The sequence below is a fragment of the Leguminivora glycinivorella genome, chromosome 1 (genome assembly GCF_023078275.1).
Source record: "Leguminivora glycinivorella isolate SPB_JAAS2020 chromosome 1, LegGlyc_1.1, whole genome shotgun sequence".
Lineage (NCBI taxonomy): Eukaryota > Metazoa > Arthropoda > Insecta > Lepidoptera > Tortricidae > Leguminivora > Leguminivora glycinivorella.
In genome coordinates this window covers 8201635-8420565 of record NC_062971.1, presented here as the reverse complement: position 1 = coordinate 8420565, position 218931 = coordinate 8201635, and the positions used below count along the sequence as shown (strand labels likewise).

The following is a 218931-nucleotide window of genomic DNA, read 5'->3' as shown; positions in this document are numbered from 1 at the left end:
AAACCACATTTACAAATTGTTAATTTAATAATTTCTATTGTTTTTGAGTATTATTGACGTTATATTATTGTATTATCTTTGCATGCCAAATTATTATAATTGACGATCATAATGTAAATTCATATAGGTTAACGTAGAATAATTTATACTGTAATTTACCATTATGAAATAAATAAACTAAACTAAACTAAACTAGGTAATTAAGTAATTAAATCTAAGACTCGTATAAAAAAAAAAGGAATTGTATTTTTTTTCCCTTCCCCATGGGAGGTGTAGTGGTAAGACATATATTCATTGTATACTCAACCTTATGTACTCTATATAACCATGCCTTGTACCCAATACAGTTCAGTTAGAGCCTAATGTTTGTTTGATTCACATCCTTCCCAACGTCCTCCGTACAAAATATTGCATTTTATCCACAAGAGTGCTAAGTAATTTCATACAAATTTTAACTTTGTGCCTTAAGCTGGATGTTAGATTTTACTTATGAGCAGTTCCCGACAACTTTGTACATAGCCACGTCAGCAAATTTTAATTGATCCTATTTTGTTACCAACATTTGGTAATATAAGTCGACGTTCGTAAGATATACTTATAGAAGATAATTGTTGTAATTAAGAAAATATAGATACTAGAGAACCTTAATGGCGTAATAAAACTTACTAAAATCTCAATTCATCAAAAAAATCTTGGTAACAAAATAGGAATAATAATAAAAACAAATTTAACTTTTTCCTTCATTTTTGTACAAACTTTTCGAGAACTGCTGTTATAAATGATAATTTTGAATCATGTTCGTGTTGCTGTAGTGAACAATTTTGTGTATCACTCGGTGGCGAAGTTTATTTAACCTTCGAGCCTTGAAACCACTCACTACGCTGCGGTTCAATATTGGAATTTTGCTCGGGTATAAATATTGGCACGTGCGATTAAACAGGAACTTTGCCCCCTTGTAAAACAAAAAAAACTATTGTATCTAAGAGTTTTAATCAGTAAAGTGATTTAGAACATTATTAAACTTTTATTTAAATTATCAATGCTAGATAGATTGTTTGAATTGTGATCTGTTGTTGATTTTTAAACAATGTCATAAATCGGCGGAAACATTGCTTATAAACTCATTAAATACAAATAAATACAAATAAATACAAATAATTTATTAATAAAAACATAATTGTACAGTGATTGTTCTTAAAGGCTAAGAATTGTTATACATATAAGAGATGTTTCATACAAATGCCTGAGCTAGGATAGTTCCTGTGTTTCAGGCAGAGGAAGGACTAAATTAGTGATTTATTTTTAATTATTCACTAAAATAAAACTTATAAGAAAATAAACACAAGACTTATTTTCGTAGGTTCCGAACTATTACATTACATATACACCGTGTTTCCGGTATCACTCAAAACCTCAGACACCCCAACTGATTTTTATTTTTTTAAACGTATCTAGAATGTTCATTTTTTAATCTGATGATTATTATTTGTTTAAATTGAATTTTTAATTTTCTGTGCAGCTCTACTCGGCTTTTAACTCTACACTCAATAAAATAATTGCTAGCTACTATCATTCCGAAATCCACCGAGCACAAAGTCGTTATGTTTGCCGATGACTTATCCCTTTTATTTCCATACCCAGAAAGCAATAGCAACAATCCTGATATAAAACAAACCTTTAATTCAATTACACAATGGCTACACAATCACAATCTATTAATAAATAATGACAAATCCAAACTCATCCAGTTCAGACCACGACAAAAACAACATTTAAACCTTAACAATATAAAGAGCAACTTAAATATAGAGGAAGTATCTGACTGTACATTATTAGGCATTACATTGGACAGCCATTTGTCATGGAAGCCGCAGGTAGAAAAAATAAAAAATAAACTTTCCCGATTTGTCTACGCACTCAGCGTACTGAAAAGTAGCACTACCCTAGAGTGTGCGCTTGCCGCGTATCACTCGCAGGCAGTCGCCTGGCTACGCTATGGACTCCTCCTGTGGGGCCATAGCACTGATATACAAAACGTTTTTATTATGCAAAAAAAATGTATTAGAATCCTAGCAAACATACATCAACCCCAGAGCTGCAGACCCCATTTCAAAAACTTAAACCTGTTGACTCTCCCTTCCCTGTATATTCTGGAAGTTGCATCATTTGTTAGAAAAAACCTGCATTTATTTAAATTTTGTCAAAATCCTCGCCGCCATCAGTATCTAGAACTACCAGAACCTAAATTAGAAATATTTAAAAACGGACCATATTACAGAGCCATCAATATCTATAATAAAATCCCCACACACTTAAAAACTGAAAAACTAGACTCAGTATTTATAAGCCGACTTAAATCTATACTGGTGGATAAATGTTACTACAAAATAGCAGATTTTTTAGATGATGATACAATGTAATTTTATAGTACATCTGATCATACATATTATAAATAAGCAAACTGTATAATTATTAGTATTAGTTAGTACCTAAGTGACACATCTGTATTTTGCTACACCCTTATCGGGGTCCATGTATGTAATACATATGTATTGTATGTGGTATGCAAATAAATTCTCTATTCTCTATTCTCTATAAGCCTTCAAACTGTTTAATTGTGTATGTTACTGCAACGACACAAGGTTTACCAATAGACAGCTATGGCAATGTAAAGCACTTTAACCTGTCTCACAGTAAACTTCAAATTGGACAGGTGACTCAGTAAGCAAATTTAAACCTAAAATTCAAAATGACAAGGTTGTAATTAGGTACGAGTTCAGTTTGTTATGACTTATGATAAACTTTAAATTTAAACTGACGCACAACGTCTATTTCGTAGCAGAAAAAAAAATCGTCCAAGTAACCAGCCAGTATTAATACCCTTAAATACTGAAAAAGGTATACAACCTCTAACAATATGATATGCACAATGTTGTATTACGAATTTGTAGAATGGGCACGTAAACAATAACTAATAATACAAATTAAAACAAAAAATATTACCCCCATCAAGATATACCTCAATCGATTCTACTCTCGATTCTGAACAAACAGTTTTCAGGTTTTTAGTGTTAAGTGAAACACGGTGTATATTCATTGTATAATCAATAGGTAATTATTTTACGACCATAAGTAACTTTTCTGTATCATCGTACGTCATATTTTGCAGGCCTCGTCGTAGAGCATTTTTACAACAAACATAGCTAAGTGGATATAAGTCTAATTTTGCATTTAACCTGTTGTATAGAAACGGCCCCAGAAAGACGAAAAATCTAGACGAGAAAACGTGTTTTCTATGTACGGTTTGAATACAAACCATATCTTTCCGCCTTTTGTTATTATAATCTGTGTTGAAGGATATTCGGCCATGCTGCTTTAATGTTGCGCTTAAAATAAACAATTGACGAACAGTTAGTACTTGACATGATTGATAAAGAAGATCTGTAGGGTATAAAAAAGGTCGGGAAGTAGCTACTTTTAGCACCGCTCGCTGGGCTCTTTCTAAGTTTAGTAGAGTAGTTTTAGCTGTGCCACCCCAAGATGAAATGCAATATGTTAGTATCGATTGACACAGGGCAAAGTAAACTTGTTTGATTAAGTTGTGATCACTGATAGAACGAAGTTTCTTGAATACATAAATTAATTTCCTAACTCTATTACACAGTACTTCAATATGATTTTTAAAAGATAGGGTTTCATCAATCATCACTCCTAGATACTTAATTTTATCTGTACAGGCTATCGACGGGCATAAACAATGGTTGTTTGTCGTATCCTCACAAGTATGTGCGTACAGTTTTAGATTATTGGGAATCGGGTAGGATTTCCGCATGGCAAAACTTATAAAATTCGTTTTGTCAGAGTTCAATGTTAGTAGGTGAAGTTTTAGCCAGTTAGTTACAATATTAAATCCGTGCTGGGCATGTTCGTGTACCTCATTTGTTGACTTTGCGGAAAAAAGTAGGGCAGTATCATCTGCGTATGAAATAATTTTGCCACAGTCTAAGTTTAGATTGCATAAGTCATTAATATAAACCAAAAATAGGGTAGAGGCCAAAACGCTTCCTTGTGGTAAACCAAAAGCTGTGTTTTTTAAGTCGGAGCTGATCATGTTATCTATTTTTACACATTGGGTTCTTTCGTCTAAGTAGCTCGCGATTAATTTGTTTTGTGTGCCCCTTATACCAAGTAATTCAAGCTTGTGCAGTAAGATTGCAGTAGAAACGGTGTCAAATGCTTTTGCAAGGTCCAAGAAGATACCGATTGTCTTATTACCCTTATCTAGTTCCTGAACTAAGTAGTCCGTTAGTTCGTGTACAGCATCTGCGGTTGATAAATTGGCTCTAAAGCCAAATTGCGTCTTTGCTAATAGAGTCTGCTTCTCTAGGTATTGAACAAGTCTATTATTAATAATTTTTTCCAGAATTTTAGATGTGGCCGGTAAAATGGAGATGGGTCTGTAATTGGTCACTTGAGATTTGCTACCAGATTTATGAACCGGAATTATAATGGACTTTTTTAGACATTTAGGAAAAATTCCTTCAGAGATGCACATTTGAAAAATGAACGCTAATGGGGGGACTAGGATGTGTCTGAAACATTTTAGTATTTTATTCGATATGCCATCCCAACCAACTGCGCTATCGTTTTTCAGGCTCATGATAATCCTTTCAACTTCAGCCTCATCCGTGTTTAACAACACGAAAGACTTAGAGGATTTATTTGTACTCGAGTGGGAGTGTGTGGTGGACGGAAACGGGCCTTGGACTTTTTCTGCTAGATTTTTTCCTATATTTACGAAGAACTCGTTTGCGTAATTAGCAGCCGAAAACTCTGACGAGCCTGTTTGCAACAAGCATGCCGATGACTCACGTTGTTTTGCTGTATATGTTACGTTTTTAATATATTTCCATACTAGTTTACTGTTTTTTCCTGCAGTTTCCAGCTGTGTTTTGTCGTAATTGGCTTTTACCTTTTTTAGTAGGTTGTTACAAAAATTACGATATCTTTTATACGATATTTGTAATATAAGGTTTTCCGGGTGCGCTTTGGCTTTCAAATGTAATTTATCCCTGTGTCTCATAGATCGAAGAAGTCCTGGGGTAATCCACGGTTTTATGTTGAAATTCTTACTATTTATACGTGTTTTTTTAGTGTTAAGTAATATAGCTTGTTGCACATTTTTAATAAAGTACAACATGCTATTTTCTGCATCAGCAGAATTGTAAACAGGGTCAAAGTCAATATGTCGCAAATCATCCTCCAGTTTGTTTATATTTAATTTAGTGACAAATTGCGGCCGCTTGCATGCATTACGTGACTTATAATAGAGGGTTAGTAGAGCAGCACTGTGATCAGTTACTGTAGAGTTAGTTACAATTGCTAAAGCTGAGAAATTCGATTTTACTATAGTATGGTCTAAGCAGGATCCGCTGTGATGCGTAGGAAACGTGTGAGCTGGGAGTAAACCATGAAAAGAGCACAGGTTAAGGTAGCTCTGGGCTGTTGAAGTCGTTTCTCCATTTTCATTTAGAATGTTGATGTTTATATCGCCTATCAATATTATATTTTTAAAGGACGTTAATGTACTTAAATTTTCATCTAGAGACTCGATAAAATTGTTGATATTTCTGAAGGATGGTGGTCTAAATAAGGCTAGTATTGCAGTTTCTGATCCAATTTTAATTAAAAGTCGGTTGCAATCTAGTAGAACGGGTTCCTCAACTGTGATCTTTAAATTATTTTTTGTATAGACAACTACACCGTCATTTTGATTATAATTTACCTTGCTGCTGTATGTTGTGTAACCTGGCATATCCGGTAGGTTACTGTGCGGACTGAGCCAACATTCCGTTAATACAATGATGTCACATGTAATATCGAGTCTTTGTAGAAATACAGTAAAATTATCAAAATTCTTTGAAATACTGCGAATATTTTGAGTTAAAATCGTTAGTGGGTTCCGGCAGAGACGAATATGTTGTTTGCAAGTGTCGACATCGCATATTTTAGACTCTGATACAGAAAAATTATCTAGGTCAGACAATATCCTATTATTCATGTTTAGAATAAGCTAATTTAACAAAAAGTGCTAAAAATAAGTTAAAAGTGACGCTCTCAGGCGCCCTCATAGTCTATAGAGTTTATAAACCTTTTCTCGGCCATTTGTCTCGCTGGGCAATCGGGGTCGCCTGTTTGGTGGTCGCTCGGTTTCCTGAAGTGCGAGCAGGTTGCACACTTCGGAGGTGTGTCCTTTTTTGGGCATTCTTTGATTGTGTGCCCCGCTTCGCCGCAATGTCCGCAGATGTTGCACTCCATTTTACAGGTCTTTGCCGCATGGTTGTAGAGCTGGCATTTAAAGCAGCGGGTTACCAATGTAAAATCTCTCACAGGACACGATGACCAATTCACAAAAACTCTGTTATTTTTAATTAGGGCCTTGCGGATCACTCCAGGAACCTCAATTATGTAATTACAGGACTCGGAATCTTTTTTCCCGGATTTGTGACTAAGTCTCGTGGCGGTCATAAATTTCTCGAGCGTCCAGTCCTGTACCTTATCGACTAAGTTTTGTTTGAAAATGCACTTCAGGACATCGTTTTCGTGCATTTCCGATGGAACTCCAATTATAACAATTCTGGGCTTGCGTTTTAATGGCTCGTCAACGGTCAGTCCAGAGGTCGTAAGCTGTGATGACTGTTTCAATTTTAGGATGTCTTCTTTTGAATCAGTGCTTATCACTACCCCACCATTTTTTATTTTGCGTAGCCCTCTCACGTGCAGTTTCATTTCGTCAGGCCGGATGATTTTTTGGACAAGGGATTTTGTCTCCTCGCTCGACTTCAATCTGTCCACAGGGTAAATTGCGACTGAGTTTATATTAGGCGGTTGGACATACCTCATTCCAGGTTTTTTCAGGGCATCGGCAAAAGAAACTGGGCCATGAGCTGGTCGGCTGGATTCCTCTATCGTCCTCTGTAGGTCTTGGATGCGTTGCACTAGATCCGTTTTTTCTTGGTGTGCTTGACGCGACTGGTAGGCTTGGGTTGCATGGGCTTTTAGAGATTGGTACTCAATTGCCATTTGTGAGGCGTAATGAGTCACGTTGCGACACATAGAGCTAATTCTGAGCTTCTGGTCAATGTTTAGCTTACCTTCCGAAGCTGTTTGGTTGATGTCCTGCAGGCTTAATTCTATTTTTCTAAGCCAAGATTTGATATCACTCGTGGCGATGACCTTCGGAGGCTCTTCGGGGGCTTCATCCTCTTTCATAATTGCGGGCGCGGGCGCTGGCGGGATAGGCTGCGGCGTGGGGGTTGAGGGCGGGCTACGAGGCGTTAGTCCACTCCGATTAAATGGACTATTCTCCGACATTTTAATCACTTTTCTTACTTCGGCATTGTCTTAATGCAACTACGAAAACGCGATGGCCGAGTATTGACCCAGATAACGCACGGGAATGCAAGATTATGCTCGCGAATAATTAAAAATCGTAATTAACACGTCCGATCTCATTGGCGTCTAGAGAGCTACGATTCAAATAATCCAAGACACGCACACACGTCTACGCCTATAAATAATACTAAACGCACACAGCTGTATGCGTATTTGCACACGTACGCACACATAGACAGCTTTTACGTTGAAATGTCAATTTTAGTTTGAAATCAACTGACTAGATGGCAGCACGTTCCATACATGCACATTTGACCATAGAGTTGCCACTCTTTCTCTATATACTAATATTACTCTTTGAGTTCGACTTTGACTGGCGGTCGGCTCTTGGCTGTAAATTATTCTTGTCCATCAGTCAATATTTAAATTTCCTGTGATCAAATAATTATAAAAATGTTATAAATTTAGTGAAATTTTTGTGAAAATAATGAAAATGTCGTAAAAGAAAGGTTAGTAGTCTTGGTTACGTAAAATCTTGTGAGCTGTGATTGATTCACATTTTAATATCCCATTTTTAAAAGATAATCGGTCGTTATTCTTTATAACATGTGTGTAATAGATCGCAGACACGGCTGTGAAATTTAGTGTTACTCCAGTTTGGTATATAGTAACGTTTATTTGCATTACTTTAGGAAGTTTGAACAAGAGGACATTATCGATTTCTGTCCATTACCTAGGTACTGACGGAAATCATTAATTAAAATGTGCGTTTTTGTTATTTTATTGTATTCAAAGCATTAATCTTTCTAACCTTTGAGTATATCTATGTAATTGTTTTATTTTATTATTTTCACCAGAAAAAGAAAAAAAAGCACAAAAATGGCTAATGTAAAAGCAGCTCCAAACGAACAACCAAAAATACCTCCACCGCCACAGTAAGTATCATCATTCTCTTGCCCTTATCCCAGTCACTTGGGGTCGGCGCAGCATGTCTTTCTCTTCCATACATCTCTGTCACTCGTCATCTCATCATTAAGTAAAGTCAGTGCGGGCAAGACCGGCATAGTTTATTTGAAATAAAGTTTGAGTGGATAAAACTCTATAATTAATGTAGTATGGCGTAATGCGCATGGTCCTACGGGATAGCAAATATTATATTTTACAAAGCTTTTACATTTTGGTGAAATAAGGTACTTTTAAGTGATAAAAATCACATTTTTTAAGGCTCGGCGGGTTGACCGTCCTCCCGCGATGAGTACGGAAAGACCGTCTAGTGCTTGTTGTCGCGTAATTTCATATGAGACTAGGTTCCAAAATCATGGTCATTGTTATTTTACGTAATAACAGGGCAGAATGTGCTAGATAATTAATAAAATAACGTTGAAATTTTGAACATATAAGCATTTTTCTATTTATAAGGCAAGACCGGCGTATGTCCCGTAGATGGGGTTCATAACCTTTTCTTTTCAGGTCCGGATATTGCACAATACTGTTTTTCCAACGAACACCTGCGAATCCAATTTAGTCACGATATTACAGTCGACTACTTATCTGTTTTTGAAACTTTGTTATTAAGGTGGTTCGCTTTCCATACAAACAACAACTGTCATTTATTTAGTCACCGCACACTACAACTAAATAAAAATATGCGCATACATCTACTTTACATTATCCGTTGTCGCAGTATTAAATGAAATACATTGTTTCATACAGAAATCATGGACAAATCCATGTGATTTTTTTATTAATTTTACGTAAATGTGCGTGCCAAATTTTGTGTACAGACACAAAGCCGTCATATTTCGCGCATTTTTAGTTGACATTGTCATCAGTGACACTTCGCTCTTGACAAGTAATTATTTAAAGTTAAAGATATTGGTTTAGTTAATTCAAGCAAGCCGGCGTATCGCGTATCATGCTTCCAATTTTATCACTTGTCCACGTGGATAAGACAACTGTCACTCTCACACTGACATACTTGCCAAAGCGTGACGGATGCTTTATCCACGTGGATAGATGATAAAATTGGAATCATAATACGCCGGCAGACTCAGAAATAATGACGCATTTTGTCAATAAAGATACATATCGTGCAATAAAGATACTGCTAGTGTAAATCGAAATGGCGTCTCGGTCAAGTTACTGACTATCATGCAGCAGATCGCGAGTTCGATTCCGAAGTTTTAATTTAATCATTTGAACTTTTTTTGAATTTATTAAGTTTTTTATATTTTTTTTAAAGGAATATTTAACTATATTGCTTTCCTATTTTTTATTTTCATACAATAATACAATACAATCCTTTATTATGCCTGGTAGATCATCTTTGGTGAAACAACGAATTCTTCCACTTCGGTTATAGAGTAATTTGACATTATTATTTATATTTAAATTAATATATGTATAGCCTAATTTCGTCGGTAACTGCGTGTTATGTAATGGCGTCGTTGGTGAACAGTCGTCTGTCACGCCGTGAAGCTGTGTTCGAATCCCGGGTTTCTTATCAACTTTTTGTATTTTTTTTAAATATAAATTTCGTATTATTTATTGACCGAGCAAAAAGGGCGAGCCGAAGGTATCAGTTGCATCTTAGCGAACGTATTGATTTTTTATTGTCATTTTGATTTTCCATTTATTTAGTTAAGATATAAAACACAACTTTTAATACCCTCGCTCAATATAATATTTTTTTGAAATTACTCGTTAGATAAAAAAGACAGAAGTCCACTTGAGTTTTTAAAGCATTACGTTACTCAGTACTGGGGACGCTATTGCTATGTCTTGTATGGGAACCCTGCATTTTGTGATTAAGCACTGAGACTTGGCACAATTGTTCATTGGGTGGCCCTGAGTAGATAAAGATCGGGAGGCATCGAGAGCCCCCCTTAATTTAGGAGGGAGGAGGGGGGGAAGGCTGGCGCCTCCGCGCTTCCTTTGAAACCATATTTCTCTAAAACTATACAAAATAGGGCATGCGATATATCATTTTCGGATAAATGAAGGACGAGGAATTCATTTTTGGAACAAAAAAATTGTATTTTAGAACAAAAATACAAAATAAAATTGGAAAATCTAAAAACGAGATTTTTTTTTATACATATTATTGCACATTTTATGAAAACTGTAATGGTTTTTTTTTAAATAAAAAATATTATTTAATAGCTACATTTATCTAGTTTTAGAAAATGTATAATTTGTTATAGAAATATATTATAGGACGAGTGATAAAAAATAATTTACATCGCCCGATAGGGTGATTTGAATGCTCATTTCAATAAGTTTTGTTAATGATTTCAGGTATAATCACTATTTTTAACACACGAAAGCCGCAATCATTGTAGTTTATGGCTATTTTAGTGATAAATGTAGGTACTTAAAATATAAAAAATACAAAAATTTAAAAAAAATTAAAATGTGATAACTTTTTTATAACATTATCCTATTTTGTTCTTTCTATACAATATATATATCTAAAAGCAATAAATATGAATGAAAAGCCACATTTATGTAGTTTACAGTTTGTTATTTAAATATATTACGAAACGCGAGATAAAAAATAATGAAAGTGACGTGGCAGGGCGATCTTGATGTACGGTACGGGTCAGCTTGTATGATTCGATGAGGTGAGGTAAAGGTACTCAAAGCTCTCAAAAAGTGTAGTTATTTAGAGTACTTCAAATTAAACAACATACTCCTATATAGTCTGAATTTAACTATTTATATCACATGAAATTATCGATTGATATGATAGGTCAGATATTATATACATCTGATCCTAATACATCTTGTGAAATAGTAGTTATCTATATGATTTGCATAATTTATGGATAATTCTTACTTGACATATTTATTATTCCAGATCTGCGTCCTGTACTTTGGTTAACGAGTGCCGAAAATAGTTATTAACCAAAAAAGACCGCCAAATTAACAGCATTTCACCGACAAAAGCTGCCTTACACCATTTTTGTAAGGGTTATAGGTCCATGTATGGGGTCAACTAAACCTAATTCAAAATTTGCCATTATTTGCTACTTGTGGCTGGACTAAAGTCTGTAACAATTGGGATTTGGGAGCCTACTTGCCCGCAACGTTGCCTGTTGCTGCAGAAACATGCCTCGAAATTGTCGGATGCAGGTGTAAAAAAACAGTGCCGCGTAAGGTGCAACCGTAAAAAAAGACTTTTTAAATTAAATGTTCGGAGCTGATGTGCTTATGCAGTGGATGTTGTGATATATACATAATTAAATTCAGACTATTCATGTTGTTTTATTTGAATAACTCAAAATAGCTACACTTTTTGAGAGCCTTGAGTACTAGCCCCGATACACATGTTTTCGTCTACTCAGACCATTTTTTTAGGTTCTCCTTTGTACAAAAGCAATGTGTTAGTTCAAAAATCATTAATGTTTAATGCTAATACGAATCTAGTTTATTTTTTATGGCACTATTGCGCAATAACTAACTATCATTGATACTGAAAGGAAGAATATGACGATTTTTATTTTATCTTTTAAGGATGGGTAAAACCGATTTAAGGGAGCCCAAAGGAAGTAACTAAGTTCTGCTAGTAAACTAAAAAATCTTCAAGCCTATGCATGCAGAACTGCTTTAGGAGAGGAGAACGTGATTAAGACATTTTTTTTACAATAGAAGTCACATGCAATTTTATTTTACAATCAAAATAAACTATATTATAGGACTTTTACAATTTTCTGTACTGGGTCGTGATTCGTGATATACCTACATGTGTAAACGTTATTAGAACAAGTATATTTCTGTATTACTAGACGAACTCCACTGCATAGCGGGTAGTACCTTTACCTCACCTCATTGAATAATGCAAGCTGACCCGTACATTAAAATTTTCATTTTCATTATTTTTTATCTCGCGTTTCATAATATATTTATATAACAAACTATATATTTTTATAAACTGCATAAATGTGGCTTTTTATTGATATTTATTGTTTTAGATATATATTGTGTAGAAAGAACAAAATAGGATAATGTTAAAAAAAAATATCACATTTTTAATATTTTTTAAAATTTTGCTAATTTTTTTTATTTTAAGTACATTAATCACTAAAATAGCCATAAACTACAATGATTACAGCTTTCGTGTGTTAAAAATAGTGATTATACCTGAAATCATTGACAAAACTTATTGAAATGAGCATTCAAATCACCCTATCGGGCGATGTAAATTATTTTTTATCACTCGTCCTATAATATATTTCTATAACAAATTATACATTTTCTAAAACTAGATAAATGTAGCTATTAAATAATATTTTTTATTTTAAAACAACTATTACGGTTTTTATAAAAAGTGCAATAATATGTATAAAAAAAATCTCGTTTTAAGATTTTCCCATTTTTTTTTGTATTTTTGTTCTAAAGTACATTTTTTTGTTCCAGAAATGAATTCCTCGTCCTTCATTTATCCGAAAATGATATATCGCATGCCCTATTTTGTATAGTTTTAGAGAAATATGGTTTCAAAGGAAGCGCGGCGGCGCCAGCCTTCCCCCCCTCTTCCCTCCTAAATTAAGGGGGGCTCTCGATGCCTCCCGATCTTTATCTACTCAGGGCCACCCAAGGAACAACCTGTGCCAAGTCTCAGTGCTTAATCATAAAATGCAGGGTGTTGTGCAATAGCGTCCCAGCTACAGTTAACTATTACATTTTCATGTACTAATTTAAGATTTCAAAAGCGATTTGAATACCCTTACTCAATCGAAAATAAACAATTAGAAAAAAAAATCATTTGAATCGTAGTTTCACAAACCCACTCATTTAGGAAACTAAAATGTATCTATACTTTTTCGAAATTTTTAAAATATCTGAGTAGGATAATTATGTTAAAAATTCTGAGTTGGAAGAACCCAAAAATTATTACGATTTAAGAATAATAAATTTTTAATCTTTTTTGTGGAAAACGCTCAGTATTTTGGTCGTTTATCAGTGAGTGAAGAGTGGTGTTTATGAACGGACAAGAGGGGGCAAAATAAAAAAAATCTGTCAAGGTGGTCCAAGACATGCACTAACCTTCTCTCCGGGAGTCAGGAACTGCAGGCAGGATTGGCTGGGGTCCACAATTCACCAAGGAAGCACAACCGCTCTCGCACATGTCTTTTAACAGTCTGTCAGGCGTCAACAACTAATTAGAGGGCCGCGCGGGCGGGGCGAGGCGCGAGGGGGGAGAAACATATCTTTTAAATATATATGGTTAGGTAGGTAGAATTATAGGTAGAATTTTGAACATACCCCCGCCCTAAACATCACCATGTTTACGAGACAAAAAAAAAATATATTATGTATACTTCTTGCATTCTGGAATGGTCGGGTTAATTGACTTGTCTGTCAACCGGTAAACGAATAATTCTATTGGTGGGTCTGGTCAGGACACCGGTAGCCGTCCGGACCTGTACCACGCGCACAACGCCATCTTTCCCGGGACGGATTGATATAATACGACCACGTCGCCACTCTAATGGAGGAACATTGTCTTCTCTGAGAAGTACTAAATCTCCAACGGCTGGAGGTTCGGTATGAGATGCCCATTTAGGCCTTGTCTGCAAGGTACATAAATATTCTCTTTGCCATCGAGACCAGAAATGTTGAAACATCTGTTGCACTAGCTGAAATCGGGTGAGTTTGTTTGTTTTAATATCCTGTAACGGATACTCAGGAATGGCAGTTAGGGGTTCTCCGATAATAAAGTGTCCCGGTGTTAGAATCTGGAAATCATTGGGGTCAGGGGACAGGGGACACAGGGGCCGAGAATTTAGGGCCCCTTCAATTTTTGTAAAAACAGTTGTTAATTCCTCATATGTGAGGGGGGTATCTCCAACTACACGTTTTAAATGTGCCTTTGCGGATTTTACGGCCGCTTCAAATAGGCCTCCCCAGTGGGGGTAGTGGGGGGTTCAAATATCCAAGTAATATTTCGTTTTGCCATTTCTGAACCTAATGTATATTTGTGGAGATTGAGAAAGCTGTGAACTTCGATAAGGTAATTATCCGCACCTACATAGTTTCGTCCACAATCTGATCGTATAAGGGAGGGCAAGCCGCGTCGGGAGGTAAAGCGTGCAAGCGCAGCGAGAAAGGCTTCCGTAGTTAGGTCCGAGACTATCTCGAGGTGGACGGCTTTAGTAGCAAGACACACGAATATACACAAATAGGTTTTTACGAGTTTTCTATTACGCACGGATTGTACCTTCGTATAAAACGGGCCGGCAAAGTCAGTACCGACTCCCTTAAATGCACGTGCGACTGTTACACGGTCTTTTGGGAGGTCACCCATGAAGGGTTGTTTCGAGATGGCATTTAAGCGATAACAAGGCAAGCATTTAAATACCACATTATTTATTAGTCGCCGAACTGATAGGATCCAAAATTCACGGGCTAATATACTATGTAAGGCGCCAGGAGGAGCATGCGAGTTCTCTTTATGGTAGTGATAGATTAAAATTCTTACAAAATTGCCCGATTTAGGGAGAAGTAAGGGATGTCTCGCATCGAAAGGTAAATGCTGATGTCGTATGCGGCCACCGACTCTGATCAAGCCCGTTGTGTCAAGAAAGGGGTTTAACTTTAGAATATTAGGAGAACGAACTGCTAGACCACGTTTGAGAAGATCAATTTCTGTGGGAAAGGATATAGTTTGTACAAGCCTGATGAGAAAGTTAAGAGCATTTTTTCTTTCACTCACGGTCAAAAAGGGGGATGTTTCGCGATGATTAGATGAGCGGGCATTTTCACTGAATCTAAGCATGAAACCGGTTACGCCAATAAGTTTCTGAAATGAACTGAAACGTTCAAGAAGAAAGTCAGGACTTGGTATGCAACTTGCACTTGTGACTAAGAGACAACGTAATCCAGGAAGTTGCGATATTGGACATAAGTTGTCAGATGGCCAACTAGATGATGGCTGTAATAGCCACTTAGGACACCACCAAAGGGGGTGATTTAAAAGTGCACGAGGGGTTAAGCCTCGGGAGGCGCAGTCGGCAGGGTTAAGGCTGCCGGGAACGTGTCGCCATATAGACGAGATTTTAGCATTTTTTATCTGAGATACGCGATTGGCTTCAAAAGTTTGAAGTTCATGTGGTGATGTATTAAGCCAGGCCAGAGTAATTTGGCTATCCGTCCAAGTATAAATGGCGTCCAACACTATTGACTTCTGCAGACAGGAGGCAACGTGTTGGACTAATTTTGAAAGGAGCGCAGCTCCCTGTAATTCCAATTTTGGAATTGTAAGACGGGTCCGAACTGGGGAAACCTTTGTTTTGGACATTAACAAATGAACGGAGCAATTATTATACTGGTCTTCAGCACGAAGATAAATAACAGCAGCAAAACCAGCCTCTGAGGCGTCGCAAAAACCGTGTAATGTATATGATTGAGGTTTCGGGGGGAAAATACATCTAGGTATTGAAATTTGGTGTATGGTACTCATCAGTTCTTCGGTAAACGTTAGCCATTCGGATGTCAATTCTGGAGTAAGTGGAGTATCCCAATCAAGGCCTGAAAGCCAAAGCCGCTGAATGAAGACCTTGGCTTTAAATACGATAGGTGAAATCCATCCGCTGGGGTCAAAGGTACGAGCTATTAAAGATAATTTGGTCTGTAATTGATGACATGGACACGGAAAGTGCCACAAGTTATTTCTATTCTACCTTGAATACGTTATTAAACGATTTCGTTCCAAAACGTAAGGTTTTTTCAACTTCTAAGTTTCCTCCATGGTATAATAGACCTTTAATTAAAATTATTAAAAAAAATTAAATGCTCATGCTAGGTGGAAAAAATATAAAAACCCCATTGATTATTCCGAATTTCACTTACTAAGAAAAAGGGAAAAAAAACTTAGTTAAGACTGTTACACTAAATATATTACCCTCAGTGAAAAGAAAATTACTTCTTCGCCCAAATATTTTTGGAGTTTTATTAAATCTAAATTTTCTGCAAACGAGGTACCGTCTAACATGTATTATAATGATATATCTTCCTCCGAAGGCGATGTTATTTGTGATCTATTTAACGATTATTTCAGTTCTGTTTTCGTGACTGGAAGTAATCAGTCACAATTTTCTTCACCTCAGTCCTCGTCCGTCTCTGTTGATATTTCTAGTATTCATATTACTGATGATTTAGTGTCCAAGTATCTAAAAGGCTTATGCGTCAATAAAGGAGCAGGTTTTGATAATATACATCCATTTTTAGTGTCCAAACTTTACTCAGAACTCGCAGTTCCACTAGGTAAGCTTTTTAGAAGGTCTATCAGTGAAGGCATTGTTCCGAGCATCTGGAAGCGTGCAATTATAACACCTGTGCATAAAGGCGGTGATAAACACAATGTCAAGCTTTATAGACCAATTTCGAAACTATGCACATTTGCTAAGGTCTTTGAAAAGATTGTGAAGAATGAAATGACGGCTCTAGTCTCCCGACACATTTCTGTGCAGCAACATGGCTTTTTCAAGGGTAGAAGCGTGGACACTAATCTAGTTACTTATACTGAACATATTATTGATGCTTTGGATGCCGGTTATCAGGTGGACGCCGTGTATACCGATTTTTCGAAATGCTTTGATAAAATAGATCATTCTATTTTACTTCAGAAGCTTTCCAAGATCGGTATACACGGTGACCTCTTCAGATGGTTAAAATCATATATAAGTAATAGAAGCCAGGCGGTCGCACTTAAGGGCTATAGGTCGAGATTTCTACCCATCCCTTCAGGTGTTCCTCAGGGCTCGCATCTTGGGCCATTTTCATTTGTCTTATATGTTAACGATATGGGTACTGTCTTTCAATCTTCATCCCACATACTTTACGCAGATGATACAAAAATTTATAGAACGATTAAAAATCTGGATGATTGTGTTGCATTACAATCTGATTTGTCACGGTTTGCAGAGTACTGCCGGCAAAATAACTTAATTCTAAATGCTGATAAATGCTACACTATCACGTTTACCCGTAAACATAACCCAATTACTTTTGATTATAAATTGAGTGGTAGCAGTGTCTCGCGTGTTTCGTCGATTCGCGATTTAGGAATTACTCTGGACGCTAAACTTTCCTTTAATGAACAATATCTGGGCGACCGAGCTTCGCTCGGTTCTATTTTAATATATCACGTCTTTAGATAAAAAAAAAACTCTTATAAATACAAAAACAAAAAAAAAGACAAAAAACAAAAACTTAATTTCTGACCGGGATTCGAAACCCTGACACCTACGATCTATCTGCGTACATTAGACCGACCTCGTGCGACTGAGCTAAGCGGAATCGATGCGCGCGCGGCGAAATTAAGGACCATATTTTACGTTTACAAATGCGAAAGAAAAACTCATGAAAACTCGAAAATTCGCGTTTTCCGGGATCTAAGGCTACGCTGCTCGTTTAATAGTATAAGATTTAGATAATATCGTGGCTAAAGCATATAAAAAATTAGGAATGATTTTGCGTTTTAGTAAACCATTCAATGGTACATTTGCGTTAAAAGTTTTGTATTATAGCTTCGTCCGAAGTATATTAGAATTTGGCAGTGTTGTTTGGTCTCCACACTATGGTATTCATAAGTCTCGGCTTGAAAGGATTCAAAAAATTTTTTGTAAGTCCCTTGATTATAGAATTGGACGATATAACTCTGATTATCTCTCGTCTGCGGCTAGGCATAGTCTTCCTCCTTTAGAAAAAAGAAGAACCTATCTTGATGTTTTGTTTTTATTTAAAATTATTAATAATCACATTGACTCCCCCTTTTTATTAGAAAATATCTCCTTCAAAATATCTCGGTTCCACTCACGTTCTAAACCTACTTTCGCTATTTCCTCCTGTAGCACACAGTATGCTAAAAACTCTTTCTTTAGGCGCACTTGTAACTTTTATAATAATTCGATTAATAATATTGATATTTTTGCTCATAATTTGTCCAGTTTCAAGAACAAGGTTCGGCAATTACTGTTTTCTTGTTAACTGTATTATTTTTTCATTAAGTAGATTTTATAAGATGCATCCTTGCGTGTGTACCTACTCAACTACTGCGTGTGTAATTTTGTTAACTATTTTTACTTAAATTTAACCATCTAGTAATGTAGGAAACTCTAGGCCTAGATTTATATATATTTTTGTAAACGTACTTGTACTGTTTGATTTCTAAATAAATAAAAAAAAAAAAAATAATAATAATAATAATTCTTTCCATTTTATTGACAATAGTTTCCAATGCTGTTTGAAACCGGTTTTCTTTTAAATGAATTCCAGCAGGCGTTCTACATGACAATCTCCAAAACGTGTTGGATCTATAATCCCCACGCACGCCTTATAAAATTTCGAAAGACCCGAGAGTTTAAAAACGGAGAAACAAATAATAATAATACTTTCCGCTTAGTAGGGCACTTGTCACAATCTACGCGCGTTGTATAGGTAAAGGCATCAGTCACGGGGTTAAACTGGACTCCAAGGACAGCTACTGTTTGGGGGTTTTCAACATCTCGGATCGTATGAAGAGGTTGGAGGTAATCAGGGGGAGGTCACTTTATAGTTCTGGTTTGTTCGAGAGCCATTTCCGTAATTCGTATCCGCCGGCACGCATTAAAGATTCGAGTTCACCCTTGAGATTAAGTGCTTCTTCAAGAGTTGCGGCGCCTGTCAGGCAATCGTCAACGTACACGTCAGACTCAATAACCGCCGCGGCTCGAGGGTATTTGGAGCGTTCCTGTTCCGCCAATTCAAGGAGTACACGGATTGCAATATAGGGACTTGATCGCAAGCCATAAGTATTGGTATTGAGCTCGTAGGTCAAAAGGGGTTGTGAAGGGGACTCGCGCCATAAAATTAATTGGAACCGCCTATCATCGGGATGTATCCACGACATTCGAAACATCATACGGATATCAGTTACAAAGACAATTGCATGTCTACGAAAGTTGAGAAGTATTTGGGTAATATCCCGCTGTAGCTTAGGGCCCGAGTGTAAACATTCATTAAGGGAGATTCCGTTTGAGCTTTTCACTATCAGAAGCTTTAAATACGCCGTGATGAGGGATATAATAATGCTCTACGGAACTCAAATCCACAGAGGTTACTGACATGTGTTTTAAATCCTGATATTCACGCATAAATTCAATATATTTGGATTTTAACCGTGGGTTCATTTGTAGCCGCTTTTCTAAATTAAGGAATCTTTTTTCAGCTATGCCAAAGGTCTCACCTAGTGTGGGACGATCAGTCAAAAAGGGTAATCTTGTCACAAAGGTACCATCATCATTTCTAATAGTGGTGGTCTTAAAGAATGTCTCACATTCAATATCTAAAGGGTTTGGTAGGGGTGGCTCAGGAGGTTCCTCTATTTTCCAGAATCGCTCAACGACTTGAGTTAAGGAGAGGGCAGTCATACGGGGTCCAGAGTTAGAGAAATTCGGTACTGGCCCAGATATAATGTACCCAAAATTAGTTAATATAGCCGTCAAACCGCACGGCTGCAATTGAATCACATCGGGTCGTAAAAGAGAGCCAAATACGTCAGCTCCTAATAACACATCTATTTGACCCGGTTTATAAAATGAAGGATCAGCAAGTCGCAATGATCGAGTTGAGGATCGAATGGACAAGGGCAGTTCAGTATCCGGGTGAATACCGGCAATAGTATCTACGACCATAGTAGAGGTGACTGTAATAACAGGCGAGGAAGAGTGGACAGGCTTGAACGTGATCGGGATGCAACCGCGAACTGACAGGGCAGGAAGGTTTCCAATACCATAAAGTACCATTGGAGATGAGGGTGAAGGGGTCAAGTGCACATTAAGTCGGGTTGCCGCTAAGTTACAAGTTACCATACAACCTTGGGCACCATTATCAATCAAGGCTCGTGCTTCTACATAATATCCGTTAGACGTTTTCATGTGTATAACAGCAGTTGCGAGGACAACTAGATCTGGGTTAATAATTATTGAAGCACGAGTAGGAAGTGAAGAAGAGGGGCCGTCTAGTTATTGTGGACTCTCACGCTGAGAGCCTTTATACACTTCTCGCCTATAAGGGCGTGGAGACGCTACACGCCTATCTCTACTGGTGGTAGGGGTAGGGGAACGCACTTCACGACGAAGGGGTGGGGAAGAGTAGCGTGTAGGGGAGTGGTTCGGAGAGCGACGCCATGTTCTAGAAGGAGATGGAGGGGGAGAAGCCGGTGAGGTAGGTCGCGGGGAGGTACGGTTCATTACATAACAGCGAGCACCCCCGCCCGTGCGAGGGTGGGGGGAGCTGGGCCTATTTGGCTCAGGAGAGTGACGAAATGCCACTGATCGATTTTGCGGGTTTCCGCGGGGATATACCGGATTTTTTGGATCATTAAAACACAGAAGTGTGTGATGGGTAGGACGACGGCAAGTGTTACAACGATAGTCGCGCGTACACGAAACAATTGTGTGTTTATCTAAACATCTATAACATAGCCCATTTGATTTTACAAAATTCGAGCGGTCGCGGGGGCTCATATCTAAAAAATCTCGACACTCACGCAAGTAATGACCTTGACTCAAACACATAGGGCACTTCGATGAGCGCGCACTAGGTTCGACGACCAACGCGTGACGCGGAGCTTTCGGTACCGCACCGGTTTTGGAATAGGAATTAGACGCGGCGTCCACCAGAGAGGTATTGCCCACGTTATCGTGGTGCCGGCATTCTTCTTCTAGGAAATCGATAAGTTTATCGAAGGTAGGTAGGTCCTTTTGACCGTCTCCGTGGCGGCGCTCGAAACGCGATTTTAAATCCGCAGGAAGTTTCCCAAAACATATGTGGACAAGAATATATGACCAATGTTTCACTGGTAACTCGAGTCGCTCTAAACAGCGATAAGCAGTAAGCAAGGGTTGAGGAAACTGGAGCGTAGACCAGTCAACCGAGGACTAATATCGGGCAGGGATATTATTTGGGCGATGTAAGTATCCGCAAGGACGCGTGTGTTATGGTACCTTCTTTTAAGAAGGTCACGGGCTACACAGTAATTGCCGGTTTCAACCTTCAAATGTTGGACCAGTCGTTTAGGCTCCTCCGACAATGCACTCATTAAATAATGCATCTTATGTGTGGGTAATAAATCACTACGAGTATCAACGACACTATCAAATTGATCGATAAAACTAATCCAGGCGTCCAATCGCCCATTAAATCGTGGAATTGGAAGATCAGGCAATTTTTGGGGTCGCGGGAGGTCGAGGTCAGCGGCGGGAATAGTAGCCCGTTCAGGCGCTGAACGCATTGGAGTACTTGCGGAGATAGGTACGACTATCTCGTTACGTTTAACCTTAATGTCTACGACTTGGTCGCGCACGGTCCTAACAAGGTTTTGAACATAGGTGTACTCCTCAACGTCTATTGCCTGATCCAAGCCGCCAAGGAGCTGGGCGCTGGCACCTCGGAACTCTTTATATTGTTCCTCAAGGTCAGTTACATAAACCATAAGTCGGGCACGGTCCGCTAGATTCAACTGTGAGTGTGCATTCGCGATCCACTCACTAGTAAATCTTAAAGTTCCAATTGATTTTCTATAATCACTAGTTTCCGTAAACAATGTCGATCTAATCGTATCATTATTCCCTTCATCAGCCATTTTAACTCAAGCGATAAGACAGTTTAGCAAGGAAAATAAATAACTAATATCTGGGCGACCGAGCTTCGCTCGGTTCTGTTTCGTATCCTTGACATGTGTCGCCATCTAGTTCAAAAATGAATAGTACCTACATCGAGCGAAAGAATTCTCAGCCTTAACAACACAACTACTCCACACGAGATGGCGCGCGATTCGCCACAAAAACTCAGTGTATTTTTCAGTTTCTATTCATTTTAGCCTTGACCTGTGTCGCCATCTAGTGTTTGCAATAAATAGTACTTACATCGACCGAAAAAATTCTGTCTTAACAGTACAACTACTGCACACGAGATGGCGCGCGAAGAAAAACACATGAAAACTCGAAAAGTCGCGTTTTCCGGGACCTAAGGATAAGTTAGACTGATTTTTCACCCCCAAAAACCCCCACATAACAAATTTCAGCGAAATCGTTAGAGCGGTTAATTTCCGAGATCGTCAGTATAAATAAATATATAAATAAATAAATAAATAAATATACAAGAATTGCTCGTTTAAAGATATAAGAATAATTCGCAAGACGCTTTAAATTCGAACGTATTCGCTTGCAGATAAGGTCCTAATTAGGGAGCGCGGCAACAAGATTGGAAATATAATAATTAGATTTCACAGTAAATTTTTAGTTAAAAATACTTCAAGTAGGTTTATAAACAGTAGTTTAGCTTATCACTTTTACCGGGGACTATAATATAGCACTGGCTTAATTCAAAGTAACTTTAAATTCCACGTGTTTTTAAACTTCGAAACAAAATTAAATTGAGCCGTCGGCCCTGGAGTTAAGGTACAAATTACAATTTGGCAATCGTGTTGAACTAGGATAATTGATGGCGGAATACAGTTATGAAGTTACGTAACACAAATTCCAGAATGCAATTTTACGTATTTAATAACTTTAGGTAACACAAATAGGTACTAAACGCGCCAAAAGGTTAAGAAAGGGAGGATTATGCAATGTTTCACCACACAGGTATGAAATATGAAATCAATATAGAGAGGGGATCCAACCACGCTCTGCTACCAAAATGTTTATGAACGGACAAGAGGGGGCAAAATAAAAAAAATCTGTCAAGGTGGTCCAAGACATGCACTAACCTTCTCTCCGGGAGTCAGGAACTGCAGGCAGGATTGGCTGGGGTCCACAATTCACCAAGGAAGCACAACCGCTCTCGCACATGTCTTTTAACAGTCTGTCAGGCGTCAACAACTAATTAGAGGGCCGCGCGGGCGGGGCGAGGCGCGAGGGGGGAGAAACATATCTTTTAAATATATATGGTTAGGTAGGTAGAATTATAGGTAGAATTTTGAACAAGTGGTATGTTTCCAGGCTAATACCAAAGATCATAAACGGCGGCATCGCGGGCATCATCGGCGTGTCGTGTGTGTTCCCCATCGACTTGGTGAAGACGCGGCTGCAGAACCAGGTCATCGGCCCCAATGGCGAGAAACAGTACAAAAACATGTCAGTATCACTCATATAGGCCTACAATGGCTACAATACACATTTTTGTAGCTTGCACAACTGGTATGCCAGCCACGTAAAGCTTGGCAAAAAAGAAACATTTTTTTTTCATAGCAACACTTACTTATCTCATCCTGAAGTGTCAGAATAGTTGCCACACACAAAGCGGTTTACATGGACGGTGGCTCCCCTATTATTTTCTACTCTTTTTTGCCAGGTTGTACACTTGCGAGTAATTTTGTACTGTGCATGCTACAGGCATGTGTATCGCAGGCCTATGTTTAGGTATAGATGTATATCGTCACTACTTTTAAAAAAACTTGTATCTTCGTCTGTCAATGAAAAGAAAACTGTAGTAAGTATGTATGGAATGCATATAGACTTACTGCGTTTTAACTTTGAGGAGCAGCGTGAGATACGAGCTTTTTTCAAAGTAGCAACGATATAGTATACAGAACGAGCAGTGTGCGTAGCCGAATGTTTCTCGATTCGCTCACGATTCGTTCACGATTCCCTCACGATTCGTAGCCACGCACACAGGATTGGTACAAGGGAAGCCTCTTTCGGCCGGGAGTGTTCTTTGCCATGTTTCATGAACATCGGTCCACTATGTCGGGGGTTTTTTTCAAAATTTTGATTTTGTGGTTATTAATCCAGAATCCAGATGTACAATTTATCTGTCCAATATTCATATCCGTATTTGTTCTAACCCGTCTGATTATGATAACGTTGATGAAGAAGTTAGCCTAAATGATAACCAAGATTTTATCAATCATATTGAGGGTTTTATCAGATGGGGGTTCCATACATAATACTTAGGAATTGCATATCACTTCACTTTAGATGAGTTTGCCTGACAACAACGATATTACCTAGCTAGTTAATGTAAAATGAAATAAAGCGTATCTAAAGGTGTCAATTACGTCTTTGTCCACCTGTCTCACCTAATAAGCGACTTTGGCAACCAGGCCATGTAGAATTGGACAGCCGTATAGAGTATATCAAGTATCGAGTCGTGCCAATCTAGGGGCCTAGCCAATATGACAATCGTTAATAGAAACGTCTATAGAACCTGTAATAACGTATGGAACAAAGAGGATCGAGTATTATAGAGAGTTACTGTCAAAGTAAAATGTGTAATCACAGTGCTTAGACTGCCATCTCTCGACACAGGCTTAAAACTTTTTGAATGAATGAATGAATGAATGAATTACTTTATTGCGATAAACATGGTATACAGGTGGCATTATTATTTTTTAAAACTTTTGAACACCTCAGTAAAATTTTTGACAATTTGGCATTTTTATAAATATTCTTAGCTTGATATCAGTTTTGACAATTTGGCTTATATTCTTAGCTTGATATGTTTTAAAATGTCAAATATTAATATTAGTGCCATCTAGCTGAGGGTACCCCAAATATGTAATGCCGTCTAGGCCACCGTACCTTTTTCTGTATGGTACTGAGGTACGTTTTTTTCTTAGACTTTATCTGTCTATACGGAGTTAGATATGTCTTTGGTATGGAAATAGTTACGTGCCATTTTTAAACCCACGTCGGTGGCAAACCGGCATACGGGCCGCCTTACGATGAGCAGGCACTGTAGCCTGCAACTCTAGAGTTACATGCACCGTGCGGTCACCCCTTTTTTGAAAAAACTCATACTGAAACCCCGAAAAAACCTCGACAAGGTTCTTTCCACACTTGGAATGTTCGCCGAAGGAAGTTCTAAACGAGTACGTCTATATTATTTGTTGTTCGTCTGTGGGGGTAAATCGATTGTCATCTTCGCTAGACCGCCTGTTATTGCGCAACAAGCGCATAAAAAATTATATTACCCGTACTGTTTGTATTTCAAACCCAAATACAGTACCCGGCTATAATTATTGCACATCGGTTTTTCGTCTTCGTAGAGCGTTGTCTCTTTCTTGCTTATGTGACGTTAATTGATTCTTTATCGCCGTTTACTGTAAGATACAGCGGGCAAATCTCGACTGGGGGGCAAATGTAAATGGTCCATTTTTCCATGTTGTTTTTTTCCATTTGTTATTATTAAATAGAGAGTCCACCGGTTATATATGGTAGGTGTGTTCAGTGGATACTATGTAGAACTCAACATCATAGTGTAATATTGGAAAAAATGGATTAGTTACAATTGTCCACCAGTCGAAATTTGCCCCGCTGTACCTTATGGCTCTTTTATGACTTGAACCCTAAATACAACTAGGAATGAAAACATTCCTTAAACAAATGTTTGTCAACAGGTTGGATTGTTTTAAGAAGACGTACGCCGCAGAGGGGTACTTCGGCATGTACCGCGGCTCGGCGGTCAACATCATCCTCGTCACGCCCGAGAAGGCCATCAAGCTGGCCTGCAACGACATGTTCCGCTACTACCTCACGCTGCCTGACGGGTAATTACATTAATACATGGCTATTTTGTTATTAACGCACCACAGACGTGTAATATTTATAATATTATTAATAAAATGTCTATGTCTATGTCAGATAAGTACCATAACATAATATAGTCAGGTGCCAAACGACCTCTTTTTCAAAAAGTCGTCGACATCTCTTCTAAATACCTAAAACAGGTATGAATGTGTTCCTCGTTCTCTGCAGATTACGAAATGACCTGTTTTAGTTTAAGGAGGGGGGGACGGGTCGAGAAAAAGGGGGGAGAAAGATGGCGGCCGATCATTATAGATATTCACATCTCGAATCCTATAGCACCAATCTGTTCGTGCGAGGTGTCATTTGAAAGCTAATTAAACCTACTTTAATTGTTTTAAATTAACTATACTCATAAAAGTAACCGTTTACGAAATATTTGAAAATATGTGTTTTTTTATCGCGCATGAATTGCACAAGTATTAGTAAAAAATGCGTCTAACTCAATAAAAAATAACTTTACCGCAAATTATGTTATTATAAAATGTACGCGTCTATTCATGTTCTTTCTAAAAATATAAGTTTCATTGGTATATGATAATATATAACCATGTGATTACGAATTTGGTTTAGCAGGAGTCACTCTGCCCGGTCGCATAAATGGGCGCTGACCGTAGTAAAGTATTCAATATTTTTGAGGTCCTATTTTACGGATCCATATGCGAGAGGTATCGTCTGAAAGCTAATTAAACCTACTATATTTTATTATAAATAACTATAGTCATAAAGGTAGCTGTTTCGAAAATATTTGAAAATATGTGTTTTATAGACCATGAATCGCACAAGTACTGGTAAAAAATGCTACTAAATCAATAAACAACAACTTTTCCGGAATTGATGTTAGTATAAGATTTACGCGAAATTTCATGCACTTTCTAATAACATAAGTTGTATTGGTGTATGATATTATACATATATTCAAGTAATTACAAATTTGGCTAAGTAGGGGCCACAGCGCCCGGTCACGTATGGATATGGATGCTGACCGTCGCGTGGTGCGGAAATTTTCTATATTTTTCAGATCCTATTTTATTTAACGCTCAATTTGTGAGAGGTATCTTTTGAAAGCATATTATGCGTACTATCATTAGTTCTCAATAATTTTAGTTATAACTGTAGTAGCTAACAAAATATTTGAAAATATGCATTGGAACCGATGTGAGTAAAACATGCTTCTAGCTCAATGAATTATATTTTTTCCGCAATTGATATAATAACAAAATGAACGGCGAAATGTATGACCTTTCCAAATAATAAGTTTTGTCAGTATTGCATAAACAATTAATGTTAATTTATCCATCATACTCACTGCGCACCGTCATATACAGGGATGACCATCGTCGTTGCCTTTTTCATACTTATTAAGATTGTATCTTGGTGCATGACCAATAAACAATAACTTTAGCGCAAATAATGTTATTATAAGATTTAATATAGGTTTTATTGATGTATGATATTATACAACCAAGTAATTACGAATTTGGTTTAGCAGGTGTCACTGCACCCCCGTGACGTAAATAGGTGCTGACCGTCGCCTAATTGTATATATTTCTCAGATCCTAATTTAGCGATCAATTTATGAGAGGTATCATTTGAAAGCATATTATGCGTACTATTATTACTTTTTAATAATTTTAGTCGTAACTGTAGAAGTTAACAAAATACTTGACAATATGTGATTTTTTACTGTATATGAATAGCATTCGCACTGATACGAGTGAAACATGCTTCTAGCTCAATAAATTATATTTTTCCGTAATTGATATAATAACGAAATAAACCGCAAAATGTAGGCCTTTACAAAAAATGAGTTTTGTTAGTTTTGCTTAAACAATTAATGTTAATTTGTCCACCATACCCACTGCGCACGGTCAATCGTCATATAAATGGATGTCCACCGCCGTTGCCTTAATTTTTTTATCATTTTGCAGATTCTATTTCACTGATCAATTAAGTATATAAGTAAATTCGATACGTGATAAATTATATTTATAGTGAATATATGATCAGTGAAATAAAATCTGAAAAACCATGAAAAAAGGCAACGACGGTGGACATCCATTTTTATGATGGTGCGCATAGGGTTGTAAAAAAACGGTTTTTTTTCTGGCTTGAAAAAAAACATGAAAAAAAACCGTGAAAAAAAACAGTTTTTTTTCTGGAGTATGTTTTTTTTCTAAAGTACGAAATCTCAAACTTTGCAAAGTAGTTAATACTTTTATACGGTTTTTTAGACTTAATGTTAACTATTAAACGAATTTAATCAAATAACTTTAATTTCTGGTCTTATAAAAGTAACATTTACGAAATCTGTAGTTTGTAGTTATCACTATTTACTGTTGGCAACACCACCGCCTCTCCACGCTACACGTCGCATCGGGGATTCCCCAATAAACGTTTGTATACTGAATTAAAATGTACGTTATTGTTATTGAAACACGTTACAACTCACGAAAAACCGTTATTGTCGTATTATTTGTTCATCTGAAAAAAAACCATATTTAGAAAAAAAACCAAGGTGCTCGGTTTTTTTTCATGTTTTTTTTCATAATTCTGAAAAAAAACATTTGGTTTTTTTTCTATTTACAACCCTAGGTGCGCAGTAGGTAAGTTGAACAAATTAATAGTACATTACTACAGAGGCCGGGACAAAGGGGGTTGCCGGCCGAAGACATATAGATGGCCGAGCGAAGCGAGGCCGGATAGGTCTGAGGCGGGCAACCCCATTTCCCGCCGAGGTATGTATAGTGCTTTTCTCAAACATGGTATGAAATAAATAAAGTCTACTGAAAATAGTAACTTTGGATGGCTGTATCTTCTAAACGGTGCGTCGTAGCGCAAAAATAATCGAATTTTCGTTCCCCTTTGATACCCCGTATACGCTTATAAAAAAACAAAAAGTTAAAAAAAATTCAAAAAAAAAACGAAAAAAATTTTTTTTGTATGAAAACGCACCCAAAATCAAATATTGTCTAGGGCCCGTACCAGTTGCAGTCGGCACGTCTATAAAGCCCCTTATAGTTTTTTCTTTAATTGGCTAAATACCTGGATGTTATGTCATAATTATCTGTGTTTGGAAATTAAAAAAGAGGACTTTGCCGGCCTTGGCCTGCAAGGTTTGTATGAAATTCCATTATCTATCAATCGTCCTAGCCGCACCTGCAACGTCATACTTCGCTGCCAATTATAAGGCACATAACATCAATATTTCATACCATGTTTGAGAAAAATTAATTGTTTATGCAATACAAACCAAACTTATTTTTTGTGTAAGTCATACATTTTTCCGTTTATTTTGTTATTATATCAATTGCGGAAAACTAATTTTCTCAAACATGCAATGAAATATTGTTTTACGTTCCTTAAAATGGGCTGGGAAGTATCGCTTTTTGGGCGCAACAACTCGAGAGGACTGTAAAGGGATTTCATATTATTTTTTAGGCCTAGGCCTGCAAAGTAACTTTTTTTTATAAAATATTGTCCTTTAGAGCATTTTTTTTATTTCATTGTATGTTTGAGAAAAGCACTATACATGCCTCGGCGTGAAAACGGATTCCCGGCCTCGTATCCCTATCCGGTATATACCCACTTGGCCGGAAATCCTCATTTTCCCGGCCTCTGATGTAATGTACTATTATTGAGCTAGAAGCGTGGCTTATCAGTGCCAATGCTATTCATGCACAGTAAAATACACATATTACTAATCAAATATTTTGTAAACTTCTACAGTTTCGACTTGAAGTATTAGAAATAAAGATAGTACGCATAATATGCTTTCAAAGAATACCTCTCACAAATTTATCAGTAAAATAGGATCTGAGAAATGTAGAAAATTTGGCGACGGTCAGTCAGCATCAGCACCCAATATCGTGACATGGGAGCAGTGACCCCTGCTAAACAATATTCGTAATTACTTTGTCATATAATATCATACACCAATAAAACTTATATTTTTAGAAAGCGCATGAAATTTCGCGTAAATTGCGGTAAAGTTATGGTTTATTAAGTTAGAAGCATTTTTTATCTGTATATGTGCGACTCATGCTCGAAAAAATAACTCATGTGTTCAAATATTTTGTAAACAGCTACCTTTATAACTATAGTTATTCAAAAATAATTATAGAAGGTTTAATTTTCTTTCAAATGATACCTCTTACATATGGATCCGTAAAATAGGAACTTAAAAATATTGAATACTTTACTATGGTCAGCGCTCGTTTATGCGACCGGCGGAGTGACCACTACGAAACAAAATTCGTAATTACATGGTTATATTATCACTTACCAATAAAACTTATATTTATAGAAAGCTCATGAATAGTTGCGTAAATTTTATAATAACATCAATTGCGGTAACGTTATTGTTTATTGACTTAGAAGCATTTTTTACCAGTACTTGTGCGATTCATGCTCGATAAGAAACACATATTTTTAAATATTTTATAAACAGCTACCTTTATGACTATAGTTTTGTGTAAACAATTATAGTAGGTTTAATAATTATCTTTCAAACGATACCTCTCACATATGGATGCGTAAAATAAGACCTCAAAAATATTTAATACTTTAATACGGTCAGCGCCCATTTATCCGACCTGGCGGATAACCCCTGCCAAACAAAATTCTTAATTACATGGTTATTATATTATCATATACCAATGAAACTTATATTTTTAGAAAGAGCATGAATAGAAGCGTAAATTTTATAATAACATCAATTGCTGTAAAGTTATTGTTTATTGAGCTATACGCATTTTTTACTAGTACTTGCGCGATTCATACGCGATAAAAAAACACATATTTTCAAATATTTCGTAAACGGTTAGTTTTATGAGTATAGTTTTTTAAAAACAATTAAAGTAGATTTAATAAGCTTTCAAATGACACCTCGCACGAACTGATTGGTGCTATAGGACTCGAGATGTGAATAAATATCAATGATGGTCGGTCGCCATCTTTCCCCCCCCTTTTTCTCGACCCGTCCCCCCTCCTTAAACTAAAACAGGTCAATTCGTAATCTGGAGAGAACGAGGAACACATCCATATCTGTTTTAGGTATTTAGAAGAGATGTCGACGAAAATCGTGAAGGAGACGACTTGTGGCCAAATTGGCTCTACTCTAGACTAATAGATTGATTGATAAAAAGCGCATTTTCCCAGTAAAGCATGGCTAAATTTTATCTAAATCGTTATAGTCGTTTCCTAGATCCCCGAAATATGTGTAAAATCTAGATATTTAAATATAATTGTGTGTTTAAAGGTACTGACGAAATGCTTCAAACGATTCAACGTCACCCTGACCTTTACAGTCCGATAAGAAACTAGAAATTAATAAGTAGCAACACTGCAACGTTGTCCCTTACAAACGCGAGAAAAGTGGACGAAACTACAATATTTCCACTTTTTATATGCAAATAGGTACACTGTATTTTATGCAAATAAATTACTTACTTTAATCATTTGCATTTCTTGTCAGATCAACTATAAGGCCCAATTGCACCAACCACTTAACTAAGGGTTAGTGGGCTGTCAACAATCAAATTCCATATAAAATGGTGGGTTAACCCTCCGTTTTCGTTGGTGCAAGTGGCCCTAATAAGATTAAAAACCGGCCATGTACACAGCTATAAATCTCCAAAACCACTTAGCGCAGTTTCGTTGGTGCCCGTGTGAGTACACATTTAGTTTGAAACCTACTAACGGGCGATTACACTATCGCGTCGCGGGAGGAACATTTCCACTTTTTGAAGGCTTCCTACTATTAAATAACCTATTGTTTGAACGGCTGCAATCTAACCTACTTCATTGTGATGCTTGTTTGTACATTAAATGTGTACTTTAGTGTTTAATGTAACGTATGAATGAAAACAGTATTAAACTGGTATGTGTTCGATTTCCACTTCGGGCCACCGATTGGTCTTCGTCAAATTTTCTTTAGTGTATGATATGTAGGTATTCAAAAATAAAAATTGATATTCTCGAGCCCTTGCTTTGTGCAGTCAGAAAGGCTCTCTTAGGATATACATAGTAAATAACAATAACTACCTATTGTTCTTATTTCTCAAGCTGTGAGATAGGTCATTGTTTATCTACAAACTGTGCAATACCTTAATAATTTTATCTTTCCTCGTCTTCGCAATGAAAAAGTGTAGTGTTCAACTCGGATGAATGGCATTTACCTAGTATCGATCTTGGTTAATTATCACGCTACTTACCTAACTATTTATTCTCTCAATAAAGATCCTCGTGGTTTTTCCGTTAGTCTTTCTGTTGCAAAAAAATAGTGAATAAATAGGTGAATAACCCCATATTTGTTATGTAATAGGAGCCTGCCGGTATTCCGGCAGATGATAGCGGGCGGCGGCGCGGGCGCGCTTCAGATCGTCGTCACCACCCCCATGGAGCTGCTCAAGATCCAGATGCAGGATGCGGGCCGTCTGGCTGCGCAGGCGAAGAAAGGTAACCTCAGAATCATAGCCCATTTACAGCTTTATCTGACAGGACTTAGCCCCTTTATAACGATGTCTAGCAAGAGTCTGCCTGTGTTCGGCAGATGAACATCCGTGTCAGATCGTCGTCACCCCATGGAACTGCTAAAGATCCAGATGTAGGACGCGGGCCGCCTGGATGCGCAAGTGGAGAAAGCCAGCCTTAGCCTCTACAATGATGTCTAGCAGGAGCCTGGCGTGTTCCGGCAGATCGTCGTCACCATGCACCTTCATGGAACTGCTGAAGATCCAGATGCAGGACGCGGGCCGACTGGCTGCGCAGGCGAAGTAAGGTACCCGTAGCCCCTTTACGATGCGCTCTGGCAGAAGTCTGCCGGTGTTCGGCAAGTGAATGCTCGTGTCAGATTGTCGTCACCACCTGAGCTAGTCAAGATCCAGATGCAAGAAGGTCCAGATGCGTGGGCGAAGTAAGGTGACCGTAGCCCCTTTACGATGTACTATGGGAGGAGTCTGCCGGTGTTCTGGCAGATGATCGAGTGTGCATATGCGGGAGAAGGGTTGTGTTTGGATGTCATATTTTTAAGTTTCAAGGAGATTTGTCTTGGCTAGCTTTAGCTATCACAAGAAATTTAAATTGCGATGAATCACTAGATCAAATTAAATTTTTTTTTAAATTTTAAATTATTTATTCAATAAAAGTAAAACAGTTTGTTGGCAGGAATAGGCTCCCTTTCATCACATTTACTGTTGTTTCTTAACCTTAGGTGCTAAAGTGTTAGTACAAGTTACAAACATAGTTAGTTACTTAATACTAATTACTAAATTATTTTATTTTATTTTAATTACGTAATTTTATTAACTAAAGTTGCTATCAGTTTCAAATTGTTTCAACATAAACTTTTTTAATTTTGATTTAAATACATTTTTGCTGGTGCTTTTTCTAATGCTTAATGGTATATTGTTATAAATCTTAGGTACAAGATAAGATCTAGTCCTTTTTCCATAATAATTAACTTTCCTGGGTACAATCAATGCTTCCTTAGCCAATTTTCTACGCAATAGTGGTTTAGTAACAGGGACTTTAAACTCACAGGGTTCATATTGTTCCACTGCGATCTGAAAAGACACTCTCTCAAGGACCGGCAACATATTACATTTAATAAATAATTTATTATAATCTCCTCTACAAAGTATTGGATTGGTAAGAAAGTAATGAGCGATCGATTGAATTCCACACAAAAATTTTGAGAGAGTTCTAGAATCTTCTATGGTCGAAAGTATATAAAGGGCGAGTCGCACAGTTTCTCGTCAGTCATTCACTAGCTGTCGCCGAGCTAATATAAGGAAGAAAATGGACGAATTAAAAGTGCATGTAAGGCATTGCTTACTATATGAATTTCAGTCTGGCCATTCAGCCGCCGAAGCAGTGCGTAATATATGTCAGCGTGTTGCTCCTGAAGTTGTGTCTGAGGCCACGGCGAAACGATGGTTCCAGCGGTTTCGTAGTGGCGACTTTTCATTATCAGATCAACCTAAGTCTGTTCGACCGGTGAAAATTGATGTAGTCAAATTAAAAACCTTAATTGAAGGAGATCCGAGGCTAACGAGTCGTACTCTTGCTACCGAGTTAGGCTACTCTCATGTCACCATAGAAACACATTTACACGAGTTGGGAAAAAACTACAAATACAGTGTTTGGATACCGCACGAACTTGATAGAGATCAACTAAACCGCCGTGCCGATATCTGCATACAACTTCTGTCTTTTCGCCGCACATTCAACTGGTTGGACCATCTTATCACTGGAGATGGAAAATGGGTCTTATATATAAATCACACACGCAAACGTCAGTGGCTAGCTCCAAACGAAAAAGGAATAGAGGCACCAAAAACAGAGCCTCACCCGAAAAAAGTTATGCTGTCCGTTTGGTGGGATATTCATGGTATTATTCACTGGGAACTCCTACCAAGTGGAATGACTGTTACCGCATCAGTATACTGTAAACAGCTTGAAAATTTAAACCAAAAAATCTGTCAGAATCGTCCACAGCATGCTAAAGTTTTTTTCTTACACGACAATGCTCGCCCACACATTGCAAAAGTGACTCGGCTAAAGCTATTGGAGCTAGGTTGGAAAGTGATACCTCATCCACCGTACTCTCCAGACTTGGCACCTACGGATTACGCATTGTTCAGATCGCTAAGCAATGCCTTGAATGAAAAAAAGTTCGATGATCAAGCCCATCTACGACAGTACATAGCTGAGTTTTTTTAATCTAAACCTAAGAACTTCTTCGCCGATGCTATTCATTCTTTACCAGAACGATGGAGACAAGTAGTAGATAACGAAGGCCGTTATATTTTTGATAAATGATTAAAATAATAAATTAAATAAAAATTACAATATTGGTTATGATTCGCTCATTACTTTCTTACCAACCCAATAGTTTTGTTTTCTTATCCACTAAAGCTTTCATAAACCTAATCTGCAGTAGTTTGATTTTATCAAGGTATGTTTTAAATGTTCTGCCATATGTGCTAAGACCATAAGAAAGTATCGAGTCAGCAAGTGCATAATATACTGCATATAAGGTTGCCCTGTCTGTGAGAAACTTGAGGTGGTGAAACTTCACAAGCACAGCCCGCAGCTTTTGACACACCAACTCCACGTGTGCACTCCATGTGAAGTGGGAGTCTATGGTCAGACCCAGGTACCTGTAACTTTCCACCACCTCAACCCTGTCACATAGACAAGATGAGTTGATATCTCTATGTAGACAATCAAAGTTATGACCTATGATATTTGGTGCTCCTATTATGGATTTATTGTAGGGTGAATAAATATGCATACACTTTGTCTTCCCGACATTAATTATGATACTATTGTCATGAGCCCACTTAATAATACTGTTCAGGTCCTCCTGTATACAATCTTCTATGTTTTTCATGTCTTTGTTAGAGTAAACCAGACAAGTATCGTCTGCGTACATGTAAGCCCTACAGTGTTTAACTACATTACACATACTGTTTACATGCATGATGTATCCCACGGGACCATACACGGAGCCAGTTGGCACCCCACAGGTTATCCGCGCACTATTACCCGTCACGCCGTAAACTGGGCAATGGAATAGTGCCATTCGTGTTTATTTATCTAATTTGTCGTGCTTTAGCAAACGTTCGTGTTGCTATGCTAAGAACGTTAAACGATAAAACGAAACGATGTTAGACTAAATTGTAGTAGTGAACATCTGAACAAATAGGTACCTTTCAATATATGTTTCAGATTTTGGTAAGTTTAGAATATTTTCATTTATACAATAGTGTATCGTAAGAGCTAGTAAGTCATCTTCAAAACAATTTCGTAAGACCGTCCAAAGACGTCGTGTCGAAAGACAATCCAATCAGCTGCAACCTTTCTTATGTGGTCAATAATGCCCTTACACTGTAGCTGAAAAAAACCCGTCTCAATAATAATGACTCGACATTCGATTAACTTCACCAATTTAATTATACGCCAATCATAAACTAGAACGTTCCTTTGCTAATCCGCGAATTGATAACGTGCAAGTCAATCAGTGCTAACCTGTTGTACTTACTTGCGTATTTTTTACATGCAATTAATTTTCCCACCCTCCCACCGCAAAAATAAAAATAAATACGCAAATAAATACAACAACCCACCACCAAAAATACAAAACTCGACACGTGTTTCGCCTCTCCACGAGGCATCCTCAGGAGCTGATGTTGACGGTCCGAAGTTCCGCAACTGACTGATCGTCTCATTCATTCGGAGCTTCATCGACTTCGTCCTCAGAGAGGATGTCGGATGCCTTCCCATCCTTCAGCGGATTTTTGGCGGTTTCTTCCGCCGCCCACGATAGTGGGCGGGTCTTTTCGTTGCCCTCGAACGTCCGCACGCTCGAACATCTTTTTGGATAGGTTGCCGACGAAGGCATCCAGGCCTTGCCAATTGAGACCCCGGATGATATCCACGTTGCGCACGTAGCGGGGGGCCTGGACAATCGTGCGTAGGGTCGCATTCTCCTGCGCACGCAGGCGCTTTCTATGTGTCTCAGCCACCAGGGCCGTGTTTTATAAACTTACAAGTTACAAGTTTACAGGCGTTTTCTGGCAACACTTGCCCCGTTTTTTAACCGACTTCAAAAAAGGAGGAGGTTCTCAATTCGACTGAATGTTTTTTTTTTTTTTTTTTTGTATGTATGTTACTCGATATCTCCGAGGATCGTGGACCGATTTTCAAAATTTTTTTTTTGATCGAACGGGTATAACCCCGAGATGGTCCCATTGGCACCAAGTCGGGGTCTGATGATGGGATCTTGGAGAAATCGAGGGAACTCTTCAAATGTTATAGGCACATGTAATGTTCTTAGTGTATTTTTCAAAGGTACACCAGTATTTACGCCTGATGGTAATAATTTTATGTGGCTGAGCTGATGATGGAAGGTCAACTCCTCAACGGTTAGGAGTTAAAGGATAATTCTTTCACTACTGTACATATATTCGGACTGATACATATAATATCACTAGGAACCACTAAAAATCAACAAATAAATTAACTTTTTAACAAAAAATAAAACCGCCTTCAAAAAAAGCGTGTTACAAAACACGGTGAAACTAAAAAGCCAAAAATAATAAACCTTCGAATTCAGATTTCTTATCGGATTGCAATAATCTAAACATCCAAATTATAAACAAATCAATTATTTTTGGAGTCGGGGCCAGCCTGCGTATGGTTGGGTGGGGCAAACAGGAAATAGCAAGGCGACGAACAGGTCTGGTACCGACTACAAAAATAATTGATTTGTTTATAATTTGGATGTTTAGATTATTGCAATCCGATAAGAAATCTGAATTCGAAGGTTTATTATTTTTGGCTTTTTAGTTTCACCGTGTTTTGTAACACGCTTTTTTTGAAGGCGGTTTTATTTTTTTTACAATTTGCGTTTTATAAAAGTACTGTGTTACAATTTTACAGGTTACAGGAACAAGTGCCTGTAGCTTAACCAAAGACAAAAATATGGGAGTTTAATAGTTTTAAACTCATAATCGAACAGGCGTTTTATAAAAATATTGTAAATTACAAGTGTAGGTTGGTAGTGTTGGTACACTTGTAACAAAAACTTACAGGGGTCTTGAGTCCTGTAACGGCATCTAAGTAGTTCAGTTTTCTCGGTAGTAGAAACAAAGTAGAAACTGAAAAGGGTCAGTCCCAAGTGGGTGCCGAGATTTGTCGTTGACTTATTAGAATTCGTCTCGTTATATATGTATTGTGCGTTCACATAATGGTATAAAATACTACTAAGCATAATTTTCGATACGCAGTGAATCTTTGAAGTCGCATATACCAATACTATGTAATGATGATCCTCTCCATTGAACATTGGTAAAACAGTACAATTTGTAAATAATCGTGCTTTACCTGAAAACGGCCCGAAAAGTACTTCTTTACTACTGAAAACCGCTCTCAACCACTCAATTTTAGCTTCATTTCTGGCCATAGTTCCAATAAAGATGCAATAAATTAAATTAAACTTTTTAAATAAACAGACAAAGCTTCAAAGTCCCGACAGTAGAACGAGTTTTTATGACAGATGTTTTTTTTTAAATAGTGATGTCCGCCACACCTGTAGATGTCACTTGTAATCGAGATTTACCGTGGTCCATTACAATTGTAAACTTTTGTGTGTATTTATAAAACACCTGTAATCGTGCACAGTGCATTACAGGTACCTGTAGCCTGTACACTTGTAACCTGTAACTTGTAACTTTATAAAACACGGCCCAGTGCGTACCAGGCGGGCGCTGCGTACGTCAGGCGGGACCGCACGTAGGTCTTGGCTATCCCCAGTTTCGTGCGTCGTGGTAGGCTGCTTCTGAATATTGGGTTCAGCTTAGCTCTGGCTGTCTTCGCGCGACGGATCACATTGTCGACGTGAGGTATCATGGACAGGCGCCGGTCGATACTAACGCCCAAGTATTGTATTGTATAGATTTTGCTATTATAACTCAATACTACAAGAACATAAAATACTTACGGAAAAAAACACGACCTTTGCGGCTTCGTAACTTAGATAACATTCCAACATACGAGATCGAAAAAATTAACAATGAGTACGGGCGAAGAGTATGGAAATGCACATTACCGCGGATACTGAATAGATTCCCAAATGAATTGATAGACTCATTAGAAAGTCGAACCTGTAGCCAAGCTCGTTATATACTGAAAAAACACTTATTAAAAACGAAAAAACTTAATTATGTATAAATAAAATAAATAACAATTCATATGTAACTAGACTCCTTAACTCAAAAATTCTTTTCAATTTAAGATTAGCAGTTAAGTATATTATAAATGCATGTACGTTTCTTAGAAATAAACAGATTAAATTTTTTTTTTTTCGGCGCCCATTCGATGTCCTCTCCATTTAGGCGGAGACGTGGTGGCGGCTTGTTGGTGTGGCCGGTGAGTAGGGCCTGGGTCTTTCCCACGTTCACTGACAACCTCCACCTGGATAGCCAGTCGGGCAGGGCGTCAAGGGACCTCTGGATCTTCTTGGCCGCTTGCTTCGGATTCATCGACGTGGCGAAGAGTGCCGCGTCGTCAGCATAGAGGCCCAGCTTGACTCCTGGGTCGACTGGGAGGTCGTCAGTATAGAGGGCGTAGCAGGCCGGTGACAGCACGCTGCCCTGGGGAACTCCCGCGTGGATCGGGTGTTCTTCTGAGACGGCGTTGTCCACTGCTTCCTGGAAGCGTCGATTTGTCAAGAAGGAGGCCACCACCTTGACAATTCGCCTGGGTGCTTCGGTCTTCGACAGCTTGTAGATAAGTCCCTCGTGCCACACTCTGTCGAAGGCCTTTTCCATATCGAGGCATACGGCTGCAGTGTACTCTAGGGTTGCCAACTTTTTTTTAGGAAAATATAGTATTTTAGAAAATTCCATCTAAAAAATATAGTACACCGAAATAAAATATAGTACGGTACACATAATCGATAACCAAGTCGTAGAGATCGTTCTTTCTGTCCACTCTAAGGGGCTCCATTCGGTTTTCATCGATTTTTGACAAGTTTTGTGTTGCATTGGTTCTCTTATTTAAGTATCGTCGAAAGTTGTATGGCCGAATATCACTTTCCCAACTCACGTTTCGCGCAATTTTCATTCAATGTTCATTTCCCAACTTATTGTTTTATTTGCCAAGCTCATATTGACCAACTTAACATTTGGCCTTTTTTTAAAAAAGCAAACTTTCATGTTGTCGAATGTTTTACTTAGCGTAATATATAACTAATTGTTTATTGTATGTAATGTAACAAATGTGTTATTGAACACCAACAATATATTATAATATGGCGTATTTCGAAAAATATGCAATATTGAGTCTTCTATCACTTTCTAAATTTATTGACAGGTATGCAATTTTTACTTACGTACCTATTAATATTCATTTTCATCACATTTGCTGTTTAAAGGTATCATTGCGTCTACGTGTACTGAAGCATAATGTACTATTTTATTCCCAAGGGAATAATGGATTTAGTTTTAAAAATGAATACAATCCGTACAATACTTCAGGCAAAGGATGTTTCAATCTGCCAAGGATTTTTATTGCACAACCAAAATTTTACTATTAAGCTATAAAAGATATGATACGACGATAAGATACGGTATGAAAAATGCATTTTATTTATCTTTTACAATTATTTCAGTGTGTTTCGCATTTATTTAGTAAATTTAACTCAGATAAATTGTTATAATTTACAATCTGACAATATACTCTCTACTCGCGCTTGACCGCGTGCATACGCGAGGCACCCACCGTTGCCTAGCAACGGATAGTACAACAGATCAAAATATTTAAATGAATGAAAAATAAGTAAAATTTTAGTTCAATTATATGATTTATATGCTTTTTTGAACGTTGCATTTAATTTATATGCAGTATTTTCGTGTTTTTTTTTCGTTCAAAAAGTGTTTGTTATCAAAAACAATGGATTTAATATGAATAATCAAGATACACTATTGGTCGCAACGCCGCTGGTTGAAGGTTTTGCCTTTTGACTGTTTCCTCTGTATTTTTCTCTCAAATGTGATGAAAAGCATTGTGTGTAACTCAGGAGGTAAGGACATTAAAGACGTGTCTATTATTCACTCCTGCCTGCGGCACACGCGTCTATAATGTCCCCCTTACCTCCCTTGTTGCACAATGTACTATTAATTTCAATAGTTACCTACTTACTTTTTTTACAAGACCTATACCTATTTAAAAAAAATACCCATATTGTAAGTACTTATATTTTTTATGAACTTTGACAGTGTTTTAAAAACTTTTTACTTAAATGAAATCTAGACTTTTATAAAAATGCAAAAGCGATTTTAATTTAAAACGAATTAAGGCAAAAAATTTGACCAAAGAACCAGTTTCGGTCCTAAAATAGTTCAACTTTGATGCTAAATATCACAGAATCAATGAGCTGTGAAGTAGGTACCTAATTATGGGATGCTAGTTTGTTTAAAGACGATTCTGTTAATATGATATGCTTTAGAAACTATCGTAATATTCATAATACCAATGGATTCAAATCGAAGCTCATCGGAGTAGAGAATCCCCTTAAGAAATGTCGTTATTTAATGTATCATGGAAAAAATACAAATGTTTGCAAACAACGGTGGCTTTATACGTAACTGCAATATTTGCAGGTCAGAACGAAGTAATGAAATGTACAGTGAAGGTTAAACATGAATAAAAGCGCGAGCGGAGCGAGCGCGAAATTTTTTTCATTATCAAAACGCCGCTCCTGGCGGTTTGACCCTAGTGTAAATTCGCCACTGGTATGGACCCCAAAAATATAGTACTTTTGCGTACTATATATGTTATATATAGAATATAGTACGCTGGGCCAAAATATAGTACAGTACTATATTATATAGTACGGTTGGCAACCCTAGTGTACTCCTTCCTGTTCATGGCTTCTGTCATGATATGTAGGACTCTGGTCAGTTGTAGCGTCGTGGAGTGTCCGTCCCGAAAACCGAACTGTTCTGGGCGGGGCTCTACGTAGGGCTGGAGTTTGCCCAGTAGAAGTCTCTCGAACACTTTGGAGAGGGTGCTCAGCAGGGTGATCGGGCGATAGTTCTCCGGTCTTCCTCTGTCCTTTCCAGGCTTGGGTATCATGATTACCCGACCAAGTTTCCACGGTGACGGGTAGTGGCCCGAGCGCATAATCCCGTTAAACAGGCGCGTCACCGCCACAACGGAGTGTTGCGGCAGGTGTCTGAGTGCCATGTTTGGGATTTCGTCGGGGCCCGGGGCTTTCCTGGGTTTGCAGCGCTGGAGAGCTCGCTGCACTTGGCCGGGGGTGAAGAAGACCGGGTTGTCTTCTGCTGCCAGCGGCTGCTGGAGGTACCTCTCCAGGTGTGTGGAGACCTCTGCGATGTATTGGTGGTCTCTGGCAGGGTTTGGCTGGAACTGGCGGCTCAGGCACTCGGCGAAGATCTCCGCCCTGTCTTCGGCCTTGTACTTGAGGTTTCCGTGGGCGTCCTTGAGTGGGCGGGTTGGTTCTTGCGTCACGCCAAGTTGGCGGCATAGACGGTGAATGAAGGGGACATCACCGTCCATGGACGCAATGTGAGTCTCCCAACTCGTCGCTGCATGGTGGCTCAGCTCCTTCTGTACTCGCTTGACCAGGGAGTTCAGTTCAGCTCGGAGTGTTGGGCATCTTGTCACCTGCCATCTTCTCCTCAGGGCGTGCTTGCGCTTGATAAGGTCCAAGACCCTCTACGGCAGGGGAGAGATTCTCCTGCTGCGTCGGGTGGTGTGTGCTGCAGTGTTGAGCGCGTCCTGGATGTCGGAGGTGACAGCAGCGGCTGCGGATTCCACGTCCTCGGCTGAGGAGACTGCCTTGGTCTGGGGTTTCCCCTCCAAGGCTTGGACGTAAGTCTCCCAGCAGATGCGGCGCCCCGGTCGGGGGTTTACCTTCACTGGCAGGTCCTCCAGCTTCAGTAGGATCGGGCGGTGGTCCGAGGGCAGGTCGGGGAGGGCTTCTTGCCGTATGGAAGCCGTGATGTCCTTGTAGACCGCAAAGTCTGCCCCGTGCGCGTCGTAGTGCGTCGGCTCCTCGGGTCCAGACACCTCGAAGTTGTGGTCCACCGCAGCGTTGAATAGGGCACGGCCAGCGGAGCACTGCCTCGACGCGTGCCATGCCGTGTGCTTGGCATTCCAGTCCCCCGCCAGGAGGATCGGCATTGGGGGACTGAGAAGCTTCAGCAGGTCTCGTTGGAGGTGGCCTGGGGGGCCGCCTGGTCTGTAGATGGCGTACAGTCGGAGGTCATGGCCCTGGACTCTGATGTCGACTCCCAGGGCGTAGAGGGAGTCGAGGGGCTGGAATTCCACCGGCTGGTGGATGATGGACCTCCGGACTAGTACTGCCAGGCCCCGGTACACCGCGCCGTCTTGTCTGGTTTCCTCCTTTCTGTACACGACGTAGCCGGGGATCTTCAGGGGGGCGTCGGCTCGCAGGAAGGTTTCGCATTATGTCCACGTTCTGCGCTGAGACGAAACGGCGTAGTAGTCCGATCTTGGACTTTAGCCCCTGCGAATTCCAATGGATTACGCGTAAGTGCTGCGTAATTACTGCGGCTGTGGTTGAGCGAAAGCTGCTGTGAGCGCCTGGGCCATCGACGCAAGTTGAGCCGCTATTGCGGCTAGCTCGGGCGAGGCGGTGTGCAGAGTGCTGGTGGCTGGTGCAGGACTGGGCTTCTTCTTCTGCTGTTTCTGGGCTGTAGCTGTCGTGTCTGCGTTGGGCTCTGATGGGGCGGTCTGCTTCTTCTTCTTTTTTTTCTTTTTGTTGTGTTTCGGTCCCTTGACAGCTGGTTTGGTCCGTTGCTGGGGCCCCCCTTTGGGTGGGGGGGTTAGCCGGGGCCATCAACGAGGATGGCGCCGACTCTTCCATTGTGGGAGTGGGGACCGATGCTCTGGTGGTGGGGCCCGGGCGTATGGGGGCCAGGAGGGCAGTCTTCCACAGCCGGAAGGCCTTTTTGAACGCCGGGCAGTTTTGGTGGTTGCCGGGGTGTGGGCCTCCGCAATTTTTACAGGTGGCCTTCTGGTCGCGGGGTCTGGTGCACTGGCTGGCCAGATGGGGTTCGGCGCAGCGGACACAGGCGAGTTCTCGATGGCAGCCGTGTGAGGAGTGGCCAAAGCCTTGGCAGTTGTGGCACTGCGGGGGCCCCTTCTTCCCCCTCCATGCCTCCACCTTGATCCCCTGGATGTGGAGAAGCTCGTTGACTCCGTAGATTCCCGCGAGTTCCCGGGCGGAGCCCCTGAGCTGCACGAAGTAGATGCAGCCCGGGCGTCCCGCCCTGGCGTTGATCTGCTTGGCGTACTCCACGGGATATCCGAGCTTCTCCAGGGCTGCGCTTAGCGAGTCGATCGGGGTCTTCACTGGGAGGCCTCTGATGGCCACCTTGAACCGCTTTTCTTCTTCCAGCCCATAGATGTTATAAAGCGGCTTGATGACGTCAGAGGTCCTTCCTTCCTTCTTGGCGGCGTTGATGGCGGTTACCGCCTCATTTTCCAACTTTGTTAAGTGTCGGATAATGAGGCGATATTCGGTGTCGGTGCGGGGGTGAAGATCACCCCTTCCCCTTTCGGTTTTGAATTCGCTGATTCTCCCAGCTCCGCTGCGATGTCAGCCAGTACCGCCGGCCAGTTCGGGAGAATGTCGGCAACGATAGATGGGTACTTTGATTTTTTGATATCTCCGCTACCCTCCGTGCAGGGCTGCTTGTCATCATTGCTCTTTTTGATGATGTAATTTTTTTGGTTGCTGTTGTTTTTTTTTTGATTCTGATTCTGTTTTTCTTTTTTTTGATTGCAAGCAGCCCCGCTTCCGTCGGGCATGGGGGGCGCCGACTGGTCGGGGTCCGAGGGGCGGGCCGCGGTTGAAGCGTAGCTGTGGGCTGCAGTGGAGGGCGAGGGTTGCTGGGCGTCTCCTTGACGTGCGCGGAGTCGCGGGTCGGTCGGTGGTGAGATGTTGTTGCAGGCCCTTTTTTGGGCCTGCTCGGCTGGGGGTCCGTTGCGTTTCCGCTTCCCCGGCTGGGACTGGAAAAAGTCGTGAGCTTGGAGCTCATCGAGGATGCGGTGCAGCGGGGCGTCTTGAGGTTTCAGCTCTACTTCGCCCCCGAGACAGAGGGCCTGGATTCTTAGGTAGGAGCCCATCCATTTAAAAAATGGATGGGGCAAGTACCCTGCCTCCGCCAGCTTTGTCACCAGGGCTCGTGTGTGCTCTAGCAACTCGCTGGGCGAGGCCTCTCTCGGGGTCGGTGAAAGCGGGCGGCTGGAGAGTGCCGCGGCGGTGGCGGGATCTGTTGCGGCGGCTAGGTTGTTGATGAAGGCGAGCATATATTTCATCTTCAACGTCGCCGGCGGAGCTGTTGCAGTCTTCTTTTTTTTGACTAGTCGTCCGTTTGACTACCGTCCTTCTTCGCGGCTGCGGAGAGGTCGGCTGTTTTCGGCAATTTTTCCGTCGGTAGATTGAGAAACTGGCGTTTCGAACTACCCACCCCATCTGAGGGGGGGGGGGGGGGGGTCGCGAGTTTCTGTTCGGCGGCTGCGGGTGGTTCGGAAAACGAGTCGGGCCGAGTACCCACCCGCCCCGCGAAGGCCGGGCGCGATCCGGCGAAGTTTTTAACTCGGGAAAAACGGCTGGATTAGCTGGTGCTGGAGATAGGTGGAGCGTCCGAGCAGCAGTGAGGTCCGAGTGACTTTCCTTTACCCCAGAAACCCCAGATTTTAAGCTTATACGAGTAAGTTGACCTGTGATGTTTGTAACAAAGTGTACGTGGGCCAAACGGGCCGCAATTTCACTACCAGGTATAAGGAGCATATGGCGTCATACAGGCACAACCATCCAGAGAGATCCAATTTTGCAAAGCATTTAATAGAGAGTGGCCATACTGTATCAGATAATCATTCTTTTGATGTATTACATGTAAGGTCAGTGCGGGCAAGACCGGCATAGTTTATTTGAAATAAAGTTTGAGTGGATAAAACTATAATTAATGCAGTCTGGCGTAATGCGCATGGTCCTATGGGATAGCAAATATTATATTTTACAAAGCTTTTACAGTATTTTGGTGAAATAAGGTACTTTTAAGTGATAAAAATCACATTTTTTAAGGCTCGGCGGGTTGACCGTTCTCCCGCGATGAGCACGGAAAGACCGTCTAGTGCTTGTTGTCGCGTAATTTTATATGAGACTAGGTTCCAAAATCATGATCATTGTTATTTTACGTAATAACGGGGCAGAACGTGCTAGATAATTATTAAAATAACGTTAAAATTTTGAACATATAAGCATTTTTCTATTTATAAGGCAAGACCGGCATATGTCCCGTAGATGGGGTTCATAACCTTTTCTTTTCAGGTCCAGATATTGCATAATACTGTTTTTCCAACGAACACCTGCGAATACAATTTAGTCACGATACTCACGATATTACAGGCTCATATAAATCCAACTACTTATCTGTTTTTGAAACTATGTTATTAAGAAAACGTAATAGGATATTAAGATACGTGAATTAGTTTGGTAACATTTCTTAGCAATGCTTGGTTTTGCTATAGTCACTAAAGTATGAATGTTCGCGTTATTTTTTTTCATCATACTCGCACACTAAATGTGATTTTTGCACGCAGGCGGAGCGTGAGTTATAGAAAAATTGTTCTCCCAAGGGAGTTATGAAATTTCTAGTACCGTATTCAATTTTTTAAAATCTTTTTACATATTTTTATATTGCAAGTGTGATGAAAAACATTGTGTGTAACTCGGGGAGTATGAATATTACAAACTCGAGTCTTTAAATCGCTCTGGCATGCCGTCGCGATTTAACTTCCTCTCGTTAGTAATATTCAAGTTCCTTCCCTTGATGCACAATGTACTATTAAAATTTAATGTGTTATGGAATAAGTGATCAAGCGACAGTTAGTTTAAATCGAGAAAATGAGCTAGAAAGATTTGAAATTTGAATCAGTTGTTGTAAGTTCATTTATGAAGCAAAAAAGTTAATTTTGACATTGAACCTATAAAAGTGTTCATAATTTAAATTGATAAAAAAAATAACACCATACCTATTCAAGTTTCGAAGTTATTAACGTTTTTCCGCTTGATTCTTTATTGAACTAATACTGCGATGACGTTAATTTATTTCACCGTAGCGTACTATGAGACATATTTTGTCGTTTGATTCTTTAATGCAAACTGTTAGAGGTAAAGTGAATACTGGAATAAAATAAAATTCCATATATTTGAGTAAATAGTGCTATTGTAAATAAATTAACAACAATGTTTTCCTTCACAATGATTAGGACTAATCCGTCTAACAATTTAGTTTTGTTCTGCAATCAACTTTTTTTAATAAATATCATAAAAATCAGCATATATATGGCAAAATTGGCATTGTAACTAATAATAATTCATTAGTACTAGCCAGGATTACACACATAAGATATTATGATATAACAAAACCTCTTGGTACTTAGTTCTCATTAAGCGAAATATCCTGCAATTTCAAATATGTAACAACGAATTAAACGACACCAATAGGGCGGTTAAATCGATATTGCGTTTATAAATCATCAAAACTTTAAACCAAAACGAATTAATAACATCTTTATGGCGTTTAACTCGATTTTGCGATTTAGAATATACGCTTATTATAATTTGTAAAAGTAAATTTGGCGTTCAATTCGTTTTTACGTAACTAATTAGTACACAGGGCCATACAAATCTTAACGTGTCGCTTGATTCTACCCCTTAAAATAAGGCTGTAAGCATGATTTTTCAACAAAGAAATAATCAATACTATAGATTATCACATTTATATCCGAACTGCATTCATAACTTTTTTTTCGGATTTTGGCGCTTAGTTCGCTATTCCATAACACCGTCCAAATGCTAAATAAAAAAATACTACCCACTATTTATCCATTACAGCCTTTGTTAAAATACGTCAAATTGGCATTGTTAATACTAAGTTATTTTTTTTACAAGGGCGTTTTAAAGTCGTTATTTAATCGCAAGTAGGCTTAGTTAGAAGTTCACCACTTATAATTCTTCACAACTATGTCATTTTTATTTAATACTTTCGAATGATATAAGTAATACCATACGAATCATTACCAAAACTGTATTTCGAAGTTAAAATCAAAAACGGTACAATTATCATAAGCCAAAAACGTACTTATATATTGATATTGTTTACACTTGACTTATTTCCAATAAAGCCAAAAAAAGGTTGGCAACTCCTTGTTTATCGTATGCCGGTCTTGCCTTTCTCTTTTATGCCGGACTTTCTGAGTAGGCACAATTTCTAAGTTACATATTTCAGAACATAAAACAAGAAATTGAACGCGTTTTGAGTAGATTAATAGTACTAGTCAGAAAGAACGGTTACTAAATGACTACGTTACATATATAATATTCAAATATTCCGACTGCTTCTATTTTAATTTAATTTTTTGCGGAACCATGTTGAACTCGATCCTCGAATTCGAAACACGAATCAAGTTTATTGTTAACTAGTGTTCGTCCTAGGGATATGTATTGAAGACCAATGGCTTAAGGATGAAAAACTGATATACCTTCGGAGGTGTGAGAGGCGTAGATATATAAACACAAAAGTTATAGTCAATAGACGGTCTTTCCGGGTAGACGGTCTTCTCCGCACTGACCTTATGTGAGAAAGGGCTGCGTTTGGGGGTTCTGGAACAGTTGGAAATGATTAGGTACAACAATAGGGGGTTGATCCTTAATGAGCAGTTGAATGTTGCGTCATCGCCGTTATTACGAATTTTTCCATCTAACTTGCTTGGTAGGGGGGTGGACAAAGTATAAATATGGCCGACCATTCTGGAGACGATCAGACTCACACTGACATACTTGCCAGAACGTGACGGGTGCTTTATCCACGCACATAAGTGATAAAATTCTAAGCGTAATAGCCGGGCTGAAAAAACAAATTAGCATTTTGTACTTGGCAATGGAGCGTATGAATCATAAGCAGTTATGCATGCCTTAATCAAAACAATATGTAATGTGACCGACGCCAATTCAATCTAAATGGCACAGTCTCTATCAGATAAATATATCGAAGCTGCTAAAGCTTTCGTTTTCACATTATCTGATCCGATATCGGAAGTAGGAAGGATTTCAAAGGCAAAAATCAAAGATATCGGTCCTACATCCGATATAGGATCGGATAATGTGAAAACGCACTAACGACATCTAACTTCTTGACAACATAGGCGTGTTCTAATAGTTGCGAGAGCTTTGACTGCTACAATATATTTGATAGCGACTGTTTGCTACACCTGTTAGTTTAACCTTCAAAACTGTCGATATCTAAACTATTTAACTTTAACCACTGCATGACCCGTATCACCTGTAATTAAAACCTAGATTCGTTTAATTTGGCATAGCACATGTGACCTGTAATCTATGTCGCAATGGGCCTCGGTTCAAATTGTCTTAATTTCTCTAATGCCGTTTAGTTTTATTCATACATTGGCTTGTATTTTGTACTTTATGTGATGAAGAAAGAGTGAGTTTTGAAGATGTGAGTGAGATAAGAGTTTGGGTAAGCAAAGTTGTTGATAACAATCAGGATGCAGCATGCGTATATGTTGTCAATGCCGTTTAGTGTCTTGGTTCAGACAGCCACCGGTACTTGAGTCGCTCGGACGCACCACTACTCTGCTCCTGGCGATCCAGCTTGATTTTCTCCGAAAATCCTCGCCCGATCGACCCCGGCTCGCGCCGGAGGGGACAGCCCGCAGACCGCTGAAGCCGTCGCCGATCGCCCCGGCTCTGGACCTTAATCTGGGCAACCGGATAGAGGTCTAGATGCTAGGCGCTGAGAGGCGATAAAGCGTCGCGCGCGACAGTGCCACCGCCCACAGCTGAAGCCCGACCGCACGAATGCCCCGACGCGCGCCGAGGTGCCCCCCCGCCCCCTCGGGCAGGGTGGGTACTTCGAAAAACGCGATGGGGCATCTACCCGCAGCAGGTACGCCGAACCCGACGACCCCCCCCGACCCGTCGGTTAGGGTGGGTAGTCCGAAACGAGAGTTTCTCGGCGTACCCTCCAGAAAACCACTGAGCCACGAACCCGCCGCCGGCCACCCAGCGCCGCGGCCCACCGTCGCCCCGACCCCGGACGCCCCTTCGCTCCCGCGGGAAGCCCCAATCCGACCGCCCCCTTGCGGCGAACAAGATCGTAGTCGTATCTTGGTCAACCGCCTGGGTAAAGTTGGGCTCATGCCGCCTGGTATGGTGGCGTGGGCGCAAACCTTCTTTAGGCTGCAGGGGCACGCCCGCGGAGAGAACGTCGAGCTCCGGCCAGATGACCACAAGATCCTCCGCGCCATGCAGGGCCACCCTGAGGCGATGGAGTTGATCGCCCCACCAGCCACCGAAGCCGCCGACCACCACGGCACTCTTGACGCCCTCATTTACGAGGCCCTGTCGAGCTCACCGCAGTCACGGGACTTCACAGCCCTTGACGCGCACCTCGTCAGCGTCTTCTCGAGCCCTGGTGGTCCCCCGCAGCCAGCAAACCCGCCACCAGCCAAGCAGCCGCCGACGTTTGAGGAGATCCTCCAAAGCGTCGGCCCTCCACCGCGCGTCGCACCCATACGCAACCCCAGCTTATGGCCGCGACGCCCAGGGCCGCCAGACAACCTTACGCCGCAGCAGACCGCAGGCCCCTCCAAGGGCCCCGCCGACGCACCGGCCAGCCCCACGGCCCCCAACCCGGAGGCCGTGGCCACCACAAACCCGCCAGGCGCCGACCGCACGCCCGCCGCGCCCGCAACAGCGGACCCCGGACCCGCGGCCGCGCCCGCAGCATCCCCGGACATTCGCCACACCGCGCCGCAGCCGACCGTGGGCCCCCCCAAGGACCCCAACACAGCTCCGGCCCGCCCCGTCGCCCCCAACCCGGGGGTTACGGCTACCAACCAGCCCAACATCGCGCCCGTCACCAAGGCCCCGTCGCGGGCCCAGGACCCACGGCCGCGACCCCAAGAACCCCGGATGCAAGGCTGCCGTCAAAAAAAGACAGCACGCACCATTAAGCGTACCAAAAAGAGCGGTGGTACACGGCAGCCTTGCAACGACAAAGGGGAGGGTAGAAGAGAAACCCGTTTTCTCAACTACCCACCCCCAGTCTCCGCACCACAGAAGCCACCGCGCCCGACTCCTCGCCGGCAGAGCACCGCGCCGCTCCACGCACGCCCTCCGGACAACACCAGTCGTCGACTGTCGGTCCGCGGAACCGACAAACCGGGGCGACGAAGTTGGAGATTCGTCGCCTCACAACAACGACCCACGCAGCAGCCCAAAGGACACCCACACCCGCCCCCGCCGACTCCAAGGAGAAGACGGGCCTGGGCGCCGAGATTGGAGACTCGTCGCCCGCCAACGAACCACGCACGCCCGCCGGACCCGGTAGCACGCCAGGGAGGACGCCGAGAAGGAGCACTCGCCGCCCCCCCGCAACACTGCTGACAGGCCACCGCCAGTCAGCCACAGATGGCCCGCCGGCTTCGCCGGCGGCCCATCGCTGATGCCAAGCCTATATGGCAACCAAAGACACGCCCGTAGTCACGGGCGGCGTAAACATACCGCCAAGAATCCTTAGAATAGGATGGAAAGGCCTAGATCATCCCCCAGAAAGGGGTTGACATGAAGTTCACGGAGACGATCAGTCAGTTGCGGAACTTCGGACCGTCAACATCAGCTCCTGAGGATGCCTCGTGGAGAGGCGAAACACGTGTCGAGTTTTGTATTTTTGGTGGTGGGTTGTTGTATTTATTTGCGTGTCTTATTTTTATTTTTGCGGTGGGAGGGTGGGAAAATTAATTGCATGTAAAAAATACGCAAGTAAGTACAACAGGTTAGCACTGATTGACTTGCACGTTATCAATGCGCGGATTAGCAAAGGAACGTTCTAGTTTATGATTAACGTGGATTTCCGCAAAGTAACGCCTGATTCCATCGATTATTTTAATTATACGCATATAATGTTAATCTTGATTCATTATATTGCCAGGTACGGGCCAACCCACACTAGACTTTTTGAGCGCCTTTGTGTAGTAAAAAATATAGTCGCTACGCAGTTACACCGCCGTTGCGTCCCGCAGCCATAGAGTCAACTAGAAACTAACGCTCGGGAAACGTTTGTGAGATGGCCCTTACTATGAAACGGTCGCATTTCCGTTAAAGCGCCTCGCTGGGTGGAGTCTATTTGGTCTAACTGGAGTGTATGTTCCACAGAGGGCAAGAAGTTCGAGCGCCAGACGGCGATGCAGCTGATCAAGAAGCTGCTGGCCGAGCGCGGCATCATGGGGCTGTACAAGGGGCTCGGCGCCACCGCCGCGCGGGACATCTCCTTCAGCGTCATCTACTTCCCCACCTTCGCCATCCTCAACGACTTGGGGCCCATGCAGCCCGGCGCCACCGGCCCGCCCTTCTGGTACTAACACTACCTTGCACTAATCATCCTACTTGCGTTGTCCCGGCATTCGCCACGGATGTATATCTAGATTCCTAAAGTTTTTTCTTCGATTTTTAGATCGCCTAATATTTTTTGGCATAATGATCATTTGGCCTAATTTAAATGTCCTAATATTGTTTCGCCTAACGCCGTTAAAACCCACTTTTTTAGAAGCGATTCGGATTTGTGTGAGGTCACAGTTCTAACCTAACCTAAACCTACCTTTCTAACAGCGAATCGGTTCTGGCTAATGTCATTTTTGGGGCAAAATTTAAATTATGCCAAATGATCGTTAGGCCAAAAGGCATTTCATTATTCGGCCAAATGAGTTAGGCCAAGTGATTTTCGGACAAACGTCATTAGGAATGTAGAGGTAGTCCCTTCGCCACGGCTCGTGCGAGCCTGGGGTCCGCTGTGACAATTAATCACAAGATTTGGCGTGGGCACTAGTTTTACGAAAGCGACTGCCATCCGCCCTCCCTACCCAACCGATTGAAAGTCGCACTCTCTTATCGCTAGCTAAACTACCAGCGCTACACTACCTTGCACTAGTACTGACATTTATCCTTCAGTAAATTATCTACTCATTAGATACAATGTGTCACTTTGGCATAGCCATTATCAAAGACAACTCCGTAAAGAACAAAGATTACTTAAAATTGAAATAACATAAGATTGAATAATGGCGACAGCTGATTCTAAAATTATTAATAAAATTTGAACTATCTTCTTCTAAATATATAAAAGAAGAAGCTGACTGACTGACTGACTGACTGACTGACTGACTGACTGACATATCAACGCACAGCCGAAACCGCTGGTCCTAGAGATTTCAAATTTGGTACGTAGGTTCCCTATATAGTGTAAAGGAGCACTAAGAAAGGATTTTCCAAAATTCACCTCCTAAGGGGGTCAAATGGGGGTTCAAAGTTTGTATGGGGAAACAAGATTAGTTTGACTAATTTATTCGAAACTTCACAGGAAGATTCCTTAAGACATATGACTGAATACGTGTTTCAGGTTTTTTGAAAATTTAACCCCTAAAAGGGTGAAAAGGGGGTGATAAAGTCAAAAAATCAATATGGGTATCTTTTTTATGGTTTATCAGGTCGCTGATCACGATAAATACAACGTTTTTAAAATCTAACGAGGCGGAAGTGAAATACCTTCTCCCCTGTAGTGGTGCAATGGGGTTTAAATATCAAAAAAATATATAAAAGAGGATATTGACTGACTGACCGACATATCAACGCACAGCCGAAACCGCTGGTCCTAGAGACGTCAAATTTGTCAAGTAGGTTCCTTATATAGTGTAGAGGAGCACTAAGAAAGAATTTTCCAAAATTCACTTCCTAAGGGGGTCAAATGGGGGTTCAAAGTTTGTATGGGGAAACAAGATTAGTTTGACTATTTTATTCGAAACTTCACAGGAAGATTCCTTAAGACATATGGCTGACTACGTGTTTCAGGTTTTTTGAAAATTTAACCTCTAAAAGGGTGAAAAGGGGGTGATAAAGTCAAAAAATCAATATGGGTATCGTTTTTATGGTTTATCGGGTCGCTGATCACGATAAACACAACGTTTTTAAAATCTAACGAGGCGGAAGTGAAATACCTTCTCCCCTGTTGTGGTGCAATGGGGTTTAAATATATAAAAGAAGATATTGACTGACTGATTGACATATCAACACACAGCCGAAACTGTTGGTCCTAGAGATTTCAAATTTGGCACATAGGTTCCTTATATGGCGTAGAGGAGCACTAAGAAAGGATTTTTCAAAATTCTCCTCTTAAAAGGGTGAAATGGGGGTTCAAAGTTTGTATGGGGAAACAAGATTAGTTTGACTATTTTATTCGAAACTTCACAGGAGGATTTCTAAAGAAATTTGACCCCTAAAGGGGTGCAAAGGGGTAAAGTCAAAAGCACAATATGGGTATCGTTTTTATGGTTTATCGGGTCGCTGATCACGATAAATACAACGATTTTAAAATTTAATGAGGTGGAAAAGAAATATTCTCCCCTGTTGTTGTGCAATGAGGTTAAAATATCCAAAATAGCCATAAGTATAGCTTTAGTTTTTATCTTTACTTCTGGTTCAAGAGATTTCAAATTAACACGGAAGTTCCTTAGAGGAGCACTAAGAAAGGATTTTTTATAGTTCACCTCCTAGCATGATAATTTGACAGGGGCAAGGACAGGGACAGGAACGGGATAGGGTTAGGGATAGGGATAGGGATAGAGACAGGGACAGGGACAGGGACAGGGACAGGGACAGGGACAGGGACAGGGACAGGGACAGGGACAGGGACAGGGACAGGGACGGAACGGGATAGGGTTAGGGATAAGGATAGGGATAGGGATAGAAATAGGGGACGGGGACGGGGATAAAATGCAGGTGGCTCAAAGGGAAGGTATTAGTAAGTAGGCATCGGCGAGTATCCTGCATCCGTAATAACTATTACATTCAATGTGCTGTAAGAAGATCGTTGTTTGCTTGCCTTTTATATGTTTACGTTTGCAATAAGTATAAGCAAAATGGAAAAAATTGTAAGCGATAATGCAAGGAAGTACTTTCTACCCTACCGACCATAGCGTCGAGATACTGGCTATGTGGGTTGTATGAAGTTTCCCCAATATAAATATTTAAATAGGTAAAATACATACATATTCGTACCTACTACCTACGCTGTGGTCGCTTTGTAACAATTCTACAATCATTGCAAGAATTTATTTTAAAGCAATAGTAATATGTGTAAGGTACAGTCAGCCAAAACCGGACCGTACAGCAAATAGATCAGTTACAATGGCCCTCCAGTCGAGAATTGCCCCGCTTTACCTTAATCGAAATAATCGCGGACATCTGTACCTACAAAGAAACCTACGGATCCAAATGAAAATCTTATTTTTTGTAAACGTTTCAATAAGAATACTTTTATTACGCGGGCGAAGCCGCGGGTAAAAGCTAGTTACTAATAATACAACAAAATAATAAGCTAAGTCAATATTGTATAAACTTATAGTCAAATATGATTGATAATAACCAGTAGCTAATGGAACGTGGAGTCATATCAGAGAATGTATGTCAAATTCTCAAAACGGTCTGTCTATGCGCTATTCGCTATAATAAGTGAAATGTGTACAATAGTACACATTTCACTTTGACAGTCATTATGTATAACCCTTTGCTTTTATAAATCATACTTATAGCGAGCCCTTATAACAAAATTTTGAAGAATAAGTATTTTTGTTCTAGTCGGTATATTTGCTACCGTACGCAAGTATTATTAAGTATATTCGCCCGCGTACTAAAAGTAATATTTTCAAACTAAGGACCCGCGTTTCACCCCCTTAGGAGGTGAATTTTGAAAAATCCTTTCTTAAGAGTTTTGAATGATTCACGGTTATTTTCATTAGACTTATATTGACCGTTTTCCGTGATCATGATGCATGCAACTGCGTCGAAATATCGGGAGCTCGACAAAAATCAAAAAGGTAATCACGGTCTATATCCCGGTCAATATAAGTCTAATAAATCCTTTCTTAGTGCTCCTCTACACTTTATAAGAAACTTTCGTGCCTCATTTTGAATCTCTAGAATCAGCGGTTTCGGCTGTGCGTTGATATGTCAGTCATGCAGTTTCTTCTTTTATATATTTAGATTAATCCTTATATACAAAAAGAAGCGCTGGTGGCCTAACGGTAAGAACGTGCGACTTTCAATCTGGAGGTCGCGGGTTCGAACCCCGGCTCGTACCAATGAGTTTTCGGAACTTATGTGCAAAGCGAACCCCCGGCTCCCATGACTGTCACGACTTCATTGAATGTTTATTTGAACTACAGCTGCAAATGAAAGGATCTATGCATATATCGGGAAAGTACAACACACACAACACTTATTTAGAGATAGATTATCACTTGAACTTGCATCGTGAATAATGGAACATGCATTATATTTCGTGATTTGCGTACTACTGTTAGTAGAAAGGAAGCATGCCATTATGTTAGGTAGGACAATATTATAGTAAAGAGTTACTAATATTAGATACATGTTCCTAAACATCGTGTGGTGGCAGGTGGTCGTTCATCTCGGGCTGCACGGCGGGCTGCATTGCGGCGGTGGGCGTGACCCCGCTGGACGTGGTGAAGACGCGCATGCAGACACTCACTAAGGGCGCCGGCGAGCGCCAGTATTCCGGCATCGTCGACTGCATCACGTCAGTATACTTCTACCTATTTTGACACGCCCGTCTGTAATAAAGTTTTTTTTTGTCAGAAATAATTATTAGACTTTGTACGCACTAAGCGGCTAGCCTCGTGCGGATGCGTCAGGCCGCATATTGCGTACAGTGTTTGCGGCTCCGGTTTCATACATTATTTACCGCTGTGCGGCTGGCCGCGCAAGAGGTAAAAAAAGGAGTGTGGCGTGGGTAACAATTTTAGGCGAAGGCGAGAAAGCGAGAAGCAACGAGTTTTTTTTTGTCTCAATTTAACACCGTTGCATACAATACTTTTTATACGACAATGCACTTACTTTATTAATAGTTTTATAGTATTAAGGTGGCTCGCTTTCCATACAAAAAACATCTACCATTTATTTAGTCACCGCACACTACAACTAAATAAAAATATGCGCATACATCTACTATACATTATCCATCGGCGCGGTATTGAATGAAATACATTGTTTCATACAGAAATCATGGACAAATCCATGTGATTTTTTTATTGATTTTACGTAAATGTGCGTGCGAAATTTTGTGTACAGACACAGAGCCCAGAGCCGTCATATTTCGCGCATTTTTAGTTGACATTGTCATCAGTGACACTTGGCTCTTGACAAGTAATTATTTAAAGATATTGGTTGGGTTAGTATCATATTGTCAAAAACGCAGGCCGTCTATGCGTCATCTCGCCTTAAAATCATTTAGACAAACTTGCAGATAGTCGAAAACGTAAGCAGTCTATGAAGCAACTCGTCACAAAATCATTTCGTCTACTGTCGCATTATCAAATCGTCCGACGTGTATGTGGTCTAAATAGCTGGACGCCGATAAAGCAATTCGTCTAAAATGTATGTGGTCTAAATGGTGCCCGATTGATATTCCGAAATAAAATACGCCGATTTTCGGTTCGCCGACAACGATTCGCCGACGTCTTTTTTGGCCGAATAACGATTGGAAGATTCTCATGTCGCATAATATTCGTTCGTAAACGGAGTCGGTATGCAGAAATTTGATACGCCGATTTACTTTTCGTCGAATAACCATTTAGTGATTGTAAAAATTGGCCGACAAAAAATTAGTCGAAATACAATAGGTCGAGTGATCATTTGGTCTTTTTTTGGTGAGTTGGCTGGAACTTGCGTACAAACTGTTCTACGGATTCAAAAATGTAGTTGTTAGATCGTTTATAGAGTAACTCACATTTATCTCAACTACTTATTTATATTAATCATTATAAGTTTTTATGGATCTGAATGCTGGGCGACAAAGGTGGAGGATGAAAGGAGAGTGCACGTAGCGGAAATGAGAATGTTGAGATGGATGTGTGGAGTGACTAGAATGGATCGGATCAGGAATGAGTATATTAGGGGAAGTCTGAAAGTTGCGCCTATAACGGAAAAGATGAGGAGTGGCAGGTTGGCGTGGTTCGGTCATGTAATGAGGAGGGATGAATGTCATATAGGCAAAAGAATGTTGGAGATGAAGGTTGATGGATGGAGAGGGAGGGGTAAACCCAAACAACGCTGGATGGATTGTGTGAAAGAGGATATGAGGAAGAAAGATGTGAGTGTTGAAATGACGAAAGATAGAGGAGAATGGAAGAGGAAAACGTGTTGTACCGACCCCACATAACGTGGGATAAGGGTAGGAAGAAGAAGAAGAAGTATGTTCTGATTCTAAGGATTAATTTTAATAAATTATGTATTGTTGTTTTCAACTCACCAAATTTTTATTCTCCCATTCGAAAATTAGCACTTTTCTGTTCAAGAACATAATGTTGTCAGTGTATGTAAATTATTACCGCAACGAAAAGAATTTCACATTATACATTGCTTAAGAAAAAAGTCTATTAAGTGCGTATTTTTTTTACAACAGCGATAATTCATTCATTCGAAAATATTTTAACAATGTTAAAATGTGAAACGTTATTCGACAAAACGTGGCCTAAACGAAAATATTATTTTGCTAAATGAAAAATGTCCAATAATAATTCGGATAATTTGCACAGAAGCGAACTGAACTGTATGCGAACCAAGATTCTACGTAACGTTATTCGACTAAAAGTGACAGCGACAGTTTGATTATTCGGCTAAATGACATTCGGCGAATCGTTGTCGGTGAATCAATAATCGGCTAAAAAATTGTCGGAGAATCATTAGGTAGCCGGTCTAAATATCACGTCGCCCCCGAAGCAACTCGTCTTAAATCAATCGAGTCCTATTTAAATCGGGTATGAGTTCCGTTCCGAGGTTTTTTTAATCATTTGATCTTTTTTGGATTTATTAAGTTTTTTTATATTTTTTAATTCAAAATTTGACTCTTACTATATTGCTTTCCTATTTTTTATTTTCATACAAAAATACAATACTTACAATCCTTTATTATGCCTTTGTTGATAAAATAAAATATTACACGTCTGGTACATAGGTCATAGTGTGGGCATAGTATTAGCAAATATTGTACTCCTTGCATTTACTGAACTGGTTGACCTATGTTATTGTTGTGTGAATGTTTTTCTTCAAAAACTAAATGGTTATATACAAGAATATAATAGCAAGAATATGGGTAGCTTTTGCACATTGTAATTTTTCCTCAGTCACCCGTTGACCACGAACGCTGTAAAGTGTTCGAAACGTCGGGATGAAATTTAAATTCATTATACGCGATTTAATCCGTTTTCATAGTTTTATTTCATGAGTAACTATCGCGAATTCTTCCACTTCAGATTATAGAGTAACTAGCTTTTGCCCGCGGCTTTCCTCGCGTTAGAAAGAGAATACTTTTTGTGCCTAAGTATGTCACACTTTCCCATTTATAATAAACTAGCTTTTGCCCGCGGCTTCGCTCGCGTAAGAAAGAGACAAAAAGTAGCCTATGTCATTCTCCATCCCTTCAACTAACTCCCCTTAAATAATCACGTCAATTCGTCGCTCCGTTTTGACGTGAAAGACGGACAAACAAACAGACACGCACACTTTTTTTTTATACTACGTTGGTGGCAAACAAGCATACGGTCCGCCTGATGTAAAGCGGTCACCGTAACCTATGGACGCCTGCAATTCAGACAGTGTCACATGCGCGTTGCCACCCTATTAGAAACTTGTACATTCCCTTTTGCTGTGTTAAGTACGCAGCAAAAAGGAGTGCACAAGCTCTAAGGAGGGTTCGGGTTGCCGACGACTCAATAGACGGAACAAGTTAGTTCCGTAAGTCCTCCCGTCACCAGCACACCGCACCCTCGTTGAGCTCTGGCAGCCTTACTCACCGGCAGGAACACAACACTATGAGTAGGGTCTAGTGCTATTTGGCTGCGGTCTTCTGTAAGGCGGAGGTACTACCCCAGTTGGGCTCTGCTCTAGATTCGAGCGAGACGATATCCGCTGTGCTGTGTGCCCTACCACACAAAGCGGAATATCATTCGCTAGGAGTATGCCCTACCTCCTACAAATGTTCTACACTTTCCTATTTGTAATATTAGTATGGATTTGACATTATTATTTATATTTAAATAATTATATATGTATAGCTTAATTTCGTCGGTAACAGCGTGTTATGTAATGGCGTCGTTGGCGAACAGTCACGCCGTGAAGCTGAGTTCGAATCCCAGGTTTCTATCAACTTTTTGTATTTTTTTGGATATAAATTTCGTATTTTTTATTGACCGAGCAAGAATGGAGAGCCGAAGGTATCAATTTTACCTTAGAGAACATATTGATTTTTTATTGTCATTTTGATTTTCCACTTATTAAGTTGAGATATAAAACACAACTTTTAATACCCTCGCTAAATATAATATTTTCTCGAAATTATTCCTTAGATAAAACAAGACAGAAGTCCACTTCAGTTTTTAAAGCATTACGTTACTCAGTTAAGTATTGAATTTTCATTTACTAATTTAAGCCTTCAAAAGCGATTTGAATAGGTACCCTTACTCCATCGAAAATAAACAATTAGAAAAAAATCATTTGAATCGTAGTTTAGAAACTAAAATTTATCTATACTTTTTGGGATTTTTTAAAATATCAGATTAGTAGAAATTCTGAGTTGGACGAACCCAAAAATTATTACCATTTAAGAGAATAGGTTTTTAATCTTTTTTGTGGAAAACGCTCAGCAACTACTGTACATATACATTTATGTATAACTAGCTTTTACCCGCGGCTTCGCCCGCGTAATAAAAGTATTCATTAAGATTTTCATTTGGATCCTTAGGTTTCTCTGTAGGTATATTTATCTGCGATTATTTCGATTGCACATAATACTTTTGCTTGCAATGATTGTAGAAATATTACACATCGACCACAGCGTAGGTAATTCTATATACGCTGGGGAAACCTTTATAAACATCCCACATAGCCCGTATTTCGACACTATGATCGGTGGGTAAAAAGTACTTTTTTCTATTATCCCTTACAATTTTTTACATTTTGCTTATACTTATCGCAAACGTAATCTTCAAGCAAGCAAACAACGATCGTCTTAGAGCACATTGATTGTAAGAGACCGCCGACCGATTATCCGTATCCCTCTAACGATACCCATATTATCCGTATCCGTATCCGTATCCGTATCTGTATCCGCATCCTTATTGCTATCGCTATTGCTATCGCTATTGCTATCGCTATCGCTACCTCTATCGCTATCGCTATCGCTATCGCTATCGCTATCGCTATCGCTATCGCTATCGCTAACGCTATCGCTATCGCTATCCCTATCGCTATCCCTATCGCTATCCCTATCGCTATCCCTATCGCTATCCCTATCGCTATCCCTATCCCTATCCCTATCCCTATCCCTTATCAAGATGTTTAATGATATAACACTTTAAGTTCTCGCGCTTTGTACACATATTTAAAGTCACATACAGGTCGAACGCGATTAATTAACATTATTTTTACCTTTTTTCCCAACGTTTCGGCCAGGTTGCACTGGCCGTGGTCGCGGAAGACTGACGTCCCAGCAAAATGTCACCGGAGATGTAAACAACACAAAACTACCCGATATTAATTTATATAAATGTTCGGGGTAGACAAATAAATATAATCTACCCGCTTTTAGTTAATGTTTATTTCCCACCATGTTTATTTTAAAGGTAAAAATAATGTTAATTAATCGCGTGCGACCTGTATGTGACTTTAAATATATGTTTAATGATTTCTTATCAAGTGCTAAAATATAAAGTTTCATGGTTTTATCTTTTAAAATTAAGAAATCCCATACAAACTTTCAACCTCTTTTTCAACCCCTTCATCCCTTTTTTTCGAAATAAAAAGTAGCCTATGTTCTGTCTCAGGGTCTAAAGATTGTCTGTTCCAAATTTCATCAAAATCGGTTGCGTGGTTTAAGCGGGAAAGCGTAACAGACAGACAGACAGACAGACAGACAGACAGACAGAGTTACTTTCGCATTTATAATATTAGTATGGAAGTATGGATAATAAAACAAAAAAAAAGAGAAAAAGTCCTGGATTCGAACTAGGGCTTGCATTCCGGAATTCCGGAATCTCGAAATTCCGGAATTTCGGACAATTTTTCCGATATTACAGTTCCGGAATTGAAACGCATAATCTCGAAAATTCCGGAATTGAAAAAAGATATATTTTTGAACGAAAACGTGTAATATCAGCCTGGTTATTTTACAAAACTACCACCGCGTCTATAAAAGATATGTAAATTCATTAAGTTAGACACTCCTCGGATTCAGGTAGTGCCTATTTTATGACCAAAGGGTTGCATCCAGGGCTAGTTAGAGCGAGATAGTGTAGTTTTAACCCGCTAATATTATACCATTGTCACTTTCTGGTTTTGCTCTCAATTGTTTTAGCTAATAAGTGAAATATATAATCATTTTAAAGTAAATATTTGTTGTAGAAAGTTTTGTTTTGTGATGATTTAAAATTACTAGCCGGGAGTTGAGTGTTATGCTCGAATACTGAAGGACAATTAAACATAAATAACATTAGGTACATTATTAATATTGTTATTTTATTGTCGTTATTTATGCTCAATTTATTAGATCGAACTTAAATTTCAGTAATAATCTAAATTAATCGGTATTAAAGCGGCATAAACTCATAATTTTACTTCTTTTCTCATAGCACTGAATATTTTAGGCATAAAGTCTTAAGTTCAGGAGCAAATCGTAGTACTTAGTATTAGATTCATTCACAAGCATAACGTCGTAGTTACTTTATACACTTTTCACAAAGACGTGTGCATATTTTACTAAACTCTATCTAAGTCTATTACCACTTACCACAAAATCAAAAGATGTGAGAAGCAAATGTATGGAAAATGATGTATATAAAAGAATGATTTATTTTTTTACAAAAAATTAAAGTGTAGGTATATGTAGGTACCTAGGAATAAATCATAAAATCTGTCTTTTTGGGCTAGCTTGGATATCTTTTGTCCCTACTCGAGTCTGATAAAGGTAATTCAATATTTCTTTTATTACAGTTATGTGAACAAGACGTTATGCAATTCTTGTAGGTAAATTATTATTTTTATATTATTTCGATGCTCAATGGATAAAAAAATAACTTTAACGTTGACCACTATCAGAAAACTGGCACTAAAACCTCGTTTGTATCGTTAACTGTAGTTCGAAATACCTTGCAAGACCGATTTTGACGCAAAATGGGCTTTCCTGTAAAATTACTAAAATGAAAATTTCAGTGTTATACGCCTTTCAGGTATGGAGTTATTGTCTTAAACGTCGATTTATAACAAATTTCAGTTTAAAATTGTATTATTTCATCAAAAATCCACCAGAAAACCAAACCAAAAAAAATTGTTCAATTCCGGAACTAGTTCCGGAATTCCGGAATTGAAGTCCAATCTCGAAAACCAGTTCCGGAATTGAAAACCGTCCGATATTGCAAGCCCTAATTCGAACCCAGTACTTCCATGCAAATCATGCGATGGCGCGTATTTACCGCAAGGCTATTTAAACAAGCTGTCGCTGCGGGAAATTATCGACTAGAAGGAATACAAAAACACTGTTTGTATGTGTGAGTGGTACTTAAAAATAGTGTAAAATAGTAAATTCATCTACATTAAGGGGATTTACGTTACAATGAGAAGTTTAATGTTTGTTGTAATACGTCAATTTTAATATTAAATGTTCGCGAAGCATAATTGAAAGTATACAAATGCCTGTACGACTCCACAAAAAAAATAAGACTGATAATTTGCAGATTAACGCCATCTAACGCAGCCTGAGCTTCGGGTAACCTAGGCGAACCACCTTAATTTCGTCAAATACACACTGTTTCCTGGATTTTGGCACAAAAAACAAGTTAAGCTTAAAAAAATATGCCTATGGTTCACATGTCTATTTTTGCTGGGTTTTTAAGTTGATAGCAAAGCTGCGTTAAAACCCAAAAATACACTGCTACAAAACCTACAAATGCGTTTTTTGGCAATAGACTAGACTTATCTTGACATATTTTATGTAGCTGATACAAGATATCGGCCGGGCCCTCGTCCATCAAAAGCGTCCTTTTTATGTAGGGTTTTGTTTTAAAGATAGCACGACCCTGCAAATGACTAATAACAGTACAGGAGTAGGAAAAATAAATAATAATATGTCAGAATGGGCTGATATGCTATTTGTTCAGTTGGCTTAACATAACCTTGTGCGCAGGTCGACGCTCAAGAACGAGGGTGTGATGGCGTTCTTCAAAGGCGGCGCCTGCCGAGTGATGGTGATCGCGCCGCTGTTCGGCATCGCGCAGGCCATCTACTACCTCGGCATCGGGGAGACGCTGCTCGGCATCCCCAGATAAACGACATCGACATCACGATAACGCGGAATCTACGATTCAAATATTATCAGCTGGCGCTGATCGCAATCGGTGGGTGAGCGTTGGAGTTAAAATGTTCTATTGTTGCTCTGTATGTGTTATATTCTGTGATGTGATGGAAGTTTAATTGAAAATTACTAGTTCTCTTTGGGAGTAAATGGGTTTTTTAAAAACCGGCGAGCTACATGAGCCAGTCGATATTCTAACAGTCGACTATTAAAACTTGCAAAATTGATTTAAAAAACTTATTTGAAACATGAGACTCAGTAAACTGATATTCCAAATCCTATTCGATATATGGACGGTTATTGTTCGGAATCATTGCACACTTTTTATTATTGTTGAAAATCAATCGTGTTTACGTTGTAAGCTCCTCTGTTACGCTTATAGCTCAATTATTTAAAATTATACTTTAAGTTACTTAAGTCAAGAGCAATTCAGTGATATTATTTTATTTTTTGTTACCGTAATTTTATTATAACTGTTGCAGTAAAGGCTAGCTGATTCATGAAATATAATGAATTTTGTATGTATAATTTTATTCTTTAACATGGTGCGTGAGTTCTTAAAGATTTCGTTATACTGAATCCGCTTATAACAAATAAACAAATTTCTATTACTGTTGGAATTAAATGATAAATTGTACTGCAAAACGTCATTATTTCGCAAAGTAAGCAAATATGTATAACTACTAGGCTGTGTATGTTTTGTTATTTTATTTTTATATATATTTGATTGCTGCCTTTACAATATACCTACCTTACACATATGAGCTGTGGTGGATGAGAAATATTATGAAGTAAAATAATGTGATAGGTACTTTGTTCTGTCCAAAAGAACACTCCTAAAGACATCCGACCGCCATTATTAACTTTAGTCGCTTGTTTATATTAATTTAGAGTTGTTATGTTTTATCAGTGATGATGACAATAATATCATGCGTGTAAAATAGTCAACTAGGTAGAATGAAATTAACTAAATTCGTGCCCAATTTTATCAATGACAATTGAATGATGTATGTGGTGTGTTTCTGTAGAATACGATTCTCATCTCGATAGTCACTGATAAGACTATCGTATACAGTATGTAAACTAACGAAAACCATTTACTGTAACCCGTAAATGTCCAGGTGATACTGAGAAACTTTTACTATGGGATCAACCCCGAAATCACGAAAATATCTTCTGACAGTTTCATAGGTAGTTTTATTTTATAGTAAGTATTTCCTATGGGAGAGTAAATTTTTATTTCGCGTTTTGGGTGTTGGTCCCATAGTAAAAGTTTCTCAGTATCACCTGGACATTTACGGGTTACAGTAAATGGTTTTCGTTAGTATACATACTGTATTATCACTCTGCCAATATACATTGACAAACAACATCTTATACTTGAATACCTATATCTAATTTAAAGTCCGTTCCGTTAAGTGTCGGGAACTCACAGGTATTACCACTGGAAATGCAGGCGTCCTTAGGATATGGTGACTGGGTGCTTACTATCAGGTTGATCATATGCTTGTTTGTCCGCAACGTGGTATTTACAATAAATTAGGCCTGTTAAGATATTGCACATCATCTAATGAGTAAAATATATACATCGTGAGCCTGAATAACCTTTAACCACGCGTTTTTGATGTAAAACAAGCAAAAAATATTATATGACTTTTTTAATCTTTGGATATTTTTTTTTTAGATTTTTCAATGTATTTTCATATAAAAAGTAAATGTTATTCATAAAACTGGCACTTAAAATGAGTTTTAACGTTTTTTAAACTCTTTTTTGAAAGATTTTTACATCTCACTTTTTGACATCTATCAATGAGGATAGTGAGACACCATAATGGCACCAACGCCGTTAAAAAGGCATTTTGTACTAAGTGTTACTTACTAAGAAAGTATTTTTTTTATTTCAATTGGTAACTAGGCGATATCCAGAAAAGTTAATATGACATTATAGTCTCTAGATGTGGTCAGGAATACACTGTTAAAATATTTCGGGTTATTCGGGGCCACGGTGTATAGAAAACTTACGTAGGTACCATACACGTAGAAACTTCATTTATAAAACGAAATATAGGAACTTATATAAGTACCGTAGTAGCATGGAAGCACCCTGCAATTATGTATTATCTAGTACAAGTAAGGAGACAAGTTCACGGTACAAATCGTCGCTGTACAATTATAAAAGTGACTTAGATGTCGTAAAATTGATGCTGTTTGCATGCCTACATTTTTCGTCTGCGTTATTGAATAACCGTGTTACGAATATATTTAATCCCTATTATACTTATAAAGATATCATAAAGACAATAACATGCCAACATTGTTAAAACCATTATAAATGTGTTTGTGGTATTATAAGGTAATGTAATTTATACATATGTTTGATCATGTCAATTAAACTAGGCAACTCCTTCCATGACTTTCCTCTGGGATTCTCCAATATGTATAAGATGATCCTAAATGAAACATGTCTCAGTTTGCCATATCAAAATTATTGAAAGAGAGTCTACTTTTTATATAGACATGGATTAAGCATCAAGTGCGAACAAACACTTACAGTTCTGCAAATGGGAATTGTAGTAAATTCTTCAACAATTGACCACTTCTCATCTAGAAGACAGCAGAAATATACTTTTCTCAAACATGGTATGAATTCCTTATAATAGGCCGCGAAGTATGACGTTTCAGGTGCGGTTAGAACAGGTACAAGTCCTCTTTATTTAATGTATGGAAAAAATGAAAAAAAAAAAAAACAAGAGGGACTTTACAAGCGTTCAGTTTACAAGCGTTCAGACTTCAACTTGTGTATAGTATACGCAATATTTTCTTTGTGCTAACGTTTTGATTTCTTTTTGGAATGTTTCACAGGGGAACGAAAATTTGATTATTTTTGCGCTACGACGCACGGTTTAGGAGATACAGCTATTTAAAGATTTTTATTTTCAGTAAACTTTTATGTATTTCATACCATATTTGAGAAAAGCACTATACATACCTCGGCGGGAAATATGTTGTTGACGGCCGAAGACATACATATAGACGGACGAGCAAAGCGAGGCCCGTAGGTCTGAGGCGGGTAACCCCATATTTCCCGCTTTTGTCCCGGCCTCTGTAGTAATGTACTATGCAATAAATTAGATGTGCTTTCTTTTAGATATATAAAATATAGGTAGATGTTGAAAATAAATATTACGTTAACAATACGTGAAGTTTTACTTATATACAAGTTTGTCACTAGAGAATAGTGTTAAGTTCAAATGGACGTAGTTTAAGGAAATGCATCCAACACACAAAAAAATGACATTGAATTTAAACTTTCCGCGGATGGATCCTTTGCGCTAAACTACGTCCAAATGTTCTATGGGAAGATAATTAGCGCTTAGATTTTTTTAATTTGTTGCTTTTTTTAGTGACGGAAACGGCTTGACAGGCAATAGCTAATACCGTATTAGCAATCAAGGCTAATTTATATAGGATTTACAGTCTCTATACTAAGAATCGTACCTCATTTTTTCGCCACCTATTAAATACTATCTATAACTACACTGATAACAATTTTTTTTTCAAAATGTGTATTGACGTGATATCATGCTATTAAAATAAAGAAGCATGTAATTTGTTCTTATAACTAACTTAACCACAAAAAACCCGCGACATAGTGGACCGATTTTCATATAACATGGCTAGGAAGTCTAGGAACACTCCCGACTAACTCTGCTTTCAAACTAAAAGAACTAAATCTAAATCGGTTCATCCGTTCGGGAGCTACGATGCCACAGACAGACACACACACAGACAGACAGACAGACACGTCAAACTAATAACACCCCGTCGTTTTTGCGTCGGGGGTTAAAAAATAGAAACACGCAAAAATATTTCGGAAAATTAAAATTTATGTCGAGGAAATTAAATAATGCATAGGCCTACATCGGTACAGCCCGCCATAAAATACCTACAGGCGACATACGACATAGGATTACATTGGATTACATTCATGCCGACAACATTGTTGTGCAGCGCCCAGCGCCATCTTTTGACAAGATTGATAAATAATGAGTTCTCTTATTCTGTAAATATTGTTGCTACTCGTCAACAGATGGCTCTGTAGAAATAGTGTTGTCCAAAAACCGGTATTGAATAATACACGAATTTATGGCAACACTAACTCTCAAACGTCAAATAAACCGACGCTACCACAGACTAGAAAATATTGTCTGGCAGTGGCATCTCTTGATGCCGTATAGTTTTGGCTGTTTTGGAGTATTTGTGAGATTTTGCTGAAGCCTTGAATTTTTCGTATTACACAGTGAATATTAGTGAAAAGTGCATTTTGTGACATTCATAGGAATAGACTTTCCCCAAAAATGGCTAATATTGGCCCCAAGAAAGACGGCGGGCCCAACGTAGAATATTTCCAATCACCGGAATCGCTAGCTCAATTCGATCAAATTCGTGTTTGGTTGCAGAAAAATTGCAAAAAGGTACAATCTATCATTGATTACAAGTTTACTATTACAACGATCTAATAAATTAGATTAACATGTAAAATTGTTTATAATGTTGTCAAATGATAACCCCTTCTGTCTAAACATACCAACACCAAATTTAATATCTTTGAATACCTTATGAAAAATGATATCTTGTATCTGTAATAGTACTTATCAACTCCAGCATGAACGCAAGAATATATATTATCATTGATTTTATTTATTATAGAGATATAGTGTCATTAGGAGAGATATCACTGCGTATTAATAATTTAGGTTAAAACACTTTCAGTGCCATGGGTCCTTTTTCTGAAATAAAATGATCATTGGGAACTGAATTACATTCTGGCTTAACCCTTTATATTTGAGGGGATTAAAAAATGTTTAAATTGTTTTAAGAGCGCTTTCAAAAAATCTGCTTGCTCACATTTCGACGCCGGCGGCGCTGGCGTGCGCCTGTGTGCAGACGCACACTATAACCAGAAGCATAACGATTGTAGCCTGCGGTACAGACATAGCGTGCGATCCTCTTCGAACCAACCTTACGTGCGGCTAGAGCGAAAGGGATAGCATTCATGGTCGGTACCGCCACGCCGTCAGTGGCGTTGCGGACTAACCATTATTGATACTTGCGTAAAAACACCACCATATATATTACATATTTGCATACATGATTTCGTGCATAAATACTTGACCTTTTAGTTTAATTATTAAACTTATCACAGTTTTTTTTATTAAAACGTGTGTAGCCTTGGAAGAAATAAATTAAAAAACTTTTATAATATAATAAATTGTGTATATAATATTGTCTTCTGTCACCGCGATAGTTACTCATGAAATAAATTTATGGAATCAGATTATATCGCGTATAATGAATATAATCCGTTTTCTTAGTTTTATTTTATTTTGTATATGATATGTTTTCTAGGTTCTTTTCGGTGAAGGAAAACATCGTGAGGAAACCGGACTTATTCCAATAAGGTCTAGTTTACCCTTTGGGTTGAAAGGTCAGATGGCAGTCGCTTTCGTAAAAACGTAAAAACTAGTGCCTACGCCAAATCTTGGGATTAGTTGTCAAAGTGGACCGCAGGCTCCCATGAGCCGTGGCAAATGCCGGGATAACGCAAGGAAGATGATGATGTTTTCTAGGTACATATACAGAGTGGGGCCTGTAACAAAGGCGAAGAATTGAACTCTAGGCTATTCTCCTTAAGCCGTTTTCACACTATCCGATCCGATATCGGATGTCGGAAGCATTTCAATAGAAAAAATCCAAGATGGCGCCTGTAATGTATGGGATATCGGTCCGACATCCGATATCGGATCGGATAATGTGAAAACGCACTTATACTGATCAACATTTGTTCGGCGACTTTTAAAAATAACTTGTATTTTGATTTTTATCACCCTTGAAAGTTTTTTCTAAGAGGTAATGTATTGCGAATTCTGTTAAGTCTAAAGTGTGACAGACAACGTCAATGACAACAATAATGGCGTACATTGAAGCTAATATTTATTTTGTATGAAAAATTAAAAATTTAAAGACTTCATAATTTTTAAAAGTCACTGAATAAATGTTGATCAGTATAAGGAGAATAGCCTACAGTTCAATTCTTCGCCTTTGTTACAGGCCCCACTCTGTATATAATGGAACTAAGATCGGTTTTCTTTAATTTTAAGTAGTTTTTTTTTTATATTTAAAATGTAAGAGTTTTGAATGATTCACGGTTATTTTCATTAGACTTATATTCACGGTCTATATCCCGGTCAATATAAGTTTAATATTTAAAATGTGTTTTTAGGGTTTCGTAGTCAACTAGGAACCCTTATAGTTTCGCCATGTCTGTCTGTCTGTCCCTCCGTCCGTCCGTCCGTCCGCGGATAATCTCAGTGACCGTTAGAACTAGAGAGCTGAAATTTGGTACCAATATGTATATCAGTCACGCCGACAAAGTGCAAAAATAAAAAGCGGAAAAAATGTTTTATTAGGGTACCCCCTACACGTAAAGTAGGGAGTGATTTTTTTTTTTCATTTCAACCCTAACGTATGATTTATTGTTGGATAGGTATTTAAAAATGAATTACTGAAATCGTTTTTTGATAATATTAATATTATTAATATTTTCGCGAATAATCGCTCCTAAAGAAAAAAAAAGTGTCCCCCCCCCTCTAACTTTTTAACCATATATTAAAAAAATATTTAAAAATCACAAAAGTAGAACTTTATAAACTTTCTAGGAAAACTGTTTTGAACTTGATAGGTTCTATAGTTTTTGAAAAATATGGAAAACTACGGAAGAGCCGAGCGGCTATTTACCAACGCGGCTTTAAAAACCGGCCGAGAGCGTGTCGGGCCACGCTCAGTGTAGGCACTGAGCGTGACCCGACACGCTCTCGGCCGGTTTTTAAATATTATGTTGTTTTAATTGCATGGAGCACAGGAAGGTCCACATCTATGTATTGGTTTTTTGTAAGGAAATACAACTCTACGCTACGCCTACCTGCTTTAGTTGACTGTTGACACACTGAGACAGTGGATGCGCCAGAGTATAAAAGAGTGATTACCATCTCTTGTCAAAGATCTTGTTGAGACGAATCAAACGAACCCAAACACGAAGTTGTTTCAAGACCTGGTCGTGGAATACTCTTGACTACCTTCCAGCTTCATCATCAGATCCTGGGTACCATCTCTTGTCAAAGATCTTGTTGAGACGAATCAAACGAGCCCAAACACAGAAGAGTTTCAAGACCTGGTTGTTGAATACTCTTGACTACCTTCCGGCTTCACCATCAGATCCTGGGTACCATCTCTTGTCAAAGATCTTGTCGAGACGAACCAAACGAGCCCAAACACGGAGTGGTTTCAAGACCTGGTTGATGAATTCTCTTAACTACCTTCCAGCTTCATCATCAGATCCTGGGTACCATCTCTTGTCAAAGATCTTGTTGAGACGAACCAAACGAGCCCAAACACGAAATGGTTTCAAGACCTGGTTGATGAGAACTCATGACTACCTTCCGGCTTCATCATCAGATCCTGGGTACCATCACCTCTTGTCAAAGATCTTGTTGAGGCAAATCAAACGAGCCCAAACACGAAATGGTTTCAAGACCTGGTTGATGAGAACTCATGACTACCTTCCGGCTTCATCATCAGATCCTGGGTACCATCACCTCTTATCAAAGATCTTGTTGAGGCGAATCAAACGAGCTCAAACACGAAATGGTTTCAAGACCTGGTTGATGAGAACTCATGACTACCATCTGACTTCATCATCAGATCCTGAGTACCATCTATTGTCAAAGATTTTGTTGAGACGAGTCAGTAACCTCAAATGATATTCAATAATAAATAATACTTACTAAAAATATTAGTCAAGTTAATTAGTTAGTTACCAAAGTCGTCAACCCAAGGATCAAAGTTTTCGGTCGCAGTATACATGCAACAGTACAGCCAAACACGCACACAAGTGCGGTTTTGGACACGGCGGGTGCCGCACACAATGACAAAATAACTTCGCGATCGTCGAGCCGCGTGCGGAGCGGACTAACATACGTCCTGCCTCTACAAGCTCTGCCGCGGTACTGACATCGCAAGCGCGCGTAACCGGTAATAAGGAGGCATTTTTAAAAAATCGTCAAAAATATTGAATTGCAATTAATAGAAAACTTTTGCATAAAATCTGTTTGAGTAAGCGTTGCAGATTATTTTTATATTAAAACTACTTCAAAAACACGTAAGTTTTCGAAGAAATTGACACTTATTCTGAGGTGATTTCTGAAACAAATTGGATTCATCATATCCTCATTTACTCTATTCTAAAGCCTTATAACAAAGAAGTAGTCTCAGATGATTGTAGTACAGGATATACATAATACAAATTTACCACTTGAAGCATTCAAAACTATCCAAATTTTACAAATTAGACGGACTAAGTCAGCACTTTTCGCGGGTTTTCCTAAACATGCACCAGAAAAAAAATCATAATTTATTAAGTGAGTTAGTTTTTAAAAATCCAGTCTCACAACATGTAAGTTAAGAAGATGTCCTAATCGAATCCTGAACTTAATAAGTCTTTTAGATGACGGAAAGTGTAGCATTTTGCCGACTAAAACTATCAATTTTACATTATTACGACGTTTTCGTTGAATGCCCTCTTAAGCTTACAAGTGTTATGGCCAAGTTAAGTCAGGTGGTTTTCAGGTCATATTTTTCGAGTTAAAAATATCACATAGTTCTTTCATGTCCTTCGCACTTGTGCCAATGACACTGTGTACTAATTTGTTCTATCTGTTATCCATGTCATTCAGTCAGGTGCACTCCAATCTCAACAAAATATCTAAAGACCAATAAATTTGTTTGATGAGTGTGAAAAAATTTACTTCTTTTTATTCCTTCATGGGATTTCATTCTTAACAGTTATTAGTTCATGACCAACACAAGCCTAAATAGTAGATTGACCGAAGGTTCCCTTCCGGCCAGATTCGGCCAAAAAATCATGTTTCGGCCGTAGTTTTGGTTTCGGCCAAAACTTACAAAAGTGCACTTTTGGTTCGCGTTTGGCTCACTTTTCCAGGATTTTAAAAGTTCCTGATAAGGTGATAAGAGTTCAAGAAATAACAAAGACAAATAGTGAACTCAAAAATAAAAAGAAAAACATACATATATGTATAAGACTATGAGTAGGGTCTAGTTAAGATGAGTATAAAAATCTTCTAAATCTTCTGTTTCGGCCGAAACAAGAGCCAAAGCTGAACCTTCTATTTCGGCCATAAAACAAGTTTTGGTGTGGCGCCAGCTGTACAACCTTAACATCTATGCAGCGGTAATTAATGTAATTTGTATTTGATCATACTTCGTAAGAGATCTAAATACCCCCTACCGCAGTGAACATGCTAAAAGAAAAATGTCTTTGAGTTTATTTATCTTAATACAGAGCTATGCTAACTTTGTCTGTCAATAAAGTTTGCTCCCAACACTGTAGTTATCATTTATTATGTTGTGTAAAGATATCAGAAAATAGGTAAGACAAAGTCTATGAAGCAGTACCTCAATGCTGCAACTTTGCCTGCCCTGCCTAACATTGCCTTGTTCAAAAAAGTGGTCCTTTACTGAATAGCCATTTATTAGCCATTTATATTTAGACACCTATCTTGTGGTGAACTACTATTTTCAAGCCAGGAAATGTTAGGAAGGGTGGACAAAGTTGATGCACTTGACAGTATGTTAGTTTAGGAATGCCAAAAGTAGATATCTACTAATATAGTTTTAAAAAACCTGTCAAATGATTCAAAACACAGTATAATCATATTGAACAAGTAAATTTCTCTTGTGTTACAGCATGTCCAAACAGATCCTCCAACAAAGGAGGGCCTGGCTCAACTGGTCATCCAGCTCATCCAGTACCAGGAGAACAAGTTGGGGAAGAATGCTGCTGATCCACCATTTTTGAGGCTTCCAGTAAGTTTATTTTATAATTTAAGGAAAACTGTGGGGCGCCTGTGGACGAGACTAGCCTGGGATAAATGGCGTGCATGAAAGGAGGCCTATGCTCGGCAATTAAAGACTAAAGTAATAATAATGATGATAATGACTTATGGACAAGTTCAAACCACCATCTCTGACAAGCTCTAATACAGAAATGTGGTTTCATTGGACAAACAAAACCAGAACCTGAATTGGAAACCGAGTGAGAGATACACAATACGTAATACGTATGAATAGGTATTTTTAAGAGTATTAACAGAATAAAACAAGTGATTAAATAGTGCCAGCATGTGGCACGTGTGTAACTGAGTGAATGTCATATATACAATAAAATAATACAAATACAATAATGATGCATGCTGCGCCATGCCGCCGCACAAAGCTTTGGCATCTACAACATCTTATTTAACAGTAACCTATAGAGGGTGGTATAAACAATATTAAAGAAAGTATTAATCAACTTTATTCATAACTTTTTGATGGTTCATTCAGTATTTAGCTGCTTCGGGAAACACGAACTCCTTGCCCGGCGCTCCTGTAGTCCCGGTACCCTCTATAGCAAACAGTGAGCCAGCTTCAGGCTCTTGCGCCACCTCGCTGGGGCTGTGACCCTTGCGAGTGGTGACGTAGAGGATGGACAGGTCATGTCCTCCCCAGGTCACTGAGGTCACTTTTGAAGCGGGCAGTTTGTGCTGTTCCAGTAGTTTGCCGGCTCGAGAATCTATTTTGATTACCTGGAAAAATAAGTTAATCTTTTAGTTTTAGCCTTGTGTTTGTCTTTAGTAAACTGGGCGAAATGGGGTAGGTACCCAGTATGAACTTGAACTGGGACACACAAAAATCTGTCAGTTCAAGTTAAACTTTCTGTAAATAACCTAACCACAAAATTAAAATTTTGATAAAACCCCCGACCGCGACCTAGTGGACCGATTTTCATGAAACATGGCTAAGTACACTCCCGACTAACTCAGCTTTCAGACAAAAAAAACTAAATCAAAATCGGTTCATCCGTTCGAGAGCTACGATGCCACAGACAGACACACACACAGACAGACAGACAAACAGATAGACAGACAGACATACACGACGCAAAAACGAAGGGGTGTTATAAGTTTCACGTGTCTGTCTGTGTGTGTGTGTGTCTGTCTGTGGCATCGTAGCTCCCGAACGGATGAACCGATTTAGATTTAGTTTTTTTTGTCTGAAAGCTGAGTTAATCGGGAGTGTTCTTAGCCATGTTTCATGAAAATCGGTCTACTATGTAGCGGTCGGGGGTTTTATCAAAATTTTAATTTTGTGGTTAGGTTATTATGTATGGAATACTTTCGCTTAACTACGTCCTTCCTAAATGACCCTAATGATCATTAATTCATTACCTTTAGTATGATTGGTGTAATCAAATAATCACCATCATTAGGATCGTTTTAGGATTAATAATATACTAAAACGTAAACACAGTAATCACACCTATAGTGTATTTTATATTTATACCTTATAATATATGTATATGCCAAAGAACGGGTTAATAATTTCAGTAGCTATTAGATAATTTAGGAAATGTGTGTACCACAAATTATTTAAGTTGTTTATCAGGATGGAATGGAATGGAACCGTCGGCTCAAAAGAAGTTTATTAAAAAAATGTATCAAGTCAAGGACGACAGTAATTGCGTGACAGTAAATCATCTATTTACTGCTACTCGTTTCATCTTGATTCTCTTCAAAGTACCTACAAGAGTGCAGTTTAGTATTGTCTTAACACGCGATTTACCTTTCCTCCGTCGTAGCACGCGACCCACAGGTTGTCGTCTTTGTCTATCGTCATCCCGTCCGGGACGCCCGTTACATTGTTCGCTTGGAAGCTGAATAAAGTTCTCCTGTTGCCTGAAATCATTCAGTGGCATTAACATTTCACTTTGTGATTTAGTTAATTAATACACAATAAAAGTCAGGCTATGAAGTCCAGCTCCGAGGGATTAAAGGGTAAGGCTAAATTAGCCATCAAAAAATTTTTATCGTTTCTTTTGGATATCCCTATAGGCAATGTGTTTAAATAGTACTTTATATGCTCTTTAAAACGAGCTATATGATTTTTATATCAATAACGTATTTTTATAGTTATCCTAGAATGAAGTCCGCTACGAAAGTTTACTAACGACAAATTTCTTCGTCGAATTGCCTTGACTGATGACTCAGTTTTGCACCAGACACATTACATCGTCAGTAAGTAACAACAAAAATAAGCCCTATATAAATGATTGATAACTACATTAACTATACGGGCATTGGGCATGGAATTCCTACTTTAAATGTCTTACTGAACTGATATCGCCTAAGAAAAAAATATGACATTTTACAGTTTTCGGTATGAAACAATGAAAATTAAAAAAAAATCAATAAAATAATTTGTAAGGCAGTATTGTAGCGACACTCAAGGTTAGTTATAGGGATTGCAATCCGGTCTGACCTCCAATCCGGCCGGATCCGGCCTACTACAGTACCTAGCTAAATTGAAGTCAGCAAGAGTAATTGACCCTAGTATTATTTGGTATTGCTGAATCAACAATCTTACTTTTTATTCCTTTTAAAAATTTTCATTTTTAACCCCCGACGTAAAAACGAAGGGGTGTTATAAGTTTGACGTGTCTGTCTGTCTGTCTGTCTGTCTGTCTGTCTGTCTGTCTGTCTGTCTGTCTGTCTGTCTGTTTGTCTGTGTGTGTGTCTGTCTGTGGCATCGTAGCTCCCGAACGGATGAACCGATTTCGATTTAGTTTTTTTTATTTGAAAGCTGTGTTAGTCGGGAGTGTTCTTAGCCATGTTTCATGAAAATCGGTCCACTAGGTCGCGGTCGGGGGTTTTTTCAAAATTTTAATTTTGTGGTTAGGTTAGTTAAGCTTTGATTTGTTGTTTTATTATTTTTGTAGCAAATGTAGCAATATTCCCTCATACTTTTCTCATATTATGCCGAAAACAAATGTTGTTTTTGTAGTCCTACGTCACCACAGAGGTGCAAAGGGCGCCAAGCCTTCCTATCTTATAGCATTTTGCGGTTTCCAGCCGAAAGCAATAGGTGCGTTATTTCGTTCTCCTCTTCAAATAGTGTGCTATCCATGTTCCTTTTTGTGTCGCGGTTTCCTCACCAATGGGTGTTTGCTGGCATATACTCCATAGGTCCTGATTTCGGATAGTGTTTGGCCAGAAAACGCAAAGGATCGACCTGAGGGACATGTTGCCGAAAAGTTTTTTTCATATGGCCCTTTGTCACTCTCCACCACTCCACATTTTGCATCCAAACAAACAATTGCACAGATTTCACTACGGATTTAAAGACGGAAAGTTTGCCGCGTTGCGTGAGCATATTATTTGACTTCTAGAAGTTCTTAGAAGTTCTAAGCTGCCTTGAAATGAAAAGAACATACGTAGTACATTATTTTTTGATTGGAAATCAGAGCGGATTGCAATCCCCTGTTGAGAGACGATCAAATTTTGCCATAAACTTTAATTTTTTGCACTAAACTAACACATTTAGTTACATTACCGGATCCGGTACCGGATCCGGCCGGATTACCGGATCCGCCGGACTGGATTGCAATCCCTAGTTAGTTATATTCTTTAGTATTTTTGTGTATTTTTTTTTGTCATCAAGTTATATGAATGAATTTGTTGTAATGGGTGTGTTCCTATGTACCTACATTTCTGAGGTTGTGCAATAAAGTGGATTTGTATTGTATTGTATGAATTTCACGGAGGGACAAATATTGATACAGTTGTGCTCCTATTAGCGTATCTATTCTGCCAAGTAATCACACTGTATCCGACAACAGAAATTCTTTGCTGTTGTTAAGTAGGTATTTGTCCTTACGAATAGTGCCAGTTTGTAGGTTGTAGTCGAAGACGTCGATTTTCCTTGTGGGCGAGTCGATGTAGAACATGAACTTGTCGTCGGCCGTCCACGCCAGCCCGTTGGACACGGACACGGGCCGCACCTTCACCTCCGGGTGCAGGTAGTTCGAGTGCTCCACCATGTACAGCGTGCCCTGGTCCTTGTCGACGCTTTGGCTCGTCTCTTTGCCCATTGTTCCTGGAAATTAGATTAGATGTTATCCCGTAACTCACAAAATTATAAATATTGGGGACACCTTACACAGATCAACTTAGCCCCAAACTAAGCAAAGCTTGTACTATGGGTGCTAGGCGACGATATACATACTTAAATATATCACGCAATATGAAAAGAAGGCGACATACCGAGCCAAAGTCTCCCTTTGGAGTCGCACTTGGCGTCATTGCACCGATTGTCCGGGTGGCCGAGGTCCACAGTGTTCAGTGGGTACAGGAGCACCGTCGCCATGCAAGTGCCTATATCACGCAATATGAAAAGAAGGCGACATACCGAGCCAAAGTCTCCCTTTGGAGTCGCACTTGGCGTCATTGCACCGGTTGTCCGGGTGGCCGAGGTCCACAGTGGTGAGCAGGCGCAGTGCACTGTCGCCCTCGGTCTGCCAGTGAAGGAGGTACACGTCGGAACGCGCGCTCAACACCACCACCCCGGGGTCGTCGCGCACTGTGATCACGAATGTCACCGGCCCGTAAGCTGAAACAGAAGTTTCAATATAGGCATGTAAATTACCAATTTACGCACTGGTGCGGTAAAGTAGCACCAGTAAAAGCTGTAATCCTTACAAATGTATCTGCTGGTGGTGTTCCCGGTCTGGCCGTCGAGGCGGTACACGGTCTGGCCCGCGATATCCACCCAGTACAGCGCGTTCTCGACCTGCGACCAGTGCGGGCCCTCGAAGTGGTCTCCGCCGCGGTACATCTGTCATTTCATTACAACCATTATTATCCATATGCTAATATTATAAATGGGAAAGTGTGTGTATCTGTTTGTTTGTCCGTCTTTCACGGCAAAGCGGAGCGACGAATTGACGTTAAGTGGAGATAATTAGTTGAAGGAATGGAGAACGACATAGGCTACTTTGGGTCTCTTTCTAACCCCCTCACTTCCCTAAAATGGGGGTGGAAGTACCTATGTATGAAGCATTCCGCAATTTTTGAACTTGACGCGAGCAAGCTGCGGGCAAAAGCTAGTGGCCAATATACGGTGATATCGTAGCGCGGTACATCTGTCATTACAAATATTACAACCAATATTATGTATATGTGTATAGTACCTGGGCGACCGAGCTTCTCTGGGAGTTAGAAAACTAGAAAATTCACGTTTCCCGGGACAGACTAACCTAGATCGATTTTTCACCCCCGAAAACCCCCACATAAGAAGTATCAGCGAAATCTTTAGAGCTGTTTCCGAGATCGCCGGTATATATATACCGGCGATCTCGGATATATATATATATATATATATATATATATATATATATATATATATATATATATATATATATATATATACATATCAGTGGCGGGGCGTGAAAATTTTCGTTGGTAAAGCCGGAGGGGTTTTTGGCATCTGTTTTGTATGTACTTCTAACAGATACTAGAGAATTTTAGGGAACCCGTTGGGAATCGAGTTGTATCGACGCTCCGCCACTGATACATATATATATAATTAAACTAGCTTTTGCCCGCGGCTTCGCTCGCGTTAAATTTCTAAAATTGCGGAATGCTCCATACAAACTTCCACCCATCATTTTGAGAAGTGGGGGGGTTAGAAAAATCCGAAATGTTGCCTATGGCTTAGGCTGCAAGCCAAGTATGGATTGGATAAAATTTGTCCAAAACATAAATCAGCAACGTACAAAAATAGTGTCACGGCAATGGGTGTCAAAGGTTTTAATCATCTTCCTTATGATTTAAAGAAGTTACCACTGGAGGCTTTCAAGAAGAAAATGTATGCTTGGCTAACAGATATGTGTTTCTATAGTCTTAACGAATATTTCACAAGTATTCATAATTAATTTAAGTTTGTATTTTGTCCTGCATGATAAGATGTGTACCTAACTATTGTATACCTTACACTGGTAGAAAATGGAGATACCTACTATGTAATACGACCATCTGTATAACCTGTTTTCATACAATAAATACATTTTACTTTACTTTATTTATGTCACTCTGATGCCTTCAACTATCTCCACTTACCATCAGGTGTGATCGTGGTCAAACGTCTACCTATTCATACTAAAAAAAAAAAACTTAAAAAATCACGTCAATTCGTCGTTCCGTTTTGCCGTCAAAGACGGACAAACAAACAGACTTTCCCATTTATAATATTAGTATGGATATACAAGAATTGCTTTGACTGGCTTCACTAGCTTTTCTCCAAACCAAATCATCCGTGACGTGATCGATGAAATTAATGTGAAGAAAAATATTTACTCAGGTTTATGTAGATGTCCAAAATATGAAAGGAAATACTATTGACGTAGTAACATGCTTAAACAGTTGTTTTTAATTATTTACTGTTTAATAAGAAGTTCAATTTTTTTTTAATTATTTCTTATAAAATATTTTATTTATTATAAAGAACTTAATACAATGACTGCTCAATATCATAAAATAGATTAGGTCATTGTTTCCAGTTATTACAGTTTACCTACTTTACTATTAGACTTATAGATATCGCCAACTATGGAATTATGAATCTGAGAACCAAGTTCCAATAAAAAATAGAAATCCTAATAGCTGATAACTAGACATAGGAATCGGGTGCGTATCGATCGATATAACTTTTTTTGATATATTTTTAGTCGTTATAACGATCATTTGATATAATTATTGAATCATATAACAACAAATAATATACTAACAAATTGTGTAGTTCTTATTTAATATAATGATCATTTTTTCGAATATCATTTATTATAACATACTTTGAGTATAATGCTTATTTCTGATAATAAATAAATTGTATAACACAAATTCTTTCTAACTCACAGTTAGAATAAAAAACAATTGTACAGTAAATTAGATCCATCAGTTACCAGAAAAGTAGATTAGGTTAGAACTGTGACCCCTACACACAACGCGCTGCTACCAGAAAAATAGGTTAGGTTAGAACTGTGACCCTTAAACATATGTACTGCTATCAGAAAAGTAGGTTAGGTTAGAACTGTAATCCCTTCAAAAAAGAATAAAATTAATTCATGAAATGTTTTATACTGTTTGCTAGTTATATTATACTAATCGTATATCAATAGATAGTTATACCATATAACGGTTATTAGAAATAAGTGTTATACGAAATAATGATTATACAAAATAAAAGTAGATATTTTGTGGTTATACCAAATGATAATTATATGAGTAATTATATCCTTTAAATATATACGAAATGTTGTTATATCAAATGTTATTATACCAAAAAATGTTATACCAATCATTACACACCCATAGGAATCCGCTGACAAGTGTGGAAAAAAGGAAGAAACGAGTGGCGATAAATTAAAACAAGACCGCAGGGAGTGATTTAAATCGACACGAGTTACGAATTTCTTTGTCGCACGTCTATCGTACAACGTTTTTCAGTACAGGTAGCATCTGAAGTTTTAACCTGACATGAAATGAACCACTGCGCACTAGTGCGTTCCCCCCCTCCCCACACACACGGGGAGTGTTTTTTTTCACATTTCAACCCTAACGTGTGATATATTGTTGGATGTTGGAATAGGGGTTTACGAAAATCATTTTTTGATATTGTTGATATTTTCGGAAATATATAATCGCTCCAAAAGTAAAAAATGCCCCCCCCCCCCCCCCCCCTTCTAACTTTTCAACCATAACTTTAAAAAATAAAAAATATCACAGAAGTAGAAAAATATGGGAAACTACGGAACCCTACACTGAGCGTGGCCCGACACGCTTTTGGCCAGTTTTTTCAAAACTATTTTTAAAAATTTAATTGGTAGGGTTTTTCTTCATGTCTCTCCCATGTACTGTCATTAAAGTAGTCATGTATATAACGAGCATCAATAATTGTGTTTATCAATATACAAAGTCCCTACCTGTCAAGATAATGTGCCTCACAGATTCCTATGTATGCTGATAACATTAGAAGTCAGGCCTACCAAACTTTCTATTTGATCCGATTACATTTAGAAAAATCTTTCATTGTGAAATGAAGATGAAATAAGGTATACAAGACCGGGCAAGCATAGTTTATTTGAAATAAAGTTTGAGTGGATAAAACTCTATAATTAATGTAGTCTGGCGTAATGCGCATGGTCCTACGGGATAGCAAATATTATATTTTACAAAGCTTTTACAACATTTTGGTGAAATAAGGTACTTTTAAGTGATAAAAATCACATTTTTTAAGGCTCGGTGGGTTGACCGTCCTCCCGCGATGAGCACGGAAAGACCGTCTAGTGCTTGTTGTCGCGTAATTTCATATGAGACTAGGTTCCAAAATCATGATCATTGTTATTTTACGTAATAACAAGGCAGAATGTGCTAGATAATTAATAAAATAACGTTGAAATTTTGAACATATAAGCATTTTTCTATTTATAAGGCAAGACCGGCATATGCCCCGTAGATGGGGTTCATAACCTTTTCTTTTCAGGTCCGGATATTGCATAATACTGTTTTTCCAATGAACATCTGCGAATCCAATTTAGTCACGATATTACAGTCGACTACTTATCTGTTTTTGAAACTTTGTTATTAAGAAAAGGTAATAGATACGATATTAGGATACATGAATTTGTTTGGTAACATTTCTTAGCAATGCTTGGTTTTGCTATAGTCACTACAAGAGTTAGACAAAAAGTAATCGACTAACGATTAACGATTAAAATAAGACGATCAATTAGTCTGATAAAAAGTTAATCGATTAATACCTATCTCTGATCCAGGCATGGCCTTTAATATTTCATATACGGGTCGTGAATCTAAAACGGGCGATTGAACTCTTATCGTAATAGGTGTCGTCAGATAGGTTTTCGGGGGTGCTGATTCCAAAATTAATGACTAATTTGAAATTATGACATTGCTGACAGTCAATTTGATATTAAATTCGCCTGCTGTGTCGTCAAATAAGTTTTCGGGGGTGCTGATTTAAAAATTAAACACCGCTTTGGAATCTGACATTGCTGACTGTCACTTTGACACAAAAGTGGTCATGGGTGTGGTTAAGTAGGTTCTTGGGGGTGCTGATTCCAAAATTAATGACCAATCTGGAATCTGACATTGCTGACTGTCACTTTGACACAAGAGTCGTCATGGGCGTCGTGAAATAGGTTTTCAGGGGTGCTGATTTCAAAATTAATGATAAAATGGAAATCTGACATTGCTGAATGTCACTTTGACTTACAAGTGGTCATGGGTGTCATCAAACAGTTTTTTGGCTGTATTGGTTATTGGAATCAGCACCCCCGAGAACCTGTTTGACCACACCCATGACCACTTTTTTGTCGAAGTGACAGTCAGCAATGTCAGATTCCAAAGTGGTGTTTAATTTTGAAATCAGCACCCCCGAAAATCTATTGATGACACCCATGACAACTTTTATGTCAAAGTGACAGTCATCAATGTCAGATTTCCAATTGGACATTAAATTTGAAATCAGCACCCCAAAAACCTATTTGACGGCACCCATGACGACTTTTGTGTCAAGTGACAGTCAGCAATGTCAGATTCCAGACTGGTTATTAATTTTGGAATCAGCACCCCCGAGAACCTATTTGACCACACCCATGACCACTTTTGTGTCAAAGTGACAGTCAGCAATGTCAGGTTCCAAAGTAGTTTTTAATTTTTAAATCAGCACCTCCGAAAACCTATTGATGACACCCATTGCGAATTTTGTGTCAAAGTGACAGCCAGCAATGTCAAATTCTAGATTGGTCATTAATTTTGAAATCAGCACCCCTGAAAACATATTTGACGACACCCATGACGACTTTTGTGTCATAGTGACAGTCAGCAATGTCAGCAATGGTCGGGTAGTCGTAAAATAGTCGGTCACAACCGTTTTAAAGGGTACCCATACGATCCCTGTTGGGTAATGCTGATCATAAAAATAATGACCAACTTGAAACCCTACTCTCTTTTGAAATATGTGTCGCCGCATGTTGCACAATCTACACATACTTAAACAAAAATAATAAAAAACGGGTAGAACTTACGATAATTCTACCAACTTCAATATGATGATGAATAATGCAGTGTAGGCTTACTTCTGTTCACCTCTTATCATTCTTCACAACCATGTCACATATATTTTATTTTTATTTAATACTTTCGAATGATTTTAGTAACACCATACGAATCATTATCAAAACTGTATTTGGAAGTTAAAATCAAAAACGGTACAACTATCATAAGCCATAAACGTACCTTACCTATATATTGATATTGTTTACGCTCGACTTATTTCCAATAAAGCCTAAAAAAGGTTGGCAACTCCTTGTTTATCATATGCCGGTCTTGCCTTTCTCTTTTATGCCGGACTTTCTGAGTAGGCACAATTTCTAAGTTACATATTTCAGAACATAAAACTAGAAATTGAGCGCGTTTTCAGTAGATTAATAGTACTAGTCAGAAAGAACGGTTATTAAATGACTCCGTTACATACATGATATACAAATATTCCGACTGCTTCTATTTTATTTTAATTTTTTGCGGAACCATGTTAAGCTCGATGTTCGAGTTCGAAACACGAATCAAGATTATTGTTAACTAGTGTTCGTCCTAGGGATATGTATTGAAGACCAATGGCTGGAGGATGAAAAACTGGTATACCTCCGGAGGTGTGAGAGGCGTAGATATATAAACACAAAAGTTATAGTCAATAGACGGTCTTTCCGGGTAGACGGTCTTCCCCACACTGACCTTACCTAATTAAATATTAAACTATTTTTGACAGGAAAACGTTGGAAAGACTGCCGGAAGCCACTGTGCACTAAAATTTTGGTGAGATATTGGCTACGTGCACGACAATTACGCCCACTACCACTACTACCATGTGAACTTGAAGTGGAAAATGACAAAAAATTTTTCGTTAATTTTAAATAAATCGAATAACAAGAGCTACTATTTCAAGTGTAATTTAGGTAGATAGATTATAAAGACATGGATATAATACCAAAAATCAGTTTCCAAAGCATTACTCACGGTATAAACTTCCAACCCCAGACTACAGAAAGAGTCAATAAATTGGTGCTGGCAGGGCATATAAAGAATCTTGAAGAACATATGAGTAATGGTACAAGTTCTTCGAGCTAGTGATATGGTATTCGCTAAACCTCCGACCCGTTAATGCCATATAAAACAAATCTAAACGTACCAAGTCATGTCCGCGGCCGCAGAAATATCCGACACGGGCCTATTCCCAGGCTAGGCCTGAATCTTTAAGCATAATCTTTTACGGTAGGAAAAATACTAACAGTGTATTGAACAATATTAGGTAAACAAAGCTTAAATATAATTTATTATAATGGTTTGTTTTGACATGTCACTTACGTTTTCTTTTCACCGTAGCTATCCATTTAGTTCTTTGATCCAATTTCCAGTGTGCTCTAAGAAACGTATAGAACGTGCAACGACTATTTATGCCATTATTTTTACAATTAACAACGAAACAACATTGATGCCCCATATCAAACATTACACATTGTATTATATTTTATGAGTTTTGATAGATGACAACCACAATCAGTGTCGATTTTGACCACCGCAAGCACTGCGATCGCTTTGCTTACCCCCTCCATGCACTTCGCACGAAGCCAATACACTGCTAAAATTCTCAGGTCACCTCTAGTTAAAGTGTGTTTCTATTTTTAATATGTAGTTTGATATTCATAAATTATTTGAATAAAAGATTTACCATTCCGTGTACAACCAGATTTTTTTATGTGTCCACACTTTAGTTACTAAAACCGATATTTTACATAAAGTTGCATCCGACTATCACTCAACGTTCTATAGCCAACTTACTAAAGAATCGCATATTTGTCGAATAATATCTTAAATAGGTATATATTATCTAATTGTACATCTAATAAATAAGTTGAAAAAATAACACTTACATTTCTTATTAGTGGTGCATTTTTAGAACTAGAGCAGCACGCACTAGCGAATGCGATTGTTATAATAACACTGCTCAAACTTAGTATATTGTAGGCATTTAAAAAGGCGGCATGTCGTGAACATCAAAGCAGTGGGCCTTCTGTACTTGTACTATTATATATTCTGTGGTTATAATGGCATGCGAAAACCGGATATGTGGGGAGATCTGTGGTAGTGACAACGTTGACCTAGCATACGACTTGACACAATGGTTTTCAGCGTCTACGAGAAAACCACACGTGGAGAGCCAAGAACTTTCCCTGTTGGATCTTCTGTTATCGTTTAATCTGGATGACTACCATACTGTAATCCATTTCATTGTCTATTTTATTTTTACAATGTTTTTAAAACGACCTCTCCTCGCCGCGCCTTGTCTCAGTGTGCAAAACCGGCCCTTACGTTACGAGCAGTCGACGTTTGACAAAGTATATGGTTACACAGCCTCAAGCCTCAATGAGCGAATTTAATAAAACTCGTTGGCCTTATTGGATAGATAGTTTCGCAAGCTCATACTTTGATCAATTGAGTTTTAGAAAAAGCAACCTTGACACATGTTGCGTACAGTTTAACTTTATAAAGTAACAAACATATTTATGAAGTTGCAATGTTAGTATTTTGGACTAATTTGTATTTAACTTTCAGGGTTCCGATAATAAATGAATATTCATAATCATTTGTAGCTATTTTTAACATACCCTGAGTATTTGTATTTTAGATGTTCATTATATTTACGACTTCGGAAGCAATAGAAATGTGTCACCAACGAAAGGGAACTTTACTCTATTGAGTCAGGAAATCTTTACTGGCAACAAAATTATCACATATACATTATCTACGGTCAGTTACAGAGAGATCCGTTCTTAGCACTCATTACGCATATGCCTAGGTTGTCTACTTGCACGGTGAGATGCTGCTCATTGTCACGAGGAAATAAGGACAAGGGCCGTGGGTATAGTTACAATGTATTGAAGTTGCGTTAGTAGTAGATGCCTTTGAATTTAATATTTACTTTTGCATATGAGCCTACATGTAACCGTGACAAAGCAGTGCGCATTAACATTTACCTAGGTATATTGTTTTATAGTGAGCACAAAAACTCAATTTCAAAAGGAGAATCGCTACACTATATGAGGTATTCTCTGAAACGTTAAATGCCTAACGTGGATGCTGCGAGGACATTGAGGAATTTTTCATAGGATTTGCTCACTTTATAAATCCTCCTCCTTGCTAAAAATTAATAAATTACCTACCACGTGAGGCTCTCAATTGAATACATACAAGTATATGTCCAAGAGGCAATAAAACTTTATAGTCTGTGTTCATTATTGTAAAAATATAGTAAAACGTTTTCTATGCTATAGCATATTAACTATTATTGTTTCTTGAAAATGTACTCTGTTTGCAAATTGCAAATGCTTAATTCAAAGTCACGGGCATCGTGTCGCGGATGTCCGACCTCGGCCAAGGTTTTTAATTATGTCACATCTTGAATAGTGTTTTTACTGAGACCGCGGAGCGCGCTGTTGTCGCGTATTTCCGATTTCCTCATAATCTAATCTAATCGCCTAGCATTGTTGTATTGGAAAATAAATGGAACAGAAAACCCTTAATTGTACTTCTCCAGCAACCATGTACATGTTAGATGTAATATATAATTATTTTATTACTCTGGCACCTCGTGGAGTCTCTACATAGTTACTCTGAATTGTAAAATTCGTACGTACTGTAACGTATTGTTTGTTCGCTGTTTTAGAATTGTAATGTAATAAATTCGCATCGTTTGATGGCCCATTGAATATGACTAACGGCCGTCCTGTTAAGGCTTCTAATGGTTCTTATGTGTGCTTATATTTCTAGAGCACCAGCCTTGAACTTGGCATCCTAAATTCTGCTCTTTAATCAGAATAACAATTTACTTACCAGTTTTACCGTATATGTATAAATTTACTTTGCTCTTAGATAATTTAAAGAGAGTTTGTTACTTAAAATACAGGTAATTGCCGATGGGTCCTGGAAAGATGAATTATTGTAAGGTCATCTAAAGGCGAAAAAACTATAATTATAAAGTGTTAGTAATTATTATTCTACTTACAGGTTCATACAAAAAGTTCATTACTTGGTTTTCGTTTTGGGTCCGTAGACAATGGCCAATCGTTGACACACCATTGAAATAAAATATTATGAAATAAATATTTATTTTCCAAGTAGGCATATTACAATGCGCATATGAACGTCAAATAAAGCTACGCCGGCTCTAACCCTACGCCTCAGCCTCGAGAAGATTTCAGTCCCCCCTCAGTTGGAGGGGGGTATCCACTATGGAACCGGCAAGAATCTCGGCGGGCCACTTCTTTTCAAAACATTACATCTTATAATTAACATGCATCAAAAAAACAAGATACAATTTAAAAAGCAAAAGTATTATCAAAAAAAAATATTAACAGACTAGATACCTACTCTATGGAAATTAATTTCAATAAATTATACAAAGTACAAAGCTACTATGATTAATAAGATATGTTAGAGATGTATAGAGTCTCTAAGTGTCAAAGTACATCTAAAAAAAAACGAACTGATACAAATAAAAGATAACTAAAATAGCTTTAGAGTTGTAAAAGACTCTTGATAACTAAAATAGTTTTAGAGTTGTAAAAGACTCTTGATGTCTCAACAAAAAAAAAAAAAAATATATATATATATATATATATATATATAAGTCTTTTACAACAGTAAATAAACAAACAAGGACCGAACAGAGTATTTCCTCAATGTAATCTTGCTCAAAATTAATGTAAATAAACAAACAAGGACCGAACAGAGTGCCTCAATGTAATCTTGCTCAAAATTAATGTTACAATATAATAGTATAGCTCCTATTAGATGGCGCGTATCTCAGCCATCGCCTCCCTCAACCTTCATTCGGGAAAGTGGCGACCCGATCAACGACGCCACCGTAAGCAAAGACTTTTAAGCGAGCATGTCATGTGCAAGCTGTCCGGGCTGTATTAAATATTAAAATAATAAGTCAATACCGTATACCTAGATGTAAGACAACATTCCGTGCTTGTATGTTGCATAGCTTAAATATAAATTGACTTAACTGAAAGATCTTGGGAGATGTAAAAGGTCCCCACAGTCAATTATAATTAATGGGATATAATAAAAGATTTGGAGGTGTAAAGGCTCTCCAAGTGTCAAAGAACTAGAAATAAAAAATGCGTATGAAATACAAATTTCACGTCAAATTTCAGATTCACCATAGGGAACGAAATTTAATTGAATATGTATGTGGTAATACGGAAGATTTATAGACAGAGAGAGATAACTACGATAAGCTACGGAGTGTGATCGATGGGGCAATTGTCTAGGGGCCTGGATATTCAGGCTGACATTAGTCACAACCGCTTATTTGGTTTCAGATGAAAGTGTTCATGGACATGAAGCCCGGCGGCTCGCTGTGCACGGTGCTCGCCACCATGTTCCGTTTCAAGTCGGAGCAGCGGTGGCGCAAGTTCGACTTCCAGGTCGGTAAGGTATGCACGCCGCTCGCTCGCCGCACGCCAACCGCCCGCCAACCGCCCGCCAACCGCCCGCAAACCGCCCCGCAACGCTCGCTCACCAGCCACCCCGTTTCTATTCTACAGGCTTCCACATCTCGAACGATATTACGTCATTGTTATTAGTTGCTATGGAAACCTACACCATTTGAGAACTAATGATGTTAGTCTAATACCGTTCGAAACATGGGGTCCAGCACACGATGCTACATTGGAAACAACTCGCGTGTGAGTGCAGGTTTACGTCCGTGTGACCTGTAGGTATAGTTGGATAGCATAGTCACATCGCAAAAGATACTGAACGATACCTGAGATACTTAAGGTAATTGAATGATGATTTTTAATACATAATTTGATTTCAGAGAATAGATAGCTCTGTTATTATTGTAATTAATTAATTGGAACAGGTCAATCAACTTACAAAAAACAGGATTCAAGTACTTATTAAAAATAATGATCTATTGTCGTTCGTTAATATTTGTTATTTCACTCAAGTATGTAATTCTCGTTGGTACAAAAATAATTAGATTTTTCTATTAAATAGCAAAGTCTTCTGTTTCGAGCTTCTAGTAATTGTGTTATATTTTTAATATCATTGTGTCAGGGAATGAGACGCTACTGCTACAGTTCGGACGTTTTCTCGCTCTCACACGTTACACACGTACCAAAATTATGAATAACCGATTGTCACTAACAGCCCTTCCATTCACACCTACCGACGCGTGTTGTAGTCCAAACCAAACGCACAGACACAAGTACAACGTGTATAGCTATTGTTCAGCAAACACACTTTTTTTTTTTAATTAAGTATCACAGTTTTTGTAAATATCACGAGTGAGGCACCGAATTTTGGACTTTCAAAACTTTTATATCTTATATGCTTGTTGTTTTTTTAGTAATAAACACCTTAAGAAATATTAAACATTCTAATAAAAAATGTTTAAAATTTGATTACAGTATACATCTACCACATTTTTTGCTTTAAAACATATCTTTCCATTGTATTTGTTTCATTTCATGCCGGGTCCATTGTGTTTTTTTTCTTCGCTTTTTCAATAAGGAAAAAAAGATAACTAACTGGTTTTTTTCTTAGTTAACAAACCGTTTGTATTTTTATGTGTTTTATAACATTTTTGTGTTTGTAACTAATATTTCAAAAGTGTGGTTTTATTACTCACATCAGCATGTCTTTATTAATATCATAAAAAGGCACGAATTTAGAACCAAAGGAACAGAAAATTACTTCGAAAATCGGTCTAAAAACAAAATAATTATGTTAATCTAACTTTGCATATTCAGTTTTTCATTAGACAATTAGATTTTTTTACAAATAAAAGTGTTCCTCTTACGTGGGATTCATTTTATAACTGAAATCAAAGAATACTTTATAATATAAGTATAGGTAATAAGCTAATAAGTTTCGAGCGATTGAGAAATGAGTCGCCTTAAATAGGTCTCAAACATCTTAACGATTAGCAAACATGCAGTTCGTAAACTTCAAGACTAACGTAATTTTTCTTTCTCGTCCCTCCCCCCGCACCCCTTTCCAGAACCCGTCGCGCAAGGACCTGAACGTGCAGATGATGATGGAGATCGAGTCGTCGCTGCTGGGCGCGGAGGTGGTGCGCTCGCCCAGCGTTTTCATCCGCCCCGACGTCGACAAGGCCACCGCCAACAAGGTCAAGGACATCGTCGTTAACCGGCAGGGGGAGATTTGCGGTTTGTTGTTTACTTCTTTATTATTGCACACAATTTTATATAGTTAATGAGTCTTATTTTGTAAAGTTGTTTCTTGAAAGTGAATGTATGTTTTGTTTGCAGACGACGAAGAGGATGCGACGCACATCATCTACCCGAACGTGGACCCCGTGGAGGAGGAGTACGCGCGGCCGGTGTTCCGGCGCGGGTCGCACGTGCTCGTGCACTGGTACTACCTGCCCGACAGCCACGACACCTGGGCGCAGGCCGACTTGCCGGTGAGTGTTCTTGATAACTAGATCTACCGGTTTTGTGCTCACTTGTGTCAGTCATTGTTTTATGGACGGGAAAATTGAATAGCTGATGGGCATTTGCCTCTCTTGGCTCGGTTCGCTCACGAGTGATGCTACCTATGACATTTTGTGTCTACACTAGCGCCTCTATTGTCCCAGATCTGTAAGTTCACATTTTTGACACATTTGTTTTGAAGTATGTTGCGATGTGGCTAAGTCGTATCGTTTGCCAAATCTAGCGATTAATTACGAATTGGTTGAATCGATTAGGGCCTATGTACAAGGAGGCGCTTAAACAAATATAAGATTTCTATCAACTAACTGGAATGTCATTTGAATCGAAATGACAGACTTTGCCACAGCACTAGTTTAAAAATAAAAATGAATGGTAAATGACATAATAAGTAAATCCTGCGTGATAAATTAATATCGTAAAATACTCACTAACGAAGATCCGCAAAAATGTAACATGTGTTAGATTATGTTTAAAGTAAGCGAAATATTGTTTTTAAGTACTTGATTATTTTAAATATTATTACAGGATTTTATTTAAAATTTCATTAGATCCCGCGAGTTTACGTTTTGTGGACGCTGTTATGTGTCAAAAATGTGACCTTACAGCTCCGGGACAATAGCAGCAACTTTATTCCCTTTAGTGCTTAGTGAATTTAGAAGTCTGCTGTCTTGCTGTGAATGTTTATGGAATAATAGTGTTACAGAATTATAAACGTTTTTCATGCAGGTTGATGTACCGGAGACGGCCAACTGGGAGTGCACGCGCAGCGAGCCGTGGCGCGTGACCGCGGCGTGGGTGCTGGACCTGCCGCAGTACAACGAGTGGATGAACGAGGAGGACTACGAGGTGGACGCGGCGGGCAAGAAGAAGGTATGACGTCACCACCGAATCACCAACTCACCAGGCAGGGATGGGGAAATGGGACTAATGGGAGGCTTGTTTGGAGCTCTTATGAGAGGGTATCTTACTTTGAATTTCATTAGATATATTGACCGGGATATAGACCGTGATTACCTTTTTGATTTTTGTCGAGCTCCCGATATTTCGACACAGTTGCATACATCATGATCACGGAAAACTGAACGAAGGCTACCTCCTTTGCGCGCGTCGGCCACGTTCACTTTCAGCGTTACCACTGGTCGCATTCACACTCGATGGTCTGTCCAAGTCCAAACACCCTACACTCACACTCACAGTATCACTACGTTTGTTCAATTCTGACTTCACCGGTATTTTACACAAACAAATCACTGGATTCCATAAATTTGATAGTTTGATGCCATCCTTACGATTGAAATATTTATATTTTCTTTTTGAATTTCATGGTGTGATGTCCTTGCAATAGTGTTTAATGAAATGTTGTTTCCCAGGTGCACAAGCTCCGTTTGTCGGTGGAGGAGCTGATGCCGGGCGGCGAGTCGTCCAGCAAGAGCAAGAAGGGCAAGCGCAAGCGCTCGCCCTCGCCGCCGCCTCAGAAACTTGCCAAGAGGAAGAGGTACGTATTTTAATGTCAACGTGTTTCATTTAAAAATAAAATATTTTGCGTCGTTTTTTTACAATCGAAGTGAACAGTAGTGCTTACCATTCGGCCACTAATAAATTACCTCGTAGGCTATTTATCGCCTTAGTTGTATATTTAATAATAAACTTCCGAATCATATTACTGAATTGTCAATTAATAAATTTAAGAATTATGTAAAGCGTGCACTCAATTCCAAAGCTTATTATATTATACAACACATGTATAAGACTACATGAATGATAAAACAACGTGGGATGAAATTAATATTGTATTTTTTTATTGACATTGGATTTTTCCTAGAAATATTCTAGACATGTATTTTTATATATACATATAATTATATATTTTTTGTTTGACGATTATTTTTATATGAAACTGTATATTATAGACTCAATATTATTATGAACAATAGCAACAATAAATTGCTCTGATAATTAGGTTAGATTAAGAGTATTATATATATGTAATGAACTATTCATAACAGCTTGTAATTGGGCCTACATGAATAAAGATATTTTTGAATTTGAATTGAATATAATCGACTATTTCGTTAGCAATGGCATTAACTTATTTATTTAGGTAATTTGTTCACGTTGTGTGTATAAATAGACACATTTGTTTTTGCAGCCGCGTGACTAAGAAGCGCGACAACGACGCGGACGACGAGGACGACGCAGCGTCGCGCGACAACACCGACGTGGCGCCCGCGCCCGAGCCCGAGCGCCCGCCCGAGAGAGAAGGTACCACATCACGTAACCAGTCAAAATTATACTGTCAACTGACCACCAGGGTTTCCGTCAACCATGTTCAACGGTTTTCCTCCTTGTCTCCCTTTTAGACTTGTTCGTAAGTGTCATAGAGAGGTAATACTTGGTTCGCCGTATGGTGTTTTGCAAGGCACAACCGGGATAGCTTTATACATATCAATCATAACATAATAAATACATGATAGAGTTGAAAACATATGCAACAGATCCATTCCCAAGCATACCAGAGGTAAACTGCTCGAAAAAATACTGCGTAAGTGTAGGTAATATATTTATGAAATACACGACTAGGCACTAGTCTGACCTCGAGTGACAACCGAAACACACGAACAAATTCGGTATAACACATATCCTTATACCACATTCGTTCCATTGGCCGTTCTATTGTTATAATATCGTTGTAGCATTGAATAGAGTTGTAACGTTCGCAGCCCCGGCCCCGGAGCCCGCGGCGTCGGCGACGAGCAGCGGCGGCGGAGCCCGCGCCCGCCGACACGGCGCCCGCCACGCCCGCGCCCGTCATGGACGCGCACGACGACTCGCAGGGCAAGCACAGCGACTCCAACACGCAGGTACCACCCCTGCTTACTAACAATCACTTATCTGCTGATGAGCAGTTCTTTTCTTTTTCAATATTTTTTTTTTATTGTTTTAGAAAATTTTAGGTCAATTGTACTCAGAATTGCGAGTACTTTCAATCTCACTGGGAGACAAAAAGTGTCCCAGAATTTTCATACATTTTTGTTACTTTCCTCCTTTGTTACCCCATACAACATGTACGGAAAATGGTAACAAAATAAGAAAAAATCGTATGGGACAATTTTTTTAACTACTAGGATTGAAATGGCTAGTAATTCTGAGTAGAAATAGCATATTTTTTTCAAAAATATTACACTTCATAAAAGTGGCAAAAAAAAAAGAAATGCTGTGATAGGGTTGGCCGATCACTTGTAATGACCATTCTCTCGAACAGAATGAATTTACTAGCGTTCGTTTAAGAGGATACGATACCGAAGCACGAATTCAAATTTGAGATTTTTAGGTCTTTATCGCCGTCGCGCTGACGGGGGCGGCACCCACAGAGAGGCCCTGTGTGCGTGCGCCACGCGCACGCACACACCCGCGTCCACCGCCGGCACAAGTACTTACTCGCGCTCAAGCGCTCTCTATATTTGTCTAGTTTCGGACTTATGCATAATGTTTTGGACTCCGTGAAGATATTAAGTGTACTGATTTGACTAAAATGCAAATTTGTAATGTTTTAAGGAATGGTAGAAACAATTCCTTATCTTATACATAATGTGATTATCTTAAAAGATGATTTCTTTTAAGTTAAGAGTCACATTGTTAGCGAAATAAAGTTATTCGGTATGTAAAAAGCTAAAACCTTTTCGATTTCAAAGAGAAGCCATATTATAGGAGTAGGTACGTACAATCAACCAATTAATCTGAATCCTAGGTCATTGGCCAATCTAGACCCTTTCACAGTAAAAGTAAAACTGACTTCTGTAGCAAATAAATGACGGTGTCAATACGACAGGGTTCTAGAGTGGCCTAGGATTCTACATAATTGGTTGACAGTATCTACCTACCAAAAATGTATGTGAATCTTATTCTTTTTTTGCACATGTTTGACAGAAGTGACAGCGTAGGAAAATTTAACTAGGTAACAATTTGGTACCTATTATATTACCAGACACCGGATTATGTTCCAAGGTAATTAGAACTTTTTAGCAGAATTCTAACAAAAAATCTGCCAAACAAAATCTTATTGCATATGAAGCATAAGGACCTTTTTCAGATGGAAAGCTACATATGCATCTTATATTTCTAATTTTCTAGGGTTGTGTATACATATTACCTACCTAGCATTAGAAATACAAGGCTTAGCACAGAACAAGACCAACCATAAAAATGCTTAATTAATTTGCCAGCTAAATTTAAACCTAGGTATCGGTACTTAAACGTATAGATACTTTTGATATTTTTATTATTTAAAACTTATTTATACTTACATATCAGCATTTCTGTTACCATAGAATTAAAACGTATATAACACTCATTTCATCTACCAACTAAGGGCATCTGTAATCTCCATACAAATAAGGCCCGGTTAAAAGTCTCGAAATGTTATGTACTTTTTATAATTAGATAAGTGTAAATGGGTCAAATCAAATCAATTGGGTCCATGTGCAATTGTGCATTAAGTAGGTGCACTTTTCCCAAATTGCTGCATGTATGAAATAAGGCCCATCAGTAACTTAACAAAAAATAAGGTATTTCTTACATACCGAATTAAGCGTAATTGTGTCGCTTAACTTCAAACCTGGATAAATCCATTCTGCTACAAGGTTAATATATATTTTTAATATATTCAATCTTAAAGCAGAATGGATTTTACCCAAGTTTGAAACTAAGCGACACAAGTTTGAAACTCAAAGCGACACAATTGACAATATTTACCGATATGTATCTATGGAGATATTTTCTTTACAAAATCGTATTATTCAAGAGCGCTATGATAAACGCACGTCGAAATACAACGCAAAAAAGTAAAATTGACAATATTTACCGATGAGATTGTGCTCTGTGTGTAATGGTAAACATTAATAATATGAAAAGTAATTGTTTCAGTCAGAGCATCTTCACTCGTCAATTTCGTCTTACTCTTTAGTTGTGAAACATGGGTGACAAAGGACGGTCACCAGAAGGAAATGAATAAAAATATATGGATACCTATATATATTATAATATTTTTAGTACAGATGGTGTTTTTTTACGCACTAGTGCGAGAAGTGGTTCATTATATGGCAGGTCGAAACTTCGGAGGCTCATCTGTACTGAAAAACGTCGTACGATACACGTGCGAAAAGGAAATTCGTAACTCGTGTCGATTTAAAACACTCCCTTCGGTCGTGTTTTAATTTATCGCCACTCGTTTCGAACTTTCTTTTTTACGCACTTATATTGTAATGTACTATTATCCCGTAGGACAGCAGGTTACTTCAAAGTACTTTAAGTAACTACCTAATTTTAATGTTGTCTTCGATTCCCGTCGTCGTTCGTCGTTCGTCGAATCCCGGTAAGGGTATTTATTTGTGTAATGAGCACAGATATTTGTTCCTGAGTCATGGATGTTTTCTATGTATATAAGTATGTATTTATCTATTTAAGTATGGTTTTGTATTTATCTATGGGATATGGGTTAAATTGTGGCGTAGGCGAGAGGCTGGCAACCTGTCACTGCAATGTCACAGTTTCGTTTTCTTTCAACCCCTTATTTGCCAAGAGTGGCACTGAAGCTTTAATTAGTAGTTTCATGTGTTCTGCCTACCCCTTTATGGGATACAGGCGTGATTGTATGTATGTATGTTATCTATTTAAGTATGTATTAGTAAAAACATGTTTACATGACATTACAGTAAAACCAATGCGTCACGAAACTTAGATAACAAAAAAGAAAAAAAAACAGTAAGTAAGAACATGAAAAAAAAAACAAACAATAAAGTTTAAAACTAAACAATTTATTTGGGCGATGACGTAACAGCGTGGCTCCGTTGCATCGTTTGCTCCGGTGTAGGCTTCGGCAAGTTGCCCCGGAAGCCCGGAATCGCCGAAAAACCACACCTTTCGGCCAGAAGTCTGCGCTCGCGATGGTGTCCTGCGCTATATCGTCGCCTAGCACCCATAGTACAAGCTTTGCTTAGTTTGGGGCTAAGTTGCTCTGTGTAAGGTGTCCCCAATATTTATATAATTATTTAATTACTTACCATAATCATAATGTAATAAAATGTGCATTTTTTCGTGGTTACCAACATGCATACCAACCATAAAAATGCTTAACTAATTTTCCAGCTATATTTAAACCTAGGCTATTTAAACGTTTATACTTTATATACTTTTATTATTTAGATCTTATTTATACTTTTCGGCAAAGCATTTTTGTTACCGCAGAATTAAAACGTTGGTAATACTCATTTCATCTACCTACTAAGGGCATATGTAATGTCAATGCAAACAAGGCCCGGCTATTAAGTTTCGAAATGTTATGTACATTTTATAACTTGATAAGTGTAAATGGTTCAAAAATTTCGTGCAGTAAGTAAAAAAGTAAAAAGTAAGTATTATTAAACAGAAAAACTATGGGTCTTATTTGATGCAGGTATGAAATAAGGCCCATTCCGCCCATGTGTCCACATGTTCACAACCTTCGATACCCAAGAAGTAGCGCTGCGGAAATAGAGATGGATCGGATATAATCTTCAAAGATGAGCTATCAACAGCGCCAGTATTTGAGTGGTGGCCTCAGAGTGGAAGGCGACCCCGCAAACGCCCAGTACTTATGATACACAATACACATAAACACAATACATTATAATATTTATTGCCCCGTAGGACAGCAGGCTACCCCACACTACTTTAATTAAGTACCTAATTTTGTCCCTTTAAACTTAATATGAAATAAAGTCTGCCTATCTTGACCACATTGACCTTGACGCACTGCTTGTTAAGACTTGAACCCCTCTAATTTAGAGTGCCATATCCTAAATGCATAGTCCTGAATAAATGTGTTTTAGACGACAGACCGTAGTATAAATACTTATCACAAAAATTGATGATTGAATTCATGAACACAATGTTTACACAAAGTTATAAAACTTAAGAAGCGAGCGATGGGCCTTATTTAGAGAAGTAACTATTTAGGGCATTTTTTGATTCTATGTCTGCGAAGAAAATATACAAAACGGCATGATTGATAAAACTTAGAAGAAATATAAGCACTGGGCCTTATTAAGGGCAGGTACTGGTACCAACCTGAACAAACTATGTATTACTAAATAAGGCCCATCGTTTTTTTAAATATTTTAAAACATGACTTAAATTATTAATATTATGTCTGTTTTTATTGTGTGTAAATAAGTACATATAATATGACTAATATAACTACTTACCTAATTGGTGTTCGGCAGAATAGTAATAAATAAACAATGATGACCGAATACCAAATTTTCGGCAAAATGGCTGAAAAGACCGAATACCAAATAGTTGCCTAATATTCGTGGAATCTATCGTAAAATACAGCATAACTTTATAATTGTTACTAGTAAACCAATGACGAGAAAAGTTATGCATGTATAAAATAAACCTATACCTGTATGCAATTGTTACGTACCTATACTTATAAAAATATGGACTTAGTATTTCCACAGAATATATAATACAGATTCAAACTTTCACGATTTTTACACATATTTAAAATTGCAAACGGGACTTAATCGCGTATTTACTATGTTTTAAACACTAACCTCCGACGTTTCAAGGACGGCATTGTCCCCGTGGTCTCGGAGCAGACTGGTCTTTTTTGGACCACCAATTTTAAATATGAACATATAATAGTACGTATTTCTAACTAAAAAGTTCGTCAAACACGGTATGTCGATATTTCGACGTAGTATATCGATAACTTTTCACATCACTAGATTATCGACATTAGATGTCGAGTATTTCCCATCACTTTATTTCAGTGTACGTATATAAAAACTTAGCCCCGCCCCTAAATTTGGTGCGATAGGGACAACTGCAGCTCAGGCGCGAAATCCCGCGTAAAAACTGCAAAAATCGAGGTTCCGCTCTCGACTGTTTCCTCCTCCAAAACTTAACCAATCGTTACGAAATTTGGAAATCAGAATGACAAGGAAATTATCTGTGTCGGACCGTTTCGTTTTTTTGGATAATTGATCTCAGTTTTGAATACCACGCCTTTCTTTCTGGCAAATTCAATTAAGCCGTTTTGGCCAACTTTGAGAGGCTCTAATTCCTTTTAAAACAAAAATATCAAAAAAAGCAAAACGGTCCGACACAGATATTGATAATAAAAGTCTGTGTTGAAAAAACCATTGATCTAGCTTCAAAAACCAGAGAGGAAACAGGCGAGAGCGTTTGTATGGAGAAATGAGGGGTATCGTAGCGTCTTAACCAATGTTAGTAATAATTTTCAAATTGTACTTGTTAACTACTTTATTACTATATAAAAGTTCAAATACATATATAGTAGGTCGATTTTCGATAGCGTGACGCGAAGGGTGGTGTGCGATGTCGTCTTTGAGATGTTATCGGGAGTACAGCGCGTGTTTTGCTAAAAGTCGCAGACTTTGGTGGACACATGGTTAATTTTGTACATATCGCGTTGCGCAGGAACTTCATGATCGACACGTACCGGCTGAACCCCACGGAGTACCTGACGAGCACGGCGTCGCGGCGCAACCTCGCCGGCGACGTGTGCGCCATCATGCGTGTGCACGGCTTCCTGGAGCAGTGGGGGCTCATCAACTACCAGGTCAGTTTACTACGATTAATGGCCTTGGTTTCTTGCTGCTTGTAGAGTAGGATACAGACATTTTTACGGAACGGCATTCTGTACCCAGCGGTTAACGTCAACCAATGCGCTAGCTGCTGCCGAAGAGTTAAAAATATGCAAAATCGATGGTGATGCCGTTAACACCGGCTTCATGATTTGATCTTAAATATAACAATAATGTCATGGCAGAAGTTGAGGATGGTATCATCGCATATAACGCTTTATTTACTTGCGCTTTACGTAATTACTCCGCATATATCCTGCCAGTGCTTTGGCTGATCTCGACATTGATAGCTAATGTATGTTTTGTGTTGCAGTTGGAGGCGGAATCTCGGCCGACGGCCATGGGCCCGCCGCCCACGTCGCACTTCCACGTGCTCTCCGACACGCCGTCCGGCCTGCAGCCGCTCAACCGCGCCGCCTTACCGAGACCAGGTATTATAGTTATAATTATTTGTTTGTACTGCAGAAATTGTGTAAAGGATTCGTAATCCTGAGTAGAAATTACAGATAATTCAACTTTGTTAAAAAAAAAAGAATTTTTCTCAAACATGCAATGAAATATTGTCTTTACGTTCCTTAAAATGGGCTGGGAAGTATCGCTTTTTGGTCGCAACAACTCGAGAGGACTGTAAAGGGATTTCATATTATTTTTCAGGCCTAGGCCTGCAAAGTAACTTTTTTTTATAAAATATTGTCCTTTAGAGCATTTTTTTTTTATTTCATTGTATGTTTGAGAAAAGCACTATACATGCCTCGGCGTGAAAACGGATTCCCGGCCTCGTATCCCTATCCGGCCGGAAATCCTCATTTTCCCGGCCTCTGATGTAATGCACTATTTCGTGTGTTTTTTTTTAGAAATGTTCTTGTGCGTTCTCTTGTCTAATTAAATGTGTGTTACAGTGGAGACAGCAGCGGTGCCGAAGACGGAGGCGGGCCTGCCGAACGGCGTGGACACGACGGCCCCGGCGGCCGCCGTCAAGGCCGAGAACCTGCTCGAGGTGGGCGGCGCGCCCGGACTCAAGCTCGACCAGGTTCGACACGTTTTGTGCTGTTTGTTCGAACGCTTCTAAACTTGGATTGGATTGCTGGGTTGCATTGCATATAAATAAACTTTTTAACAAAAAATAAAACCGCCTTCAAAAATAAGCGTGTTACAAAACACAGAGAAACTAAAAAGCCAAAAATAATAAACCTTTGAATTCAGATTTCTTATCGGATTGCAATAATCTAAACATCCAAATTATAAACAAATCAATTCTTTTTGTAGTCGGTACCAGACCTGTTCGTCGCCTTGCTATTTCCTGTTTGCCCCACCCAACCATACGCAGGCTGGCCCCGACTCCAAAAATAATTGATTTGTTTATAATTTGGATGTTTAAATTATTGCAATCCGATAAGAAATCTGAATTCAAAGGTTTATTATTTTTGGCTTTTTAGTTTCTCTGTGTTTTGTAACACGCTTATTTTTGAAGGCGTTTTTATTTTTTGTTAAAAAGTTTATTTATTTGTTGATTTTTAGTGGTTCCTAGTGATATTATATGTATCAGTCCGAATATAATTATGTACAGTAGTGAAAGAATTATCCTTTAACTCCTAACCGTTGAGGAGTTGACCTTCCATCATCAGCTCAGCCACATAAAATTATTACCATCAGGCGTAAATACTGGTGTACCTTTGAAAAATACACTAAAAACCTTACATGTGCCTATAACATTTGAAGAGTTCCCTCGATTTCTCCAAGATCCCATCATCAGATCCCGACTTGGTGTCAATGGGACCATCTCGGGGTTATACCCGTTCGATCAAAAAAAAAATTTTGAAAATCGGTCCACGATTCTCGGAGATATCGAGTAACATACATACAAAAAAAAAAACATTCAGTCGAATTGAGAACCACCTCCTTTTTTGAAGTCGGTTAAAAAAAATCATCTGTTACTATTCAAAATGTTCGTAAAACTTACGAAAAGTATTTTAGACTGCACACTGATAAATGTCACGATTGAATCTGAAACAGCCGTACCTTCACTTTACAGTACCGTGGAAATATGTAGTGTTTCTGTTCGCGAGTAGGGTTCCGGGAGCTCCAAGGCCTAAGGGAAATAAAGACGAACTGCACCCGATGCAAGTTTTAGGAAAATTGGGAGCAGTCAATGTGCGGTTCCTATTGAAACTGCTGTTTTCAAAACGATTCAATCGTTGCATTTTTTTTGCTATAATTCTATCGCTCGATCGCTATCAGGTAATTTGTCTATTGGTCGTCTATATTATGAAGAAGAAGCATCGTGCCTAAAGCACAGTATAATAAAGAGTACTATCGTACAGTATGGCCACTCCCGCTCCCCGCTGAAAGTGCCGTCCCCCCCTCTCGGTTACCGCCTGTCAAAAACGCGAACAGTCGACCTGTCATATTTTACTCATACAAGCATAGTACGCGTTCACCTACACGAGCTTAGACTTTAGTGCTAGGAACGCGCCTCTTTCATGTATTTGATCGCCAGTGTCCTCGGACTGTGTGGCTAAAGTCTGTTATTGTTCCAGTACCGCGGCGGAGCACGCGGCCGCGAGTGGACGGAGCAGGAGACGCTGCTGCTGCTGGAGGGGCTGGAGCTGCACCGCGACGACTGGAACCGCGTGGCGGCGCACGTGGGCACGCGCACGCACGACGAGTGCATCCTGCACTTCCTGCGCCTGCCCATCGAGGAGCCCTACGTGCAGGACGGCGCCTCCGGTCAGTCTACTAGTATTATATTCCTTGGGTATGGGAGTTAAGCTGCTGGGTGTGTGGGAGGTTGGAAGCTGTACCGCGTGGCTGCGTAGGGAACTCACTTGTCGGGCGTGAAATGTTGCCGTCCTTACTTAATTAAGATGGAATTTCGAAAGCAAATTAATTTTAATACCAGTGGATGTGTGGCTTAAACCTTTCATTATCGGCCCTACCAATTTGTATCAACTGGTATTAAAATATTTTCAAAATCTAACTTTGCTATAATTTTGTATTGCAGGTGGCGTGCTAGGCCCGTTGGCGTACCAACCGATCCCTTTCAGCAAGCAGGGCAACCCCGTGATGAGCACCGTGGCCTTCCTCGCGTCCGTGGTCGACCCGCGCATCGCTTCCAAAGCTACCGGAGCCGCCATGGCAGAGTTTGCCGCCATCAAGGTACGAATTGTGGTACTGATGCTGTGGCATCCCCATAGCAAAGAGGCAACTTCGTTATGCTTATGAGCACTGTGGCCTACCTCGCGTATGTGGTCGACCCGTGCATCGCCGCCAAGGCTATCTATAGGTACAGAGTTTGCCACAACCCACCTAGCAAGCAGAGTGATCTCGTAATGGTAGACTGAATGCCTGGTTTTTTTTTACTTTTAATAGGTACGTCTTGGCGGAACTCAGAGATTTTTCAGCCGATGTGATTTTTTTTTTGTAATTATAATTGGGCGTACTCTTGGCCACAGACTAGCCAAAGGCGACGTGGCCTACGATGCCGATATCGCGCCCTCGGGATTGTCGGCTTTGTTTATATAGTGATGGAGTTATTTTGGATTGTCCCGCAGGACGAGGTGCCGGCGGCGATGATGGAGGCGCACGTGAAGGCGGCGGAGGCGCACGGGCCGGCCGCGGCGCTGGCCGCCACCGGCATCGCCGGCACCGCGCCCGACCTGCCCCTGCCGCCCGCCACCGGTAACACGACACTTTGCTCCACCGAGCTCAGGGCCGGTTGCATCAAACCGTCTGTCACCGTTAAAGCGTTCGTAAAATGTTTTGTGTGGGAAGTTCCATAGACGTCTGCCGCGTGACGGTAATGTGTCTGTCAAATTTGGTTGATGCGACTGGCCCTTACATACTATAATATATGTATGTGACGTCCACGAGTAAAAGTACCTTATGGCGGGTCGTTTATCGACCGTATGCGCGCTAATAGAAATCGAACTGTATCATTCCGATTTAAGATTCAAATTAGATCCAAATCTAAGGTAGATGAATTAGAATGTATTGGGATTTTTTGGCAAAACATTTTAGATTGGTGGTGCTCCTGGAAAATGGTTAACTAATACCGCCGTCATTATAGTGCTTATGCTGAGGGTCGGTTGCGCTTAAACTACCGTCACCTTAAAAACATTCGTTTCGGTTATCAGTCTGTCGACTGGTTGGTGTGACTGGCCTTTAATTACAAATTATGGTAAACAGAAAAGAAGGAAGGCGGCGCCGAAGTAAAAACGGAGGCGATGGAGGTGGAGGAAGGCGAGGTGAAGCCCAAGGAGGAGCCCGCCGACACGCCCGCGCCCGACGAACCCAAGGACACCAAGGAAACGCCGCCCGCCGCCACAGGTGAGCTCCGCGCGCATGCTGTTGGCTACAGACACCAGCGTCACCAACCTCTAGCCCGACAAAAAGATTCGGCAAACGTTTGCCGAACTTATTTGTCGGACATCCCTTTGATTTGTGAAAAGGACCAAGGAAAACACCTGCTCACACGTTCGTGTTTGTTCTTTGTGGTCGTTGTTTGCTAAGGGTGTAGATGTACCATTACCATCTTGTCTCAGCGGGGCTAGTTTTCCTTAGGACTAGCAGGTACTATTTTATTTAAGACTCAGATTCACGCAAGGAACATTTAATTACTCTCTCTGTGTCCATCAAATAAGCAAACATACGCACGAGGCTACACTCTGTTATGCGCTCCGCACTCTGTGCTATTAAACAAGGCTCACGACGACGTGCGGCACGCGATAGGCCTAACTATAAATGTTGACTAACCTTTGGTTGGTCTGATTTCCCCTTGCATAATTATATGGTCTTTAAACGAAAACTGTCTTTTATAAACATTGAAAAATTTTTAGTCAACACTGTCACTTGATTATTCAACAAAGGAATATTATTAACAGAAAGTTCGACACCGTCAACAGTGGACGCGAAAGTGCAGTCCGCAGCCGCGGCCGCGCTGGCCGCCGCCGCCGTCAAGGCCAAGCATCTCGCCGGCGTCGAGGAGCGCAAGATCAAGTCGCTTGTGGCGCTGCTGGTCGAGACACAGATGAAGAAACTGGAGATTAAACTGAGACACTTCGAGGAGCTCGAGGCTACTATGGAGCGCGAGCGTGAGGGTGAGTCATCTATGAGTATGTAAACTGTTATTTCTAGCGGTGGATGTGAAAATCAAACAATTCACTGGCGTCAAGAAGCGGAAGATCAAGCAGCTTGTCGCGCTGCTTGTTGAGACGTTCATGGTAACATGGAACGCAAGCGTGAGGGTAAGTCATATAACTGTTATTTCTAGCTGTAGATATTAGCGATCCATTTCCTTTGGGTTTTTTTAGAAATTTATAGAAAAAAACCACGAAACTTTCAGCTCTTAAGAAAAAGCGATTAAATATGAAAGATGGACGCACACATGCCAGAGGTAGAAATCGATTATTGCCAGAGCGACTTTATAAATTAATTCGGGCGAATTTGCACCTACAAAGGGGCTATACCGACATGGAAGCAGAAATGACTGAAGTACAGACGGTCAACCAAATCTTGGCACTAAAAAATGACGCGAAAACCAAATTTTCTTTGGGAATTAATACTTTGCCCTTACATTTTCAATACATTTTTAAGTGTTTTGGCTCGTCGATGATTCTGCCAAAGTCTAGGTTTAAGGAGGCACGCGTTTTATGAAGGCAATTCGCCGGTGGACCTTATATTTTTAAAATTTACTGCCTCTTTTATTGCCAAGGTTGGTTGACCATCAGTATATGATGACAGTGAGAGTGATTTAAATAATTTATTCGTTTTTTTTGGCCTATTAAGGTACATCCAAAAAAAACATTTGGTTTTCCGGTTTTTTCAACGCTAGTAGATATACTGATCAAGTCGCTTGTTGTGCTGCTGGTTGAAACACAGATGAAGAAGCTAGAAACTAATATAGACTATGGAGGCCATGGAGCGAGAGTGTAAGTTATTGTGTTTACAATCGCTGTTAATCAGAAGAAATTATCGAGGAACGCAATCAAGTCGAATATTGCGCTGCCAGTTGAGACGCAGTTCGATATCAAGCTGATATACTTCCAGGAACTCGCGGCTACCATGGGTAAGGGTGACTCATCGTTATTTTCATCGCTGATGAAAAAGGCTATACCTAATAGAGCGTGAGCAAGGAAACCGTATACAATCAATTAGAGCTGCCGCTGCCGTCGTGGAACTGATATCGCTGCCGGTTTGTCACCGCAAGTTCAAGGCGTTGTTGGCGGCAACGTTTAGGTAAATTATCGAAAGTTTTCACGAATATAATGAAGAAAACTTTGATTTTATGAGTATGTAATAATTATTATGTATACAATCAAGAGCCACTCTATTCTTGAGCGTTCACAACAACTTCGTTTCGTGAGCGTTTGTGCATTCGGCTACACACGCTGGTCCCACCAAAAGCGAGTAAGCTATGGGCTAAAGAAACGAACAAAAGATAATCGCTCCCGTGTAAATAAGAGAGACAGAGCGAGCGTTTTATAGTTCATAGCTCGGCTAAGAACTATAACTTGCTCGCACTATCATCGCGTCTCTTTTATTTACACGGGAGCGGATATCTTTTGTTTGTTTCTATAGCCCATAGGCTCATAGCTTACTCGCTTTTAGTGGAACCAGCGTGTGTAGCCGAATGCACAAACGCTCACGAAACGAAACGCTCGTGTATATCTATCTCTATCGCTCTTGCGTATTGGCGTGACAGAGCCAGACTACCTTTCGCGGCGTTTCGTTTTCGTTTCGCGTCGTAGAAATGCCAATCGGCTACGGGGCCAGTGCCTATTAAGGCACATTAGTGCACAGATATTTTCAAACAATCATTCGTTCCTGTTCGTGTGAATCAACCTAGAGTACACGTCATCCCAAAGCGACAAGCGGTTTTCAAGCAGTTCAGTTTCGTTTGTTTTTTATCGGCAGTTTCTAGTTAGTAGATCGGACATCGGACTTTTAATCGACACGCCAACATTTGTATTTGCAGGGTTAGAATACCAGCGACAGCAGCTCATCCAGGAGCGGCAGCAGTTCCACCTGGAGCAGCTGAAGGCCGCGGAGTTCCGCGCCAGGCACCAGGCGCACCAGAGGTACGTTCGGCTCGCTTTATTCTTTGTTCTCATTATTAAGCAGAAGCTCAACTGAAACGATTAGCAAAAAGATATCAAAGTCGATTAAGAGGCGTGCGAAGATTAAAGGAATGTTATGTTCAGCAAAGAAAATTGAATATATTTAATCAATCTTTGTATCGCGCACATTTGAGGCCAATTGACAACGTTTCAAAATTTTCAATGTTCCTAAATCGAAGTATACGCAGCCTGTAGATCGCAAAAATATATTTTTTAATATTTTTTTTCCGTATTTTTAGTAAATAAAAAAATCTTAAAAATAGTTTAAAGGGGAAGTGACGTTACGTAGTTGATTCAGACTATTCAGAGCTGCCACTATAACCAAAAAAATTTTCCGGTTGGGATGTCACTTGAGTTTGACTGTGACACTTATCACCGCTCGTAGTATGGAGATTAGAGGTAAGGAGCGAAAACTTTAAGTATCAGAAGTGCACATATAAAACCATAGATAGGTGGCGCTGTAATTGCAGGAACATAAGGGTTTGACACGTCATTCTTCGACCTTAAGCTGACTGTTAAAACTGTTTTTTTTTTTAGGAATGATTATGTCGTTTTCTTAAGTGTATAAAACAACACATGTGACGTCATTAAGTTGTCTTAACTTTGTAACTTACGCTCTTTCTGCTCGAAGTAGTAATAAAAAGGGATTTTCGCATTAAAATAGCAGTTTTTTATGAAAAATTAACAATTATGTCCGCCTAAACATTCACCACTCGATCATACGATCGATCCTGTCGGCGGTCCATTCGATATTACAAAAACTACGCGTGATTCTTACTATCTTTTTTTCGATACTTGTGACCGCTGGAGTTTTTGTGATACGCGATGGATATTGAAAAGTCTGATGTGTCCGATGCTTCTTTTTTCGGTGACCGATTTCAGGAATGTACGACGAATTATATACACTCAACGTTTTAGAAAATCACAGGTCAATGTGTTATATGCGTTATTAATGATGCCGATGTATGTATTAGAAGTATGATGACATTTATTTTTACAAAAATCTCAATTTGTGTTGTGAACGGTTATGTATACTTTTATATGCGATCCGAAAAACCGCTGTTCGCAAACAGGGTAATATAAGAAAAATCTGGAACCGTTTCTTTTTACATAAAACCGTTCCTGCATACTAGGCGTATCATATCAGGTGAACCCTGACGTCGGCCTATTTCTATTATAAAGAACTCTTATTTTTGAGTAAATATTTCAATGGCCACGTAGTTCACAGAGCGGAAATAGTAGTTATCAAAAGTAATAGACAGGCAAGTCGAAACATTTTAAATTTACCATACCAATCAAGAAATACCCATAGTATTATTATTTTGACTGTCCATGAAATCATAGAGCATTGTGTAATCTCAAGTTAAAAATCTAGTAAATTATTTCGACATCTTAAGAAACATATTTTATGTTTCCTTTCCTAATGCCAAAATCTAATAGTCGGTTATTAGTTTAACGCTACGGAACGCAATCGTGCTCAATATCGTATTTTTATACTCATAAGTATATGATATACTTTTTCCAAGTAATATACAAGTGCTATGTCTGTGGCATTCGGAAGGCAATGTACCTTGTATTCATCATTTTGGTAAAATAAGAAATATAATACTGCATTTCATTTGTACTCTAATAGGTAAATATTAATCAATGTACGGTAGATGTCACAGTAAATAATCTGGTAATTATTAATGTGAACTGAATACTAGTTTTAGTTCAGTTCAATGTAATTAATTGGCGATGCGTGGATGATGTGTGAGATAGTATGACTCGAGATAACTAAATCAGTAAAATATTGTAAGTTATTATTTTAAGATATAATTCGTAACATAAGTTATGGAATAAAATAAAAAAATGTCAAATATGTATCGTTTCATTTAGTGTGTACGCTAATTAGTATAAGCAATAATTAGTAAAATTAGCAGTCCATAAAATTGTGTTACCGATTGTACACTTCGATACGATTAGCGATACCTGTACTGTGGACCTAGCTCAGTAGAATAGAGACTTAGTAGGAGGCGAAGCCCAATAATGGCGAGTGCACCATTGTGATGAAAAATAATGAATCTTACTGTTATGGAGATCCGGTTCAATATTCAGAAGCAGTTGTGTCGTGAACATACTTCGACGACAGTAACTGTCATTATTTTTGTCTCTAACCTCTTAAATAACGTTCCTGCTGGCTCTAAACGTACGCATGAGATACTATATTGATTAATGTCTGAGCTACACCTACGCCGCACTCTCGCTGGGGATAAACCTGCGGATAAATCTTAGACTAATTGCCGGTACAATACAAAGCTTTGAGGCATATAAGCGAATAAGCAGTATATTCGCGCCGGCGGACGGATGTTATCGGACCACAACGTATTAGACGATTGATACCACTCTACCTATATAACGTCCGTCGCTGACCACTTGTGTTTATAGAACGGAGCACTTGCCTTTAGACCAAAAAAACAAAAACAAATTCATTCCGATAACGCGTGTTCAGTTTTACAAAAATGCGACCAGTACCATTTATCACTGAGTAAGCGATGGACTGTTTAATATTTTATTTTATTTGATTATCATTACACAACTTAAGAACCATGATGCTTGGTGCAATATTATTTTTGTTGATTAGTATTTGTGAAAGTATATCCGGGTATAAACCTATGCTCGCCAAAAGCAATGGGAAACGTCAAGAAGAACCGGACTATAAGGTATCAATGGTAAGCATAACGGCTATCACCTATGTCGATATCTATAACAGTTAATTTGAATTTATCCACAGTGTTAATTAGGGCATTTTCGCTGCTTTTATGATGGAGCACAAAAAAGGAATGTAGTATTGGTTTTTTTTAATGAAATACATGGTATCGAATGCATATTTGATCTGATCCTCATCTTTTTTTAGACATTGTTTAAAAGCAAACATTATCCAGGTGATACATGAATGGTTGATACTTCATTTGCTAAAATAGGTTCACTATTTAAAGGCACAGCTAGGTCGTTCCGTATCGCTTTGTGTCGCTTTCTTCTATAGGTAAATAAAGGTTGATCGCCCCGCGACGCGAATTTTGAAGATCTAGCATAGTATAGTTTACCAATAACCTACATACTAATATTCAATCAATAATTATATCGACATGCAGTGAACGCTTATTAGTTATTTGTTATACAAGGGGGCAAAGTTGTATTTTAACGTCGAGTGTGGAATTGAAAAACGAGGAAGTGAAAGGATTCTATAGTTGAACCACGAGCGAAGCGAGTGGTTCGAGAATAGAATCCTGAACTTGCGAGTTTTTTAACACACGAGAAGTAAAATACATTTGCACCCGAGTGTAACACAAAATTTTTCCCCTCACTGTAGCGAGGAAACTACAACGCAAAAAATGCGTTTATCACTGCTTCCAGTAGTTCCACAGGTGGTAAATCATCTTTATTATTAGATTCACCTGCTTTTATCAATTTTAAAGTAGTTAATCTGACTTTATTCAAGGTCAAATTACTTTACCCACTAGTGGATAAAATGCGTTTTTACCCGCTGGTATTAAAGGACAAAACACGTGTTTCCGAGCTAGTGAGGGGAAAAGAATTTTTAATTAGATTGTCCATAAAATCATAAAGCATTGTGGGATTGAGTATCTCGACTTCAAACTCGAGTAAGTACCTAAATCCATTCGACTATCTTCGGAAATACATATTTTTCTTGTCATGTCGAGACTTCAAAGAGCCAAATCTATGTATGTGTAAGAGCCCAGAGCCGCCAGACCTTCCTCATTTTCATAATAATTATAGTTCGTATCGACGTTTAATGTCTGCATGCTAGTTCGGCCTGATTTTTTTGCTAAGTATAAGGTTTTTTTTAAACATTAACTTTCTTTCAATTGTCAAGGCTGATTTTTATGTGTTAGAAAGCACTGTTAGCTCGGAGGAAATATCATTTGCCAACCATTTCCGCCGGCCGTAACTTCAGAAATTAGGGTAAGTTGGAGAGACTTTCAAGCGTCTGGTAAAAGTTACGGCCGGCGGAAATCGTCTTGAAATGATGATTGTTCATTCCTTGCAGTCTCTTCTAACTCATACTTATAATAAAAATCAGCCTTAAGAATTTAAGGTAAGTTAGTGTTTAAAAAAAACAGCAAAATAAATGGCCAAACTAGCAGACATTAAACTTAGATACGAACTCTATAATATTCCAAAGTTTTATCCTTGTGAAAATAAGGAAGGTCTGGCGGCTCCTTGCTCTTGAGCTAGTACATACCATGTACATTAAAACCTGTGTCGATTATGAACGGGTTATCAGGTGGCGTCGGAGGAGCACGCGGGAAGCCCCGCGCTGTTCACGCACGGCGAGAGCCCCGTGTGGGACGTCGACACGCAGAGCCTGTACTTCGTGGACGTGCTCGAGCAAAACCTGCACCGCCTCCACTACGGGACCGGCCAGATATTTACTAAACATATAGGCAAGTCATTCTTATTCATACATTTACAAGTTTCATACATACCTATTGTAGATTAGAGATAAGAGCTACAGGAGCTTATTCCATCGTCGCGTCCCCATTTTACCATCAGACTCTTAGTGCGTTTTCACATTGTCCGATCCGATATCGGATGTCGGACCGATATCCCATACATTACAGGCGCCATCTTGGATTTTTTCTATGGAAATTTTTCCGACATCCGATATCGGATCGGATAATGTGAAAACGCACTTAGACGCACGGCCGGTTTCCATCCTTATCTACTTGGTAGATATTCCGCGAATTTGCACGAAGCGCTTTGCTTCTTCTTTTCTTATGCACACTGCCAAGGAGTGGAATTCCTTGCCGGCGGCTATATAACCCAGCACCCTTCAAATCAAGAATGAACAGGCATCGTCTGGGCGAGCTCACTCCATTGTAGACCACGTCTTTGCCATTGGCTAGTCTGTGGCAACTGCATCTACTTCGACAGATCAAGCAAATGCATCTACTTAGCGTGCCGTGTGCCGGTAAATCCTAGGTTTTACAAATTCCGATAGCCAGAAGCCCGAAATATTAAAGAAGTAGGTATTGTTCACGTCGCTTCGCTTTCATCAACGTTGATTTGGCGAATCCTAGGTTTCGCCATGGCGTACTGTACTAGTGTCAGAACAGCAAATTAGAGCCCAATTTACGATTACGACCACATTCACATCCCGAGCCTCTACCTCCCCGATAACACCAGCATCGTGCTTCCGCCTGCTGTTGATCTTGCAGATCTCGGCAGTAGCTCTAGCCGAATGGCACAATCGCTCACGCAGCGTATCTCTCGCGCTTGCGTATTGGCGCGACAGAGCCAGCGGCGTATCGCTTTCGTTTGGCGTCGGAGAAATGCCATTCGGCTACGGGGCCTGGTCTCAGCCTTCCACATGCAGCCAAGAATTCTCTCTAGATCGGTGTATGTGTGATGATGGTAGCGTTGGCAACCACAACGGCACAGGAAGTGACCATGATTCTAGTGAATACCTACAGTAAAATTCTTTTTTTTGCGTGTTAACGGATTATCGATTAACTTTAACTTACGTTAAATTTGTCGAAATGTATCACTTTAACGATTAACGAAGTTAACTTTTTTAGTAACGGATTAACGATTATCGAAGTTAACTATTGGATTAACGGTGCCCAGCTATGTATATATTGTCTTATATATCTATTTACACAATATTATTGTATTGTCAACATTGTTTTTTCTTTCATTTAATTATTATAATATAAATATAAATATTGGGGGACACCTTACAGAGATCTACTTAGCCCCAAATTAAGCATAGCTTGTACTATGGGTGCTAAGCGACGATATACATACTTAAATAGATAAATTATTTGCCAAGAGTGGCCCTGAAGCTTTAGTAGTTTCATGTGCTCTGCCTACCCCTTTATGGGATACAGGCGTGATTGTATGTATGTATGTAAATAGATAAATACATATTATATACATAGAAAACATCCATGACTCAGGAACAAATATCTGTGCTCATCACACAAATAATTGCCCTTACCGGGATTCGAACCCAGGACCGCGGCGCAGCAGGCAGGGTCACTACCGACTGAGCCAGACCGGTCGTCAAATGGGCGTGTTAATTGCTTGCTGTGGATACGATCGATGCATGGAAACGACACGATATTAGGTACAAATAAACGAAGATGAATCTGCAACAACAATACGATTCCGCAGCCAAACAAAAAGTTACTTCCTCAAGATAACGAATTTATGCGTTCATCCATGCAACACGGCAAGTGCTATGTTTACATGCCACCATCGTTGGATATATTGGGAGTGGAGGAGGCTCTAAAAATATCTATACACGTAATTTGCCTCCGCGTACATCAGATTTCTTATTCGCAAGAAATGCCTAACTACTTTTCTTTTTCCATTTACTGATATAATACACTTGTCCAACTAAACTAACATACTTGTCACTACCTCGGCAGGTTACGGGCAGGTGAACGTGATATCACTGGTGGAGGGCAGCAGTCGGCTGCTGGTGGCGGTGCGAGCAGGCTTGTACCTGCTGGACTGGGCGACGGAGGGCGACGCCGCGTTGCGTCTGCTGGCCACGATGGACGACGGCTTTCCCGACAACGTCATCAACGAGGGCAAACCCGACGCCGAGGGACGGTTCGTGGCGGGTAAGTGGCTTTCGATTTCATATTGGGATATTGGTGGAACGAAATTGTCAGACTGCATTTCGATTTCTTTCAACCCGTTAATTGTCAAGAGTGGCACTGAAACTTGAACAGGTTAATGTGCTCTGCCTACCCCGTATGGGAATACAGGCGTAAGTTAATGTACTTATTCGAACATATGTATTATATCATATATAGCGAGCGGGCTATGCTGCTATCAAATAAACGTCATGTTATTGTTGGAATTGTCACAAACCAACCAGTGAGTAATATTCCTGTTTAAATATGTTCAATATCTGGGCGACCGAGCTTCGCTCGGTTCTATTTTAATATATCACGTCTTTAGATAAAAAAAAACTCTTATAAATACAAAAACAAAAAAAAAAGACAAAAAACAAAAACTTCATTTCTGGCCGGGATTCGAAACCCTGACACCTACGATCTATCTGCGTACATTAGACCGACCTCGTACGACTGAGCTAAGCGGAATCGATGCGCGCGCGGCGAAATTAACGACCATATTTTACGTTTACTAACGCGAAAGAAAAACTCATGAAAACTCGAAAATTTGCGTTTTCCGATCTAAGGCTACGCTAGATCGATTTTTCACCCCCGAAAACCCCCACATAACAAATTTCAGCGAAATCGTTAGAGCGGTTTCCGAGATCGTCGGTATATATAAATAAATAAATAAATAAATAAATAAATATACAAGAATTGCTCGTTTAAAAGTAGAAGATTAATTTAATTGTACTATATGTTTGTCAAAGGAGACATTCAATAGTATATTACCTGCAGTTAATCAATTTAAATGTAATAATGTTATTGTATTGAGACATGATGTGTGTCATGCCCCATAACATAATTTTACCGTATGTAAGTATTAGGTATGATGCGAATATATTATTATGTCTCTTTGTTTTAAGAAACATTAAACAATTATTCATAATTATAGGTTCACAAAATACTGATAGTCTACAGCTTGACACTTAATTATTAATTATGTCGCTGTAACATTAATAACAAATGAATATTGAAAGACATCTTTCACACTACAGACTGACCCAGTTTCAAACTTAGTATAGCTTGTACTATGGGAACTAGACGATTATATACATTACATACCTACTTACTACTTAGCTATTATATGCATACCTATTATAGGTACATAGAATGTTCTAGGGATGTTAAATCTCCCAGGTACAAAAGGCCCTCAAACCGGGGACGACGTGGTAACGGACAAGGCTACTCTGTACAGCATCGATCAGTACACGCTGCGGAGCCCGCGCGCGCTGCTGCGGCCTGTCAGCATCTCCAACGGGATCACCTGGTCGCCCAACAACACCGTCATGTACTATGTGGACTCGCCCACTCAGAAGATAGAGGCTTTCGACTATGACTTGCTCACTGGAGACGTAGGTCAGTACCACAGTAAATCCTCATGTACCTAATCATCATTTCCAGCAGTACCACTTAGGCGCTCAAAATCGTCGTGAATCTATATTCATTATCAAATGTATTACTTGCTCAAGTAGTGGAGACATGCACCTATATGAAGCGTTAACTGTAGAGAGCAGCTCAGAATAACCCCCTTTCGAATCGAAAGAGTTAAATTTGGCTTTTGCTCTACAAAATGTTGCCTTAGAAATGAGAACTAATATTATGATTTTATTGAACAGGTAACCGAAGAACCATTCTTGACATCACGGCGCACGGATATACCGATGCGATTCCAGACGGCATGACCATAGACACTGAGGGTCATCTTTGGGTGGCGCTCATGTTCGGTGGGACGGTGAGTACCAATATTATATACTATATATGTATGTAAACCTATGGCAACCATATATCGTCGGGTGACAACCAAAACTCATTAAGTAAACCACCAGCACTACAAGGTCCAACCCAACCAAAATTCATCAATTAAAATAAATCAACCTTGTTGTGCTGCGTGTGCTGCCACAGACCAACCCCTATAGACATGAATTATAAGACGACTCGCGGTTGCCAGCCTTCCTAGTATTTGCACTGATATAAGCGCGGGCGCTCGCCGTGCCCGTTCAGTTGCGACCAAGTAGCAGATCCGCAAAGAGCGCGTGTTTTTCGCAAAAAAAAAATTGAAAAAGGGCATTTGATGCTTAAAAATGTCCACCTGTAGTGTGAAATGGTGTGGAAAAACCACAAGAAAGTCAAATTTAAAAACAGACGGAATTACATTTCACAGGTAAGTCATATTTATAATTTATTCCGAGCCAGCATAGGTCAACTTACACTGGCCACTAGAAGTAGTTGACGCGACAGTCATACTCTGTCCCTTTTCATCAAATTAAAAATGCAATGTGCTATTCCTTTCTTACGAAGCACGTGTATCGTAGTGATGTGACAATGTTGATTTTGTTTATTACCGTGACCTCGTGTTTTGTTTTAACAACGTTTTACCGGATTTGTTTACGCAATAAGTAGAGATGAAAATAATAATTTCTACCAATATAATATTTTCCGATGTTTGTTAGAGTAGTCAGTACGTACTAAGTAGTAAGTAGTAATTTGTAGAATATGTAGTTTTTTTTATTTAGGTAGTTGGTTTGAAGCTTATGGTTGGTTGGTTAGTAGGTAAACAAGTAGTTTAATTCTTAGTTTTTATTATAGTTTATTTCGTAAGTAGGTAATAGTTTTGCTAAAGCTGAAACAATCAAGACTTGGAACCGGTTAAAAACGGTTTATTTCGATTTTACTCCGATCTTTCTAAAGAAGGCGAACGTTATGAGAACTTTATATTAACCGAAATAAACCGGTTTATTCGACGAGCGGCGAGACGCACCGGCACCGCGTAAATACTTACGTTCACACAGCGACTTTTTTGTTTGGTTTGAACAGTAATTACCTATCATGCTGTGGAATAAACCGGTTTATTTTGTTCTAAACCGGTTAATCGGACGATACCTTTATGAAAGCGTTCCCCTAAAACCGGTTTAAAAATAGCGGTTTTTCGAGCGGAAACGAAATTTTAACTAACGAAATTAGTTTTGCCGTAAGTACATGATAACGGTTTGAAAATTTTACCGGTATCCGAGCCCTGGAAACAATCATCAAAACATGGACAGTGTTTTTAAATGCAGGTTTTTTGACTCAGTGACGCCCATGCGAGTCCACTGGTGGGCCCGATGATGAACTCCAAGGCAGTACGAGAATCGATAAATGTTATGTTGGCTTTTTAGGATCATTCTTATCACATCATTCTTAGAGAAAGTAATTGTATTTGATCTAAAGAACCTTCCCTTAAAGTAAGCAGAATTAAATAAAAACAGGGTGTCTGTATATATACTAGTGGATTTAATAGTACATTACGATACTAGTGCGTAAAAAAGGATGTTACGAACATGATGTCTGATTTCAGTATTAAAGCTCTCATTACTTTTATCTTTAAAAGATTTCATATGAAATACCAAGTAAAATGTATGTACCTTTTTATAGTATGCATTGTTATTAATAATAACTAACAATAATTTCTGGTAAAATAATTCAACCAAAACCGGTCAACATAAATTACGGTAACAAGCATGTCCCATCCTTATGCAACAGTGCTCCCGCCCACCGTCCTTGAAACGACCAATCGCAGCGCGCTAACATATCACCCCGCCCGAGCCTCGCGCTTCAAGTTTTGGCGATTTGTACCGGGAACAAAATTAGCCATACTGGCACTCTATAGGAGGTTCTCTGTGTGTGCTGCAAATATTATGGTTAACTATCGATATTAATTTGAGGTAGTACTTAGTGAGTTTTGGTTGCCATCCGACGATTTAAAGCCCCTTATAAATTGCAGTGTTGGCGATTGACAATCTAGATTCTAGATTGTCGATGTCGATCTATATTGTAACACTGAAGTTCTACAGCATAATTTAGTTCGACTGTACAGTCAACCAATTGGAACCCTAGGCCACTCTACAACCATGTCAAAATGACAAGCAGTCAGAGATTTCTTACAATCTGATTTATAACGTCACTGTGACATAGTTCTACAGTGGCCTAGGGTTCCAATTGGTTGACTGTACAATGTTGTAATATTTTGCATTACTTTACGCGCCCTAGAATTTCTCTTATACTAGTTACGGCCGATACGACTAACTGATACTTGTATGGGAACTGCACGCAAAGTGCTTGCAGTTGGGTCGCAGTACGTCTGTATCATCCCTTTATATTTTATTACTAAGCAATAATGCACGATGATGATCATCACAAGACATCTGTAACCTCCAGGTGCTCCACATAAACCCAGACTGCGGCGAGCTACTAGCGGCCTACACGCTGCCAGCGGCGCGCGTGACGTCACTGTGCTGGGGCGGGCCGCGGCTGGACGAGCTGTTCGTGACCACGTCGCGCGAGCCCCCGCTTGGCGGGGCTGTGTTCACCATCCGAGGCACGCAGCGCAGAGGCCTCCCGCCTAACAAGTTCCGCTTCGACGGCGCGGATAGATACTGATATTTAACCTATATATTAATTGGATGATTAGATTGTTGATTGTTTAAAGTACTGTTCCCTAAACGATTTTGATAATTTTACGTACAGCGATTTCTCACAAACGACAGAAAGACAGACGGAGATAGTGAAACTAACAACTTCAGATTAAGTAATGATTTAGGTGCAAAGGGAGTACAATACAATCGTGTTAGGTGATAGTGATAGCTAACAATTGTTTAGTTTCGTGGGGAAACCACGTATTAGTTCTGAAATGTATATACATTTAAATAAAATCTATTTAAGCAAGCAGCTAAATTATTATTTAACTTCTTTATCTTTGAGACATGAACATGAGTCATGCAATCTAGTACCTGTCTTGGTTTTAGTTATCTAAAAAAAATTAAAATGCTACTTAAAAATATACCATGCATTGAATATTTAAATAAGAAGTAAATGTTTTAATCTGAAATAATTTATTACATGACATGCATACAACAAGATAATAACAAGATTTAAATTTAGTAACATTTTAACTCCCGTTTATAAATAACACATAAATAAATAAACGTCACATTACGACAGTGAGATGACTAATGCGTGACACATTGTGATTTAACAACTTGACATAGACATTTTCTTTGAGACATTAAAATTTTGCTTTAAATTAGCTTGAAAAGTGACACTGGACCATCGTCCTGACTTACTGGCTATAAAGCATATACATATAAACTGGTACACCTTCGCAAAAAATGTATTTAATTTGGTCTATACACTATTTATACTTAAACAGCAAAACACTTCCAAATAATATTTTAAAGTTTCCATATTATATTCAAATATATAACGATAAAAATCAGGTATGCAAAGTATTTAATTAACAGTTTAGGCACATTTCTCCATTTGGTGAATGAAAAAATTAAAAAAGCGACATTCTTCTATAACTTATATTACACCTCGCCTAACTCTATATTGCATATTACTCGTACTTAGATTTACTGGAGAACAACGTCAACAACAATCGAAATGATGTAAGAGTAGAGATTATGTAGGTACGTAGTCGAGTATCTATCGCTATCCCTAAGCTACTTATTTGCTACTCAATAAATAAATCACAATATATTTGGTGTTACATTTAGTAACTAACACATACAATGGACAAGATATTAAAGTGCGTTGTCGTAATAGGTATAAGACTCAGGCGAAGGATACTATAGACTCGACGCAAGCGTACACCCGTAAGGGACAGATATAGAATAATGGAGCGAATTTAAGAATCACTTTAAAAATGGCTGACAGTTTACCATAAACAACCTACGTAATTTGGGCGGATAATAAGCTTGACAAGTCACGTCCTTATTGTTTGCCACAAACTCGTTTGTGGCAACGGCGGAAAAGTGAAACTATGACAAAGACAAAAAATAACATTTTGCTCTCTGTCACTCTTATTATAATTTGTATGTGACCATCTCGTTCGGTAGTGGTATTATTATTTGGCTGTCTAGTCTATAGTATCCTTTGTTTAAGTATAAGATAAATAAATTCTAATAGAAATCTGTACCTCAGAAACCATTTAGATGACGTGACGTGAATGACGTCACACCTTTGGTCGATAGTTGGTTAGATGTTGACACTTTTTAGGACATGAGTCAAAATCTCAAAACGTAGGTTATAAATATAAGTTTTAATCCTGTGTTGAGAGGGTAGTAAATGAACTATGACTAAAAATTTTACTTTGACCACAATCCTCGATATCCATTCTCTTCGGTAGGATAATCCAATTCCTGGATATAGCACGCCCAACGACACTTTTAACTGCCTATCAGGGGAAATAACTCGTGTATAAGCGAATTTTGGCATAGTTGTAGGGAATGGTGTCTTAAATCTTAATCCACATACTCAAAGTACTGGGGGGGGGGGGGAGGAGATACCGGGTGGAGGGGGATGATGATGATGAGAGTATTTTAGAGATAGAAAATAATTAGAATAAATAAATATATTATAAATAAGTGTGTTTATTTTTTTATTTTCCATTTTGTCCCCTCCATATTTCATGAACTATTGATCCCACATAATAAGTGTGAATACCTTTTTTGTAGAGAATTTTATGAAGATTGCTTGTATCTCAGACCATTTTTTGCTATGTGCCACAGTTTAAGAGCTATTCGCGAAAAACAAAAAAAGGTACCTTTGCATCCCCCTCCACCCGTTAGCTCCACCCCCACCCCTCAGTACTTCGAGTATGTGGATTAGAACACCATTCCCTACAACTATGCCAAAATTCGCTTATACACTAGTTTTTTCCGTTGAGGTAGGCTTCATTGAGTGAGTTAATAGTGGCATTACTAGGTGTAAGTGAAGTCGCCTAAGATAGAATTAGATAAAATAAAACTATGGCTTCACTACGAATACTAAATATTAAAACAACGACCAAAATTAGTGGGTAAAAGAAAAATAAATTAATTTACCTCGAATGTATATAACTAGTTCTCTACTCTATGTTACGCGACTACCACTGCAGTACCTACATTTAGGCAATGTATAGGACTGCGATACTGGCTAGCTTGTATAGTTACTAATAGTGTCTATTTTTGAACTATCTACCTAAGGCGCCTATGCATCTGTATCCTGGTGTTCAAGTTTAATTTATCACAACTTTGAATATTGCCTCTTTCTAGTAAAATAGCTCTTTCTATCTCTAAGCTTAAAGAGTTGACTAGTAGAGTGTGACTTTACAAAATACGATTTTCTATATGCAGTAAAGCAACTAATCGCCGATCACTTACACTGGTTTCGTCTTCTTACTTTAAAAAGGCAAGTATCCATTTATTAAAAACGTAAACACTTATTATTTAATACTGGCATTTATTTCAAGTAAACAGTTTTACTCATGAACGCCACACTCTTCAATAACATATCATACATACATATATTGTTTTTTGAACACTGGATTGTCTAAATTATATATTTATATCAATATATACATTCTATTGCAATGAGATTCCGCCTCCATCAAACTTATACTAATTGACCGTCATTAATATTATTTATATTCCCATAATTTTTTTTATATTTATAAATAAGTATTATTGCAAGTTGCAACGACGATATTATACAAGAACAAGTCGAAATTCTAAAATACAACAGGATTTCAATATTTGATTTACCTACAAGATACTAGTTATAGTAGAACTGGCAGTGTTACGGCTGTTCTATCTAGATATAACGCGTATATTTACACGATTATGATGGTTTAATTATATTCGAGTATTTTATTATTAAATAAAAACCCTAATAATATATATAGCTTACGACATAAGATTTACGATTCTACCACCAACCACAACCAATGGAACAGTCACGCTGTGCGCTAGCGTTTATTCATTCCCACTACACTCTGGCGTCTATTTAGTTTAGATCCTTATAAACAATTCCTAGTTTATCACCGTTTCCCATTCACCGCGTAGTTTTCACTCCTCATTCTTTCAAAAGAGAGCATAATTAGAATTTGTTCCCTCTTAATTCTTTACTACCAACACCGACATTTTCATTTCTTTCAATATGCTGATCTAAGCGGCAGGTAACAACTATCTATGCAAATAGCTATCACAAATTCATACACCCAGTGGCAAGTAGTTTTAGAAGGTACTTATCATAAATAGTATTTTCAGGTGTTAAATGTAATTAGCTTCCTCTTCTATATTTGTTAATTATGAGGAGCGAAAGAGCACTACAACCCTAAAATTCTTCAAACCACCAGGAGGCATATGAAATCCGCTATCTTCCCAGACCACAATCCGAACTGGACGTGAACTCTCTATGACATACTGTATATTTTATCGTCCTTCTAATATAAAAGTATGAATAGCTCACAGCCTGGGCGCCACTAGACCGGTCATGAGGTCGAAGGTGTTGCCGTCGGGCGCCACGGTGACGTCGCCGGCGGCCGTGAGCACGCGCAGCCAGCCCGCCTCGTCCACGCCCACCACCGTGCCGGGGATCGGGGACGACTCGCCTGAGCGACGGACTTGGATCTTCTCGTTGCTGGAACAAGGCGTGCATGGTACAATATTCCATCCAGATAACGTAGTTAGGGTTGCGCTAAGTTCCTAATGTCACTATTAAGGTTCGTTCTGACGTGATTTTGAGTTGCAATGAGTAGTGAGACTTGTTACTTAGTATGTACCTGTGAAGCTAGTAAATTACTGTACCTATACTGAAAACGTACGTGCAGCTAGTACTTGAAGTACTGTTCTCGGAAAGCATTTACACAACCGTTTGAGTCGATATATTTCACTATCCTTTCAAGTATCGAGCAGTACCGCGCTAGGAACTTCTCTATCGTCATTGGAGCCAGGGTTGTGCCGGACTACTTGTTGTATTGCTCAATTATGACTGTATACTTACTCGTGCAGCCAGTATTGATAGTACTGCTCTCGGAACGCGTCCACGCCGCCGTCCGAGTCGATGTACTCCAGTATTCTTTCTAACTGCGAGCAGTACCGCGCTAGGAACTTTTCTATCGTCATCGGAGCGAGGGTTGTGCCGTGCTGTTTGTTGTGCTGCTCGATTATTTGGTTCACGCACGTCGTTGGGACAATGTTAGATATGTTTACGCCGGTGCCTGAGGGAAACATAAATACATGTGAACGTTTTTCCAGACAAACGCGGTGGTTATACTCATCTACATACTCGGAGACGATATTTTCTAAATATAAAATCAATAGATTGACACACCAATGTTACAGACAACGTTCTCGCCGGTGACGTTGGCCGTGGTGGCGGTGCCGCCGATCTTCACCTCGCGCCCGTAGTAGATGTCATTCGGCCATTTTATTCTGGTAAATGGCAAAAGATGAATACAAAAAATAGTAAACAGTGACACTATACTGGGACACTGAAATTTAATTAAACAGTAGTCATAATAGACTTTGAATGAATTAGATAAGTTTGAACGGTAAAAGAGTGTTCATACCTTATATCGAGATGCTCGTACGCGGGCAGCGCGCGAATGGCGCGCACAGCAGCCAACGCCGCCGCGTGCTGCACTAGTGGCAGTGTGGGAGACACCTTACACCACACCTGTAAATATATAATACAACTAGATGGATACGTCTTTAGTTTACGTATGCCAATGTTTCCACCGTGTGATGTCATTGGGAGACCAGTGATTAACGAAATTACAAATCGCCTTCTAAAAAGGCAAGTTGAAAAAGGCCTTCCGCTTGTAATATCAACTTATTTTTTTTTTCACCACGCCTTGCCGCGCCGTGCGCCAGGGGAGGCCCGTTCGTGGAAGTCAGCATGTCTGCGTAGATCACTAGTAATGCCGTCCAACCTGTAGCGACATGGAAGCCTGTCCGGGCACAGAGATCCAGGCGTTGGAGCCGCGGCCCTGGCCGGTGGACTGCCGGCGCGCCACGGCCGCCACGCCGTGCGCCAGGGGAGGCCCGTTCGTCACTGCGTTCGTGGAGGTTAGCATGTCCGCGTAGATCACTAGTCGCCCCAACTCTTTTGACGATAGGTTCTGGAAAATTAAAAACTTCTTTAATTTGCAATTTTACAGGATTTTGATAAAATGTGCAAAATGTGACTCTGGTCGTCGATAAAATCATTGATTACACTTTCGTGTGAATTACCATTACGTCAACAAAAAAATAGCGTTGTTGGTATAGTAGGTAATTTTGGAATTGTATAAGATAAACTTTTGGTCTAAAACCGCCTCTCTCTCTCTCTCTCTCTCTCTCTCTCTCTCTCTTCTATGGTCTTCACTGAAGACCTATATACTTGAATTACAAGGAGCAAGAGCAGAATGTAGCGATGTAAAGAGGCGGTTTTAGATCTTCACATTGGAGGCGGAGAGGCCTTTGAACGCTATCTACGTGTATATCTCGTGTTACACACTTCAGCGGTGTGCGAACCCTTATCGTTGCGATAACTGCGGTACTCACATCGAAGTATTCAACAGTGGAGAAGTGGTCGGGGCACTCGTAGACGTGCACGGGCAGGAAGTCGGCGGCGGGCGCGCGCGCCTCCGCGTCGCCGCGCAGGCACCACTGCAGCGTCAGCCCCGGCAGCGCCTGCAGCCGCTGCGCGCCCGACCACCAGCGTTCCACCAGCGCCAGCTTTTGCTACACCACACGCGAATGTATTAGCCGAGCGTTGCAGGTTCATTGAGATCTTTGTCGCTGTAGACGTAGCGTAGCGCTAGCGGTCAACCTATCTGTTTACTTGCTCGGTGACCACACTATTTGTCAATAGACAAATAGTGTGGTCACCGAGCAAGTATTTAGTTTCTTTACATTCAAAAAGCTTCGTTTCATTCGGCAGGGTCACCCCTTGTTTAGCGCCTTTGCACCGGCACCGACTGCGCAATAAATGATCGTTCTTGGAGACTGCACTTTTTTATATGTAGATACTTTGTCACCGAAGACGTATTCGTTGGCACAACCTTGGGGCGCATTTGAATATAAGGTAAAATGAAACTGACAAGGATTACGCAATGTAAAATAAACCAACTTTGTTCCGTGATGGAACAAAGTTGAGTAGTGAGTTTAAAGAAGTTACTTTAGAATTTGAAGAAAAAACTATTATAACGTTGCGCCGTGGATGCCCACGTCACAAAGTGTAAGATATAATTATGCCTCATTTTAACTTATATTACGTACCTACATAATATGGGGAAGATAGCCCTTTCGAATACGAGTATTTTTAGACTACAGAATACATTCACACCGGCATTGCAGATCTTGGAACAAGACATTCAGTCTACTGTGACAGTCTGTAAACATTCGACGCTTTTGTGCCTCAATATTGTGATAGCTTTCTATTCTTGCGATCATAAAAACTCATTCACATCCATGCGAATTAATAAGAATTAATTTTAGCTTTTTTACTCAAGAGTAATCAATAATAAAAGATACCGATGTTAATAATTTAGACTTGTAAAAAAAATACCTACGTAAGTGAAAAGCCTACAGCCAAGATAAAATATGAGTTTAGACAAATGGTGCAAAATTTTAAGATAAATATTAATAAATTAGTTGACTTATAACAATCGTACGTGCTTAGCGAAAATATTGGCTCTTACCTTTTATAAGCGGAAAGCGAAAAGAGTCGTGCAAAGCACTTTTAATAAATATGAAAGTTAATTCCCAATCGTAAAAACAAACAACTGTTAATCTACGTGTAATCTAAGCGATATGAAGCATAATAATACAATCACCTGGGATTTTGAGCACTATTAGTACCTATTAATCACTGGATTATAATTTAAATTTTGAATCGTAAGTAAATTCGTTAGATCCGAACTGAAAATAGAGTGGATATTGTGCTATTATAAAAGGTGTTATAAAGCTGCAGGCTAATTTAATAGTTATTTGTTATACAAGGGGGCAAAGTTGTATTTTAACGCCGAGTGTGGAATTGAAAAACGAGCAAGTGAAAGGATTCTATAGTTGAACCACGAGCGAAGCGAGTGGTTCGAGAATAGAATCCTGAACTTGCGAGTTTTTTAACACACGAGATGTAAAATACATTTGCACCCGAGTGTAACACAAAACTTTTCCCCTCACTACAGCGACGAAACTACAATGCAAAAAATGCGCTTATCACTGCTTCCAGTAGTTCCACAGGTGGTAAATCATCTTTATTATTAGATTCACTTACTTTTATCAATTTTAAAGCAGTTAATTTGACTTTATTCAAGGTCAAATTACTTTACCCACTAGTGGATAAAATGCGTTTTTACCCGCTGGTATTAAAGTACAAAACACGTGTTTCCGAGCTAGTGAGGGGAAAAAAAATAAAATAATTAGTTTAGTTTTATGTAACTTGAATTTAAAACAGGTAATTTAATAATTTTCTTTTATATTATTTATTAACATTATAATAAATCAGGTGTCAAAATCCCAGCGACATAGCAACCAATGAGCAAACGTGTACGCGTCTCACCGGCCATCACACCGTCACGTGGCCGGGGCCCGCGCTGGTCGACGCAGGCCACGACCCCTAACGGACAACCCATCACACTTAAACGCTATTATCAAAAATAACAATTTTGAATGACGATGTCTTTCGTCGAAGTTCTGGAAGAGTCGAGGGTTTTATTGAATACACGCCGAGCACTTCCAGCTCTCCTACAGTTTGTGTGAATGATTAGTTTTGCTGCCATGAACAGATAATTTTTGAATCCTCGTCGATTAAATCCTACTTTAGAAAATTAGGATATTGTCGTTTAAAGTCATTTAGCTTAAAAATTTCGTATTTTCTTAAAACTGGATTCCAGGAATATTTGTCTTTGAACAAGTAGTTTACTAATTCAAGTTATTGGGTTGGTTCGGTTGCAGACAAAGCTTGTAGATAGTGTTAGGTGTGTAACTTAAATAATTACTTGATCTTACTACAGGCGGCATTATTGTGTAACATCCTGACAGACAAAACATTAAGCAAAAGTATTATTAATAGTCACCAATTACATTCTAATCTTGACACAACCTTCATTTTGTTTCAAATGATCGTGAAGATAAATAAATGACGGTGTATCTATGAAGCATTATAAACATATACATAATACATATACTTATATTGTAATAGTATTGCATTTTATCTCAATCCAAGAGTCAATCTAAATCATAATGCAAGTATAACGTTACCTACTCATTCTGTATGTACTTAAATACAAAGATGGTTATATTTTACGCTAATAAATAATAATCAATTCAATGCAAATAGACAGTTAAACAAATTTTGTCACAAAAAATGGCGGGAATTTTGAAAAATAGGCTAGTTTCCAATACTTAAAATAAAATATTTTATGCAGTGCACGAAATAAAGCACCACATAATAAGAATAAAAATATGGACAGTAGTTATGTTTAAACATAGTTTCTATTTAATAAGTCAAAGAGAAAGATATAAAGTAAATGAAATGTCCGCGACGTCACTCCTCAGTATTTCAAAGTAATTCCATACTAGCAAATCGTAGGAAACTAGGCTATTTCGGGGCGACGGTTTCCGGTCGCAGTCCTACGGAAGTTTTAGTGACAAGATTTGCTTGACAGTCTATATTAAAAAGTAAATATATCTTCAGATTTTCTTCAGACTCTGGTCCGAATAAATTTGTATTGTCAAACTGAAGTTAACATTTTGCTTTAAATACAACCATCTTCGTTCAGCAATAACTACTATAATGGCGATGCAATAAACATAACATGATAACATGTACGTCTAGAGTTGCCTTACCACATGGTTCCCCAGGAAGAAGCCCCTGGTGTACTCCGGCTGCGTGATGTCGCGCGGGTCGCGCACGTGCAGGTCGAGGATGTCGCCGAGGATCTTGTGGATGATCTCCAGGCGCGCCTCGTTGCTCTTCACGCCTTCCTCCGCCAGGTAGTCGCTCGGGTCGGCTTCCAGGTGGATCTGGAGTGGGAACGAATTATGCTATTAGCAACGATGATTTATATGACAATCTTCATAGTTCATACTAAGAATCGTACCTCAATTTTTTAGTGCCACCTATTATAACTACACTGATGATGCCTACAAGTTTCAAAATGTGTATTGAAGTGATATCGTGATATTAAAATAAAGAAATAAGTATGTATTTTTTTCTTATAAAAAATAAAACTTGCAAAAATATTTGGGGAAAATATGATTTTTGCCACTTCCAAGCTGCGAAACAGCGCCATCTAGTTTTATCTCTAAAAGGCCCATAAATTTCAGGGGTAAACTTTTTTTGTATGGGATTTGTCAGTCGCGGTATATATCGTCCTTGGTATTAGAGTCTTTACCCTAAGCTGTAAGTGCATAATTCAATTAATTCATCATTAGTAAATAGTTAAAAACGGTGTACCAGCACAGGCAGTACCTGCGAGAATATCGCCACACCGCTGTTGGTGAGGTCGGTGGCCTGCAGCAGCGACGGCGTGCGCCACGTCTCCTCGGAGGCCAGCACCTGGATGTCCAGCTCGTGGCCCGGGTGACCCGTGTACTTGGACGGTCTACAACATTTTATAAGCATTTCTATATCTGCATTATAAAATGTGATTTTTCTAGCAACATTACTTTTCTTCTACTTAAATGGAAATATGAATCGAAATACATTTCTTTTTTTATTTTACTGTTATGTGTCATGCTCGTAGCGTTAATGAAATCACAAAAATAATTGTAACTATAAAACCCTAAAACCTCATTTTTGAAAAGCCAAGACATCGAAATTCAAGCAGCCATGACTAAATGTGCATCAATGATTTTTATTTCCGTGGAGAAAGGATATAATATAATTATATCAATTATATGGAAGACAATGGGTAAATAATAATGTAGTGGATTGATCGTGCTGAGGGTCTTTCGAGGATACCTAATAATAAATATTAGCGTGATTTGTTTTAATTTCATTAAAACATGCAACATAGTCACGATCACGACATTCCCAAATCAAAAGGCCTTAAGTAACGGGGTCATAGACCTTGGAAGCTTATATACAGCTGAGTATTATGTGGTTGTAAATTGGCAGGCATGACATTTAAACGGTGCAAGCGATAATCTGTTTAGCACCAATTAGAATACTGTTGTGTATTGTGTACACACGAGAATATTATTAGAGTTCAATTACATCGTATTGTAAGTATCATAGCGTTTAATTTTCGATGACAAGTAAAATGAACGTTAAAATACGGCGTGTCAATGATGCTTCGCTTACAACCGTTGTTATATTTTAGTGTAATACAAAATAATTAAATAAACATTTTGAGGATCTCCACACATTTATGAACGCGATATTGACGTACGATAATATAAATACAAGCTTTTTTATACTGAATAAGTAATCTTCACGTCGTTGGTTTCGGTTTCGTGTCGATCGTTGTGGGGAGACCCTTAAATTTGCAACATAGCTTTAAAGTAAGCTTCCAAACACTACAAGCAAATAATATATATTTTATGTATATGTATAAGATGCTGATATCTACAATTTGCGTACCGATACATATTAGCTTCCTGACTTGCTCTGCAAAACGCATAATAAAGTGTTACCCATACATAAAGTAAATGTATTAAATATAATATGGGCATAAGATTATTTGTTTATATTATACCCTAGTATTCATGAAAGCCGTATCGAGACGTTAGAGTGCTTTAAAAGTAAGGCATTATCACTCTGGAAAGCTAGGTATTCAATAAAATATAAATAAACAAACGTGACTCCGTAAACACTAAACAATCCAAAGTCTAACTAGGGGATCAAAGAGTAATGTCATGTCTACATGTTAATCTTTGACATCTAATACATGATATGTATTACGAATGAAAATGAACCACCGGTAAAGTTGATGCAATAGGACAATAAAGGACACCTGAGTACAAATTAACCGTGCTAGTTTTATTATACATATATCTACAGTTGTACTTTTTCTTATAGGTACTTCATTACATTACAGGTTTCAAGAGTCACGTTTCGTTTTAGATAGTTAATTTCGGCAATTGCCACCGATGAAATGGATAATCAATATCAATGTAGACGTTGCGTGATAAGACAGAAATTTGATGCGTAAGTAGGCAAAAAGGAAAGAAGGAGAGGAGAGGATAAACGTAACTTACTGTCTATCGCTTTCTGTGGAGAACTGTTTCTTAGCTGGCGATGCCTGGTAGCAGAATATGTGGTGCTTCATCTTAACCGACTTCCACTTGTCAAATGTGAACTGTACTACTTCATTCTCTCGGACCTTAAACAATATACAATGTTTTTTAAATATACATTTTTTACAGCTAGATGAGGCCGGGTCGGGTATACACACACTACTACTAACTAGGCATTATTTTGGAAACTTACGGTCATAATACTCGGAGTTGGGCGACTTTTGAAAGGGCGAGTCAATTTTTTCCATAAGCGAGAGAGACCTTTGTCCAGAGAGGCCGGAGGCTAATAAATAAATAAAATAAGCAGGAATAATAAATAAATTAGATAAAAAGAGATAAAATAAATAGAAAGAAATACATATATTGGCATATATATTTAATATTTATATGTAAATATTATATACTTAGATAATATAATACACAAATAAATATCCTTACCGTGATTCCAACTCCAACCCAAGAAATGCAGATCTTTTATCCAAATTGTTTTCTTCGTCGGTATATTCTATAATTATACTTAACATCGACTGAGGTGTGACGCAAATCAAAGCTGTTAATACGAGTACCTACGTACGGCTTCATATTACGTCTAGCTGCATTATGTAAAAGCCAAGCCAGTTTCTTTAGAACGAAAATAAATGAAGGTTCTCTGGAAGAGATCGTTTTTTGTATTGTTTGTCTTTCTATGTTTTGTACCTGTGCTTAGCAGATTAGACCACAGCGCCAAAAGCAACAGATCCACTAGTCCCAGCTAGCTCACCTCGGCAGTCTTGTAGTAGGGCAGCACGGCGTGCAGCAGGTCGGAGCACAGCGCCAGCAGGCGGCCGCCGTCCAGCAGGTGCGCCAGCAGCAGCGGCGCCGCGCGCCCCACGCAGCCCGCCACCGCCTCCAGCGTTAGCGGCTCACGGTCCCGGCTCACCTCGGCAGTCTTGTAGTAGGGCAGCACGGCGTGCAGCAGGTCGGAGCACAGCGCCAGCAGGCGGCCGCCGTCCAGCAGGTGCGCCAGCAGCAGCGGCGCCGCGCGCCCCCGCAGCCCGCCACCGCCTCCAGCGTTAGCGGCTCACGGTCCCGGCTCACCTCGGCAGTCTTGTAGTAGGGCAGCACGGCGTGCAGCAGGTCGGAGCACAGCGCCAGCAGGCGGCCGCCGTCCAGCAGGTGCGCCAGCAGCAGCGGCGCCGCGCGCCCCACGCAGCCCGCCACCGCCACCAGCGTTAGCGGCTCACGGTCCCGGCTCACCTCGGCAGTCTTGTAGTAGGGCAGCACGGCGTGCAGCAGGTCGGAGCACAGCGCCAGCAGGCGGCCGCCGTCCAGCAGGTGCGCCAGCAGCAGCGGCGCCGCACGCCCCACGCAGCCCGCCACCGCCACCAGCGCGCAGCGCCCGCGCCACGCGCCAGTCTCCAGCGCGTCTCGCGTCACTGAGTATATCGTGTACCTGCTCCAACAAGGAACATTTAGAAGACAGCTCAAGGTCTTCATAGGAACATTATTGTACAATGTCAAAAATAAATTCATGTCATACGAAAGAAAAAGTCTTTCAGGCAGTCGAGCATTGTGCATTGGCGACAGATCTATGATGGCGGCTGTATACATTTGTCGTGAGGCTCTCGCTGAGTCTCGGCACAGATCCTACCCAATCATCAAAATGGCGAGAGAAGTAAGAAATAGACGAGAAAGCGGTCTCACACACTCGTTTTCGTCTTTAGTTAGAACGTTGGGATCTATACGTGAATTCTTAACAATGTTCATATCAGTGTTACTCACCTATCTGCATCCAAGACTTTTCTAAGAGAAGCTTCTAAATTATCTCTAGCTGCTATACTATCTGAATATATCAATATGTTTGGTGACTTAGTATTGACTAATGGACGGGAAGTTTTGGCAGACTTTAGTGTGCCGTGAGACGGAGAGCCCTTTGAATCCTCTTTTGCTGGACAGCTTTCTATTTGAGGCTGCGACTTCTTTGGCCCAGATGAGCTCACTATTCTCTTATGTGTGGTCACAGATTTTATTTGACTCGATATGTTCAGTAATGAAGCTGAAAGGCAACTTGTCCCTTTCTTGAGATCTAACTTGAGACTAGATTTCTTAGGTGTTATATTGTGTTGAATTTCTACTGTTACATTTTCAACAACAATCTCTTCTTGCGGCTTTGCTTTACGTTCTGGAGATTTATTAGGAGTCTTAATTGGTTCCGCCGCTAAAGTGTCCTTTTCGTCCTCTTCTGTGAGGGACTTTGTGGTGTTGACACTTACATCTGCTAGAGACACAGTCCTTTTACTAATTGTTGTGGTATCAACCATGTTACTGCTGCCACCATTCATTTCTACTATGGCACTATTGCATTCAGACTTTACATCAACTACTTTGGACAGTTTTCGGAGCAGGGCTGCATGGACTGGCCAGTGGAATTCCCCAGGAGGGTTCTTTAAACCATGTTGAATGTCGCTTCTGAGACTTCTCATTGAGGCATCAGTAGCTTTATTTGGTTCCCCTGTAAGCTTAACAGCTGAAAAATATTTAAGACTCATTTTAAAAAATGTGATAAAAATTGTGTTGAATAATTATAATGGCATAGAAATTCTGTATTGGTTTGGCTTTGCATTGTAGTGTACTGTAGTTGATCATAAGAGCAATCAGTTATTTAATATATAAGATTACTAGCTTTTGCCCGTGGCTTCGCTCGTGTTTAATTCGAAAAATTGCGGAACGCTCCATACAAATATCGACCTCTCATTTTATGGAAGTGGGGGGGTTAGAAAGCGACAAAAAATAGCCTACGTCACTCTCCATCCCTACAACTCTCTCTAGTTAAAAAATCACGTCATTCGTAGCTCTGTTTTGGCACGTTTTGCCGTGAAAGACGGACAAACAAACAGACACACACTTTCCCATTTATAATATTAGTATGGATACTTACTCTGTATCCTTACTACTGGCAGCTTGTGATCTATCAGAAACTCATCGCTGCCGACAAAGTGGAATCCTGCTGCACTGAGGTTCTCAATGTTTGTTTTGAGTACTATGGCTAAATGAGAGCTGGCTTTCCATGCTACTGGTAATCCCATAGAGTCCAGCTACAAGAAAAACATGCTGTGAATCAAGTTGTTTACATTTTCCTCTATGATTTTCTGTTTATAAAAAATATGGTTCTCTTTATCTTTAAAATTTACAAGTTTATTGAAAAAGATGAAGAGCATGATATGTGCCTCATTTTACAAATAAGTACATTGAATATTTTGCGTGCTATATGCAGGTGAATTTTTAAATGGATAATGAGCAGTTTAATAAATATCAACTTTAAAAGAAAGTTTAATAAATATCAACTTAAATAAGTATATAATATATAGTAAGTATTAGATTCATATTCCTTAAGTTCACACTTAGGTAGTGTGTACTGTGTATGACACTAGCAAAGTCACCCAGTGGCCTATATTTCAAAAGTGTCACCTTTCACACATTGTTTATCAGTTTTCAAGGTTGCATGCAGTAAACATGTTTTCTCTTTAAGATAACCTTAATTGGATTGTTGTATTTATAATCAGATTATAAATTGAATAGGGGCTGGACTATGTCAGTGTAATGCATTTTCATTTATATAAAGAAATGTAGTCAATTTCAATTGAGATTAACTGCTGCACAGAAAATCAGAGGTACTTACTTATTTTATTACAATAAATTCACATTATATCATTATAATTTACAACTTTCTGAGACAATGTCGTTCAGATCTATCTCTGAATCAGAAACCTATAAGTACCTTGGTATGTCACAGTCGTTGGGTATTGAGGATGTTGGCATTAGACAGTCGGTGAAGGAGCGCTTTTTCAGTCGGCTCACAAAAGTCCTTAACAGTCTTTTGTCAGGAGGCAACAAAGTGCGCGCCTTTAACGCCTGGGTAATGCCTCTACTCACATACTCCTTTGGCATACTAAGGTGGACCCAGACTGAGCTGGACGCCCTGGATCGGAGGGTCCGCTTATGTTCATTATAATTATTGTTATGAAAATAAACATTTGTAAACTGCTACTATCTTGAATTTAAAAATGCAGCAAATCATGTTTATTGACATTATAAGACTACTGTAAGGTTCTCCGATTAATCAAAATTGATATTTGCTTTGGAGTAAATAAGTAGTAAGACATTATAATACTTATATTTTAGGTACCGTAATCAAATGGTTTGCACTCAAGTCATGGGGCTCCATTTCACACTCCAATAGCACTTCAACATCAAACTCCGTAAGCGGAGACTGCTCATCAGATCCCAGTGGCAGGCCTCCCGCGCATGTCACCCAGTCACTGATCTCAATACACTGAGCCGGCTTCATACTGCATATCCTGGTTGCATTTGTGTAATCTAGTAAGTCACATAGGTATGCATTCTTTGGATTTGTGCATAGTTTGGAACTTAAGGTAGGTGTTTCTGCAATAAAAATATTACTTAAATTACATTTTTTTATCAGAGGTTATACTGATCCTATACCATGACTGTGCTGTTCTGGGTGAATACATACTTAAAGTGGTTGTTCTATTGAGTTATTGTACATACAGAGTCATGCTTCGTTATCAGATTTTTTTTAAATCTAGAAAATGTACTAGTACTATAGTAATTATCTGTTTTACAAAATGGTTTTGAATGAAGTTTGAAAACCTCCAACTGATATATGAAATTACAACTGTAAAAAGATGCATTAATTGTAAAATTTCGTAAGTCAAATATGTAAAACATATTCACCTGCAGCATTCTCAGGCACTTTGCAAAACGCAACACTTGTATTCCCGCTCAGGAACTCCAGGAGCCGCGCTCTGAACGATCTGATGCGCCAAGTTTTTATAAAGGTCATTGCTATATAAATGGGTGTGAACAACATGATCACCACCTGCACGACACCTTAACACTATCAACACAAGTTTACCAACATCTATATGCTTCTACTAAAGCCACTTTTAATAAAAACTACGGCGAAATTGGGTTATCGATTCTAAAGTCCATCGATGAGATACAATGTTTATATTGTTTTATTTAATACAAAAACTAAAAGAACAATATCAAAATTTTGGAAACTAATAGAATAATTTGTGCATTTTCTAATGACTACAGTGTTTAATACGACTTATTTGATTAAAATGTAGCATTTAATTATAATATATCTAAAAATTCAATAAGCAATTCGTCCAAGTCGCGAAAGAAAGATGAATTCCGTTCTACGCTATGTGTTCGTCTTGAAAATGGTATAACCAAAAGCCAATTATTTGGATTTATTAATTAGAACTATGGGATCATTACCATTAAAGTTAAAAAATATAAAAAAATGTTTTCTTTATATTAATTTAAAATAAATAAAACAAAGCTTAAATAACTAATTTCTTATGCACATTGGCAAAATAAATAACGTAGAATGAAACGTTACGAATAGACAAATGTCAAAATTATTACGGGTACGTTCAGAAACATAAGCACAATTGTACAACACAAGAATTCACACATTTTAGTCCGACTGTCCTAATTCATATCACATTTTAACTATTTATAGTATTTATAATAATTAAAATAAAAAGTAAAGTAAGAGAAACAATAAATAAAATTTTTACATTGTTTAGGGGTTTACTGCATCAAGAATTGGTCAAGAACATTCTGTATCGCAGCATATTCTCTCTGGTGGAGACTAGTAAATAATATAGACGACCAAACTCAGTACAAGACATATGTTCTAGATCCAGGCAAAACTATCTCTGCGGCGATCTGCAGAGATGCTGACAGAGCACCAGTCTGTCCAAGTGTTAATTAAATAACAAACGTATGTTCAATGGATTTGTGTAGATCGTGCTTGTATCTTCTATTACTTATGCATGGACAGGAGTACTTGGTTAAATCATCTTTAATTTCCACTAGTAGGGCCGTGAGCAAAATTGTTGTTTACATATTCAACAAATGATAACGAATTGTTAAAAGTATTAGTTACTATTCATATTATCATCATTTGATTTGTTTACCACCTTAAACATTGTATCTATTAGTACATTATTAGCCATTCGGTCTAGTCGTTCGGAAGCCCATTAAGACCTTGCCTAAGGGCTACGAGCACCAAAGCACGTAGGCATGGCAGGTAGTCCAAATATCTGATGACTCATTTTTTAATAAAGAGGTATCCAGAATACCTATCTATACTCTATATTAAGCTAAGGTACAGCGGGGCAAATCTCGACAGGGGGGGAATTGTAACTCCTATGATGGACAAGGAACAATATACGATACCAAAATTTACAAGAAACAGTCCTATGTTAAAATAATCCAAACTAATTTTATTTGGGGTACCTATATAAAATTTACTAATTGAGTGTCAATTGGCTTTAAAAGTAAAATTTTAAACTTATTTCACTGTCCATAATGGGGGATCCATTACTGGAGAACTGCCGTCCATGATTGGAGAAAAAACATCTCATTTTAATTTGTTAACTATGAAGAAACAAATAGGAGTATCTATTCTGCAATAGGCTTAAAATATAAAAGAAGGATAAGGCATTTAAGTTTTAACACGTTTAGCGGTAAAATTTATACATGTATCAGTGAAATATCAAAAATGGGCAAAATTTTATCTTAAACTGTCCATGATTGGGTTCGTCGCCTTATACTTTAAAAACTGGCAATATTGTAGTGTCATCCCGTGTATATTATTCATGTCATACCTCTATATTAATTTGAAAGAGGCGACACTACAATGTTGCCCCTTCTAATTTCTACTCTTTTTTTGTCAGACTGTGCATAGTTCCAACTACCTAAATATGACTAGTCGTCCTTTATTTAGGAACTAGGTTTATCTGTAAATCTTAATACAGTTAATAATGATGAGATACCTATTTCTTATCTACCTAGTGGCACAATCAATAGGAAACAGTCAGAAATAAGATGATCCGGTTCCGCAGCCGCCACACCCCTTCCAGGAAATCTTTCTATCTTGTACGTCACTTAGGTCAACAACAACAAACGGGGAAACAGGAAAAATACCTGCTGATTAAAGTATCTAGAACTTAAGCAAGTACCTACATTTGTATATATGAGAAATGGTTGCCTACCCTCATATTTAGAATAAATAAAATTAATTCACAACTTTCATTTCGTCACTATATAAGTAAAATTAAAACCTATATACATTTACGTACGAACAAGTGCACATAGTGATATGATTAGAGCAGTATGACAACCCTCGACCTAATGCTAAATGATAAAAGTTCCAGATGTTGTTTACTTTAATGCAGTCGAGCTTCACAGTGGCGCGAGGGTGCACGGCCGGGAGCTAACACGAGTACACGTCAAATTGTTACCGGAGACATTTTCGAAATGGAACTGAACTTTGTAACTACATTAATAAAACATGATGTGAATCATAATGTGAGACAGTGCTTCAAATCGAAAAAGCCGTTTGGTAAGTGACATTTGCACTTTTTGAAAAATTTGTGTCGTGAACAGGTCGATATAATAATAACGTGAAAGTTCTTATTCATTTTTAGGTACCTACGTGATACTTACGTTATAACTTATATCCCTAAAGTTAGTAATTAAAATAAAATTCACCTGCTACTGTTTAATGTCTATACGTAATAGGTACCTACAAATTCATCTCATTCTTTTGGTAAATAATAATATTAAAATTTTCATGTCAGCTTTACACTCATAAACGATAATATTGTATAATATAAATAATATAATATAGACTTTTGTAAGGCTCATTTTTGCGTTAAAGATACGATATCCCTTGTTTCTCATGTAGTGACGGTGATATAATAAATATAATACTGAATACTTATAACATTACTTACCCAATAGGTACTAAAGAGAAATCTATGGGATTGAAAGTCCTTGTATTTTAGGTAGCTACTTACTAAGCATTATTGAAAGCATTATAAGCGATTATGAAATGAACGATGGAACATTAACATCTATGAATCAAACAAGACCTTAACTTTATCTGCTTTTATCAGTTATTTATCGGATAATCCAGGCCATGTCTCAGCAATGACAGAATAATATGGTTATTATTTATTAATGGATGCTGTAGAATGTACAACTAGGTACATAGATATATGATGGTATCGATATTGTGATAAACAGCTGAGCAATACCCATTTAACATATTCGCTGCACCAATTAGCCTAATTATGTATGTAACCATATTATGTACAAGGTAAATTAAATTCTGAGCGTGTTAATTAATAAGAAAAAAATGACTCAATGATATATGTTAACGATTACATTCAGATTTCTATAAAGCATTAATGTGTAAGGACATTCATTTAGGTAAATTCCATAACTCAAACCAATTGTCATTATTTAAGGAATCTTTAAATTACAGAAAATGTGGGGCAAACATCATAATATTATATGACTGTTGTTCTAAACGCGAATATATAAACAATTGGGATTCAGTTTCGTGCCGCTCTACAACTGGTGCATTGAACTCTATTTGTTTACAGCTGTGTGCGAGATTGTGCATTTTGTTATCGCGAGTTCCTTAAAAGTCTACTTGTAGTACAAATAGTTCATATTAATAGTAACGACTGGCTGTCATTGAAGTGCAGTCTATATGACTATTCAATGTATTTGTAACTCGGTAACAGCACACCAAAATAACATTGGTACCTAATAAAAAATCGGGAAACGGATGAATGTGTTCGTATGTGTCCAAATTAGGTATCTATCTATTTTTGCAAATAAAACTAAAAAATGAAAAGATTTCCCTAGGCAGAGGAAGAACCTTCCGCGAGCAGTCATAACAAATCTAATCACACGCTAATAAGTCCTATCAGTATAATTACCTCCTAATATTAATAGGTATCATATTATAATACTGATAGTAATCGCCATTAGATAGACCACCCTGCACTTAAGTAGGTACTTACTTATAATATTTAAGTAGGTATTGACGCAACGTAATTGTTCAACAAACATTTTCGCAGCTAAACTCAACATCGGTGAAACTTAATAAGTATACAGAGTGGGGCCTGTAACAAAGGCGAAGAATTGAAATCTAGGCTATTCTCCTTATACTGATCAACATTTGTTCGGCGACTTTTAAAAATAACTTGTATTTTGATTTTTATCACCCTTGAAAGTTTTTTCTAAGAGGTAATGTATTGCGAATTCTGTTAAATCTAAAGTGTGACAGACAACGTCAATGACAACAATAATGGCGTACATAATATTTATTTATTTTGTTTGAAAAATTAAAAATTTAAAGACTTCATAATTTTTAAAAGTCACTGAACAAATGTTGATCAGTATAAGGAGAATAGCCTACAGTTCAATTCTTCGCCTTTGTTACAGGCCCCACTCTGTATATCTATGTAACCAACCTGTCACAATTTCTTAATGTGTCGTAACTAGGTACAATTATGTTTAATATAAGCCTTGTTGTTGCTTTATATAGGCCTTGTTTTATAATCTATATTTATGTTTGTTACAGTCACCAGAAAGGAAGAAGTGATGGCAATAAAAAATAAATTTCCAACTAAAATACCGGTAAGATTTCCTAGTTTTACAGTAGAATTATGTTGCTTGGCTTATTCAAGTAAAGTCTGACCAGAAATATATGACTACGCGCCATGTTGCGGAGTTCAGTAGAACTATTTTATTCATACTAAACTGAACTGTCACCCCATATATGAAAACAACAGCGCCCTCCTGACAATAGGCTACTTGCCTCCTAGTCAAATCAGCTTCTTTTTAAGAACTGTCAAAACGATTTTGAACGACTTGCTAATATGGAATTAATATGAAATCGAATTGAGTGACGTCACGGTCAACTGAGTTACTTTACTTTATATATTTCTATCTGATTTATAAAATACTAGCTTTTGCCCGCGGCTTCGATCGCGTTAGAAAGAGACAAAAAGTAGCCTATGTCACTCTCCATCCCTTAAACTATCTCCACCTAAAAAATCACGTCAATTCGTCGCTCCGTTTTGCCGTGAAAGACGGACAAACAAACAAACAGACACACACACTTTCGCATTTATAATATTAGTATGGATAAATTGGAGTTAAAAATAACTTCTGTCCCTGTTTTTCTTATTAATTATCTTATGCTTTATTTCGTGCATGGTATAAAATATTTTATTTTAAGTACAGTCCAGTTGCCTATATAGTCATATATTTCTGGTCAGGTTTTAATTGAGTGCTAAAGTATCTTATCATATTAAATATATTGCAACCGGTGTTTATAATTAAAGTTGCAAAACTGAATGATTTGATAACGATTTAATAAGACCTTACATTTTATAAACAAAAGATTCTTAAGTGCAAGTAATAAAATACTATTTTCTTTGACAGATTATAGTGGAGAGGTATCAGAAGGAAAGAAGTTTGCCAACATTGGATAAATCAAAATTCCTAGTGCCAGAAGACATCACAATGTCGCAGTTTCTAGTTATAATTAGGAACAGGATAAAAATTCAACCTAACCAAGTAAGTCAAGCCGCATTACCACAATGTATTAAGTTTGATCGTGCTCCATATCCGAACGCCAAACAATTTGTAAACAAATTTGTTTACAAGTGAGAGAATATGTTACAATGTAAATTTAACCATAGATAACTATCGGTGTTCATGCGTCATATACAAGGTTCTGCGGACGAATAAAAGGGGCTCGACTTTGATTAGTAATGACGTTATATTAAACAATTACTTAAGTCTCAACAGGATCGGTCAATTCTCCATACAAACGCTCTCGACTACGAGTATTCCCTCTCTGGTTTTTGAAGCTAGATTAATGATTTTTTCAATTCAGATTATTATAATTTTTATCTGTATCGGATCGTTTTGCTCTTTTTGATATCCTTATTTTTAAAGGCGGTAGGGCCCATCAAAATTTTCCAAAAACGGCCAAATTGATTAGGCCGCAAAAAAGGTGGTGTTCAAAATTCATAACGGTTGTCGATTAGCCAAAAAAAAAACTAAACGGTCCGACACAGATTATTTCATTATTATTCAGATTCTCAAATTTCGTTCCGATTGGTTGAGTTTTGGAGGAGGAAACAGTCGAGAGCGGTAGGTATACCTCGATTTTATAGATTTTTTCGCAATATATTTTACCCGAGTTGTCCTTAGAGCACATTTTTTTTTCTATAAATCTAGTCAGTAACACAAGTACATTTAACTAAAATTCCCAAATTGAAAGGGGGGGGCTCTTTTCCATTTTAGCATTTTCGCTCCTGTTGCCTCTTAGACTTGGGCACAGTATAATAAATAGTACTATCGTACTGTTGCCACTCCTGCACCCCGCTGAAAGTGCCGCCCACCCCCTCTCGGTGACCTCACAGTTACCGCCTGTCAAAAACGCGAACAATCGACCTGTCATATTTCACTCATAGAAGCATAGTACGCGTTCAGGTCTACACGAGCTTAGACTGTGTGCTAGGAACGCGCCTTTTTCATATATTTGATCGCCAGTGTCCGAGGAGTGACTTGGGAGTGGATCTCTTGAAGCGGCTCTGAGATATTGAACACGTGTTTATTTTCCAGGCGCTGTACTTAATAATCAACAACAGGTCCATGCTGAGCATGAGCCTGACGATGGCGCAGGCGTACGAGCAGCACGGCGACGAGGACGGCTTCCTCTACATCACGTACGCCTCGCAGGAGGTCTTCGGCTACCAGGACGGTCAGTACTACCAAGTACTGCCTTCTTTCTATACTCTGTATCTTTAGATATTTTCTTCCTTAAGCCACTTGAGAGTTGAGGGAAATTGAAAATATTTCTCGACCAAATAAAAATAAAGACAGGGCGCTCAGTGAGAGACAAAGACACTAGGTTTTGTATTTGGTTAGTTAACCGACAAAAGTTTTACGCCAGTTTTGTTTATATTGTCTACCGGCCCGGCCACGACATTGGTCTAAGCGCGACAGCGGTGAGCGGCGGCCATACATTGGAGCGAGAAACAGCGATGGGACTTTTCATTGGTTGGTTCACCGCCGACAAAAGTTGTAGGTTGTACTACCCGAAAATTTACAAATTGTTTGTTTACCTTTTATTAAGTACCTAAAAGTACAGAGTATAGTTGTATTGTATCCATCTCATTAGCCACGCCTACTTATCTCGACATCATTATGTCGTAACGTAACTCGGGCCAGTTGCACTAACCGCACGCAAACACATACCTAAGCGTCACGTAGCAGAAGTGTATGTAACTTACCATATGACAAAATTTTGCAATCATTTTAACGGTGACACTTTGATGCAACCGACCCTTAGTCCGTTTTCACATTATCCGATCCGATATCGGATGAAGGAAGGATTTCAATGGAAAAAATCCAAGATGGCGCGCCATAGTGTGAAAACGCACTTAGGGTCGGAAAGCAACAATGCGTGTATAATGAAGACATAATTAAAACAATTAAACTTATTAACATTTCATCAACTGCATGACAAGCAATAAATCACTGTATGATGTCCAAGCGTAGGGTTGTAAATAGAAAAAAAACCAAATGTTTTTTTTCAGAATTGTGAAAAAAAAACATGAAAAAAAACCGAGCACCATGGTTTTTTTTCTAAATATGGTTTTTTTTCAGATGAACAAATAATACGACAATAACGGTTTTTCGTGAGTTGTAACGTGTTTCAATAACAATAAGGTACATTTTAATTCAATTAACATTCAGTATACAAACGTTTATTGGGGAATCCCCGATGCTGCGTGTAGCGTGGAGAGGCGGTGGTGTTGCCAACAGTAAATAGTGACAACTACCAACTACAAATTTCGTAAAACTTACTTTTATAAGACCAGTAGGCCTAGCACATGACGGCCGCGGGAGTATGTCGCCGCGAGATAGACTACCCGTCCTTATGTCATTAATACAGTTAGAAGAAGACGTGGCATCTATCTCGCGGCGACATACTCCCGCGGCCATCATGTGCTAGGCCTACAGAAATTAAAGTTATTTGATTAAATTCGTTTAATAGTTAACATTAAGTCTAAAAAACCGTATAAAAGTATTAACTACTTGCAAATTTTGAGATTTGTACTTTAGAAAAAAAAACATACTCCAGAAAAAAAACTGTTTTTTTTCACGGTTTTTTTTCATGTTTTTTTTCAAGCCAGAAAAAAAACAGTTTTTTTGCAACCCTATCCAAGCGACAAGACTGGGTACGTGACAGGACAAGCAAGTAATGTAAACAGGCAACGGAAGTATGAATGGTAAAATGTTTGCGTTTGTTACAGATATGACAGGAAAACAAGAAGTGGAAGCGATAAGGCATAGATTCCCAAACAAAGTACCGGTGAGTTCTAGATTATGTATTAACTATCGCCCTAGAAAAGGATTACTTATTCTCGACTCCTTGTTACGCAATCCGACATAACAAAATATTAGTAGGTGGAGTATTGTTTTGCTTCATGTGAACGATACCAGCTGGAGCCAGAATTTAGTTTTACATCAATCCAAACCGTCTATAATAGTTAGCATCCCGCTACTTTATAATAAATTTAATAGAGAACGTAAACTCTGTACCGTTGAGTCTAATTTAGTATATTTTCTTGTAGTTGTACGTGGAACGTTACATACGGGAAAGAGAAGTCCCGGCGCTGGGCAGGAAGAAGTTCCTGGTGCCGCAAGAGCTCACGATGTCCCAGTTCCTCTTTATAATTAGGACGAAGATGAAACTACGGGATTCACAAGTAAGTGAAAAAATAAATTACGAGTTTCGATTTACTGCTTCAGAGACTAATCTCCAACGACAACTTCGCAAAGGACCATAGGCAACTTCGTATGGAGCTTGGCCCCCAAAAACAGTAGCTAATAGTTATTTATATACCTATAAGTAGCTAATTTATTTCCTTCTATGGACACCAAGCGGAATGACATTGCAGAATGATATATTGGTATTTTAGTAAAATATTTTCACCTTTATTAAATACTGCTATAGAAATCACGTGAATGTATTGCTACAGGGTAGACGTTATAGCAACGGGTGAGCGCGGCAAATAATTACTTACTTGGACTCTACTGCCTAGGTAATAATGGTGACCTAAATTTTACTAAATTACCAATAACTCAGTTCTGTTCTTCAATAAAATTGCGCTTCGTGTGCTCGTAACGAATATAGCCGATACAATGATCTAAGTATTCAATGAAATACTCGTAACTGTCAACTCTGTTGGCTTTCTGACCATATTGGTCCTTTGCTTTAAAATCACATATTAACCCACCACATTCGCCTAAAGACTGGAAGGGCCACTTGCACCAACGAAAATGGAGGGTTAACCCGATGGTTAACCCACCATTTTATCTGGAATTTGACAAATGACAGCCCACTAACCCCGAGTAAGTGGTTGGTGCAAGTGGGCCTAAGTAGTATTATATCCAAATGGTCATGGATGGGTTGTCGTTCGACACCCCTGCTGGGGTGGGAGTGGTTCCTTCCGCGCTGGGCGCTGTGGGGGCTGCGTCGCGTCGCGCCTCATCTACGTGCCTATGCCTTAAGCGTGTAGTAACTAGTTAACTAATAGGTGTGTGTTGTAGGCCCTGTACCTGCTGGTGAACGAGCGCGTGCTGGCCAGCCACAGCATGACGATGGCGCAGGCCTACGAGCAGTTCCGCGGCGACGACGGCTTCCTGCACATCACCTACGCCGCGCAGCAGGTCTTCGGCTGAACTAAGTAAGTTCATTTTATCATCATCATCGCTTGCCCTCATCCCAGTCGGGGTCGGCGCAGCATGTCTTCCCCTTCCATTCATCTCTATCACCCGTCATCATTATTCATCATATCATCTCTCACATAGTCCATCCACCTTTTACTCGGTTTTCCTCTCCCCTTACTTACTTCCACATTCATTCGTAATACCTTTCTCGTCATTCTGTTAATTCTGTAACTATACAAATTAAATTAAATTCTAGTAAGTAAATAAGCAGTGTTGCTTAAAGTTCTTCTTCTTATTCTCTTAATGGTAATCTTATTCGACTTAACGGTTCACAATAAGCTAATTATGGCTTAAAATAATGGTTCTTAAAATGTAATTAGTACTTACGGATTGGCGGTGACGCATTGAGCATTCTATTCCGATTTGTTAAGGCCCATCATCGGTTTAAGGTGCTTCACACAGAGCAGTGCTTTTTACACCCATTTTATGCCTCTTAGCGCCAGTTGCATTAATCACATTTGACAGACACATCATCGTCACGCAGCAGACGTGTATGGAACTTCCCATACAATAAAATTTAACGAATGGTTTAACGGTGACTGTCGGTTTTATGCAACCGGCCCTTAGCCTTAGAACATTTAGACACCCAAGCATATTTAGGGATTGCGTATTGAGGGAAAAGTTTTGTGAGTCAAAGAGTACATTGGGATGAAATTATCTTATTTACGTGATCTTCAAATGAATGTACTTCCGTCTCTAACCCCTGTGACCTTACAAATCTCCACTTAGTACTTTTAAATACATACCTACGTGGATAAACAGAGCAATTACCAGGATAAGGATATTTCCGAGTACCACGATCAACAACAAATTTAAAGACATAGGTACCTAAATACGGAGACAAATACTAACGACAGATACCACTAAGGTACTTAGTAGTACTCGTACTTGTTGTTTGTCTCGAATCGAGGTGCTGTATGTCATATCTATGTATTATTTTATTGCACTGAGTCGTGCTTTATTAAAGAGTATTCTTTGAATTGTAAAGAAATAACTTATGAAGTTAAATATTACTATAGGAAATTCTTACACTGACTGAGCCCCACGGTGGTTGGCTTGTTTGTTTTTATTTTGACGCCACATTCTTGCATCAGACACACAAACATTTCAAAAGTCTGCAGTCGCATCTTCGATACCTACTTCATCTTGTGTAGGTAGTAACTAATAATCTCTTGTCAGTCCATTATTGTCACAATAAGTACATTACCATTAAAATCAATTAAATCGGACATTGTTAATTGCACCTTAGTATCATTAAAATCATTACCGTATAATATGAGATACTTACAGACAAGGTTTAGTATATTTTTTATCAATTAATAACAATCCTGAGATATTTATGATTTTGTTATTGTAGGTGCAGGAAGAAAACAGGTCATGATTCATTACACGGCAGTTCATTGATAAAAGTGCTTATGATCCTTTATTTTTATGCATATCATACAATGCATATGTACAATCGAGATAAAATCGGAGTAAACTAAATTAGTAACATTTTTACAATGATTCACTTTGTTCTTGTTGTAGAATTAGCGAAGATGGACGGTATCTGTGTCTGTGTGTTGGTAAAACTATTATTTGCCGTATATAAATACATTCATAATTGATATTTCACATATTGATAAACATATGATATGTGATGTACTGGCCTACCGAGTACAAATACTAACAAAATCAAAGAGTCGTTGACCACTACGACAACGAACTAGACAGTACTCGGCTTTAATCGCTTTCGGCCATACTGTTGTGCTTAGCTCAATTATAATAACTTATCATACACTGCTAGTTGCTTAAGATAGATAAACACGTAACACATTGCATTAATTAAATTAATGAACATCACAAATGTAATATAATTTTATGAGTGGCTATTGAGTATTATTACGAGGTATCTATCTTCATATCTGTAAAGCATAGGTAATGTTTTGCAATCCAGTGTTTATTATTCGTACGTCATACAATAGGCAGGATAGGGGCATTTGTTTTTGCAATTTTGTAGGACTCAATGATAATGGGTTATCTCGGGTCGTAGGCTTTTGTACTTAAGCAGAAAACAAACACTCCGTGTGGTACCGAGAAACTAATTATAAAGAAATATTGATAAAGGAGCTATTATAGGACCTTCAAGGAGGTACAGTCAACCATTTGATTACTGGAACACTTTGTACCCTGTCCCAATAATAATAAATGTGGGATTCCTAGCGAGTTACTGTCAATGTATCAAATAACAAAAAGACCCGAATCCAATTGTACCATAAACATATTTATCTTCAATTCAAGGGATCGCTCCGTAAACATTTACCTTATTTGGTTAATGATGTAAACTACGTTCGACGATTTCTATAATAGTTGAATTCTATTTATTGTATACCAATCGGTCAGTGCCTCTAAATTGACATCTGACTTGAACGTTGATGAAACATTCGTGTAGTATGAATTTAATTCGACACTACTACTACTAGACTCATCAAGATATTTCTAGTGCGGCTACAGGAGTTGTTTGTCCGAGCATCTATCATATGAATGAGCCCGTATTATTCCACAGCGGGCGGACCGCCAGCGTTATTTATGTCATAATAATAAGTTTATCTAGGGTCACAGTAACGCAAACATATTCTCTGGAGTGATAAGCAGGATTTATGTCCCTTCGAGTGTCGCCCCCCGCGGCTGTCGCTGGGCCGCGCGCGCCCTGTGTGTCACCGCTAACCAAATATTGTGATCTAATAATGCATACCTACATTATTTTCTTGGTCCGAGGTTACATTAGTGGATCATTACTGCAAGTATACAAACATCCGAGTTTATGGCAATAGTAGATTGGGCGGGCAGCAGGTGCAATGCAACCCACTGCGGCCACAGTGCACTACAGATTGTAACGCTACAATAACGAATACTAACGTCATTCTGTTTGTTGCAGGTACTTCAATTGCTGGATTAGTGAAACTGATGTTCCCGCAATAGCGTCTTCAAGAACAAAAGACTGATAGTATTTTAATTTTATTCCTATTGTGATATTTTATATGAGTAAGATTTGAAAAGTGTATAATTTAAACGGCGATGTCCGATGAGAGCTCAGGCTGGCCCTTGCGATACCTCGGTCGGAAAGGCTTCGGGAGATAATTGTGACATTTGCGACTATTCTTCGAAATGATAGAACTATCTGTTTACTTTTAAGAAATAAAAGCTATAGGTTTGATCGTTTTGTTTGACTCTAATGTTGTGTTTTTTATGTTTATTTTTAGAACCTTAAGCAAGAATATGATATTATAGTCGACCAATGTATCTATCGTGGTTTTTATGAATGTGATTTATATATTTTGGAGGTTTATAACTATATAGTGTTCAAATGTTTTATGGCCCTACTTGTTCAAAATGATCTCAAAAACATGTCTGAAAATATATCAATATTTAATTATTCGTGCAATTGTTTGTGATCGGTAAGAATTAGGTAGGTAGATATATAGAAAAGCTTATGTGAATTGTGATTTGCATTAGATTTCGTATTAGGTACCCAGATGTAAATATACTAAGCATTATCTATTTTTTTTCCTGAAATAAAGTTTTTTCACAATTTGCTGATTAACTTTTCATTACCTGCCCGTCCTAGACTATTGAATAATAATTGATAGGCGTCTCATTTTGTAAAAAATATGTTTAATATTATTCTTAAATTAAGTATATTTTAACGGTAGGTAATCTTACTTGCTAGTGGGGTTGTACAGAGCTAGTTCTTCTTGAGCCACTCGGTCTGCGCGGCGGCCACCAGCGTGTCGTGGATGTCCTTGGCGTAGGAGATCTGCAGCCGCACTGTGTTCAGGTACTGTGGGTAGCTCAGCGTGCTCTCCTGGAATACACACACGTGCACACCATTATTATTTGCTTAAATTGCTTAACAGAAAGAGTATCTTATTAGATCATACATGAAATATAAGGTAAACCATAGGTATAAGAACATACAGAATCAAAGTAGATACAAACTTTAGGCCCCCCCCACATCTAGCGTCTCGCGAGGGTAGCGTCGGGCCAACTGTATGGAAAAAGGCTTTGCCATACAGTTGGCCCGACTCTACGCTCGCGAGACGCTAGATGGGGGGGGCGGCGGCGCTTACTCTGGTAACCCTAGTAACTGGCTCTAAACTGCCTGTAGGCTGTATGTTATGGCGGTATGTACCTATAACTACCTACGTCTAAATAGATACGGAGGTATGGACGCAGTTTTGGTGGAACCGCGGTATGAAACAGCCCTAAAACAAATATGCTTTACACTACAAGTCACCGATGCAACTCAACAAGTACTAGACTCTATCGATATTTACTACGTAACATTTACCTACACAGGATAAACTATTTTGTTTCAATAAACAAATATAGGGTAGACCTTATTCCGGTGTAGTAAGGTGTTCGATTCAATTGTGTCAGTGTATGGTAGTAAACAGATAGAATATCTTAGTTTCGTCTACAATAACAAACAAAACAGGCTAAAAAAGCACCTACCTACGTTTATCGCGAGGTGTACTAGGGTTAAGACCTTTTTGATCCTGTGTACGTCCTTGAGTGAGTATTAGCTGTTGTTGATTTCCAGTACCTATGTAACTAAGTACTAACAGATAACTGTTAGTAGTTACCATAGATTGGTAGTTACATACTTTCACGAAGACGGGTAATGTGTATACTGAAGTAGTCGAGCCGCATTGGGTGACTCACCGCGCTGGGCCCGGAGTCGAGGCGCACGGGGTGCACGGTGACGGCGAGCAGTGCGCCGCCTGCTCGTCGAACGTGCTCGTGGGAGTCGTGAGACAGTGCCCTGTGTCGGCTACAGGGTGTACTCACCGCGCTGGGCCCGGAGTCGAGGCGCACGGTGACGGCGAGCAGTGCGCCGCCTGCTCGTCGAACGTGCTCGTGGGAGTCGTGAGACAGTGCCCTGTGTCGGCTACAGGGTGTACTCACCGCGCTGGGCCCGGAGTCGAGGCGCACGGGGTGCACGGTGACGGCGAGCAGTGCGCCGCCTGCTCGTCGAACGTGCTCGTGGGAGTTGTGAGACAGTGCCCTGTGTCGGCTACAGGGTGTACTCACCGCGCTGGGCCCGGAGTCGAGGCGCACGGGGTGCACGGGCGACGGCAGGTAGTGCGCCGCCGACTGCTGTTGCTCGATGCACGTTATCGCCGTGCGCTGAGAATACGAAAATTAGTCGATCAAAAATCAATCAAGTTCTTAACTGAATTGATATCTTCATATGACAGAAATTGTCGATGCTCACGGTAAACCATTTTTATTCCTACGCCTATATAACATATTTCTCTAAAAAAACTATCACCATCATCATCATATCAGCCCTCTATCGCCCACTACTGAGCATACGTAAGCCTCTCTTCTAGTACGCCACTTGTCCCGGTGGCCCTAAGCAAGTCTCATCAAGTCGTGACCAGCAAATGTCCACAGATGTCGTCCACCCAACGCGCCAATGGATCTCAGGCCTTGTTACATATTTGTAAGCGGCCACCATTCCACATTCCATTAACATTTTAATCATGTTGACATCCATTTTAGTTTGGTTATGTGTGCGGTGCGGTGACGGATCTCGGCATTCCTCACTCGATTTGGAATTTTGAGTCTCTGTGCTACTCGGTCTCGGATCTTAAGTATTTCAGGCATTATGGAATGCTAACAAGTTTGAGGATGTCTGACAGTTTGTCGAATGCCGCCTAATTCAGCTGGGTTCTCCTGGAGATCTCCTTCTCGTGGCGTGTTTTGTCCAAAAAACTCTAGTTCTTCGTTCTCCACCATAATGGCCGAAATCGAATCATCATAGAAGTTCGTCATTAATTTAGTTTTGGACATAGTTATCGTAAGACCTATCTTCAAAGAAGCATGGTACCTACAGGTCTTCGTGGTAAAGGACTATTGTATACCTAAGAAAAACCAAATTATGCATACTGATTTAGTTGTATAGTCTTGTTTTGCATTTTATTTAACCTGAGTTATGCTTATACTCGCACTATCCGCAACATGTTGTTTCTACATGATCAGAATATTCAATCAACTTTAAAGCTTAATTAAATACTTATCTCTTGCAATTCATCAACTGTTTGTCAGAACAGAAAGCAACAGTAGTAGGTATCGCAGCGTTCTCCTTTTGTTCAATTAATTATGTCAAGTTTGAAATATATTTCCGCTAATTTAAGTGGCTTTATCAAAAGTGAAATTCATTAAATGTAGTGTTGTATACTTAATGCCAGGTCTTGGTAATCTACATATAAGTAAGTTACTTACCTACATCAAGCATATTAATCATTATTCAGTAGGTAAAGTCATTGTTACCCAACATTTCGTAAATCTTACGAGTGTAACTTCGTAAGTCCTACTAGTCTTACTACCCATACAAATTTTGGAAATTTTCTTTTTAATTTGAACATTTTATACCTACATATTTGAAAAGATGCATTAGCATGCTCTATTCGGAACTCTATTGATGGAATCCTGTGTAAATGAGACAAATTTGCTCTCCTCTCGAAGTCCCACTTATCCAGGTTTCACTATACGAGTAATTGTAAGCAGATATTCATTATGAATATCTATGAATACCTATTTAAAATAATAGGAGTGTCAGGACCTTAGGGCTTACTTTACTGGCCTGGCAAAAAGCCATTACCCGTATGACACGACCATGACGTCCTGCCCTTTTAAGTCCTGAGGAAATATCCGATAACATCACATGATGATTTGCATTAGAAAACATTCAAATGTTTACAAGTGATAAGGAGTCACGTAAAGACATCGGAGATAAGAATGCATATATAGCAAAAGCGCCCGGGTCAATAAGTTAATTATTGGACGATATATGGAAACATTGTAGCCTACCTAATGTTTATGCAACTTTCATTTCAACAAAACTTAAAAAATATAATTAGACCGTATCAAGTGCAACTAAAGTACAAAACTGTGTGTACGAGATCGTCGACCAATAGGCACGTAGCTGCAATTGATCGAAACAATACAAAAAGGAGAGGTGGTATGTTTTGTGTTCCAAGGATTGTAAACTATCGGAAGTTTACTTGGAATAATGCGCTTATTACTGAAATAATTCAGTCAAAGCAATTTCCGATATAGGTTGACACTATTAAAACTGTTCTTATTCACAACCTTTATATTTCCCGTTTCGTTTCCTGTTTCCCGTAAGTTATAATTTTGGGATTAGGTAGGTAAGATTCCAAAATATTGGATGCGGTTCTGCATCTGCTTCTGTTCGATGCCTGGCCTACAGATCCTTGAGCATATGCAGTAACTAAGGAGTATACCGAGTGTAGTTAAAAAATGTTATAACAACTCACCAAATGTAACTCCATTTGATCACAAAGGCTAAAGAATTCTTCCAAATTCTTATCAAACCGCGGCACCGGGGCATCAATACCTTTTCTGAAAAATAAAATAGCAACGGATTATTATGGAGATCCTTACTGCTCGTCTCTTGGCCTCGACGAACATTTTCTCGTATCTATTGATACGACCTACACTTGTTTGTTTGTATCATTCCAATCATAGAATATGTACATGCGGTACCTAGGTGTATCAAGAAAGTAACCTTCAAATACCTTTGTTATGCTTAAAGCACTTATTTTTATAGTTTCATCCGATAAAAGTGTTGATTCCAGGGCCTCAATATATCAAAGAGATGTATTTCGGGGATCTCAGAAATGGCTCTGCTCTAACGGTTTCGATGAAATTTGCTAGGTTTCCGCAGCCAAAAAAATCATTTTAGCTAAGTGTTGTCAAATTTAAAGCATGTTTTCTCCCAGATAATTTTAAAGATAAAAGTGCAATAAGGTATTGAATTTGAATATTGTGCTGGAACTAAGTACGGGATACTCCCCCTTCTCGTCGGGGGGATCTTTCCCTTTTCCTTATTCGAAACATGTTTATCTTCTTCTTCTACACCTCTTTAGCGTAATCTCATTACTCATCTAACGCAGGTGAGCTTTTTTATATATACTGTCCATCTACATTTTCCTCGGCATTCTCTCGAAATTTTTTCTTAATACCTTTCTTGTCACATGTCTTTCTAAAAAATGATAAACTTTGAAAGGCTAAATCTCGTAAACTATTGGGTCTAAAGAGGCAACTTTAGTATCATATTGTAGCAAATTTAGTCTACTTTAAAAACGCCTTAAAAAGGTTTTTCAAAACTAGTCCTTTAGGGTTATAATCGCCAAAATTTAAAAAAGAAATGATTTTTTCGATTTTTGACGAAGTTGCGATCGGTGCTCGAGGTCACAAACTTGGATTATTCATTAGGCAACAAGTCAAGTCTGCAACAACCAGAACTACCGGATTGACGCATACCTACTGCCTCATATTTCAGGCGACAAAGTTACTCTACTAGTATGTCATATGAGGGAGTACGAGTTAAACGCTTGCGATACGAGTAGAGATGGGTAACTACCCAGGTAAATACCCGACGGTGGGTATTTACCGGGTAAATACCCGATATTTACCTACCCGCGGGTAAATACGCGGGTATTTTCATTTTTCTTCCAAATTTGACGTTTTTAAATGGTGCTTGGGCTAAAATAGATTAATTTAAGTCAGTCTTTGTAATTGTACACATAATGTTTATTCAAATTGGGAACGAATAGGTTGCTATGAGATAAAATGTGATATTAGTGTATCACTCCAACTATAAAAATCGTGTAATATCATTCTCTGACATACGGAAATAATTTCAAATGCTTATAGTATCAATTATAAGTTTGATAAATTAAAACTGTAAATAAAAATATGTGATTAAAAATATAAAAAAAAAATCTTTTTCAAGCTCATAACTCATACATAGTATGTTTTATGACAAAAATGCATATAAACTTTTTTGTAGGAAATTGTGTCTACTTTAGTTCGTACATACAATACTTTTCGATATTAATGATAGTTTCCATGAAATATGAAAAAAATACATTTTACCCCCCCCCTAACCCCACCATAACCCCCACCAACCAGTACTAGGAAATTTATCTTTATCGAATAAATACGACTAATTGATACAATCTAAAAAACACACATAAAACGTATTTTTTTAATTATTTTTAAAAATATACATTAAAACTTCTGTAAACTTAATTGTCTATTTGACTGAACAGTTTTGTTTTAAATTGTGTATAAAAATTACACCCACTAACTTAGTATTTATCTCCATTTTAACACAAATCATTGGGTAGATACGGGTAAATACCGGGTAGATAGGTATTTACCGGGTAAATACCTGGGTGGGTAGATTGGGTATTTACCCACGACCCATCTCTAGATACGAGGAGCTATAGTGTTTTTAGGGTTCCGTACCAAAAAGGTACAACAGGAGGGGTGCAACTGTCCGTCTGTCACATTCCTAAATATCTCGAGAACTACTAATGCTATCAACTTGAAATTTGGAATAGTTGTGAACATTGTAAACCTCTACAAATAGAAAGTATAATCCCCCCCCTTATCTCCGAAGTTCACCAACGAAAAATTATGAAAATTTTAGTAAACATTGGTTTTATGCTATATATTACAGGAAAAATATAATCGTGTTTGTATTTTGAATACTTTTTTTTTAATTCACAAAAAAACTTTTCAGATTTTTACTTTCAATTTACCCACCCTTGCGGATGTATATCGTACTTCAAATTAATACGAGATGTTACGTAAACCATCTTCTGTCCAATAAAGTAAAAACTGTTTAAATCGGTTAACATTATAAAGAATTATCCCTGAAAAACCAGGTCGCGCAAATTAGTTAGCAAATTGACCGGGAGATGGCGCTATACACTATAATACTCATTAGTGCCTATACTTTTGTCTTCTAGTCAAGTCATTAGAGTTATATGAAAATATGAGATTATTTTTACTAGGTAGTTTGAAAGAAAGTTTGTACGGAACCCTCGGTGGACGAGTCCGACTCGCACTTGGCCAGTTTTTTTTTATTGCCTGTTAAGAAATTTAAATTCCAGCAGCTTCTAGTTGTTTATGTAGATGAAGATTTTACAATTTCAAGCTGTATTACTACATTAGCTCCTTAACATGTATATAATGTAATGTGTAGATGTAATGTCACATTCGAAACATCATATGTGTTATGCGATTAGGTCCTAAGTATTTCAGTAAAAAAAAAAAGTTAATATTGTGTTAGTTTAGATCAGCTCTGTCTTCACTTTTCAGCACTTTGGAGGAATATTATTCCAAATATGATATCTATGAGCAGCTAAAAACTGTTCTTTAACATATAAAAAAAATTCACAGTCAAACGGTTGTGGTTGTGTCTTATTGCTTATTTGAATATTCTAAAGAAGGAAATCATAACTTACTGTGAATTGGAGTCTATATTGTGATTCTGATGCAAAATTTGTGCTGCTGATTTAAGAGTCATCTGAAAGATAATAAAAATTAATTACATAAGTGATAATTATTAATGCAGTATAGCTTATCAGTTTGTGTTGCGTCTGTTAGTCAAGTTAATTGAATTACTTGAGATTGTGAACTGATTAAAACTAGTTGTAAGTTGATGCGGATATCTGTTTCGACTATACCTATGTATAATCACGCTACTATGTATACCTTGGACAGCTAGAAGAACTAACATCTCTATTTTGGAAGAACTTAATATCACCACACGCCTCTCCAAAATATGCCAGGATCAACCCTTACATTTTTCAGTCACATCATAAGATCACCAATGCATAATATGGAGAAGTGTATCATCTTGAGGTGAATGAATGGTAAATGCGCTTAGGGTGGGGCTCGTAAGAGATGGTCTGACTGTGTGAAGAAGTCGACTGGTGGCAGCCTATATCGTGCAGTCCACATGGCTTATGACCGCGTTCAATGGAGACACGCTACTTGTGGTCGCGATCCTCATCATTGAGGGAACGAGAAGAATGTATAATCAAGTATAGTGTTAGTTAGGTAAATGTATGCAGATTGTGGGAAACATCAAATAATTTTATCAAATATTTTGGTTTGTGTATTTCAAGGTTCATTAGATGCTAAAATAGATACTAAGGCGGCCTTGCCTAGTCACTTTATCTTTGGTGTATGACATATATTTGAGTTCATGTTTTTACTTGTAAGTCACAGCGTTTGCGTAGATATACGCTAGTTTTCATCAAAATTATTAAATTTGTAATAGGTATGCTACTAGTGAAATATCATACTCACGATAATAGATATATTGTTTAGAGAATAAGGATTACAATTAGTGCTGCAAAGATGGTACATATTCAAAATTTCGTCAAAAGGACGAAAACTAGCGCATGAACTCAATTACCTACCAAAGTAGGTTTTAAATGATACTAGATTATTTTACTTACAGGTATCGACTCGCGGAGAGAGCTCATGAGCGTCTTGACTTTAGAGATATTATCCATTTTATCCTGCTGAGGCGGCTGTGCCATTGCTGGCTGCATTTGCTGAGCATGCTGAGGGGAAGGTTGTTGCATGATGGCACCAGCTACTGGCATTGGCATACCAACACCGACTCCGACGTTAGGAGCCGCCCCCACTGGGTTTAAAGGAACGTGCAAGTTCATTTGATTCATGTTATTCATTGTAAGATTTAAATAATAAGTTAAAGAACGCCAGTAAATATCGTAACACTGTTTTTATTTTGACATTTGACAGCTGACAATGGTGACATTGGTGACTTCGTTTTGTCTCCGCACAAGCGCTGGTGTAATTTTGGCGTTTTGTTTTAGAAAGAAAATTATGACTCCATAATTACACATATCTACTGAAATCATACGCATAATACAAAATTATATTATTTCATGAAAATACATTTTAAAAGTTAGTAAGTATATCAGCAACAGCTGCCATCTAGTGGTGAATAGTTTAAACTTTGGAACACGCGACTAGTCCTGCCATCTAGTGAAATATTTAGTCACTAATTAGTAATACTACTCAAAAATAGATGTCACTGTAAACTACCGAATAGTTACTACTACTGAACAATAGATGGCGCTGTACAAAATATTCGGTAATAATCGATTGTCGCGTCACTACGGTTGGGATTTATTTACATTGGCAACACTGATCAATTAATGTCATCGCTAGTCCGACAGTCGACACATAGTCGACACGAAATTTCAAAATTCATGCATTTTGTGTTGTGACGGATAAAGTGAGAATTCTTTAATGTGTTTCCCTTTATTGTACCAACTACATTGGTAATGATGTCCACTTTTAAAATATACAATGCTACAGAATTATGGCAGGTTAGTTATACGAATTAAAACAATTAAATGTGTTATTCCCGTGAAGATTGATTGACACCAAATTTTTATTTTCAGAGAGAAACTTCTTTACCTTCTATACCTTCGTTTAGTTTAAGCTTAGATAATGCACTCGGAAACGATGGGCTTCAGTTAGGGTCTATTACTGAATTAATAGGACTGCCAGGCTCAGGAAAAACACAATTATGGTAAGTTGTATGTACCTACTTTCTAGTTTAAAACCCTATATTTATAGATAACAACCTTTACACTGTCCCAGATTTGTTAAAAACTCGTATTTCACATTTGTTATATAACTATGACATTTAGATTATCTTACTTTGTTTTAGTTTACAATTCTGTGCTTCTGTTCAAATACCTAAAGTCCTCGGAGGACTAAGCTCTGAAGCCTTATACATCGACACCAACACAAATTTTAGTATTTATAGGTTTAAAGGTAAGAATATAAGTTCAGGAATTTTTGTTGCATTTGCTACCTACACAAAACGCACAAAAGTATTCAGATTGGCAACATGTACATAGGTTTTAACTGTTGCCAATTTGAAGATTATTTACAGGTTTTGTTTCGTTTCCAGAAATCCTCTTTGCAAGCCTCAGCAAATGCCAGAGGCTACTGCACACAAGCATAGCAGTGCAAGAAGAAGATGCTCTAAAGAAATTACACTACATGGATGCATTTGGCTTGGAGAAGTTCTGTGCATGTATTCACAATTTATCTAAATTTATTCAGCAGCATCCTAATGTAAGTATATTGCTCAAATACAAATAATTTATTCAGCATGCGCGGATCCAGGGGGGGTCATGGGGGTCATGACCCCCCCCTGGAGCCTAGGTTGGTCATACAAATAGACCACGTGACCCCCTCCTGGGCACGAAGCTGGATCCACGCTTGTTATTCAGCCTACATGACTATGTTACTAAGACATATATTGACCGGGATATAAACCGTGAATATCTTTTGATTTTTATTGAGGTCCCAATCAATATGTGTTATGAAACTAACCGTGAATCATTTAAAACTCTTAGGCCTACTTACTTAACTCAGTGTTAGTGGGCTGTCAACTGTCAAATTCCATATAAAATGGTGGGTTAACCATCGGCACCAACAAAAATGGAGGTTTAACCCGAGAGTGGCCCTAAGGGCCACTTGCACCAACGAAAATGGAAGGTTAACCCACCATTTTATATGGAATATGACAGATGACAGCCCACTAACCCTGAGTTAAGTAGTTGGTGCAAGTAGGCCTAAATGATTCACGGTTAGTTTCTTAAGACTTATATTGATCAGGACCTCAATAAAAACCAAAAAGTAATCATGGTTTATATCCCGGTCAATATAAGTTTTAGTAACTAGCATTGTCATGTAGGTACAACCAAGACAGTATATGACCTCTCAGAGTTGAATGAATTATTGACGATTAACCAACAGAACTACCCAAACAGTATGCTTTTGTCTAAAAATTCAAGCTATATTTTTTTTTCAGATAAAACTCATAATAATAGACTCAATTGTATTCCCATTCAAAGACGGCATATCTACTAAAAAAAGAACTGGGCTACTCTTCCGGCTGATGGCAGAGTTACATAAAACATCATTGGAAAACCAAATAGCTGTAAGTATTCAGAAATCTATTTGCTTTAAATAAGCTTACATCATACACTCTAATGGTGCTGACCTAATTTTGTTAGTTTTCTGTAAAATTTCATAGTGAGATTAGATTTTACAGCTATTGCAAGCATTAATGTCTGATATTATATGAGATTACGTGAATTTATAGCAATCAACGCCACTCCTTCACTTCACCCACTTAAGGAACTTGTTCTATAGACAAAGCCAGTTTTGTCTTGGTCCGTGCTCCAAACACATAGTCTAACCTAAAGGACCACAAGACATGCAGAGATAAATAATATTTGGACATAAATCAACCACAGTTTGCTATTGCCTTTTTTTATATCACGTTGGTAACAATCAATCTTACGGCCCGCCTGATGGTAAGCAGTCTGTGTAGCCCAAAACGCCTATTTCCCCAGAGGTGTCCTGTTACCTGCGCATTACCGATCCTAAACCACCTCCCTAATGCGTACTGTAACAAACTGCTTTCTAGACAGACAGGTATGGTGGTGGTATGGTATTAGGTATTGTGCGTAGCCGAATGCCCAAACGCTTCACGATTGTGCGTAGCCGAATGCCCAAACGCTTCACGATTCACTCACGATTCACTCACTATTCGCTCACGATTCACTCACTATTCGCTCACAATTTGTGAGCGTTTCGTGAAGCGTTTGTGCATTAGGCTACGCACACTGTATAGATAAGACTCCTCGTACACGGGCGACAAAACTGCGTTTGTGCATGAAGGTGCGCACACGAGGCGACGCACACTGTGCCGAGCAATAGATAAGTAAATGTCCAACTGATACTGGCAGGTGGTGTTAACGAACGAGATGAGCACCCGCGTGGGTCTCTCCTCGGGCGCCAGCGTGGGGGCGCTGGGCGACGCGTGGGCGCACCGCTGCTCGCGCCGCGTGCTGCTGGCGGAGCGCAACGGAGACCGTGCGGCGCTAGTGCTCAAGTCGAATGACGCACCTAACGCAGTTGGCACCTTCAAGGTACGTTTCTTCTGGAGACTTACGAGATAAGAACGCGTGTGAATCTTCCCTTCGTCGCCGATTTTGCTGATGTTGACAAGTGGTGAACGCCCGTGATTCATGATTTTTAGATCCAATGTCAGTTCTTCAACCGTCCCGGATACCTGTTTACAGAGCTTCATTATTCCTTTCTTAATAAATTAGGTGAAAAGGGACTTTGCCAGTCTTTGCGTGCTCTACAGTCTTTAGAGAGTGCTTTAGTTTTTGTCGTTTCGTACGACAAGAAACAAATTTATTTTTGAGGACGGATAAATACCATAAGAACTGAACAGCCATTGTATGGAGATTTTTTTATGAAAAGTATAAAGACGTAAAAAAATATGAACTTACCTACTTTATTTAAGTACCTTCTGTTACACGAACATTCGTGAATAGGTATAACAGCAAGCAGTTAGCTTAAGTGGTCGGATTTGCATATGACGCAAAAAATGCACGATCGATACTTTGACCTTAGTAGCAATACCTAACACCAATTTTTTTTTGTCTAAAAGTTATTAAGGATACAATACAAGCTCTTATCGTTGACTGTAATTATTGTCCTGTCCTGCCCGTCTATATTTTGCAATGCAACTAACAATCTAAGATTTATATGATTCCATTAAAAATTGTGGAAAAATATCTCGCTAAGTATTTGACGGGAAGAATTTTGTTTTCAGATAACCGAGGAAGGAATAAGGGACGTAGAATAAAACCAAATTGTAGAACATAGTTTAATTATTAATGTAAATATATTGTAAACGAAACTACAGCATCAATAAATATCTCATTTCACAAAAATATCAAGCTTTTTCTATCATCTCAACAGTTATACAATGTAAAGGCAGTTTCAGATCGGAACTTAGCTTATGCGCACAACATCAATTCATAACAACATGGAGTCTTATATTATGCGTATCGTCGCTATTGTACGAGAGTGAGTAACACGCGTTTGTAGTCTCCCTTCGTATCACCCTGGAAAACATTACATTTGATTTGTACAAACGACCTAACAGACCATGTTACAATATAGGCACGCATGCAAGAGAGTCTGCCTCTAGAGCAGCTTAATAAGAAAGGGCGACTAGGACATCTCGGAAATCGCCGGTTATGTCTTCCTGCAAACAATACCGAAAACGAAGCTGTAATAAGCGTAAAACTTAATACGAAACTGGCCCACAATTTCAGTTGAGATTTTTCACACACCATGCGGTAAATAAACTTCAGTAAAGAAAATAAAAATATCAAACACGAAATTTCTAATATCTTATAATTAAAAATGTCTTTAATAAAATGCACATTTAAGTTACATCGATACAATGGTATAAGTATTTGTGATGAGTCTACTTTCTTCACACAGCAAGGCTACACGAAAGGACGCTCGTAATACTGAGATTGCATGTTAGTGGCATGCGGGGTCTAGTAGCTCATGGTAGAGAGCAGTAGGCCCCGAGTACCTCCTACGTCCTCCTGAAAAATCAACAACTACTTGTAAAAACCATTCAGCACTCGCGTTCATGCATGAAGAAGCCGTTAGCTAGACAGTATGTACAGTGCGAGGACAAGTTACATGACTAAGCGCAGAGGAACAAAATATACAGATCTTTTTAAAATAAATTAATCTTCTTTAAGATTAAAGCGCCTTTGCGCCGGCCGCAAAACTGAGTCGCTCCGTCTTCAAGCGAGGATTACAGTTTCGAGGCCGCGCGCCGGTGGCCTATCAGATCAAATTACAACCGAGAAATTGACGTTTAGCTTAAATAATTGGAATTAGCGTTTGTTTGAATCGCCGCCGCCTGCCCAACAATTATTCGACAACGGTCAATAAAGCCTTCTTGTAATCCCCGGACGTGTCGCCCTGCAACCAAAACGGATGTTCCTGAGCCTGAACCAATCTTAGTCAAATCACGAACACTCGAAGCAAGTTATGCCATGCGTGGCGTGGCGCCCAACACGCGAGCCGATGTTAGCCAATCAGTTAGGGCAAATCCGGCGTTTCAACCTGGCCTGTCGTAATTCGAGTCGTCTTAACAAATGACCTATTTTATAAAGCACTGAGTTATTACCTACTCGTACTCGTACATTTGCAAGTCTCTTTCCGATATTGATATTTCTTGTAATTGTACAGGTTACATAAGGCGTTTATAAAATTGCCTACAGATGTAGACCGATCAAGTTGCTTTTGATTAGTCTTGCGTTATTGCAAAATAAAATGGTTGTCAACAAGTAAGTACCTGAGTAGGTACTTTAATAATAGTACTTTTTATAGATTGTTACTTTTTAATAGCAAATGATTTACATGAAATATATTTTAGTAATCGGGGTTAATACTTAGAAACTATGTTTCACCCCATAATTTCGCAGAAATGTAGTGTTAAGGACTCTTCATTATTTCATGTAAGTGGTAATTAGTTTGTTGTCAGTTGAAACGCCGAATAATGCCCAGACAATTTTGAAAACGAACACAAAATTAAACACACCATTGTTGATTACGTTCCGAACTCATTACTCTCATGATAATAATTCCATTAATTTATTTTCTCTCAGCTACATTTATTTTGTATAGCTATAATAATAAATAGATCTGTATATTGATAAAAATGCATTCCATTAAATATGAAAATTTTACAATATTGGTAAGATGTGAAGATGAATTTATGTTTTGCTGTTGTAGATAGTGTCATGCTTTTTATTCTATATAACATGGTAAGTTTCAGTTATAGTAATCTTGGTTGAATTTATGGGTCAGTTTCATAGAAAAGGGTTATTTTGGAAGTATTTCATGCAGCCAGGAAGACTGTTCTAATTACCATCACCATTAGACCATTACATACCATCTACAATCTAGACGATAATTATTACTATTATAATGTAAAAGTGCGGTTTATGGAACACTGATAATTACATGATAAAAAGTGTTAATTAAATATTTTAATGATTTAGTTAAACATATGTTTAAAAAGCGTACGATAATGTACGCATGTGCTATGTTTATTGGATTAGTGAGTCCCAAATACACCGATAACAAAATAATAGTGTTAGTAAAACAAAAATACACTATAAAATATAATAAAAAATGTTTTATGCATTGTCCAAGGTTGTAATGCTTTAATACAGTTTCTAATATCGGTGAGTAGTTCACCTAAGTAAGAAAAATAAAAGCATATTTTCGTCGACATCAAAACTTTGGACCACGTATCATATTTACAACAATTTAAAATCATCAAAATCCAAATAAAACGAAGCATTTAACTGCGACGCGTTGCCAAGCCAATTAATTCCAACCAATATTAGGTACCCAATACCTCATAATAATAATAATTAACTTTAGCTTCCAATGCGTCTTAGCCGCAAGGAGACAAGGCGTTGTACTCACAGCGATCCACTCCTCCAGGGGCTTGCCGTACTTCTCCAGGAAGGCCTGCTTGATGTCGCCGAGGTCGATTTCGGAGCGGCTCACGACGATGCGGATGAGCGTCTTGTCGTTGGTGCCTAGACCCTTCATGGAGTGGTATAGGCGCTCGGCGAAGAAGCCAACTTTGCTCTTCACACATTTTACTGCAAGGCAAATGTTCATTTCACTGATTTAAACTTTCACGATTATTACACATATTTTTTTTAATCGGGACTTAATCGCGTATGACTACATATTAAATTGACCTCCAACGTTTCAGAGACAGCGTTGTCCCGTGGTTGTCTCTGAAACGTTGGAGGTCAGTTTAATATGTAGTCATACGCGATTAAGTCCCGATAAAAAAAAAAGTTCATTTATTATTGAATGGAATAATTTTGATGGATGGTTATGAAATTTATAACGATTTCACGACTAAGATTGGAACAACTTAGTGTCAGTTGCACCAAATCGCATGCGAGAGAATTACATTGCGGTATTGTAAATCGTATACGAGTTCGCGCGCCGTTTAAATGAGCCCTAAAGTATATTGACTTTCTCCTTCTACCGACCAATTATCCGACCGTCTGAAAGTTACATAAGTATTACAGCAGCCTCTAACAAATAAGCTAATAAGTAAGCTAGTTAACGTATTGCTGCTCCGTATAGGTATTGGCGTTTGTTTCTTATCAAATTCTCTCACGATTTGATCAAAACGATTGTTCAGCGGAGCTTGAAATATATGGCCGCACGTTTGATATAGTTAGAATATTTTATAACGCTATACCTGTTTGTTCTTCCTTACACTTTATTTATATCCTGGTCGGAAATATCAGTAGCTCGTAGTAGTTCGCAAAACATGGATACCTACATGCATTATAGCGGCGGTTAGCAAACCACCTGCAATTGCAGTTCGTTAACATTGGCTAGTAGGTACGTAGACACAATTGATTGGACCTTAACGAGGTAACAAGTCCTATTTTATTGTGGCCCCAACGGCGAAATCAACGTCTCATCTCAATAACCATTATTTAATTCAATCGGCTATGGAATTTATTGAAAAATTGAATGACGTACAAGTAGAATCAACATGACTATAGTACAGGCGGTACCGAAAAACTGTGCGTACATTATTCGTTATAATTTAAAGTTTTCGTCGTGGACTTTCATGAACTATTTTAGTTTCTACGAGACCGATAAGTATAAAAATCGGCTCTGTAAATTAAAACAGGCTAATATGTATATACACAGTTAGTGCTACAGTTTCCCATGCGCATTACCAGCAAACCCCAGTCTGATAAGACTACACGCTAACTAAAAATCCTAATTTCTTACTATGGCATTACATGTCGAGTGGGAGTGTTCCATATCTACGTGACACAGTTTAATCATCTGTCGCACCGAGCCGCTCCTGACTAAGTCACGACATCACATCACGGAAACCCCACAGGCCTACATGGATTAATTACTAGACGTTTTTGTGTGTGACCTTTTCAAACGGATTACATAAAAACAGGCCGCTTGGCTGCGGCCTTGCAGCATCAACTTCGCTTCCTGCGTATGACTAACTGGCGACCTTGCGACGTCACACTGCAATTTAGCCATTGTGGGACATGTGTTTTTTGGCACTTCTGTTTCAATTGTGATACTTACACCCACGTAATTCGATATTTTTTATGATAATGTGCCAACGCAGCAGATGATTCGCTTGATGATAAAAGATTGCCGCACAATACCAAAATTAGGTACTTACTTCTCGATTAAATATTTTTGTAGATACCTAAACTAAGTAGCCAATCATCTTAGGCAAGTGGGTATAACTTTAGTAAAATAAAAAATATTCATTGATTCAAAAATTTACCAATAGCAAGCATGCCCTTCTCCACGCTGCCAGAGAACTCCTTCTTGATGGACTCCTCGATGTCCTTGCCCGTCAGCGACTCGTACTCCGCGAAGATCTGAAGTAACAATATAACTTAATACATGAACAATACATTTTTCATATTTGTGAAATTGTGATGACTAATGGTTACGACAGAAGTCATTAGTTTTAGTGATCTAATTGTGTCTAGTTGAGAATATAAAAGACTTTGCAAAACCGGAAAATGTATGAATAAGCACATCGTATGCACGTATAAGTACATATCTAGTCTACCTACATATGTAAAATAAATACATAAATTATCATAATTGATGTTGCAGTCTGGGCTTTCAATTGAGAGTCGTTCCATAATGTATGACTATTAAAAAGTGATTCAGAATTATAGGTATGCGGACGGATGAGTGCATATCGAACTAATAGCTTTAAATTAAAACACTTGCTATTGATGAATTAAGGTTCATATTATCTACTGTTAAATATTCTTAACCTTCTCAATTCTTCAATCCAACATTGCAATTGAAAAAAAAAATTGCACCTACATTGCTTTCAAAGTTACTTCATATTATATTATCTGCTTATCACCTACTTACAAATATTGGGGTACCTACCCATGAGTATTAGGTAACTAGGCAATCTACGCCGGTTTTAACTTAGATAGATAGTTACTAAAGGTAGGTACCTAATGGCCTAAGAAATAGCGGTCTAGACGTTACCCTATTTACGAGAAATGTCTACTTTTATAGGGTAAATGAGGTGTCTCGAGCCCGTAGCCATAAGCTGTAAAGCTTACCTTGACTATCTTTATGAATCAATAACATTTTGTAGAACGAGCGATCCACACAAGGGTCGCAATTAGATCAGGTACATAATTTTCTTATCCATTTCAAACTAGTTAAATATATCAATATAATCGCTATAATATTTGCAGAACACTATAGATTTACACTACTATGTTTGCAGATACTTCTTGGTTCACAGAATTTAATAGACATCCTTTAGGATCTCATAACAACCTACGTACTGTAAAATGCCAATATTTTATTAAAATTTTAACGCTATAACACCATCGCTAATTGCAGATATCGGCTCAATCGACCTCGACACAAAACCGCGATGGGCCGATAATTATTTATGAAATGGGATGAAAATAGAATAGTAATTGACGTAAAATAGTAGTATCGCGTTTACTATGGACACGCTCTGCTGGCGCGGCCCGCCATCCATGAACTATGATAATGAAGATAATCCTGAATGTCGGATAAAGTGGAGAAAGATGAAAAGATTAAATAAAGGATGATAACATTAACTAGAGAACATGCAATGTCTAATTACCTACAGTAAAATATTGACCGCTTGAGTAACGTACAAACGATCCCCTTTGACATCATGCCAACACTAGAATCATCAATGGTTTTATGATTATGACCCCAAATTCCTCGTATATCGTAACATTTTGAGTGATTGCCATCACGCAAAATAGACAGAAGTCATAAATGCGGATGACGCACTGGATGGATTCCCTGATACGGAGCTCTTAACACACGTAAGGGCATTTTCAGAATTTGGGACCCCCCAATTAGCGTAAGTTGTTAACAAATTAACTCGCTGTCAGTGTGACGATAATTAAGCAAGAAATTTTAGTAAAAATATTGTTTTTGTGTTAGTTACATAAACTTTAAACGATAATCTACATTTAGAATGTGAAAAAAGTAAATTTTTAGACATACTTTATTCTTAATTTGTCGTCACAAAACTGACAGCGAGTTAATTTTTGTTAACGACTTACTCTAATTGGGGGGGACCCAAAATTCTGAAAATGCCCGTAAGATCAATCGTCTCTGTTTTGCTGAATGACAAAAGAATGATTGTAACTGACCTGTCTCAGTTGCTGGTAGGACCGGGTGATGAGGATGGAGTTGAAGACCGACTCATCAGTTCCCCACTGACCCTCGCCAGCGTTGGCGAGCGCCTCGGCGTCAGCCCGGGCCGCGCCCTCGTCCACGCCTTGGTTCTCGTCGCGGTTGGCCATGCACAGAGACACGCACAACCGCTTGAAGTGCCCGGAGGTGTCGCCCTTCAGGTCTGACTCTAGGCTCTTGCCGTACACTGGAAGAAATGTTCGTGTTAAAACAATATCTAAGTCATCCGCATGCAGTTATGAGTACTTAGGTAATGCGTAGAATCATGATAATGTATGATAATACAATGCTGTGACTAGGTGTTTATTTTTGTCTATGCCTGCATAGTTACAAGGGTGCATAACTGAATAAGGAATGCCTACTAAATAAGGCAATTAGTGATTAGGCAAGGTTTACTTTGCGGCATCGTGAAAGTACCCAACTGACGCTGCCCATCAAAAGCGACTATTGTCTTATTGGAATATGTGTCTCTTAGTCCTTCTTGGTATAGTTGCGGTGAAGAGAAGTTATCTGCGCACACTACGTTACGTGTAACTATCCCAACTTACGTTGTTCGTAGAACGCGGAGATGGTCCTAATGCCATAATTGGAGAGTGTGCAGAGGATCTCGATGATGGCCTCCTCATCAGTTCCGATTCCCGCTACGGCGTCGTGCAGCTCCTTGGCGTAGAAGTGGGGGAGGGGGGTCATCAGCGCGATGATCACGTTCTCGAGGTTGCCGCTCAGCTCACTCTTCAGTTCGCTGATCAAGTCCTACAAAAATATAGGAATTTAAAACGTTACAATGGGGCTTAACTTTGTATGATCAGACACCTATAAAATGGTTGGACATTCAATTTTTATAAACCTATCCAGTTAGTCTCGAATGGGAGGCAGACACAATACCTCAACGTTAATGATTTTGCATCTCCTGGCGTTGTAATACTTATGATTAGGTAATTTTGTTCGTGTCCTATGTGAGGAAACCTGTAGCACATCTCGGTCACCGGCGATCAAATATATGAAAGAGGCGCGTTCCTAGCACACATTCTAAGCTCGTGTAGGTGAACGCGTACCATGCTTGTGTGAGTGAGATATGACAGGTTGACTGTTCGCGTTTTTGACATGCGGTAACTGTGAGGTAACCGAGAGGGGGTGGGCGGCACTTTCAGCGGGGAGCGGTAGTGGCCATACTGTACGATAGTACTCTTTATTATACTGTGCCTGTAGTTTTCTTAGTTTTCCGGCTTAAATGAAATAAGCTAAATTATATCGGTTTGTATTTATTATATACCTACGGGCGTCTGCTTCGTAGGAAAATATTTAGGTTTATAGCCTCACTTCTTAGAAATTTTATAACAGGTTAAATGTTAACGTGAAACTCTGCCTTTCCTTAATTTTATTTTAGAGTAAAGTTTTCCTCTTGCACAGTTGTAGTAAACATTGTTTCCTTGCTAGAATATTGAGCGAGCGCTATTTTTGACTCGGGCGGGGTTCGTTTAGTTTTAACATTCTCCTGTCAACGTTAATTAAACATCCGTAAATGACTCGATTATCTCAAGATACGGAATACGTTGAATAATTTATCTATATAAAGACATCGTTTCTCCACCAAATTTAAATACTTAATATTAGAAAAAAATTAATATGATTTTGTTCCTAAGGAATTCAACAATGATTCCTGAAAATAAGACCAAGTGCCAATAAGGAAAATATATTCTTAATCAGCAGCACTCCAGTACCGCGAAATAATTTCTATTTATAAGCATATCTCGAACGTCTAGTTTACCATCAACTCGAGATAACGACTGTTTTCATACATTAGACTTATATTGACCGGGATATAGACCGTGATTACCTTTTTGATTTTTGTCGAGCTCCTGATATTTAAAAGGTAATCACGGTCTATATCCCGGTCAATATAAGTCTAATGAAAATAACCGTGAATCATTCAAAACTCTTATTGTTTTCATACATGTTATTTGTGAAACCACTCCATTCAAATTGTACAATATGGCAGACTAAATTGAATGAAAATGCAATGTATAGGTACGAGTGACTTTCTGCAATTAAGTAATGGATCTATTTATTAAGAAGTAACTCTAAATATATATTTACATTTAACTGCTGCGATAAATCTTCAGATGTGGTTTTTCTTTGAAGTTTTAATTTACAACAATAACTTTTTTCTAAAGGAATTTGCACTCTATAATTATCGACATTTTCAGTTAATTCTTTACCTGTAGGTAATTTAATGTGAATGCGGCTGACACTTGAAGGTCGCGGTGATAGTGTAATGTAAACAAATGATATCACCGTGGCTGTATTGTAAATGATAACGAGTAGTTTGGGCGTCTAGTTAAGCGCATAAAAGATACGTGAAAGTTGTATTCTCCGCATAAATACCTACTGAATCACAGTACTGAATGTTTAAATAAGACTACACCTAGACAAGTTCTTTGAAATAAAGTAAATAAACTGTAATAATCATAATAAGAATGAAATGTTATACGGGGAATGGTTAAAAAGGCCACACATTTTCATTCCTGTTTTAAAAATAACTGTATGCGTAACGTATTAGATTAAAACAGCGACCGACGAGTCAAATCAAATAAGCGAGGTTAAAGTTAACACGCAACAGTTAATTAAACCCAAACCCACCCATAATAATAACATTAACAAATGGTTACAAAGTTAATACTTAGTACCTACCTACATAATTATATTAACATTTTTAGTTAATTAGTTGTTACATAGGTACTGTATCGATTAAACTAGACTAGTTTTAAGTTTGTAACTTATTTTGCAATACCCTACTAGGGTCCATGTTGCCATTTTAATGTAAATTAGGTACTATATAGATTAAACTAGCCTAGTTTTAAGTTTGTAACTGATTTTGCAATACCCTACTAGGGTCCATATTGCCATTTTAATGTAAATTTTATGTGTACTAGGAAGCAAATAAATATCTCTATCTCTAATTAGGTACCTAGTAGTTTAACCTGATATCAGAATTAAATTAGAATCACGAATAGGCTACTATTGTTCTTGCGAATCGATTATCTGAGTCACATTGGTTGCCTCCCGCCTGCTCCACAAGGCCCTCGTTGGAATGATTTCGGCGTGTGAATCACTCGGGCTACGATTGTCAAGGCTACCTACAGCTGATGATGTTATCTGGCTTTTTGTCCATGTTTCTTATATTTAAAAAGTTGGTCTTGGTCGCTTTAATGGTTCCGGTGTTACTGTACAAAATACCTTGAGTATGAATTCTCCTTATATGAGTAATATAAATCATACTTATAGTTTAATGTAATATAGTTTTTAATTTTCCTGTTATTTTTTATCGTATTAAGGTATAAACAAAATATTTGTCAGTTAATTTAATTTTGTAACTCTAAGGAGTCTGAGGTAAATGCTTGGGAAAACAATGCTGATTAATAAACTCTGATTAATAGTATTTACTTACATATACCTACCTTAGCATTGACCTGTACGTGGACGTACTATTTCATTGTGTGTTCATTTCAGGGACGGAGTTTTTAATTAACCAATATTTAACGAAAGCTGGCTTTTAACTATGAAGGAAAACTACGGCTTGTACATCATAAAATATTACAGATACATAGGTTCGTGCAAACAAGTTTTATGTGTTATTTGCAAATGCCAAAATAGTCAAACATGTTTCCATAATAGGTAATGATAAACCACGTGGTGAGAGATTAGTGAATACGATTTATTTTCCATCGTCTAGACTTTCACAAACGATGAAGAAACTTGAACTAAATAACGAATACCTAAGCATTAAAACTGGACCTGTATCTTCATCCAAATATGTTTTTATCTATACCGGATTTGACTAGCATTTATTATTTTAAATTTGTTTATGCCGAATGACATCATCATAACAATCAAGGATAAACCTGACCTGACTAAAAAGTAGTTTAGCAAAATAAATCTTCCTTTACGATAAAAGTGTCTATATTACGAGCTTACAGAAGAAAGTGTTCTTGTACCGCCTACGTTGTGAATTCCAAGTCATTCCTTCGGGCTATGTTTAAATTGATCTTTGTGGTAAGTTATTTGGGTAGTAAGACTAGTATCTAGTACTTAATAGTAAGTTGGTGGGTTGGTATGTACTACGTGATGATCCTCTTTAGAATCAACCGTGGTTCATGGGAGCGCTTAAGGCAGACCCTTGGCTGGTTGTTGACCGGTCTTACCTTGGCGTAACTATAGTCAGTGGCCAGGGCCAGACCCTTCATGGCCAAGCGGTGGGTCTCGGCGTCCGCAGGGTCTGTCGCTGTGTCACACTCTTGGTTGTTGAGCGGTCTTACCTTGCCGTAGCTGGTCTTGAAGGTCTCGGCGATCTCGAGCCGCTGCACGATGCCGCGGCGGCACAGCACGTCGATGATGGCCTTCTCGTCGGTGCCCAGGCCTTTCATGGCCTTGCGGAGGGTCTCGGCGTCCGCCGCCGGGTCGAAGGGCTCCGCGGGGTACACCGTGGGGGTGCACTGCAATCAATACAAGTGGTTAGTTGTGTGGTCCTTGGATATAAGTTACTTTAACACTGATGTCAGTGGGCTGTTAGCGATCTGTCTAAAAATTAAACCAAATATGACGACCATTGATTTCGAACCAATAAGAGAGTTTATCACATTTGTTGCTTTAACTTTGCTACCAAGAACCCGACTGTCGGATCGGATAATGTGAAAACGCACTATTAATTAGTTAACCATACTTCGTAGATATGTCTTCAAGCCGGGAACCGCCGGGAACGTGTTATGAACTTTTGAAACGATTTTCGGAGTTTAGAAGGAGGCACTTTTTATAAACTTCTAACATAAATATTCAAGCCTCGGTAAAATTTGACACAAATCACAAGTGTACCTTTAACCCGAGTTATCAAGAAACTAATTGAGTTGTTTGTTTACCTCATTGTTTATCAAAAGCCTACTGCTGGATTGTGTACTGTGTGGGTATTGCGGAACATTCCTTCCTAACCCTCGCATTGCGCAACTCCAGCTGCCGACTTCAGCGAGACATAATGTCGCCAACAACTTACAGGCTTGACTGTGGGCTTGACAATAACACATACCTACTTACTAATACCAATATTGTTATTTATGTGGCAAACAGTCGTGAATCTTTGAGTGAAGAAAATAGATTTGCTTAGCTTTCAATTTTAATTCACATTTACAAAATATAATATAAAACATATAGCTACCGTCATACATAAGTATGTAAATTATAACTTTTATAAGGCGATGAGATCATTCACCATAAGTCATTTCAGTTAGTCATACGGCGCTTGAGTTTCAATTATGCACAGTTTGCTTACTTACAATGCGCCAGCCATTCTTTGCACACCAAGGTAAACCCACTTAGGCCCTATATGCACGTGAGCCGCATTTCATAACACCAATTCAATACTAATTAGACGATACCAATGATTCCATTCCGAATGGTAATTTTATTTGTGGAATAATATATATTTCAGGTAAATTTACACCTGCATTCATATTCGCGAAAAAAATCAAGGGTGTATTGTAAAGTCCCCAATTGAGCTTGCGTGGGAACTATAACTTAGTGCCCGGCAGTGGGACGTATTGGTCTGAAATATGATTATTATACTAGCATTTGCCCGCGGCTTCGCTCGCGTTAGAAAAAGACAAAAAGTAGCCTATGTCACTATCCGTTCCTTAAAACATGACGTCAATTCGTCGCTCCGTTTTGCCCAGAAAGACGGACAAACAAACAGACACACACACTTTCCCATTTCGTCGCTGCGCGTGCAAAATTCGCTATGTGATTTTTAGCGATTTTTCGTTTTCAATGCCATTTTAAACCTTATTTCTAAATACATATGCTCCAAAAACAGCGTCGAGCTCATTTCAGTATTACAGGTTTTATCAAAAGTAGATATGTGATGCCCATACATTGAATGTTCTTCCTATAATCGCTAACTGCAATAAATCACATAACTACATTATCTTCTTATAACAGCAGTTTTGGAATTGCGCCTGCTATGTGAATTATGACACATAGCTATATTTTCGGAAATATTGTATAAAAAGATGTGTTAGATGTTTGTGCCCGATTTGTACAATCTCATACATAGCGATAATTTTGTACTATTTGTAGAAATCGTGAATGTTTCCAGATCGTGTGTTTTAATCTAGCCTACTCTCTTAAAACTTGATTAAATGGTGTATGGTAGGTGGGTTTGTCGTCAAGTATAACCTCTATAAATGAGACAGAGAGTGTAGTTTCCCTTTTTATTGAGACTATGTCTGAAAGTACTCACTCTGATCGAATAGTTATTTTTTAATATTTGTTAAAAATAAATCATTTCAAATTGATTTTTAAGATTAACTGTCAGAAATTTATTAGTGTTTAGTATACTGACAAATTTATTAGTGTTTAGTATACTGACAAATTTCGTACAGGGTTCAGTGTGTGTAAACGTACTTATATTACAAAATTTTGAAATAAGATAAATTTATGCTAAGTGAATACATTGCCTTGAAGTGGTAAGAGATCGTTTTGTATGAAATTTTGTGTGATAAGATCTATCTATCCTTTCTGGAAACATTTTAAAATAAATTAATGAAAATGAAATGTTTAATAAATGAAAAAACGCTGACTTGAGAAATCACATAAAGTTTTGAATGACAAAGATTTTTTATCTTTTTCGGATCAAAAGGGAAAAATGGAACCCTTATACAATTGTGTACTTTCTTGTCAATCCGTTTATCTATTTGTCAATATTCTTTATTTCGGAAAAACCCTATAGGTACTCAAGTGTACTGTACTGTACCGTTCCTTGAAGCTGTAAAAAAGCCTCATTTTTAAGAAGGTAAATACAACATAGGTTAATTGAGTTGAAAAAAATACTACACTCTCAAGGAAATCAAAATTAATAGGGTACTTCCGGTTGACCTAAACTATGAAATTTGGAAAATAAATCGTATTACACCTTACATCAGTACATGATTATTAATATAGTTGTGAGAAAAAAAAAATAGTAAAATGTACACGTAACCTTCGGTGTTCGAGCCAGACTAGCATTATCCGGTTTTTTCAAGTTAAACATGCATAATGAAAACTTATTCAATACATAAATGTTTACATAATACCGCATTGAGCAACTTTGTAACTGAAATAACCACCATTCATAAAAAATAATGGAATAAATATATTATTATAGTTGTGTAGCACAGCCTTAACTCCCTACCCAGACGTGTAGACACACCCTCATACACACGTCTGTGAACGCCTTAACATTCATACACTCACCATTCATCACATTCACTCAACCAATCATTCACACACCTCGCGTGCGCCATATTATTTCAGTCCGAATCCGTTTGCCTTTGAAGAAAGATGTAAGGTCGCGACCTTACAACTACATGTAAGTGTCCTTCTCCTAGTTGTTTTGCGTAAATCACGGGACCCCTTTGACCATCCCCGGTTATACGTGGCGCCCAGCGTTTGGATTCGTGTTGCGAAATAATTATCGGGAATCGCGTTTTACAAAATGCCACCCAAAAAAGATATGGCCGCCGCCGATTCAATTTTGGAATCCAGTTCGAAAACAAAAATTTTGCCTTCGACGTCAGAGTCAACATTTAATTTAACAATGCCGCAAGAATACCTAACAATATTGTTGCAACAAATGCAACAATCGCATAACGAATTATGCGAGAAGTTAGTGACGGCAACTCAAGCGACATCATCGCATCAACGCGACAGACACTTCGCCGGTTGCAAACTCAGCTTTAGCGGAGCTGAAGATTCGGTAGAAGACGCGTTAGAAGTTTTCCTGGACGGCATACAAACATACAAAGACTGTGCAAACATTTCTGATGAAAATGCACTACGCGGATTGTCATTTTTGTTCACCGGACTCGCTGCAACATGGTGGAATGGCGTACGTAAAAATGTCAAATCATGGGACGAAGCCATTACCGACTTGCAACACGCTTTCGGCAAACGAAAAGCCCCTTTCCTCATACTTCGAGAGATATTTCGCGAAGAACAAGGCGATGAGAAAACAGAGATTTTCATTTGCAAAATTCGTGCATTGATAGCTCAGCTGCCATATTCGCTCGAAGAACAATTTCAAATTGACATGGTCTATGGTTTATTAAACCGTCGGATACGGAAACGAGTACCCCGCGATGACATAAAGTCGTTCAACGATCTATTACGAAAAACTCGATCGGCCGAAGACTCACTAGCCGAAGTGAACGAGAAGAACGGAACGACCTCCGTGAACGCATCGAACGTCAACGCTGTCAATGTCCGAACTGTCAATCGAAATATTGGAAATAACGACCGGCTTTCTGAAAATAAAACAACGTTTGCTGATAATAAACAATTTAAACCGAAATCCAGTGCGCGACAAAACACTACCAGTGAAAATAAAGTGCAGAACAATACGAACCTTGACGCGAAATCCAAACAAAGTCGTTTTTGCAATTATTGTAAGTTATGGTTATGGTTATGGTTATGGTTATGGGCTCCGGTTTCCGCACTTAGCCTCAAAGATAGAGGCCATTGTGCGTGCTGTATTTGCCAGCTAGGGGTCTAGCCAGCCTAACTCCGCCCAGAAGCGCAGGATCCTCCTGGTGTCTCCACAGGCTTCTCGGAGTGACCTCGTCGTTTTGAGGATTTGAGCCCGTTGTGTGTTCACTCCCTCGCATTCCAGGATGACGTGGGCGACCGTTTCTTCGGCCGACAGGCATCCTCGACATAGAGGGCTGTCGGTCTTACCTATAACATGTAAATGTTTGTTAAGTGGGCAGTGTCCAGTAATGTTGCCTACGATTATTCGTAGCGATGCTCTATTCAGAGTTAGTAGGCGCTTTGTTAAGCGCGTATCCGGGTGTGGCACTACTTCCCGGGAATGTCTACAGGTACTGGTGTTTGCCCATTGTTCAGCGTGTTGTGTTCTGGTTTTTTGACGCATCCATGACCTGAGTTGACCAAACGGTAAGGGAAGCATCGGGATTGGCCCAGTCGCTTTCCGGTCCGAACCTTTTCTGGCCAGCTCGTCTGCTGCGTCGTTCCCTAGAGAGCCGCTGTGCCCCTTTATCCATTGTAGCGTGACTAGGTTGTTTGACCCTATCACCTCCAATGCTCGGTGGCACTCTAGTATGAGCCCGGACTGAATGGTCTTACTATCTAGGGCTCGCAGTACTGCAGCGCTGTCAGACACGATGCGTATCTCTTGGTTTGTGATACGTCGCTTAGCCACTGCGTTGGCAGCCTGTATAATGGCGAAGCATTCACATTGGTAGATGGAGCTATATTCGCCTAAGGCTGTTGAGATATGCGTGTTTATTTCGGGAGAATACACGCCCGCACCCGACCCTGTCTTGGTTTTAGAACCGTCGGTGTATATGCGTAGTTCGTGTATTCTCGACCAATCGTTTTCCTCCTCAACAAGTTGTATGTTGTATTTTCTGTTGAAGACGTATACTTTGGGTACCCTGTCATTAGGAGCCATCATTAGTGGTTGGTAGTCAATGGCGTTCCTAAGGATCATGGTGTGAGCCCCGTTCGATGCACCCCAGAGGTTGAGTGATTTAAGCCTCACCGCCGCGGAGGCCGCCTCTTGCTGTATGAATAGGTCCAGGGGCGGTAGTCCTAAAAGGACCTCCAGGGCCTCTGAGGGTGTAGTTCGCATGCAGCCCGTGGTAGCAATGCTTGCTAGCCTTTGGAAACGCTGCAGTTTATTCCTCGCTGTGGTGAGTTTGGTTCTAGGCCACCAAACCACAGCGCCGTATGCAAGAATAGGCCGTATCAGTTGTAAGTTATTCGGACATAATAAAGAAAATTGCAAATGGTTACTCGCGAAACGTTCTGACGCGCCAGTTTCTCCTTCGGACAACAGTGACAATACAAAAAGTGAAAAGTTTTCGTGTTACGGATGTGGATCACCCGGCGTGGTTCGCGCCAACTGCCCGCGATGCAAGCAAGATTCGGGAGCTGCAGGAAGCAGCACGAATGCCGCATTCTGCGCATTCTCAACCGAAGATCCAAGCGCTGCGACGGAGCCTACACCTGTCGATATGTGCGCGCGCGAGACACACACACACATTAACACACTTTCAGATACATCAACTGATGAACTTCTACGGGAACAAGTCGACAAACCGCGACCTATTCTTCCCATTACCGTCTGCGGACGTGAGGGTCGTGCCGTCGTCGACACGGGTGCGAAGAGGAGTGTTGCAGGTGAAACCTTGTACAAATTAATGAAGAACTGCGGTGAGTCATTTACCTCTTCCACTTTGAATATTAGATATGCCAAAGGGCATTCCGAAATAGAAGATATACTATCTGTAAACACTATTGTCACGTTAAAAGGTAAAGCCATACCTATGAATTTTATAATTTTCCCTGAAGCTACCAACAATGAAACTTTGTTAGGCATGGACTTCATTTTCAAATCAGGATTACAAACTGATTTTGATAACCATACCTGGAGCTTCAATGGTGAACCTGATATCCAGTATGAACTGCAGTATGAACGCGAACCTGTAGCCATAGCTACATGTAAACCAACCGAGACATCTCAGGCACTTCGAGATAATGAAGGTACTTCACTCAATAATGAACAACGGGACAGATTGTCTTCACTCCTTACCCATCACCGGGATACTTTCAATCTAGGGGGAGAGCCAACCACTTATGCTGTCCATCATATTGAGTTGATTAACAAAAATGTAAAACCTATCTCTGTACCACCTTACAGATTACCAGAGCCTAAGAAGGAGGCCCTGCGAGTGGAACTTGAGAAGATGCTGAAGGATGATGTCATCGAGGAGTGTGAGTCTCCATGGTCCGCTCCCGTGGTTTTAGTACCCAAGCGTGATAACACTATCAGAGTCTGCATCGACTATAGGAAACTGAACCAAGTCACCAAGCCTGATAGATACCCACTTCCGAGAGTGGATGACATACTACATAGTACTGGTAAATTCAAATACATATCAACCTTAGACTTACGAGCCGGTTACTGGCAGGTACCAGTCGCAATGGAAGACCGTGATATAACCTCTTTTGTGACACCACTAGGAATGTACCGCTTTAAGCGTATGCCTATGGGATTAAGAAACTCTGGAGCTACATTCCAAAGACTGATGGATAGATTTCGGTCCAACCTTCCCAATGTAACAATACTGGCTTATCTTGATGACGTCCTGATCCTCTCAGATAGTTTTGAGAAGCACCTCCAAGACCTGGAAGCTGTTTTCCAGAGACTCAAACTATTCAAGCTGCGAGTGAACAGAGAAAAGAGTACATTTGCCTGCGAATCAGTGAAATACCTCGGACACATTTTGTCAGCAGAAGGGATTCAACCTGATATCGACAAAACTAAAGCCATCAGTGAGATGAAGGAGCCACAGAATGATAAACATCTGAAGACTTTCATCCAGACTTGCTCCTGGTTCAGAAAATTTATACCAGACTTTGCGAAGATAGCAAGACCACTGACAATGTTACTTAAGAAGAACCAAAACTGGATCTGGGGAGAAGATCAAGCCAAAGCTTTCCAAGAGTTGAAGAAACGCCTGACATCCGCACCAATACTACGGCAAGTTGATTATACCTTACCTTTTACACTTAGAGTTGACGCGAGCGGATACGCCTTAGGAGCTGTGCTGCTCCAAGGAGAAGGCTATGACGAACGACCAGTGGAATATGCGAGCAGATTACTCACGAGCGCTGAACGGAATTATTCGACTACAGAACGCGAAGCTCTTGCAGCCATTTGGGCCCTTGACAAGTTCCGTGGGTACATCGAAGGCTCTGAAGTTACCCTTGCCACTGACCACCAACCATTAAGATGGATTTTAACTCTTAAGACACCTACAGGACGCCTTGCGCGATGGGCTCTGAAGATACAGGCCTATAACCTGAAAATCGAATATCAACCCGGAAATAAGAATGTTGTTGCCGACGCTTTGAGCAGACCAGTATGTGATGACACTACTAAGGATTCCTGTAATTTATGCAGTGTTATAGTAGATATACCACACATGTCACCTACCGACCTACGGAGCACACAAGCGGAAGACCCAGAAATTTGGAAGATTGCTAAAGATTTCGAAAACAACAACATAGAAGCTGCTACACACTGGACTGAAAAAGGTTATTATATGTCACAGGGAGTGTTGTATCACTTTAACCCTGACGTTGAGAGCGAAGATCCTCAACTTGTCATACCACAGTCCATGAGAAAGGAGATTTTGAAGGAATTACATGATGCTCCTACAGCCGGACATAACGGAGTTGAAAGAACATATCAGCGAGTGAGTCAAAGATATTATTTCCCTGGTATGAAGAGATATATAAGTGAATACATTAGAGACTGTAACGAATGTCAGCGCTACAAACCATCCAACTTGAAGCCTGCAGGGTTACTACAGACACCTGTACCAGCTCAGAGATTTGAGGTACTAGCAATAGACCTATTTGGACCTTTGCCTACTGGAAGTAAGGACGAACGATGGATTTTTATTATAGAGGATACTGCAACTAAATGGGTAGAACTCTTCCCATTAACTATAGCAACTGCAGAAGCTTGCGCCAAAACCCTGGTTGAAGAAATTTTCCTCAGATATGGTTTTCCCAGGAGAGTAATATCAGACAATGGTGTACAGTTTGTGTCACAAGTCATGCAGAAAGTCATGCACACCCTAGGAATAGAGCAGAACTTGATACCTCTATACCACCCAGAAGCGAATCCGGTCGAGAGGAAAAATAGGGATTTGAAAAGTCAACTGGCTATCATAGTTGAAGGGAACCACACTAACTGGCCTAGCGCACTACCTGCTGTACGCTTCGCCATGAATAGCGCCGTTACTCAGAGCACCGCGAAGTCGCCTGCTTACCTCGCCTTCGGGAGAGAGATGCGATCACCGGTAGAGAACAGACATGACCTGCGAGCTGTTATCCAGTCAGAGAACTTTATACCTCAGATAACACCCTACCTGTTGAAGCTCAGCGATGATCTCATCAAAGCTCAAGAACATAATCTACAACAACAGGAACGCAGGAAGACTTACGCAGATCAAAAGCGTAGACCCCATGAAAACTATAACATAGGGGACAAGGTCCTTTTGAAAACACACGTCTTAAGTAACCAAACAAAGGGCATAACTAGCAAATTTGCGCCCCGACGTGACGGACCATACATTATTTCTAAGATAGTCAGCCCGACTACTTATATATTAGCAAACAATGGCGAAACTGTTGGTAAATATCATGTGTCAGACTTGACTACATACCATCAGAAGAGTGGTGATGAACCTGCAGAACCCATCATGCCACAAAAGAAGAGAGGTAGACCGCCCAAGCGAACACCTACTACCCCTACTACTACTCCACCTGCAGCTGGTGAGAAGAAGAGAGGCAGACCACGCAAGAAGCAACCTGTGTGTCGGCCCATGGGCGAGGACGTCCCCATGGCCCGAAGGGGAGCCTGTAGCACAGCCTTAACTCCCTACCCAGACGTGTAGACACACCCTCATACACACGTCTGTGAACGCCTTAACATTCATACACTCACCATTCATCACATTCACTCAACCAATCATTCACACACCTCGCGTGCGCCATATTATTTCAGTCCGAATCCGTTTGCCTTTGAAGAAAGATGTAAGGTCGCGACCTTACAACTACATGTAAGTGTCCTTCTCCTAGTTGTTTTGCGTAAATCACGGGACCCCTTTGACCATCCCCGGTTATAGTTGTAATATATTAGTAGTAATATATTAATTTAATCGAGTTTATTATGGTTAGTTAATAGTTAATACACAATTTAAGCGTATAGTTCTAATTCGTGGTTTTTCTGAAATAATTAATTCGAAAATGAATTGATAAATTACAAATACACAACAACATAGTTAATTCAAATCATATGATTAAATAACTATGTGATGATAAAGTGCACAAATTGTATTTTGTTCCTTAAGAATAAAATCTAGTTATGTGATTGTAAGACACATACCGGTTATTTACGACTCAAATTATAATCGCTATGTAACATATTTATGAAAAAATATTTTTTTAACCTTATAATAACTAAAATATTTTTTCAAGTAATTTCTTAATGTATGCAAAAGTGAAAATACTTATTCCATAAAAATATTGATTTGTTTATGTTCAATAATTTCCGAAATAAACAGTTTTTTGTGTCTCCTGTAAAGTAGGTTAAAAACACATAGCGAAATTTGCACGCGCAGCGACGATTTATAATATTAGTATGGATTCAGGAAAAAAAATAGATTTTCCCATCTTAAGAAGATATTTATAACAAATAAAAGCATTCAATTCAAATATTATTTCGAACTACCCACATAAAACTTTGAAACTGTAAATTGTTTATCTAATACTAGCTTTTACCCGCGGCTTCGCCCGCGTAATAAAAGTATTCATTAAGATTTTCATTTGGATCCGTAGGGACCGTAGGTTTCTCTGTAGGTATATTTATCTGCGATTATTTCGATTGCACGTAATACTTTTGCTTGCAATGATTGTAGAAATATTACACATCGACCACAGCGTAGGTAATTCTATATACGCTGGGGAAACCTTTATAAACATCCCACATAGCCCGTATTTCGGCACTATGATCGGTGGGTAAAAAGTACTTTTTTCTATTATCCCTTACAATTTTTTACATTTTGCTTATACTTATCGCAAACGTAATCTTCAAGCAAGCAAACAACGATCGTCTTAGAGCACATTGATTGTAAGAGACCGCCGACCAATTATCCGTATCCCTCTAACCCATATCCGTATCCGTATCCCTATCGCTATCGCTGTCGCTATCGCTATCCCTATAGCTACCCCTATCGCTATCCCTATCGCTTTCCCTATCGCTATCCCTATCGCTATCCCTATCCCTATTCCTATCCCTATCCCTATCCCTTATCAAGATGTTTAATGATATAACACTTTAAGTTCTCGCGCTTTGTACACATATTTAAAGTCACATACAGGTCGAACGCGATTAATTAACATTATTTTTACCTTTTTTCCCAACGTTTCGATTTAAAGTCACATACAGGTCGAACGCGATTAATTAACATTATTTTTACCTTTTTCCCAACGTTTCGGCCAGGTTGCACTGGCCGTGGTCGCGGAAGACTGACGTCCTGGATAGCGCCTCCATCTAAATGACATATAGCGTAGGTATTCGATATAGGTATGTACTAGTTTCTTTGTAGGTCAGTCAGGTAGTTACAGGTAGGTGTGAAACTTTATGGCAGGGTGGAGTGGGGCGTGGCGGATTTCCACGAAAATGTTTAAGCAATTTGAATGTAAAAAAATGATTACTATCGTTAATGTGGTCGTTGACATAGTTGAAATCGGTTAATAAGTTAACACTTAACTATATAACTATCACTTGACTTAAATACCTGTATAACTAGTCATTAGTTAAATGCGAAGTTAATTAACTTAAGGTGACCTGATAACTGCGTTTTTAGGGTTTATAGATAACCGAATTGAAGTGTACCTAAAGTACGTGACTCACGGAATATTTGAAAATAACTTTCGAATGTTACATTCTCCGCAGTACCTAACTACCTATTATTCAGACAAATACAGGTATATAGTTTTGGTGAAACAAAAAACTTGCATTTTAATTAGGCCTTAATTCAACGTGAAATAATTAACTCCATACCTAATACCTACCTGAAAACATTATCAGTGTATCTATACACATTTTACCGCCCCAAGTTGTTTATTTTCAACCTTGCCAAAAGATGATGTCATCTCAGCGAGAATCAATAGGACTTTACGAATCCGCTTGTATAGCTATAATGTGGGTTGGAAACTCACCTTGTACGGGTAGTACTGTTGTCCACTCATGTTGATTGTTTCCTAGAAAATAAAATCCACTTATGAATACACATTTTTCCCGTTAGCGCTAAAAATAAGTTTCCATTAGTATGAGGTGCACACACCCCGGCTTTTAGCGATTAGCAAACAACCGGCCGGCACGGAATTTTATTACTTTGCGAAAACTTATTTTCAGCAAAATTATATAAAAAAAATGTTCTACAATCCTTCGAGCACTGTACTAAAGTCACTTTAACAGCAAATGTTTTGAAAATATTTGGAAATGTTTGGTTATGATACCCACTTGTTTTTCAGTAGAGCGACACACCCAATCCACGGACACGCGGCTCCGAAATAAACACGAATGAGTCGCGGAGGTCGGCGGCTCTCGTATCAACGTGTTTGTTGCTCTCTCGCTCGCTGAACCGGCACGGGGTCGGCAACTGTTGGTCCAACTTATAAAGCTTGCTTATTGGAAAAACTCCAATTGGAAATTGAGATGTATGGAAGGTGTTTATTCAAGGATTTGTACAATCTAATCTTACTACAATAATATATAACTTTTGAATGAAGCAGTTTAATGAAAAGCGGAATTTAATATGATACTTATCTAAATCAATCTTTTATATAAGACTTAACATGACAACCGCAACCGCATTCCCGCAGTAGTATCTAATTAAATTGCCAACTGAAAACTAATCTAACAAAATTCACCCACCAGCTATCGTAACGTAACATCTCAGAATAATAATGAACAAATGAAAGTAAGTAGGTACATCCATTTCTGAAAGACATCTAGTTTAAATAGGCAACCGCGAAACTCAACGTCAAGGACCAAGGTAGGTATATTTAATATGACAACCGCGTTGTGTCGACCTCTGGTCCACGTAATCTCGTCTGCAGCGGTGATGTCATCGCACCGCGCCGGCGGCGGCGGCTTCGGCGGCAGAATACAAGATGCGGTCAGCGGTCACCCAGCAGGCTCCCTCCGAGCTCCGCGCCCATACTCATACTCACTCCCATTCAACTCATAGCGTCCTAGTAAAGCTGTTGTAAAAACTGTGCCATTGTTAGTGTTTGTAGGTATCCCATGTTTACTCTCATTCCGCTCATAGTATCCTTACAGTGTAACAAACTGTTGTTGTGACTGTTGTAAGTATGTAGGTAATTACCATTACCTCAGTCCCAGTGGTCCCAGTGGTACAGTAGGTACTTAGTCTCTCCCATGACTCCAATGCCTAATTAGTTGTGCTTACACTCCCCTGTCTCTCCCATAGAAGGTTTTCTATTCGTGTAACAAGACAGCAATAGTTATTTGTTATACAAGGGGGCAAAGTTGTATTTTAACGCCGAGTGTGGAATTGAAAGACGAGCAAGTGAAAGGATTCTATAGTTGAACCACGAGCGAAGCGAGTGGTTCGAGAATAGAATCCTGAACTTGCGAGTTTTTTAACACACGAGAAGTAAAATACATTTGCACCCGTGTGTAACACAAAACTTTTCCCCTCACTATAGCGAGGAAACTACAACGCAAAAATTGCGTTTATCACTGCTTCCAGTAGTTCCGCAGGTGGTAAATCATCTTTATAACTTAGTGGATAAAATGCGTTTTTACCCGCTGGTATTAAAGGACAAAACACGTGTTTCCGAGCTAGTGAGGGGAAAAATATATTAAAGTGGGTAGTGGGTAAAGTAATTTGACCTTGAATAAAGTCAAATTAACTGCTTTAAAATTGATAAAAGTAGGTGAATCTAGTAATAAAGACGATTTACCACCTGTGGAACTACTGGAAGCAGTGATAAACGCATTTTTTTGCGTTAGAGATTCCTCGCTATAGTGAGGGGAAAAGTTTTGTGTTACACTCGGGTGCAAATGTATTTTACTTCTCGTGTGTTAAAAAACTCGCAAGTTCAGGATTCTATTCTCGAACCACACCAACACGAACAAAATACTGACTATGAAACATCAAACTAAATCAAATCCATCAATCTATCCTATATTTTATGATTCAAAATCATCATTTATAGGTAAATTCTACCAGAAAGCTCAACACATCAAGTTAAAATTTGTATGAAATTATGTACTTTGCACTCTTGTGGATAAAATGCAATTTAGCTATCTGTTTTCGAATAGCAAAGTAAGCCTTTACCTGTTGGTGTGGTGAAAAGTATATTTTTGATGTGAGAGGAGAAAGAGGTCAAGAAAGAAATTCGAGCGTAGTGATTAATACTTATATTCATTTGCGTTTTCTAACCACAAAGTAGTCGCGATGATTTCAGCTGCTGAGTTACTCGTGCTTTTTTAGCATTTCGTTATGCTTGTACATAGGTACTTATTATTTCCGCAAATTGTGTTTAGACATGGTTAATCATAGCATAATGTCATTATCATTAAATGAACTCTGACGTAGCCTATCTGTGTCTCATTTAGACAAATTGACAAGATTACTCACTACCATCCGCTTGAGTTGAATCATAATGTTCTGAATGACTAGTATGAACCATGACTAGGTCATGGCACAGACCTGTGACAGGTTTCATCGTCATAGTATCTTGTACATAAGTAGCTATATGTGTGAGCCATAAAAGACAAAATGCATTCCACATGGAGTTGAACTGCATATACTTTGCCTGTTCAGAATTTTATTGGCATTATGTAACGATTCTAATGAAAGGGTTAAAAACTATCCATACTTATAGGCTAATACAGTGATATTGACGTAGGTAGGTAATATCCATTTGGGAAGCAATTTTCGTCACTTATTACTTTTTTTTACACTTTACAGGGAAAAGACATCGGGAAATATTGAATTAGGCAAAATTGGTATACCGACATTAGTCACTCTGAATGTAGGAGGTAATTGCAATCAAAAAACCCAGAACGCACGTAGAGTACCTAATAGTTTATATCCTCCTGAAGTGATAAATAAAGAGGAAGGTACTTATGTACCTACTTAAAAGTTTTAAAATAATTTTAAGAATACCGAAACTGTATTTATACCTGTCCCTCATTTCATTCTAGCCAAAATACCTAAGATGAAACCGGGCGAGCGTAGGTAAATATTTCTCGACGAATTCTGTTTTCAACGTCTTTAAAACTACCTAAACTAATTCTTGCGTATGAGGCATGTTTATTGATACTCCCTATCAGTATAGAACAGGTTTCTCTCCCCAAAGTTCCGGTCAAGGTTCGCGATTGAATTAGACCATTCACAATTTTATTCACATCGTTCGGAGAAGAGTGAGTCACCGGTGACGTCGCTCGATAAACTTGATGTTGGTTCGATGTCATTAACAAGTTGTTAGCATCAATTCTATAATAGGTAGATGTTTTATTGAGGAACGTTCTGTGCTTTATAGCGTTGTACCTACCACCCAAGTAGATACTCAAGTACCTATAAAAGGTATAAGCAGTGATCGGAGTTTTGGTTGCTATTGCTACTCGTGTCATGGAAATGGAAACATTGTGGAGTTTCATCCTAACGCCTGATATTATTAAACAAGCAACATTTTTCTTACATTTATATTATTTACTTTGAAATGTCACAGAGATATACCAATTATCAATGTAAATTGGCTACGTACTAGATGCGGTAAATGGACAAAAATATGCTAATATACAATACAGGACTGTGTATGTTTTGGGAAACAATACAACATGATAATTTTTACAGGGATTATGTGCTAGTGCAAATTTCACGCTACGAGCGTATAGCGACAAGTGACAACCCCGTATGTAAAAGCGCCCACAGACAGAAAATTGCATGACCACAGAAACCATTATTTCTGACTGCTGGGAAACTTCATCTTCTGTTGTTATTTTCTGCAGTATAAAAATAGGTACAAGAAATGAATAATAATTACAAAGGTGGTTGTATAAAACTGATTTTTATTACAGTCATATAATGGAAATACACGGATGGCGGGCCATCACGGTTGTGACAGATACAGTTCCGGCGAAATACATAAATATCGTGGTGGTTACGCGCTCTAGTCCTCCAGGAAGAAGTATTGGCCTGCCCGCTTTTGTTCTATATCCTGGAACAAAAGTAATACCTATGCATAAAATAAGTAGTCAAAAATCCCATATCTATCTACAAATTTTATATTCTGCGCATCCGACTTCAACTGCTTCTTTCTGTTAGATTTTTGTTCTTTTTGTTAGATTTTAATAAATGGTGGCAAGAAAACTTATAAAGTTTTGCGACTCTGACCTGATAATCATTTTTTTAATTCCGTTATTTTTGGTAACTCTATATATCAATATTGTGTACGAAGTTTTATCGATATCTGACAGAAATCTGCCTAAATATTTTGTGATGTCCATTATAACGTTCTCTTTATGTTGACTTGACTGCACAAAGTCAATTTATTTATAGAGATGTCTATCTCTCGATTACGACGGGAATACTGCAGTTGCCAAAAAATGCAGACAAATTCAGATCAAAAATAATAGTTTTGTAATTGACACACCTGTAGGTGACTTCGGTGGTGTTATCAATATAGATTGAAATTATAAAAGAACAGTTTCATAATTTTTCTCAAAACAAATAAGAAATCGGGAAAAATGTCTACTATAAGTTCAGTTCAGAGACATTGTGAGCCAAAGTAGTGTAGTTATATTTCAGGTTTATAACGACCATCTTTGTTAAATCTTGGCACTTTTTTAGGACTTATGTTAGATAGATAGATAGATAGAATACTCTTTATTGGCACACCTCAGCAAGAGATACAGAAAAAAGATACAGCGGAGACAAAACAAATGATTATAAATAGAGGCAGACAACAGGTGGTCTTATCGCTAAAGAGCGATCTCTACCAGACAACCTTTGGGTAGCGGAAATAAAAAACATAATCAGAAAGAGTAGGTGCTTCGAAATGAAAAATCATACTTATTCTAATTTCCAACACACAAATTGAATATGTTTTAGATTTGGAGGATTCAGAATTTCAGTTTGTGGCACTAGTGCGGGAAATGGTACTTTTTGTGCCTAATATGTCAAAACTTCAAAACGTAACTCGTGTCGCTACTGGTTTCGGACTTCCTCTTTTCCACACTTGTATCATAATGTTGATTCAGTCGGATGCTTCTTGTAAATTAGAATGAATGTAGAAAGAAAACAAACCCCCTATTCCCAATTACTTAAGATTGTAACGGAATTCTGATAGTAATGAACATAGGCCTTAGCTGGGCGTGATCAACTGACCTTGACAGAAGAATGTTTATTGATCCTAGGCCTGAAGTTGTTAGGGTCCCTCCGGAAGGTGATGCCGAGCAGCTCGAGGAACTTGTTCATGCCGTTGAGCAGCGACTGCGGCGCGTGCGCCGTGGCGTCCGAGGACGGCGTGCCCTCGAACACGATCACGCGGTCCGCCAGGTATGTCGCCATGATGAAGTCGTGCTCCACCACGAACCCTGTCCGCTTCGCGTGGAGGATGAACCTGCGGATTGTCAGAGTTATGTTATATTGGCACAACATTCACTTTGTTCCTAAGAAAATTCAAATAATTATGTACAAATTTTATAAAGACTCAATATTTCCTATAAAGAAAGAATATTGTCTTGAATATTGTATTGAATATTGTTGTATGTGATGTAATCTTGTTACATTGGTGAACAATAAAGAATATTTGTATTTGTATTGTCAAAAAAAAAAACAAAGTATGTGAAATTTGATGATCAAAGGGACTTTATTAGAAGTATTATCCTCAATATCTTCATACTATTTGATCTAAGCCTCTGTCTATGGGCTCGGAAATGTTGTCATTAGGTTTTCCAATGTGAATATCAAGGCTGAAATTCTTTTATCAAAAGATGTTTCAGTTCAATGTGTTACAATAAATACTATTATTACTTTATTGTTAAGTTCTTAATAATTTCTGAGTGAAAAGAGCTGTGTTAAGTCTAGTGCAATTACAATGTTATTATTTTAGCCAACAACAATTAATTAGATTGTAAACAAAAATACTAAACAAAATAACTGCTTACCGTTTAATAACTTTAGCTGCAACCAAACGCTGTTCAGAGTCAAGGTATGCAGAGGGTTCGTCAATGAGGTAGACGTCAGCAGGCTTGCCCAAACATAGCACCAGCGCCACTCTCTGCAATTCACCTCCTGACAGGTTCTGTACCTCCTGGTCCATGATCTCCTCGATCTTCATGGGCTTCATTACGTCTGTGATGAACTGGAATAAGAACAAAACTCAGGTTACATTCCTGATTTTATAAAGTACAAGACTATTGTAATAATTCAAAACAATTTCTGTAGTAATCAACCAATCATTGGCCATTTATTTTATATGAATGCTAATAATTTGACACTAAACTACCTATAGTTTAGTGTCAAATTATTAAAAACTTGATTAAGTAACAACTAAGGCAACAACACTCTGTAATTTTTATATGTATAAGCTTCCTTATAATAATATTGTCTTTGGTTACCGCGATAGTTATTCATGAAATAAAACTATGGAAACGGATTAAATCGCGTATAATGAATTGGTCTCTGAACATGTCATGGATAAAGTCAATCATGCTATAAAGTTTTACAAGCCTCTGGTTCTTGCTAAGGAGAAGCGATATATACCCAGAATGTTGCGAGAGGCCATTGAGATCAAGAAATATCCAAACTTTAATAGGGAAGATGGCTTTACTTGACGCTCATATGCGCATTGTAATATGCCTACTTGAAAAATAAATATTTCATTTTCATTTTCATTTTCATTTTCATTTCATTTCATTTCATTTCATTTTCATTTTCATTACTTTACCACCGGCTTGGGATCCAGTAGTACATCTGATAATGGAACAGGCATGACGAAGGCTAAGGCTGTGAGGCATTTGTGTTGTATGGTCAGGGCCGGATTAAGGGTAGAGCGAGTGGAGCGGCCGCTCTAGGCGCCGCATGGTAAGGGGGGCGCCAAAATCGAGAATGTGGAAAAATTCATACAAAAAATTATACGTTGCGTGGGCGCGCACATATCACAAAATGGCGAGAGAAGTCGAAAATTACCCCACCTATTGAAAATCTAGATTTTTAATTCAGATTAAGTGGAAAGTTGCACCACATTGCCAACATATACCAACATTCATAAGGGCGCTGTTGCTAGGGCGCCGTAAAAGGAGGATTCTAGCCAGGGCCGGATTAAGGGTAGAGCGAGTGGAGCGGGCGCCACATGGTAAGGGGGCGCCAAAATCGAGAATGTGGAAAAAAGCATACAAAAAATTATACGTTGCGTGGGCGCGCACATATCACAAAATGGCGAGAGGAGTCGGAAATGAAATCTAGATTTGTAATTCAGATTAAGTGGAAAGTTGCACCACATTGCCCTTCATAAGGGCGCTGTTGCTAGGGCGCCGTAAAAGGAGGATTCTAGCCCTTGACGAACCACGTTGTTGTGCGGCGAACGGCAAAGTTACGTCGCTATCCAAATGCAAAAAATTGAGTCTACCCGATAGTCCAAAGCGGAGTTTCTCATAAAGCCAAAGGCGCAAAACGTCTCAGAGAGGCGCAATTTTGTGAGTCACAGCAGATGGTGAGCGAATTTCAAAGCACTCAGATCACTTAGTGACAAAATACCGAAATGGGCATCCCGACGGTGACGATCGAGTCCGCAGTTAATCTATAAATTAACTCTTAGTATTATAAAAATAAAAGTGATGGCGAAATATAAGACCTAAAAGTGGGGAACATAGACGCCCTGTGAAGTCAAAATACCCCAAAATATGTCAAAGACCGCAGCTCTGCAGACGATAAAAGCTTGAAAGTTCGCGGATTTCCCGCTGACGGGTTGTCTTAATTAATCGAGTCAATAGGAAAAAAAATCGCGCTCGCTTCGCTCGCGCTTACTATTTATAATTATTTTCTCTTTTAGTTAGGACAAGTTCCGAATCTGCTTTCCAGACTTGTCCACTATACTGTTGTTTTGTTTGTTATTTTATGTAGGTACATGATATACACGTTCAGCCACACGTAACTATACTAGGGTAGTTCAACTATTTGTCCCTTTCGCACTCTGTATGATGAAATCCATAAGTTCTGTATTGCGTTAATCTTCAAATTACGGCATTACTATGAAAAAAATTTCGCGCTCGCTACGCTCGCGATTTATTTTGCTACGTAGTGAAACTTCTTCCCAAGGGCGCCGAAACTCAAACTCGCTCTACCCTGATCGAGTGCACGGGCCGGCGCTGTGTATGGTGTTGGACATTTGCAGTTTGTTCTTTGTCAATTTTGTGTAGATTAATTGGTTAATTATTTTTTAACATAGTAATGGTAAATTTTTTGAATATTGTATAACTAGCTTTATTAATAGTGTGTGAACCTGCCTTAGAAATCTATATTATTTGTGGTCATGGTTCGTTAATATTTCTTGTATGTGGGTAGCTTTTGCACATTGTAATTTTTCCTAAGTCACCCATTGACCACAAACGCTGTAAAGAGTTCGAAACGTTGGGATGTATTTTAAATTCATTATACGCGATTTAATCCGTTTCCATAGTTTTACTTCCTTATAATATGAAAAAAAACCGGCCAAGAGCGTGTCGGGCCACGCTCAGTGTAGGATTCCGTAGTTTTCCGTATTTTTCTCAAAAACTACTGAACCTATCAAGTTCAAAACAATTTTCCTAGAAAGTCTTTATAAAGTTCTACATTTGTGATTTTTTTCATATTTTTTAAACATATGGTTCAAAAGTTAGAGGGGGGGGGGGGACGCACTTGTTTTTCCTTTAGGAGCGATTATTTCCGAAAATATTAATATTATCAAAAAACGATCTTAGAAAACCCTTATTCATTTTTAAATACCTATCCAACGATATATCACACGTTTGGGTTAGAATGAAAAAAAATATCAGCCCCCACTTTACATGTAGGGGGGGGTACCCTAATAAAACATTTTTTTCCATTTTTTAGTTTTGCACTTTGTTGGCGTGATTGATATACATATTGGTACCAAATTTCAGCTTTCTAGTGCTAACGGTTACTGAGATTATCCGCGGACGGACGGACGGACGGACGGACGGACGAACGGACGGACGGACGGACAGACAGACATGGCGAAACTATAAGGGTTCCTAGTTGACTACGGAACCCTAAAAAGAGATCTAGTGTCCACTTCGTCCATGGTGCCAACTACAAATCAGTAAGCTATTTTCATATAGGTACTATGAAATAAAAAAAGATTACAGAACCAGTATATGACTTACCTGGGGATGAATGTATGCATCCCTAATTTTTTCATGAAGCAAGCTTCGGACTATGCCCTGTGACTTGGGAGATATCTTCTGTGGTTTATAACTAATGTGCAACTGCGGCAGTGTGCCCGAACCTGGAGGAACAATATACGATTGTATTAACTATATTTCCAATAGAACTTGCTTTGCATACTGTAGTTGTCTAGATATGTACATTTTATAGTTTTCTCTCTAATTTATTCATTATCATTATTAATTAACACATTGGACACCGCATACCCGACACTCGGGCACTCGTAAACTTTACTCAGAGGTGGTCAAAAAGTTGGTACAGTTGATTATTATATGATGATTTAGCTTTATAGATAAGACTTTTCTTGTAAAAATTATAATAAAAACACTGATTTTAGTGTGTTATGTTGTACCTATGTGCAATATTAATAAATGTTGATGATTTGGCTTTGTGTGTTTTTATTCATTTCCTACTGCCCACTGGATGCATTGAGATAATTGATAAAACGGGAAACCTAAACACATGAGACAGCAAATTTAATTTTATGCACGTATACGAAAGTTACTTGGCACAGCCCTGAGCGTCCGCCGCGTGCCCGACTAGTGGGTTCGCGGCATCCGGCATTGAGTTGTACGTCGTTGCCCGACTAGCGAGTACTGTCGGTTTCTAGGGTATTGTTCGAAATTTTGCCTGGTTGCGAAAGCACCCTACCTGGTATACCATAATATTAGAAGAAGTCATCAATTGTAATATATTCATGAGTAGAATCTATTCAATAATATTGTCTCTTTAATTGTACACTAATAACATACAATCCTTGTAAACTGCATTTCAACATAAACAAGGAACTTTAGTCAATCAATTTGCACAAAATAATTCCCTCAAAATATAAATATCAGTCTTGACGGCAATACATTCGGTATTTAAATAGCTAACAGTCTGCGAATATTTACATTTTAGCACTGTCAAACACGCATTCCGTTGCAGCATATTTAAACTATTGAGCTTGTATGCAAATTACTCATAATGCACATACCATCCGTGGATAACGAAGACTCTGCATGTCGTAAACATTTTTGAAATACAGGATGAAAATAGAGATCAAATAGTTCAGTTCTAGCCATAACAATTTTTAACAATACATTTAGCTATATTTCGATACACACTTATAACCTCAACACGTAAGCAAAACCTTTGTGATTTGTCATTGAAAAATATCGTAATACACGTAATACTACATTTATTTCAGTAAACGATGTAGATTATAACACAGTTTTCTTTAGAATTCTATAAAATTCATTTTTCTCATTGAAGCGAAAACCGATTGACAACTTTCACAAAGGTGACGTTCGAATTTTGGTGTTGCCAGATGTAAGCAGAAAAATAATCGATATTTTACTACGGACGCGTTCAAGGAACATTTTAATATTCTGGCACACCCTCTTGTAGAAAATGGAGCTAATCTAAAAAAATGCTAGAGCTAAGAGTTGACTTTCAATAAAGAAAAGTACGCCTATTTATAAATTACCATCTCGATTCACTCAAACGTAGTTTTTGGCCGACTCTATAAAATAATGTTGTTCATGTCTACTGCAATGATTGTCAGACAAAATAATGCACAAATAGGTAGTGTTTTATTATTTCGTTTTTAAAAATTACGCAGTTTTCATTTTCAAACCGCAAACGAAAACAAACCACATTTATGAAAAACAAACAAATTGTTTTTCTAAATGTAAAATATGCCCTGCGCGTTGCGCTACATACCTTCATCAGGTTCCAAGTTGCCAGCCAACATTCTAATAAATGTTGTCTTTCCGGTTCCGTTCTCTCCAAGCAAAACTAAAATCTCAGAATCTGAGAACTCGCCAGGCTTCACACGAAGACTGAAATCTCCCATTTTTTTCGACATTTCCGGATACTCATAGTGGTTCATTCTTTTAATCTAAAAACAAATTATACATTAGCAGAAGTCTCAGAGGCAGCCAACAATCACTTAAATACGGATGAACTTGACTGTATGTATTGTACTCTATAGACAAGTAAAGTAGTGTCCACCATATGCAAATCTATTGGAAAGGTCAAAAAACTTGCAACACTTGGGTAAATAAAAAAAATACTGACCTCTTCTTCAGTTGCTGACTCAGCAACTTTGAAGACCAAGGATTCAGTCCTGAATCTCATGTTTTCAGTGGGCACAAACCCATCCAGGAATATATTGATACCTGAGGAAAATCGTTACTAATACTTATTTGTTTCTGTAATTTTACAAACTGTTCAATTTTATGGCTAGTCAGGTAGTCGTTGGCCAGCTTTGCAAGCATTTGATTTAATGTAATTGATGTTCACTATATTAAGCGCTGGTAGCCTAGCGGTAAGTACTTGCGACTTCGTTCCAAAGGTCGCGGGTTCGAACCCTGGCTCGCACCAATGAGTTTTTCGGAATTTATGTGCGAAATGTCATTTGATATTTGCCAGTCGCTTTTCGGTGAAGGAAAACATCGTAAGGAAACCGGACTAATTCCAATAAGATCTAGTTTACCCTTCGGGTTGGAAGGTCAGATGGCAGTAGCTTTCGTAAAAACTAGTGCCTACGCCAAATCTTGGGATTAGTGTCAAAGCGGACCCCAGGCTCCCATGAGCCGTGGCAAATAAAGCCGGGATAACGCAAGCAGGATGATGATGTTTACTATATTTATTAAAAAATATTGTTAAGATACAAAGTTACAAACCTTCTCGTACGGAGAAAGGCATAGTCACAACACCATAAGCACCGGGCACGCCATACAGGCAGCAAATAAAGTCAGACAGGTAGTCCAGCACTGACAAGTCGTGCTCCACCACGATGATGAATCTATATAAAAAAAGAACAATCAATTAAGTACTTAAAATTATACAAATATGTACCTAAAATGTTTTCATTAAAAGTAGTTAACAATGCCATTCTCTCTCACGAGTCTGCAGGTGCCTTAGAATATGTACCTATGATAACAATAAATTACAGGTATTGGCATGTATTGGGTAATAACAATAGATTACAGGTGTAAAATCAAAAACACTATAGCTTGTGGTCATGTCATCGGCGCTGCAGCGATTGATATGATAATATTGCTACTTTAGTTAATTAGTGGCATATCAACTCAAAAAGAGTCTTGGTCTTTGACACTTATACATGCCATTTTGTCTCGACCCTGAGCAATGTCCCGTCAGTAAACTCTCCTGCGTGGGCTTGGAGAAAGTTCACACTCGATGTATAATCAATGTAAAAATACTGAAAAGGCCTGACATGACAATAAACAATAAAATCTCTTTCTTGCAGCTAAGGCCCCCAAGTCTCAAAATTTCTGTTCAGATATATCCACTAGTGATAAAAAGCTTCCTTACTTATCAGGATGGATGAGCGAGCGAATGGTGCGGGCAGCGTTGAGACGTTGCTTGACGTCCAGGTAGGAGGACGGCTCGTCGAACATGAAGATGTCCCCGTTCTGGATGCATACCATGGCGCAGGCGAAGCGCTGCAGCTCCCCACCGGACAGCGCGGCGATCTCGCGGTCGCGGATGTGGGAGAGATCTAAGAATAAGTAAATAAAAAATGTATTGCTGGCTATTGCCAATATAATATTTTACTGTACCAAAACCTAGTGTGCTTTCTGAACAGAATAGAGCTCCTTAGCCCTTTGGTAGGCCTGAAGGATGCTTGAAGGTGTCAGAAATTATGCTAAGTTAACCTTTATGTAAGATCTAAACCATTGTGGTTTGTAGTTTGTATAAACATGTTCACTAGTTCTATGCAAACTATTACCATCCGGCAACCCAGAAGGGCAACTAGGTCTTATTGGAATTAGACCAGTTTCTTTACTGAATCGGTTTGCTAAATATTAAATAATACTCCCGTTCAAAAAATAATTTATTCATATTCCTTGCATGGTATGTTTTTGCGCAAGTGACTATACAATGAAAGTATTTTGACCATACCATTGGGTACAACTTGAGATAAAAAAAGATTAACTTTTTTTAGTTCTTACACATGGTCTCAATAATGTGTCATGTCATGTCCTTAAAACAGAACAATAGATTAGGTATTGGGATTGAGCCAAATGAGAACTAATTATAAATCTATAGACTCAAATCTAACTACTGGATAAGATGGATAGTTTAAGTTACTTTGATATTTCGAAAATATATTTTAATAATATTGCATTGTCAATTATTATCAATTTTTTGTTACGAAATACTAATATCAAGTGTTTCGTAAGATCAAAACGTGCTCAAACAACGAATATACATAGGTATGATAGGTAGGTGCATGCATATTTGTGAACAACAATTCACATTTGTATAAATTTGTACATAAATGGTTATAACGGAGTACAATCAAATGTATGCTATTTCTATCCAACAAGCATAATTTCTATTAAATTTAACAAACATTAAAAAGGAAAATAATATATATTTTTAATTAATAAAGACAACTTACCAAGCATCTTGCAAATTTGATCAATATTGTTCATGTCATTTTTCCTATCCAATAGTTGTCCAACGGTTCCTTTCACAGCCCTGGGGATCTGGTCCACATACTGAGGCTTGATCAGGGCCTTCAGGTCATCCTCCAAGATCTTGGTGAAGTAGTTCTGCAGCTCAGAGCCGCGGAAATGGGCGAGGATCTCTTGCCAGTCCGGGGGATCCTACAATTTTAGTTCAAATTTCAATACCTACATAACATTTTTAATGATAATAATAATCAATCAAGGTAAATGACAACGAAGTTCCAATCTTCTTGTAAAACTTTTAGAATGGAACTATACTTATATGCAAAAGTAGGTGTGTCACTCCCATATTTTCAAAACTGAGTTAGTTATTCATTACAAATCTTTGCCTCTTTTTACATAAAACAACAATTTTACAGAGGTAATGGTATTTTAGAGTAGTTCTGTTTAAATACAATGACAGTAAATTAACTTTTCATTGATTGGGTTACAAACAGATTTTTTATTTGGCTAAATAGCTTAAAGCTACTTGAAATGGCTTTGTATCTGTCTAAATTACATCTTACAGAATAGCGGCCCAAATTGGGCTTCTGTTTCCCAGCCAGGATCTTCAGGGCAGTAGACTTGCCAATACCGTTCTGGCCCACAAGCCCCAGTACTTCACCAGGACGAGGAATGGGCAGCCGATGTAGCTTGAATGAGTTCTTGGAGTAGCGATGAGTTGTATGCTTTTCCAGGTTTGATGGGATATTGATGATGGTAATTGCATCAAATGGGCATTTCTGTAGACAAACCATTTAAATTTTATCATATTCAAGTAAAACACAATTTTGACATTATGTTCAATAGAATTTATCTCCAGGATTAGAGATGGGCCGAATATTCGGTAAATATTCGGTATTCGGCATATTCAGCAAGTTTTTCAATGTTCGTATTCGGCCGAATAGTTCGGTTGCGTTGCCGAATATTTACCGAATAAACAAAGTAAATAACTAATGAAGATCTTACGTATTCCATTGGATAATAAGTTCCTAGTTTAGCAGCTTTTCAAGGAACTGCTTTAAAGAGAGAAACCTATGCGTCAAAATATACTTAAAAATACATTTGTTTTGTAAAAAAGTTAAAAAACCGTAGTTTAAGAGTTGAGTTCAGAGCTGTTCAGTTTTAACTAAGTTTCAATTATCCACTAAATCATAAAAACATTGTTGTAGTAACAAATGTAACCTTTATCGATCATTTAATAGTTTTAAGGAACATCCTCTTTAAAAATATGGCGTAACCGAATATTCGGTTCGGTAAGAGCTGAACCGAATGTTCGGCCGAATATTCGTATTCGGCAAAGTCCATATTCGGCCCATCTCTATCCAGGATATTTTATATATGAAAACACAAATATTTGCACTTCCAGTAGATGTATTTGAAACAAATTTAAATCTAGTAGGTACTTATATAGGCTAACAACACCAATATTGTTTTCTGATTGGAATCCTTAGTCTGGAGCAGAAATAATACATAAATCATATTTTAAATATGTATAGAAATAATACAAATCAGAGTCATGGAATACTATGAGCAAGTATATATGCATGATGAAATCTCTCAAGTTTTTGGAGAATGTTCATAGAACCTAGTAGACTAGGTTTTATGAACCAGCCAGCATGTCTTATAATGTATACAATGATGCTCATGATGTCAGTGGTGATTGATCACTTTGTTAAAGTGACAAATACAGTTTGAAAGGTCTTACCTTGACACAAATACCACAACCGATGCAGAGCTCCTCGGAAATGGTGGCGATCTTGTCGTTGGGCGTCACCTCGATGCAAAGCTTGCCCATCCGCACCACCGGACAACTCTTCTTGCACTCTTGCCTGCATCGCTTCGGCTTGCAGCGATCGGCGTTCACAATAGCGATACGAGTGAGCTTGTCCGTCTCTTCATGTTGTTTATTTCGAGACATAACTGCCAATGAAAATTAACTATAAAAAAACACTTTTCAAATCAGCTGTAATTAAGAATTCAACAATTTCGTCTCGTATGTGGCAGAGTTTTACACATAACCTCAACTTGTATTTCGTGTTTGCAGTTTTTATAAATACACACTGTAGTATTAAAATAAAATTAAGTATAACGCAAGTATTACGTATAAAATATAACTTGGGACATCTACAAAAGCGTATACCTGGTAAAAGAGGGCGAACGTTGGCGAAATCTTGCCTACGTTCGCGTGTCCCTTTACTTTGAAATGTCAAAAGGAATTATTTTCTATACTCTGTCTCATGGAGAATAGAGGTAAGGAGGACAATCTGTCGAAGTAAAACAGTCGCAAAAATGACCAGCTGAGGCTGAGGCCTATTAATTGCAGTTACAAATCTCTCCGGTAGGAGCGCATGTCTCGCTCAATACAGACGTGACATGACATTAGACGTTCTTTACTCTAGACTGATTTCGTCGGACTAAATAAGTCAAGACGTAGTCCCGTGGTAGTGCGCTGGCTTCGTATGCGGATGTTCTCAGGTTCGATCCTGACAGCGATTTTTTTGTTTTTTGATTTTTTATGTATTCATTTTCTCAATACTAAACAAAATATTTTTGGATATTAAAAAAATAAAATAATTGAGGAAAAAATATCTGTAGAAAAAAATAAAAAAGCTCTCATCAGGATTTGTACCCGGGACCTCTTGCTCCGTAGGCGGGGTCACTACCGAGCAGTGTTGCCAGATGGGTTTGACGTTCCGTTACGCACACTTCTTAAAAATAGTACGCCAGTTCAAGTTTGGGTACACGAAAATGACAAAAATCAAAATGTATAGTCTACCAAGAAATACATAACTCATGATAAAAAAAACATTATCTTTTAATACAGAGATTGCAAAGAAAGTAATACAGCTATTTGTGTTTGTTTTTAGTAAAAGGTACCACTTTATCGATAAGGTTAGTTTATAGATGAATCTTTATGGCATTAGCGCCTTGTCGGAAACCGGAAAAACTCCTCTACATATTCGCGCAAAATGGGCCAACAAACGGGACGTAGCTTTTTTTAGAGGAGGACGCAGCAGTTAGAGGGAGTTCGCAATACTGATATCTCGCTCTGTTGTATAGCTGCGTCCCGTATGTTGGCCTGTGTTGGGCTAATATGAAGAGGGGCACGTACGTTTTACTTTACCAGGGGCGGCTCACTCCGCGATTCTATCGCCGCGCTACAAGTACATGCTGGCGGCCGCGAGGTCGCGGCCTAATCAGGGGGGGCGCGCGTTCTCACGCAACGCACGTTCGCACTTTCTATTGTTACTTTACGTCGCGAGCTTTTTTTAAGGTTCATATGCGATGTCTGCGTGTGGAATGTCTAATAATGCTTAGTTAAATAGACATCATGAATAAATTAGGTCAATCTTACACAGATCTCAGTCCTACGGAAAAGTTCAATAAGGCTTGTGATGTTGGGACTCAAACAAAAATATATAAATACTGTATAAATACCTAGAAAGTACCCTAAACTTGAATATGTATAATAGTAATATTAGTAATTAAAATTTTTTATCTGAGTATTCATTCGTTTTAATCCATAAGCCACCCTATCGTCCGACGCTGCGCACGTGCGGCTCGTTTCTTTGTTAGAATTTTGTAGGCATTTAAAAAGGCGGCATTTCGTGAACATCAAAGCATTGGGCCGGGCCTTCTGTACTTGTACTATTATATATTCTGTGGTTTTACTATAACAAACACATATTATATTAGACAGGTCAGTAATTTATTAGATAATATTTTAAAAAAAAATTACCTCTTTTGTATGGAAATTATTAACGCCTGTCTAGAATTTCATAAACAGTATGAAGTTTCGACTGCCGAGTCACGACGAGTATTATCGAGTAGTGATTTGCTAATTATTTTGATTCTGTACATAGGCAATCATTCTTTTTCTGAAAATAAAATACGTAACAGTAAAAATTTTTAGACTAGCTTTTCTACAAAGAAAATGATACAACCATTTGTGTTTGTTTTAGTAAGAGGTGCCACTTTATTGATAAGGTTAATTTCTAAGCGAATTTTTATGGCAGGGGCAAAAGGCGGCATTTCGTGAACATCAAAGCATTGGGCCTTCTGTACTTGTACTGTTATATATTCTGTGGTTTTACTAGAACAAACACATATTATATTAGACAGGTCAGTAATTTATTAGATAATATTTAAAAAAAAAAATATTACCTCTTTTGTATGGAAATTATTAACGCCTGTCTAGAATATCATAAACAGTATGAAGTTTCGACTGCCGAGTCACGACGAGTATTATCGAGTAGTGATTTGCTAATTATTTTGATTCTGTACATAGGTAATCATTCTTTTTCTGAAAATAAAATACGTAACAGTAAAAAATTTTAGACTAGCTTTTCTACAAAGAAAATGATACAACCATTTGTGTTTGTTTTAGTAAGAGGTGCCACTTTATTGATAAGGTTAATTTCTAAGCGAATTTTTATGGCAGGGGCAAAAGGCGGCATTTCGTGAACATCAAAGCATTGGGCCTTCTGTACTTGTACTGTTATATATTCTGTGGTTTTACTAGAACAAACACATATTATATTAGACAGGTCAGTAATTTATTAGATAATATTTAAAAAAAAAATATTACCTCTTTTGTATGGAAATTATTAACGCCTGTCTAGAATATCATAAACAGTATGAAGTTTCGACTGCCGAGTCACGACGAGTATTATCGAGTAGTGATTTGCTAATTATTTTGATTCTGTACATAGGTAATCATTCTTTTTCTGAAAATAAAATACGTAACAGTAAACATTTTTAGACTAGCTTTTCTACAAAGAAAATGATACAACCATTTGTGTTTGTTTTAGTAAGAGGTGCCACTTTATTGATAAGGTTAATTTCTAAGCGAATTTTTATGGCAGGGGCAAAAGGCGGCATTTAAAAAGGCGGCATTTCGTGAACATCAAAGCATTGGGCCTTCTGTACTTGTACTGTTATATATTCTGTGGTTTTACTAGAACAAACACATATTATATTAGACAGGTCAGTAATTTATTAGATAATATTTTTAAAAAAATTACCTCTTTTGTATGGAAATGATTAACGCCTGTCTAGAATTTCATAAACAGTATGAAGTTTCGACTGCCGAGTCACGACGAGTATTATCGAGTAGTGATTTGCTAATTATTTTGATTCTGTACATAGGTAATCATTCTTTTTCTGAAAATAAAATACGTAACAGTAAAAACTTTTAGACTAGCTTTTCTACAAAGAAAATGATACAACCATTTGTGTTTGTTTTAGTAAGAGGTGCCACTTTATTGATAAGGTTAATTTCTAAGCGAATTTTTATGGCAGGGGCAAAAGGCGGCATTTAAAAAGGCGGCATTTCGTGAACATCAAAGCATTGGGCCTTCTGTACTTGTACTGTTATATATTCTGTGGTTTTACTAGAACAAACACATATTATATTAGACAGGTCAGTAATTTATTAGATAATATTTAAAAAAAATTACCTCTTTTGTATGGAAATTATTAACGCCTGTCTAGAATTTCATAAACAGTATGAAGTTTCGACTGCCGAGTCACGACGAGTATTATCGAGTAGTGATTTGCTAATTATTTTGATTCTGTACATAGGTAATCATTCTTTTTCTGAAAATAAAATACGTAACAGTAAAAATTTTTAGACTAGCTTTTCTACAAAGAAAATGATACAACCATTTGTGTTTGTTTTAGTAAGAGGTGCCACTTTATTGATAAGGTTAATTTCTAAGCGAATTTTTATGGCAGGGGCAAAAGGCGGCATTTCGTGAACATCAAAGCATTGGGCCTTCTGTACTTGTACTGTTATATATTCTGTGGTTTTACTAGAACAAACACATATTATATTAGACAGGTCAGTAATTTATTAGATAATATTTAAAAAAAAAAATATTACCTCTTTTGTATGGAAATTATTAACGCCTGTCTAGAATATCATAAACAGTATGAAGTTTCGACTGCCGAGTCACGACGAGTATTATCGAGTAGTGATTTGCTAATTATTTTGATTCTGTACATAGGTAATCATTCTTTTTCTGAAAATAAAATACGTAACAGTAAAAATTTTTAGACTAGCTTTTCTACAAAGAAAATGATACAGCCATTTGTGTTTGTTTTAGTAAGAGGTGCCACTTTATTGATAAGGTTAATTTCTAAGCGAATTTTTATGGCAGGGGCAAAAGGCGGCATTTAAAAAGGCGGCATTTCGTGAACATCAAAGCATTGGGCCTTCTGTACTTGTACTGTTATATATTCTGTGGTTTTACTAGAACAAACACATATTATATTAGACAGGTCAGTAATTTATTAGATAATATTTTTAAAAAAATTACCTCTTTTGTATGGAAATGATTAACGCCTGTCTAGAATTTCATAAACAGTATGAAGTTTCGACTGCCGAGTCACGACGAGTATTATCGAGTAGTGATTTGCTAATTATTTTGATTCTGTACATAGGTAATCATTCTTTTTCTGAAAATAAAATACGTAACAGTAAAAACTTTTAGACTAGCTTTTCTACAAAGAAAATGATACAACCATTTGTGTTTGTTTTAGTAAGAGGTGCCACTTTATTGATAAGGTTAATTTCTAAGCGAATTTTTATGGCATTAGTGTCTTATTAGCAACCGGAAAAAGGGAACATTTTACTAAAACAAGAACATAATATATTAGACAGGTCATTACCTTATTAGATACTATTAATAATTCTTTTCCTTCCCCATACCTTTCATAAACAGTCTGAAGTTTGATTGTAACGATTCGTCACATATCTGTATTCTGTACATAATCATTTTTTACTGAAAATAAAATAAATAACAGTTAAGCTAAAGCTATACAGACACAGTGCGTTTTCATACAAATAAAGTGTACCCTGACATAGGTGGGTTGTCACTCTGGTCAGGGTATAATATTAATGGAAAAAGAAGTATGTTAAGCATGCAAAAAATAAAGTTAAAGTACCACGCACCATAATATGTTAAAGGTTAGTAGATTATATTAATATGTTATTGGGTATATTTAATTTTAGTCCTTAACATTTCCGCAGAGGGTTCCCACTTAATACATCCACCAGCATTTTTGACTCCTTGAGATGTTTTCATTAAGGCAGCAACGGTGTCTGTGTTAAGCTTATTCCTGTCATCGGTTTTAATTCGTTTTAGGGAGCTGAATACCCTTTCTACAGATGCATTAGAAAAGGGCAAAATTAAAATAAGGGAAATAACAGTTTTCAAATTTGAAAACTTTAGGTTTCCCGCCAAGGTTTTGATTGTAAAAACACTTCTCCAGTACTCTTCAATATCTTGTGTTGTTAAGTCATGTTCGGCTTGGTCAAGGAGTGAGTGCTCCCTCCATTCTTGTTCCAGTTCTTGTATATTAATTAAATTGTTACTCTTAAGCATCGGGAATCGGTTCAAAACTTGTGTCAGGCTTTGCATATTTATTTTTTTAGCGTTTTTGGGATCTACTATTGCCACTATATCAAAAATCGGGTCTGTGAAGTTAAATCTGATTGTTACCTGTTTGACAAGTTCAATATAAAATGCTAAGCAAGATTTCATAAAGTTGTCAATTTCCGATTCCGGGGGACGATTTGCTTCTTGTCTCATTTCTGTCAAGGATTCCTGAGCGGCAACTCCCAAGTACACGTCTTTCAAGGGTAAAAAGTGTCGAGGATTACTATAATCTATGTTTTCTTTAGATTTATTTTTACATTCATTTAGCTGCATGTAGTTGATGGTAATTGTTTGAACAAGGTGGTCAACGGATGGCTTCAGTTTGTACAAGAGAGGGGACTCTGATTGGAACAAGACATTAAATTCTGTAAGTAGGCCCAAAACATACGAAAGAAATTCAAGGTAGATTTTAGAAAACTTGTTGTTGAGAGAGTTATTGATGTCGTCATTAATTCGGGATGGGTCATCGAATGTCTCCATTCTAAAATAGTTTATTAGGACATCATACTGTTCCAATACTCGGTCCACGCATTGCTTTACAGACAGCCATCTTGTGGTAGCTACTGTTAAAATTTTATGTATCTCCACCTTAAAGAACTCCTGCATCTCTTGAAGCCTTTTTATTCTAGCGGCACTACGACTGAAATAAGCCCCGACGTTTCTTAAGAGATCCTCAACAGATTTTGGTAGCTTTAGACAGGCCTTTGATGCTGCTAAATGTATTAAGTGGCAGCTGCACTTTATACAAACTATAGAGGGATTTTCTTCTTTCAGCCGCGTAAACATAGAATTAATCTCACCAAACATAGAGTTGGTGGTATCTGAGGAATACCCCATTAAATTGGCTATAGGGATACCGCGATCATCCAACATTTGTTTCAAACAAATAAATAAATCCTCGGCTTTTCCGGAATTGGCTTGTTTCATTTCGAGAAAAGCAGTTTTTACAGTATTGGTGTTTTTATCTAGATAAGTAACAGTAAATGCGCATTGCTTTTGTACACTGCAGTCGGTAGTTTCGTCCATTATTAATGTATAAAAGTCTGTTGGACCTTTTAGTTGGCTATCGATTTTTTTATCAAATTCTGGAGCTAGCACTGTTTTAACTATAGCTGTTGTTTTTGTTCTGCCGAGCTTTAGTTCTTTGGCTATAGTGGAGTCAGGAAAAATGTCAGCTAACAGCGGTGTTAAACTGTCCATTACAGAAAACGAAAGATTGTTGGCTGCCAAAAAGCTTGAAAGTTTTAATTCTGCGCGTCTAACTTTTGACTTAGTTGGATCATTTGTTTTAGGCCACGATTCTTCGATTTTTTTATTTTTACTTATTTGTCCCATGAACATTTTGTGATTCTTAGAGTTAGCGTGTCTAGTTAATGCCCCCTTATGCAGAGACAGAGTTATGCCGCACACTCTGCACATAGCAGTTTTTTTGTTTTTTTTCCTTAACCAGGTGCTTAATTTTGCGTCTTTCAGCCATTGATCATAAAATTCCACTTTTCTTTTCTTTGGGCATGGTGGGGCGACATTGTCATCTTCAGGGTTTGAATCCACCACATTACTGGGACCTGGATGGCTGGGTGTCGGATTACTGGATCCTGTGTTACTGGGTCCTGGATTACTGGGTCCTAGATTACTGGGTCCTGGATTACTGGGTCCTGGATTACTGGGTCCTGGATTAGAAGGTGCTGTGTTGATGTATCCAAGATTACTAGGTCCGGGATTGCAATCAAGGTCACTCGGTCCAGGATAACTGGGGGAAGAATCACTGGGGTTATTCCTAGTGTGCTTCAAGAGGGGCTCTTCATTTATTGATTGTGTACCAGTGCTGCAGGTAATGTTAATGTCTTTGTGAGGTCGTTTTCTTGATCTAATCACGAATTTGTCCATTGTTATTTATAATTGAAACCATAACCATGCACCGTGAAATAAGCAGGGCTGTAACACAAAAACATGCAATTTATTTCCAGCCCTAAATTTAGAGCCTTGGCCAAAACTAAAACTTTTAAGCACCCACTTTTTTAGGCTCACATTAAACATAATTCATAATTTTATTATAACATAACTCTTCAGCATAAGGGTCCTTTGAGAATAAATATCTTTACACCTATACAATAATTTAATATTAAACCAATCATTTCAAAGTAAGAAAGCTGATAAAAGAAAGAGGCTATTAATATTATGCAATAAACGCCAACTTTCTATGCAAGTACTATAGACTATATAATACTTTGAATGAATTAGTAAAATAACTTTAAGGAACGTCGGGCTAAAATAACAAGGTTGCATGCTTGCATTTTTTGTAATTCTTGACCAAGGCTGTATGTCAAAAACTATGTTTAGTTTAGTCACAGAATATATAATAGTACAAGTACAGAAGGCCCACTGCTTTGATGTTTACGAAATGCCGCCTTTTAAATACCTACAAAATTCTTACAAAGAAACGAGCCGCACGTGCGCGGCGTCCGGTGATAGGGTTACCTATGGATTCAAACGAATTAATACTCACATAAAATGTTATACTATTATTATTAAGTCTTGGGTACTTTCTAGGTATATATACTGTATTTATATATTTTTATTCAAGTTCCAACATCACAAGCCTTAATGAACTTTTCCGTGGGACTTTATCAGGAGTAGATCTGTGTAAGAATGTTCTATGGTATTTATTTTATTCAATATGTCTATTTAACTAAGTATTATTAGCCATTCCGCACGCGGACATCGCTTAAAGTAACATTAGAAAGTGCGAACGTGCGTTCCGTGAGAACGCGCGCCACCCCTGAGTAGGCCGCGAACTCGCGGCCGCCAGGATGTACTTGTAGCGCGGCGATAGAATCTCGGAGTGAGCCGCCCCTGGTTTAGTTCTAAACCAATCTCTCAGAAAAACACAACATATCAACATTCCCCTGACTACAATTCCAAAAAAAATATTATTTTCATACAATATTAAATTAAAATTCTCCATTACATTGGAGATTCTCCTTTATAGCTAATAAAAAATATAAATATTTTTTCAGTTCACTTTTAAATTGCTTTTAAAAGCAGTTATATAATTTTGTGTGTGTCACTACTCATTAACATGTCCTATATATAGATAAAGTCAAGGGTGAAGGCTTGGTAATATTAAATTTTAGTCTGACAACCACAGTTTGAAATCAGTCCACAGGTTTTTTTTATTTAAATCCTTTTCTTTTTTGGAGTGGAAAAAAAGAGGCTGTAGTTGTCAGACTATAAAATAGATATTTTAGCCTAAGTATTTCACCCAGGGTGTTATACAAGCAAGCATTTTTCAAAGGTTCATTCTTCAAAAAGGTCCAAGAATTTGGAAGTTATTGTGGAATAAAGAAACTGACATGCTCAAGACATGCTTACATGCTTCTCCTCAATGAAATTCTCACAACTTAGGCCCACAACTGCTGTTACACCTTATTATAGACATTTTTTATGCATGCAGCTTAACCGGGTAGTAAATGTTAATATTAGAATTAGAATATTTAGAAAACTATGTTAGATTTGGTTAGGTACACAATAGACTGTGTGTTATGTGTTATACTTTTATTGGTTACACTTTTACATTTATAAAAAAATATACACTTTAAAAAAGAAAAAACAAAGAGTGTCAACTTAACCATTTATTATGCTTTTCAAAGTATAGTTTTTTTCAAACTGGTACTTTTTTGCTCTAGTGAGTGAGCCTAATCCATACTAATATTATAAATGGGAAAGTGTGTGTGTCTGTTTGTTTGTCCGTCTTTCACGGCCAAACAGAGCGACGAATTGGCGTGATTTGTGAAGTGGAGATAGTTGAAGGGATGGAGAGTGACATAGGCTTTTTGTCTCTTTCTAACGCGAGCGAAGCCGCGGGCAAAAGCTAGTAAGCCTATATCCCATAAAATTGTACATTATAAAATATGGTCTAAATAAGTTAAGTTTGAATTTGAGTGTACCAGACACTCGAAAAAGTTTTAAGTTAAGGGGTTAAAAAGTTATAAAACACATTTATGATCGACTTTTGTTCGGCGTTATTAGTTCATATATTTCTATGTAGATGGCTTTTGAGCAATAAAAATGCAATAAAACCACTTTTCCGTGGGGTGAAAACTATATGAATCCATATTACCTAGGTACATGTATTACGCGGTGAAAATTTTCTTTGTTTCTCCGCAGATAACATCGTTAATTACCTATATTAATACTTACAATTGATCCTTTCTTGATCGATGAAACTAAAAACTCACTTTCAAATTATTCTTCTAGAAAACAAGCCGTAAGCCCGGTAAGCCGCCAAAGAAAAGAAAACGACTTTCGGATCGGACTTATGCCAGTTATGCCGCCTATGGCACATACAATCATAATATAATCACCGTATAGACAAACTAAATCAAACCGTAAGATGTAAGGAACATGTTCGATATTGCCTTGACTAATCGATTAGATTTGATGATACTTTAACGTCATTAACGTCAACTTCACTCGATTTCATCTTGATTTTGTGTCATATTTGTGTATTGCCGCACTTGGATGCACAGATAAGCTATAGAAGTATGGGTGCGTTCCTAAATAATATTAATCGGAAAAGTTAAAATGATTTGTTCTTTTCAAGAGGAGTAGTAGGTAACAGTTGATAAATTATAAAATAGTACGCAAAACGGCTGGTGAGTACGCGGGTACACACGACGATAAAATAGTACGCCGTGCGTACCGATGCGTACCCATATGGCAACGCTGCTACCGAGAAGGCTAAGAGATTGTCAAACCGTTATGCACCTGCGATTGCAGCGCCACCTATCTTTTCTTTAATATGTGCACTTCTGATACATAAAGAGGTTGCTCCTTTATCTCTATTCTTCATGCTCTGTCTATCTTGTATACTTGACAGTTTGATCAAGTTGTTATTAAAAACGTTCGTTTTAATTTATTTTGTGCATGAGAAAATACCTAACTAGGAATTCTATGTATGTAATTTCGAATGGAAGAAGTTACTAAAATCAAATAGTATTTGCTAAAATTACTTTCGTAACGTAGGTCGTGTTGAGGATTCTTTTTCTAAACTGGCAAGAATATTTTGTCAATTTTGACGTGATTTTGACATTCGACCAAGTTGCTGTCATCGTTGCGTTGTCATTGTCACTTCATTTTCAAAACAAAAACTTTAAGAATGTAATTTTTTTATAAATTTATTAGTCCTAAATTTTAAATACAAAAATTCTAGTACACATTCAACGACTGCTGCACATTACTTTTGCTGTTTCGAAAATGGTATCTTAGTAGACTGTACCACAATGATTACTTAGTATGCTTAGTAAGGTTGCTTATTTATGTTACTTCCTTAACTTAACCTCTTGCTTATTTAATAGGTGTGATAGGACCTGCACCTAAATTATTTTGCTAATATTATTATCAGGTGAAACTGGAAGTGTGTGTCGACAGCTTGGAGTCCGCAATCAATGCCATCCATGGAGGTGCAGAAGAGCTTGAAGTATGCAGCTCCCTCACTGAAGGTGGACTTACACCTACAGTCGGACTAGTGAAACAAATATTACACATGGTGTGTATCTCAAAAGTATACAACATTTAGTATAAGTTTCAACAGCATCAAAACTTTAAAAAGGGCCAATTTTTAGTACTGTCAAACATGGCTTCTGTTATCTCTTCTGGTAAAATTTATCATATGCTCATATAACCCGGCAACCTTCAAATCTAGTGTGAACAGGCCAGGCATCTTCTGGGCGAGCTCACTCCATTGTAGGCCACGTCTTTGCCTTCGGCTAGTCTGTGGCCAAGAGTAAGCCCATTTATAGTAATAATAATAAAAAAATTGCTTTTACTTAATGGAAATATATTACAACATTAATATGTAATTTAAAACTGGTGATTAAGAGTCTTAAAATAAAATGATTATCTTTTCAGGTACAGAATATAGGTGAAAAAACACCTATTCATCACACTTGCTCAAACTGTAAATGTGCCGAGCTAACTGAGGTAAAAAGATCTTTCATTCCTTGTGTGGTTTTGTCTGGTTTGTTATTGTATGGTTTGTAATATAACATGAATTTCAAAGCATAATGTAACATTGGATCTATTTCAGAAACCCAGTGTGAACATAATGATAAGGTGTAGAGCAGGCTCAGATTTTTGTTACACTCCTCTGGAAGTCGAAACAATGCTGCTTGACTTGGTTATAATGAAGAACATGGGTGTAAACAGGTTTGTCTTTGGTGCACTCACTAGTGTACAAGAAGTTGACGTTGATACATGTGCCAAAATTATTGCCAAGGCAAGTCCTTTGCCAGTGACTTTTCATAGAGCCTTTGACATTTGCAAGAATACTTTAATGTCTATCGAAAAGATTGTCAAACTTGGCTTTGACAGAGTTCTTACCAGTGGCCAGAGAGCATCTGTGGATGATCCTGAAGCATTCCAAATAATCACCGATTTGATGGGCTTTTACCAAGACAAAATCCATATCATGCCTGGTGCTGGTATCAGTATAGAAAATGTGAAAAAATATGTAAAACTTGGATGCCCATTTATTCACAGCTCTTGTAAAACCGCCAGAGAGGCTAAGATTGGCAAAACTCTGAACATGGGCATCGAAACTGCAGGGCCTGAGAAAGTTTATTACACAGATAAAAATAATGTTATTAGACTAAGATATGCAATAAAAACTGAGCTTTTACGAATGCAGCAGCTAGGGAATGCAATAACCGACCAAATTTCATAACCGGTTATGGTTTTGGTTGTGCCTGAAAAATAACCGATAACCGGTTATAATCGGTTACGGTTATTTTCAACAAAAAGTGGTAAATTTTTAATCAAATAATCGAAAAAATACAATTATAAAGGGAAAGTATTAGAGAATGTAAGTATAAGTCTGTGTTTTTTTTAATAAAACCCGCAAACTAGTAAAAGTGAAAATAGTGGCCTTTGACGTGATATAATATTCAATCAAAATCGTTCACAAGTAAGAGAAGAAATTTGTTATATTTTCGTTAGTAAAGCACAAGTGACAAACACGATAGTCACAGTCAAAAATACAGTATTTTCTAGTCCCTAAAAGGTCAAATTCATTGAAATTCAGGCATAAAATAATAACCGATGATAACCGTGACCGGTTATTTGAGTTTCCTAATAATCGGTTATGAAAATTTGTCAAATAACCGGTTATAACCGATTATTTCGGTTACGGTTATAACCGGTTTGCATTCCCTAGCAGCAGCCTTAAAAATATTCATATTTAAGTAGGTATCGCCATTTATTAAACCTATATGAAAAATACTTAGATACCTACGTACAATGTGGTCCGATAGTCGCTAATATTTTTCTTGTTTGTACTTACGCAAAATAATACCTATAAGGTACGTTAAACAACGCATTTATTTTTGATCGTGAATCGTCTCGCTGTAAAAATAATTGGTAGGTACCTAATTTACTCGGAAGTTATGAATTTCATGTATATCTATTACCTACTTGTTTGCTGTTTGTCCCAAAATCTAATACAGATACTGAAAATTACCGTATTCATCGAAAACTTCCCTACGAACAGCAACAGTACGTTCGCGGACACTAAGTACACGTCTTTATATTGTATCTCACGTTCACGTAGCGTTCAAATCCGAATCGCCAAGCGTAAGTTAGTAAGGCTTAACACCACGGCGATCCGTTATAGGAAGGTAGGTACTATCAGAAGCAAAAGTGCATGGAGAAATTATGAATGAAATCATTGATAAATTCGCCTTTCACTTTTACAACAACTGTATTGTTACGTTTACTATATTTTTAATTCAATAGAACTAAGCAAACATTAATATGCACTAAACAGTTCTGTTTGAACTACATATACGAGAACTCTAGTTTTATTTACAACTAATAGAATAAAGGTTACGATAATTCTATTAACAAGAAGCTTCTTGTAATGCCAAAAAAATAAAAATTATCTTTACAATCTTAATCTTAGCGGTTACTATCACAGTATACTTCCTGTAACTTTTTTATACGTTGCCATTACTTTGTAGTTCTCGTAAAGAAATAAAAAGAATATTCTTGTAATGTAAACTCAACGAAGAGTTATATTTAAAAATATTAAGTTTGTATAAATATGTACGCATCGCTGTCAACTCTATTATTTGTATCGTAGCGAATGCCATCGCAGTATAGTTGATATGACTGTTTTATAAGTTGGTATTACTTTGCAGCTCTTGTAAATAATGACAATAATATTCTCGTAATGTATACTGGTGAACAAATAGTTCTGTTGAAAAAGTATTTAGTTAGTATAAATATGTGTTTCGTTTTTGTAACGAAACGCCATGTTTAAGTACCATTGTATATCTTAGTGAATGCTATAGCAGTATAGTTGATTTTACTTTGCGCCTCTTGTAAAAAATAACAATGATATTCTCGTAATATACACCGAAAAATAATTGTTATAACAAAAATATTGTCCGCATAAATAAATGTTTTGCTTGTGTAACGAAACGCAATGTTTTGCGGCGTGGTCGGCGGCCATTTACGTGTCATAAGAGATCACGCGTGGACGCGGATCGCAATAGGTTTTATTATTTATCGTTAAACGTACTCACTACGTATTATCCATTCGTTTGGTAGTTTCCATTTTAGGAAAAGGATGAAGAGGTGCAAAAACTCTTGCAAGGATGGGAGATGGCAGAGTTGGCAAAAGCAGGTGAGTCACATACCGTACATCATGTAGAACTTAGTAGATAATTAGAATGGTGAGTAAAAAGGCATTTAATGTTGTATTCATTTTACATTGCATACAAATTCATACGACATTACGTGGGCAAAATCTAAATACTGAACTAATAAGGACTGTCCACGATAAAAAGTGGTCATACATAACATGATAAATCTTTCTTCCTGAATGCACATTTTGAAGCAATATTATATTTTGATAAATCTGTATACATAAAACTATATAATAATTAAAGCTATTCCTTATAATGCTTTAGTGTGTCTGAGGTTTCGCCGAATGTATACCATCAAGCATTTCATTTCTTGTACAGTTTTTTAACAAACTTCACACGCTTCCTGGCACAATTTTATAAATACTTATATTTTTATAAGCTGTTTTACACACATTAGAATGACATCTTAGCAGACAAAAAAATACTTTTTGAAACTCATTTCGACTTTTGGTAGTCAGGAAGACTTTCTACTCCAAGCACTGACAGTTGTTTTTGTATGGAGAGCCAAAAAGTGTCAAAAATTCGAATTCAGCAAAGTTAGAAAATCTCAGTACTTTCTTAATCTGATTACAATCAGAAAAATTTTTACTATCGTAAAATCAGTATGTAATAGGGTATATTTTGGCTATTATAATTAAACATTAAAAAAATATTTTTGTCATTAAAACTGTTGTACTTAAAGACTGCAAGAAGACATTGTACAAAAAAATATTGTTATCATGAGATACATACTGCTAAAATTCATAGGCCACCTAAAGTTTATAATTTGTTTGTATTTTTATAATGTAGTTTAATATCTACAAATTATTTGACAAACATGCTGCTTATAAATTCTCATTATTCTCAAGATTTACCATGTTATATATGACCACTTTTTATCGTGGACAGTCTTTATATATATCTGAAGTGGACGTAGAATATTACTTAATGTAAAATTTATTCATAGAAATTTTAATGTCTTTTTCAGATGATTTACAATGGTTGCAAGTTTCCTGTGACCCATGCCATACTGTGGAACAAAAGTGGAAAAATTCTGCAAAATATAAATTTTGGACGAAATGAAGGACGGTTCTATTAACACTGACGAATATATGAACAAAGTCTTGCACTAAGGATCGTTGAAATATATTTTTTAACAAATTATATAATTATTTTATTTACTTTCAGATTCACCAATTTTCACCGCTCATAGCATCCATTCCATATGCTGGGTGACCCAGGTTTCCGGATCCCAGTTTCAACTCTAGGCTTCTGTCTCTTGGAACTGGTCCTAGCAACCTGCATTTTTATCGGTAGGTACCTATGAATTTGTCTGTGCACTGTATAGACAACTAACATTTCTTGTAAATGTAAGAAAAGGTTTGTTGTCTATACAAGGTGGTACAGTAGGATTAAAGGCTGAGCCACGCCAGATACGTGTACGTAGACGTGCGCGTGGCGTACGCGGTGTAAATGACGAATCCTCATTAGAGATTACACCGCTTGTGTGACGTGTTTCCCGTGTGTGTCTAGCGGTGTATCATCTCTTTTGAAGATTCGTACTTTACAGCGCGCACGCCACGCACACATCTACGTACACGTATCTGGCGTGGCTCGGCCTTTAATCCTACTGAACCACCTTGTATAGACAACAAACCTTTTTTTACATTTACAAGAAATGATAGTTGTCTATACAGTGCACAGACAAATTCATAGGTACCGATAAAAATATAACACGTTAACGCAATTGTATATTTATTAGAGAGTACCATAAATGCAGTTGCTGTAACTAACTTTCTTGTTCTATCAACCATTTAATGAAGTTTACATAAATGAAGAGAATGTAATATATATCAGATGACTTGTATTCTTAACGATACCTATTATTGGCCTAACTAAAGTTTTATAACCTTTACAAGAATTTCTTGTGGAGTTTACATTATTTTGTTTATTTAGACACTCCATTTGTTATAAATACTGAATAATCTAGTAATACACACAATTTGACTGTGTGACCCTTACAATATTTTTATTTTATGATACGTAATGTATATATTACCTTTACATACAGTTCATACATAGTACCTACATTACACGGTTTGAGTTTGTGTAGTACGCAAATGCCGATGTTCCCTCTATGACTCCTTAATTTTTTTGAATAAATTGGAGTTGGTATCCATTTCAATTGGTGCGTTCTGGGTTTTCAAATAATGGCTTGATCCCATTTGATACTTCATATTATGTGAGCTGACATTTTCAACAAACAAAAAAAGGAATAAGAATTTGACTTTATTAAGTTAGAAAAAATCAAATCAGCCAGTCATAAGTACCTATCTCTTAAACCTAAACTTCGTGGCCCCCCAGGATAAGTGCCGCGACCCCCCTGGGGGTCGCGCCCCACACTTTGAAAAACACTGCTCTAGTGGGATAGTATTCTGATCTGTGATTGCAACAAAAATTTTCTGTCGCCCTATAGATATGAATATAACATATCTCAACCGTAATGGAGAAAAAGGTTACATCGAACGGCAGTGCTTCCTGGAAACATCGGTAGATATTGTGGCCCATTTATCATGGCGCCATATTCCCGGCAAAAATGTCCGCCCGCTCTCGTTTAATGATCCTATTACTGCGGGCACAGGAAACAATATCAGGACACCAGCGGAACAATTGAATGCGGCCTGAGCTTGATATTTCTATCGGTTACCTACTTGTAGACTCGAGAAGTACCTACCTAAACATTTATTTTCATTGTGCATACTATGATTTTATAATTGGTTTGTGGAAGTCTAAAGGTTCATATTTTAGCTACTACGAAGCATGATAAATTGTAGGAACTAATCGTATGAGGTTGTATAATTAATTATCTACATATGCACAGTCGATTTTAGTTTATCATAAAAAGTAAATCGAAATATTGGACTTCAACTAAACAACCTGTTATTAATATTATGTAGGTAGACATACCTAGGTACTTACTTACCTTACTCCGGTATGTAGATAGGCGTACTCACCGTATCCCATACCTATTGATATTGACCTTATCACTAAAGAATTTATACGTCAGTAAAGAGTTTCATCTATTTTGGTTTACCTGAAACTATGTGCCAGTAAGCGACGAGAATAATAGCGGTGTAATAAGGCAGATTACTGCGAATATTTGTAATCAGTGTTCATCATTTGGGCATTTTGTATTTACTTCTTTGTGTAAAAATAAACCGTGTTCTTTGTTACATGTTATAAAGTACGGGTTGGCTAAGTAACAACTCAGTTGTATGCTTGTTTTATGCTGGGAAATGTACAACATTATTTTTTGTAATAAAAATGTTTATAAAATGAATTCTACCTATTTATGTCTTTATAACCAACCCCGAACGATTTTTTTTATAATAGGGCCCTTTCTACTCACGTACCTACTTAAGATCGATTTTTGACAAGTTTTGAGTTGAAACTCTTAAATTGTCACTACAGATAAAATTATAAGACTACTAGCTATCGGTTCTTCAATCTTTTATCTCTATTCATAAGAGCCAAAAAAAAAAAAAATATTTTAATCATGGTCTAAAAAAACACTTTTGTCGAAATTTGATTTTAGTGAGGGCGTTACGTATATGAAATAGACATGTTCGGATTTACCTTTAGCTTTTCTGAAAATTGAAGTGAGATTTTAATTTTAAACTAATTAAAACAAAAGTTATGAACAAAAAACCAGTTTTAGACCCTAAAATTGTTCAACTTTGATGCCAAATATCACAGAAACAATGAGATATAAAGTAATTATGAGATAAGGTGTATTAGGGTAATTCCGAAAGTCTCGTAAAAATCACCATTATTTCCATCATATCAAGATTCCCCTTTCGGAATTACCAGAGCATTTCTGTCATTTGGAATTACCCTAATGCACCTTAAAATTTTGTTTAAAGACGATGTTGTTAGTATGATAAGCTTTAGAAACTATCATAATATCAGTGGATTCAAATCCAAGGTCATCTTGATACCACTAGGTAGGTACATACAAGGGGCTTAATTGATTAAGAAAGTTCTTTGAACACACATCACAGAAATATTGATTAAAATCAATACGTATGTCAGATAAATATTAAAACTATTTAAAACAGTGTTTAGGCTATTTGTATTCAAAATGGATACAAAGAGGGATCTTACAGTCCCGAGCTTTAAAATTTTTCTTTTATCATTTTTGTACAAGGCTGTAAGAATGAATATAAAAACATCGTTCAAAAATACGCACAATTTGTCACGGGGGCGTTGGATGATTGATGATTCGGGTGGCATCCGCAACTGCCTGGCAAGAAGCACTGCGGCACAGTATAAAGCAGTAATAACTCTTCTAACAAACTTCACTCCGCGCGGTGTGTCGAAAACTACTCTCCATATGCACCGAATACATGCGAAACTGGTAAGTATTGGGCTGGACAGTCGGGGCCGCGTTTGCGCGCTGTGTTGACGTGTTGAGTTCGGGAGAAGATGACGTCAGCACCGAAGACATATTTTCGTTACTGTAGTGTTTATGGGTGTATGGAGAACAGTTCTCAAAATTCGGAAATGTCAGAATGTTCTTTAGAATTCTTAGACACACAGAAAAGTAAGTGGTTGTTATATTTTTGCAGTGTTAGGTACATCATTGCTTACGTTAATGGCGTAAAAGTGAGATTTAAAGCTAGAATGACACATTAAAAATTTAAAATCAATAAGGATTTATCTGTAACGACATTTAGGTAGATGCTGCGATCTATCTAGCTCGAAAGTTTGGTACCTACTTAAATATTGTGCAAACATCTATTCAAACATTTTATGTAAATACGATTTCGTCAGTATTTAAGAAACAAACACGTACTTGAATCTTTATTAGATAAAAAGGTAGAAAGAGCGTTGGTACTAGCATAGCGCCATACACAGTTACTACGAGTAGGACAGTAGCACAGGTACAACCCTGCGTGACCTTGCGCAGTAGTAACGACCGCGTCGCCGCTGCCGGAGATTAACTACTGATTTATCCTTATACTGTGACTGCGGCCATGTTTCGTCTACCATCTTTGTGGCCCGCCATCAATCATGGAGCTTTTTAAATATGGTGAAATGCGAATCAACTTAGTTGAGATCTTGAGATGCAGCGAGGCTGGCGGAATGTCATTGGGTACTTAGTTACTTAATGTCGTCATACAATTTAGGAAAACGTCTGTTAGTCATTAATTGTTGTTCATACTCATTATTGTAAACAGTAGCAGATAGTAAACTTACAGCTATGGGTTTAGTACTTGTGTGTGTTTGTTTTTCTTTTGTTTTTAACAAAGGAATTACGTACGAAAAATGTTACAACCAACCAACACAACGCTGTCACAAAATATATATGTATGTGTGAACAGACGTCCCTATTTAACATTAATAACTAGGTACCTAATTAATTCAGGAGCTATTTACGGAGAAGGGATGGGTTAAATAATATCCAAGTAATTCGGTTCAAATTGACATTTTATTCTAACAAGTATATTATTTAGTCTCCATTAAATACTAAGGTACAAAATAAGGCTATATCGTGAGATGTGAATACGCTTATTTAAGGCAGTTTTTGCTTTTCGTGTTGTGCAATTATTTCTACTATTTACATCGACTTATTACATATTTTCTAATATATTATAGAGATAATAGACTTGGTCGAGTTGCACCCATATACAATTTATATAAAGCGTTTGCAAATAGAAGCGAAAACACCTTGTGCCGTAGCCAAACGGCATTTCTGCGACGCGAAACGAAAACGAAACGCTGCGAAAGGTAGTCTGGCTCTGTCACGCCAATACGCAAGAGCGATAGAGATAGATATTTACGAGCGTTTCGTTTCGTGAGCGTTTGTGTCATTCGGCTACGTACCCTGAGTTTGGGGGATAAGCTAAAGGCCCACGGGCGGTATCTACCTATGTGTATTAGGTACCTTTTCAAATCGGTGGAGCGACTAGATTTCTGCTGTTAATGCAGTTACCTACTTTATTATGTTAATGCATTAGATAGATAATTGGTAGGTACATACCTATGGCAGTGTGGGCAAAATGGATTATATTTACTACTTATGATTCGGTCAAGTTGTGTTCGAATGTGTGGGAAAAAAAAAATCCAGCTAAACTTTAATGTAGTATGGTACGTTAGTGTATGGTGCTTTGCGCACACTAGCGCCCCCTACCGTCCCCCTGCCGCAACACCTCCTTTTAGCACGAAATAGGTCCCGGTTTACGGTTTTTCTTCATTTTTGAAAAAATTATTAGAGTTAGGAAAAAAGTGTCTATAAAATAATTTATTCTTATTAAATTTTGAACAAGCTAGTGTGCGCAAAGCACCTTACCCTAAGGTATCAAACCGCATTTATTT

The 218931-nt window shown here is 38.4% G+C and overlaps 11 protein-coding genes and 2 long non-coding RNA genes across 21 annotated transcripts; 6 read left to right on the top strand and 7 right to left on the bottom strand.

Annotated features, from left to right (window-relative positions):
* Positions 1-7764: 7764 nt before the first annotated feature.
* Positions 7765-65209, top strand: LOC125228721 (mitochondrial glutamate carrier 1-like). Its single transcript, XM_048133385.1, has 8 exons — positions 7765-7904; positions 8253-8330; positions 23385-23519; positions 25784-25933; positions 32296-32429; positions 51775-51973; positions 56069-56209; positions 63866-65209. The coding sequence occupies exons 2-8, from the start codon at positions 8275-8277 to the stop codon at positions 64005-64007; spliced, it is 957 nt and encodes a 318-aa protein (XP_047989342.1). The 5' UTR covers positions 7765-7904; positions 8253-8274; the 3' UTR covers positions 64008-65209.
* Positions 65210-68235: 3026 nt separating this feature from the next.
* On the top strand, positions 68236-107377 carry LOC125233661 (SWI/SNF complex subunit SMARCC2). The gene is made up of 18 exons (XM_048139733.1): positions 68236-68508; positions 73856-73975; positions 89451-89564; positions 91139-91307; positions 91410-91564; positions 92322-92465; positions 92966-93090; positions 93745-93857; positions 94316-94456; positions 100028-100221; positions 100560-100677; positions 101146-101276; positions 102784-102973; positions 103248-103402; positions 103798-103924; positions 104432-104572; positions 105127-105342; positions 107220-107377. The coding sequence occupies exons 1-18, from the start codon at positions 68392-68394 to the stop codon at positions 107375-107377; spliced, it is 2628 nt and encodes an 875-aa protein (XP_047995690.1). The 5' UTR covers positions 68236-68391.
* On the bottom strand, positions 74450-86067 carry LOC125228923 (regucalcin-like). The gene is made up of 6 exons (XM_048133644.1): positions 85992-86067; positions 78685-78820; positions 78395-78595; positions 77864-78082; positions 75773-75885; positions 74450-74736 (listed from the first exon to the last, which is right to left on the bottom strand). Exons 2-6 carry the CDS (start codon positions 78818-78820, stop codon positions 74491-74493), a joined length of 915 nt encoding a protein of 304 aa, XP_047989601.1. The 5' UTR covers positions 85992-86067; the 3' UTR covers positions 74450-74490.
* Positions 107378-109741: 2364 nt separating the features above from the next.
* Positions 109742-119777, top strand: LOC125227170 (regucalcin-like). The gene is made up of 6 exons (XM_048131400.1): positions 109742-110072; positions 111650-111809; positions 113799-113996; positions 115194-115412; positions 115673-115788; positions 118251-119777. The coding sequence occupies exons 1-6, from the start codon at positions 109950-109952 to the stop codon at positions 118470-118472; spliced, it is 1038 nt and encodes a 345-aa protein (XP_047987357.1). The 5' UTR covers positions 109742-109949; the 3' UTR covers positions 118473-119777.
* Positions 119778-119870: 93 nt separating this feature from the next.
* LOC125228010 (biotin--protein ligase) lies at positions 119871-135520 on the bottom strand. Of its 2 annotated transcripts, XM_048132453.1 has the most exons (15): positions 135198-135216; positions 134819-135118; positions 134250-134506; positions 133002-133158; positions 131846-132590; positions 131321-131516; positions 130046-130170; positions 128316-128448; positions 127691-127867; positions 124400-124579; positions 123787-123975; positions 123424-123530; positions 123186-123286; positions 122856-123072; positions 119871-122492 (listed from the first exon to the last, which is right to left on the bottom strand). In XM_048132453.1, the coding sequence occupies exons 2-15, from the start codon at positions 134952-134954 to the stop codon at positions 122318-122320; spliced, it is 2895 nt and encodes a 964-aa protein (XP_047988410.1). In that variant the 5' UTR covers positions 134955-135118; positions 135198-135216; the 3' UTR covers positions 119871-122317. The 2 variants fall into 2 exon arrangements, with proteins under 2 accessions (XP_047988410.1, XP_047988406.1); XM_048132449.1 differs by having other exon boundaries at positions 134819-135520.
* Positions 135521-137159: 1639 nt separating this feature from the next.
* On the top strand, positions 137160-148352 carry LOC125228062. The gene is made up of 8 exons (XM_048132513.1): positions 137160-137507; positions 139545-139600; positions 140411-140545; positions 141602-141740; positions 143299-143357; positions 143620-143754; positions 144599-144735; positions 147696-148352. The coding sequence occupies exons 1-7, from the start codon at positions 137423-137425 to the stop codon at positions 144728-144730; spliced, it is 741 nt and encodes a 246-aa protein (XP_047988470.1). The 5' UTR covers positions 137160-137422; the 3' UTR covers positions 144731-144735; positions 147696-148352.
* Positions 148353-148373: 21 nt separating this feature from the next.
* Positions 148374-156480, bottom strand: LOC125228071 (mediator of RNA polymerase II transcription subunit 29). Its single transcript, XM_048132523.1, has 5 exons — positions 156112-156480; positions 155110-155171; positions 152107-152191; positions 149852-149947; positions 148374-148622 (listed from the first exon to the last, which is right to left on the bottom strand). Exons 1-5 carry the CDS (start codon positions 156346-156348, stop codon positions 148503-148505), a joined length of 600 nt encoding a protein of 199 aa, XP_047988480.1. The 5' UTR covers positions 156349-156480; the 3' UTR covers positions 148374-148502.
* A 335-nt stretch (positions 156481-156815) lies between these two features.
* LOC125228054 (DNA repair protein RAD51 homolog 3-like) lies at positions 156816-160844 on the top strand. Its single transcript, XM_048132503.1, has 7 exons — positions 156816-157014; positions 157090-157220; positions 157362-157468; positions 157608-157774; positions 158517-158645; positions 159460-159642; positions 160338-160844. Exons 1-7 carry the CDS (start codon positions 156970-156972, stop codon positions 160368-160370), a joined length of 795 nt encoding a protein of 264 aa, XP_047988460.1. The 5' UTR covers positions 156816-156969; the 3' UTR covers positions 160371-160844.
* LOC125228021 (annexin B9) lies at positions 160378-183622 on the bottom strand. 6 transcript variants are annotated; one of them, XM_048132489.1, is made up of 9 exons: positions 183555-183622; positions 182997-183135; positions 182693-182734; positions 171166-171342; positions 167398-167602; positions 166807-167036; positions 164910-165006; positions 163034-163215; positions 160378-160775 (listed from the first exon to the last, which is right to left on the bottom strand). In XM_048132489.1, the coding sequence occupies exons 1-9, from the start codon at positions 183605-183607 to the stop codon at positions 160725-160727; spliced, it is 1176 nt and encodes a 391-aa protein (XP_047988446.1). In that variant the 5' UTR covers positions 183608-183622; the 3' UTR covers positions 160378-160724. The 6 variants fall into 6 exon arrangements, with proteins under 6 accessions (XP_047988446.1, XP_047988450.1, XP_047988425.1 ...); XM_048132493.1 differs by having other exon boundaries at positions 183558-183622; XM_048132468.1 differs by lacking the exon at positions 183555-183622 and adding an exon at positions 183411-183445 and having other exon boundaries at positions 160378-161127.
* Positions 183623-186561: 2939 nt separating this feature from the next.
* LOC125229985 (protein Pixie) lies at positions 186562-198675 on the bottom strand. The gene is made up of 12 exons (XM_048134906.1): positions 198568-198675; positions 198133-198347; positions 196952-197167; positions 196376-196583; positions 195283-195469; positions 194631-194752; positions 194023-194123; positions 193666-193843; positions 191901-192022; positions 188682-188878; positions 187900-188134; positions 186562-186730 (listed from the first exon to the last, which is right to left on the bottom strand). The coding sequence occupies exons 2-12, from the start codon at positions 198343-198345 to the stop codon at positions 186683-186685; spliced, it is 1827 nt and encodes a 608-aa protein (XP_047990863.1). The 5' UTR covers positions 198346-198347; positions 198568-198675; the 3' UTR covers positions 186562-186682.
* A 1503-nt stretch (positions 198676-200178) lies between these two features.
* Positions 200179-201140, bottom strand: LOC125233698. Its single transcript, XR_007177880.1, has 3 exons — positions 201016-201140; positions 200592-200730; positions 200179-200305 (listed from the first exon to the last, which is right to left on the bottom strand). It is a non-coding gene; the product is annotated as an uncharacterized LOC125233698 (long non-coding RNA).
* A 373-nt stretch (positions 201141-201513) lies between these two features.
* LOC125233645 lies at positions 201514-202436 on the bottom strand. Its single transcript, XR_007177876.1, has 3 exons — positions 202312-202436; positions 201887-202025; positions 201514-201590 (listed from the first exon to the last, which is right to left on the bottom strand). It is a non-coding gene; the product is annotated as an uncharacterized LOC125233645 (long non-coding RNA).
* A 6558-nt stretch (positions 202437-208994) lies between these two features.
* LOC125231889 (PF03932 family protein CutC) lies at positions 208995-211613 on the top strand. 3 transcript variants are annotated; one of them, XM_048137491.1, is made up of 4 exons: positions 208995-209128; positions 209274-209417; positions 209780-209851; positions 209958-211613. In XM_048137491.1, the coding sequence occupies exons 1-4, from the start codon at positions 209126-209128 to the stop codon at positions 210591-210593; spliced, it is 855 nt and encodes a 284-aa protein (XP_047993448.1). In that variant the 5' UTR covers positions 208995-209125; the 3' UTR covers positions 210594-211613. The 3 variants fall into 3 exon arrangements, with proteins under 3 accessions (XP_047993448.1, XP_047993457.1, XP_047993441.1); XM_048137500.1 differs by having other exon boundaries at positions 209021-209128; positions 209300-209417; XM_048137484.1 differs by having other exon boundaries at positions 209021-209176.
* The last annotated feature ends 7318 nt before the right edge of the window (positions 211614-218931 follow it).

Bases quoted from the DNA above. Each gene is read 5' to 3' on its own strand.
- LOC125228054 (XM_048132503.1), top strand. From the start codon at position 156,970: ATGATGTCCACTTTTAAAATATACAATGCTACAGAATTATGGCAG. The intron at 157,221-157,361 runs GTAAGTTGTATG...ACTTTGTTTTAG, and splicing joins TCAGGAAAAACACAATTATG to TTTACAATTCTGTGCTTCTG. The intron at 158,646-159,459 runs GTAAGTATTCAG...TGATACTGGCAG, and splicing joins CATTGGAAAACCAAATAGCT to GTGGTGTTAACGAACGAGAT.
- LOC125228010 (XM_048132449.1), bottom strand. From the start codon at position 134,954: ATGTTGTTCACACCCATTTATATAGCAATGACCTTTATAAAAACTTGG. The intron at 131,517-131,845 runs GTGAGTAACACT...TTGTTGGAGCAG, and splicing joins AAAGTCTTGGATGCAGATAG to GTACACGATATACTCAGTGA. The intron at 123,073-123,185 runs GTGTGTCAATCT...TGTTTCCCTCAG, and splicing joins GAACGTTGTCTGTAACATTG to GCACCGGCGTAAACATATCT.
- LOC125229985 (XM_048134906.1), bottom strand. From the start codon at position 198,345: ATGTCTCGAAATAAACAACATGAAGAGACGGACAAGCTCACTCGTATC. The intron at 194,753-195,282 runs GTAAGGAAGCTT...TTTTTTATATAG, and splicing joins TCGCTCATCCATCCTGATAA to ATTCATCATCGTGGTGGAGC. The intron at 193,844-194,022 runs GTCAGTATTTTT...ATTTGTTTTTAG, and splicing joins AGTCAGCAACTGAAGAAGAG to ATTAAAAGAATGAACCACTA.
- LOC125228923 (XM_048133644.1), bottom strand. From the start codon at position 78,820: ATGTACCGCGGCGGAGACCACTTCGAGGGCCCGCACTGGTCGCAGGTC. The intron at 78,596-78,684 runs GTAAGGATTACA...CTTCTGTTTCAG, and splicing joins CACCACCAGCAGATACATTT to CTTACGGGCCGGTGACATTC. The intron at 75,886-77,863 runs GTAAGGACAAAT...GAATGATTTCAG, and splicing joins CCTACAAACTGGCACTATTC to GCAACAGGAGAACTTTATTC.
- LOC125233661 (XM_048139733.1), top strand. From the start codon at position 68,392: ATGGCTAATATTGGCCCCAAGAAAGACGGCGGGCCCAACGTAGAATAT. The intron at 73,976-89,450 runs GTAAGTTTATTT...ATTTGGTTTCAG, and splicing joins CACCATTTTTGAGGCTTCCA to ATGAAAGTGTTCATGGACAT. The intron at 101,277-102,783 runs GTTCGACACGTT...TTATTGTTCCAG, and splicing joins CCGGACTCAAGCTCGACCAG to TACCGCGGCGGAGCACGCGG.
- LOC125228062 (XM_048132513.1), top strand. From the start codon at position 137,423: ATGGAACTGAACTTTGTAACTACATTAATAAAACATGATGTGAATCAT. The intron at 139,601-140,410 runs GTAAGATTTCCT...TTTCTTTGACAG, and splicing joins AATTTCCAACTAAAATACCG to ATTATAGTGGAGAGGTATCA. The intron at 140,546-141,601 runs GTAAGTCAAGCC...TTTATTTTCCAG, and splicing joins TAAAAATTCAACCTAACCAA to GCGCTGTACTTAATAATCAA.
- LOC125227170 (XM_048131400.1), top strand. From the start codon at position 109,950: ATGATGCTTGGTGCAATATTATTTTTGTTGATTAGTATTTGTGAAAGT. The intron at 110,073-111,649 runs GTAAGCATAACG...ACGGGTTATCAG, and splicing joins CGGACTATAAGGTATCAATG to GTGGCGTCGGAGGAGCACGC. The intron at 115,413-115,672 runs GTCAGTACCACA...TTTATTGAACAG, and splicing joins CTTGCTCACTGGAGACGTAG to GTAACCGAAGAACCATTCTT.
- LOC125228021 (XM_048132489.1), bottom strand. From the start codon at position 183,607: ATGACATCACCGCTGCAGACGAGATTACGTGGACCAGAGGTCGACACA. The intron at 183,136-183,554 runs GTTGTCATATTA...TTGGACCAACAG, and splicing joins CCAGAGGTCGACACAACGCG to TTGCCGACCCCGTGCCGGTT. The intron at 182,735-182,996 runs GTGGGTATCATA...TTTATTTTCTAG, and splicing joins GTCGCTCTACTGAAAAACAA to GAAACAATCAACATGAGTGG.
- LOC125231889 (XM_048137484.1), top strand. The intron at 209,418-209,779 runs GTGTGTATCTCA...TTATCTTTTCAG, and splicing joins TGAAACAAATATTACACATG to GTACAGAATATAGGTGAAAA. The intron at 209,852-209,957 runs GTAAAAAGATCT...GATCTATTTCAG, and splicing joins AATGTGCCGAGCTAACTGAG to AAACCCAGTGTGAACATAAT.
- LOC125228721 (XM_048133385.1), top strand. From the start codon at position 8,275: ATGGCTAATGTAAAAGCAGCTCCAAACGAACAACCAAAAATACCTCCA. The intron at 23,520-25,783 runs GTCAGTATCACT...GTTTGTCAACAG, and splicing joins GAGAAACAGTACAAAAACAT to GTTGGATTGTTTTAAGAAGA. The intron at 32,430-51,774 runs GTAACCTCAGAA...TATGTTCCACAG, and splicing joins GGCTGCGCAGGCGAAGAAAG to AGGGCAAGAAGTTCGAGCGC.
- LOC125228071 (XM_048132523.1), bottom strand. From the start codon at position 156,348: ATGAATAACATGAATCAAATGAACTTGCACGTTCCTTTAAACCCAGTG. The intron at 149,948-152,106 runs GTGAGTTGTTAT...TCGTATTCTCAG, and splicing joins ATCAAATGGAGTTACATTTG to CGCACGGCGATAACGTGCAT. The intron at 148,623-149,851 runs GTGAGTACACCC...TGTGTATTCCAG, and splicing joins TCGACTCCGGGCCCAGCGCG to GAGAGCACGCTGAGCTACCC.